Here is a 288358-nt window from a genome sequence, read left to right as displayed (position 1 = left end):
GGGGGTGGGGGCGCGGGCGGGAGCAGCGGGTCCGACTAGCCGCAACCTCCCCGGGGCCGGGGTCCTCGGCGGGGCTCTGAGCCTTCCCGGGGCAGGTGGGGTCGGGCGGGCACGGGGCAGAAACAACAACCCTTTGGCGAAAACCGTTAGCCCCGGGGGTGCCCGAAGCAACGCCGCACGGGGCCCTGGTGGAATTGCCAGAGGGGAAAACTGGGGACGGAAAGGGGGAGGGAGAGGGGGGCAGCCTCGGCCCGGGGCGGGAACGTCCCCCCTGGGGTCTCTGCCGGGGGCTGCGGGAGTGAAAAAACGGAGGCTGCGATTTGGGGTGAGGGCCGCCCGCTCCACATGGGGCATTGGTGCCGGTGGACGGTGGACTGGGAGCCTTGGGTACATACTGCTGTGGGTGCGAGGTGGCTCAGGTGGGAGCTGGTGGTGGATACGAGGGTCCGTGATGGCGTTTGAAACAAGCAACAGGCTGAGGGATTTGGAATTAAATCCTCAGGAAGAGCTGCCACGTAATAGGGGTGACGGGTACAGCAGAAAAATGTGGTTTAGCTGGGATTCAGCTTTGGCTACCCAGGGAGGAAAGAGTGACGGCCACAGAGGTGGCTCTCAGCCCTCTCAGTGGAATCAATTGGGGTTTGATGGGCTCGTGGGCAGGCAGTGGCCACTATGGACGAGGCATGACCAAAGTCATTAATAATCTCCAGAAAAGGCAAATTACGAGTCACACCCACTTGCCATACAATCCTCCAGTTCGACCAGTCCATAAGCCTGATGGACGGTGGCGTTTAACAATTGATTACAGAAAATTGAAGAGCAATACTCCAGCTTTAACGGCTGCTATCACAAGCATAAGGTCAGCGGTGATGGCGATCCAGGCAGCCGCTCACCCACAGGGGGCTGCTTTAGATTTTTATGATACCCCCGAGAGAAGAGGATTAACTCCAGTTTGCCTTCATTTGGGAAGTGAAGGGTACGCCTTTAACTGACTCCCTCAAGGATATAAACACACTCCCCTACCATTGCCCACAATGCCTTAGCTAAACTCCTGGATAGCGTAGAAGTGCCACCAGCCATCCGCATATACCACTGTATAGATGATATGCTAGTTGGTGGAGATAAGAAGGAACAGGTAGGGCAAGTAGCTGAGGCTATCTGGAATCTGCTAACGAAGAACGGGTTCGACGTTCCATCTTGCAAAGGTCAAGGTGCCAGACAAGAGATGAAATTCCTAGGAGCTTGGTGGGTAGCTGGTGCAGTCACGGTACCTGACGATACACTGTCAGCTACTGAGAAGTGGCAAACTCCGTGCAATGAGGCAGAATGGCAGCAGCTGCTGGGTACATTGGGCAATTGGGTATATTCATAGAACTGGGTATATTGGAGGAAGCATATACCTGGGTTCTCAGTGATTGCCCGTCTTCTGTATGATCTGCTCCAGAAAAACAGGGCATGGGACTGGACTCCGCAGTATGCAGAAGCCCTTAACACCTCGAAGCCTGAACTGAAAACCTATCAGAGGCTAGGTCCATTGCCCCCACAAGATGCACTAAGGGTGGAGTGGGGATTTGCAGAACATGCTTCCTATTGTGGCATATTTCAAAAGGGACCAGGAGGGCCAGCTAGACCTTCAGTGTTCTCTTCCACCTCATTCAAATAAACTGTAAAACTCTATTCTGAGTGAGAGGAGGGACTCCCTGCACTCACCAGGGCAGTTAAGGAACTGGAGAGATTATAGACGTCACAAGATACCATGGTGCAAGGCCCTTTCCCTCTTCTAAATACAATCCTTAAGGGGTTGTGCCCTCCCGAGGGTATAGCCCAAAAGGCCATAGCACGGAGGTGGTATGCCTACCTAGGAAGAGTTAGTCAGTTACTGCACTTGAGAGAGGGCTCAGTTAAGGTCTCCAAGTTCCAACAACCTGCTAATCCAAATGTAGCTTTGTTAGGCCAACCTTATGCACTTTCCCTGATCAAAGAGGCACCCAAACTATCCGCAGGCTCGGATATGCCAGGAGTGTGGTTTGTCAGTGCATTTGCCCGCCAAATAGGATCAAAGTGGCAATATAAAGCAGCAGCATTGGAAATGAGTACAGAGAAAAGGGTTACAGAGGAGGGAGAAGGTAGTGCATAGGTGGGAGAATTGCGTGTTTTCCTGCTGGCAGTGGAGAATGGCACCGCTGCTGTTTATACCGATTCCTGTGCAACCTATAAGGGTGCCACAGAGTGGATATGCCAACAGGAATATGCCTATATGCCTAGTTGGGATGGAGGCAAGGATAAGATCGGGATTGCCCCGCTACAAAACCGACAATTCATTTTGGATCTAGGTCTACCACTGTCAGCTTTAGGCAATGCCACAACTGATAGTCTGAGGCTTTTAAAAAATCAGTTACAACTTACCGGTACGATGACCATTCAAAACCAAGCTGTATTAGACTTGACACTGTTAGAGGAGAAGGACCTATGTGGAGTTCTGAACCTGTCAGTGGATGAGTGTTGTGTCCTTGGGAGGGGAGCAGGGAAAGTCTCCTGGCTCCGCCGCTCCACAGCGGTGCTGTGGGCAAATGACCTTGCTGAGGTCTTCTGTCTGCCCACTGCCCTGTGCAGTGCCCTGCAGGAGGAGCTGTCCCGAAGGCTGTGGCACGGGCAGTCTCTTGTGTGCCCCATAGCTCCCTGCGAGGGGTCAGCACCAGTGCCTTGAAGACTAAGGCAAGCCTGTGCACATGCACGCCTCAGCTGAAGCCTCGGGAGCAGCCACAGCAGTTGGTGGCGGTGCTTTAGGAGAGTCTCTTGTGCCTTTGCAGACCCCCTGCCGCCATGTCTTTGAGGATCCCTATCGCCCTCCCCACCTCCTGAGAAAGGCTTATGCCGAGACGCTGAAGGAGAGGCAAGAGCAGAAGCAGAGGTGCCAAAGCCCCACCAGGATGAGGCCCTCAGAATCTCCGTCAGAGCTGCACGTCCCGGGCAGAGCACGGGCAGAGTAAGTGTGCTCTGGCTGCTGCAGAGGCCGGGGAAAGGCCTGGGCGGCTCCAGCGCTGGCGGTGTGCGGGCTGAGGACGAAAGGCTGGCTCAGCTGCTGGGCTGTGCCTTCCCAAAGGGGCAGCCTCTGCTTGCCCGCCCCACGCAGCCACTCACAGGCACCCATCCCTGCGTTGCGATGCCCATGTGGTGCCAGGTCTGGCCCTGTCCTCCTCTCGCTGCAGATGGCTCGGGGCAGGAGGGTCCCCAAGACAACCCACCGAGCAGCGGGCTTGCCTCGCCAGCGCCTTCAAGAGCTGTGGTGGTCCATCCATCAAATCCCTGTCTCTCCACTGTAGAGACCGGGATGTTGTGTGGGACAGTGTCAAATGCTTTAGACAAGGCCAGCTAGATGACATCAGTTGCTCTTCCCTTATTTACCAACCAATGTATAAGGCAACCAGATTTGTCAGGCAGAAATTTCCCTTGGTGAAGCCATGGTGGCTGTCACCAACACCTCATTTTTTCCATGTGCCTTAGCAGAGTTTCCAGGAGGATCTGCTCCATGATGTTGTTGCGCACAGAGGTGAGACTGCCTGGCCTGTAGGTCCACGGATCTTCCTTTTTTCCCTTTTTAAAAATGGGGGTTATGTTTCCCCTCTTCCAGTCAGGGGGAACTTAGCCGAAGGCCATGACTTCTCAGTAATGATGGATAGTGGCTTAGCAACTTCATCCGCCAGTTCCCTCAGGACTCATGGATGTATGTCATCAGGTCTCATGGATTTGTGCAGCTTCAGGTTCCTCTGATGGTCTCGAGCCTCATATTGTCCTGCAGCGGGCGGATCTTTATTCTCCCAGTCCCTGCCTTGTGCCTTCTGCGACTCGGAGGGTGACACTAGAGCATTTGCCAGTGAAGACGTACACAAAAATGGCATTGAGTACCTCAGCCTTCTTTATATCCTGGCTCAGCAGCCACCCTTTTCAGTCCCCAGTGACTGAAAGAGGAAAACACCACATCCATCACAACCACCGGGGACATCTGCATTGCAGCGACAGCTCGCTCTCCCCACCGTGCCCCCAGACCACGCTCCCTGGCAAGGCCTGAAGAAGGGCAGGGCTGCTCTCGCCAGCGCTCTGCTCTGCAGGAGCTGCCCTACTGCCAGGAGGAGGGGAGGGGAGGCCACGGGAGAGCATTGGAGACGCTGCTTGGGGAAGTGGTGGGAGGAGGAGGAGGAGAAGAGCAGAGGGCTTTAGTAGGAGGACCAGCACCTCTTGCCCAGCTGGTGCAGTGCAGGGGAGCAAAGGCGGTCAAGTACCTGCTCTTTAACTCGAGGCCCAAGAAGCTCCCAGCCCTCAAGGATCTCACCAGCAGTGGGAAGGCCCTGTGGGGGCCCTTGCTGGAATGCTCTCGGACCCAAGCTGAAGTAGAGACAACCTGTGGAATCCATGGGACTTGGCCTGTTGCTGGCGCGGGGTTCTTCTGGAGGGGAGCAGTGGCTGCAAGGGAAGCCCCGCCTGATGGTGCCTTCGGGCTCGAGGGTGGCTTTGGTAGCCCAGGCATCCAGCTGCTGCCCGTGGCATTGTGTGGGATTCCCTTCCTCAAAACACACCAGCGTCCTGCCTTTGCTCCCCAGGCGAGTCCTGGGCACAGGGCAGGCTTCTTGGAGGCTGGGGGTGGTCAAGAACGCAGCTGGGCAGTGCAGGCTGTGCCAGTGTTTGCTCGGGGCAAGGCAAAGCTTGAGTGCTCTCCACTGTCACCTCTGTGGGCAGGGGGTGCTGGATGGTTGGCTGTTGGTGACTCAGAGCATGGCGTGCCTTTCCTTTGCTTTTCCGAAATCTGCAGAGTCTGGGCTGGTGCATCGAGGTACATCCTCTTCTTGCCTGCGTTTTCAGGCGGTAGATATCTGAGTCGGGACAGTTGCGCTTGCCCAGGCACTGGTCAGAGGGGTTTGTGGGCAAATGGGTCGGGGGCACTGGTCCTGCCAGGAAGTCCTGCCAGGCCTTGCGACCAGAAGGGCCATATACAGGCAAAATTCTCCAATACAGGCACAATCCCCCCCCAAACACACAAACAAACCTCCCAAGAAAATGTTTCCGTTCAGATCAATCTGAACAATGAAAATGCTTTTCCGTTTAGTGAAATTAACATTTTTTTACAGGAAATTTTTTTTTATGGCAATATATGTCCTATCAATGTTTTTTGGCTGGTACTTCCCAGATGGTCTATATTAGATGCTAATATGCTAAAAACTATTAACGGGACACTGCTAAGTGCCTAGGGTCATGCTGAAAATCTTGTTGGAAATAATGGGAAAATTATTTTGGTTTTAAATGTATATATCCTGGGAGAAATAGATATACCTCTAGGGACTGTATTCATTCCAAGTACTTTGAAACTACTCAAAATTATGTTTGAAGTTGTTCTTATCTGAAATCATTTGTCCACATGTTAGGGGTCGTCATACTTAAAACTGATGAACGCTCCAGTTCACTAATTATTTTTGAAGAGTGTGGCATCAGATGGAAGCTTTCAAGGATGGTGGTGAAAGCTGTGGTTTGGAAATGGGGTATTTCTTTAGGTCACCAGAGAGTCACAGATCTCAGTGTCCATTAATTGGTAGATGCAGACGTTTAATAGTTTTAATTAATTTCTAATTTTTATAATACTGCAAAATTTCCAAGCCCATAGGCAGTATGTACTCTATAAATGCTCTCTTGGCTTCCCTACTCTAGCAACAGCTCCTAACCCACCACATTTCTTCAGGCATCTACATCAAATCCTTCTTTAAATATCCCAATTTTCAGTTTTACTCCTCTTCCCGAGGAGTTCATCAGGACAGTAGTCCAAAGGAGGGATCGGGTTCATTCCCTTCCTTCCCGGCTTCCAAGAGTTTCTCCATGGCCACCTGAGGGGGGCTGAATTGAGATACGCAGGCGGGAGTAGCAGCGCAGCAGCTGCCTTGCCCATGCTGAGGCCCAGCGTTGGTTGGGGCTGTGAGGTGAGCGGGTCCCCGCAGCCCTATGTGACAACGCACGGTGTCATAGTTCGACGCCTGCATCACGGCAACAGCTCCCTCTCCCCACCGTGCTCCTGGACCACACTCCCCAGCGAGGCCTGAACTGGGCTGCTCTCGCCATTGCTCTGCTCTGCAGGAGCTGCCCTACTGCCAGGAGGAGGGGAGGGAAGGCTGCAGGAGAGCGTTGGAGACGCTGCTTGGGGAAGTGGAGACGAGGAGGAGCAGAAGGAAGAGGAGGAAGAAAAGGAGGAGGAAAAGCAGCAGAGGAGCAGGGCGCTTTGGTTGCAGGACCAGCACCTCTTGCTCAGCTGCTGTAGTGCACGGGGGCAAAGATGATGAAATATCTCCTCTTTAGCCCCTTGGGATCTGAGAAGTTCCCAACTCTGAAGGAGCTCACCACCAATGGTAAGGCCCTGAGGAAGCCCTTGCAGGAGTGCTCTCGGACTGAAGATGAAGTGGGCATGAGATGTGGAAACCCTGAGGCTGTGACTTGGGCTGTAGCAGGGGGTCTTCTGGAGGGGATCGATGGACACAAGGAGAGCCCTGCCTGGTGGTGGCTTCGGGCTCGGGGGTGTCTTTGGTAGTGCCACAGGTTGCTGCCTGCGTCAAAGGGTGGGATCCCCTTCCTCAAAACACTATGGATTCCTATCTTTCTTCGCCGTGCCCTTGCTGGGCACAGGGTGGGTGGGTATTCTGCAGGCTGGGGGTGGTCAGGAACACAGCTGGGCAGCCCCATCGGTGCCTGAGGGTGAGGAGGGGTTTGAGTGGCCTCCGCTGTCACCTCTGTGGGCAGGGGGTGCTGGATGGTTGGCCGTTGGTGACTCAGAGCACGGCATGCCTTTCCTTTGCTTTCCAGAAATCTGCAGAGTCTGGGCTGGTGCATCGAGGTACATCCGCCAACAGCTCTTGCAGAAGAAGGTGAGCCTTGTCTCCTGCCTGTGGCCCATCCTGGCCCTGTGGGCCTCCGGAGCGGGCAGGGCACAAAGCACCGTCCCCAGGGCCACATGAGTCACGTGTCAGCCTTCCCGCATCTGTGCAGCCCTGCCAATGCTCCCTCTTCTTGCCTGCGTTTTCAGGCGGTGGATATCGGAGTTGGGATTTTTGCGCTTGTCCCAGCGCATGCCACAGTGGGAGAGGACAAGATTCTGCCTGTTGAGAGACCTGTGTTCCAGCCGTGCAGGCTTCTGAAGAAATTTTACAATCTCAGATGTGCCAAGACCAAAATTCCTGGTAAGAAGATGGCTGCTTCCCCTGCACAGCCCTTCTATTTGGCTTGATGCCGCCCCCGCGGTGACATGGCCGAGCAAAGGATCTTCCAACCTGGAGAGCGCTGAGCATGGGCATACGTACGGCAGCCTAGCACCCTGCCCATCCCCGGGGAGCCAGCCTCAACTCCCCAGCTCTCCTGCCGCTCCAGATGGTTCCTCGCAGCAGGAGGCAAAGCTTTTCTTTGCCTTCTCGTGTCCATCAGGCCCCTTCCGGAGACGCAGCCAAAGCTGAAAGGGGAGCACTCTCTGGCAGAGCCTACCTCGAGGGCTGGGGGCTGATGGCACCTGGTCTCAGGGTTGGCTGAACTGCGCTGGGAGTGACTTGGTTGCTTTACGCTTGCTTCCTAGATGAGACCCCATGCGTTCAGCTGGACTTTGAGCAGATTGCTGCAGATATCCGCTTCCGCCGAGAAATCGTGGAGCAGTGCATACACGAGACGCTGCTTTACTTTGCTGGGGCTCTGCGAGACAACAAGGAGGTGGAATTCTGCTTCAGGGGCATTGGCATCCTTGCTGTGCGAAGAAAGGTGGTCAGCATGACCTTCTTTGATGACTGCCTGCTGGAGCTGGATGCCACTGGGAACATGCTGGCAGCTCTTCTCGGGGTGAGCTAGTCATTTCCCCGGGCTCCTCCTCGAGGCTGTGTGGCAATGCTGCCGACGCTCTCTCCGGCTGCCTTCTCTGGCTGCTGTCACCCGCTGCACCTCCTGGCCTCGATACGCTCTTGATGAGCTAGGCCAAGTCCCAGTAGCGCTTTGGCCCCTTTGAGTGAGGGGTGTTAATGACACCAAGGGTGAAGGTGGTGTGAGGCTTTCTGAGGGGCAGCCTTTGTGTCTTTGAGCAGTGAGATGGTTTGCCGCCTTTGTGAGCAAGTGGCATGTGTCCTTGGGTCCAGCTGACATTGTCTCTGTCCCCTTGCAGGACTCCAAGATGATGAGTATGGTGGCCTTCCCGGGCAAAACCGACTTTGCTCGGGTCAGTCACGATGAGGTCATCACGCTGCCAAGGTGAGCAGGATGGCTTCTGCAGCCCCTGGCTGGTCAGGGATCAGCTGCTGGCACCCTCTTGCCGAGGCTCCTGTCCTGCCAAACTTTGGCAAGACAACTCCTTCCCAGGACATCTTCCCGGTGTGCACGCCGCTGGATCCTCCCTGCACTGCAGAGTGCAGATGAAGTGGGCAGTGGGCTCCTGATGTGCCCTGAGGGAATGAGAGAGGTGGGAGGGTCTGTGGAGGGGGGAGCAAGGAGGGTGTGAGCTGGCACTGAGACCGTGGGGCCCCTCAGGTCCCACAGAGCTGCGTCCCCTGAGCAGCTTATTAGCGTCAGCCCCCCAGGCAGCATGGAGGCCTTTTGCCCAGCGGGTGCCTTCTTGTTCGCAGGCTTGCACTTGAGACCCCTCGCCGACCATCAGTCCCTGCGATTTCTGTGAAGCCCCGCAGAGAGTCGGCACCATGGGCCGGGGGTGCCCGCAGAGGTAATGTCCCAGCAGAGTGCTGGCAGGGGGCTGTGGCCACTCCTCTGTGGCACGCAGGGTCCCAAAGACATTGCTGGCTGTTGTCCTGCCTCCCGCTTGCAGTGAGCGTGCTGGATCCGGTGTTCCTGGCCCAGCGGAGGGTTTCTCTGGCCAGGCAGCTGGCACAGGAAGGGGAGTGGGCTAAAGCCCAGGAAGCTGGCCGAGCCAGGTGAGACTCCTGCAGAAGCGGTGTGGCTGAGCACTTGTGGTGGTGCGAGTGAGATGTTTCCCTTGGGCAGTGTTCCTGTGCTGGTGCAAAAAGGCCCTGGAGATGTTGTCCTGCTGGACACATGGTCCTCCTGCCAAACCAGCTGGTGATGCCGGACTGGTCTCCCCTGAGCTCAGCCTGCAATGCCTCTTTAGGTTCCTGCCAGTAATCCAGGAGAAGTCCCAGGAGGAGCTGAGGCAGCCCAGAGCTGCAGCTTTGCCGCCGTTGCAGCTGCCTGCGTGTGTTCCGCAGCCCCCAGGAACGGTACGGCCGAGGGATTTGCCAGCCCTGTATCCCGCTGTGGGCTCTGGGCCGGGGCAGAAGAGGCAGCAAGAGCTGCCCACCATCCCAGCCCATCTGCCCTGCCCAAGCCCGAGGAGACTAATGCTGCATCTGTGGTGTGTGCGTGGCCTCCAGGAAACAAGCTCCCTCCGCATGGAGAGGGCACAGAAACGGCTGCGGCTGCTGATGGCATCCAAGCGCCAAGAGGTGGAGGCGGATGTGCGGCGGCAATACTGTGCCAACAGGATGGGGCAGAGCATGGAGCGAGGCCAGGTACGGCATGCACTTCACAGCCCCCGGAAAAGGGCCTTTCCCCTCCGCGCTCCCTGTGTGCGTGCACGCTTCAGCTGAAGCCTCGGGAGCAGCCACAGCAGTTGGTGGCGGTGCTTTAGGAGAGTCTCTTGTGCCTTTGCAGACCCCCTGCCGCCATGTCTTTGAGGATCCCTATCGCCCTCCCCACCTCCTGAGAAAGGCTTATGCCGAGACGCTGAAGGAGAGGCAAGAGCAGAAGCAGAGGTGCCAAAGCCCCACCAGGATGAGGCCCTCAGAATCTCCGTCAGAGCTGCACGTCCCGGGCAGAGCACGGGCAGAGTAAGTGTGCTCTGGCTGCTGCAGAGGCCGGGGAAAGGCCTGGGCGGCTCCAGCGCTGGCGGTGTGCGGGCTGAGGACGAAAGGCTGGCTCAGCTGCTGGGCTGTGCCTTCCCAAAGGGGCAGCCTCTGCTTGCCCGCCCCACGCAGCCACTCACAGGCACCCATCCCTGCATTGTGATGCCCATGTGGTGCCAGGTCTGGCCCTGTCCTCCTCTCGCTGCAGATGGCTCGGGGCAGGAGGGCCCCCAAGACAACCCACCGAGCAGCGGGCTTGCCTCGCCAGCGCCTTCAAGAGCTGCTGGCCTGAGGCAGCCTTTGGGCGTTGCGGGCCCCTCTCCCTGGCTGCATAGCTGAGCCCTTTCTTCTGTGTCCTTTGGCAGGCGGAAGACAACACGGCTGTTGGAGCGGCGCGGGAGGGCCCAGGGACTGCCGGCCATGCCGGGAAGCTGTGAGCGTCCCCACAGGGTGCCACGGCAGGGGCCTTAGCCGTCGAGGCTGCGGCCTTGCCAGCGGGAGAGCTGTCAGCACGGGCGGGGGGGGCGCGGAGTGCCTTGGCAAAGGGGAAGGTGCCAAATAAAGTCTGCTGGTGCCTGTGCCCAGGCGCAGTGACCGTGCTGCTCCCTGCGCTGCCTTTCTCTGCGGCCACGGGGACGGGAGGGGCCCTGCAGCCCCCTGGTCGGAGGGGGTTGCGGGCAAAGGGGCTGGGGGCACTGGTGCTGCCAGCCGCTGCCCACAGGCCCTGCGAGCAGAAGACCTGTGTCTCTGCCAGGGCCAGGGCCCAGTGGCTGCTGGGTGCCACGGGTGGGCTCATGCCATGGCCTGGCTAGGGTGTGTGTTGTGCCTGTAGTACTGTTGTGCGGGGGTGTCCAGTGCAGACCCCCTGTGCCAAAAGGCTTTGTGGCCCTGTTGGCAGTGGCTTGCCCTTCAGCGGTGACTGGGAAGGCAGCGCTGTTGGGGAAGGCTCTCGTTAGCCCTTCACAAGGGACGAGGCTGCCCCGAGCTGCTCCTATTGGCAGCCCCAGAAAGTTGCTGGCGCATTTTCTACGGGTGGAGAAGTGAGAGATGGGGAGAGAGTATCATAGAGTTGTAGAATCATGGAATGGTTTGGCCTGGAAGGACCTTAAAAATGATCTAGCTCCCAGCCGGTGCCTTGGGCAGGGACGTTCCACTAGACCAGGTTACCGAAAGCCCCATCCAACCTGGCCGTGGACACTTCCAGGAATGGGGCCCCCACAAGTTCTCTGGGCAATTCCCAGTTCCAGCATCTTGCCACCCTCAACGTAAAGAATTTCGTCCTAATTTCCGCTCTAAATCTACCCACTTTCATTTCAAAGTTGTTACCCCTTGTCCTATCACAATAGGACAAGCACTATAGGTCCTATCCCTCCCCTCCAGTGTGTCGACTGCACAACTTAGATTGGTGTCATCAGCAAACTTGCGGGGGTGCACTCATTCCCACTGTCCATGTCACCAACAAAGATGTTAAACGGCACCAGTCACAGTACCAACCCCTTAGGAACACCCCTTGTCACTGGTCTCCATTTGAACATTGAGCCACTGACCACAAGTCTGTGAGTGTGACCATCCAGCCAATTCGTTATCCACCGAGTGGTCTGTCCGTCAGATCTCTGTCTCTCCAATGTAGAGACAAGGATGTGGTCTGGGACAGTGTCAAATGCTTTGCACAAGTCCAGTTTTGTCACAGCTGTTCCGGTTATAGCAGTGGACTGTATTTAATTGTGTCTTTAAGCTTGGTGACAGTCTCTTGCTGGTTGTAAAATGGGACAGAAAGTACCTCATCCTCCCAACAGCATTTGGACGCAGCCAAGGTACAGCCAGTAGCACAAAGTCTGTAGCAAAAGGTCGAGAGCTGACAGCCTGTAACTCCGTGCCAGCACTGCCAACTTTGGTGCATGCTCCTGGGTGGGTGCCGGTGTAGCTGCTGCTGGGACACAGAGGTCAAAACTGAGTCCTGGATCTCATCATGAGATGCTCTGCACACCCATATTCACTGCTAGTGCTATCTCCAGACGCAAAAGAAACCAAAACATCAACAAAAAACCAAGTGGAGTTATTTGCCTAATTGTCATTATTTTAATGTCAATATCCCAAAGGAGGTACTAGAGGACAGAACAGAAATCAGTTCTCACTATCTGGTAACTTCTCACCACAACTCCTGAAAACTTTGCCAAAGTACTGAGAAATTTTTTTTCTAGTATCTAGTGTTTTTTCAGTATCCTGATACTGCCAGTGGTTTCACAAGCTCTCTTTCTAATACACGGGTAGAGAGTTCCCTGTACATTTGCCTATGAAGGGAGAAATGTTCCTGCGTGTTTGTGTCTAAGACCTCTTCAGCGTAAACACATACTGGACCCAACTCAAATTCACTGCATTCCAGTAAGAGAACTACTGCCCTGTAAGATGCAATTGTGGAACCTGAACCAGGCTGCGTTTACACAGAACACCCAATGCATGTTCTTCTGCAGCTGGAGGAGTGTCTCACACCAGCCTGGCTCCTCTCTGGCATCCATTTGAAACTGAGCCTGTACCAAGGTGAGGATGTCATGCAATTGGTGTCAGCAAGGGGTTTTATTGGCAGGGGCAGAAGAGAACTGCTCATGGTAAACTGGATCAAGATCAAGAGGTGATTCCACCTGAATGTTCCACACAACTCTGAGGTGAAACAGTGGCTTCTACTGACAAGAAAGAGCTTTCCTGTTCGGGCCCACAGTTTGCAGAACTTTTCAGTTCATTTGTGGAACACTTTGCTGTTAGACAAGGTGGAAAATGTTCTTCTACATAACTGTTCCTCAGAGGAGGGGAAGCCTGAGAAGGCCATCACAACCAAAGGTAATTGGGGTAACATTGCTGAGAGCGCTGTTTTGGTGACCCTTCCACTCCCTTAATAGGTAGGAGAGTGGGCTGTAGAACTGACATTCTTCTTTCTGCTTGCAGCCACGCAAGCTTAACAGCTGTCAGCACTTCTCTTTGGTTTACCCAGGGATTGATTTAATCTTAATTTGGCATTGGCTTTAACAGGGTGCTCATTAGCCCTTCACTGATTTGGGGCTTCCATCCTGTTCACATGCTTTATAAGTCATGGCAATTCAGAGGCAAGAGCATAGAGAGTCGAGCACAAGCATTAGAGAATAATGCATGTTTTGGTTTTGATGGTGTTTTCACGTGAAAGAGGGTTTACACAAATTACTTTGAACACTGCAGTTGACAGTGATAAGTCTCTACTACTGCAATTTATAATTAACCAGGCTAGTATTGAATACTGCCCTAGTAAGGGCAAGGCCAACAGGAATGCAAAGTATTCGACAGAAGAGTAACTCTATTGTCACTATTATTACATAATACTAGTGTAAGGAAGGCTGAAAAGATATAAAGAAGTAGCCTGGAGTTTTGCTTGAAAAGTAGAAGTCAGTATTTCATGGGTTACTGTCATTTGCACTGGAAGATCCCCCGGAAGCACAGGAGGGGTCAGATGGTGTTTCAGCGATACACAACTGGAGGAGGCCCATGAGAAGTGAGCTACCACCTAAGGTGTTAAGGGGCATCGACAGCCCAAACCATTTTCGCTTTGCTGTAATTAGTAAAGCTGTAACAGAATTTAAGAATTAAGGGAGAAATTTCCCTCTTCAAAATTAAACAATAGCTGTAGATGGAAAGACTACACCTGGCCCTTGAGAGAAGAGGACTTTTTAATAGCAGCATTAATTCCAAAGTTATGGTGGATAAACACGCAATTTCTTCTACTAAACTCTGGATGTATTCAATACAGAAATGCAAACATACATTATGCATTCAAACTTGTTTGGTTGTTTGTTTTTTTTTCTTATTTCTGTGGTATCACTAACCACAGCAACATACTAGACTGATTTGCACGGACCAATCCCAGTAACAAAGAAATGCTGAAGTATTAAACAGTCTATTCAGACAACCACAACACACTTCTGTGTCGGTTACCAAACACAGGATTATTCTTTCCCCCAGCAAAACTGCAATTTAAGGAAAAATTCTGTGAAAAACTGTACAATACACCATGAACTTCCTACAGAATACAAATGATGAGAAAGACAAGCTCAGTTGTTGTATTTTCCCCCTCCATAAATTATGAAAATATCTTTCAAAAAGGAATCCAAAATAGTCTGTTGTACAACATATGTTCAACTTACAAACACATAAAAATCTGTGGAAGAGTACAAAATAGTAGTAATACAGTAGTTTTATTTACATCATCAGTAAGAATATCAAACTTTTTACATGTACACTTCAGTCTCTCCTTTCAGAAGGGCCACGCTTCCAAACAGCAATTTTTTTGAAGGTATAAATTTTAATAATACCTGGAAATGCTGACAACTTACCAAATGTGTACTCAGGAAACACACTATACAATTGCAAAGTAAATTAAAATGTGTAAAAAATAAAAATAACTTAAGAGTGACACTGCTTATCTACAGTCTCTTCCAAACTAATTTCAGTCGTCATTTATTACTCTTTTTATCAATATAGATTATTTCATGGCTCAGGAGAGGCAGGGAATAGCTTGTAATTTAGTATTCAGCTCAGATCTGACCCTGCAAAATTAAGACGAAGCTGAGGAGAGTTGTCTCAACGCTGACACAGTGTGTTCACACATGGCCTCCTAGCCCGCCCAAGCAGCTAAGGCAGCACATTTGTGCAGGCCATGCTGTCTTCAGCAAGGGCCTTTCTAGCATATTAATCTATTCAGGCAAGGCAGTGGTTGGTATTTTGTTGTATTCAGTCACTATCGTATTCCTCTATTTTTAATTCGTCTTCCTCCATGATTGCTTGAGCTGCAACAGGCTGAGGCTGACTGCAAGGTAGTTCACTTCCACTGCCCTGGCTCGAGGACAGCGGGAATCCATCTGATTCATTCTCATTCATTCTGGTTTTCTCCATCTGTGCGGCCGTCTCCATACCACACACATCGGCACAGTCTCCCTCAGAGCTAGCAAATAAGTCTGGCATCCCAGGATCTTTGTCAGTAAGTGTTTCAAGCTTTAACCTGTAAAATTGTCATTGCAACAGTAAGTTACCACAAAAAAAAAAAACAAACCCAACATATGCTCTCTCACACAGAAGCTGCAATAGAACAACTATCCCTGTACCACACGGGTCACCCGTCTTCACTGGTGCTTAACAGCTTTCACATTTTCTGGCAGTAATACCATCCATAAATAGCAGTTAATTCAAGCTATACACATCCTGTGCTTACATCACTACCTTCAGTATTATGTTTTTACAGCTCTAACTTCCAGGTACAGATACCTGTGCCCTGAACTCACCACCATACAGCTTACATGACAGCCTGCAGAGGACACAGGAGTTCCTCTCAGGAAAGGACTGCGCTACGTAGCCTCAAACCACATCAACAGCAAAACACCAGATGATGTTTGTGCTCCATCACTCCCCAGTACCCATTGTTGCCTAAAGTTTCTTCCATATGCTGACAATGGTTTTTCTGAGCTTTCCTCACGCACGTGAACTGCTAACAACCAACTTACTGACAACAGCCCGTGGTACATTAGACTCCTTACAAGCAAAACTGAAATCCTTTAGGACAGGAAGCAATTTGACTTGAAAGAGGCTATTTTTTTTTTTCTTCAAAAAAAGAAGTGGCAAGGGAGTGTTTTTATATTTTTTAATTTCTTTTACTATTAGGACTTCTTAATCTTTCTAGCATCACTATGTCAGTACGTTACCAGTGTTCCTTTATCGTTTTTCCCACTTTATGTGGGACTAATAAAAAGTTACACAATTACTGACAAAAACTCATCCTGACACCAATTCCAGCTGATCAAATATCATGCACTCTCCTTGATGCCAGTTTTCTCACTCCGGTACCATTCCCATTCCATTAATAAATACAACAGAAACTAAATAAAGTATGCTTATTTCCACTGGAATAGCTGCACGTAAGTTATTTTAAAAACTGCTTAATAACACAAAATAAATTATTTTCAATTAGCATTCCTGAAGGAAGCAAATGCTTACTAAAACACCTACATATCTCTATACTTCCTTTCCAAAATAGTGAACAAATGAAAAAGGATTACTGTATTTTCAGGAGAAAGTCACCCCTCAGATAAAACTCTAAGTGACACACCCCCAACTTATTAATGCAGATACAAAATGTTTATCAATATTTAAAAGTATGCTGCAGAAAAAATTAAAGGCATAAGGAAGTCTAAAATTAATTTGTAAAGTTACAAACATTTTGGCTTAGATGAGGGAGATTGCAAAGAAATACACCTGTCAGGGACACTCTCGCCGACGAGCAATCAAAATGGCTTTTAATACGACTGTTGGGGAACAGGGTGGTGCTTGGGTAATACAGCCTTTACCTTACAGGCCAGTATCTCATAACTCAGCAATACCATAGTGATAAATACGAGATGCTTTTTCTGATGCCCTAACAAACTCTCTCTCCTGGTTAAGAGATGAAAGAGTTAGTCTCATTCCAGTTAACTGTGATCTCAATCCTTAATGAGAAAGAGACCATCACAATTAAAACTCTCTCCAAATTTCAGAGATATCAAAAGTTACAGAAAAGTAACTGAGGCTCTACTAGTATAAATGATGCCCCTGATTCAGAAGGCTCACTAGAGTCACAATATAACGTCACGCCACATCACCCCATGAGCGCTACGCAATCTGTAAGTAGAGCGCTAAAGTCTTGCAGTTGAAATAAAAAGTATTTTTTTCAGTATTTAACATCTAAGACAGAGGGACTTCAGTAGGATAGTTTTATTTTAAAAAAATTCAATCTAAACAAAGATTTACTCTAAGTAGTCCAACAGGCAGAAATTCCACAAAAAAAAATCAGTGTGGCTATCTAATTTCAGAGGAAGCACTCATTAAAATATTTTGTAGTTTCATAGATATACAACTGCTTCAAAGAAATATGAATAATTCCCCATTATACTTTCTTTCTTACACCTCTAACGCGCACATGAACACAGAATGTTCTATCAGACTTCCAGATTAATGTTTTATGTCATGAAAAACAACAGGCAAAGCGCACTATACTCTTTGCATCAATTCAGTTTTATTCTCACAGAAATGTTTTCGACTGTAAAAACATATTTTTTTCAGGTCATGCACTGGAGAAACATAGGTATGTCTAGGACAGAGCTAATATTTAATATAATGGAAAAGAAAGCTAAACAAGGATAAAAAGCAAGACTATAGTAAAAATGTTGGTACTAACACTGCAATGATAAAGAGATTTGAACTGGAAAAAGTTTTAACAGGCAAAATATAAAACAGTCATTCTGCAAGTGAGGGAAAATGCCACTTCACGGATGTACACTGAAGATGCTTCTCTATGTAGAGGGTTCTAGACAGACAGACAGACAGACAGACAGACAGACAGACAGACAGACAGGAACTCTGAGTTTCTTTAAGAAAAGACAGAAGTCAAGTTTACCTCCCAAAATGTCTTTTCAGCGGTAGCCTCCCAATGTCTTGGATAAAAGCAATTTGAGCTGAGAAAAAAGAAACACCAGTATCATACTGGGTAGACCATAACACACACACACAATTAAACATACTAGAAAGTAAGTAATTGATAAGTTTAGTGAAATATTCCTGTATATATTTGCAGTATTCTAGATACGAAAACACTGCACATGCGTGTATTTATTTTTTCAAGCTGTTTACTACATTACCATATTTACAGATTGCCTACACATAAAAAAAAAATCCCTGACATTCATCAAGTGTGTATTTATGATGTAAGGTTATTATTCCATAGCCAACAAAATTAATTCATCCTGACGACAAGGCCTTAGATAAGACATGAAGCCCTTTCCTAGAAGTAATTAACATAACCTAAGAGACTCAGCTGTCCAAACACTAATTTTTGCATTATGTACTACACAAAGTACATTTTTCCACATGAACTGTCTGCTCTTGGATTACCTCAGGTTACACATTTTTTTAAATTTTGTTCACTTTATCTAGGAAAGTCTTTTTAAAGCCTTTTAAGTCTGTTGATACTACTGGAAAGGGATCAGTAAGCAACGAAGACCTAGTTAATATTGCCTACTAGGTTTCCAAAAGTCTTCTCACCAAATCCTCTAGTAGATTTAAAAGAAGCCCTAAGCCTAAGAGGACAACGTAATTAGTAAAGTTTGGTAATTAATGAATAGGAAGTGGGGAGAGAGGGTATGAGGTACCAGTTAACTCTTGCAATGGAAAAAAGTTGCTGATACAGTTCTGCAGAGATCTGCAGTAGGACCTGGGCTATCCAGTACATTCTTAAACGTAACCCTGTGAAAAAAGGGGGTGAAGGGTGAGATGAGCAAGTTTGCCAATGCCACCCAGTTAGACAGGCAAGTAAGGATGTGGGCAGACAGAAAAGCTGTGCAAGGACCTTAAGGGACTGAGTGAGAGGGCAACATGAGATTCAAAAGTACGCAGATACCAGAAATCCACGCAGTAAAAAAAGGGAAAAATACTTTCAAATATTCCAACATGAGGACCCCATCTTAAACATTTATAAAGCACCACATGCCTCACTTATGCCAAGAGAGATACTTATTTTAATTCTTTCAGTTACACAAGTTATAAAAATATTCTTGATGTTGTTTCAAACCTAACAGGACAGCTTTAATTTCGTCTATGTTACTAGAAGCATTTTTGGGTATCAGCTATATGCATTTACCATAAGTATGTTTTTTACTGAGGCAAAACCACAGACAGTATTGACATTTTGGGTTACAAAGTTTTTCAGTATGCTTTAATTACAAAAAAAAGGGTCCAAGATCAAGAGTTACACCCATCTTACCTTGGTTTCTCATTGGATTTGCTAACATGGCGAGGTAAGGCAGTAGTTCTGTCTGAAGACACTCAGGTGGTAAACAGAAGCTTGAAAAGAGAGATTTTGCAGCAAGGCAATTTTCTTGATACTGTAAGAGTTGGTGCGGGGAGGGGGGATGGGGAGAAACACAAGTAAATAAAACCCAGTAAGTAATTATTAACATAGATACTCTGTATCATGAAAGACAGACTTTTTTCTTGCCTGATAGATGACTACACACAAGCTACTGAAAAATGAGACCAGGAAAAAAAAAAAAAAAAAGAAGCAGTTAAGAGTTAGCATATACAGATAATAAAAATGTAAATTCCTTCTTTTTTGCCTTTTGCTGGGCATTAAAATTTCCAGAAAACATTTATCTCTTGATTATAGAATTCACCACCCATCCACGCCAATATTTTTTGCCAGATACAGCAGAAGCATTAGTTCAAATGTAAAAAATTGCCAGGAGCTTTGGTATCTCATCAACAAGGTATTTCCGATAAACACATAAAAAATAACAGCAGTAATTTGTTAAACTTACACAACAGTTTAATGTGATTTAAACAGCACAAAAACTTAAACTGACTTTTAGGAATACTTTATAGTATTTCAACACTAATTGTGCCTCCATTAATTTAGGATTAAGACTCTCCCAGCAGTATGCCAACTTGGACACAGGAATCAGACTTTGTCAGAGGCCTCCAATTTATTTTTTCATTAAAGGAATAATACAAATGTAACTCTTCAAGCGAGTACTTTTTAGAAGTAGCTTGTATCAAAATAGGATATTTGACAAGTTTAGCAGTGTAAGCAGATCTCATCTATACTACTCAATTTCATACCTTACAAAAAAAAAAATTAAGCATTTACCTTTTTATTGATAAAGAACCACTGTGGTTTATGTAACGGACGGAATCCCATCCCTCCTTGGTGGTGGGCAAAGGCTCTGGATGTGTTTGAATGTATAACCCCTCGGGTAGCCACAGATGCACTGTATTCTTCCATCACAAGCCGTGTCTAAGAGAGAAATTGGACATTATGTGAACTCAAGGTCTCTGCACGGTGTGTCTCATTTGAACTAAAACACACTCTGTAATGGCAGTGACATGACACACCCAGAATATGTTCAGATTACTGTGAAACTTTTACTCAAACTAGCTGAATGAACAAGCTAGCTCAATTACTTCAGGGAAAAGGCATACAGACACCAACACATTTTTAGCATAAATCTGTTCTACTTAAAAACACTTTGTAGAATATTTTACAAACACTATAACCCACCATAATAAAATACCGACAGAAGTTGGACAAAACGTTGGACCTGCATCTCTTTTATAGTTGATGTACTTTAGCATTCATTAACAATTCACTGTCACCTATACTGCAAGTTTGAAGTGATATAGCTTAATTCTTACTGAAGTGCAAGAAAATTTCTTTCTACCATTCATAAACACTTAGAGAAAAATTTAAAAGCTGTATGCCAGAGTATTAAAAAAAAAAGTATGTGTGTATAAAAAGATGACACTTACACTCCAATTACTACAAAGGACATCAGCGGTGCTCAAATATTCACTGGCTCTCACCACATCATCTATATCAGAAAAAAAGTCTACATAGTTCTGGTGAAGGTATAAATTAAATATGCTTCCAGACATATGTGATTTTTCCACAATACCCTATTAGGACAAAAAAAAGTTCAAGTTTTACATAGCGTGCAAGGAAAAACATCCTATAAAAGTTATGATACAGTTAGACAGCAGCTGGCACGCATGATCTATGAAGTGATGCTTATTACAAAAGGGAGGTTGGTTTGCTCCCAGAGAAGGCTAACAGTGGGGATGGAGGGGCAGAAGCCATTGCTGTCTTCAGCTCTATTCTTGGGTGGTAACAGAAAGGTGAACTCAGACTCCTCTTGGCAATGCACAGTGAAAGGATGAGAGGTAACAATCACTGGCTGCAGCAAGGGAAAGTCCACCTTCCAGCACAATTCCATCAGTGAGGTGAGAGAATCTCTATCTCTGGAGGTACTCAAAACTTGACAGATCAAGAGCCTGGGAACCTAGTCTACCTTTGAAGTTAGCCTCCAGAGGTCCCTTCCAGATTAATTATTCTGGAACTTAGACAGATTGAGTACACATATATTAAGATCGGTGACAAAACCACTGTGCTTGAGAATTTGCATCAATCACTTAAGAGTTTGTATTGGTTTTTTTCAAACCAAACTGGAATTGAGTAGTTATTGCAGGTGTACCTCAGGCTGAATAAGCAAGGTGTCTCGACGGTATTCTGATAAGTGAGCAGGCAGCTGAGGAATTTCTGATTCTGACACTGGTTCTCCTACAAAGGATTTTACAATCTTTAGTCTTTTAGTATCAGAAATGTTGTTACATTTCTGCACATAATCAATAAAGCCAAAAGAAAGAGACACACATTTCAGATTAGATATTAAAAATTAGAATAGAAATTTGATAGGCACAGGAATAGAGATGTATAACTGCATGAACATAGTTTTCACATATATTGAGCATAATTTTTAGCAACTGTCAACTCTACCAGCAACTAGATTACACCATTTTCAGTTCCCAGAAAGCTCTTGATGCAGGCATAAGTACTTAATTATATAGTCAATATTATATAGTCAACAACACGTAATTATTTAATTACACTTCATTTAACAAATGTAATTTAATTGTTTTCATATTCCCTCATCTCACTATTTCTCCTCAGTTGATTTTGGAACTAATATTGTTAATTATTCCTGAAATGTGGACAGCCAATTGCATTATGGATCCTGATTTAGCTGAGTGCAGATAGTACTAGTTTAGTAAGTGCCAAATGCTTATGAATTATAGTTTTAAAATGTTAAAAAGACAGTACTGCAACCACACATAGGGAGCAGATAGGGAGTAAATTTACAGAACCTGAGTGTATAAAAAGCAGAACTTTCACTAGTAAGTAGTAGCATGGAAAGTATTTTGCAGAGGTGGAAAGGAAGACAGGGTATGACAAGTGGAAGAGGTTTTCAGTTCAGAAAGGAGAGAGCACATATGTCTGTTAAAGAGAAAAAAGGGTTCAGATAAACAGTAGGGAGGAAAAGACCACAGAAGTGAAACCCATATACACAAATAAGGGAAGCAGTACCTATGAAGGTGCAGGGGTGTTCTGTAACCTTCAGGAATACAGACAAGTACAGCACATAACCATACAACAATGTATAATTCTGCACAAAAGCAAAATTTACTTTTGTACAATACAACAAATGTGGTGGCTATCTATCTAGCCTTGTGTGCATGACAGCATGTGGACCTAACGCAACTAGAGTTACATAGTTTTATTACATACAGGTAGTACATCTTACTGAAACATTTATTACCCAATAGATACAGACAGCTGCAATCTCAGTTACCACAAACTTTTATTACTGTTTTTATACTGCTATTAATGACCAAACATGTGACTTAGAGCTCATCCTAAGCCTTGCTTTAGCAAATCTAGCTATTAGCAACTGACATGCTTTGCTCATTGAAAGGAAGAATAAGTCAAAGCTTTCTTACTTTTGCAGTAAATTATTTTCCCCAGAGCATGGAAAAGAAAGATGGAAGCATCTTTGCCACCAATAGCTTGTATCTCCTGGTCTTCTGTAGTATCAGATTTACTTTTCTTTCTTACTTTAGATACTGCTGCTGCTTCACATTTTAGTGTAGAGCTCCTTTTCTTCCTTGACCAAAACTCTTTCTCCAATGAGCAGTCTACCAATAAAAGCAAAAATACAATCAGGATAAAGTACATGAATCCATAGAAGTTTCTATTATATTGCTACTGCTAATGTTCTAAACAAACAAATAATAATAAAAAAAACTGCCAAAAAGAAAAGGTTCTATAAATGAGTTTTCTCTTAGTGCTCCTATTTATTAGGAAGACAACCCATTCACCTAAACTAGCATGCTTCATTCCACTTCTGTCCCTTATGCCACAGCTAGGATGACAAGTACTTTTTTTTGAATAATGTATACATATATTTAATTCATTCTAGTTCCGATGCATCCCCAACTTGCCTTTCTTAAAAATTTCTTCTGTATAAAGTACAAGTACAAATATAGGTAAATTACATTTCAGTTACATTCTGTTCACTTATTAATTTATCTTCTATTATCTGTATAATACCCTCACTAAAATATAAGGCAGCAAAGAAAACCTTTCACTTAGGTGATTTTTCCAACAGCCTACTAAATTCCACAATGTTTTGAGCTCCAAGGAATAAGCCCGTTTTTCTATTGTAATTTAAAACTCAAAAATTTTCACCCACAATTTGATTCAGTGGCAGGTGAATGTTCCTTATCAAACTAAGAGAACTTATCATTTAAGTATTTACCTTGCTCTTCTCCCAAAACTGCCATAGATCAACTTTACCCATTAATACTACCAAAGCAAATATATCACTTGCATTTACACACATACACGAGTTAAGAAAGAAATTAATATATATATATAAACTAAAAATGCATTCTCAGGAGATCAACAAGGAGGTGAGGTCTCTCCAAAATTTACAAAATATCACTGGCTGCCAATCATTTTCCTAACTGAAATACCTGAACAGCTAAAAAAATTCTATTCAACATGAAGGCAACTCTTCTCGATCTGTTAGAGAAAATGTGAAAAAAGACTGTTCTGTATGGTATGATGAGTACATGATTTTGTGACGTCATGTGCAGAAGCTGTCAAGCCATATGCCTTTGTTTTCTCCCAAGTTCTCTGTACAACTGTCAAGTTTTCACATTTCCAAGGTAACCTATTAAAAGTTACATAAACCGGTCATTTTAAGGCTATTTAGATTTTCTACAGTATGTAGTAGCTACTTAGTAAGCTACTGCAAACTTTTCTCAGGTATCCCCAACCTACTATTTATTAACTTAATGGCATTATCATCAAAATGGTTATACTGAGAAGAATTTTATATTTTTCTGATTAGCACAGAACAATACAAACTTAGTATACTAGAAGACAACATCACAAGAATTTAGCTTCCACGTTTGCAAGTTAAACCTAGAAATCTGACTCTCTCCCTCAGGTAATTTAACAAGCACAGCTAAGTTAATTTCAATATACTCTAAAACTCAAACTACGACAGTCCTTCTCACAACAAGGACTTGAAACTACATTTAGTCCTGTATTCATGAGCACAATTTCCATTTGCAAGGTGGATGGGAGAGAAAAATGAGTAAAAGCTAGCAATCATCTTATTGCTTTATGACATACTGCAGGAAACAGCCCTTCAATTGCTTACTTCTAGGTCGAATATAAAAGATGGCACCATCTAGTGGTTCTTAGGATGAACTACACATGCCAGAGTACTGCTTTTTAAAAAACCATAGATTATGTAAATCGCATCCATTGGTTTCTTAACAATTATTGACTTCCAATGCTTATAAAAGAAGTTACAATAAGTCTCCTGTTTTCTTTCGATGTTGGGACATTCAAAATAATCCCAAACTAAGTCTGATCTGAGCACTGTCCAACCAAGTACTTTGAAGACCACTAAAACACTGAACTTCAAAGTTATTCTATAATACACCCAATAACATCACAGTAGGTCATGCAACCTCGCAGTTTTTCAATTTACTAACCATAGGAACTTCAAAGCAAAATCAATTGCTACAGAAATGCTCTATACAAAGACAACGGGCTATTTCAGAAATGCTTTAAGGGTAGAGATTAGGACATGGAGAAGTATAAAGAACCAAGCAATGAAAACATCCCTCTCAAATTAGGGTTGCATATAAAAGTTTTATCAGTACACACACACCAATAGCAAAGAAATGAAGAAGAAAAGAGGGCATATCATTAAATTACATCAACACATATGTAGCAGACGTTACTCGGTTTTAAGACTACATTTAACAGTAATGAAATAAAACATTTTCAGCTTAAAAAACAAACAAAAAAAAAAATCAAACTTTCTGCCATTTATTCCTGCTCCAGACCACCATGTTGCAGCTCATCCAGCTGTGCTGCAACTGTGAAAAGAATACCTTTACAGCAGAAATGGTCAAAGTGTCATTCACTTAAAATCCCAGGATTTACCTTTCATAGAAGAAAACTGAAGACTGTTTATTGCACTTCTTATATCACCTGAACAACCTCTGCAAAGCAACTCCAGAGAAGTTCTATCAAGAGCCAAAGTCTTTTCTCTGTTCTACAAGGAAAAGCAACATTCAAAGCAATAAGAAAAAGTAGGAAAAGGAGTACTTGAATATTATTCTGGCTGTGGGGACCACCTCTGATGCACCCCATAAGCAGACTACATGAGCACCATCATGTGCTCAAACCCTGCAATACTGCTAACTTTAAAACATTTAATCCATTTAAGTACATTGCCACATTTTATATACAAATATTAAAGAGAATAATGCACATAATTCTTTGCAAGCTGTCACTCAGTATTAGACTTGGTTGTAATCAACAGTTCAGGAACAATAAAGGATTTAGGTTCACAACTTCTTCTGGCCTTGCTAAATACAATGAAAAGTACTTCTATTCCTACTATTTGTTTCATATATATACTTTCTGTAATAGGCATAAGAATTTTTAGAAGTAACTGAAGATTTAGAACAAGGATCAAGTGGAACTAATCTTAAAAACAAGACATCCTTCCAGTTTGTTCCTTGTTTTCTGTTGGGATGGGATTGGTGGTGTTTTTTGGGGGCTGTGGGGTTCTGCTATCAAAGATCAAACAAATACAGTAACAAATATAAATAGCATATTTCAGATATAGAAGTCTGAAATCTTTTGGTCCTAGCACTGCACAGAAGTTATCAGTTTTGACAACTTACCATACTAGCTTCTGTTGCAGCTATTCGATTAAGAACTTTCATCATATTTGTTGGTGCAACAGGCTTGAAACTGTTGAATTTCATTTAAAAAAAAAAAATTCATTAGTTTCTGACTTCTCATTTATTTCAATCTAGTTTTAATGAGATAAAAGATTTTACCTAATACTGGATATACACAACTCCTCTAGGATTTCTGTTGGGAATAGTAACCTCCGATTGCTGTCTCCACTGAAGTTATCTGAGATTATAAAGATAAGGGGACATCTACTTGTACGAACAAATCTCCTAAATTGAAAAATAAGCAAGTGTAACAAGAATCAATCTCCAGTTTACTGCAAGTGGCTAAAGCTAATAATGAAAAGCTTACTTGCAACCGACCTGAGAATTTCATGTAGACTGCTAGGGTCTCGATAGAATTGGTTGGGTATGTCCTATTCAAAACAAAGAAACTGCTGTCATTACATTCAGATGTAAATACTCTCTTCCGCAGACTGACTATTATGGCTCACTAGGTTGGTACACATTTTTTCTTCCTAGTAAGCTTGCTTTCAACAAAATTTGAATGCAACTAGCAGTGAAAATAACCAGGAAAAAAAAAAAAACATGAAGGAAAAAACCCAACACAGCATAATATTTCTGTATTATGGAAAAAAAAATATTTAAAACAAAATATTTTCTTCCTGTCCTTGTCTCCTAAGAAACAGCCTTGGATGACTACATTGCCTACTAGACAGAGTTTTACTCAGAGGATAAACACTCAAGGTAGCAGCTCCACTGGGGAACAGGGCAGGATATACCACTGAGTTATGAGAGGACCTACACAAGGAAGTGACTTCATGAAGAAAAGTCACAGAAAACTATTCTTCCTAAATTCCAGAGTACATCACATTACTCAGCTAGAATTTTTATCTCACCTATTCTTTTTCTTGAAAGTTTACAGACAACTTGACTATTGTAACTTAGAAAATTCCTCTGTCAGAGAAAATGAAAGGTTCAGAAAGAAAATACTATTCAAACCCACTCCTGAGTAAGTAAAAGTAGTCTTCTCCTGTACCTCCCACTATAGCTTACAAACCCTCAGAGTTCACATCTCTGCCCTAAATAACACCACCCACCTAAGACCAGGGAATGCTAAATTTCAAATGCCTCCTGCTTGTATTAATTCTCACGTATCTTCCTGTTTATACACCTATATATTTCTAGAAAATTAATCAATACAGAAAGACGAGTATGGCTATTCAATATTGTTTTGATCTACTTTTTGATAGTCTATTACTTAGGTCTGTACACAAATAGTCTCCAATTTCTGCCTGACTATTTGCTTACATAGTTTAACTACAGGTAGAACTTTGTTCTAGCCTGCCATAGAGACTCAAAAAGTAATAAAGAACTCATCTGCAGTAAAGCAGGCTAACTTCTGGCAACACCAATCCACCAGCTGAAGCTAGTTAGCATGTCAATATTATCATAAAAGGTATTGTTTCCAAAACAAGATTTCACAAGTTTTCACTTACTTCAATAAGAATAAGCTTTTTATCATTTTCTGAGGACTCCCCAAGCATCTGAAGTTTGTTATACTTATTTGCTCTTAATAGAAAATCTTGAAAGAGAGCCGCTTGGGCCTGACTCGGAAACGTATGAAAATTTGAGTCTGAAAAAGAAAACTAATTAAAAATATGTATTCTCTGCATTATACCAAGTAGTATATAGATATCCACCCATGCTATTTTCTGACAGTAGCCACTGTACACCAGAAGCCAAGCTCTTTGGCAAACACATGACAAAAACAGAAGAATTTTTAAAGCGTAGAATTAAATTGAGGACACAGATGAAGATAGACTTATCTATTTTTAATTAATTGGCTCAAATGATATGCAGGCTATTACATAGCCCTCTATACTAATTTGAATTGCAAATTATTTTGGGGTAACATTGGAAAAAAAATTAAATCCCTTTTCAGATAAAAGCAAAAGAAAGATCTTATTAAGCACTCAGGATCTGAATTCCTATGACAGACATAAAAGAATAAAAACCACAGAATACAAAAATCACAAAAGTAACTGGAAGAAAAAAAAAAACTAAAAGAAAAAAAATACTTACCGTGGCCAAACATATTTCTTAAGTCTTCTTTCGTGAAGTCTAAAGATACTGGATTGGTCCATTCTTGCACCTGAACACCAAGATCTCTTGCTAGTATTTGCATAGTTGCAGTCTTTCCACAACCAGGAGGACCCGTTAGCAGTAAGACAGAGCCACCCTGTTACAGGTGAAAAAAAATATATATATATATCCCAAATATGATAAAGACTGGAAGTTGGCTGACGATGAATATGGGTTGAATTTCTTCTACAGTTTCTCAGGTAACGATTCTCTTTTCTCAGTAAAAACTGAGTTAATTATTTTGTGTTATTCATTTACCCGTTGAGTATTCAGATAGAAAGAGCTAGACCAGAACTCTGGATGCCTTGCTCTCAGTTTTTAATGTATCTGTTTGGTTAACTGCACGCCATATACACTACTAACATAATACATACTGAACTGGAGAATAGGGTCTGAAAAACACTAGGTAAGACTGGTAAATGATGCATGTGTGTAAGAACGCCTCTTATCAATCAAGAGGTTAAAAACATCCTATTACCTCAAGACAAAGGAACTGGAAATTTTCGATATACTTAATCTGTGGGAGATAAAAACGCAGTTACAAGCACACACTGAAGAGGTATGAACTAACTGGATGCTAGAAAATACTAATTCTGATCAAAAATAGAATCCACCTCTAGCAGCAGAACCCCTAACAAACATACAAGCTCTAATCTATGTTCTTAACAGATTTCTTACAATGCTATAGATACATAATCATTACCAACAAGTTAAGGTTTTTCTCTAAAATTAAAATAAAATTGAGCCCAGCTTGTTTGTATGCATTTATATCCCTAGCTGCTAATTTTAGCAAGATTACCTGCTTTGGCTGCCTCTGAAATATGTGCATTTTTAACCAGGTTTCAACTTCTTCAATTTTCTTCTTTTGCACAGCAAGGTCATTCTAAAACAAGATTAGAATATATGAAGTGCATATACACACCTCTTGCTTTCTAAGACTGTAATAAGATTCAAGACCAGAATATATGCTGACTAAAATACTAATAGACATGTACATGTATATTCCAGTTACATATATTTATGCTACGTAGAAGTAAGTGCAACAGCTAAGAATAATCATTTCAGTCTGCTTCCTCAAACAACCAATTTTCCATTGCTTGCAGTTTGGAAATAATGAATTATTTATTATTCCTAAAGTAACAACATTAAAATCTTGCCCGTTTGCATTAGTACGCTTTACAGCTATTGCTGGACCTCGTAGTTTTTAGACTCTACTGACTAATACTACATAGGATTTTGGAACTTCTGGAAATTTCATGCAGCTTACTCTTCTTCTAGCCTTGTAACTCAATTCCTCTCCAGAGATGAGCTATTAAATATTTAAATATAAAATACAAGTACTACACTAACTTACTTACAACAACCAGCACTCAAATCTAAGAGACAGTTAAGACATATGCTGATACCTTTGAAACACACTGTGAAAAAGCTGTTCCATGAGTAGAACCAGTGAAGACAGGTTTACTCCAGATTTGAGTCCCCTCCTTGAAGCCCTAAGGTACCAGAGTACCTCCCAGTCAAAGTCATGCCTAAGACGCATCAAGCAAGCAAGAGATAGCCCAAACTGCAATGCCAAGTACTCTGAACATGCTAACAGACCAGCTGACTGCTGTCAGTAACATGCAAGATAATTTCTGTTCTCTTTCCGATAATGAGTGCACTAACTCAGTTCTCTCCTTTCTTTAGATGGGGATTTTCCTAGTACTCAGGGCTGTGAGATCTGGCTGAAATTCAACAACAGGTTCAAAAATTCAGGAGTGGATGGACAGGAAACAACACCTCATCAGTAGATTTATCTCCTCAGGAAGCCTGGGGAAAAAAAATTCATCTCCTACAGAGAAGTAGCTCATTAAAATCTTAACTACATGCAGTAAATAAATCCAACTAGTACGTCACTGCCCTAATAAAACAGGATATACTTAGAACCGACCAATACAGATTGTAAACAGAAGCACAACATGTTGCACTATAACATTGCTCTATATTAGCACTTAGAATAACTTGCACACCTGAGTTTCAGGTTTGTATCTATCTACCCATGGCTCATCTTGAGATTGGCTCCAGTTTTGCCTGGACTTGTTAGAAGACAGATCTACAGAAGACGACTTTGCTCTTTTTCTGGGCAGAACTTTGGTTTTCGTACTTTCTGGCACAGAAGACAGGTCTTTCTTCTGCTGCTGCCTGTTTCTTCTAGAGTTGCCTTCTAGTGGCTTCACAGGAACAGCACTAGAAGAAATAGTTCTGTTTCCAAGGAAGTCATCAAATGAATGTGCCAACCAATCTGTTACCTGGTAAAATACAAATGTTTTGCTATTAATGTAGCACTCTCCTCCACTTAATTTGATATAGATGTCTCTAGAAAATTCAAGATTTTTATCAAGTGTATGTAAGAATATCTCATAGATGTAAAGAACTTCATTGACATTGAAAGGCATACTACTAGTTAGCAGCAAACACAGGCACTTATGCTTTGCGAACATGTCCATTACATGCTTCTTCAGTATGAAAAAAAAGCTACACCTTACACATTCTGATAAGAGTATTGTGCAGCAAACTGGCAAATCAAAACAAGTCAGGAATCCTACAAACACACATTCAAACTGAAGAAGTAAAATTAAAACAAAGAATGAAAGAAATAGCATACGCTTATTTATTCCATTTTTACATTAAGGTCATGTTCATATTGCTTCTGTATAGTTTCAGTATGTGGCTTTTTTTTCTTTAGCATTTACATTGCAACCATTTCTGTTTAAAACTTAGGTGACAGAGAAAAATTATTTAGGCAGCACAACAAAATCAAGTATTACTTGCTGTGTGAGGAAGCTTGGACTGATCTACAATCAGACTGTCACACGTATCAGAAGTCTGTCTGACAGTGACATGGAATGAAACTGCTAATAGTGTCAAGGCTTAATTTTTATTTTGAGAAATATCATGCTAGGACAGGGGTACAAACTTACACTCCAGGGCCACTTTTCAGCCTACTTATGATCCCAAAACAATATCCCAGTGGTCACATGCTCTCCGCTGCTAACAACTGCTCAATAACCTTTTAGCATAGGAACTGTAACAGGCTACATGCTGAAACACACTTCTGTGAAAACGGGAGTAACAGAATAGACACATCATCTCCACAAGGGTCTCTGAATGCTCTACAATTTACATGTCTTACAAATTAATGCAGGTGACCATTACCAGAAAAGAAATTATCTGAAACTAAGAGGCAGTAGCAACTGAGAAAGAGGATTCGTCTCTGCACAGTTTGCATTTAACGTTATTCTGACAAAAGCTATTTTTACTTGAATTTGCATATTTACCAGCGGGCCTGATACCACTGTGTGAGGGGGTTCCCTTTTTACGCAGTACGCCAGTACAAAAAAAAATAAACACCTTATACATAGCAAAAGAAAAAAAAAAAAAACTGCAATTGAAGAGGAACTGCCAACGCAGAGACCAAGAAGTAATTATCAGGCCCAAAAATACTGCTAATTGGAGCCGCGGTACTCTCCCCGGAACCTGCAAAAAGCTTCCTTAGGGCAGACCTTTGGCGCCGGTGCACCCCTCACCCTGAGCCCCTATGCCCCCCCCCCCCGCGGCCTACCTCCGCCGACGCCGCCTGCCTTCCCGAGGAGCTTCCAGACATTCTCAGCCTGGGCGGTGCCCATCCGCCGTTCGGCTCCCAGGACCTGAGGGGAGAACCTCGCTCCCAGGACGGCCGGCACTGAGGCAGCAACTGGGCGGGCTGAGGCGACAGCGAGACCCAGAGAGCCGAACCGAGCCTCTCGCACCTCACCGCCGAACTCCCCAGGGGTCCTTCTGCTCCGGCGGCTCTTAGCTGTCCCTGGCGCGCCTGACTGCCTGCCCGCCCGCCCGCTCCGCGGGCAGGGCAGGGCAGGGCAGGGCAGAGCAAGGCAGGGGACGCCATCGGCGTGCGCCGGGGCCGCGAAGGCCCCCGCGCACGTGTCTCCTAGGCGACCGGCGGCCGCCGCCGGGCACCATGAGGCGGCCCAACGTTCTCCTCACCGGTGCGGGGCGGTGGGGCCGGGTCCCGGGGTGGCGCCGAAGCGGGAGGACGCCGGTGGTGTTCGGCCCGCTTGGTCCCGGCAGGGCTGGGAGCGGCGGGGCTGCTAGGGGTGCGGGCGGGGCCCGGGCTGGGACTGCGGGGAGAGGCCCCGGCCGTGTTCATAGCCCGGGGGAGTTGGGGGTGTGAGGTCTCTGCGCAGCTGGTGCTGAGCGGCTCTGCATGACAGCTCGGGGCTTCTCCATGCTAGTGAGGGCTTTCAAACGAAGCAAGCTTTGCTTTTGCATGTCCCGGTTAGAATAACGCTTATGCATAAAGTGAGTTTTCTTCATAGTTTTGGGGTTTGTTTTTTTTTTTTTTTAATTGCCAGGCATTGCTTGTATTTGTTTTTTCTTGTCATGCAGCTTTTTTGCCCCATTTTTCTTATGTGAACTTGCCAACATTGACTGACAAAAGTTTCCTTTTTGATTCCTTAGAAGGTTACTTGAATAGGACTTGCATACTCTTCTCTAACCATTTTATATGGGGTTTTGCTTTTAGGTACTCCAGGCGTTGGGAAAACCACGCTCGGAAAAGAACTTGCGTCAAGAACTGGGATGACCTATATTAATGTGGGTGACATGGCAAAAGAAGGTAGGCCGTATGAACAGAGCAGTCCATCAGAGTACTTTAGATATTTTTGCTTTGTGTAACAATATACTTCCAGCGTATGTATTCTATATTAAATGAAAAGGCAATGGGTTTGCTTTAACAGAAATATTTCTGGAGGCATGCATTAAAAAAACATTTATGTAACCGTAGCATACTTGGTATTAAGTAATAACAAACTTATCCTTATATGGATTTGTAAATAAAGTGTTCCTTGCTCTGAACACTATCTTTTGTTTGCACCCTCCTGAAATAAACATAACAATACAAATAAGTTTAATAACTGCTGTTACTCCATAAACTTCTATAAATTATTTTTGCTGCAGGAGAACTGTATGAAGGTTTTGATGAGGAATACGATTGTCCAATTTTGGATGAAGACAGGGTAAGTCCAACTTCAAAACCTACCATTGTTATGTTTTGACTTCATGTAATTTCAGGTAAACTTGCCTATCTTTGTTTCTTTTACAGGTAATTGATGAACTAGAAGATAAAATGAGTGAGGGTGGAGTTATTATTGATTATCATGGCTGTGATTTTTTCCCTGAACGGTGGTTTCATATAGTATTTGTACTTCGTACGGAAAATTCATTTCTGTATGACAGACTTGAAAACAGGTATGTCAGTGGAGTGAAAAAGGACTGAAATACTGTTTTGTGAATTCATCGGGGATTTTTCTAGAGTGTAAATTACTGATTCTGCATAGAATATAGTTCTCTGCATATCTGAGACTCTCACGGTCTTGCTTGTTTTCCAGGGGCTACAAAGGGAAAAAGCTGCAAGACAACATTCAGTGTGAAATTTTTCAGACACTTTATGAGGAAGCTATGTCATCATATAAAGAGGAAATTGTACACCAGTTACCCAGCAACACTCCAGAAGACCTAGAGAGAAATTTGGATCAGATTATGCAATGGATTGAGCAATGGATGAAGGATAACAATTGATACTTGGTGAAAAAGTGACTGCTGGATTGCTTCCTGGTTTAATAAATTGCATTCATAATTCTTGTATTATAAATTAAAATTAATTTTATTGTAACTTGATACGACTGTGGTGTAGAGAGTGGTTCAGAACAGCCAGGCTGTAAGGCATTGGAACAGCCTCTGAAACACTCTGGGGGAGGTACACAGGAGAACTGAAAAAAGTGAAAATTCATCAGTGAAAGAAAAGATGAAAACATGGTTACCCTGAGTAGCAGGAGCTACGTTGAGTAATTGAGAATTTTTTGGAGTTTACAATTAAAATCAAACCTACCCCACCCCAAGAAAAGTGTACATCCTGATAACTGATGGCAGCTAGGGAGCTTTTGATTTCTAAAGGGTAGAAGCAGTTAGTCTGTTTCTGAATTTTTAGACTAAAACCTGTTTTACTCCACTGTATTCTTGAATGTATGGAGTGTAATGTAGAGTGAGGGAGTGTATGATATAGTTTAAAGAGGGTGCTTTATTTTGGAGGGAAGAGAGGTGACATGGTAAGAGAAATATTTTAAAATTATTATATAGAACTTCAGGAATTACGGTGTCAGGAAACATGAGCTGTATCTGCACTGGTGTGGAATATTAAGCAATAAAACTTTTTTCTCCGTTTTCTCTATTCTCTGTCACCCATCACAATCCTTGAATGTATTTATCACTAAGTTTATCAAGGAAATATATCATTTGGCAGGATAATGAACCTGCAGCAATCCAAACCATGGTTACACTTAGAATGCTGGCACAGCCAGCTGTTTTAGGCACCTGCAAAGCCCGGGTCCCGTGAGAGCATGGCTGTGCACAGTAGAAATAACCTTTCTTCACTGAAAAGGCGGTTTGTAAAGCCGTGTGAAACATTCTGTAGAGCGTCTTTGCCAATAAACTTTTTATATACACGAATTTGAATAGTAAAGCTCTTTTATTTCCTTGAAAACGTCTATTTCTAGCCTCCCGGGGAGCTGTGGGCTCGGCGTTCCGGGTGCCGCCAGCGGGACGTGCTGCTCCCGCCGCCCCGGCGGAGGCTCCAGCCCGCCCCGGGGCGGGACCGGCAGCGCCGAGGCCGGGCGGGCAGGTGGGTCGGGGGCTCCGGCACGAGGAGGGGGCCGGGGACAGGAGGCAGGAGCGTGGGAATGTCGCGGGGGGGGTCACCGAGGCGCTCCCACCCACACCCGGCCACCCCCCTCCCCCCACACCGGCAGATGGGTCCGCAGCCGAAGGTTTCACTTTAACGTTGTGGTTTTTTGTTGTGTTTTTTGTTGGGTTTTTTTTGTTGTTTGTTTGGTTGTTTTTTGTGTTTTTTTTTTAATGTTTAATGCTTTAATGTTCTACCGCGCAGCGCGAGCGACGTTTTCCGGCAGACTGAACTTGTATAAAAAGCAGTGACACACCAACAGCTTCAGATTTTAGTCTTTAATGTTTTGCTGCTTTTATTATGGAGTTTTTCTGGTTTTCTAGATAAAATACTTGTTTTGCAGGAGGCATGGTTCACGTTGCCAGTAGGTGAAGTGCCCTCAATAGGTAAAAAAAAAAAAAACAAACCAGGAGGAGAAGATGGAGGAAGCAGAAGAGGATGACATGACGTGTGGAGACTTGGGAAATGGACTCGGGAGAAGACCTGGAGGTGTTTATGAAGGGGAAAATTTACAAAACTCCTATTCATTTAGGTATAGGAAGGGATCTGGAAAAGTTTGTAATTCTCTCTTGTCAGCAAAGAGAGTGGAAGAAAGTGATGCCGCAGCTCTTACCAGTTCAAAACGGAACAGTTTTTATGATGGATCATCCAAAAAGCCTTCTACCAGTTCAACCCGACAGAATAGCTGTGGTAAGAGTCATTTGGAAGTTAATAATTCTTTATGAGAAAAATCTCTTGTTAGCAAAACTGCCTCACAGTTCAGCAGCTTCACAAGGTGTCATCAAATTCAAACCGTTTGCCCAAACACTTTGAAATCTCTGAAGGATTCCAAGAAGTGCGCGTGCATTGCACGCCTGCTGGGATCCAGCGCAGCCTCGCGAGTTAGCTGGTGCAGCCTCTGCATCTGCTGTTAGCGTCGCAAGAGGAGATGCTCAATGCCTAGATCTTCTTCCCAAAACATTAACTGCAGGATTGCTTTGCAGTGAATGAGGCTGTGGCCCTTCCTGGTATAAAATGACCATTTTCAAAGTGTTTAGTTTTGCATTTGAAAATGATATTTAGCAAAAAGCATCCTATGGTGGGGGACAGCATTGGTTTTTTTCTCTGAATAGATACATGAAATTGAACAGAATTGCTTGGATTCCTGGTTTGTTTAAGTGTGTATTCCTAGAGATTGTATCTAAAGCTTATAGGTAAATATTCAAAGTCTTGTTTACTATTTAGTTGAAATTTGTCAATTGCCCTACTTTTCATGTTAAGAGGTTGGTTTTAGAACCTGCACATCTCTGTCCTCCTGGTGTTGGCATTATTTTTTTTGTGAACACAACACTGCTGTGAATAACATAAAATATAGGCAGTGCTGTTCATCACACTTCAAATGCTTTGCCTTACATTTTTAGCCACTTCAAGTATTTTGTCTGAAGTATTTCTGTATAACTTGCTTATTTCTTCCCTTTAGAACAATTCCCCACTATCCTCTCCACACACTGCGGTAAGTTAAGCCCTGTAATTATTCTTTATTGGTTTCAGCATCTCCAGTGAGATGTTTCAAGAGCAGCGTAATTCCTATTGGTTTCATGGTCCTTCTGCTGGTCTCTGTATGGTGAGAAAGATCCAGGTCTTTCACGCAGCAATAGCCATGAAAGCATGACTTAAGTTCACATGAACCTAACTTTGATTTAGTAGGAGGCTGCATCTTAACATCTCTCTGCAATGCTCAGTTTAACAAAAACGCCACCAGTAGTAACCGCTTGTTTAGAGGAATATTGGATCTTGTGGGATAGTCCACCACCATACTGGATCTTTGTCTCTTGAAAATTGTCCCTGCTTCTAAATAGTGCTAGCTACTGTTGTCTTTAGTTTGGTTGCTGAAAAGTTACAATCTGAAAAGAATCTAAAAAATGAATATTTTTTAAATCAAGATGGCAATGTTCTTGTGTTTTGTTTATTTAAAGAAAATTCTAAAACAATTGTCTTTATTTTAGGTCTTTTTTCAACTGATCTTTTTTTCCCGTTTCACCTCTTTAATGGTGAAACTGTGTTTGAGCTTAGTATTTATGTATATCTTAAATCTGTGTGTGAGGTCCAGAAGAAAAAAAAAAAAAAAGATGAAATTAATGTCTTCACATTACCTGTTTTCCGGGTAAAGCAAATTCTCATGTTTTCTTTTGTAAGTATTTTAGTATCTCATTGTTTACTATCTCCTATCAATCTTACAGAGTCTAATACTGAAGTGTCAAATGAAGAACTACAGCAACAACTTCAGGAAGCTCTAGAGGTTGGTAACTGTGCCAAGTGTGTTGCTCTTGAAATCTCTATTTCCTTTTAATGTAGCGAAGTAAAGCACAGTGTTAGTTTGGCTGGAGATCTTGTCATGTCCGGAATCTTGGATGGATTCAGGTTCTTGAAATTAAAGCACTAATTGGAAGCCTCATTAAATTTTATGCCAGGAAATCACAGTGTGAGATGCAGTTGATGCAGTTTTTACTATGGATTTTTTTTGGGGGGGGTGGGGAGCAAGTATTTTTAAAGATGTAGAGAATATTAAAAGGAATGTACGCCTTTTCTAGCAGGTTTTCTTTTTTTATTAAGCTTTGGGCCTGAAAATCTGCAGTGTAAACAGAAAAGTTTTGGGGGTTTTACTGTATTTTTGTGGAAAGATAGTTAACTCCTACATTTTAATTTTGCTGTGGTTAAACGTGTTGATGTGTTGGCCTCGGTCCGGCAGAGAGAGCAGGGTGGTCTCAGCTGTGAAAATGTATACTTCATCCGCACTGTGTTCTTTAACCTCAGGATAGCCCCCGGGCAGTCATTTTCAAGCTCTCAGCGTGAAAAACCTTCAGTATGCAGCAGGTTAAAATATCAAGGAACCTTGCTCATTTTCAATTAGACAAAAACTGATAATTTGCCGCTGCTCCCAGATACAATTTCAGTATCAATTGCTGAAGTAACAGAACTGGAAGAACTATGAGAAAAGTTTTATATGACACCAAGTGAACAACTGAGTGACCTGCATAGGGGTTAAGGAACGATAAGTATACAAAACAGTAAATTTTCTTTTAACACTTGCAAATAGAAAGACTGCTTTGTTCTGACAGGTAAAATGTTGCATAAAGACGTGATGGGCATGCACAGCGGGAATCTGTTGTGGTGGTGGTGGTGTTTTGTTCTGGACAAGTAGTGGTTTTGATCTAATGGTCCTAACGTGACATCTGTGCTATGGAGTATGGATATTTTATATAATATATAGTACATTATGGTAATGTAGCATTTATATTTTAGTATATATTTGTAATATTTACTATATTTTGTATCTGCTGCATGTATTTTCATGTATGTATATCTGCTATTCTGTTTTGCGTACTTATTTTAAAGCTCCAGACCTATGTTGGCACATACAACCTCTTTAGCAAGGAAGAACTGCAGTATCTGGTGGTTTATTTTCCAAATACACTGGAAAAGAACAGCAAAAATAATAATTACAAGTATTCTTCTTTAAAGATTTTGCGCTAACATGTACTGCTAACATTTCTTCATCAGAAGCTAGCTACTAGTCAGAAAAGAATCATATTTGGTTTTTGAAGAGGGAAAATTTGCATTGCTGTTACAGTCGAATTTTAACAGGATTACCTTGGCTTTTACTCAGTGTACTTATTTTATTTTGCTTCAGGAAGTTGAAATTTTGAAAGTTGAGCTTGAAGCATCACAAAGACAGCTTGAAGGAAAAGATGAAGCCCTAAGAATTCTGCAGAGCATGGTAGGAGTTGTTCAGAAATCATTTAGTTACTCAGTGGTAAAGGAAAGGAGACAGAAGAAAACTTCCTGCCACTCCTCATCAAAACCCCCCAAACCCAGGGCTGTAATTTAAAGCATTGAGACTGTGAGTGTCTGCAGACTCAGCTTCTACAATTTACTGCTTTTTTGGCATGGCACCACTGCAGTTATTTAAGAAGACTTTACTGTTGTAGCAAATTCTCATAATTTTGTCTTTGAGGATCCTTGAAGATTTATCTATTTAACTTACAGGAATAAGGCCTTCTTTCCAATCCTTTAAATTTCAAATTTTGCCAGTGCTTGAAATTCTGCTGCAAAGCGTAGATATTTTCAGTTGACTACTCCATCTGTTGTTTTAGAGGACAGTACGCATTAAATGTTAGGTCAGTCTTTTGTTCACAGTTTGTAATATTTTTATTCATTATCACATCAAATTATGTTTAATTCAGTTCCTGTTTTTTAGCCTACTTGCATAACCAATTTATAGTTCTGCAGTTTATACCCTCAGATATTCTGAGTATGTTACACCTGGATCAAAGTATAAATATGTTGTAACCGTTTTTTTAAAAGCTGATTTTGTGGACAAGCCCTAAAGAAGATGCCATCTCATTTTAAATGATGCTATGGTTTTCAACAGAAAAGATCACGGGATTGAAACACAAGCTCGTTATGCAACATAGCTATTTAGTGACTTGAAATTAGAACCCACTGGGACTTACAAGCACGTTGCTAGCGTTTGTAATTCTGCACAGTCCTGTTTAACTAAGAATGTGAACTTCTCTTGATGTAAAACTGAAAATTGGGCTAAAGCCAAATTAAGTAAGCTTAATTACAGGATTTGACAGAGTTATGGTTTGGGTTTGGTTTTGTTTTCCTTTTGCAGGCAGTGTTTAATAAAGCCACTAGTCATACAAAAGCAATGCTTCAAAAAACTGAGGAAGAAAAGAGAACTTTAGAAAAGGTAAGGGTGCATGTTTCCTTCACACCTGTGCAAAAACACAGAAGTCCATTTCTATTAATAAGGGGTTATCAGACTGTTATTTAAATCGGTACAAATCTGCCATTAGTTCCAGGGTTTTTTTTTAAAAGTATTCTTAATTCTTTTTACTAGAAAGGGAAGATGTTCATGTATAACTCTTGATTTAAATGTTTTCATGCTCTAGTGTGTACAAGCCATACCTGAAAGTTACTACAGTTCTCTCTGTACTCTCAGTTGGTCTTTGTTGGGAGTTTCAGTCATTCATAGTGAGTTGCACTATTTCTTAGTTATTCAGCTGAAAGTTCCCAACAAGCCTAAGAAATGGGTGCCCAATTTTCATAGGGAAGATGGGAAGGAGGAGGAAGGTGACATTGACCTACCTTGTTAAAACGCGTTTTATGCTTTGTTTCTTCTCCTGTGTTACCTTTCCACAGAACAGTAAGGGGACAGGGAAATGTGACAGCGTGGGTTTGTTTATGTCATAAGCCACTACAAGCATTAGTTCCTGCAGCACGGTCTGGAATTAATAGATCAGTGATGCAAAAACTTTTTGCTGTCCGCATCAAATGTATTTTTAACAGAATCATAGATTGTCATCATCGTTGGTCACCTAGATCTCTGCCAGTGCCAAAATCAGCACCAGCAGTTCCTTATTCTTCCTTTCAATGGGAGGCTTGTGATGACCTGCTGCAAGTTTGTTTTGTTTCCACAGGAAATAAATATTTTGCAATGGGAAATTGAATTTGATCAGGATAGATTTAAAAACATAGAAGACACATGGACAGAAAAATATGACAGGTATTCCACTTACACTGTGTATCTTTGTGGGTTTTTAATTGCATTGAACGGTATATGTCATCTCGTGTTCCAAGTTTGCTTCATCAGGTTTTCTGGGGTTTTTCTGTTTTCCTAATTTCCTTCCAGATTTGGGAGGATTTAATTTCCACACTAGTCACGTTTGTATTTTCAATTAAAACTACTCTCAGTTCTTTAGTGTGTATATAGGCTAGCTTTGCTAGGCTGAGTTTTCATTTTCATCCTATTACATTATGATGTTGTCCAGCTGGAGCCAGACTTTCCTTATTTACTTTAAATGTAAATGAGGTATAGAAAATAATGGTATGTGCATGCATGTGGAAATATCATTTGCTGGTTAATCATTGCTTTATTTTCTTGCATTGTAGGTATGAGCATACGTACAGGTAAAACGGAATGCTTTTAAGAGAGGCTGATCAACTGGTTGTTTAAATAAGAGTTACTCTGGACGGAGAGCAGGTGTGGTTAAGCAAGCAGAAGATGCCAGAGGCACTAAACTAGTAATGCAGTAAGAGCCCTCGAAAAATGTGACCAGCAGGCTCACTTATTTAAACGTAGAAATGATATCTCTGAAGTCTACCCATCAGAGTTACAATTATGTCAGAGGAGATTTTTATTTAAAATTTTCAAACTTAGAATCAAAAAATAACCCAGAAGTTTACAAACTTTTGTAAGAAGAGTTTTGTTAAGACATTGTGTCTTGTTTATGTGCTGAGTTAGTTAGACTTGTCAAGGGATACCTCTTGAAAAACCCTTTGGCTTTCCTGGCTTAGGAGATTGGAATTGTAGCCAGGTAGTTTGGAGCAACAAAACTACTGTTAACTGTTGAAAGCTGGAGACGTGGCTTCAGAAAACTGCAAGCCAGGAGCTCAGTCCGCTTTGCAAAAAGGTTTACTGATATCTGAGACAGCAGGATGGGAAGAGTGTGTATTTCCCTGTTTATTCAAGTGAAATAATTCAGGTTACTATGTAAACAAAAATGTGAATTTACAGGACAATCCATTTACTGACAGCTGAGGAGGTGCACCAGATCAGTTGCATTACTTTAACATTTAGGACTTTAGATTGCCACTTTTCTATTCAAGAAGCAAATACTTAAATACTTCAAGGAAAAATGCATTATAAATGTATTGTGCGTTCTCAGGTTGCAGCGCTTCAATGTACAGCTGTTCTTGAGAACAGTATTACGACTACAGGAAGTTTACATTCTAAAATTAAGAGCCGTGTTGTCACATGTCCAATAACAATTTTGTTCTTTCAAGGAAGTAAGAGATTTCTAGCAAGTGTTCCAGAGGTTCATAATTACAAATGTCTTTTGAGTTTCTAATGGTAATGTGGTACTTAAACTCACCTCTTGTTAAAACTCTGAAGTTGCTGGCACCTTCCACTTACACAGGAATGATTTATTATTTTTTTTTATTTTATTTTTCCTAACATTCACTTGAAGATAGTTGGGCGGGTTTAAATAGGTTGTGTGAGGGTGTGGTGTCATGAACAAGGCGAGCCTGTTTGAACAGCGTGTGATATCTGGGTTGCAGAGAAACCTCTCTCAGTGCAGAGATTCTTGGTTTTGCTCGCCGCAGAGCCACCTGCAGCCTGGATGACAAGGAGTGTCTCCGAAGAAGCCAGCCTGGCGTCGCCTGCATCCTCAACCGTGGTTCTGTGCCAGGCTGACCAAGCCTGCGCACACAACTTTCTTCAGAGAGTCAGGAGTACTTTTAGGTTGCTTATTGGCCCCTGGCTAGCAGATTTGGATCTAACAGCATGCTACATATTATTGATACAGACATTGTTACAGAAAAATTTTACAGTATTTTCCATAAAAAAAAAATTTACATGTGAGGAAACTGCTTGTATAACGCTGCATGGATAATGTCTTGTCAAACCGAATACTCAGCTCTTTTCAGTTCTGATTTATTTCTTCAATCTTGTCAATAATCCTAATTTTAATTTGCAAAAATACTAGATAGAGTGTTTTAACAGGCTGTTTTTTTTTTTCATTTGAGTGCCCTTTTTAAAATATTTTTTTTAAAACACTTTTTTTTAACTTCTGCAGGATATATTGTGAAAATGCAGCTCTTAAGGAAGCATTGAAACTGAGAACAGAAGAAGTTAAAACTCTTAAAGCTGAAAATGCAAGTAAGCCACCAACAGCTATTCCTCTTCACGTATTTTTTCTCAGGAGTAATTCAGGACTTAGCTATGAAGGGAGCTTTCTGTTGGGATAGTTCCCTTGTTACTGGCAGCGGATACTAGTGGATGTGCAGAAACCCTCTTTGAACAGACAAGTTGTGTTTGTTTTTCATCTCACATTGTCACTTGAACTGAAAAAAAAAAAAAAACATTAAATGATAGGAAAAGTCAGGTATGTCTATCTTAAAGAGTAGGTCAGGTGGGAAAGAAATATACCTATGTTATCTCAGCGGCATGGTGACACACTGGTGCGGAGGGAAACAACTGGTCCATGTTCCTAGTCATGTCCTGGAAGGCGGCAACAGCAGCCAGGGGCAGCCACTGAGTGCTCCTGCTACAATGACCATCTGCGTTAGAGACATTCATTTTTAACATATCCACTTAAAGATTCCCATAGCACAAACTTTGAGGTCTTCAGTGTATCAGCTTTGTAGTGGAGGTTTTCAAACTGCAGGTTGTGCAGGTGTCTGGCTGGGTCAGATGGCTCAAGCACCTTTGCCTTATTTTTAGTTTCCAAAAAGCTTTAAAATAGCGGACATACATCATTATTTTCCCAATATTGTACTGTTCTAAAAAAATTGCTGCCTTGGTTGTAAGTATACAAAGAGATAAGCCCTGAGTACTGAGGCAGAGTAATTTATGACGTGGTATCTCTGCAGTGGGTCATTACTTCTAGGAAAACACAAAAGGAAGGACAACGGGAATCTGAGTTTTGATATCTGTGTAGTCTCATCACATTCCCAGACTGTCACTTATACTACAGAACCATTTAATGTGGGTTTTGTTAAACCCAGAAATTAAGAAATCAGAGCAGCACGCTTTTTAATCACCCTCATTGTTTTATTTCATAGTCCTGAATCAGCAGTGCTTGGAATTTCTTGCAATGCTGGATGTGAAACAACAGAAGGTTGTTCAGGAAAACATGTCCTTGAGTAAAAGTGACATTACAGATTTTACAGGTCTTGAAGTAAGTATGACTTCCACGTTTTTCAAAATGGCTGGTTCAAAGATATGTTTATATTCAAAACATATAGATGAATTTTGCTTAATGATTATTTAAGTGTTTCTTTGGACTCCTTTTTAGCTAATGACAATATGCCCTTGCACGCCTGTAAATCAGTTTTCTAATTTGTTGTGCGTCGTGATTCCTATCTTGCAAAGAAAGAATAGGTAGAAGGGGCATCAGGCTGTTTTTCACAAGCCAGCATTTTTATTTGTTATTTCTTAGTATTTTAACTCCTATGCCTACGGCTTTACTTTGAGTGAAAAAAAAAAATCTAATGAGGTCTGCAGGGAGTAGCATCCACAGGCTGACAATTGTTGCCTTTAGGGTATCTTGCAGAAAAATCCATTTTACGCATGTGGTTGTGAGTCAAAAGAAGCTGTGCTGGAATCTCTTGTAGTTTGCTTCCCCTGACCCTTACACTACCTTTGTAGTTTCAGGATGTTTTTTTTGCTAGTCATCCGGCATCTCTTGGATTCCATTGTGTTTGCAGATAGATATTTAACGGGTGGTTTGTTTTTGATTTTAAGCTGGCAGTTCTTGGAGCCTGCACCTGCAACACCTCTGGAGGACAACCGTGTCCCTGTGCTAAAATGGCAGCTGTAACTCGAAAGCAACTTCTTCATCTCAAGCAAGAGGTAACGCTGCTTGGCTTAAATACGGACGAGCAGAGAGGTGCTTCTGCTCAAAACCAAATAAAGCCAAAAACACTCCACTGCAGCTTACACAAACTAATGTGTCTTAAAACAAAACAGCTTCAGACAAATAATGGAATGTTTGCAGTGCTTGTAATGCGCTAACTTTTGCTGATATAAAACTGTGATTATGATATCAATCAGATTTACTAGTTAAAAAATTCTCTTTCTCATTCTTTTTTCTTCCACACATATTTTTTTAATCTAAAAATGCATTACAGTCTGTAAATGTGTACACAGTGTGAGTGTGGACTACCACTGGTGGGGATGACTCCCCTTTCCCTTCCTTCCTGGCAGCATGTTCCACCTCTCCCTCGCATTGACATCAGCACTCACAAGCCCGCTCGCCCAGGAAGCTGATCTGCTGAAAACTCTATATTTACTCTCTCTAGTATTTAATCTATATTTACTTTACGTTTAAATCGATGACATGCTTTTCAAGCTCTTAAAGTCTTTAAATTAGTGAAATTCTAAAGTTTTAGGTAGAATAATTTTTCTTCTGGTTTGTATTTCGCTCTACAAATGTGGTAACCATCCTTGTGGTCCCACTGCAGAAGTTCCAGCTGACTTACTGGTTTTGAAAAGAAGTACTGTCATATCCCTTTTGTACTGAAGTTACCATCCCTGACATTGATACCATTCTTTTGCTCCTTTTACTCCTGGCCCAACTGGCATGGGACATTAATGCCCTCCTCAAGCTCTTCTGCGTGTGCAGAGTTAAACAGGCACTGCTGGCAGCTTGTCTGTGCAGATGGGTGGTGGTCTGTGCATGTGTAGACAAGGAAGGGTAAGGACTTCTTCAATACATGTTTCAAAATGCATTTCTTATGCAAGAAGGCACATACTTTGGTTTCTACTATCTCCTCCATTATATTTATTTAAAAGTTGTCTGTGTTAATGGCTTCAGACTGTCTCTTAATAATACTTTTTAAACCTCCTATTGCTTCCAAGTCGCTTAATATACTTTAAATTTTCTCTGAATTAAAACCAGATTGAAAATCTGAAGAAGAGTAAAGATGAAGCTTATGTAATGGCAGATGCCTTCAGAATTGCATTTGAGCAGCAGCTAATGCAGAGGAAAGACCAAGCCCTGAGGCTTGCAGAAGTGATAAAGATAAAGAAGGAAACGAAATTTATAAACTGGAGACGCCTGAAAGACGATGGTAACTGGGGATGATGCTATGTATCTGTAATGGCTGAATAGAAAATAAGTTAGCTGACAAGCGGCACAGGCAGACCCTCTTGTGTTGAATATATGCTTGTGGTTTAATTGCTAACTGCCTTCTGAAAAGTCAAAAAAAAAAAAAAAAGGAACAAAGTCATGTCAAAATCGTAAATATGTTAAATAGCGTGTCATGTAGTTGAAGAATTTCTACGGAAGTTTTGCATTGTAGGGTAGGGTATCTGTATATATGGGGAATATATAAATACTACTGTAGGACGTTGGAGCTACCAGTCTAAGCTTTTAATGCAGCCCTTTTTTATAACACAATCATGAACTGTGTTATCAGTATAGAAACATGCTTAAATGAATAAGCTGTTATCTCTAGGATGACAATAACATTCTGGATATTAAAGATGTTTATTATGAAAACAGCACAAAAAACGCTTACATATGGCAAGTTTAGTCTGGCCAATTTAGGTGCTATCAGCAATTTAATGTGCTGGAGGGTTTTTTTAATGATCTAGAGATCACTAAAAGAGTTAGGGAAGGAGGATAAATGCAAAAAATATATGCTGAGTTTTCAGTGAAATACTAATTACAATACAGTTTTTTGTTATGTATGTGTGTCTACATCAGTATTTATTACTCTTCTTATACTTCACATGATCATCTGTGAGTTACAAAGCACTCTAAAAGAGGAAGAATTCTTATTATCCTTTCGTTCTTTAAGGAAAAGGATAAGGAGAAGTATTTAACTGCTTATGTCATGGTCAAAATCATAGCAGAATTTGGGAACGGCGCTTCAAGATACATTTGTGTTAGCCATTGACCTGGAAGTGCCAGCCTTAGAAGTTTGGTCTTCTAGATTCCTTGAGCAGCCTCAGGATGCAGTACTAAAACAGCATACACCTTGGGTTGCTGTTTCCTCTATACCGATGTCATTGTTTCCCAGCTCTACATCCTGATACATACGTTAACATTTTAATGCATGTTAATCTTTTTCAAAATCTTAGAAGCTTTTCAACACCTTCTGTCAAAAACCTTTTTATTCCAGGCTATGTACTGTTTAACAACAAATTACCACAAATTATTGTTTAACTAGAATGTTAGAGTGTATTTTCCATACAGCAAAAAGACTTTTATTTTCAGTTTGCCATATATATGATGAAAGATCTGTTTGGCCTTTAAGTGATGCTAAGGGTGGTGCTGCATGCACGTCATCTGCCGCATTATGTACAGCAGGAGAAGTTGTTGCTTGTGTGGCCCTTTTAGAGGAGACCGTTCAGAATCATAGAATCATAGAATGGTCTAGGTTGGAAAGGACCTTGAAGATCATCGAGTTCCAACCCCCCTGCCATAGGCAGGGACTCCTCCCACTAGACCAGGTTGCCCAAGGCCACGTCCAGCCTGGCCTTGGAACACCTCCAGGATGGGGCTTCAACAACTTCTCTGGGAAACCTGTGCCAGTGCCTCACCACCCTCACAGTGAAAAATTTCTTCCTAATGTTTAATCTGAACCTGCCCTCTTCCAGTTTAAAGCCATTCCCCCTCATCCTATCGCTACATGCCCTAGTAAAAAGTCCTTCCCCAGCTCTCCTGTAGGCCACCTTTAGGTACTGGAAGGCTGCAATAAGATCTTCCCAGAGCCTTCTCTTCTCCAGGCTGAACAGCCCCAACTCTTTCAGCCTCTCCTCATAGGAGAGGTGCTCCAGCCCTCGGATCATCCTTGTGGCTCTCCTCTGGAATGCTCCAGCAGGTCCATGTCCTTCTTATGCTGGGGACTCCAGAGGTGGACGCAGTACTCCAGGTGGGGTCTCACAAGAGCGGAGTAGATCCTGTTTTCCACATGCCCATTTTATCCCAAAGTAGTTTTTTCCTCTTCCCGAGTTCCACATTTCATGTACTTTTGTTTTCCTTAGGACGCGTCAAGTTACAAGGCAACAAGAACAGTCTCGGACAAAAACTGTCCGGCCTGCTCTCATCAGATGTGGACTGCAGGAAGGTCGAAGAGCTAGACAATCCTCATGAAATCCTGAAGATGTTAATAGATTTGGTTGGTATCTTGTCAAGCCATTCATTGTAGACTCCTTAGGGGAGCAAATTTACCGATTTACGTAGACTGCTTCATTCTTGCCTTATAAACTTGTTCCTTTTCTTCTTTTTATTAAATAAATATGCAGGTGAATGACAAAGAGGAGGCTCTGGCTCATCAAAGAAAGGTTAGTTATATGCTCGCGCGTGCAATGGAGATGAGAAAGGATGATGTTTTGGAAGACAGAGGCAACGGCATGCCGGGGAGGTGTCCGCATGAAGCCCGGGGGCTGTTGGGCCCCGACCACAGCTGCTGCCGCAACCCCCGTCCCCAAAACACTGCTGCTGCAGTTCCCAGCACAAAAACACCGGGAAACCTGGCAAAACCCCTCCGAAAATCGCACTCCTGGCCACCTGCAACGACGCACCACGAAGAAAATAATCCGAGTGGAAAATTGGGCGAAACCGTGGTGCACTCTGTGTAGCTGCCTGCTGGAATAAAGTTATTTTTGCCTGAAAACGTCGTGTGATTGCATCACTGGGGGCCAAACTAGGACAACGCATTAGCTGATTCAGTCTCTAATGACACCGCAGCCGCGCAGTAGCTATTCCTGCAGTGAAAGACCCGATTTCATTAATTTAGCAGTTAGTTCCAAACAAGATGAAGCCGCTCCCCGTTGCCCCCACCACCCCTGTTCCCTACTACTTCACTGAGTGCCCCTTCTCTGGTGACGACACTGGTGGAGTAAGAATCACGTCACCGCGGAGGGTGACGTCAAGATAAGGGGGCGGGTGTTGCCGAGCGCCGCCTCTGCGCAGGCGCGGGGTGGGCGGGGCGGGGCCGCGCATGCGCCGAGCGGCGTTCGGGCGCGCAAACAAGGGGCGCTGCCGCCGCTGTCCCGGAGCCGCTGGCGGGGGGAGGGGCCGCCTCTGAGGTGAACTGGCGGCGGCGCCGGGAGTGTTCCGCGCGTCCCCCTCGCCCAGCGGCCCGGGAGGGCAGCCCTGCCCCGCCATCTTGGGGGTGAGGATGTGGGTACGGGGCGGGAGGGGCGTGGGGGGATGGGAGCCGCGGTGAGGTAAGCGCGGCCCGGGCGGCCTCCTCCCACCGGCAGCCGCCGTCTCCCGGTCCGGCCTCCTTGGCCGGGAGCCCGCGGCTTGCCCGCAGAGAGGCGGGGGGAGCCGTGTGGCGGTGTCTCCCGGGGCTCCCGGCCGGGGCAGGAGCCGCTGTGGGCTCGCGGGGCGCGGCCACGGACGGGATTTCTGGGGAGGCGCCCGGCGCGGCTCTGACCTGCCCGTCCGTCCCCCGGTCCCAGGGGACACGGCCTGAGCGTTAGCACTGCCCTCGCCGCCGGCAGCACCGTGGTGGGTGCTGACTGCCTTTGTCTCACCTGGTCAGGCACAGATGCGCGTTTGTCTCGGCTGAGGAAAGTGACCTAAGCTGGCATGGAGCGCTGAAGTGTATTCCAGGCCCGGAGAAGGGCTTGTGTACTTCAGAACTGATAAGACTGTCATTAGGGAAACTTTGTGCCATAAGGATTTTACAGTCTCGGTAGCGTCAGCGAATGTGCTCCTTGGAAATTGGAGATGGTAATGAAACAATAATAAACCCTTGTGATTTCTAGCATACAGTTTGATACTTGCACTCTAGCAGCTAACTGGGTAGTACTCCTGCAGCGCTTCATGCTGCATAGTGCACGTTTGGTTGCTTAGGTGGATTAATTGCTCCTAGAGGTTTAAGGATATGAGTGATGGTTTTGGTACTTCTGTTCCATTTGTTTTGGTATGGGGTACAGAGTGTAGTGGACACGCTTACACCATACACTTACAGGCATTAAATGTTTTAAGACATGCTTCTGCATAAACTGAGAAACAGTCTGTATTTAAATACAAGCTATAACAGGAGAGAACTGGTTATTAGTACATTCTGGAGAAATGAGGAGAGCACAGAAAAGGATCCAGTTGACTGCCAGTACTAGATGCTGTTAGGATCTACTGCTGTATTGCTGAGGTTGTCTGTTATGAATATCTGGTTATTAACAATGCAAATCAGAACAGATGAGAATATTGAGGGAACAATGGTTTCTGTTAAATGATCTTTCAGGCCTGATGTAATAATCATGTTCTCGTGAGTCATTTTCTAATGCTGAGTAATAAATGCTAATACAACTAATGATGGATGGCACTGTGAGCAGCATGTGAGAGATGCATTTGTTCAGTTGAGCAAGTGGATTCTTCAGCTTTGTGCCTGGCTGTTGATGGTACCACTGATGTGTTGGAGCATTGGTGAAAACTGGTAATTGTCAACAGACAATTTTTTCTGTGTGGTATGAATGATACTATTTTCTGTTCAGAAAAGCAAAATCAAATTGCTGTAGATGAATGAAAGGAAAATCTTCTGTGGCTGAAGATGATGTTGGGATAGAGTTCTCTGATTGTTGGTGATAATATCATAATGCTGTCAATAGTTATATTATTCTGAAGAAACTGTTGAATGAACAGAATGTTGCTTTTTAAGCAAGGCAGTTTAGTTTTTTACAGTGTGCCATGTAAGCCTTTGTAAGCCTTTTCTTGTCTGTCTGAAAACTTCTGTAACCTTTATATTCAACCCCTGATTCAGCTAGTAAATTTGCAGTGGGAGCAGCGGCTGCAGGTTTTGGGTTGGATAATATGTTGTCTTGCTCAGCACAAATAATTTTAACTTTTATTTGACAACGTTTAAGTTGTTCACAAAGCATTTGCTTAGTTGTAGTGAACTTCCCTGTTAAATTGATTGCTGATGATCTCCGTGGGCAGTTGTACCCTTCAATTTTTTTGTCTGTACGGCCTCAAGCCTATGAGTAATTGTGTGGCACAGGGATGTTGGGGGGGGCGGGCAAGAAGGAGAAGGCTGGTAACTAAATAATTACATACCCTTAAGATCAGAGAAGAGGCATACTGTGCTTGATGCAGCACCTCTATGGCATTGTGAGCTTCAATAGTTCGTAATGGTTGTATTTCTGTCAGAGGCTTTGTTCTTGTGGTAGTTGCTGGGTGGTAAGCTGGAAAAAACTACCTAAATCCTGTTGTGAGGATAAAAGCTTCAACGTAGCTTTGTGTGAAGACTAAATAATAATTATTAAACACAATGGTGAAGTTGAAATAATGTAAGTTTGCAGTGAGCAAGAAGACTTTCCTGATAACTGACCACAGTAGCCATCTTAATTTTAGGTTTTCTGGAGTAAAGACTTGTGTGCATGTATGTGTTTCTTTCTCTGACCTGATCTTGTGGTGTTTTAGCATGTTCCATATAAAAGCAGGCCTGGATTCTGCAGAGGTAGTAAGGTGTGACTAGCTGAAGATCTGGTAATGCCTATATAGATTAACATTACAGAGAATGTTTTTCAGGGATTCTTAAACATCAAAAGGATACTTGTCATCAGACATTAAACTGGTTAGCTGGTAATAATTTACTTATGCATTTTATTTTACAAGTTATCACCACTGAAAACTACTACCTCCCTCCGTTTAGAGACCAAAAAAAAAGTGGACCATCTGTCCTGTAACTTGGCCATTCTCTACTGTAGCAGACTTCTGTTATCTTCTCCTATAAATAAGAGTGCATTGAGAAGTCCCTAGTGGAATGTTGGTTTTGAACCCTGGAATATGTGCCTGTTATATTAGAAGTGATTTATAAAGGGTATAAAAGTAAAGGGTTTCTAAATGCACTGACACACTTGCACTTATTGTACAGTCATCCAAATCACAGTATTTGCTTCCCTTAGGTAACAGATTTTATGTAGTAGAATTACTGCCTCTGTTTCTTAAGATAACTCTATGCAATTTAAAATGCAGTCTTAGGAGTTTCCCAGAGACCAACCCTTGTCGGACTGGGCAAATAATGTTAGAAAACCTTTGCTATTCTCTTTTGTTCCATTTAAGCTTGTCTCTTGAAGGCCTCAGGAGGTAAAGAAGGGTGTTTGACCAAGTGTCAATTTGACCTCACTATTAACTGTTCAGAATCCTTCCGGAGATTGCCGCAGACTGGCTCACTTAAGTACTGTACACATCGGCTGTTCTAGGTACTGGCTTCCTGGGTTCACCATGGTGACTGCTGCCTGACATAGCAATTGAGTGGTGTTAGTTTTCCCCTAAATAAATTTGGGTAAGGTAATGAAGAATGCTGGTCTTGAAATCAAGGCACAAGTAAAAGCTTTTAAAGATAAGAGACTTAAATTAAGGTTGTTTAGAAACATACCAAATGTTTACCTAGAGAAGTGGCAAGTACTCTTAGTGTGCTTTTCTGTAATACGTCAACAAGAAGTATTATTCTGTCTTGAAGCCAAAGGATACTCAATCGATAAAACAAAGACTTGACTGTTAACTGGAAAGAAAAATGGACCTTTGCCAACCCATGTGCTTGGAAACCCTTGTAAGCGGTGTGTTCTGTTCTTCAACTGAGATTAGCTGCTGCTTAAGGAATTGAGATGTACATAAGGATGACAGGTGTGATGACCTGTAACAGTGTAAAATGTTCAGAATGTGACATGTTTCTATCCATTAATACATCATCTTTAATGTATTTCTGGCTGAAGAAGTAGTAATTGAGCACCCCTCCTAACGTCAGGCCTTGTAGTTTACTCATACAGTAGACAGTAAAATGTCTTAAGGAAACAGCAGACCAAATTAGCTTAATTCAGCACAGTAATCTGTGAAAGTAAATCTCTAAAACTATAAACTAAGTTACCTGATTTAATCATAACTGCATTCCCTGATCTAAACTGGACTCTCTGAAATAAAGCTTTCTTGGATCTTGTTCTTTAAAATGAGTTTTACAACATCAGATACTAACTGTTATCACTGTACTGTAGTAATGCTTTTTTTTTTTTTTCTTTTTTGAGGACTGATATTTCATCTTCAAGTCTCCTCACACATAAATATTTAACTTATCTTAAAATGAAAGCATATGGTCTTTATCAAGCAGTGATTTAACCATTGTTTAAAACTTAAAGCTTTCTACATTGAAAAAATTATAAAATGGAGCTAGTAAGAGCCTCAGATATATCTCACTGCACTGTTAAGGACTTAATGCCTCAGATACAGTTATGAACATTGTATTTTAGCAGTTTATTAAAAGAAAAATTAATCTGTGAACCAACTTGTAGAGAGTCTAGTGAGTGTATTCAGAGCTCTAGAAAACATGTTCAGAGGGCAGCACTCAGTGCTGTGTAGTCGACAGAAGGCCTGTGCCTTTAAATGCGTAAGAGGTGGCAGCAGCAAGGAGAGGATTGACTCCAGTCCTGAAGGTGTCTGCTGGACAAGCAGATTAAGTTCCTTGTGCTTTTCTTACTGGTCGTGATTCCTTCCTGCTCGTGCATTGCCGCTGCTGGTGTGCAGGCACGTTTTCTTGTATGTCTACGTGAGGATCTTGCCTGACTGAAAAATACCTCTTTTTAACCCAGGTCAGTTCTTGCTCTATGTGCAACCTCACCTAACGGATGTTAAACTGGCATGGTGTAAGGAATGGTGACTGAACAGTTCCTCTGAAACCTGCAGTGGAAAGATCTGTGGGCATAAGCAGCTGTAGTTTCCTCTTCTACACTCAGCACTCCTCCTGTCCCTGCATGCACTTTCCTTGCCCATACAAAATTATTATTTCCCTCTCACATCTCAGTCGTTTCTTTTCTTAAGGGTTTTGTAGGATTGGGGGTGGAGGGATAGTGAGTGTTTCTACTACTGAAGCTTCTACCTACTTAAAAAAATAAAGTGGTTGTGCTGCTGGTTTCAGATTGTTAGAAGTATAATTCTTAAAAGAATATGTTCAGAACAAAGGCAGTTTGCTAAAACAAATGGTTCCTACAGACTTCTTTTGCTCAGGGAAACAAGCAGCCACGTAATAAAAATGTCACTAGATCTTTTTCAAAGCTTCTGCCATGGGCCGAGTGATTCACTTCTCTCATAAGACAAAAGCAGTGAAATATTTATTGATAGAAAAGAGGGATTCAACAAAGTTTGATAGTAAATGTGACTGTTTTAATGAGATTCAATGGCAAAACACACTTGATTATTTACTGCATAGGGGACAGGGTTAGACAGAGCTGTCAGGGGAACCCTCTTGTTGAGTCACAAGGTTCAGAGAGGGCGCTCTTGCTTTCTAAACTCCTCAGAGAGAAGTGTGGGTGCAGCTGGATCCAATCTTAGTCCCAGATTTGGTCAACGGTTTACATCTAAAAAGTTATATATGCACAATCAATCTTTTTTTATCACTTAGCTAAGATTTCAGTTTAGCGTGCTATTAACCGCTTACTGAGGATCTGTTGCGGCAAGGAATCTCTCAGCCTCGAGGAGCGACCTTCAGTGGTGGCCCTACTCAAGGGGAGATCCTGGTCTGCAGCCTGCTGCCCTGTAGGAGAGCTCAACGTGCCTTGGGCTGTCCACTATTTATAGAGTAAGATAATTGACCTATAGTCATATTTGCATAGCAGCAGGGCATCTAGGTCCCTATTCCAGACAGTGTTTGGCTATGTTGCCATCCATCCCCCAAAGTCCAGGTGCAACCCATCACAACCTCCACTGACAGTTATGGCTTGAGTAGGAGCCGAGGAAGAGGGCGGGGGGGAGAGCATACTGCCACAGTTTCTAATCCACTGCTTGTTTAATGTAAATATTGGGATTGGCTGTAGGCAACTCTAGTGAGCAAAAAATAAAACTTGGTCTTGTTGCTGAAAGATGATTTAGAAGGTAAGAAACCAGAAGGCTTTTACACATTTTTGGTGATGCAGATACGTGGATTCAGGACAGGGAGATGGGAGAGAGATAAGATAAGGTGTTTGTTACCCTGGTTTGGGGGTTTTGATTTTGTTGTTGGTTAGTGTTTGTTTTTTTTTTTTCTTGGAGGCCTGTTTTAGAAAAGCCGAAAACCTGTGAAGCATTTTAAGAAAGAGTAGTGAAATAGCAGGAATCATATGCTAGTTACTGAAAGTTGTTTTGTTCAAAATGCTGTACTAACTCATGGAACCATTTATTTCAAACCTATATAAATTTAACTAAATGTATCAACCTTATTGACTCAATAGACTGAGGTATCATGGTAGTTTTCTGAGCTTTCTGTAGAAGTGATTTAATCTATATTACATGTGTGTAAATATTTGCATATTATTTCAGTTCTGCAGCTCTTTGCATTGAGTTCTTTCCTTTCTCAGAGAGGCCAGGGGGCCAACAGCGTACAGTGCAAATGCATTCTTCTAATCTACCTATTTAGCATTATAATCTAACAATGCGTACGTATATGCTTAATTCAAAATTTGTCTTGTACCACTTAAGAGTGCAAAATAATGGATAATCTCTAGGTCTTTTAAGTGTAAGATAAAGATAGCTGAAATGATTACTTGCCTCAGTATATTTGTTGAAATATGGAAGATTTTTTTTTTCTAAGAGCTTCTGGTGTCATTGACATACCTGAACAAAATTCATTTCAGAGGATGTCTTTAAGTCTGATTTATTGGTGATAAATGTTTGTTAATGAAGTAAACAAACTTTTTTAAAACACATTTGAATAGTTTTTTAAATCAGCAATAAAATTCTGATTGCGGTAAATTGGGACCTTAACTTGTAGGACTGTAACCCTGCAAACAGTGTTTTGTGTAGATAACAGAGTGAAGCATCCAGGTTTAAGATCCTTGCCAGGACCTTGTGCTAGGTTAGTGTTTGTTTCACTTTGGAGACCTGTTTTGGTGGAGAAACAAGGAAAAAAACTAACTTTGTTTTCTCTCTAAAGTACGTGACTTTCTGTCTTTTCAGCTCTTTGACCTGACTTCTTGTGGGATGAGATGAGAGTGGGTGCCAGCGCAAATGAAGCCTTGGGGAATATGTGGCTGGAGAGTGGTGAGGGGCCTGTGACCGTCACCCCTTTTGGTCACAGATGTTAGTCTGCACGTTAGTTGTAACTTAAGTTATACCTGAGTGGTAAGGCTGTGAAATAAATCCTTACAGAGAATAAAAATCAGCATTATGTATTCCTTGATCTCTAGTATTCTCACAGTCCTTCAATATTTCTAGTTTATACGGTCTGCTCAAATAACTTTTAAGGGTCGGTTTGTTGCTGTCCATAAATACATGCTTTAAGAATGGGATCTGTACTTTAATGTCTCTTAATGAACCACCAAAAGCTGTTAACCTTGTAAGGCTCTAATTGAATAAACTTCTATTTCAAGTTGTAATCTCCTACTTGCTAAGAGGTCACGAGATGAGATAATTGTTACAGGCAAGAACTGAATTCAAATGAGTGTAATAGAAATGGCGTTAAGTATGGACTTTTTGCTGTTTGATGCTTATTAGATAGCTGTGTGAGACTTTTATGGTGCAGCATGCTGAAAACCATTGGGGTGACTAATTCATGGCCATGGATATCAATATAGTGGTATATTCAAATTGTTTATTTTTTGTTCATATATGGGTACAAAGTACTGCATAGTGTTATGTTGCATGCTATTTGTTTCACCTTTCTTATGCTTTGCAAGTCTCTCTTTGAACTATATATTAGCTTAAAATATTCTTGTCGCATGCATGTTAATGTGGTAATAAGATGCACCTGATCTGAACCATTCAGTGAGAGGAAACCTTACACCTCAGTGGAGTAAATAAAGCATAGAGTCTAGATCCATAGCTGTAGCGTGGCATAAGTGATATGAGAGGATTGAAGTATTTCTTTGGGCCACAAGCTTTGAGAAGAAACAGTACTAGGTGGTCAAAGTACATTGAATGGGGAGGAGGGGGTAGGGTGTGAAGTCAGCCAATGCAGAGACTAAGTGCGCTGATAAGAGTAGAAGAAAAACTAGACAGACCTCCATGGGGTCTAGTTTCCGGACATTACACTAAAGGGATCTGAGTCCCTTCAGTTTACTTAAGGGAAGTGTAAGTAATGTCTTGATTATATGTTTTAGGTAATGGCACAGTATGGGTATTCAGACACAAAAAAGATGTGGAATTAGAAAGCAATTCAGAGTGACCAAAAAGGCATAACATTGAGTGGCTGGAAATCTTCATTAAACAAATTAAATGGGGTGTTTTGCAATAGGGAATGTGATTAATAAATAGCTTTTTGATGAGTTGGTAAGTCTCTAAAAAGATTTTAAAAAAAAAAAAAAAGAAAAATTTTGTTTGGGTGTTGGAGAAAGTGGATGGTTTTTGTGTTTTGAGTAGACTAGACATTATCTGAATTACCATGGCAGATTTTTTTCTCTTTCTCCTAGCCTTGGAGGAAGGTTTAAGAGGAGGATTTAAAAGCAGTTTGTGGATCATTGAGGGGGAGGAGTACTGACCTCAACCTGCTTAAATGCATTGCAGCTCTGTGTTAAGGTGACTGTCTCATATTTCAGTGCTTCAGCTGGTTGTCTGCTTTAGAGTTCCTGATATATTTTAGGGTTTAGCCAGTGTTTAGTCTTATCTGAAACGTTTGGTTATAGCTGAAAGTAATTGAAGTTGATTGGTTGGATAGCTTGGGAACTAAGAGAAGCTGTTCCTTTAAGTCTTGTGTTCACGTGCTCAGTGTTGAATTTGTTGTCAGGCTCAGACTCCTAGAGGAGATGTTTTTCTTGCTGGCGCTTCTGCCAACACAAGGATACTTTTTATGCTTTCTACTGTAGTTTAAAGCATGAAATGTCTGGGATTATGCAGGCATCATTTATTTAAACAGTTCATTTGTGTTGCAAGTGTAATGATGACGTATTTTGGGTTTTTACCTGTGAAGTGTGTGGTGTAAAGTGTATAGGGGCTCAAACTAGAAGATCCTAGTATCCCTTCTGGTTTTAAACTTACTGATATTATAGTGCCATAGTATGTGCTTTCAGATGCATTTGGTTTTAATAAGGCAGCCTCAATTTCGTGATCTGAGGTGAATTTTTGAGTGTATTGTGCATAGCGTACTGAGTATACTGTAGAACATATTTAGAGTACATAGAGGCTGACAGTCTGCAGCCCTGTTTATACTTAGATTTTGTTTACATGGAGAGACAAGAAAATGTTATTAAAAAGAAAAAAATACTTAATAGAAGTCTTCTAATAGTAACACTGACTTCATAAACAGGAAAATGCTACAAATGAAATACTTTGTTTTTCTTTCTAGATTTAAGAAGGCTAAAGCTTCACTGAAGTGTAACTAGAATGGACAGTTACTTTAAAGCTGCAGTCTGTGATTTGGACAAACTACTTGATGAATTTGAACAGAATACAGGTTAGTTCCTGCGCTACCTTATTCTCCAGCATAATGATATTAGTCAAATGACTGGTACGATGGAATTTGAAAATAACATATGCTAAGTAAAAGTTTGTATTGATGAATAGATGGGTTTTAGAGGGAGTGCATTATGGAAAGGGAGGGGTTTTATAACGTTTGCTTTTGATCTCTTTTTGCTTAAAATAGATGACTATGACTGCTACAGAACACTTCACAGTCCACATGACTCAAAACACCATTCGCTTTCTTCAGTTCTGGATTGCTTACAACATGTATACCCAACACCAAAACTGCAAGAGGGTGCTAACAATTATACTTCATCAGAAGAAATCTCTCTAGCTAGCCACATTGGAACAAGTGAGGCCCTTCTGAGTTACTCACCACAAAATGAGAAGAATGTTGCTGGACCTGATCTTTTGTCCACTGTGGACAGTGGTTCCTTAAATGAAATTCAGGCTTCAAACCTGGGAAGGTGTAGCATACCTGTGTGTGATCTTGTTAATGACACAGGTAACTTAATCCATTCAGTGGCTACTCATGAAGATACTCAAAAGTTGCAGCCAGATGACTTCCGATACAGTGAAGGTTTGATTGGCTTTGGTGTATCTTGCGTACCTGTTCCTACCTGCGTGTCATCAGCAGGTTGCAGTGGTGTTTCAAGTACAGAGCAGAGTGATGGGGACTCAATGCTACAAGATTCAGGACATCTGAAAACAGAGGAGATCAATCATTTAGCTTTAGAATCAGCCAGTTATGCTACAGCAAAGATCTCGGATCCATGTGATGATCAACACAGGACAGAATCTGTAAAGGGCAGTGCAGTATTTGAGCAGCTTGAACAAACAGCTCGCCTTAATATTGCGTGTGTCCCTGTAACGTCACAGAATTCAAATGCATGCAGTCCCAAAGATGAGAAAGCATATGAAAAATTTCCTTGTGAACCACAAGATGAAAGTGCATGCTCTGCAGTAAGCAAAAAGACGTACGGAAGAAATGCCGTAGAAAAGGTGGACTCAAAAGATGACAGTAGTGTTGAATCCATGCCTTCGGATCTACCAAAGAGGCCTCAGTTGCATGAAAACCATGCAACATTACCTGGAAATTTTATTTTACCAGGCTCCTCATGTCAAACAGGAGCTGAAGTAGAATTGGAACAGCAAATCTCAGAAGAAAATGTAGGTAGTGAAGAACTTAATAGCAATGAAATACTAAACAGTGTTTCAACCTCATGTATTTCAGTTGAGGATATCCAGAACTCACTGTCGTGTCTTCCACTTCCTGTATCTATATGTGGTTCGTTAGCTGTAACGGAAGAAAAAGTTAATCCTCTACCTCAAAACGAAATGGCGGAGGTTATTAGTGATATTTTAACTGTTCATGCTGGAAAGTCTAAAACTGATCTCTCAGGTAGGGAATCCTGTGAAAACGCTGACTTGCATGAACAGGAAGGATATATAGCTAAAATCAACAACAGTGTTGTGGAAAAAAGTACAGAGGGAGAGAGGTATGATACTGAGAATATAATTGGTGATGGTGATTCTCAGCAAATCAAGGCTTTTGCTTCTGATTTTCTAGAATATGAAGCTGACCCATATGGTGTTGGTATAGACGCTTACTACAATGAAAGTATGAGCCCAGTTATGGCTGACTTTACTGTTGAAGAGAATGTTATTAAAAGTGATACTCTAATAAGTGATGCTGAGCTTGATGATTTTTTGTATGGACAAAGTCTTCAGTCCAATGTCTTGAAGTTTTCAGATAATGATAGTAATTTAATGGAAGCTGATGCAGATGAAGGGATTTTAACAGATGTGAACAACCAGGATTTCACAGAGGTCACTGAAGAACATATGCAAGCAAAACTAGAGGAGATAACTAGTGTTAATAGTAATCTTGAAGTATCTCTTACTGCCAATGAATCAGAGTCTGCCACAGAAGAGAATATGTCTCATATTCAGGACATGACTGAGAGTCGTAATGAAGCACTAGTTTCTAATGTTCATACTGAAGGTGCAAGACCAAAGCAGTTGCTTGGCCTTTCCCAAGGAGACATTGGTCAGAGACAACTGAACAGAACAGATGTACTTGAGAGAGAAAACCAGGAAGCTATTTCTTTTACCCCAGAAGCTCCCCTCTCAGGCACCAGTGTAAATATTGGTAAAAATTCTGAACCTGCGCACTCTGGGGAAAGCATCTCTGAAGCTGGAGGAAATCAAACATCTGAAAATTTAGAATCTCTTAAAATACCTGCAGCTGTCTCACGAAAACAACCATTGTGGGTTCCTGATTCAGAGGCACCCAACTGTATGAACTGCCAAGTCAAGTTCACGTTTACAAAAAGGCGACACCACTGTCGAGCATGTGGAAAGGTAAGTTATTTGAGAGCGGTCCTGTGTTATTAAAAGCAAATTAATTCTGATTTAGGGAAAATCAGAATACAGAAAGGAAAGAATATTGACAGAATTTTTCTAGGTCAAAGTATTTTATTTTTAAAAAAAATTATTTTTATTTTTCCTTCGCAGAAACTTAGACTGTTGGAAAAGACTGATATTAATTAAGAAACATATGACCTTCTTTGTGAAAATAGTTAAAGGGAAGTACAGAGAATGTTCTAAATTTATCTCTCATTACTGGCTAGACTAATGTGTCTTGCATAGAACAAGGAAGGTGAAACTGTGGACTTCATAGTAGTCACGGTGAATCAGCTTTTTACTCAGTTTTTAAGTTAAGCTTAAGTATTTAAGCTTAAAAAAATTGAAGTGGTAGTGATGATTGGAATTCAGGTAAGTGGTTATACCAGCTGTTTGCCATCCCTGGAGGTGTTTAAAAAAGGGTAGACATGGTACTTGGGGACATGGTTTAGAAGTGGTTTTGTCAGGTTAGGTTAATGTTTGGACTTGATCTTAAAGGTCCCTTCCAATCTCAACAATTCTATGATTCTATAAAACTCTGTCCATGAATCTGGAAGGGTTGCATTCTTTCAGGAGCTGTAACAGCAGTACCATTGCAGAGGATTTATAGCCTAAATTCTGTCTTCCTCTGTGTTTAGATGTATAATTTTTCCTGGGGAGTCATCTCAGGGGAAAAGCATGCTACTTTTGTGGGGTGAATGGTACTCACCAGCTGAGCAAGTAATCCATAGAACTTTTTTCAACCAGTGGTCTTGTGCAATGAGTAAACAATGTCAAGCCTTATTCTTAATCCAGAATTCCCTTGTGAGCTACTGTGGCTTACACTTGTACATAAATGGGAATACTAACAATACTAATTAACTTATTTTTCAGTATTCCTCTGTAAGCTTTACTGATGAGGAGATCGAGCAAAGCTTAATGTCAGTACTTACTAACATTTTGCATCTGTAGCATTGAGAGGCATCTGGAGAGGCTTGGTAACTTTTTTCCAGGATGCCTTTTCTAGTACTGTGTGTTCAAAGCATGGTACCCATTTATTTCAACTGCAGTAAGCGAGAACTAAAATGTAGCTCTGCATTTGGGTGCCAAGAAAATGAAGAACTCCTTCTGACAACCTAGAAGTCATTGAACTTAATCACTTGGCAGAATATCCTGCTGAAGTTTTGTAACCGCTTAAAACAGTTCTTCAGAGTGACTTTCGTTTTAGTCATAAGACTGACTGACTTCAAGTTCCTGTTTATGTGCACTGTGAAATTTCTTGCAGCTTGTCTATAGATGGGGATAAAAGCATCCTTCACTACACAGTCCTGTTTACAACCATCAGCTGTTAGTGTTGCTGATCTTGTGTGTTAACAGAGAGGGTTTTGGCAGAAGAACAGTTTAATAAGAGGGAGCATGTTGTGGTTTAACCCCAGTCAGCAGATAGGATCATGCAGCTGCTCACTTACTCCCCCTGGTAGGGACTGAGGAGAGAATTCGGAAAAGTAAGAGTGAGAAAACTCATGGGTCGAAATAAAGACAATTTAATAAGTAAAGCAAAAACCACACACACAAGCAAAGCCAAACAAGGACTTCATTCACTGTTTCCCATGAGCAGGCGGGTGTTCAGCCATCTCCAGGAAAGCAGGGATCCGTCACGCTTGATGGTTACTTGAGAAGACAAACACCATCACTCCCAATGTCCCCCATTCCTCCTTCTACCCCCAGCTTTATATACTGAGCATGATGTCACATGGTATGGAATATCCTTTTGGTCAGTTGGGGTCAGCTGTCCCAGCTGTGTCTTGTCCCAGCTTCTTGTTCACTCCCAGCCTGCTCGCTCATGGGGTGATATGAGGAGCAGAAAAGGCCTTGACTGCCTAGCCACAACTGAAAACACCAGTGTGCTGTTTCTCATCCCAAATCCAAAGCATAGCACTATACCGGCTGCTAGTTAAAAACTTAACTCTATCCCAAGTGAAACCACGACAGAGCATCACAATGCACATTCATTGGGAAAATGAGCGAAGGCAGTATAGATTATCTAAACTTTACAGATATTGGAGCGCTGTGCAGTTGTAACTCTGTCATAGCTTTTCTGAATGTTCAATAGCTTAACTTTCTGCCTTGTAAGACACTTTTTAATAGTAACTTTTGTCTTAAACAAAAAGCAGTCCTTGCAGACCTGTCTTGGGTTATGTTTTTAGCCACTTGGACATGAGGAGAAACTGGTAGAAATTCACAGTTGTTCTCTGTGGACTATTCTGGAAGACAGTTGTATAGTTTTCATGTGGTCGTACACCTTTTTTATCAATGAAAATGGCAACACTTGTGAATTCTGGCTTCTGTGCAGGAGAGAAGTGTGAAGTTAGTGGTCTCTGCCTTCTCTCCCATCTGCAGCACTTGTGAGGCCAAACAGCTTCTCAGTTTCTTTATTCTCTTGTTGTGGTACCCTTCTTCCTAGCTCAACCAGAATCAATTTCTTTGCTCAGCAGGCTAATCTTCATCTCCTTCCCCCTGTTACATTACCTGTCTATTAGTTTGTCTTCACCTCTTATCTCTTGTGCATTAAGATTAAGCTGCCTCCTCTTTTGTGGGTCCCAGTGGCACCCACTTAAGTGTAAAAGGAGAACACCAATGGGAAAGGGTTGTGCTGCTTAGCATTTGAAGCCCTAAAGTGGATTGTAACTGATTGTCCTGGTTTGAGAGACACAGGACTAATTTTTCTTCTAATGCCTGGGAAAACTGCACTTTTAGAAGACTCCAGTGTCTGAATTTGTGAAAATATTTACTTTACAGCCAGCTATGGTGTGTGGGTCTCAAGGTCTCAGTGTTTTCGAGCTAGCCAGGTGCAGGGATGAGGAGGAGCGAGACCCGGGCGCTTGACCCAAGCTGGCCAACAGGATTATTACATACCATCGTCACGCTTATTATAAATAGGAAAGTTTGCTGTGAAGTTTGCTCTCTCCGTTGATGGCTGCCATCCTGAGAACTTTGTGTCCTGGTGCCGGAGCCCTGAGGCCTTCCCTTTCTCCTGAAGCCGTAGCGCTCGCAGTGTCCGACTTGCTGTCCACTGCTGGGAGTGCACAGCTTCTACTGATATAATTGGCTGAGTATAATCTTTGCATATTCTGTATTGGAGTCAGGATCAATATCAGTTCTTTAGTGCTGTTAATGTTATTTATCTAATCTTATTCTATTAAATCTCTTTATACTTCAGCTCTCAGGTTTTCTTGTTTTTTCCCGATTTCCCTTTCCCAGGTGGGGAGGGGTCATCGGGTGATAGAATGATTGTCTAAATGACAACGAATTGTTATGGGTCTCTCAAACCATAACACTGATTAACAATTAATCTTCACCAGTTACATTCTTAACATCTTTACTGAGCATGTGCATTTTCAGTTGAGGTAAATTATCTGTGACACTAATGCAGAAGCAATTGAAATAGTTTCTTTTTTGAGCTCAAGTATTAACTGTTTTTACAGTGACTTTACTTAGAGGAGTTCACTTGTAATAACAACTTTTTGCTTGGTCACTACTGTTTGTTGGGTTTTGGTTTTGTTTTGCTTTTTTTTCTTAATCCACTTTGTTTTCCTGGAGATAATCAGGAGTAGCAGAAGACACTTAAGTGTTCCTTCCACTTACTTAACTGTGGTCAGCAGTAGAAGGGTTCTGTCAGACCGAGGTTTCAAAAGATACCTTTTGTCAAGGCTAATTCTGACTATATATAGCTAAAAATGGTGTGACTCTTTGGAAACCTGCAAATCACCCTTGAAAGAACATAAGGGAAAAGTGAGAAAAGCACCAGATATTTATGGGAACTCCTGTGGGAAACAGCTTTACTACTAGAGGCGTATTTCTTTGAATGGGATTGTGCAGGTATAGTCCAGGCTGCATGTAGATGCACTTTTTTCCCCCATCTCCGCTTAAAAATAGACTGGAGATACATCCTGTTGGAGTAGAAGAGCATATTCTATTCTTTCAAAGCAGCTTTCAGCAGGCTTTTAAAATGCTTTGCTGAAGGGAGCTAGTAACAGGAAGGCAATTAAGCTTATTCGTTCTGACAGAGTTGGGGAGCCTACTTAGCCAACGTAGTTCCTGAGCCAGCATTAGTCAATAGCTTGGGAAGCAGTGAGCTCTGGCTTAGATAGTTTTCCATGAGGTAAAAGAGTCATGACAAACTGGTAACACTTGTGGAGAGACTTAATGCAACCCACAGTGCTGCAAGATCAGTGGATAAAGAACAGCTCTTTGCTGGTATGAGACTAGAACGTTTTCACCATTAAGGAATCCTAATGGGACACTGCAACAGTTATCTTCAGAGATAATTGTAAACCAGTAAAGCAAATCTGACCCAATTCTGGGGTTCAGTCATTGTTTCTATCACTGTTGTCTAATGTAAAGCAGTTATGGGATTAACAGAAGTAGGAGTGAATTTGGGAATAGGTGGTGCAACCTGGAATTCTTTCATTGCTCTAGGTGAAATTTTTAATATAATAAGTTATCACTTGTGTCCTCCTTGTTGCTGCTCTTTGTTGTGTACATTTTGTGGGTTTTGGTTTTGTTTGGGTTTTTTTTTCCCTGAAGGTTTCTTCATGAGAAATTAAGATGCAGGCTTGAATATTAGGCTCCAGAGGGTTTAGAATCAAACGAGTTTATTTCTTGGAAGAGTGTTCTAATCACTCTGCAATTATATATCAACTACTTCCAGCTATGATCTTAAAAAATAAACCCCAGTTTTAGCTATTTTGTGGGCACCTGGCCTTATGAAAGTAGATTCACTCACAGCAAGAAATTTTAGGTGCTGCTGTTTTATAGCTGAATGAGAAGAGTATTGGCAAGAGCTGAGTGCTTAGCTATGTATGTGTGCATTCCTGGCCAACAAAAGGTTGTTTGTAAACGTCTAAGGATTGCTTTAGTCCAAAAGAAATAGCTGACAAATCTGAAAAGCTTCTGATATGGATAGATTGTGCTTCTGGGGAACAGGATAGGAAGAACCTGTGATCAAAAGCAGACTTGGCAGGCTTTGTAGTTTGACCCAAATTGTGGAGTTTTTGAGATTCTTAATTATAGCATCGTAGCATAGTTTGGGTTGGAAAGGAGCTTTAAAAATCATGTAGTTCAGCTTTCCTGCTGTGGGCTGGAACATCTCTCACTAGATCAGGTTGCTCAGAGCCCCATCACCCTTGAACATTGCTAGTTGGAGCATCCACAGCTTCTCTGGGCAACCTTGCCCCTTGTCCTGTCACTACAGGCTCTGGAAAAAAGTCTGTTCTCATCTTATAAGCACCCTTTGAGTGTTGAAAGGCTACAATAAGGTGTACCCAGACCCTTCTGTTCTCCAGGTTGAACAACCCCCGCTCTCTCAAGCTGTTGTCATAGGGGAGATGTTCCAGCCCTCTGTTTTTCTGGCCTCCTCTGGACCCACTCCAACAGGTCCATGTCCTTCCTGTGCTGAGGACTCCAGAGCTGGATGCAGGAAAAGCCTTTTTAGTCTGGTACTTTCCTGCCTCCCTAAATAGAAGTGTATTGTAAGATACATATGCTAAAGCTCCGTTCTTCCTTCCCTACTTCCAAAAATGTGTATGCATACTTCATGTAATGCTATTTCTTTTGCTAAGAGGAGTAAGTAATAATAGGAAATGAGTTTAGGAAGTACTGGAATTTGTCTATAATGTTTAATTCCAGTCTTTTTCTGATTCAGGTTTTTTGTGGTGCTTGTTGCAAACGAAAGTGCAAACTACAATACATGGAGAAGGAAGCAAGAGTCTGTACTGGCTGTTATGATGATATTAATAAAGGTAAAAAGTTGTGGGGTTTTTTGTAATTGCATTAATCATTAAAGAAGAATAGGTACAGATAGCATCTCTTTAATCTTTGTTCTTTTTAGGGAGCTTCACTGCTTTAATTAGTGTATGTTTTCCTATTTCAGAGATGGAAGAGAGAATTATACCTCTTAGTTGGATTTCAGCTCTTACTTTAAACTTTGAGTAGCAAGCTGTTTATTTTTATTTAAAAAAAAATAAATGTAGGTTTGAACTCTGTAGGACTGAGTATGAAGTTCTGCTATTGGGTCATCTGTGGCAGGAGTCTAGCAAAAATGATCCTCCCTCTGCAGTAGCCTTCTACATGTTTAAAGACTGTACCCCAATTTGTTCTTACATGCTATTTGGGCATTTTATGTAGCTATCTGTCCTGATGTTTTTACAAGTCACTTAACAGTATTACAGTAATTGAATCATAAGATAGCTTTCAGTTAAGAAAAGGTTAACTATGGATGCTTATGGAAACATCAGGAGAAAATTGATGCCCTAATTGTTAATATTTAAATAACAAGTTGAAAACAGATATTAAATGTGCCACCTGAATGGAATTTGACTTGATAAACGTGATATGTGTATTTGCACCAAAGTACAGGGATCAGATGATTCAAAGTAGTCACTACAGCAGTGGCAAGATGTACAAGGAGGTCTGTTTCTATGTTAGGAATTAATTAGGCAAATGTGCAGGTAGAAAATCAAGGAGTTTAAATTTTCTTCTGTGTAATAGCTTGAGTTTTCATTTTTCATAACTAGCTCAAAAATTGTGCACTGCTCTTGCAAAAAAAAAAAAAACCACCCCACCCATAGTACTGCACTGTAAACAAAATTTTTGTGAGAATGTAATTGTGAGATCTTAAAAACTACCCATGTTTTTTTAGCACAGGCATTTGAAAGGATGATGAGTCCAACTGGTTCTGTCCCCAGTTCCAGTATGCCCGCTGAGTATTCTGCTGTTCCACCTTTGGAGGAAGCCCAGATATCTGGTAGTGCTAGCTCTCCTTCACCTTCTGCATTGTTACCTATCTCAGTACTTAAACAACCTGGTATTGAAGGTATGCTAAATATAGTATAATACATCTAACACTTTCAGGATCTCTTTGGAAAGAGTTGTTTATCGCATCGTGGATACATACTTGGTATACTGATATTTTTTGTGTGAAATGGAAGCTCTGTGAATTGGGACACTGGAAAGTTACCTTTAGTTTCCAGTTTTGATGCCATGTGTGAGCTTGACCAAGTCTGTCTTAAGTCTCTGTTTATGAAATGTGGATGTGGGGTTTTTTTGCTGTCGTCTCTGTTTATATTGTTTGATATGAGATTTTTTTTGCATGTGTTTTCCTGAATGGAGACTGTCTTGTGTTAAATTGTCTACCTGTGCTTTGTTCCAGTAAACAAATTCTCTATGTATTTGGGGGGAGAAGGGTCTTAATTTTTATCCTTTTCAGCTATTAGACCAGTACAATAATATGAAGTCAGTGTTGTTTTTTTAACCTGTCCTAGGTCTGTGCCCCAAAGAACAGAGGAGAGTTTGGTTTGCAGATGGTATTTTACCAAATGGTGAAGTGGCAGATACAACAAAACTTTCATCTGGAGCAAAGAGGTCATCGCAGGACTTCAGTCCACTAAACCCTGACTTGCCAGAAATGCATATGGTATGAATTAAGAGGTGTATGTAGGTGCATGAATTACTTCTTGAAATACCTTTGGTTGCTATTGATTGTGCCCCTGACATACAACTGGTGCTTCACAGCTTTTGGAATCTAAGCCAATATTTGATTATTTTTGGGGGGGTGACTGTGAAGTCCTTGAGTTGAAATATTCTGTAGGCCTTACTTCAAAGGAAGCCACGTTTGTTTTGGAGTGTATGTGAACTTCAAAAATAGTGTGGCAGAAAATTTTCCAAAACAAGGTTGTTTTTTTTTTTTTTTCTTTGATTAGCTACTTTTGTGATGTTAACCTCATCCATAGTTCTGAATCCTGTCATTAACAACATGCTTATAGTAGAAGTTTGTGTGTTTTTTTCCAGTGGCTTGCTATAGTTTGCCTGTTGGATTAGACTAACCAGAAGTTGTTTAATGCCCTACATTATGGGGTGTAGAAAATCTGCTTATCGCTTCTAATGCAAACTAATACTGAATTGAGAGGGGGCTTGGCTTTTTTTTTGTAATAGATCATATTCATGGTGTTTGAACTAGTTGCACTTGACAATAAGAGTCCAGAGAAGTGGTATAAGTTTGCTGTGGAAAGATTTGGAGAGATTCCTCAGCTGGAGCCTTTTTAAAATAAAACATCACTCTGAAGCGGTCTCTCAAGTGATAATATGAATTCTATGATTCTAAGAGCATTCAAGATTTTTTAAAACAAATTTAGTAAAGCTAACAAGCAGGTCATTATTATTTGTATGTGGAGGATCTGAATAGTTACCAAGAGTATAGCATGTAAATCCGTGTTAATTCATGAAGAATGGATAATAGTAAATGTGACTTCATTTGAAAAGGACAGACTCCAGTAAGTTGCAGGTGAATCTGGCTTTTCTAGAAACTTTAGACCCGAGGACCCATTCAGAATAAGAGCAAGAAAGTGCTAAAATTTTTTTTACAGGGATGATTGTGCTTCTCGCTTCTATTAGTCTGTAAAGAAGTCTACACTGATAGGGGTAATGCTGATATTGTTGATGACCCTCTATTTCTAGAAAAGCTCATCAAGAGCTCATGAAAAGAAATTCGGCATCAATAAGATAACTGAAAAAAATCTTCCAATTTATAAAGATAGAACTTAATAGCCAATGATGTGGTAAAAGGATTAAGATTTGAGACCCACAGTTGTCTGTCCTGGACTCTGTGCTATCTGGTGTACTCACAGATGATAAAAAAGGTAAAATTTCTCAGACGGTGAAGGCAGATAGATTCCCGACACTAATGAACTGGCTAAAATGACAGATGCTGTTGTGTCCTTAAATGCAGAATAAGGAGTGCATGACTTCAGCTGGGCTTTTTAAGATTACATTTATTACTGTATGACTTATCAGAAAGGAAGTTATGATCAGTCATCAACCTGAAGAAAATATTTAAGCAGTTGTTAAAAAAGGAAGTAAATGGATGGCATAGAATCATAGGATGCTTTGCATTGGAAGACCTTTAAAGATCATCTAGTCCAATGCCCCTGCAGTGAGCAGGGACAACTTGAAATAGATCAGGTTTCTCAGAGCCCTGTCCAGCCTGAACTTGAATGTTTCCAGGGATGGGGCAAACAGGGAGAGCAGCAGAGAGAAAGTGGAAAATCGTTATGACACTAAATGCATCAGTGCTGCTCCCAGAGCTTGAATATACCTAGCAGCTCTTGCTCTACCTATTTTAGTAATCAAAAGATACAGCCTATTTCCATTTTGGGGAAAGAGTAGAGTATTTTCACTTGCAAAAGATGAGCTATGTCTAAAATTAAAAGCAGCATGGGCAAAGTGAGTGGGAAACAATTAGTTGATGGTTCTTGTATGCAGCTTCAGAAGCTCAAACAAAACCACCATACTGCAGCTCTAAAGCAAAGATGTACTTTACTAGGTAACACGTAATCCTGGACATGCTGCCACAGGATGCTATGAAGGTCAAAAGTATAAAGTGGTATGAAACACCAGCAAAGTCATGGGGAAGAAGTCTATTGGAGGCCAATTTAGGCATGTTTTTGTCTGTGTGTTTGGGAGGTGTTTATTTTTGGGGTTGGTGTCTTTTTCTTTTTTTTTTTCTGGCATGTGTATTCTCTAAACAGAGGATTTGCAGGAAGTTGATGGCATACCAGAACTATCACAGGACAAGCATAGAATTGTTTGTTTTTTTCTTGTTGCAATGCAAAGTCTTCCCTGTTGAGATAGGATGCAAGTCTAACAATCTTGAAAGATGATAGCACACCTCTCGATTTGTTTTTTGTTCTGGTTTTGATGTTGTGTTTGGTTTTTTTTTTTTATGGCAGCTGATATCCTAATGTGCCTATGCGCATAGTTTGTCTTATCCATTTCGCTGAGGGAGCAGCATAGGTTTGACTCCAAAGTAGAAATTAATATGACTGTAAAATTAGTATGTAATGTAGAAATAGAAATACATTTTCAGCACTGAACTGCTGATCCCAAAGATTGCAAATTACAGTGATAACAATGTTCAGTAACTGTGACTGGGGAAACAGTGATACTAAACAGATACCTGGAGGAGTACTTATTGTTGATTGTGTTACATCTGACTGTTGTATGCTAAAATGACTAATCTGCAGTGCTCTGATAAGAATTTTGTGTTACCAAACAAATAAATGAATGTGGCCACCTTCTTGTTTAGAGAATATTCTCAATATTTGTGATAGATCTCTTTCTCCTTTTGCTTCTAGAATGCTAGTAGTGAAATTTTAGCATGTTGAGAGACAAGAGTGTAGATATTTTTTTTCTCTTTTTCTTATTCCTAGGCTGCAAGCCCAGAGGAATATGATATCTTAACTGATGTAAATCCAAAACCTAAGGAAGAAATTGGTGTTATTACAAGAATGCAGGAATTGTGTCCTCCTGTTTCTTCAGATGATGCACAGCAGGCTGTTCTGGGCCAGAGTGAGGTGGTACATAGTTATAAATCTGTAACTTTAGAAAGTAAAGGGCGTTCTCCTACTGCGGAAGCTGAGAAGACTCATTCCACTTCAGTTGATCAGACTACAAGTGATATGCCTGTTAGCCCTTCAAGTTACAGAGCGCTATGCAGTGTTGAAAACTGTGTTCGTAAAGACATCAGCCTTGTTCCTGATGGTGATAAACTGCCACCACTTTTGCTTGCAGTGGGTGAAAAAGGAAAAGGTAAAATTTGAGAAATTTGTTAATATTTAGTCACCTCATGCAAGATTTATAAATATGAACTTCTGCATTTATAATTTGTATTTTAATACAATTCTAATCTCTCATTTATTTGCTGCACATTGGATTGTTGGATAAATGAACATGCATTATTAACAGTATCAATAGGTTAGGAAAAGAATACTTCATCACTTAAATTTGTTACAGTAGTGACTGTGCTCACTGATGGTAACTAACAGTACCACTATATGGATGAGGAGGCAGCATACACAATTTGTCAGTAATTACCAAATGAATGGTAGCCCTAGTTTGCACCTTTTTTAGAAGTTACTGCTTTATTTTTATGTGTTCCTTGAATCTTAGGGTAAGCGAGCTCGTCATTGGTTGATGTGTAGCAATTCTGAGTATAATTACCACCCTCTTAAGATAGGAGGATGGGATAGTCTTTCATATGCTGTGATCTGTAATTCTTGTTTTAGGTAGTTGGCTGACATGTTGAACTAAATTGAGTGTTAATTTATTTAGATCCTCTAGTGGAAGAACATCCATCTCACCAACAGGTCACTCTGCTTCTTGTGGAAGGAGGTCCTAGTCCACTAACATTTATCCTAAATGCAAACTTGCTTGTGAATGTCAAGCTAATAACTTGTAAGTAGTACACATAATCTTTTCCATTAAATCTAGTTTTCTTTTTTTGTCTGTAGAATAACATTACTGTGGTATCTACCTTTTTAATTATAGATTCTTCAGAAAAGTGCTGGTACTTCTCAACAAACGGACTACATGGTTTGGGCCAGGCAGAAATTGTCATTCTGTTGCAGTGTTTGCCAGATGAAGAGATTTTTCCTAGTGAAATATTCAAATTATTTATTGACATCTATAAGGATGCAATGAAAGGTATGTAATTTTAATGTCTAACTTTATAATATCTTCTTGCTGATCTTTAAAGCTGGAAGTTGATATGTAATTTTGCTTGAAGTATTGGTAGGTATCTAATGATTCTGTTGAAAAATCTTGCAGGGTCAGCCTTAGGCTCTAAATAAACAACAGAAAAAAAAAAAGTTTCTTTGTTTCATATACTTCTGTAAACGTCCTTTTTGCAGTTTTGTTGTTATTCAGTCATGCTATGTTGGAGATTCTGGGTATAAGTCCTTGAGTGTATGGTTTAGGGCATCTGGAACTTCATTTGTAGAAGTACAGTATTCTTATGTATATAAATGTTTGCGTTAATCAAAGTTCATCAATTGTTTTCTGCCAGAATCTTGTACGCTTCAGGGTTTTGGTACTTTTTGGAAAAAAAAAACTGGTTTCATATACAAGTTCATTTAGTTAATAAATATTGAGCACTTAGTCTATGGGTTTGGATGTCTGTCAGACTTTTAGGAAGATGTGACATACACCGTATGGCTTACAAGTCTGTAGGAGACCACTAGTTAGAGTAGTTTTCTTGAAACCAATGTATTACCTCTCCAGATGTGCAAATACTCTCTGTCCCTCTTTCTACAGGAAGGTTAATAAGAAACATGGAAAACATTACTTTTACTGAAAACTTTCTTGGTAACAAAGACCATGGAGGATTCCTGTTTGTTTCACCAATTTTTCAGAAACTTGATGATCAGATTCTACCAGATAACCCTTTTCTTTGTGGCATTCTTATCCATAAGATGGAAATACCCTGGGCGAAAGTTTTTCCAATCCGTTTAATGTTGAGATTGGGAGCAGAATATGGGGGTAAGTTTTAACACTTTAAATAACTATTGATGTAAAATTCCCTTTGGAAAATACAAGTTTTTTAGACAAGCAAAATATTTAAAATAATTTTTGCAGTATTTTACAGTACGCTTGTGTAAGTGTCACACATGGGAACCCACCTATTAAGACACTTAGGAATTTACATTGTGCTGCTAGACTCCCTTACTTTTTATTTTTTTTCTGAGAAAGCTCAGAAAGCAAAACTTACGGTAGTAAACTATCAAAATGTCTGACTTCTGTTGTCATAGGAGAAGGGTTTGGAGGGAAATTCACAAGCCCCATTTACAAGTCTGACAAGTTGGTTTTTTGCATTAAATTATTGATATTAAGTATATTGGCAAAATATTACTACTTCATAAAATGGATAGAGGTACTCATTACTTGTAAGAATAACTTACCACTTAATATTTTTGAAGTCCCTAGGGCTGTAAAAATGCAGGAGGCATTCTTTCAAAGTGAGGTAGATAGAAAGCATGTACATGTACACCAGCACAAGTTGTGCAGTGACACAATCTCCATATGGGAATTATCTTCCACAGTCTGTTGCAGGCTGATGTGAGCATTTTCTGCTCTGCCAGTGACACGTACGCTCACTCTGCTCCAGGCTCACCCAAGGGAAATGTTTACGCAGATTCCCATTGCCTTGAAGAACAGATAAAGCTAGCTTGAGCAAGACCTGAAAGTAGATATTGTCCTAAAGGCCTAATGGAGCTGCTTGTGTACTTGCTTGAGCAAGGCAGACGTTAATTTAGTGATACACTGGCTGTTTTGTTTCCTCTTGCACTACTGCTTATGATTTAGATAGCAGGGGTTCAGATTAAGGTGCAGCATGCAGCAGTTGCTTGAGTGGAATGGATTTCAAAAATGTATCATACACAACTTTCCTGACCTGAATGCATTTTTGATAAATAAGCTTACTATTCTAGAAGCTGCGAGTCCGTAAATATGTGTCACTCACTTGTTTATGGATTTCTTGAATCAATGGTGGATTTCTACTGGCCAGGCTTGACTGCATGTTGACATGGGTGGTAGCTTCTTTGTAATTCTTCTTTCTCTTGCCAAACTACTTTATTTATTTTTTTAACTGATTTTGCATCTTTGACCTGACAATCCTGACTTTGCTATACTACCTGTTTTGTTTTCAAATGGCTTCATACTGTGCTCTCCTGCATCTTGTTACCTTCCCTGGTTTCCATCTGTGTTTCCCATTGCAGCCATGGGACTTTAAAGCATGTTACTTTGTATGAATATCCTCACTCACTCTATTCTTATCAATACTAAGTGGTACTTCACTTTATATTGCAGCATTAACATAGAAGCAGATGTTAACCTGTATGGTATTCTTATTCAAGCAACTACTAAGCCTTGCAACCCTTCCCGCAGCTGGTGACCCAAAGACTGAACCCAGGATGTTTCTGCCCAGATCACCTATTGCAAGAAACATAGCTGACAAAGCATATGAAAGCAGCAACAAGTCTGTGCCACAAAATTACTGCCACAGGAGTGTGACTCCATGCAATCACATTGCAGTGGGATTTAACTGTGGGTGGAGAAACCACACAGTGGGCTGAAGGACAGTCCGTAACAGAGAATCAGACAGAGGCTCTAATTCCTTTGACTGGTCAGATACAGAGATTAAGAAACACAGGCTTTAGCTGAAAATAAAAGTAAATACTTGGATTAGCAAGTCTTACAATTGTTGATAGGTAAACATGACCTTTTTTGTTTTCTTCCCCCACCCTAGCATATCCAACTGCTGTAGTAAGTTTCAGGCACCGGAAGCCGCTCTTCGGAGAGATAGGACACACAATTATGAATCTGCTTGTTGTGAGTAAATGTTTTATTCTTTTCCTTTCCTGTTGTAATTTAGATTGTATAAAATATCCTCAAAACTCTGATTCCTGAAAGCAGAGTTATTTTTGGCAAAAGGCTGATATCTTAGTTCTTCATACTTGACTTGAAACTTTCTGACCAAAGAGTATTTAAATGTGAGTTAGGAAAGCTGTATCTTTCACATTCTATCGTTATGCATTAGTTCTGGTGGTAAGAAATGGCTTTAAATGAACAAGAAAAATCTTGACATTTTCATTTAAGCTGGTAATAATCATTGTTCAGTTGCATTTTTCTGTTCCAAGCATTGGTGTGGTGCAAGAATTCTAGTCTTAAATCTGACATTTTTTTAATCTGAATGAAAGAGTTGACAGGCAGGTGCTGTGGCCTAACTGCAACAGTAATTACTTTGTCACACAAATGTAACCTTAACACAATTAACCAGTCTGACTGTCTTATGTGAAGAACTTCATGTTTTGGCAAAATCATCAGAGTAAGTCAAGTCTGAAATTTATGCCATTTCCTGAGGAAGTTCTTTCTCTGATATTCAAATAATTCAATTTAAACTTCCGTAAGCCTGTATTCCTAACAAGTAACCTTCTTCTAATACCTAGATAAAACCTGCCCTTAATGCTGTGATGGAGTGCTGTAATATTGTGGAAAGAATTGCATGTATTACTTAGGTGATGATCACTAAATCCTCTCGTAAGAGTCTAGAGACTGTTACAGCTGAGATGAAACTGCAGTCTTTGGCCCCTCGTTCTTTTTCGCTGCTGTTGATGTCCATGTCATTACATAAGGAATCAATCAGAGAAGTTGCACCATCTGAAAAATAGTGTTTTTTCTTAATGGAGGAATCTTACATTTTAGTTCCATGAGCCAGCTCCCTGCCTGACTGGTAGTGCCAGTACCAATGGGGAATTGCATCTTCAGACTTTGAGGAAGGGGGCTTCTATGGTGTTTATATAAAGCTGGGTTAGAGTTAGTCTGATTCTCTGTGTTTGTACTGTCGGCTTGAAGCAGGCAATGGGAGTATAGGCTCCTTGGCAGGACTACCAGGTGACTGAAGTACTGGTAAATGATGAAGACAAAGGGCATCTGTGATGTATATCCTTAATATTGCTAAAACAATGCCAGCTCAAGAGAAACTTGCAATGCAGTGAGGTCTGTTCATAAATACCCTTCTTGCTACAGCTGCGCTGATTGAGGAAGATACTGATTACCTGGCTCAGCTGGTGACAAGAGCCTTCTCTAATCTTTCTTCAGCTGAGTTAATAAAGTCAAATGAGACCTTTTTACACCTAATGTTGTTCTTCTGGAATAAAACAGAATAGGAAAATTTTGCAGAAGTGGCTGAGATGATGGATGGTAACTTCTGTCAGAGAAACGTATAAGAAACAGTGCAGTATTCACGCTATAGCTGAAGAAGTTAGAGCTGTAGGGGACAGGGTGTGAGCTGGGAAACTAATCTCAATAGTGGCTTCCATGCTTTGCTTCTCTGTCAGAGGGAAGGTGCTGGTATCTAAAACACTGTAAGATCCTAACATGCATAAACTAGCCATAGTCTAAATAACCCACTGGTAAATAGTTAGAGCTACCTTGTCAGTGCTGTATATTTGTTTATGTATTCACTAAGGTACCCTTCACCTATGTCACAGTAGGAAAAAAGTTATCACTAAGTCTTCAGCCACCCTTAATGTCGTTGCTCTTTAGAAGTCTTAGATATGTATGTAAAGTACTTTGTCTATGTAATATTTGTTATAAAATGTAAGAAAATTATACTTAATTGTCTGCTGACGTAAAAACTTTGTCTGTTACAGGACCTTAGAAATTATCAATATACTTTGCATACAATAGACAACCTGTTTGTTCATGTGGAAATGGGTAGAAGCTGTATTAAAATACCTCTAAGGAAGTATAATGAGGTGAGTAAAACCATCTTGATTAGCTTTCTAATCCAAACTGCTTTCGTCTTTATTTTTCATATAATGTCACATCTTTAACGTGAGCCCTTTAATAAAAGGGGATGGTTCTTAGATGCTGTGATGTTTTTATTCTGTAATGTTTCTGGGCAGTTCTGCAAGTGAATTCTCCTCTTGATAGCAGCTTTCTAGATGACTCTATTTGCTGTGCTGTAGACTTTTTAAACTTTAAACTGATGTAAGCAGGTGATATGGGGAGGGCACGGAATTATCTGAACACACATTTCCTTCTTCCTGGATATATTGGAAGATGGGTAATGATGAGTGAAAAGCTGAGGATAACTATTAAATGCTGAAAAATCAGCAGTTTCTTCAAAATCTTTTGGCATGTATTTTCAAGGTTTATCTCCTACGCGTTTCCTGATGGTGGTTTGCTTAAAACTTTTAAAACAAAACAAAACAAAACTTTCTTGCCAGTGTAGTTTTTGTTACAAATTGTTTACTTCAACTTTAAGAAAACCCACCCTGAATAGTAAATGGCATATTTTAGCCTTAAGACCAACAAAATCCCTACAGCTGATAATCTGCATAGTCCAGCAGTAGGTATTCAGACTTACTCATCCTTCTCAAGTGAATTAGTATTTTTGATCATGCTTAGTGTTCCTCTAGCTTGTCATGGCAAACTGCATTGTTCAAACTGTCTGGAATTAACTAAGTGAATAATTCTTGGGATTTGTTTTGAGCTGGATTTTTCAAACGTCTTGTCTTTAAAATGAGTATTGCAAAGTGAGATTTGCCAGTTTAATAAGTTTTTTATTGACAGGTAATGAAGGTGATAAATTCTTCTAATGAACACGTAATTAGTATTGGAGCAAGTTTTAATACTGAAGCAGATTCTCACTTAGTGTGTGTGCAGAATAAGCATGGCCTCTATCACACACAGGCAATCAGTGCTACTGGACATCCCAGAAAAGGTAAGCTCGTCTAGTTGGGCTTATGGAGACAAATCACATTTCTGTAGCAGAAATGTAAGTTCACTTTTAGGCTGCAATCTGTGTCTGCAGTAAGTTGTTGAGACAGGAAGTTCAGCGTTCAAGCAGCAAAGTAATTTAAATGCAAAATAATATGTTGCTGGTTTATGTCAACACTTAGCTACCTTTTACAACTGTCATATGAATGGGAGATTAATACTTTTTTCCTCTTTGTTTCCAGAATGTTATTAGTGTATCTTATATTTTCAGACAGATTCTTTACATATTTCAAAATCTAAATTGAAATTAGTGTGAATTGTGCAATATAGTTACATATTTAAACAAATAGTCTCAATAAGTGAGTGTATGGAAATACAATAACAGTGAGTACCCCTGTACAATACCTAGCAAACTGATAGAACCACCTGTACAGAGAATAGTGCAGAGGTACCTTTTAGGTTCTGAAAGTAATATAGCTGTGCAATGTGGCAGTGCATCTGGGCTGGTGAATCATGCTTTTTCAGCAAGACCCCTTCGCTGGGGTGGAATTCCAGATTGATAGGGCTGTACTCTTACTACCTCCCATATCAACTTGAAATGCTGTTCTGTGCTTCATTAAGCATAGCTACTTAGCATGTTCTTGTTTGAAGCATTGTGTGTAACAAATGAATTTCCATGCTACAAAGCTTTGCATAAATTTATTAATGTCACCTTTTCTTCCAGTTACTTATAGTACCACTGAAAATGATCAAAACTTCAGGAATATCTTCTGTAAATAAATTAAATTTAAAAGTTGAGTAGCATGTCTGTTCCAAAGGACAAAAAAACAAACCCCACACCACTGTTTCTTCCACTATGTCTCCTCTTTGTATATGGAGCTTTTTTGGCTTCCTGTGTTGGCTTGCCACCAGTATCTTAAAAGGATACTGTATGCACTCAGAAAATAAGTTGACAAAGATGGTCTTTTTTGCCAAGGTCTGAATGGAAAAAAATCTACTCCTTTTAGAGAGTTATGTTTTATATAATTGAGTCAGTAAGGAATTTCTATTAGCACTTTCAGTATAGTAGTAGCTTTTTTGCCTGCCTTTTTAAAAAGGAATGTGAGTAAAATGCTAATAAAGACAAACTTGAGTGATACGAAGTGGTACTCACTTTGTTCCTACTTTTTCTAGTTACAGGTGCAAGTTTTGTGGTGTTTAATGGAGCCTTAAAAACATCTTCAGGATTTTTAGCTAAATCCAGTATAGTTGAAGGTAAGAATTTTGTCCTATGGGGTTTCTTCTTAAGAGAACTTAAAAAAAAAAAAAAAAAAAAAAAATTAGCAGCAGTCTTGTGGAAGATCTTTATTCCTCAGTAAGCTAAACTTTTCAGGAGAATTAACTTTGTAGAAAACCTATTGTAAACAAATAACGTATAAAAAATACATGCTAGTTCACATACTTGTTTTAAAACCTACTAAAGTAGGTTTTTTTAACATACTTTCCTATAGCAATCCGATTCTTTCCTTTACAGCTGGCTATGTGTGGAACCGTTTTCATTGCTGTAGGATGAAATACATACATTGACACATAAATGCAAAAAACTTCTAAGACTAATTAAAAGATTGATCTTTTAGTCTTAGTTCTGTTGACAAGAAAGGTTTTCATTACTTCCTCTTTCATGTAACATTTAATGCTGTAGTTGGGGAGTCTGTTTGATGTGCTTTTATTTAACGAGTTGTAGGAGAGGGCTGGTCCCACTAGAATTTAAGCCCAGAGTCTCCTAAAAAGTCGTGCTACTCTCTGTAAATAAGGTGAGTTTTTAACTGGTTTTCTTCTAGATGGACTAATGGTACAAATAACGCCAGAAACAATGGAGAGCCTGCGTCAGGCCTTAAGAGACAAGAAGGACTTTAAAATAACTTGTGGCAAAACGGATACAGGAGACATAAAAGAATATGTAGATATTTGCTGGGTAGGAAATGAAGAGAAAACAAACCAAAGGTAAATGTATTACCAAAGCACAACATCTTAGAGAATTTTTGTTCCCAGTTTTCAAATATCCACCTTTAATTTCTTGATTATTACCTTAATAAAAAAAATACCTTAAAATCTAAGGTATTTTTATTGAAAGAAAGTACTTGATACTAAAACCTGAAAGGGGATAGAATGGTAAACTACCTGCAATCCTCTAGATGTCACCAACAGAGCAATTTTGCTTGTAGTTCACCAAAACTTAATAAGTTTTCTCTGTTCAGGAAGCTGACAGGAAAATTACACAAACCCTCAGTTTCCTTTTTAAGTCCTCTATCAAATCAGTAATCAGTTTGTGTGAGGATGCAATTAATCCCTCTAAGCTTCCTTCTTAGGGGGGGCTTGGAAGTGCATAGAACTGCCTTTGGCCGTTCGCTGCTTGATATGCCAGCGTTCAACAAAGCAAAACAAGATGCAGAGAGTCTTTATTGGACCAATCACAACAAACAGCGGCTTCAGTTAAGATGGTTTATAGCTTCTTAGACCTTTAAGATTAGGTTTTTATTGTGGTGTTTATTCCCAGTTTAGCATATTTCTTTTTGTAGCATCTGTATTTTTGTGGTGCAAGTCCTGTACTACAGTTTGTTTTAAAGCTGTTTAAACAGCCTTTAAGGATGACTAAACGTTATTGCATACAAGTTACTCAATCTAAATTATAAAATGTGGTTTTAATTATTAACCATACTGTTGTCTTCCATAGAATTTTAAGCCCAGTCGATGGAAAATCAATGGAAGGAACTCAGAGTGAAAAAGTATCACAAGGCAGAGACTTCGAAAGAGAGGGGAAAGTTATGAAGTGTACTGAAGTTAGTAAATTACATTGTTCTTGAGCCTTTTTGCTACTTCTAGAATAATTAAGTGTAAAGTGATCATACTAAGTGATACTACTAAAGAATCTAACTTCTGTGATGTATAGCCATACTGATTGGCAGAATGTTTTCCATAGCTCTTTGATAAGTTTAAGTGCTTTTCGTTTTTCTCCTCTGAAAAAAAAGAAGTCTGTTAGCATTGATAACTCTATAAATCCAGATATTCCCACAGCCACTTCAGTATTTTGATTGAATAGATGAAATACTAGAATACTTTGCCACCAAACAAGCATTATAGCTTGCTCTGTTCTGTGTTATGTGTATAGTGAATTACTCTTTTCCTTATCTTTTAACACAACTAGGCTGCTGACTCCTTATCCTTTCTATAATTTCAGGTATACTATTTTCTAAAGGACCATGAACTATCTAGTCCTGTTCCTCACCAGTTTGCTAAAGAGATTGCTGTTGCCTGCAGTACTGCTCTTTGCCGACACCTTAGAACCTTGAAAAATAATGGGATGAATAAGATAGGCCTAAGAGTTTCTATTGACTCAGATATGGTAATCTTTCAAGTTTTGTTGCAGATACTCCAACTGAAATATCTTTCTTGTAAAGACCTTGGATCTCTTCCTGAATGTTTTTAATTTTTTGCCCTACCCCAGATGCAGATTGAGGATGAAATTTCATGAAGAAGCTGTCTTAATGATTAGTTTTTCTTGAAAGGAATAGTCCTGTTTCCTTATTCTGCCCAAATTCCCTAATAGCTGCTTGCAGTAAGCTATCAGTCCTTCCCTAGTTCTGACTCTTTGTGGCACTCATCTGCCTCCAAGGTGGGTCAGTTTAGAGAATCATAGAGCTAATTTTCTGATGCTTTTTTCTAATTACGTAGTTTTCTCCTGATTTTGATCCCTAATGTAGTTCATTAAGGGATATTTGCATCAAAGTATGTACAGCAGAAAAGGACAAGTCTGCCCAGATGAGGATGGAAGAGAGGGAATGGAAGGCAAGGCTCTCCAGCATGTGATGGCCCTCAAGCGTTCCACAGTTTTGTAATCTTTTAAGTTCTTTGCCTCTGAAGGTGTTCTCTGTTACACTTCCATATCTTTTTTGAGAGAACCTGGAAATACAGCCCTGAAAATCTAGTTTTCAGTAGTATATTTTGAAATTAATAGTAACTGTGATACTAGGATATAATCAAATAATTCTTGGACATCAGACTGAAGCAGTCTGGGACGCAGAGGTTGTGTGGCCCTGTAAACCGAGGGGGGAATGTTGCATTTCTCGATGGCAAGCCTAATCAAAACTCAAAGCCCATCTAATTCCCAGTGTTTGAATGTTATTTTGTCACTTCATGCTAGCTGAAATACTCTTTTAACCAAGATACTACACCTTTGCGCTGTCATGTTAATATAAAAAGTGTTAATATCAACATTAATACATTTTTCTTCTAGGTTGAGTACTTAGCTGGATCTGGAGGTCACCTTCTTCCACAGAACTATCTGAATGAATTGGACAGTGCTCTGATTCCTGTGATTCATGGTGGAATGTCAGATCCTACAAGTCTACCATTGAAAATGGAATTAGTATTTTTCATTATAGAACATCTGTTCTGATGAGGCTGATTACAGGCAATATACTGATTTGCTAGATCTGAACACCAAAGTTGTAATGCTAAAAACACTAAAAATGTTGAAGTTTCTAAACCTGTTATGTTTTAATAGATTTTTCAGACTGTTTTTTAAAACCCTCAAATCCTCTCTGGTTACTTTACCACAAAAGAATTGTAGTTTGCAATGTTTCCTAAAGTTCTGAAAGTTTACACTTAATACTGGCGTGGAAGAGGGCAGGTTTTGTTACCTCTTTACACAGTTGTAGCATTTTCTATATGTAGTGTAACTCTAAGCCATACTATCTTGCCTCTTAACTTCAGATAAATGTGTTACTAAAAATTGCTATGGTTAGATCTAATCTGAAGTATGTGCTTTCCATGTGCAAATGAGCTAAACGCTGAAGTAGAAGTGGGCACAAAACTGTTTTCATGCCATTTGAGATTCAAAGATGAGAACCTCTGTAGCTGACTGCAAACTTCATGTGCCAGTTATAAGTGCACACCTTCTGACACTTGTTTATGGTCAGCACAAGGAAGAATTTTGCAGGTATGTTTATGAAGATATTGTAGTTGAAGTCCTTAACATTAGAGTATTATGCTGCTGCTTCAGGAACATATACTCTGAATTAATTTTTTTATAGAATAAATGATTTCTTTCTTGTATTTATAAGGATTTATCTAACTTAAATGGATGCTATTTTTATAAATACTGCTATTTTTTCTTTAGTCTGTATTTGGAAGTCCTGATACAATTTGACCCTTCAAGGATTAATAAAAAAAAAAAAAAAAAAACCAACAGATTACCCTTGATGTAATCTACCTGTAGCAATAAGTCAGACAAGAATTCTGCATTGTCTTTTCTGCTCCTGTCTACTGCTTTTGTCACTTCTTAGTCGCCACCTTTACTTTCAGGGAGAATTGATGTATTAAGTGTGAATTTTCAGGAACAGATTGATTTTTAGTGTACCTGAGGTTCTTGTATAGTATGTATTTTTGATATTGGGTCATTAAGATCTATTTATGTACTTGTGATGCATGTGATTTGTACTGAGGTTCAGTGAACCATAGCTGGGGTTTAGTAACTGTCACACAACTGTTTATCAGAACCAAAACTAAATATATACAGGATCTATATTGTTTTGAGGAAAAAATGCTGGTACAATTTTATAATGGGACTATTAAAACTTCGATGCCTTCTTGATGCCGATAGGGGATATTTCATGTTTTTGTATCAAAAACAATTTGTAACTTAACCTAACCTGCTCTGCTGTTACCTATGCTTTAAAATACCGGTTCTAGAAGGGTTCAGGCTTCAAGGTCTTCACCCTGGAGGAAACCGAGGCTGCGTTTGAGCCAATTAACTTAACTTCTTCAGAGAAATGGCAGTTCTGGGGAAGAGCTGAAGACCACACCGGGGGGCAGCAGCATCATGAACAAAACGTGTCCCTGCTTGAAAACGAGCTGCAACCGGACAGTGGCAGAAGCAACAGCGCAGGGTTGAACAGTGGTTGTAGCCCCAACCGCCGGGGTCAGCCGGCGCGGGGTGACCAAAGGACCAGCTGGCTCTTGCCACTCACCCTCTGCTAACTCCGTTTAAGTAATGAGCGATAAGAAAGTTAACTAAAATGCTCCATATCTTATCTCTGTTACTTAAAAAAAAAAAAAAAAAATTAAAAATTACAGCTTCTTGGTGGATGGGTCTGGTGTTTGCCATGTTTTGAGGATTCTCCTGGCAGTCCCGGGCGAGGAGTGGCCGTGGGGGTGCTGTCCCGGCCCCGCTTCCCCGCCGCTTCCGCTTCCTGCGGAAACGCTTCCCGCTGCCGGCGGCCGGTAGCGAAGGGCCTCGCTGCCCGCCGCCCCGCGGGGCCCGGCCCGGCCTGGCCTGGCAGCCGGCGCAGCTCCGCCCGCCTCAGCGGGGCGGGCCGCGGCAAGGAGATGGCGGACGAGGCGCAGGGTAAGAGCTGCGCGGCGGGGACCGAGCTTCCACTTCCCTTCACCCTCTCCCACCCCGTCCCGCTTCGCTCCGGCGGGGGCGGGGGGGGGGGGGGGCGCCCGGGGCCAGTCTGAGGGAAGGTCTCCCTTCGCGCCGCCGCAGGCGCCTGGAGCGAGGAGGCGGTGGATCACTTTCTGAGGTCGCAGCGCATCAGAGTGAGAGACGGGGCGGCCATCAGGTGGTTTCATGCCGCGAACAGCAAGGCCCGAGCCGGGGAGGCCGCCAGAAGTAAGTGTGAGCCGCTGCCGGCCTGCCCTGCCGACGGAGGGGGCGGGGGGGTGCTTTGTCTTCCAGGCGAGGCCCACACCGGGGCGGCCGTCGGCCTCCGCCAGCCGCCGGTCCGGCATCGCGACGGCCGCCAGGACAGCCTTTGGAGGCGGTACCCTTTTAGTAGACAAATTCGTTTAATAGTTGTAAAAAAAGCAACCAGCTTCCAGGTGTGCGGGCCCTCTCTCAGGCCAGACATTGACATTAGCAAAGCCCTTCACAGCCTGCCAGCTGACCAGAGCTGTGGTTAAGGAGTCTTCTGGTTTCACGCACTTGGACTAAGCTTGTCTGGGTTGTTGCTTAGTTTATATGTTTGACCGGTGGAACACAAAAGCTGCTGCTGCAGGTAAAACTGGTTTTTCTGCTGTGGTCGTACTGAGGTTAGGCCGCAGCTCCCTGATACGCCAGCCTGGACAGCAGTGGTCATGTTGGCCCTGTTCTTTCCTGTTTCATCTCATGGTTGGTCACGCTTTCCAGCGTGCTGACACTTCAGTTTGTGGATTTGCTCTGGAAAACAGAAATGACCTGATTAAAAGTCCATCCCTTCCTCCCTCCCTCCGTCAAATGAGCTTCAGTAACAGTGCTCTTCACAGGGCAGCAGGCAGTGGAGCAAAACCTCATGGTAGCTACTATAACTCTCAGGCTGGCCGTGCCCCTGGTGCCTGTCCATGAGCAGCAGCTGCAGGGCTCTGAGGATGGCTTCTTCTGACGGCTTTGTCAGGGCTGTACTGCAAAATTTGTCTCCTCTGCCTGAAACAGTTAAGGATTCTCAGGTAGTTTTCACCCTATATGGATGGATCTTCTTTTTCTAGGTCTTTTTTAGGGTGGATTGAAATTGTGTAATGTTGTAACACGCCGGGTAATATATCTTGGATTCTACAGGACAGCTTTAGTACTGATTCCCCCCCCCTAATTTGTTCAAGATGATTAAAATATTTCAGGTTATTTGTGAGCAGTTTCATAGAATCATAGAATGGTTTAGGTTGGAAGCAACCTTAAAGATCATCTAGTTCCAACCCCCCTGCCCTGGGCAGGGATACCTCCCACCAGACCAGGTTGCTCAAAGCTCCATCCACCCTGGCCTTAAACACCTCCAGGGATGGAGCTTCCACAGCTTCCCTGGGCAACCTGGGCCAGTGCCTCACCACCCTCAGAGTGAAAAATTTCTTCCTGATATGTAATCTAAATCTACCTTTTTCCAGTTTGTTTTAGGGAATTTTAATTTAACTTATGTGAATATTGGGGAAACATGAAATTTATTTATGTAATTTTATATGTAATTTGCTTTCTATTGACTGTATAATTTTTTATTATTATTATTTCAATCTAAGTAACTATATATTGAATTCTCTGCAAAGCTCGTAGCACTGCCCAGACTCTTGAGTACTTCTCATTATAGAAAGCTGTTTTCAAGAGCTTGCTGCATTCCTAAGATTTCCACTAACTTGTCTTGTGTTTCAGCTACCATTTTCCTGGCAGATGTTTCTGTCTAGCTGGCTGACTTTTTGTAAAGTTTTGGCTGAGGTGGGTAGGTCAGTTTTGAGAATGAGACTCAGTCTCTGCCAGTGTTAAAATCTTCTGGTCACCTGTTATCTGTTTGTCTGGAACCCCGCTTTAAGAGGAAAAGATTTGAAATTTCACAATTGGATTCACATTTTGGATATCCATTTTGCTGTTCCTCTGAAAAAAACGTAGTGACTTGGACAAATATGTCTACAAAAATTTCATGTGCTTGTAGATCTCTAGTTAGTGACTAAAGTACCCCAAGAAATGCATCTCTTGCTTCAGAGACAGCAACAGTACTGGGTGATCTTTGTGGAGTAAGTGTGCACAGTCCAGCATAGAAAGACTTGCCCTGTAATTTTGACTCTGAACTATTGGATTGGACACTGGAACTATTGGATTTACTTCTGTTAGAGCATTCATTTTTTGAATCAACAGGTGATGTTCACATGATAGAAGCAGATGTTCTTCTTCGTGGTGGCATGGGAGGAAATGGAGACCCTATTATGGCTCATCCACCGGAAACAGACAGTGACAACACATTACAGGAATGGCTGAAAGAGATTGTGAACACAAATAAAGGCATCAAGCTGGATTTTAAGAGGTATCTCAAGACAAAAAGATTTTTATATTCCTTGTGTTCTAATTAACAATTTTACAGGTAGCGCCATCTTTTGGCGATGGTAGACCAAACTTTTTCTTACTGGGCAATTTAGTGTAATGCATTCCTTCCTGAACAGAAAATGCAGTGACACATAATCAGTATAACTGAATGCATTTCAAGAATAAAAGCTGTAAAAGTGTTTTGAACTACAAATAATTATTTCATATTCAATTAGTTTGTTACCAAGTTGCTGCTGAGCAAAGTTTTCCCATTGGGAAAACTGAAGTGATAGTGCCTATCTGGGAAGCTTCTATGAGTTTTCTGCTTGTGCAAGGAAATTGGGAAAGACAACTTTCCAAGTGGGAAGTCAAACAGTGGCTCCCAGGCTGCACATGGGGCTGAGCCCCCTGGATCTCTGCCTGGCAGCATACATGTCCTGCTGTCATCCCGTTTTCCTGGTATCATTCTTTACCATGGAAGGGGAGTAAAGTGTCAAGGTTTTTCAAGGAGCTTCTGAGAAGCTTGCTGAAAGCCAACTTCTGTTTCAGGTCTGCTGGAATTCGTAATAATTTAGAAATGTTATCCCATACCAGCATGAATATCTTTATTTTCCCAGAGCTCCCACACACACACACCTCTCCTCCCAAGGAAAGGAATTCTGTTTGCTGATCAGGTCCAATACTAACAATCTACTGGGGATGTCTCAATTCAAGAATTAGGTGTACTCCTTTGGATATCTGATCTCATTGTGCATATGATGTGGTATTAGATTTCTTCAGCATGGTTTGTAACACAAAAAAGTTGTCTTGCTTTTTGTGTAGTAATGTGTGTGTATATTGAAGTAAATTCATTTTCTTTGGTCTAACATTAAATTTTCAGAGGTTAATTCAGAATTTTAACCATTAGCTGTTTCATTGTCTGTCATGGAAAATACACCTGAAAACCCCATGAGACTACCTTGAAAAGTTTGAAATAGGGTTCCAAGTGAGCTGTGATTTTCAGACATACACCTCTGCAACTCCTAGCTTTGTCTAAATTTGCATATACAATGGCTATTTTTGTAGCAGAGGGGGAATCCTCCTCCACATTAGAAAGAGCTTCATCAATGCCTAAGTATGCTGTAGAAATGAAAAAAAAAAATGCTGTATAGTTCTAAAATGTGATTTGTACCCATTTTCTGTGTAATGCAATCACAGTTTTTGTGTGAAAGTTCATGAAAGTACAAAAAACTATGGGCAGGCTAAATCCTTTTATTGTTGATATAATCTGTAAATGTCTGCCTGTACAGGGAACAGAAAGGACAAGAAAAGTAGACATTTGTTTAGGTTGTTGTTAGGGTTTGGGTTGTTTTTTTTTCCATTTTAATTATTGTTTAAATTAATTTAAAAATATCTGCCTCTTATTTCTCCACCAAGAATTTCCAGCCAAATGCAGTGACTTAAAAAAGCTTTTAAAATTATGTTGCATTATAAAAGTCTAATTGCATAAAAGCATTTAAAAAATACGAGCACACAGTGCAGATATAGTCAAATGAGTGATACAGATTATGATTTTTTTTTTTAATATTTCTTTGGATACCCTTGCTGAAGTTTTGAAGATTATTTCAACAGCACTTAAAAAGGAATACTTCGTATATTTCTATTCTGTCAGCTCAATTGGCCATATAATCACATTTCCTGCTGGTTTTATCTACAGGAATGAATGTATTCTGCAAAAGGACCTCAGAGTCCCACTTCAAAAATGCCAGTCATTCAACATGGAGTCAGCAATACATTTGAATTTTCCAAATGCTGCACAATAAAAACAGTGCTGTCTGGGGTTTTTGCGTTTGTTACAAGAGATGCTGCTTTGGGCTTTTTTCTATTTACATTGTCTTATACTTTGTAGTAAAAAGGATGGCATTTCACTGGCTTTGACAGTCCCTTGTATATAGGAAAATGTGAACTGTTCCGTGTGAGAAAAACTTTAACCAATGATGTTAACTCAAGCCATCACTGGCTTTTCTCTGAGAAGACTTGAGCTAATAATGCTGACTGAAAGCATTGAGAAGAATTCCTGCCACCATGCAGCTTTCTCAACAATACAAAAGCTAAAATGTACAAAACAACTTTTCACAGGAAGTAACACGTGCAGCTGAGGGTGGTTTTGGGCTTTAGAGATAACCTAATGTAACAGCTAGCTGCCGTTCCCATTTTTAGCCACAAATCCCAACACAATTTATCTGACCTCATCGTGAGCCAGGTTAGGTACAGAACTATCCCTGCAAAACAATGAGAATAGTTGTTTACCATTTTAAGTCACTGAACTCACACACTGCTGCTAAGGCAAGCTTCAGTGCTGGTGTAAGAGGCTGGTGATACAATGGCCTTGGAATTGGGAATTGGGAAGAGATGGTGGCAGTTAGTCATCATGGGTGGTGTTCAAACAGGCACCCATGGAGCCTGGAGCCTGTGGCTTATATCCGTGTAAGCTCTGGCAGTTGTGATCCTTGTCTTGCACTTTGCAGTGGCTGCTGTTCCTCTTGCTTTTCCTGGTGCTCCTGTGACACCTAGAGGGACCAGTTTAGGATGTTGCAGGGAAGCTAACCCCACAGAACAACACGAAGAATTTTCTGTTGGCTCAACTCTGTATCAGGTTGCTGCAAGATTTTGAGGGAAAGCTAGAAGGTGACTTATTCAGAGCTTTTAATGAGAAAACACAAGTCCTTGTTATTATTAAGGAAATCACAACTCTGACCATAATTTTATAATTCCTGAATGTTACATAGATTGGTAATTAATTTGCTGTGAGAGGAAAAACATGCATTTTCTTGCCATTCATTCATTTCCCTATTTTTCCACATTTCCTTTCCGTCCACAATACTGCTGTTTTGAAAGTTTTGGTGGATAGAGAGATGTTATTGTTTGTCTCCTAGTTATGCTTTTTCTTTTGATTTGAGAGAACAGTAAGAGTATATGACTTACGATATTTTGTTAGAAGCTTACAAGTGGTCTACATTGGTTGCTAAAGTGACTACATCTCATACTTCATAATTAGCTGTAGGATGAATATCTGATGGGCAGACTTCTTCATGCTGTCACTACTATGCTACACTTTTGAGCTGCGGGAACAGCCACTACAAAAGTGTTAGAGCCTGCAGTGGCTTCCTTAATTAAAATCCTTCTAGGAGTTCAATAACATTGAAGTCTTAACAGGTTAGGAGTTAGAAGAGCCATAAGAGCCATGAAGCAGTTCATAATTGGGCAGCAGGGAGACAAGAGGCTTATGCTACTTTACACCAGCAGTAATAGTCACTTTATGGTAGAAAGGGTCGTCAGCATTTGCTGTCTGGCTTATGGGGCCAGTTTCATTAACATAGCCATCTACATATACTGTACATTTCCCATCTTCAAGCAGAGTAAGGTGTCTCATCTCACCCATGTGTTATTGGTACAGTCTAGAAGCTGTACGGCCTTCCTTGGAACTTCTTGAACATGTGAAGCAACATTTGAGGCGACCCGTTTGGATCAATGCGGATATCCTACCAGGACCTAATGGAAATAATGCTGTAGTGGATGCAAAAGGGTTCCTCAACACTGTCACTTCATTTTTCCCAAACGTAACCTTATCGCTGGGATGGACAACTGGCTGGCACCCTGGCAAACACAATGAAGGTAGAGATAAAACATTTAATACTTATACTGCATAGTCTGTTTTCTCCAAATTAATTTCATAATTGATTCAAAATAAATTATATGCCACCTGGTCAGTGTGAAAATAATAGCGAATGTAAGAAGAACTATTTTCTTTGTTGGCCTATATTTGATAGTGTTTTATAGCAATTAGGTCAATGCTTGAGTTGCAGCAGAACTGTATAAATAGCTGCTGCTTTTGTTGGTAAACAGTATTTTGTTCTTCAATTGATTCACACATATTGAGGAATTTTGGGGTACAAATTGCTTACACCCTGTTTCAGGTAGTCTGCTCCCTGAATCATAGAATCATAGAATGGTTTAGGTTGGAAAGGACCTTGAAGATCATCGAGTTCCAACCCCCCCGCCATAGGCAGGGACACCTCCCACCAGCCCAGGTTGCCCAAGGCCATGTCCAGCCTGGCCTTGAACACCTCCCGGGATGGGGCCTCAACAACCTCTCCGGGCAACCTGTGCCAGTGCCTCACCACCCTCAGAGTGAAAAACTTCTTACTAATCCTAGGAGGATTGTTTTGGTGATCAGAATTCTGGCATGTTTACTGAAGAAAAATAGATTAGCTGGAAATTTAAAACCCTATCAATGTGCTTTTGCAGTAGATAGCGGAAATCAAGTTGTAGGTCAGCATTTTTTTTAACATTTCATTTCTGTTGAATAATTGAATTTTTGTAATAACTTTTCCAATTTATTGATGTTCGTAACTTTTCTAAAACTCAGTTTTGAGAATCTAATTGAAATGTCTTATTGTTAATCCCTAATTGAATTTAGATCCTGGTAACCGTTATCTTAGGGTCCTTTTCACAGGCTTCCTCTCATAATTCTCATGGCTGCTTTGTTAGGGTGTTTTATTCCAGTGCACATGCATTTGTGTGCAGTAGCTTAGTCCCCACCAATATTTTCTGTGATTACAAAGGCAAAATTATGCACCTTTCCAAATTTCTAATTGTTCATTAGCAAGATTTAATATTGTGTCATGAGGATTTTATTTGATGTTATACAGTAATTTTATTAAACTATATAGTACTTTGTCCAAAGTATTTTCAGTGCAGTAGAAAGTTACTGGAAATAATGTACTGGAAATAATGTACTGAGTAATCTTTTTTAATAAAAAAGTGATTCCATGAATAAATGTAACTTCATCTCCATTCTAGATTTCAGTTTATGGTGATGCAAATTAAGGATAACACATGAGAAAATCAGCTTATTTGACTGATTTCCAGAACAAGTTGCTGTTTGCCCAACAAACTCTGTTTTTTTTCAAGATTTGATGCTTTAAGTCTTTTCAGTCACAACATTGCATATGAGTACTTGAGAAAAAAAAAATGAACTGTTGTTGTTGAAGTTAAGATTTTCATAGCCTGTAGAAATAAGAGAATATTAACTACTGTTTTCAGTAGCTCCAGTGCTCGTAAAAATCTCAACAACAAGCATTTTAGATTGCTTGGTTTTAACATTTAAGTACAAAACATTTTACATGCATCATTTCTCTATAATTTAAAGTCTTCCATTGCATTAATAATTTTTTTTTCTAAATTTTTCAAAGTGTGTCTGTTTTTTAAGGGTCACTGTCAAGTTAAAACTAGGCCATGTAAGTCAATGGAAACACTGTTTTTTAGAGAGAGAGCAAAGAACATTAGAAAATGTCACGTACTATATGTAAAATGACACTGCAATTAATAGAAACAAAGATTTTCGAAACAAGTGTATTTTTGCATATTAGTATGGCTTTTCTCCTCTGGGACAATGACACTTTTTATTTATAACGACTTAGCGATTTCATTGCAGAGTTATGTCATTTTCACAAAACCCATGTTTGCTCTTGTATTATCTTGCAACTTAACTATTCTAGAATTTATTGTGTCTTTATAGAGATTGTATTTGTGAGGAATTCTTTTTAATCAAATGGTCTTTATTGCAGGCTATGACTGGGTGATGGTGAAAGAAATGGCTCAGATATGCAATACGCTCTCCCAGCCTGTAACTTTCCCTGTGAGAGCAGCATTAGTACGACAGTCAATATCTGAGCTGTGTTGGTTAATGCAGCAGTCGGATAGGTAAGTTTGAGGGCCTTTATTTTTAGCTGTCTTTATTACAACGGCATGTAGTTGTTTATATTAAATATAGCACAGTTATGTGTACATACTTATCCCAATTACGTTGAAAATGTTTTTTCTTCCAGATTATCCCTTCAGTTCTTTAATTCCTTCAGGTCTTACATTGTGTTGTCAAACAGCAGTGGTCACTATTCATTTCTTTAAAATAAGAAAATGTCAAGAGCCTCTTTTAAAATTACTTATTATAGGCAGTGAATCTTGTGTGGGTTTGTAATCCAGTTGCACTATTAAACGTTTCATAAAACTAATGTAATTAAATAGACTGAGTAGTTGGGTGTTGCAATTTGGAATTAATTACATTTAAATACTTACATTTTATAGATACTTTTTCTTGGATTCAGTATTTATATTTTCTGTAACAATGTGACGTAAAAACACTAAAGATGATTTTTAGATTGGAAGTTAATGAAGCAGATTTTGCTTACATACTTGAAATACATTCAGTGGTTTCCAAACACTGACTTAATATTTCTTTATTAAAATAGGTCCTAGAAACCCATAGCAATTTCATAGAAAAAACGTATTTAAGTGTAATAGAATGAGAATAAAGTCTGCTTTGTACTTATTGTCATTTACTCATCTTTTTCACCTACTCTGCCTGCCTACACTTTAATAAAGTTGTTCCTTAAGCACCAACCTAGGTCAAAGCCCAGGACAGAAAAATTAAGACAGTGACTTGTATGGAAAAATTCTAAGTAATTAGAGACAATAGGGTGGAAAAAATAAAAGTGCTTTTTTCTCATTTATAGTAATGAATCAAGAGAGAAATTAGAATTAAATATTTGAAGCTGGGAAATTAATTTCAAAATACTGTTATATTAAGAGTATGTCTTGTGAATTGTGCCATTCTCAAATATGTCCTTATTGGATACAAGCGTTATTCCCACTGAAATACTAGGATTTTCTCTTTTACCTCAGCATAAAAATCCTGATTTTTCTTAGTGGCATGATTAGAAGACAGAAATTCTTCAGCCTGTTTTGCTGACATACAACTAAATTCTGATTTACCTGTATTTTAGAGTAATACAGTTTTAATAAAGGGGAAAAATGAAGTATTTGTCATGTGGAGATTGTGAAGGGTAATGCTTTTAACTTTGATACTTCAGAGTTCTTCATGTTTTTTTTTTTTGAGTTATAAAAAAGTCTGTGAAATTAATGAGAAAAGTGTATGTGATAAAGTACAGAAGATACATTCAGTTAATCAGATGGCATCACTGCACATCACGTCGGTGACAAAACAGAGTATGAAAATCACCTATAACTGAGATTGCCTTTCCTGTTATAATGTTGTGCTTGTTAACTATGTATTATTTTGTCAAACTTTAAATGCTTAGCCTGGTAAATTTCTTTGCTTGATATCTGCCTAGGATTTTTTATCTTATTCCTTGCTAGGTTTGGCAGAACAGTTCACACAAGGAGCAGGCTACAGATAAATTTTTCTGGGTGGTGTAGCATTGTCCGTCTTAAAAAATCTTGCAGTCCTCCTTGGGAAGTTGAAGCAAGTTTAGCTTTAGGAGCAAGAACTTGAAGTTTGACTGGAGCCAAATTGTGTGACCTAACCTCCGTAATGAGGAAAAAAAAATATTTTTAGGAGCTTATTAGTGCAATGTCTTTCTGTCTTACATGCTTTATCTTAAGATAATAACATATTCTTTTTTCTCTTTTTTTCTTTCTCTTTTTTTTTTCTTCTTTTTTTTTTTTTTTTTGATGTAGATACAGTCTCACTGTTTGGACAGGAAAGGAAGATGTGTACTCTGTAGAAGATTTGCTTTACATCCGAGAAAACTTTGAAAAAAGTAGAGTTTATTATGACATCTTGGAGCCACAAAACTCTGAATTCAAAAAAGCCATAGGAGTAGAATAGTAAATACAAAGCACGCAATCTTTGACGTTATAATACTTAGCATCTTTAAATGTGAAGATTTCTTGTTCAGAGAAATATGTTTTCCTTCCCAAAAGAATTGTATAGAACACAGCCATGGTTATTGGAGGAGTTTTTGTATAATACTTTATTGAAAGGCTTCTCAAATAGAAATTTAATGCCTTCTTTAATAGGTCAGAATTGTTACTTACTGATCATATGCATGTCCCCTCTCATTCACCCAGTGGTGTGTAGTAAAGGCTACTCACGTTACCTAAATATACGAGTACTTCTCCCCTGCAAACATACAAAAGGGAGAACGCCCCCAGCTGATAGTCGTGGACCAAGTTAGTTTGCTACTAACTGCTTTTCTGTAAGCCAAAGTCAGAGGACACTCAATCTCTACCAAAGCCTGTTTTTGCTTTTCATAGGCAAGAGTCAAGACTGTATTCAGAACTATGCAGTTCCCAAAGGGGTTATTTTGTAGCTTGTCTTGATACACTCCATTTTAATGCCATTGCAAGTGATAATGTTCTCACTCCTGGTCAATAGAAAATTCTGTTTGCTAGCTGTGAAGAGTGGGATCCGTGATGCTACACGTTCTAGGCAGAAAGAATGGTTATTTTCACTGAGTTAAAACTAATCAGGTTCTCTGCAATATGGTAATTGGGCACTTCACACCAGTTAAATTTATTGACTTAAGTAATTTCATCTTCCAGTTGGTTAGGCATTTTTGCATCCACACTGGCAAGCTTTTCTGTTATTTAGAAACCTTTTTCCCATTTACCAATTCCTAGCTGAAGTATCAGGATTTGTTAAAACTGGTTAAACTATTAAGTAAAAAGTATTAGCAATTGCCAGAAGTATTTTTAAGGGTGCAGACATCATGGAAGAAATATCAGTGAGTAATATATGTAGATATGAATAAACAGGGATATTCAGATAAAATTAAAAGAATACATGATCTGGATTACCAGAAAAATTAATTAAGGCAACAGGACATGTAAAACTAGATTAAACAAAATGCTAGAAATAAATTGTACGAAGCATTCTTGCAGTGACAGAAGGGTTTGACTATATGGTGAATCTGATTATTCTGTATGGATTATCCTATGTATCTGAATTTCTGTATGTTTTTTTTACCCATGGATCTCTGTTCGTTTCCTGCGAGGTTGTTTGTGTTGTTTATGTCAGTCCGGTCTTACTTCCACATAAATAAATTCATTTGAATGCGTTTTTCTGTTTTCATGCCAGTCTTTGTACAAATGCTCTCCTTCTGAAATTAGATGTGTTAACCGTGGGGCTGGCAATAACATAATAAACATGAGATGAAGTTACTTATTCTGTTGGAAACAGGGATCTGTGGCAGGTCTGCATTACTCTAGTTGTTGCTGTCTTTTTTTTTCCCAACTTTCTCTATCAGTGTTGCTTTGTGTTGATATCTTTCAACCAGGTTTTTAGACTTAATTGTTCTTATTACGTGAAAAATCTGATTGACTTTAAAGGAATTAGACATTGTTCAGGATGTCCAGGTGAGGTAGCTGATTAATAAAATATTTCTAATTTACTGCAAGTATAGTTCAAGCTCTATTTTTCTGTGAAATTGATAGAACTGACTAAATAGATAAAATAACGTGTTACAGAAGAGAATTGACATCATTAGTCCTGCACAACTACCAATAATAATCCTGCAGTAACGTAAGTAGGATGAAAGCAGAACAAAAGCTGATTTTCTGAGGTTTGTGTTGTTTAAATGTTGTGGAATTGAAGAAAGTGCCATCAAAGACATATTTTAAAAAACAGTTATCCCCATCTTCATCTTTAGCATTCATGTGAAGAGTTATTCAGTTTGGGCCTACTCTGCAAAAAAAAAAAACAGTCTTTTTCTTTGGTTAAAACCTTGAAACTAAAATCTTTTATGTTTTATTTGTCAGCCAGCTGTCTGTGATCACACCGTTTGCTAATGTTACTACAGACTTATTTGTGCACTGTCCATTAAACCCTATTTGATGTTTGAGTCCAAACACTGTGAAGCTTCCACCTGCCATTTTTACTGTGCTTTGTTTGGATACTGAAGGATGTGATTCCAGCCCCTGGCGCACGCTGTCTTTTTCCTATCAGCAGTGTCTGTGCAGCCGCCCCAGGAAGCTCTGTCTGAGCCTTCCAACTCCCCTTGTTCAGAACTGGGTTTACATAAACCTCTGCTTCCGCAGCCCCATCAGGAGCTTATGTTACTGGTGATTAGGAAGATGGAGTTAGTGGATTACACAGAAAGTCTTTATACCTCATCTAATAACTTTGTGAAGAAACGGCCCTGTCCTTCCTTGTCTTTAAGAAAAAATACAGAAATTACAGTGTTGGGGAATTAAAAATGCTTGGGCTGGTTTGGGAGAGCCTGTTATGAATTGTGTCCTACATTATATCCAAGAGTCAGGGCAGCTTTTCCATCCGTTTCAATGTTCTTCTAAAATTTCTTTTACTTTGTTTAAAATCTCTTTCAATTTTCAGAGAGTATTTCTTTTAATAAGGGTAAAACTACTAATAAAAGATATTAGGAAGCATTTGGACAATATTTTAAAGAAACTCTTTTTCCATAAACTTCCTGTTAAACAGAAAAATTTTTCTACCACAAAAGTATTTAGTTTCTTGAAATTTTAATTGAGAACCATTTTTTTTCGTTGTTTTGATGCTCACAGGCATTTTTATTCTTTAGTTTGTTCATTTTCTATTGCACGAATTATCTGCTTGCCTATGCGGTGTGATTCCCTGCCTAGGCTTATCTTCTGTGTATTAACTTATGTTATGTTTACTGTCAGTTTTACCAAGAGTTTTATGTATAAGTCTCGTACTAACCTACGTGCAAAAGTAAGGGCAGCTAGGTAACATCCCAGCCAGGGGCTGTATTAGTCTTAGTTCTTTGCCTCTCTCCAGGGCTTTGCTGGATGAGTTTTGGTGTACACCTTTGTGGTGAAATAAGATGTTACTACCTCCTTCTAGCTACTTCTGGTATGTCTTTTTACTGCAAATCACTGTAATGACTGCATTGTTGCTCTTTCAGTACCGTGGTTGAAGAAAACCTTCCACGCTGCAGTTACTTCAAATGGCACTGAGGCATTTAGGTCTGTGCTCCCTTACACTGGAGCAGTAAAATCTGGCAGATTGGTGCAATAAGCGGCTGGGAAGGTTATTCATTAAAATCCGTAATAAAGAAGCATCGGTTTTGGTCATGCTTACAGTAAAATTCAAAGTATTGTAGTTTCTATCATCTCCTGAATTTTGAACATTTGAATTTGGGAGGCAATTATATGTTGTTTTTTAATATCCTTATGCTTTGGCTCGGTTCCCTTGAATTTTTCAGTGATCCTTGTGACATTGTAGCTGTTGCTTTCACTGCCTAATTGCAATTCCTGTCATTGCTATGGCGGGAAAAAAAATTGCATATGGAAATTCATAATCTAAATGGGGATCTGTCCAAGAAGAATTAAAATGTGTTTTTAAAACGTGTTCTCATTATTGTATTTTTAAAATGTATGTACAGGTCAAGTTTATGCTTTAAAATGGACTAGCTTTTGAGAGAGAAGGCTGTAACTTGTGCATCTGTGGCAGCTCGTGAAAGTGCTCAAAATTGATAGCTAATGCGTTCAGAGAAAAAATACAGGAATTAATGAGTTCATCATCTGGATTTCAGAAATTTGGGGATAAACTGGACTGTATACAATTCTAAACATACCGTCACCATTCAAATTAAGTTCTTACCATGTCTTTTACATGTCTGAACATAAATTCCCTTTTTTTTTTCTACATGGGACAAAACCTCCGAATTAACATTAGCTCTACAGTGCGGTGCTAGCGCAGGAGATGTCATCTTTATGGTTAAACTTAAAACAGTGGTTTTGGCTTCATGTTGGTAACTCTGAGTCCTTTGGTGCTTCCTGAAGTGTTAAACTGTTGATGCCTTCCCGAATCCCCACTGGGATGCGCAGCATGGCCGAGGCCAGCCCTGCTGTGAGCTGGAGGTGAGACCAGACCTCCAGGGGTTACTTTCAGCCTAGATTTTTTTCATGATTTGGTGACACATTTCACCTGCTACATGGTATGTACTACCATAGAGGATTAATGTGGATGCAGAAGGACTTTCAAGTAATTCTTCTGTAATTTCTATAGTTCGGTTAATACAAACTTACTTTCATCTTTGTTGAGTTTTAAAACATACTTGCAAGGAATTTGTTTAAGTAAAGAATTTGTACAAGTTAACTTAACTGCTCCTATCACCAGAGTGCCTCAGTCCCTGATCGAAGTCCTTGGGTTCTGTTGCCCGTTCTGTACCAGTGAAAAGAAGCAAGCTTTTTGTTTTAATTGTATGAAATACGAAAGCCAAGGACATTCCTACAAGGTCTGTGCTTTCTTTCAACCAGCTACAGGCATCATCAGCCAAGGAGACACCTGTCTCAGGTAACAGGTGTCCTTTGGAGAACAGGAATTTTGCATATATATATATATATATATATATATATATATATAATAAAATAAGGTTAACTTGTGCAAAGGAGTATAAGACTATTGTCTTTGAAAAAGGATTAATAGCTGAGTATTTTATCAGAACAATTAGTCATAAAAATAGGAATTTTATCCGTTTCACTGAAAAAAAATCCCCAAACCTGGGTTTTCTTAAGATTTAGCCTTATCAAACCTGATCTCCTTGAAGCTATTGCGGTGCCAGTAATACTTTAAGATGAAAATGTGTGGCTGGGCAATGTTGGTAAATGTTTTATAACAGGCATTCCTCCCTCTAATTCTGGATTTTAACATTAATTTAAAAAAAAAAAGCTTGTCCCTTTTATGAATGCAGTGTTAATGTTCTTAGTAGGTTGGTTGTTCATGACTAATGTTGGCCTTTCTATAACAAGCCACACTCTTGTTACATCAACAAAATAGTCAACTAATGGAATAAAGGTTTACTAATGTAAGAATCAATTTATTTATAAATACCTGATTTTATTTGGAAAATTAATTAGTTGTACTGCATAAAAGATGCAGAAAGATGAAGGTCTTATTAAGGATTGATGAGGGGAAAAAAAAGAGGAATTTAATGACTGTGTTAGTTTTATTATTTTTCTTGTATAGCTGCATCAAATTATGGCAATATTCTTTCGGAAGTGCTGCATAATTGTAAAAGACAAAAATCAAAACAAAGCAACTCCAAATGCCTTTCTCCTTAAAGCAAAAACAAACAAAAAGTGCAGGGAAGGATATTTTGAAGACTGTCTTTTGAATATCACGCCTAAAACACAATCATGAAAACTGCTTTTTACAGCATTCTTGTGTAGTGACTTGCTGTTCTTAACCAAAATCAAAATATGAAGCTTTTTAGGTGATCACTAGCAGTGAGGCCACTGCTATTTGTCTAGAAGTTACTTTCATTGTATGGTTTCACAGCATTTTGCAGAGAAAATGAAAACCAAAAGTAAAAAAAAAAAGGTTTTCACCTTTCTAAACCTATCACCTAGATTCAAAATCAATGATCTCCTAGGTAGTGTGTTTTACTGAAAGCCGTAACTTATGTTGGCAGGAGTGCTTGCTCACAGAAATGTCACTTCCATTTTATATAGTTTAAATGTTTAAAGAATTTATGCCATCAATCTTTCTGTAAGTTAGCGTGGATGAGCTTCACTAATTTCTCGCTATACAGTGTGTGAACTAATGCAGATGATTCTCCCTGGATGAGAAGCCACAGCGCTTAAAAGAAAACTAGCAAGGAAGAAGTTTCAGCTTGTGGTGTTGTCTTTATCAAGATGCATAAAGAACACCTGAAAGGTATTTTGTTGTTTGTAAACTTTAATGTTTCGGGGTGGATTTTAACATTAGAAATTCAGGTCTTGCTTCCCATTCTTTGCTTAAAAGACATTGTGGATGACTGGAAAATGACGAGGATTAAGACTTCAAAGATGGCAGAAGTGTGTCTTCCCTGAAGTGGAACCACAGTAAGCTGACAGCAGACGGAAAGAGCCTCTCTCACACAATACTTTGTACAAATTTAGCTATGTTGGATTAAATCTAATTAACTGCTCCAATTTCCCTGTATAGAGACAGCCTGAGAAACACTTGTAGTGACTCAGCATCTCCTAAGTGGGGAATAAAAGGATGTGTATATTTCCATATTCCCTGAATGGGGGGAAAAAATCACTTTTATTTATGCATCATAACAACATCAAGAGAACAAAACGGAATTGTTTTTCCTTTGAAGGTCACTTTTAACATTGGTGCAACAATGAGCATTAATGTTAAGCTTTCATATTACTTCTGCATCAAAACTAAGCATAAAATACTGGCAACGCTACAGAAGAACTTCAGTTCTCAAGACATTTGCCTTTTTCCTCCATTGTCTGAGCATTTTGTTCAAAAAAAAAAGTACTGTTTCAGTCGTGGGGTCAATAATCCCATATCTGTAATTCATTTTAAAATCAATACAGCAGAAATCAGGCTTTATACCTTCAGCAAAGATACCAGTTAGAACATCTGATCTCTTAGTTTATTTTTTTCTACAAAAGAATTTATATTTTTTTAAAGATACTTTTTTAGCTTCAAATATTTAACCTTATTATGAGATGAACAGACTGCAAATTGCCATTTCCATTTATAATATCATAAAACATTTTAAAAATATATTGTGTCTGTATGTGGTGTTTGTAGGGATCAATATGTATCCAGTTAATAATTTAATATTGACATAGGTTGTTCCACTTAATCTCTCTGCCATAAAAAGATTTCCGTGTAATCCTTGTTTCTACCTGGTATATGCAGATGCTGATCCAGGAACATCTGAAGTAAGAGGCAGAGCCTGAATGGAACCAAATACTCCCATCACCTTCACCGTGTTTCCACCAGTATTTAATAGCTCTTAAAATGTATGTAACTTCACTTTTGGAACGTTCTCATTTTTGGATGCTTAATGTGCAAACCCACTTGTTTGCGTATGTGCAGAGGCTAGGGTTTGCCAGCCAATACATAAATGACCGAGAGTCTCTCAGTGGATAAATAGTCCACCTCTAATTAAATAAAACACAAACAAATAATGGGTTTGCCAGCAACACTTCTGACTGGTGCTGATTGTTCTTGAGGGGTGAGAAACTAAACAAGTGTGACGATCATGTCTGAGTGAGTCAAATGTGATAGCGTAGTTCAGCTCACCGTTGGCCTTCCCAGCTGTCAGCAGGTTAGCAGAGCTGTGACGGCAGGAGGGCAAAGGACACCACGGCTTTCAAGACCTGTATCTTGTGGGGAATAATTATTTTTGACAGCTGTCATACAGATTTGCATCTTTGCTTATTCTGGCTACCTTTGAGAGCTTAGACAGAGAACCCACAGTAAGATCATCTGCCTTCTAGCAGTCGTCCCTAGAGGTTGGAGAGATTTTCTGTCACAAAATTGATTTCAAGATTTAAATTTGTAGTTTCAGATCAGCACTTGACATACAACTCTGTTGTGTAGAGATATAAACCATACTCCATCACTTTCCAGATGTTGAATGTTCCCTTCTTCAAAATATGCGTATTATGAACTTTTGGACATTTTTATATTTTTACATAAAAAGGTATTTACAGAGACCGTGTGTTTATCATCCACTTGAAATTGTCTTATACTGAGGGCAAAGCTGAGTAACATTGCAGTTATTTGTTAGGCAATGTCAGACGGGGTGAATTCTGACTGAAGCTGCAAGAAGGCAGATAGTACCCACTGTGTATTTTCAGAAAAAAAGCATCTCATTTCAGTATAAAGAAATTCACATTATACAGACACAATTTCAATACAATTAATTCCTGTAAATTATGACAAAACCGAATACATTCAATATTTCTCAATCTCTAGTAGATGAGTTATAAAATGCCAGAAATCAAGCATCTGTGGAATGTGCACAAAGACAAGGTAGATCTTTGGAATCGCAGAACACTAAATGGGAAGGAAAAATAGATTTTAGATAAAGATACTTAAAGATATGTAACAGCTTTGAGGCAAAGGTGTGTTTCTCATCTGTAAGAAATTCAGTCCTCTGCTTCAAATTAGGCAAAATGAGGACTTCAGCTCTCAGGTGAGTGTTGTAGCTGTCAGATTTTTTTGTTAGGTCTGCCTGAGCAGGAGGACGGGAGGACAGAGCTCTTTCTTGCTCCCAAGTGTGCGTGTGTGAAGTGTCCTCACCGATCAAGACAACACCTGGATGTGTCCCACCATCTCTATCCTGTCTTGAAAAGAAACCCAGGCCTGTGACTGGGGAGAAAGAGCTCCTGCACGATGACTGACATGCCTCCTTCACGCTGCGAGCAGGGCTTGGTCATTTTACACGAGGACATTCAGGACTTGTTGCTCGCTGTGCTGGTTTCTCGACTCGGCTCCCAGGCATCGTGAGCTCTCCAGTGCTCTGCGTATCACACTGACTTCCAGTGGGGAGCAAGGTGCCTAAAGCAGGCTCCCGGTCTTCAGCTGGGATTTCCTGGGCATAGCTGTGCATGCACTACAGCTCTGCAACGTGAATTTTATTGACTCTGCGCGTTGTCCGTTTAGGTGCGGTAAAGCCACTGAAGGCAGAAGGCGCTGCTGTATACCTTTGTCCCTGCCCAGCCTTTGTGCACGCTGGTTGTGCCTGGGATTTCTGGATATTGCACAACTTGGACAGAGTCGGTCCGGCATCCAGCATCACAGTCAAATGTTTCAAGTTTCCAAATGCCACGTGTACCACCTTTTTGGGTGCAGAAAGAGTACACGTTTGGGGAAACCTAAGAGGGATAGTATTCCCAACCTAAAATGAGAACTGCAAGTGCCCCATTGTGGGTTCAGCCTGTCACAGGTAAGATTTCAGTGCTGAAGTTGAAAACATTATGAAAAGAGTATAATAAATATTCCCCAGTTTGCAGAAAGCAGCATGATTAGTTAAGTGTATCTTTTCATGTAGTCTCTAAGCTATTTAACTTATTCCAAGGCAGAGCGCCTTACATCACAGAACTGCTAGCTTTTGTGGTGTGTACCATTACAATCAAGTACTGCACTGCATATGTACATATCATAAAGACTTTGTAACCCTTTAATCCCCTGTTAAAAATTCACTAGTTGCTTAATCTGCTCAGTCTGTAATGACTGCCTCCTTAGTAGCATTTTCGTATTTTTGGTCTCCCTAGGGAAAGCTGGTGCTGCTGGTACTAAGTGTTTTTGTCCACAAGAAGTCATCCCAGAAACCCTGTTTATGAAAGTAATATCTGGGATTGGGGGGTGAGGACTCACATTCAGTGGTGGAAGAAAACCTGGTCTTGTCTGAGCAACATGATCCAACAATAAGGCTCCTGAACCCCGTCTTTCTAGAAAAGCTTGATTTCTCCTGCTTAGACTAACAGGAGGCACGTTCTCCAGTACTTCTCTAGAACTTGATAACAGAGAGTGAGATGGAGAAAGAATCTTTTTCTTTCCTATCACTGACTTACTGTCTTCTGCAGCAGCAGGACTTAGACTAGTAATTAACTGAGAATCAGAGCTGTAATGATTTGCTCCTAAATTTCTTTTCTGGATAATACTGCTGAGGTTTGACATGAAGCTGATTTGTCCTGAACTGGCATCCTTGCCCATAGGAATCCCACTAGGGTTGTGTTTCTCTTCAACATAAGGAATCTGGGAGTTTATCTCATCATATGATAATTTCCTTGATCCGGTTTGATCAAAGTTTTTCAGTAAATAAGCAGTGTCTTTTATGTCAATACTTTGGTGCCTGGTGATGAATCTCTTTGATAAAGCAAGGCCATTGATTTTAAAAGAGAGCTCTTCTTCTGGAGTAATGTCCTGGAGTTCTTCTTGTAAAGAGGCAATTTTATTCTGGTGAAACAGTGAGGGAGAGCTCTTTATCCAAGGCTCAGACTGTAGCCGCTGCACTTGTGCCAGCTTGGACCCTACTTTTGTTGAGCTGGATTTTCTCGTCGGTGAAACTGTTTGAGATGAGCTGTCCACACTTCGTGGTTGATCCAGATCTTTAAAGCTGAATAGTGCTTTTTTAGTTTCATTTGAACTTGAGAGTGGGGATGGAGATGTTTTCAGTTCTATTTCCGATGGCGAAGTGCAAGCAGTTGGGGAATGGCATTCCTCGAGGTCGGCGGGAGGCACGTTTAGGTACTGCTTCGCTTTCTGCCTTCCTGACGGCGACTTGTTTGTTGTGATGAAAATTACTTCTTTTCCTCGAGCCCTGCAGGCATTAAGAAGAACTTTCAGGGTCTCTTTGTCTCCAGAGTTTATTGCATACACAAGTGCAGAGCAGTTGGAGTGATCTTGCAGGCTTGGGTCAGCTCCGCTTTTCAGTAGCAGAGATACCACTTCAGGACCCGCTTTTTCCAAACAAGCGTGCATCAAGGCTGTCTTTCCAGATTTGTCTTGTATGTTTGGATCAGCCTTGTTTTCCAGTAAATATTTAACCATCTTTGCCTTGCAGACGCTCTGGGAGTCCACATGTTTTGTCCTACAAGCAATCATTAAAGGGGTTTCACCTCTGTCATTGCTCTCATTGATGTAGGCGCCACCCTCTAGCAACAGTCTAGTGAGGCGAAGGCGGCTTTGGTAGACGGCTCTTATCAGGGAATTCCCCTCCGCTGGCAACTCCACCGTTTCGGTCATCACACTTGTCTCACTTACACCTCCTTTGCGGCTGGAAAGAACACCTGGTTTTCAGAGAAAGCAAAGAGGCCTCCCAGAAAAAAAGAAAATAGAAAAAAGAAGATTTAACTGTACACATTGTTCCTGTAAACACCCCCATACTTTGTGAAAATAGTATGAAGGAAAAAAAAAAAAAGGTATTCCCATCTCCTAGACTTCAAGAAATGCATTAAAAACTTAAAATAAGATTGGATGCAATTATAACATTTATAGATGCTTAAAGCGTGGCTGTCAACTTTTTTTTTATTATTGAGTGTTCTCCTTTTTGTCACACTCTGCCAAATAAGCTGCAAAAGAAGTTTAATGCTCCACACACTAATGGCTTTATACTGACTACATCCAAGAAGCAAGAACTGAATGAATCCCGCAGCATTTTTTTCATTTATGTGATATAATGTCACATTCACTCATTCTTTCCCATAAAATGACAATGCTAAATATCTAGAAATTAATGAGTAAAAGAAAGTTAATGCATCTTAATAAATAAGAAAATCAAGCACAATAAAATATTTCTATCGAAGAATAAAGTGTTAAATGGGTGGAAAATATAAACTGATGTATTTTGTAAAAGTAATTACATTTGTGGAAGTACACTACCTTCCTTATTCTCCTTCGAAAACATACTAGTCTGAGTGAAGCAGCATAAACGAAGCGATGCACAGCCTGTCCCACTCATCATGCAGATCAGTGGGCTGAGAGGAGTCCAGTACCTGCGCAGACAGTATCAGCTCTAAAACAAAAGAAACATTTGATAGCGTTGAAGAAAATCTGGAGGTTTCACACAAAAAAAATAAGAGCTTAATGTGATACAAATAACAAAAGGTCTTGTATGAATGTATACCTGCATACATGCAACTAATACAACTAAATTACTTTTACTTATGTCTCTGATGTTCTTGCTTACCTATGTGTAGGGAAAATCTTTACAGAAAAAATAAATCAATATTTAACAGTTGGCAGAGAAATATAATTCCAAGACAAGATTAGACATGGATATGAAAATTACATTTGTTTATTGACAGTATATTTCCAGAGGAATAATAAATGTTTAATTAGTTTAACTGCAAAGGAAATTAATAGAGTCATTTTTATTTGCCATTGAAAGCAGTAGTAATGTTCTGGTGAATTAGTGAAGAGCAATAATTTCATTCTCTTATTCTTTGATATTGGAGTTTTACTTTGAATTCCAGAATCAATGGATGGTATCAATGTAGTTTGTTCCAAAAGTCCAACAAACAAAAAAAAAAACACAGTTGAAATGCATATGCCCAGTTTATTTCACACCATAGCATCGTGCTCTGCAGCTACAGGTGCTTTTGCTAAGCAGTGACATTCAGTGGCTTTATCAGTCACAATGAGAACAGTTAGCTAAGGGGCTTCATACTTGCAGTGTGTTAATTAAGTATTTAACTATTACTCAATATAATCATTGTTTGGTGACATGGTATAGTAATGGTCACGTGTAGGATGTGTTTGGGTAAAATACCTCACAATATTTGGTATGTCAGGGAAAAAAACAGGAGACAAACACATAAGATTAACCAGTTCGCCTTCGGTCGCATTTACTTCTGGGCTTATGGCCCTCACAAAGGCTGTGCATCATGTCCGTGTGACTGCAGTCCTCTTCTGAGCAATTAACGAGGATGAAAGAGGGCCAGAACATCTCTGTCCATCCTCATGAGAGTAAACATCCCACTTCTGATCCCTGCTGAGAGCGGGGGCACCGCTGTGATACTATCATTCTCTTTTGACCAGTTGGGGTTTTTTTTTCTGTCTTGATAAAACATTTTTAAAAAGTAATTGTATTGAAATTACTTTAAGCATTCATTCCATTATACTAAAAGTACATGATTCGGTAGTGTCTATCAGCTTTCATTGATATGCAAATCGTTATTATGAAATGCCTATTTTTGACAAGCAATATATTCAAGATTATTATCAAGTCTTTTATAAAAAGCATCCAATTAACTTGTGCATTTAGGCTTCCAGAAACAAACTAAAGAGAAATATCTTTTAGATAGTACACATGCAATTCTGATTGTGTTCTCCCCTGGTTTTGACCTACCTGGAAGTCATCAGTGATTTTACATTTCTTTCATATTTATCTAAAGCTCTTCTGATACTTAACTGCTTGCTTTACTTAAGTGGTGACATAGCACTGCTTACACAAGTCTTCATCTGTAGAAATACCTTTCATGGCCAAAAGAACATTAAATATTGAACAGGCACAGAAAGGGAATAATGCTACTTGAAGTCACGCAGCAGGTCAGTGCTAAAAATGAGACTGTTTTTCTGACATCTGATCTAATGCCTCCAATTGCTTAAATTCACCGTCTATGTAGACTTTACCAGGGCTGTGAATGTGAGTGAGGGCAGAGGAAGGCTAGTCCAAGCCAATACTTAAAGTTCGAAAGTCTGGAGTAGATTGTGTTGCCGGGATGTTGTATGAACTTGGCCTGGAGAAAGGCTAAGATGTTTTTATGCAGGCAGGTCAGCAGCTCCAGTGTGCCCAAGACCTCACCGGGGCTTGTAGGTAGTAAAAAATGTAATTTCAGAAACCAAGCTAATCATTATATACACAGACTGGAGCTGTCAGGTCTGCAAAGCAGGCTGGCTCATCCCTGAAAGGAGCACAAGAACCAGTGCTGCTGCGATCCAGCTACATTTTTATAGGTTGATCTACAATCTGCAATGCAAAGGAAAAGGCGGCAGTGTGGGGGCAAAGGAAAGTGAAGAAAGATAAAGCACGTAATAAAAATCCACAAATACTTCAGAATCAGATACTATATGATTAAAAGGAAGTGTTCCAGTTTGCAACTGGAACAATATAATGCAGAATACATTCCTGAATGCTGGATGAAGATAATGATTATTTCAACAGCAGAATCTGTTAATTACAAGAAAATGTGCTTTGGGCTGTGTCACCCTAAAATTGCCACCATGGGAACAAAGTGCAGCTGGACTTTGTGAGACCCACACTGACACAGGCTCAGTGGAAATACACGTGCCACACCTGGATCGGGTACAACCTGCTCCAAAAAAACCCTCCCACAGCTAACTATTTTGAAGTGACAGACCACAGTTCAAGCAGGTTCCCTGAAAGAATAATTTATTTGGTAATTCATCACAGATTGATGCTGAACAGTTTGGGATTGTAAAACATTCCTAAATCTAATTAACTGCGATGTCAGAACCACTACATCTGTTATTGAGATGTCAGGACTGACACAGCTGCTTTTCGGCTGTGAAGGTAAACTTGTGCCAAGATATCAGTTCAAAGCATGAAGAACTATGCAACCTAGTGTGTGACACTGAATCATGAACCAGTCTTTCAGATTATCCACAAGTGTCTGTTGTTCTTGTACAAACAATATTCCTGGAACACTCCTTCTGTCTAGGAAGAGCTTCATTTTATTTTCAAAAAGCCATATTGTCCTGGAAAGTGCTCTGAGATGAAGTAGCACAAAGCACCTTGTAGTATGAAAATCAATTTTTGAAGCCGATGATGATTTGTTTCCAAGAAGTAGGTAGCTGCTGCTGTGGATTTGTGCTGGGTCCTATCCTGAGGTCAGGCTGGCAAATGTAAGTGATAACCCAGAGTCCTATTCTGACACAGGTCCTGCTGCCATCATAGCGGGAAGAGCCACTAAAACCTGAAAGTTTTAGCACTTCTTCCTCCAACCCTTGCTTCTTGATTTCTAGGTAGCATTTCATTACTAAGAGAAGCTCTCACAGTGTTTTGTTACATCTAACAGTGGAAACAGTCACAAAATTGAGGAGAGGATAAGCTCATCGATGTTATAAAGTATAAACAAACATAAACAACATTTTCACTAAGTAATGGAGTGCTATGAATTGATGTTCTTGTGAGGTATTCCTCTCTTTTTCAATGCAAAAGCCAAATTTTTTGCCCTTTGTGCTTCAGCACTCCGAGTTACACAAACAAGCTTTCAAAGTAGTCTTTAGAAAGTCTAAAATCATTCCAGTAAAACCAAGTCATCAATCCTCATCTCTGAAAAAAGATGTGTTTACACACTTAAGAGCATAAGGCTTTAAATATTTTTCTGATTCTTCACATCCACATTAACCTCCCAGTAAATTCTCAGTCAGAGAGAGAACTCTGGTTTCTACATTACCATAAACACATTGAAATTTACTACATATGAAAGTAACTTTTGATTAAAAAATTACTGGTTTAACACAGCCAAAACTTCCTCACCTCCCCCTAAATCTGCCAGAATCAAGCCCAGTTTTGGAAACCTAGCCTGTAAAGTGCAACTTTCCACAGCGAAGCCTCTGTCTCTTCAGCCTTGCTGTTTTCCAAGGTAGCCGCAGGATGGTCAGGATCTGTGCATTTCTCACCCATCTTCTCACTTGGGATCCCCCGTGTTTGTACTTTTGAAGCAAGTTTGGAGAGGTCCAGGCAGCTCATTAACTACCTTTGTCCTGTCGTAGCATTTATCGTCTTTACGAGTACTCTTTCTACAGTAGTAATTACTGCCACAGAGTGGCTGGAGCATGGTGGAGAGCACTCAAAGAGGGAAGTTTTCACTGGGGCTCTACATTAAGGTGAATGTCGTTGCTTACTCCTGTCCCACACCATCCTGACTTGTGACCTATCATCGGCTCTAAGGTTTTTCCTGAGGGAGATCTGAAAAAAAACAAGGACAGGCAACTTCTCTACAGAGCAGTTACAGAGAACACACCTGAAAAACATAAACGCAGGCTAGAAGAGTCAGGATGTTACAGCCTTTTCCCTTAAAAATTCTCCGAGAAGGGAGGGACCGGTGTTTGAGCTGCGAAGAGCCTGACAGAACCGCTCTGCGAGACAAACATCCCACCGACGGAGCCTTCTTCAGTCGCCGACCTGAACCTTTCCTCAGCATTTTGCTCACCCTACCGTGCTATAAAACGTTAAGAAGACCACCCCAAACCAAACCCAACGCTGTCCCCTTCGTGCGGGGAGAGGCGCGGGTCAGGCTGCCGGGGGGAGGCCGAGGGGGAGCGGCTTTACCGGCGGCCGCCGGCAGCGTCTCCTCCTCCCGCCTCACGGCCCGTCGGGCGGGAAGGGGCGCACCCGCAGCGCCTCGGGCAGCTCTTGGCGAGGGGACCGGGGACCGCTGGCCCGCTGCTGCAAGGCGTTCGCCCGCCGGGACGAGAAACACCCCCACCACCCCCTCCTACCCCCGCCAAAACGCGCACCGGCTGAGCCTGGAAGTTCAGCTTATGCCGCCCACCCACCTGCTTTGGGCGACGACCCCGGCCCATCCGCCCAGGAGGCATCGGCGCGGCCGCGGGAGCGCGCACCCTGAGGGAGCCGGTGAGGAAGCGCGGGTTCGCCGACAGCCTCCCTCGCTCCCTCCCTTCCTTCCCGCCCCGAGCGGCGCTGAGGGCAGCCGAGAAGCGGCCGCCACTCACCTGCGGGGCGGAGCGGGGCGTCCCCGGCGGGGCTGAGCGCCAACCGGCCGGCGGGGGCGGAGCAGGCAGCGCGGCGGCGCCCCCCAGCGCCTGCGGCCGGCGGGGCGGGGGGGAGGGGGTCTGGGCCGCCGCCATAGCTGGTACCCCTCAGCACCCCTCCCGCTCGCCCCCTCGCCAAGCGCCACAGCCCCCCTCACATACCGTTAAACACACACTCACAGCCCCTCGAACCCACAATTCCCACACCCCTCCACAGCCCCACACACTCCCCGAAATCCACACTCACATACCTTCAAACCCACACCCCTCACACACCCCCTCATACTGCTTCACACCCCCTCACACCCCTACACACTCCCTCACACCCCTCACACACCCCTAAATACACACACCCCCTTCAAACCCACACCCCCTCACATCCCACTCACACCCATTCACACCTCTTCACACCCCCTCATACCCTCTGAAACCCACACTCGCGCAGCACTCACACCTCACCCTCCCTCACCCCCTCTCACAATTCCCCCTACCCCCCTCACAGCCCCTCACACACCCAAATCCACACTCACACCCCCTCACACCCCACCCCCTTACACCCCCTTACACCCTCTTACACCCACCCACCACCTGACTCCCTCCCACAGCCTCTACCCCCCAACACACCTCACTGGCATCACACCCTCACACCCACATTCACTCACAGGCCTTTCACCCCCACACATCCCCCCACAGCTTCACACCCCCACTGCCTTTCACACCCACACACCCCATCACCTCCACAGCCCCTGGACCCCCCCCAGCCCTATACCCTGTCACATCCCCACACACATGCCCTCTCCCCTCTCATGCCGCCATCCTGCAGCACCTCCAGCTGTTTCCTTCCTGGTGAAGAGTGTGGCCATCACCCCTCACGACAGAGACAACACCGAGATGCATTCGGCTGTACTTACTTGTTTCCTTTTCGTGTAGTGAATGGTAGAAACAACCCACCTACGAACCTTCTTCACCACCTTGCTGCTTCCTACCAGCCAGGGGCATGGATTTAACGGCGTTGATAGAAACCAGAGGGAGGTGAGCCCGAAGAGATGCTTCCTTCAGGTGTACTCGAGTTTTACGCTGGAATAATCCCCGGCTGCTGGACGGCAAAACTGCCAAAAGGCACAAAAAGTGATTCAGGTCCCATCTGCCTGTAGGAGGACTAAGAGTTCTCAGTTCTTCTCACAAGGCTTCTTCATTACTAAACAATCATAAATCCTTCCAGCTGGTTCAATTTTTTATTTATGAGTTTTTTCCTTCTTCGGGAGTACTCATGGAGCTGTTGGAGACAAAGGCCCCCATGTCAATATGGGATTACCTCATACCATGGGTTGTCTCTCTGCTATTTGTTCCATGCCACGAGCAATCTGGTCAAAGCTTGCCAGGAAAGGCATTTTCTTCTTTCTTGAAACTTGACATTGCCCACCACCAAATGAATCTGGCAGCAAATAAGTCCCAGTTCCTGCGATTTTCTTGCATGGTAGGCACATGAAAAGTTTGTCTGCAACACTGCTTTAGTGCAGCATCACTTTATATGGATTTGTTTCCTGAGAAGTAGGTTACGTTTTGTTTTCCAGAGTGGCTTGGAATCAGCCTCAGCACCCAACAAGCCTCAGTAAGAAAAATTTATTCCAACAAAGCCAAGGTGTAGGCTCTTGACCATAAAATAGGAAAAAAAATTGCAAACCAAAAAATTCCTGTCAAATACTAGAATCAATGTCTTCTCACTGATGCCACATAGTATTTCTCTGAGGCTATCTTAGGTGCTTGGGTCACATTTTTCTAAGCTCGTTGTCTCATAGGACTTCTGTTCCTACTGGGGCTTTTCAGGTTACTACTAAAACCCTATGAAATTTTGAAGCACAGTGAGAGAACCCACTTGATTTTCATGCAAGTTTAGGACACCTTCACAGAATCACAGAATGGTTGAGGTTGGAAGTGACCTCTGGAGATCAATTGGTCCAACCTCTTCCTGATCAACCAGGGCCACCTAGAGCTGCTTGCCCAGGACCATGTCCAGACATTTTTTTAATGTCTCCAAGGATGGAGACTCCACAGCATCTCTGGGGCAAGCTGTGCCAGTGCTCGGTGACCCTCACAGTGAAAAAGTGTTTCCTGATGTTCAGAGGGAACCTCTTGCTTCAATTTGTGTCCATTGGCTCTTGTCCTGTCACTGAGCACTACCAGAAAGCACCTGGCTCCCTTCTTTGCTTTGAGAAGATCCCCCTGAACCTTCTCCAGGCTAATCAGTAGCAGCTGTCGCAGCCTCTCCTCATAGGAGAGATGCTCCAGTCTCTTCATCATCTTCATGGCCCTTTGTTGGACTGTCTCCATATCTCTCTTGTACTGGGGAGCACACAAAACTGGAGCCGGTACTCCAGGTGTGGTCTCACCCATGCTGAGTAGAAGGGAAGGATCACCTCCCTCAACCTGCTGGCAACACTCCTCTTAATGCAGCCTAGCCTATTGTTAGCCTTCTTTGTGGCAAGGGCACATTGCTGGCTCATGTTCAACTTGGTATCCACCGCGACACCCAGGTCCTTTTCTGCCAAGCTGCTTTTCCAACTGCACCCAGCATGCCCTGGTGCCTGGGGTTGATCCCCTCAGGTGCAGGACTTGGAGCTTCCCCTTGTTGAGCTGTTGAGGTTCCTGTCAGCCCATTCTCCAGCCTGTCCAGTTCCCTCTGGATGGCCACAAGACCTTCTGGTGTATCATCCGGTCCTTCCAGTTTTGTATCAGCTGCAAAATCCCGAGGGTAGACTCCACCCCATCATCCAGATCATTAATGAAGATATTAAACAAGACTGGATGAAGTATTTGCCCCTGAGGTATACCACTCATTACTGACCTCCAACTAGACTTCGTGTCACTGATCACCACCCTCTGAGCCTCGGTGTTCATCCAGTCTTCAGCCCACTGTCTGCTTATCCAGCCCATACATCAACAGCTTCTACAGAATCACAGAATGGTCAGGGTTGGAAGGGACCTTTGGAGATCATCTAGTCCAATCCCGCTGCCAAAGCAGGTTCAAAGCAGGTTGGACAGGAACGCATCCAGGTGAGTTTTGAATACCTCCAGAGAAGGAGACTTCACAACCTCTACTCCACTCTACAACCTCAACTTTTCTAAGAAGATCTTCCAGGAGATGGGTTCAAAGGCCCTGCTGAAGTCCAGATTGACAATATCCACCACTCTTCCCTCATCTACCAAACCAGTCATTGCAGAAGGCCATCAGGTTGCTCAGGCATGACTTCCTCTTGGTGAGGCCAAGCCAACTATTTCTGATCACCTTACTGTGCCATGGTCTTGTTTAGCTGCTTAGTGCCTCTGATGATTGCTTATGGAGTATCCTTAAGCACACCTGTGAATGACAGGATTTCCTGCTGATATCCCCGATATTCCAAGGACATTTTCTTGGAATGCTGACTCCCACAAAAGCACTCTGTAACAGCTCTACACAACATTTTGCAGAAGTTTTGACTGCCTTTTGTCATGCTAACTTTTTGTGGTGGCAGCACAATAGATAGGCATGGGACCGGCAGCAGTGTCTCCTCTCCCTCGCCAACGCTGTTAATTGCGGGGGCTGTGGTGCCGTTGTTGTGCAAGGTTCTGTACTCATCTATTTAAAAAGGCAGCTGCTGCCTCAAAGACGTTGTCTCGGCGTGTAATAAAAGACAACAGGTGAATGCAGCAAACAAACAGGGGAGGTGAGGGCAAAGTACTAGCGAAACAATCCATCATGGTCGGTATAATAAGTAGCAGTCATAGGGCACCAGCATCCTTGATGTGATGAAGGGCTTTTTTAGGCATCACAAGAGAGAGAATTTTCCAGGAGGAATGTGAAGGAGATTTGTGCCGTTCTACTTTTTAAAAGTGCATGACAGGATCGGTTAGATACCGGCATGACTAAGAGCTGGGTGAATCGTATGAATAAGCCACTGAGACAAACAACATCCCAAGGGCAGGTTCTTCAGTTACTCTTTAACCTTGTCTTTCAGAAACGAAGTTGGGAGAATGTCCGCAGACGTTTTTTTTTTTTTTTTCCTGCAGCGTGATTCTAATTATTTTTGTTTTCTTTTACTCTCTGCACCTCACCCACATTGTTAATACCCGGTCTTTGCCGAATAGCCTCGGAAAGGCACGTATATTGAACACCCACTCTTCAGGAAGGTTACTGCTCCTCTCAGACCTGTTGTTGTGTGAATTATATAAGATACGGAGGCGGTGTACACTTGTGTATGGTTCATCAATTCTGCTGCTGGAGCATCCTCACTTCTGCGGTTTCCGCAGCTCTCATGTACGCTTTCTTATTCTGCCTTCCGTCCTTGCCTGCATTGTACTGCTGTGCTTATGATAGCCAACATAAATCTTTTACAAAAAAAAAAAAAAAAAGAAAAGAAGAAAAGTGTATCGCACCAGTTCTTAGAAGAGCACTGTTAGGAAGATAATTAGTTTTTTTTTTTGTAAATGTCACAATATCATCCCTTTTGGCTACTTTTAATTGCATATAAAAACAACTGTTGGTATCAAGAAGTTAATTTTTATGTTAACAGTGAAGAAGGGTGGAAAAACAGTGTAGGGAATACATCAATGCAGTGCAAAGTTTACTCTAAAAATGGAAGATGTTTGCATATGCACATAGCATATTATTTTATCATACTTCTTGGTATCCCTCTCAGGATCTCTATCAACCCAGCCCTCTCCTCTGTTTCACTGGCAGTTGGGCTAGCTAGATATCTACCAGGGGAAAGTTTTATGGTTACAGAATACTAATATTAATTTTAATTGACTAAAATATTCCACTGCACTGATTCTCGATAAACTTTTGTCCAAATATGGGCAGGCAGAGGGTAAAACTAAAGAAACACACTTAATTTTCTGGTAGTCAGCTCAACAAGCTGCTGGAAGCCTGGAGCTGGAGTGCAGACCTCAAGCCTAAGAGCCTTGTTTGGGAAGGTGGTTTCAGAGGTTAAACCCCAGTCTTGGCAGCTGGGAGTCCGGGCACACCTGAGAGCCCTGCCTCTCCTGGGGCTGCTGAGGGCTATGGACCACAGCAGGGGACTTCCCTAGGTCCTTGGGGACCCTGGGTATTGACTAAGTTAGCTGCTTCATTTGGTTTATAGAAAAAAAAAAAAAAAGAATGGAAATATTTTTATTTGATCTGAAACAAAACTTTTTTTGGCTTTTCCTTTCCATGGGAAACTGTAAGCACTCGGGTTGTCATGTCTATTTGGTACTGACCAGCCTTAGCTTACACTAGCTAAAATTGACTCAAATGAAGGAGCCATCATTGCTTGCTATACATAATTATATATTAATGCATTAGTGTGTAAATTGTTGAACGTGGTATAATGTAATACAAATCATTCTAGCAATTTATTATGTATTGTTGCATAGAATTTTCTTCAAAACTGTGAATAAATGGAAAAATACAAATGCATAATTAACTTGGTTTAGTTGTGGTGACTCAAACACCCTCCCCCAAATTAATATTATTATATACTAATTTGGCACCTTAAAAATACATTTTAAAACATTATGTACAGAGGCAGATGTTTACTGTGCTAGAACTGTTTGCTGAGAGGAATGCAATAACATGTTGTAAACAACAGCGTTTCTTAAAAATACTTTTATTAAATGTAACAGGTACAGCTGCTTGCTTGTTTAAAATAATGAAGTGAGATTATTCTGGTGATCGAGAGACATCACTGGAGTGGTCTAAAAGAGCAGAGAGGACACAGACAGTAGGCAGAGGATAGAGAAGCACTATGTTTTGTTTCAAAAATAATAAGCAAAACCAAACAGAAGGAATTAGGACTCCATTAAGAGTCTCACAAAAAGCCACAAGTCTGCATGCACTGTCAAATCTAGACTAACACTTTATTACTTCATTGGCTTGTTTACTCGGATAATTCTGATTTTGAGGCATACCTGATATTGTGGTGTCTTTGCTAACAGCACTCTGTTGGGTTGACCATTTCAGGTAAGAGTGCTGAGACAGGTTCGTTTGACATTTAGTCTGGTATTACCCCTTGGGCTTCAGTGAGGGAATGCCAAAGTCGAGTTTCCTCCTGATTTCTGTCAGGCATGTTTTAATTATGTAGTTATCACATGGAGTTTTCTTTCTGGAACAATATGCTCTCTGAAGTGTTTGGTGTACTTCAGCTAATTACTTCAATTAAAAAAATTGACTGTGCGTGGGAATTGCTCTTGTGGTACTTGCAGGAATAATTACGATTGGTGAGGGAACAGGAGTTCTTCAAACAACTTCAGAGAATATATGGCACTAAAATGTCTTGTTCCATGGACACAACTGTTTGCAATGCTGCAAAATAAGAGTGTTCGTTTCCTAAGTGTTGTAAACCAGGAGGCTTATGGGACAACTCTCTTTTGCCAGTATTTTTATTTCCTCTCGCATGAATCAGGTATTACTAACACAGTGCATGAACATCCAAAGTGTCGATTCTGTCTCATGAATGTGTTCAGAAGAATTGAAAATAGATTGTGAAAGAAGTTATTTTAAAATTGTTTGACACTATGGTGTTAGGCATATCAGTAAAGTGAGAGGGTAGCAAAGCATGCTCTCTGCCATATAACAAGGACTTATGTCAATATAGTGATTCCTGACCACAGAACTTGTTTTCTAATTAGGATGAAAAATCACATAGTAGTTCAAGACATCAACTGCTACTTTCTGTGCTTAGAGGCTTGTTTGAAATTCATATACTACTGATGGTCAATACCAGATGCATCTTTCATGCTACTGAGAAGAAAAACGTACACTCAGTTTTGTTACAAAAGGTATTTTCCCCTGACAGAGTTTTATTCATTTTTTGAGCAGGCCAAGATGTAATTTGAAGGATATGTATTTCCTTCATATGAGGATAAATAATACACTTGAAAGTGTAATGAAAGCAATCATTATTCAGATTACAGCAGAAAGTTGCCTGTACCCTTTGTGCACTAGACTAGTTTTGAAAGGAATCTGAATTACATACTAGAATATATAGTGAACTGTGCAGTAAACAATGGTGTAACTGCTGTGTGACAAAAGCAGGAGAATCTACACGGTTCCATCTGAAAGAAAAACATAATTTGACGAAGGACACCAAGACTCAATGCTCTGAAGGAATCAATTTTGACTGACTGAAATAGCAATATGCACAAAAGTACTTAGTGAGTAAAGAAGAACTCCAGAAGAACGGGTTGCCTTTTTATATGATTAATGACTGAACAAACATGAGAAAACTTTCATTTAAAATTAATTAGGCAAATTAATTCTTCCTAACCTTGGGAATGTTAAATTGATGAGGTTTTCCACCTAGGACTCTTGATGGGAACAGATCTAAATTTTAACCTTTCTGAACAAAACCCAACAAGATGAGGCATGGTGATTAAAACTCCTTTCTTGCACTTGTGAAACAAACTTTTTTCCAAGCTGATTTCACAAGGAATAGTTTTCAGGAGCTTTTTGCTGTGTTTAGTAACTTACTGATACAGTATTGAAAAGTTCAAAAGTTTCTAAAGTGCTCCTTAGTACAACTGCACAAGTTTCAGTGGAATTCAGTGGTCGAGTCGGCCCAATCTATTTTAAGTTGTTTACTCTTACATGAAAAGTACAGTTAGTATTTTTCTTTTTTTTTCTTCTTAATTACTGCAAGAATGGGAATAGTATGTAGTGACCCAGAGAGATGTTCTGCTCATGGTTTAGAGCAGGCACCCTCCAAAGCAGGTGTTCTGAGGCCTGTGAGGTGTGCTCCTCCATGGATCATGTCCACAGACAGCTTGTGTCAAATTATTCCAGGTTTGAAAGCTGCTCACCTAGATCTAGGTGGAGCGAGTGACGACATTACTGCTCCTGCTTGCTCACCGCTGCCCATCACTACGCACTACTGGCCCACAGCTGTACCAGTGGGAAGGATCACCTGGGTTTTTCCTTTTCCTTTCAGGCAAACCCACTTCGTCCAGCCAAAATCACTCTATACTGGATATTTAAATGAACTCATCTGTCTCTGGTGGAAACGCGTTAGACACAATCCCCCCAGCCAGCTGAGAGGTGGAGCAGGGATCTCCAGCCAAGGACTGGTAACTCATCAACTAGTATAGCTGTCTGAAATGAGCGTGAGTGTTCCCAGCAGGGTTTTGTGTGGAGAACTCTGAGTTCAGAGGAAGGATGAACATTAAAAGCATATTACTTCTAAGGAGCAAACGCTCTGTTTTTGTGCAAGTGTCCTTCTCAATTACATCAATGATGCAATTTATAGCCAAAGTGACTTCTATGTAATGGCTTGTTTATTGAAAAAGTTTCTGCTTGGTATTAGGAGCTCATTAAACTGAACTGCTGAAGGAAAAGACATTGATTTAGGCTTCCATGAGTAATGGTGTACCATCCATTTCCTGTACTCTCAAGTTCTGTATTTACTTTTTTTTTTCTGTCTATTTTTTCATAGCAGACATCATTTAGCAAAATATTTAATTTCATACCTAAAGCTTTCCTTAACCAGGCAAATATATGGCCCAATTTCAGGAAAAACACTCACTACCACTTAATCAGACATAAGCACATACTTAAGAGCACTCTGTTTGAAATACCTACTTTTCTTGATCAGAACAATTCTCTGAATTTCTGTAAATTCCCAGTCCAACAGGACAGCTGAAGAGATAAGGGACAGAATTGAGAGGACCATAGTTTAAGGACTGAAGGTGATCCACAAATCCTGAAGCCAAGACAATTAAAAGACACAAGCAAAACAAGATTTACACTGTGAGATAATCTACTGTATTAAACCACCCAATTTAATCGGAGATAAACAGGCAAGTTTTGGCATGTAAGCCCTTGTTCAAGTCACTTGAAAAAAGTTTTGAGAACGTAACCAGATAGGACTCTGGCTGAGAGCTTCTGTTCTTTTTTTCCAATCACATCGCTTAATCTAATAAAAGACTTCTTGGGCAAATTTAGCTTTGATGTTATGCAAAAGGAGACAGAATGATCTGCAGACAGAAAACAGAGGACAAAATAACTCAGGACCACCCCAGAGCCAGCAGAAAGCAAGTGTTTACAATTGAAGACCAAGAAAAATCAGCAGGTTTCCCATATGTGGTCCCAGGAGTGTACATTGTCCACCAAGGGAAGCCGGAGACAATGACCCTAGTCACAATGCTAACCCTTGGGCTACTGGATGCTCTGGGGTGGGACTCTTGCTTTCAGATGCAGTGCAGGTACTTCAGGAGAGGAATTGTAGCTGAGGATTTCAGCACAGCCGACAAAGGCAGTCACACAGGCATTCACATCCTGAACATCCTTCACTAATGAAATTTTGTCACAGCATCTTACAAGTGTTAAACCCCGTGGCAGTTTGAAAGTGTTTCCTTAGTAATCACAGTTACAGGGCAAACTAACAGAAGAAACCCTGTAATCCTTCTAGGAAACATCAATTTCCTCTTCTCACTTCTCTTTCCCTGTTTCCACTCTTTTGTTCCAGGACCTGCCTCTTCAGAAGATTTTTGTGATTTTTGGTCACTCTGCCCTGACTTGGTAGGCTTTATTCCTACAGCCCTCCTGGGCAAGCAGAGACAGTTAATGCACAACTGAATAATGAGGGAAGTATCTCCTAGCTTCATACTTAACCAAGCTTTGCCACCTCATTTGTCACCTCTAGTCACCTCATTTTCTGCACTGATTAACAAACAATCCTTCCCACAGCTTCTCCCCTCTCCGAATCAGCTGCTGCCTGCTCATATCTTCTGTTAGCATAGCTTTTAAGCTGCTCAGAATTACTTTGGGTTCAGGCTTAAGCCTTTGGCAAATTAGCTGTAGCCTGATGAAGACAACATGTTTGTCCGATCCCAATTAAGATCTCATGCAAGCACTCCTGATGCGCTCCTTAGATAACATGCATAAACTAATCACTGTCATTTTCCCTTTCCTGTTTTTCCCCGGTGTTTTCTATATATACTAATAATATTCTGTTTGCTAAATTAAGAAACTCGTATTATTTAGAGTGTACCTTTCTTCTCCATGGATTGCTCTCCATGACAGAGATTTGTTGTTGGAATGTTCCCAATTCTGTCCTTGAATACACTGTGGCGGGAACACTACTGGTGAGCTACCGAAAACATAAGCTTTCTACTGCCAAATGGAAATTGCTGTCCACTGTCAGATATGAGAGATAATGAGTAATAGACAAGCAACAAAAACATTAATGGTTTGTTTTTCACTTCTTATGTAGACCCTCTGGCTTTAGCTATCTTGTTAAAACTACTATTATCCTTAAAAATTAAATTTTTAATCAGTATAGAACACTTTGTTCCTGGGAAAGCATGAATAAGGGGGATTAAATTATACCTGTACTATACTCTTCTTGGTGACTGGTAATTATATTGTCACTCACGATGCTATTCATTGCACTTAGCTGCATGGAACTGGGGAAAAACATGACATTTCCCCCTGTACTAGACATAATGAGAATCTATGGCTTTTCACAGAATCATATATCAGTGAGGTACAGGAGTAAACAAAACGTGGGAAAGTTGTATTTGGAACAAAGGATTTCTTCCTTCAAGCCATAGCGTAAAATATTTGTATTTCGCTTGGGAAATATAAATGGGGAGCTAACAGGTGCAATGCCCAATTCAGGCGAACAGCAAAAACTTATTTTGTATCTGTTGCTTCTCCAACCAACCTGTCACCCAACAAAGCACCACTTTTGAAAAAGGTGCCATACAAATTCCAGTGGGTAACTCTGGCCTTTAGAAGAAGAGAGCAACCATTTTTTCTTGTCTTGGTTTTTGGATGAACAATCTGAGGTATCTTTAAAAGGGTACAGACTTAAAAGAACACGCAAAGTAACCATCCTCTTGAAATAATACATCAGTCAGCAAACATTCTTTGTATATGCTTCCTGAACACACGGACCCTTCTACCTATCCATCTCCTTGAAACAGTAAGTGTCTAACCCTGTAGTGTCTGTATACCTGTCATTAGGATGAACATACTTCTTTTGGACCCAACTTCACCACAATCAAATGTATTTTCCTAATTCTTGATTGGAATCTGTCTGGCATCTTGAAAAGCTCTGATGCAGAAGGTGCCATCCAAATGTAATGCTTTCATTAAAACAATTTTTTCGGCAGAGCAGAATACTGAAGAAACTGCATCATTAATATGTTCTGAACAGTTTTAAGCAGGAAATTGCTGTGTTACTTCAAAAGTTCTCATTTCCATGAATCATAAATTTACTTAATTTGTTGTAGAAATTGACCAATGAACATAATTAGTTAAATCTGGAGAGGACTAAGGCAGTCCACAAAGAATCAGAGTAACTATCTATGTTCCCAGTAGGCTTGTTTGCACCCAAGTTAAAGTTCTTTGCATCCAAAGTGGCACTACAAAACATTTTGGCCTCAGGGAACTGTATCTCCCACAATGTTCGCTTAGGCAGAAATTTTCTAACATGTTCACATCAGTATCACAGTGTAATCCAACACAAAGTCTTTGCTTCCGCTTTTAAATGTCACTTGCCATAAACACAGTACTTTGCAGACTAGCTGTGCAAAGCTTTCAGCAGTGACCTGTTTTTTGGTACTAACTGGTATATATTAAATGCTTTCGGGAGGTTATTTTCTCTTGTCAGGGTCACTGTGACTTGTATTTTTTAAAGAAATACCATCCCCCTGGTAACAGTCTTCTTCCTTCCCTTTCACAATGTGTTGGCAAACCAAAGCTCTGAGACTTTTTGCTGTATTACGCAAGCATGTAACTTTGTTGTTTTAATCTTTATCAACTGATGTAAAGTCAGCACGCATGAAGCGAGAAGATCAACACAGGGAAGTACTTACATTTTTAAGAATGCAAAAGGAACACAGAGAAAATAGACAACCCAGAACAGATGCTACCAAAATTATCTTTTTCATCAGTTAAATGTTGTAAAATTGCCATGGAAAATTCAAGACGTGTTCAGAGCCATTATTTTAAGGTGTTTTTCTCTTATCAAATAGGTTTGGTATTTCAAAAGCAAGGGAATCAAGATTTAAACTTAGAAAACTGGGTGCTGTTACACTCCTCTGTACAGTTTTAATGTGTAAAACCTGCTGATGGCCAGTGCCACACACCCTGACATTAGGATGGGGCCTCAGTGTGACATTTAAGGATGAGCATTATTGTTGAATCACTCACAATACTGCTTCGTAAGACAATGCTTTTACAATGGAAACAGTTGGCAGAGTTTGAGGGCTAATTTTTTGTTTGAAACTGTTTTTTTCACTCTTCTGGTCCCAGACTCATCTGCAATGAAAGGGAGGCAGGGGTCCCTCCTTGTAGGCTCTAACTCTCAGGGTGGCAGCTGCAGCCCAGGGAAGCATAGATGGGCATGGTATGTCTCAGCTCCTCTCCGTGACACTTTGTATACGGAGTCCTCTGCTGTCTGACAAACTCCCCACAGCCAGAACATAGCGACAGACTAACATTACTGACCATGTTGTGATAATACTAGCAATAACAAACTTTGGTCAACACTTGGCATTGTATGCTGTTAGAATCACAGTGTTACTACAGTACCAGTATATTGCTACTTTTAGGGAACAGTAACGCAAAACATTATTACACTAGCTATATTTAATGAAAGAGGGAACAGGATCCCACGATCTGCTTATAATCCACATTTATATGTCACATAGAATATTCAAAATCACACTGACAAATTAACACTACATCTGCATTGATAACATTTAGAAGGGACAGAAGAACACAGAAAGCAATGTTTATGTTCTTATACTGCAAAGCGGCCACGGTCAAACTGACACAGTAACTTTTTATAAGAGCAGCAAGCCTTTACACAGGTGTGAAGTTAATGGAAATGTTAAAATTTCTTTATCAGATTAATTTGTAAGTCAGTGTTTTCAGCCTTGAAGGCTTGAAGTAGGCTGTGTACTCAGGATGGTTAAGTTGACAAGAGGAATTCCACGAAGGATCAATGTAAGCCTCAACTGCTGCCTCAGACTTCCAGACTCCATTTCTCCCGTTATGCTTGCTTACCTTTTCCTCTACACCAGTATGTTCTAAGGATTGTTATAAAAGTATAACCGTCCCAGTCAAACTCAATTTTTGAGACTTTCTCAGTGTCAGACGCTCTGAATCAGGAGATGCTCAAAACCTTTGTTAAGGTAGGAAGGTTCTGACGCAGCCCAATGCCTTTCATTACTCATGGAATTGTTATGGATGCTCCCATGGACTGTAGAGATAAATGTGAGGTCTCATGCAACCTTAGTTGCAGTATTCCTTAGAGCTTTCATGCTGCTGACCACCCTTGCATCTCCACTGCAGGGTGTATATGCAGAGTGTGGGGTGTATTTTTTGGAATCATTCACTACTGAGATATTATACTATCAAGCAGGATTTTCTCTCAATAATTCAATATGTATTTGCACTCAGTAAGACTTCAGGATTTAAAATACCTGCCCTTACACAGAAGTACACAAAGCCTCATTTATTGTGCCAAGACAGCTTTTTCATACACTTCAAATTTGTACTGGATGCCATTCTCTTCTTGAATATCAGCAGGGACACCTGGGTACCTGGAGAGAGGGGAGAAGACAAAGTAAAAGCCAACAAGTAGATAAAAATATCATTATGAGTCACCTGTAATTTATCCAATCAATTAGAAAAGAGAGTTGTTTGAAAAAGGAGATGAAAATACCATCCTTACAACAGGTATATAAGTACAAACTATTTTTAGAAATCATGTTAACTACTATCAGCAACTTGTACACATCTTTTTAAATCTAGAAAGGATACTCTGATGCAAAAACCCCCACCTTTTTGGCTTAATCAAAAAACCCCAATGTTTTTATTAAAACCTCCAACACAGTATTTAAAAAGTCAGGAAAGGCAGAAGACATACAGAACACTTTTGGGTTTTTTGCTTTGCTTTTCCTCAGATGGTTTAGGGGAAATGCTAAGGTAAAGGTTTCTTACAAGTCAATGACAGCTTCTTAAAGCAGCCGACTGCTACCACACAAAGTGTTCCTCTATAGTTCAGATTTACTAAACCAGGTTTTATTAATAGACACTTTCAAAAATCTCTTCAGCTCCCTGTTACAAAGTAAGGATTTTGCATGAGTAATGTTGACTTTGAGGGAGAAAGAAATTTAAAATTTCATTTGCTAGGTTTGACTCTATCGGGTTTCCACTTCAGTCAGGAATGCTGTTTTATAAATTAATGCTTTAAGGCCAAATTCTGATTTCAGTACAGTGGCCAAAATCAACGTATAACTGAGAAACAGCCCAGAGGGAGAGAAAGGAGCTTTGGGTCAGATATCAGGATACCAAAGCAGGCTCACGGTATGGCACACCGCAGTTCAGAACACGTTATAAGTTGAAAAAGGTGACCCGTCCTGCCCACTCACCGTGCTTGTCTCTCCCGCATCCTTCTTTCCTGCCCCTACCTATTCTCTCCCACTTCAGCGCTAATCCATTCCTGTGCCCCGCGCAGAGAGCTTGACTTGCTATATTTCCTATTTCTTGCATTGCTGGTCTGTAACCCGCTGGGAACCAAATGGGAGCAGCAAGAAGAGGAAGAGGCCCTTCCCTTGCTGGTTCTTGAGGCAGATGTTTGAATTTTTGCCACCTCCCTACTGCTTGTTGGATGTAATCTCATTGGAGAGGACACAAAAGTATGCCAAGGATAACATAGAAGAAACCACAGTGAAAGGCAGAAACTTACAGTTCAATACTTTTTCCTAATAAGTTTGTTAGGAAGCAGTAATTTTCTCAAGAGAAAGGTATCACCTTAGAAATCTATAAAGGCTCAACCCTCCCTGCTCAAACCTATTTAATTTGTCTTTGGCAATTTTTCAAAGACATTCAGAGGCTAAATACCATTGACTAACAACACACTGAGAGTTATGAAGCTTAGTAAATATTTGAGTAATTCTAAAATGAGAAACAATAAGAAAGTTACTTTTCAATCAAACCGACAAAGGCAAGTCTTTACTGTAAAGATTATGGGACGGTTGAAGAACACAGCAAGTTCCAACAACCCCTCTGTGCTGAGTGTGGTGCAATTCCAGGTTCTAAGTAAAATATGACTCTGGGAAAAAATATAGTGAAAAGCACCTCTAACTCAAACCAGAACATGGCTTTAAAAGGACCCTTACACATTCAAAGTAGATTATTAAATCTTCCATCTGAACACAAGACTCATATGCATCTTGATACTTACTCTGTGAGAAGTTTGTAGTCTTTATAGTTGATTTCTGGAAAAAATGTGTCACTCTCAAATTCCTGCAAAATTCTTGTCACAAACAATCGATGATTAATTGGCTTCTCCATCGCTGCCTTTAAAAACAGTAGCAATGATTGAAATTGAGTTGTTCCCTGTAAAACAGCTCAACCATGCATGCATGAAGTAGTGGTGTTTATTAACATTTTTAATATTCTTGTTTTGTAACACTATTTGAAGTCCGTAAGATACTATCAAGTGTAAGTTCTTATTTGGAACACTAGCTTTCTTTACCAACTCTCCAATGGCAGCATTCAAAATGAACCAAGAGATAGGAGTTTTTGCTTACTTTCTACTTGTACATTGCACACCAAATATGTTATCTAAAACTGAAACTCAGTTACTATTTTATATATATTTCAGGATTTAAGCAACACAGTGAAAAGTGAACTCTAAATCTCCTCTTTCTGGACTCTGCCCAAGAGCACTGTCTAAAGGGATGATTTCATCTTGTGCCAGTTCCACCTGGTAAGTGGCAGCAATACCTATTCTCAGTGCTTGGGACATCTGACAGAGATTACGAAAAAAAATACGACTAGTCCTGTGAGGAGAAAGGAGCAGCATGGCCTAGTCTCTGAATCCTACCTCTTTCAAAGACAGTAAGCTTTAAGTGGTGGGAGAGGCCCACACCTCAAGGTAATAATGTGTTCCAATATTTAATTAATAGCACTGCTAAGGACTTACAATGTATTTTTAGTATGCAGTAGTCTGCAATTGCAGTGATCAAGTTATCTACCAGTTTAACTTCAAAGTTTGATTTCTGGATTATGGCAAAGTGAAAGTTATATGAAAACAGCAACAAAGAAAGTTTCCAAGCTCCCTGGATGAAAAAAGTTATGAAGACACCTGTTAGGTGAGTTCCTCGCTAACAAATTCACACAAATTCACACAAAACTCAGGAGTTAAAAAAAGATGTTTTGTCTCCAGATCAGACTGAAAAGTCACCTCTTCCAGACTTTCTTGGCATTAAAATAACCCATTAAAAGCTATACTGGTGCCTGATTACAACATATTTTTTGAGAAGCTTACAGCTGTTTCTCCCTTTCCTTTAAATTGGCAATGAGCAATGCTCTTTGTTAAAGGTGATTCACCATGCAGCATACTATTAGGTACTACTTTGACAAGTACAAGAACCAAGTAATAGCAAATTTAATCCAATAAAATTAATTGGTATCACTGCTGAGAAGTTAGTTTCTAGAAAAGCTGCTCTATTACTAGAGAATGGCTTAAAATGGAAAGGGTAACTCACAGCACACCAGAATCCAACAGCACTGAACTGGTGTTCATCTAGTTTGTATATAAGTATCCAAGTTTTAATTTCTTTAAATGAGGGTGGGAGGTAAGAGGAGAAACATACAGCTGCAGAATGACAGGAGAGTAATAATCTGCTACACAAATAAAACCATACCGTGTTCTGTAAACAGAGATATGTTTGGTTTGTAGTAGAGGAATAAATCAACTTCCTATCCAGCTCTATGGGAATTCAGCTTCAGCAAGAGCTCTGTACCACCAAGACAGATCAGGGAAGAGCATACAGAGTGACTGCCCACAGATATTGCAAAGAAAGGTGAACTAAGCATGAAGGGGACCAGAGGGTGACCTCCGTTCTAGCTAAATGGTTGCATTAGTTGAGTGAACCAACCAGCTGTGTAACTGTCCCCAAGTTAATAAAGTGCAAACGCTTCCTGAGTTAGCCAGACCAGCTCTGGGGGTCTGCATGTGTATGTGGCCCATGAATACTAAACAACAAACAAAAAGAAGTGGGTGAAGAGCAACAGCCTTGAGCTGGTTTCAACCCATGTGTTCCTTCTCAGCAGCTGGGAACGCCCAGCATCGTGACAGTGAGCGTACTACAGCGGCAGGCAAGGAGAAACACTTTGTAAAGTGATTCAACTTTATATTTCAGTTGCTCTACTCCACTAAGTGCAATTCTCTCTTGTGTTAGGACTTAAGTACATAGTTGAATCATGTCATGGGCTGGCATTCTGACCTGGCCTTGGCCTGTCCCCATGTCCCATCCAGTTGTCCCAGGGCTAAGTCTGACTCTGGTTACCTTCATGGGGCCTGATCCTGACCTGTGGACCTGCCTCATCACCATGAGCCCTGGCTGGTGAGGCACCTGTCATGCCAGTCAGGTTTGCCTATGGGTCCCAGCTACCGTCCCTTCGGGAGCACCTGGTCCTCCATGTTCCCTGACAGTAACTTGGGAAAACTTGAAAAAAGTAAATTTTGTTTCAAACATGAAATATTCCACGTGTGGAGTCTCTAAAGGAACCTGTTCAGGGAGGACTGGACTCTGACACCGCCTCTGCAAAATAGTGCTATGGACCTGGCAGGATGGGAACGGAGATTGATTACAACTCTGGCATGCGCCTGAGGATTAAGGTAGTTCCTCACTGACATTCAATTTACTCTTGCCTGTCCAGCCCACTCTATCAGTTTTACCACCTTTTTTAGGTACAGAAGACAAGTTAGAGGATGCATAGTGCTGATTTGATAGAATGTTGACATCCTTAACTCTAAATTTAACCAAGGAAATATACATTATGTATATTTAATGAACAGAATAGGGCAAGTATGACTTTTAATGTAACATACACATAACACGAAGGTATAGATATAAATGATCTTGAATATTTAAACAGAATGTGCAGTAACTAAATACATTTCTAGCAATCAGGCAATACTGTGGGAAGTTAGCATAATATTCAATAGACAAATAATTTCCAATAAGTAGAAGATCAGTACTGTCTTTTTTGGTTTTGTATTTGGTAAATGCGAGGATAATGTATGTGATGGAAAAGACACATATTAAGAGAGGACTTGTTGGAAATAATTGTAGCAGGGCAAGAGAAGGAGATTTTTAAACAAAATGATGTCTCTGAGCTCATGCCTCTGTAAATTTGAAAAATCTACATCCTCACTCCATGGTTTTTATGTTACCCTCATTCCACTGCCACACTGGGTCTCAAAGTAATTCTTGGTACGTTTTTAATTTACTGTGTTTTTCCCTCATTATCAATTCAGTTATCCTTGGACTGTATTTGTACCTGCACTGGTTTGCCTTGGGAATTGCGTATGTGTTTGTTCTCCACACAGGCTCACCTCCTTGTGCAGCAGCTACTGAAGCTTTTAAGATATTGCAGCCTGATGCAACAGGGAAAAGCAATGCTGACTTTTGGTCCACATCAAAGTACAGCCTATTAAAACCATGGCTTTTGATCTCTCAGCAACACCAGAACCACTCCTCAAGCAGTGATGACTTTCCACAAGAGAGGGAAGACAGGAGAGCTGAGGTGTCAGATCCCTACTGTTGTCCCAGGTACATCAACCCTATATGTGAACCAGAGCCCTTCATAAGACTAAGAGAACTCATATATACCTTCATAACCCTGTGAAAAGATCTTAGCATACCCTCATCTTTTTGGTCACTTCCAAGAAACCCTTGGCAGGCCTGCCTCTGAAGCAAAAAGAAGATGGGCTAAGGATCACCTTCCCCATAATTTCCACCTGCATTGGACTGACAGCCATACAAGATTAGATTATGTCTGCACATGCAGGACCATTGCCTTGAATTAGTTTCTGTAGAACACAGTTAAAACAGCCTTGAAGCTCTGCAACAAAGAATAGCTGTGCATTACAAGTTGTTTCAGAAGTATTATATGGAAAATTAATCTTTTATAGATCTAATCACCAAACCACTGTAAACTAGTGGGCATAGCAACCAATTGCTGTAGGAGGGATCAATTATTTCTAGTCATTTAAAGATTCACAGGTTTAGAAGCACACACACACACTGCTTCTGCTTTCTTACATTCTACTGATTATGTAAAATAAGTAAAACAGCCAAAGTAACTATGTGAGGCACTTATTTTTCAAGTCTTTTCCTAGACAACAATATTGCCAATCCAAACAAAATATGAGAGCACTATAAAAGAGAAAATTTCAAAATAAACAGTCTGTTTATTTGCATTCTGTTTTTCAACCCTTAAAATGTATTGGATCATATGGGCAAGATGCATCTTGAAGCTACAAGAGTACAAAAAAAATATTATAAATTACTTTATAAAAAAAACCCTCACAGCTGAAGATATCACAAAGGTCTAGATCTTACCTGGGTAAAAGGACTTGCCTAAGTTAAACTTTGGCTACTAGGAGAGTTGTGGTGACAACCAGGAGAATCAACACCCTCAAAATTCCTTCCTTTCCACACTGCTAGCGCTCAGTTTAGTGAAGTAGGGAACATCCCCTCCGTCCCAAGCCACTAAGGCAAAGCCTAGTGAGGGAGAAGACACTGTGGTAGCTGCCACCACCAGTTCTCTGCCAGGGACAAAGGCAAGCATAACAAAAATCTTCTATGACTGTTATCGAAAAACCTGCCCATTTTGCCCTTTCAGAAACAGATACACTTTAGTCACTAGACTTTTCTGTGTGTTTTCTTAAAGGAGGGTCTTCTAAATCTTTTCCTCTGTGATCTCTGCAGGCATGTTTGATAAAGAACTTAAAAAGCAACAACCTTTCATAGCTGCATGATTTGTGTCTGCAACTGACTCATCTATTAACCTTTTTTAGTCATTATTTTTTCCCAGAGGAATGTCAAATCAATATGTTTGTTCACAAGAATGAGCATACAGAAAGCTTACTTAGGAGTAACAGTGACATTACACCTTTCTCTCCACATTAAAAATCTCCTGAGTTTATTTTGAAGACTGTACTGGAAAGGCTGGATATGCCCCTCTAGAGTCTGTGAAAGTATAAAGATGATAAATTAAAGAAAATTCTTAAACTTTTAATGGAAGTTTTTAGTTAATCCACTAGTCCATTGCTAATATTGTAGATCTGTTTTCTCTAATTTTACTTATAACTAGGTAAGAGCAAGAAGTACTGGCCACTGGAGGCATGACTACAATAGTCATGGATATATTTTTACAAAACATACATCTCTATGGGGAGGATGATGCTGTCAGCTGTAATGCTGTGACCCTGCCACTTCTATATAAGAGAGATACTATGGAATTGCACTAAGAGTGCTCAAACCCTTTCTCAAAAAACACCTAGAAGGTCATAGGAATACAGGAAAATTGTCTTCCCATTCCCATCTTTTTGTCCAGACAACTACACAAAGCTACACAACTACACATGGGAAAATTCTCCTGTAAAGAATTCTGCGACATTACACTAATGAAGAGAGTTACATTTGCATATATACTAGGAAGACAGTAACCTTCCTTAGAAACAACTGCTCAGGACCATAAATGTGCATAATCAAATAACATTATCATGAGCTTGGTGGGACAGGGAGAGAACATCTGGTCAGTGCAGCCACCACAACCTTCAGTGTTCACTTTACATAAGGTAATGCTGCCAGCTTTCAAAAACGTTAATAGGATTAAGCCACACTAATTAGTTCACTCTAAACCAGAACTAGCAAAGGAGCCAACGCAGCACTCAGCTTTTTGCACTGGTTGCTCCCAGAGCAGTATAATGCTTTGGGCCTGCAGTGTGACGTCCTCCACATCAACAGCCTCACGCAGCTCAAGGATCCTACGCTTTGCAGTGTTCTTTGAGAGCACTGTTCGAAGCAAGCAACAGCACTGCGACCTGCAAGGGTGGAGCATGTGAGCATGGAAAAATGAGCTGTCTGCGTAGCTCCCTTGTATGTGGATCTCAGTCCTTGGTCACATCTCAGACTAAATGCAATACTTCAAAAACACGGTAATATACATGTTGGTCTCTATTCCAATAGGCATGCAGCTTAAAACCGTTCCAATAGTTATGCAGCTCAAAATCACTTTGTCTTATATGCATGGAAGGAAGAAAAATTACTATTATTTCTTTTATAGTTTACAGCAAATTCAGACATACTAAAATTTAACCTTTAAAATGTACATTTCAGTATATTAGTATTAGTTAGTAATGTTTTGGCAGGCTTGAAAAAAAATCACAACAAAACCAGTGGCTCAAATTGTTAATAATTCTCTCTTTTAAAGAAGTGATCCTTACGGTACAGCAAAGATTTGAAGCTTAGCAATTGTGGCACTCACAACCCACTCAGGGCATTCAGAACCCAGTGAAGCTTATACACTTAGTCAAGAAACTCTATTTAAGAGGGTAATTAATCATCTGCAAGAGATTTGCTGCACTAAATATGAATAGCAAATTCATAATTCAGTAATTTTAAAGAATGAAAGGGGGGGGGATTACCAAACACAATATGTCAAATACTAATACATAGAAAGACACCCAAGTATGAATATTAGATAAAATTTTCCCTTGGAGATTACTGGAAATTTAATTTTCCAGCTCAAGCCTCTTTGTTGAAGAATTTCCCCAAACGCTATTTATCACCAGCATCTATTTTCTGTTATGGCTTGCCTAGATATTAACTAAACAGCAAAACCAACAAAACTTATGAAAGAACTTTTTGTTCTGTTATGAAATCACAAGTTTCTTCTCCAAATTTAATACATGAATACAATTCTGTACTTAAGCAGCGTGACCTTGAGTGTCATTGTTTGCTTCTGTGGCATTGAGAAAGCAACAAGCTGAGTAGGAACATATAAATTAGAAGAGACAATTTTAAATGTTCGACGTGCTGTAGGAAAAACTGTTTTATCAAGGTGAAAACCTGTTTGACATATAGCCTGTTTTGGTGTTAGTAAAGAGGCCTTGGTTATGAGTACCTGAGTCATAATTTTTTCAAATTTTTTTTTAAGTTTTGTTGCTATTTTTTTTTTTTTCCCCACTGGTAGGTTCACTATTAGGGATTTGTGCTTGATTAGTTTTACAAAGCAAGTTTTATATTAAACACTACAAACAACATGTCATAAGACCATACCATCCACATAAGTAAATCTACACCTGTTTTTGTGTTGGTTTTTTTTTTTTTTTTTAAGTCCCTGTTTAATATTTGGGGATGTGCTGGACTTACAGTTCCTATTCCTAGCAAAATCTGAATGTTGTTTTTCATCAGTTTAAAACACACAGTTTAAATTTAGTTAAAAGTGACTGATGTAATTTATACTGAGCAGAGTCCCTCAGGATTTCCAGGTAGCACTATTTTTTAGAGTCAAAGCCAAGATCTGAACCTCTCAATTAAGGCACAATACCTCCACACAGAACGCATCTACATTAGTGTTTTAACTCAGAATAGAAACGTGGTTTTGAGATTAGTCTTGCAATTACGCTCACTCACCATCCTTTAGTTGTACTGGGCAGCAATCTTGGTGTGCATGAATTAAATTTCGTGGGGATGAAACCAAGGCAGAAAATTCGCTCCAGGAACATGTTTGATAAGCTCCAACAGCTAACAGGGACTCAAGAGCCAGAACCAATGAGTGAGTCACCACAAGTTTTCCAGCACACAACAAGGACTTAGGAGCCAGCAGACGGCTCTCAAAACATCAAGTGCTCACGCAAAATCATGGAGTGCTTCTCATGACACATAACGGCTTCGTAATTGCTGTGACCTACTGACCACTGCTGGGCTGCTACACTCCTCCTTCCTCATCTGTACAATGAATACCAACATCAACTCCTTCTGGAATTCAGAAGATCCAGAAAAGGTGCAGAAGATCTGGTATCCCACTGAGATCCACAGAAATGATACTTGTAAACCTGTGATGTGAGAAGTCCAAAAGCTTCCCTGGAGGCAACAGTACTACCTGTGGCTATACCAGGAGATTACAAACCTCATGAGGTGATCAGTGTCAAGTCAAATTTAAGAAGATGAAGCCTGCATGAGGTTTTCAAACCCTCAACGGACTGTGGGAGCTGTTTTCAGTCTTTTCTGCTCTCACTTCCTACTACCACTATTCTACTCGGCTCTCCCTGTCTCCACCAAAATGCCTACTACGTCTTGCTGCTCTGCCTTTTCCTGTTGCAAAGGTCAAGGGTGAGAAGTGACAGTTTCCCCGAGTATGCTGCTGAATACAGCATAAATGTAACCTACACGAGGACTTGGATGGCCACCCTGTTCGGAGCTCACTTTCTTCTGTTATCCATGCAACTGGAAGCAGAAATGAGCTTATGCCAACACTCCTACCACCCTGGAGAGAGACGTGTCCTTGAGAGAACCTAGGGGCAGCGGGCAAGATGGCCATAAGCAATAGACAGCTGCACTCTGTCCTTACAAATGTTCAGAGACTGTCAGGCTTGATCCGCTCTCCTCCGCTGTCCTACAAGCTCTGTTGTAAACAGCAGCAGTCCCTTGCCTCCATGCCACCCCTTGCCACTCTGTTGCTGAGGGCAGCATCCCGTCCTGAAACGCCACCCTCGTGCGTATGCTCTAGCACCACTGGTTCTCTCTCCTCTTCAAAGGCCGGGCAGGGCACAGCAGCCATTCATACCTGAGATTGAGACAGGCTGGACACCTGCATCCCAGTGCCCTTCTGCACTCTGGCAGATGTGCAGATGCACCGCCTCGGCGCAACTCTCTGCATAATGGTATGCCACACTGTCAGATTTCTCCCTAATGAATTACATATTCTTGTGAAACATCCTGGGAAGATGCTTGAAAGGGGGAAAACAGTTGAAATTTTAAGTCATATTCCCTTACCCTGATCAGCACAAGTAGTATGTTGCAAAAGTGCTCTTGATCAAAAGTGCCGACTTATAATCTAAGTATTGGCAAGTGAGAGCTTAAAAAATGGTATTGTTTTCTACCAAGTATCAGCCAGACACTAGCAAAATAATTAAATTAGAAGTCTACAACACAGATGCTCCTGGAAGGACAAGCAAAAATAATTACTTTTTGCAGCACTAGATGAGTATGTGGCCATTGCACAGAAAGGGTAAATACTTCTGCTTATACTATGCATCCTGTAGAATTACAGGCAGAATCCAGATCCAGTCTCCTGCTCATGTTGGGCAGTTATGCCCAATCTCAGGAAAATCCGTCTCCAGAAACAATTTTGCTACTTACTGCCTACATTAATGGCTGACAGTGAAGAACAGGTTACATCTATTCTATGCCTATTCTATGTCTAATCTATAAATATTTTATTATAGGCTGAATGCATTTGGACATCAGTTATATGATGGACTTCACATGCAAAAGTGATTATAAAACATAAATTAAAAAAAAAGGAGGAAGAGCAGTGACAACAGTGTTTTACAGGCTATTTACGTATGCATCGTATTTTTCTTACAATCTTAGCAATATCTAACCACTTCACTTTTTTTACTGTAGAAGACACAGAGAAAAGGTTCATGAAAGGCACAAACTGCGAAGGCAAGAAATATCAAAACCTGTATTTTCCCATCCTGTATATAAAGCATATTATCAGTCCTAATTTGCTACCAGGAGCATGATGGCATTTTCATCACACACCTGAAGTCCAAGTGAAGTACAAGAAGTGGAGTATATTTCCCAGCATACTTGTAATGACTAAAGGACAGCAGAACTTTTATTCCTTTACTATATAAACAAAAAAAAATGCTTTATAATTCTTAATTAAGATTGTTTATATCAGAAGAATGCTTACTACTGTCCTTATTCCATAGTCTCCTGATTGATATGAAAGAAACAAGGGTTGATGGCCATAATCTTTTGTGTGGTACTGTTTGACAACAAATGCAAATTATACGAGAACTTAACAAAAGAAGACAAAATCAATTGAGAGTTAAAGGGCAGAATACTGACTGTGTAGGGGCTGAAAGGACAACTAGGGATGTGGGTGGAGGCATGGAGAGTTGAATAAACTTTACATGTGTATACATGGAAAATGAGAGGAAGGGTTTGGGGGAAGGTCGAAAGATGGCTGACAAAACCCAGGCCAACAAGAAGATAGGTTTTACTGCAGAACTGCATGTTGCACAGTTAATATCTTAGTTAAGGACAGGAGGACTATTGGGAAAACAGGACAGTTTATACAGTGCTTTGTCTGCGCAAAAATGGTCCTGACAAGAAAGTGGCACACGCTGCCTTTTTGGGACGTGAATGGACACCTGAATACTGAGACACTCTAGACACCAAAAGAAACCTGGGGAGTGAGAACAGTAGGGACGCCTGGCTGCTGGATGGGAAAACAGTCAGTTCTACATTGTGTTGCATGATTATCTCCTCTTATTGCTGCCACCATCACCTGCCAGCTCTCTCTAAGTCCTCTTTTCTTACCTGTATACCTGTACAAAGTGTCATAGTCTGGCCAAAAATGCTGGATCACTTTTCCCTTTTTCCCCCACATCCTCTGCAGAGTCAGTCTACTACCTCAGTAAAATAAATGTAACAATATGGGTCTTGGTGTAAAAACCTAACAACTTAAGAGATTTAAGAAAAGCTCTCAGCTCTCAAAGGCACAATGACTGTATGACACTGGACCATTAGCAAGAGCAAAATTTGGTTACTTGGACAGATATTTTAAACTTGTGACTTGAAATTTTACTCTCCAAGACTTGTTCTGTTGTAATCACTGGAGTTTGCTGGGTCATGTGAAGGAAAGGTCCTTCCTAAAGTGGAAGTAACAGAAACTTGAGCCATCCTCATCTCATTGCAGAAAACGAGAAATTTAGGAGTACTCTAAACGTACCTTGTAAACTGAAGTGCCTCCGACAATCCAAACCATGTCTACTTTACTTTTTAATTCAGGTGAATCCAAAAGAGCTAAAGCATCATCCAGACTTTTGGAAAGATAATGCGCTCCTTTTGGGGTTTCCCTAGATAAAACAAAAAGTTTTATTACCAAATAATTAAAGAACTGTTCATCATGATAATCAATACAATCTAGACATAGACTGTGTGTTGCTGAATTCACAAATGACTAAATGTTTCACATTAGTTAATTATTTTGAAATGCCAATTATTGCTAAACTAGGTTAGAATTCTCATCTGACTGCAGTATTGTTTAATAAATCACACTTTAATCGTGACTTAAGAGATTCCAGAACATTAATATTTCATTCAATAAAACTAGCCAAAAGCCCGATCCCCGTCCCCCCATATTTGGTACAAAACCCACCAACATCCTCCAAAGCCATAAACCATAAGTGGACATTTCTCTTTAAGAATATTTGGATGACTGTGGGTGATGCATTCAAGAAAAGATATCTGAAAAAGGACAGTTCTTTTTCCTTAAATGCCAATAAAAATAAACTTCAAAAAGAGAGTAAGAGCCACCAATCTAACCAGGAACTAGAGAAATACAGTTAAATACATGAGTCAGAAACATGACGGACAACTGTCAGATGGTTTGTGTGTAGAGCTAGGACTAGTATTTATTATGCAAAGTAATGACAATTGTCTTGTGAATTAATTATAAAAAATAATAGCAATAAAAATAATTAAAAAAAATAAAGGTAAAGTAGTGCTATCACTCAGAACCAATAGCAGAGATGCTTCCTAACCACATATCAAAAATGTTACATTTAGAATTACTTTAGGATGTATTGCTACACATATTTTTAGGTGCAGACTTGTTATTTGTTTTACAGGCATATTAATCATCATACATACTTGAGCTCACGGCTAAGCACTATATTAATTCTGTCTTTTAAAGGACGATTCTTCTCAGGAATGGAGAACCAGGTTCTTTTACCCATTATCAGTGCATTCTGTTTACCTGAGTAAGAAAGAAAACACTTATTTAAGGGGTATTTTTGCTCGGTCCCAATTTGTTTTGGTTGTTCAGTGACACTGCTGGACTTTCCTTCCCCCTCCCAAACTGCATTTCAGCAGTTAACAAAAGTACAAGCTTAGACCATGATTGTCATGCATAAAAGAACATGTTTGTGGCCTCAAAGCCACAGGCAGGCAGTTGACACCAAAGTAGTCTCATGCGTACCTATAAACTTATAATTGAAAGAAAACCAAGAGGCATGTCACTGCCCATTACATGCATTACACAGACATTGGCTCCGCTATAGTGATGGTGGCCAAATTGATCTTCTCAAAAGAGTTCTCTTAGTATAAGAAAACATTATTGTTCTCTTCATAAATCCAAACAGCATACAGTAATCAACTTTGTGTCTGCATATTCTATAATTTCAGTTATATGATCAGGAATAATTGCCAGCTTTGAGTGTTATTAAAAAAAAAAACAAACAAAAATGAGAGACAGGTAAAAGGATAACTTTTAAGAGAAGAACCAGCCAAATTAAATCCAAAGCAGAAGTGCAACACACGTTCAATCATATTCTACAATTCACCCATAAGTATCACTTCTGATCAAACCCAAACATTCATAACCTGATTATTTTTTATATACGTCCTGCTAAGAGGTTTCTCTTTATGAGCAAATGGAATTTTCAGAGAAATAAACACAGAGGTTGAGACTCACAAAAGGTAACAGGGAGTTTTTTACAGTGTTACACAGCAGAAGAGATTTTAGAGAAAAGAAAATAGTATTTGTTCACAGCTATCCTCCCTGCTTCTTGATCCGAGAGGCTGGGTCTACCAGATCACACCAGAGAACCGATGCTCCATTTGTTTATTAGCAGTGTCTAAAGACCTTTCTCATGAGAAATACTGCAGTGTCAGTTTAGATATGTTAGCACAGACCACTGGCACCACTGCTGAAGAAAACAGACAAGTTCTGAAAAATACATGTATTTTCTTACTAAAGACTCACACTGGGATGTTTAAGGGGCCAGAACAAAGGTTTATCTAAACCAATAGCTAATTTACAGCAGTGGCCAGTGCAGGTATGCAAGCAGACTAAAAGCAAGATTAGGTGATGGTTCTTCATTGTCTTCTTCCCACTCTCAAAAATCAGTGACTCTCTGACTTTTTTGAGCCAACGGCGATATCCCTGCTGTGAAGATTTACGGCAGCATAATACATTAAGAAGTCTGGTTATGAAGCAACTTAACTGCCTAGCACCTAAGGTCATAGTTTATCAAAAGATTTGCAGGCAGGATGGAGCAAAATTTTTCCTCTTAATTATATTTAAAACATCTTTGTTTGATCACAGGTTATTGTGCCATGTAAGCTGCAAATTACAGACATATAAAAAGATTACATTTGCATTTTGTCTTTTTTGTACATAAGGTTGCAATGGGCTGAATCAGGTCTACAAAACATAATAATATCCTTCACATAAGACTGCTGGCAAAATGAGATTAAACATTCCTTGTGCAATACGGAATAGGTCACTCAATCAAAACATAGGCATACATTAGGCTGCCCAGAAGTTTTAGCAAACAAGTGAATTTTGCTAGACAGCAGTTTTAACAGGAGCATGAAAAAAAACACAGAAAAGAGAATGACCACGTGGGCAAACAGAGAAGCAGCAGAAACGTGAGGATAAACCTGTCGTCTCTCATGACTCTAATGCCAACAGGCGCAGTGAGCCTGTTGCACGGCTCAGGGAGGTCCTACTCCTCCTCTCCCAAGGCCTCCTTCCCACTCCTACCACGCCCATTGTGCTGGCAGTCCCTGCAGCCATTCAGCAGTAGGCTCGTCTACTAGGTTAAAGAAATAAAACAGCTTCAAGAAATGTCAAACCAACACTAAAATCAGCGTGAAAAAGAAATGGGGGAATTGATGAGCAGCTCAACATGAGCCAGCAATGTGTGATCGCAGCCCAGAAGGCCAACCATATCCTGGGCTGCATCAGAAGAAGTGTGGCCAACAGGTCAAAGGAGGTGATTCTGCCCCTCTACTCCACTCTTGTGAGATCCCACCTCGAGTACTGCATCCAGCTCTGGAGTACCCAACATAAGAAGGACATAGACCTGCTTGAGCGTGTCCAGAGGAGAGACACAAGGATGGTCCGAGGGCTGGAGCACCTCTCCTATGAGGAGAGGCTGAAAGATTTGGGGCTGTTCAGCCTGGAGAAGGTGCTAGGGAGACCTTATTGCGGCCTTCCAGTGCCTAAAGGGGGCCTACAGGAGAGCTGGGGAAGGACTTTTTACTAGGGCGTGTAGCAATAGGATGAGGGGGAATGGCTTTAAACTGGAAGAGGGCAGGTTCAGATTAAACATTAGGAAGAAGTTTTTCACTGTGAGGGTGGTGAGGCACTGGCACAGGTTTCCCAGAGAGGTTGTTGAGGCCCCATCCCTGGAGGTGTTCAAGGCCAGGCTGGATGTGGCCTTGGGCAACCTGGGCTGGGGGGAGGTGTCCCTGCCCATGGCAGGGGGTTGGAACTCGATGATCTTCAAGGTCCTTTCCAACCTAAACCATTCTATGATTCTATGAATGCAGCAAGACTTGTCTATTCTAGCAGAGGTAAGTACCCAGTCAGAATAAATTAGCTGGTTTTGTCTTTGCCTTTCCTATCCCAGTTTGTGCTTATTTTCACAATTTTTTTCACCCCGTAACAACTGGTTTTACCTCACCACATCAACAGAGTCTATGAGATCTGCTGCAAAGGTCTTGCTGGGCCTGAACATTATTGCTGCATATCACCTGTACAGTTGCACATTAGTGCGTGTGGATATACTGCATACGGCTGAAGTATTGTTGTTTGTTATCGGTACAGTTGGGGTTTTCTGGCGTATTGGGATGACTCTGCACTCAGAAAATCAAGCAGAATTACTGTCACAAGGGTCACAGGGGCGGAACAAATGGCCAAGGCTGAGCTACAGCAAACAAGATAGATAAGCAAATACAGCCTGAAAAAAAAAAAACCCTCAGCTAATTAATCAGCATATAAAAACCATTCAATTTTTAATTTGTTCAGGGTTGGAGTTGTAGGTAAAGACAGGTAAGTGATGTTTTCTACTCTGTTGGGGAAACAGGACTTTGAAATTCTGTTTATTCACAAACCACCTGCAGCCCAGAAACCTTTGATCCACCTCCAGTTTCTTTCTAACTGAAAAAAATCTGCAGATGATGTACTTACGAAAGGGTAAAGCACTTGTGAGGCTTGGGAGGGCAGGGGAAGGGCTGCCTGTTTGCGGAAGCGGGACTTTCAAGCCAGGGAAAAGTAAAATTACCACTCTCTTCCATGACCGATACCACACAAAACGGTACCGGTGAGGCAGACCTCAGCAACGAGTATGTTACCTTCCACATGGGACGTGCTTGTCATTCTCTGGAAGTACTTGTACTCATTCCTGGCAAGAAGACAGTAAGAGCATTACAACGTGGTTTAGGAATAAGTTACATTTATCGAACTGGAAAAAAAAAAGATCAACCCCAAAAACATAATGCAAGTGCCGCCGCCGCCAGGGGAGGAGAGGCGGGACGGGGCCCACCCGTACCATGCCTGAAGCGAGATCTTTGGCCCCGGGTCTGCCGGCAGTAGACATAACCCACGGCCGAGAGCCTGCCGGCGCGCCTCCCCGAGCCCCTCGGGGCCCCCAGACACGGCGGCGGGGCCCGGCAGCCATTGTCCCGGCCGCGGCCCCGCCGACCGCCACCGCGGCCACTTTCCCGCCCTGTTGCGCATCGCCCTCCCCGACTACAACTCCCAGCGTGCAACACGCGGCCCCACACAGCCCGCCAGCGGGGAGCCCGCCGCGCTGCATGCCGGGAGTTGCAGTCCGCCCGCTCTTCCACCGCCCTGGCGGCAAGAACACCTCCAGACCCTCGGTACCTTAGCGGCGGCCAGGGCAGGCTGCCGTCCTTCCCGATGCCCATGTTCTGACACACGGCCACGATGGAGTTGAGCGAGCGCACCATAATGCCCACCGCCGCCTCCCGCCGCACCGGACTTCGGAGGGAGGGAGGGAGCGAGCGTGCAGCGACGGGGCGGGGTGGGGCGGGGCGGGGCGGGGCGGGGCGGGAGCAGGGCTGAGGCGGGAGGTTGGAGGGAACGCACCCGCCGGCGGAGGCGCTTTCTCCGCCGCTCCGCTCCGCCCCGCGCCCGCCGTCGCATCCGGCGAGGAAGGTGGTGCCGGTGCCCGCGCCGCCCCGGGGTCCGCCATCGCCATGCCGCGGGGACGGCGGCGGGAATGCGGCGGCGGCGGGCAGCAGCTGGTGCTGAGCAGGTTCTTCGGAGCGGCGGCGAGCGGCGGGGAGCAGGGCCCTGCCCGGCAGACGGTGCGCCCGGGGGCGGTGGCGGTTGGGGCTCAGGGCGCCTGAAGGGCGCGGGCCGGGCCGCGCCGCAGAGGCCCTTCGGGAACCGTCGCGGTGGTGGCGGAGGGCCCTGGGGCCTGCCTGGTTAACCCCTGTCAGCGAGTCATGTCGGAAAGGAAAGCCAGGGCTGGCCACGGCCCTGCTGCACGAAGGGGTGCCCTGGGTAGGACAGGGTAGGGCCCTTCCGTTCCCAACGCCTGCCGCAGCATCTTTGCCTTGTGTACCCCCGGGTTGCCATACCTGGTCTTGCAGGAAATAGTCAGGATGTGCCCATTTTGTAGGAATTGAGGCTTAACGTGGGCACGGTGAGTTGGCAAAGCCAGTGTGCCGGTCTGTGTCGCAGGGGCTTCACTCCCCTGTGGTAGTGGTGGACCTGCTGGCACAGGTTATGCCTCTTGGCAGGCAGTGGGTTGAGCTCATGGCCCGGATCGCGGAGCCTGGATGACTCTTACTCTGCTGTTAAGTGCAAGGCCAGGAGAGCCAGCAGCCTCTCCCATGACACTGCAGGGAAAAAAATTGCAGTCTGTCATTTTATTCAGAGTTTACATTTTCCAGTCTCCCTGGCGCTAATGTTTCTAACCCTTTCTGGCCCTGGAAAAGTGTATGCTTTTTTCACCTGTGTCTTAAATCAACCTTTTTTGTAATCTTTGGTCCAAATATATTTTGAAAGGTGTGATTACTGCTTTCTGTCCCTGCAGAAATACTGCCTCCTGATTAGCGTTAATGTGGTGGTATAAAATAGTGGGCTTGGAAGGAAACTTTGCCATTCATGGGCTGCGCATATGGATACGTTATATAGAGGTTCTGGGCTTAGTTGCTGGGGGTGGAGTTCCTGCTTAGTTACAAGAAGACTGAATTTCCCCAGTTAAAACCCTTAAACCATCTGAGATTACCATATGAAATGTGGATGCAAGCTGCTAAAAGCACCTGTTGTGTGTTAATCTACAAAGTGAAACAGTAATGTGTTTATACGTTGTTGCAGTTGCAATTTACTTTTTTATATTGGGTCATGCATTTTGTATTCTGTCAAACAGAATACCTCAATGACAAAACAAACAGAAGATTCATCAGTTTATGTTATGAAGTGTTAGAAGTGTGTGTGCCAAAAACCATCTAAGGAGCAGTAGTTGAAAGTACTGTATTCTATACAAACCCAGGATGATGATAGCTAGGTGTTTATGATAGTTTAGGAAAATCTTTTAAGTCTGGATTAACACGTCCAGGATGGTATGGAGAAGATACTCTTCCGTCACTGGGATGTAGGCCATAGGAAGTTGTGCCTCTCTGAGGCAAATAGCCAGTATCTGGCAAGAAGAGGGCTCTGAACTGTGGGAATGAGGATTTGTGGAAGAGGTCTGGTTCAGACACAGGGTGGTAGCATGTGGTATGATGGGAAAGTCTATTAAGTGCTGGTTCAGTTGTTTGCCACAGAGGTAGCTCCAAGCTGCCTTTTGAAGCCATGGTAGCTGCAGGTGTTTCTTTTCTAGCACACCAGCCAACTTGTTTACAGAACACACTATTCCTTTTCATCTTGTAGCCTTGATTGTTCCAAGAACTATTTTATAAACAAAAAAAATGTAGATAGGTAATATATGTACAATACATGAGATTCCTGACTTAATTTTGCATTATCTTTATGAAATTCTTGAGTGCATTATTTTCTTTCATAGAGGATGGCAAAGAGAAAATGTAACTGAACTTCTTTGTTTAATTTATATTTTAGGCTTCTGAATTTGGCACAAAAAGGAGAACATCAACCGAAAGCAATGATGAACCCTGTGAAAAGAAGACCAAGGCACGACAAATTACTCTAGAAGACATCTGTAACCCACTGAAGACTCAGGATAAAAGTGAGTTGACTGTAAAACTTCCAAGCATTTATACCAAATAAATAGTTTTTCATTGTCCAATGTAAAAGTATTAGCAGATACTTTAGGAAGTATCTCTTGAGTGTGAGGTATATCTTTGAAGAGCCAGTATGAGCATACTAGCTATACTATTAAAGCACCTTTCTGTGGCTCAGATGCTATGTATTTGAGCCCTGCTCCAGAATTACTCTGCAAATCCCCTTCTGCTGACTCAGCTTTAACAGGTGGTTCAGTCAATGAAGTTCAGGTGCCCAGGAAGAAATGCTGTAACTTCCCTTTCTGTATTGGTTTAACAGTCTGTCTTTTAGACTAAGGCTGAAGCATGACCGACACCTGACAGCTCTGTGGAGTCTGGCCTGTGACTGGCATACCTAAAGGCTGCATAGTTCTAGTGCAGTGCTCTTAACTGTGAAAAGCCACTTAATTACATTGAAAATGCCTGCGCTCCTTCTGGCTTTGAACCAAGAATTTAGCAAATTAGTGATGCTAGTAGAAAAACAAATCAGTGAATACAAAGTTTGTTACACTTACACTTCATTTAAAAGAATTAGCCTCTATAATTTTTTAAAGAGGGAATTATATTCAGTTTTGTGGGTGTGATGGTTTGAAGTATTAAGACACTATCAACTAGCACTACTGTCTGCTTTTAAAAACTACTGAAAAAATACTACCTGTCTTCCCATATGCTTGGCTAATTTTGTGGCTTTGCAGTTATCAGTCCAGAAAATAATTGTGCTTCTTTTCCCATGTATGAAGAAGCATACAAGTGAGGGGTATTGATTTTCCAGGGAAGTTAACCAAGCTGACTACATGCACGGTTCTGTCAGGCTGGCAGAAATACTGCAGTGGGAGAGAAGGAATGTAGGGAAGAGAGAGACAGAGCAAAATGATTGCATTCTCGCTGATGTCATTCTAATAGACGTTCTGTTTTAGAAAATAAGTTGCTAATATGTTTTTGTTGTGTATTTTTACTGAAGAAGAACCTCAGAAGTGTGAGAAGCCCCGTATATGTTTGCAAACTCTAGACAGACTGAGAGAATTCTGCAGTGATTCAGACCAGCAGTGTAACAGAGTCCGGGAGGATAGTTTTCGTGAGAAAGAATCTCTGATTTTGGAAAAATGTCCCAGTGTTATTGGGAGAAGTTCAGAATTGAAAAACCCTCTTCAGTCTTGGGATGCTAGCCCAAAGGTTGCTCAGAAGGTACGTAGAGCTGTGGTCCAGTGCTGTCTAGATGACTGTTTATGGTTTAAAAAAGCAAGCTTTGGCACAAGATCCCTTTTGTGGTTTTTTGTGTGTTCTGTCATGAAATAGTGCAGTAGTATCCAGTAGACCGGTGTTTATGTATGGATGTTCTCCTGGAACTCTTAGCGTAGTGAGCAGAATGCCTCTTACAGTTTTTCAGTGATATAATTGAAAAAAAAAAAACAGTAATGAGAGAGCGGAAACACTGGCAGTGTATCTTGTGATTGTGAATGAACCTATAATATCATAGTAGCAAATGTTCAGTATGGCCCTTTGCTCAGCTTTATTTCAGTTCTGTCTGTTTTGATATGGGCTGTAAAATTCCTAACAGGCTTTCTTTGCAAAAATACAACTTAGAATTATTGCTGAGATGTAGCTTAATCCACTTGCTAATAAATCTAACCATAAAGATATCACTTTTTTTTCATCTGCAGAAGGTATGGGTAGCTCCCATGGAAAATTGTCATGATACCTGTGATGCAAGTTCATAAGAGTGTTCTCCTTTTATTATGGCACTAATTAACATCAGTTAATTGATTGGTTTTGGGGCTCACCTTGCTCAGTTTGAAGTATTGGGGTCCTAAAAGGGATCTCGTGGCTTACTGTGGTGTTGCACTGGGACTTGACTGCTCTTTGAAGAAGCTTTACATCTGGCTTTTGGAAGGAAGGAGGCTGAAAGGTTGTATAGGTGATTTGACCTTCCCTGTCTGAAGATCATGGCCTTAAACTGGGGTGTCTGGGTTGTGTGAACATGAGATCAAAATAAGAATAGTGAAGCAAGCAGCTTGTGGCAAGTGATTTCTGTTGTGATAAGGGATTGAGATTATGTAGGTATGGTCAGCTGGAGAACACAGAAAACTGATTCCTTTGCTGTCCCTCTTTTTCAAACCCTTGTCTGTCTGGAACTTCTTAATTTCTGACCCTTTGTCCATCCAGTTACATTAGCATTACTTTAGCATGTCTCAGATGTTTGAGAAGCAGTTCTAGGTGCTGTAACTATAAAATGTATGCGTTTTACACATGCATGTATGTGAAACATGCATGAGGAGTATTTTTTCTTTTATGTTAGTGACTTTCTCTTCTGTAACACTGGAGACAGCGTGTGCGTGGCATAGGTTGTCGATCAAAAATGTGTGTGTTACTGTAACTGCAGTAAAGTGTGTGTTTGTTGAGCAAAGGCATGTGCAGCTCTCCCTCCAGCAAGCTGTGGGCCTAGGATGGTTGTTTCTGCAGAATTCAGGTTTCTCTTTATCGTGGAACAGATGTGTTTGTTAATATTCCATGTATCAGCTGGTGCAGTATTTCTGCCTTCCTATTCCAAAACTGGTTTCCAAAGCACTAACGCTAGTGTGCTTTTTATAGCAGTATTGCCACTGCATATTCATATACTTAAATGCTTGTCACCAAACAGCACTTGGGTCTGGTTGATCACGGATGGTCTGTGGGATTGACAGCTGTTAACTCTCCCTTGCTAGATCAGGGGAAGGTCAGCTTTAACCATGTGCAGAGAAACTGCAAGCAAGATGTATGCAAAGTAAAAGCAAAGAGCAATTATTTCTTACTTAAGGTACTCAGTAGATAGTGAGGACTCATGCATGACCTGCTTGACAAAGCATTACTATAATCTTTCTCTAAGACACCTACCAAGTCTGTGCTGGCCAGTCAGTCAGGTGGGGAAGGGCTGGCCTGCCTTCCTTGGAATGGCTCATCTTAGACATTGTGTCTTGCTTTATAGAGTTATAACCTTTTTATGTGAGTAATTTTCTTCTAAATTTCTTGATCTGCTAACTTACTACCATCTCAACAGTTCAGCTCCCATGTGTGCTTTTACTTCTTTTACGACTTTATTCCACATGCTTTGTCACAACAATTTTCACTGTAAAATGAGTTGAGGTCATACTGCTGGGCTGGTACAGACCTTGAATCAAAGACTGCTGAATAGCTGGGCTGAGGATTTTGCAGCAGAAACATCTAAGCTCCTGGGACCATCTGAGTTCTAGGCATGGTACAGCTTTGTTTGTGCTGGGCCATGTTGTCTGCTTGTCAAATGGGTCATTCCCTGATTGTGTGCAATTCTGTGAATTTTGCAATTCACCGTTAACAGTACAGCTAAGTGTTCTTTTTTCCCCATTGTTTTCTGACTGCATTCTTTGTACCCAAAAGTGCATGACCCAAAGCATATGATTTGTACTGTATCTGTGTTTCTCCTGAGTTACTGTTACTTCTAAACAGTCTGTTGACTTTGTTCCTTGTAATCTAGATGGGACAATTGTTAGAAATTGAATTTTACCAGGTTTATTTGCAGATACAATTGATCAGGTTGTGCTGTGGGTTTCTGTGTTTTGTATAGTCATAGGCTTTAAAAACTTGTGGAGGGTTTTGTCTTTGGATTTTTTTTTCAAACCAATTTTATCAGTACTTGATGTTGTGACATAAATGAGGGGAAACTTTGCTGTAAGTGAAGTGCACCTTATCAGTGTTGGTCACTGCACTTCTAAAAGACTGAATCCATCACCCTTCTTACAATACAGAACAAAACAAAGTTGTAGAGCTGAAGTTGCTTGGCTAGCATAGGCTGCTTAATGTCATTGTAAATGATAAACTGCAGAGAGAGCGGGCTCAAAGCCTTAACTGTTAAGGGTTTTAGAAACTGTAATATAGATTTTCTGTGTTTAAGAGTAAATTATTTTAGGCGGTTTGCTGAGCTTATGTAGGAAGGGCAGGCTGGATTTGGTGCTTGGGGCAGTGAACTGAGACTTATATTGAATTGGTTTGTTTCTTGATTTACTGTGGATTTTTGGAACATCATTAATCTCTCTGCGCTGCAGTTTCTCGTCTGTAAATTGGAGTGGTAATTCATCCTTATTTTTATATCTGGCCACTTCAGACTGCCCAGTTTTGGCAGCCTGTGTATCTCTTGATCTGTGCTTTGAGAGCTCATGATACAGTAGGGATTTGATTTCAGCTGAGGTGTGTAAGGACTGCTGTAAAGCAAGTCAAGTAATTGATGCAAAATCTTTGACTTTCATGACTTTTAAATTCCTTTTAATTCCAAATAAGCTGTATTCTGTATATCCTTCTTTAATAGTTTTGCTACAGTTCTTGGGGCTATTAACTGCAAGAATAGCCTTAGCTCTGTGGTCAGTGTGAGTCAAGGTCTGCAGGGGTGATAAATTTATTTGATGACTCCTAACTATACTTTTTCATCTTTTATTTACAGGAGGAGTTACGCTGTGATCTAAGTCAGTTTTCTGCATCTGTTAAGTCTTATGAAAATACTCAAAATACTTCAGATACAAATCTTAATAAGAGAACCAAAAGCATTTACACTCCGCTAGAACTTCAGTTCATAGAACTGAAGAAACAGTATAAAGATGCTGTTTTGTGTGTGGAATGTGGATACAAATATCGCTTCTTTGGAGAAGATGCAGAGGTAATTTTTGCCAGGGTTATGGAAATATACTTGCATTATGTTAGTGTCATACTAGGTTTATGGCCACTTTCAGAAAGAAGGTTTTTCAGGGGCATGAATTTTGTGGTTTTTTAAATACTTGAAATCAAGATGAAAAATCTCTGCAAGCTTAAATTGAAGACCATCAATTATGGATACACATTTTAACAAAGTAGTATTAATATTCTGTAATCTTATGGTAGTTCCTGATATCCTGCATATTGACAACTTAAAACGAGGTGCTAGTTAAAGTTGAAACACCGTCAGAATTGAATTCTCTATCATGGCCCAAAACTCTACTAGGAGTACTTCAGTTTGGAAGATGGGGGCAAGTGGAGAGGAGAAGGACTTGAGTTTCTCATCAACCAACATCCTTAACATGAGCTGGCAAATCATGCTTGCAGCCCAGATAGCCAACCATATCCTGGGCTGCAATCAAAAGAAGTGTGGCCAGCAGGTCGAGGGAGGTGATTCTGCTTCTCCGCTCTAGTCTTGTGAGACCACACCTGGAGTACTGTGTCCAGCTCTAGAGTCCTCAGCACGAGAAGGATGTAGACCTGTTGGAGTGGATCCAGAGGAGGGCCACGAAGATGATCAGAAGGCTGGAGCACCTCTGCTGTGAGGACAGGCTGAGAGAGTTGTGGCTCTTCAGCTTGGAGCAGAGGGAGCTTCAGGGAGACCTTATAGCAGCCTTCCACTATCTGAAGGGGGCCTACAAGAAAGCTGGAGAGGGACTTTTTACAAGGGCACATAGTGATATGATGAGGGGGAATGACTTCAAACTGGAAGAGTGTAGATTTAAAATAGATATTAGGAAGAAGTTTTTCACTCTGAGGGTGGTAAGGCACTGGAACAAGTTGCACAGAGAAGCTGTGGATGCCCCATCCCTGGAAGTGTTCAAGGCCAGATTGGATGGGGCTTTGGGCAATGTGGTCTAGTGGAAGGTGTTCCTGCCCTTAGCAGGGGGGTTGGAACTCGATGATCTTTAAGGTCCCTTCCAACCTAAACAATTCTAGGATTCTGTGAAGTGGTGTAAAAGCAGATGAATATAGCCAGTATAACCTGGGTGCAGAGAGTATCTTGGACACGTGTTCAGATGCGGCACCTACGCATGCCAGATCTGTAGGAACTGGAAAGAGCTGTGCAACAAACATAATTTTAAAGTGTCAGTTCATAAATAGTTCATAATAAGTTTTTCTGTCCCAAAATCATTGCTACCAATTTAATCTTTGATCTGTGCTATTTCCACACTTGAGACCATTGAGAAACTTTGCTAGTTACTGGGAATTAATTTTCCTGATCGAATTTGTACTGTATAATTTGTCTGCTTGTTTGCTGATGCACTTACAGTCCAGAAATAGAAATATACTATCCAGGTACATAATTAAGTGTTTGACTGCAATTCCTGCTTGAGATCACTCTCCCTAGTTAGTGAACACCTACCTTTTTGCCAAGGGGCAGAAAAGCAAATACAAATCATACATTATAATGTCAGATTTTAAAAAGTGTTGTTGCTCTTTTTCTATGAAGTATTTAGTTTCCACTGCTGTTTGATATTGATTTTTTAGTATTTTAATTGATTAGTTAGCTTAATTCCATCTTTATAACCACAGTTAAAGTAACCCCATTATTTCTGCATTTTTAGCATTGTGCAAATTATTTGACCCTTTGTTGAGCTGCGTTGCTGTGTATGTGGTTTACCTCATAGTGGTAAAGATCAAGGTGCAGCGTAATAATCTGATGTGAAGTCTGTGATACTGAAGTGCTTGTTTGTGACAACATGCTGGGACAGGAAGGTGGAGGGTCCCAGTTCTCTGGGTCTTTTCCTGTAATGTTTTCCTTCTGACAGTGGACTTTTAATTGTAGTTGTGCATGATTGTTGTCATAGAGATGAGCTCCTGCATTGTATTTTGAACTATCGGCTGACTCTTCTTCTTGAACTTTGTAGATTGCAGCTAAAGAACTGAACATTTATTGTCATCCAGATCATAACTTTATGACTGCCAGTATCCCGACTCACAGACTGTTTGTCCATGTGCGGCGACTTGTAGCAAAAGGATATAAGGTTATGCCTGTTTTTTCTGTACTTAACATCATTTAATAAAAGCACTGAGATAATTTGCACTTGCTGTACTGGAGTTACTTGAACTGAGAAGTGGGAAACTCATTATCACCTGTTTTTGCAATTAACATGGCTAACTTTCCTTTGTTTCAATTTCTCTGTTCTGGTGAGTGTTATGAAATTTAAGTAGATGCAAGCTTCCTCTGTTTTACTGAAAGATATCTTCATGTTTTCTAGAACAGTTCTAGAACAATTCTTTCTCTGTTTTTTTATCAAGCCTTTGCATTTGATAAAGAGGAATTTATATATGTATATCTCCACTCTCTCTGATTCTTCCTCACATCCTTGTTTCTCTTATCCCTGTGCATATTTTTTCCTCTTTTCCTTCCTATTGTTGATGCCTGTAATTCTATAGCTTTCTGTTGATACCTTTCTTTTTCTGCTTATGAGAGAAGGACTTGTTGAATTTAAATTGATTGCAGCACCCATTCTCTGGCAAATGATGAACTCTAGCTAAATTGTTTCAAAATAGGACAAGAAGAGCAGGGGCAGAAGTTTAGGGCAGTTAGAAGTGGATAGAGCATAAGGAAAAGCAGTGCCTTATAGTCTCATTAGTAGGATTGATGCCAGCCTCTGCCTTCCTGCTCAGCTTTAATGATGCACTTGCTGTTTGCACGTCTTAAAAGATCACCACATTTATAAAATAAAAAAAAAAAAATTATTATCAAAGAGCTAACTTTTTGTTGTCTGTGTGCCTGTAGGTTGGAGTAATAAAACAAATGGAAACTGCGGCACTGAAGGCTGCTGGAGAAAATAAAAGCTCTCTCTTCAGCCGGAAACTGACTGCTCTCTACACAAAGTCTACACTTATTGGAGAAGATATCCTTTTCAAATAAATTTGGTTTCACACTCTAACATTGGTGTATGAGAGGCCATGATTATAGTATTATCACCTAGGTGGAACATGAGTAGTTAGTGGCTGACGTAAGAGTGGCAGCAGGAAATAAAGCTCCTTTAATTTTATGTTGTGGTAAAACATCATGCTGGGTTTATAAAGAATTTGATCTCTTCAGTGCTTTAGGTTTGTTGTGAAAGAGCAGAGCTTGTGTTTACTGTAGTTGCTTTTTGAAGTCAGAGTGGGCTTCCCAAGTTTATATTGTTCTGAAGATCTTGTGTTCAACTAGGTGTTTCACCAGGTTGAGAATGCATAGCATTAGTAATTCAGGAGGGTGTGAAGGACAAATTGACTGTTTGGTGTCAACAATTTTCTTGAAGTGATGAGAATGTGATAAAATCAACGGACTGTTGAAATCTAGCTAGGTAATTAACTCCTGACTGTTGTAAGGAAGAAAATGCAAAAATGAGATAAAAACGGCTTTTAGTAAGTGAAGTTACTTTCTTAGTTTCTTCCAGTTATTGTTTTCCTATCTCCTGCCTCATGTTTTTTTTTCTTTTAATTTCTCAAACTAGTACTTACTACATACCAAGAGCTAAAAAGATTGTTAGGTTAATGCCTGTGAGTCTGCACTTAAAGAGTAGATCAGGAAAGCAGATAACACAGTCCTGAGATTTTGTTGGAAAACTTCTAGTGTACTTACAGATGCTCTTCTAATGTTTGGCAAACTCCATGAAGGCAGACTTGGCAGTACGACCCAATCTGGTGGATAGATGTGCATCAAACTTTCAATGCACCTAACCTAATGCTCCTGCTAAGATGTTGACTTTTGTTTAACTGCTTTTCAGTTGCTACGTACCTAATGCATTTAGCTTTTTCTGTTAGGTGCATGTGGTTTGTGGATATGAACTCAAAATGACAAGGTGGAGCAGCCCATGTGCAGAATCAGATTTAACTTTTGGTATAGCTGCTCTTGCTTGAATGGGGAGACTCACAGACATAGTGAGAAATGGCCTTTGCATGAGCAGATGAAATTTGTGCATTGTGTAAGTGTCTGTGGTGTGAAGACAACCGCTGACTTCAGTCCTCATGCTGACAGGCATCTGAAGTTCACTAAAATCATAGTAGGAGTCAAACTAGTAAATAGACCTTGAGTTGAGAAGGCCAACGCAAAATATAGTTGAGAAGGACTTAGATCTAGAAGGACCTATGAATAATCCACCAAAATATGGGTACTATATTTTTTAACATTTGTTACATGTGAACCCTTTGCTGAAGCTAGACGATTCTGTAGATGTTGAAGAGGTAACGACAGATGTCCCTGATAACTACCTCCTCTGTATCTGTGAAAATGGAGAAAACTTAAAAGACAAGAAGAAAGGTGACATTGTTATAGGCATTATGGTAAGTTAGTTTTATAGAGGAGTCAGTATTTTAGGGTTCGTGTGGGGTTTTTTTGGGGGTTGTTTTGTTGGGGTTTTTTGAGAGGTGGGTGGTTATCTTCTTAAATTCATGATTTTCATGATTGTTCTGCCTTTTAGATTTTTGGGGATTTTTTTTTTTTTTTTTGTAACAAGGTGGAGTTTAGGTAAGATATCATCTGTGTGTGAATTGTGATGGCTTTGTATTTGAAAACCACAGAAAAGGTCTGGAGTTGATAGCTGAATATTCCTGATACTGTTTTTGCTCTTGTATCACTTGAAAAACATAGCTGTGTTTTAACCAAATTCAGGAAAATAAATTCAGATGCTTTACTAACTTTGAAGTTTATAAACATTTTTAGGGTGAGTTTATAAACATTTTTAGGGTGAGTATTTTAAAGCTTGTGAGTACCTTTTTCCACTACAAATCACAGTTCTTTAGAGGAAAAGACTTAGGCTTTTTTACTGTTTACACTTCAGATTTGTATTCTGTTTTATGGTGAAGATTAAATCCAGGATTGTTTAACTGGCAAGACAGAGTGGTAACTGAAGTCCAGTCTGCTGGTAATTCATTAATTTAAAAACATCTTGATTGTGCTTGTATTTGAATGTCACAGTGCAGCTAAGAGAGAACAACAAAAGCATGTGCTAGGATGACATTTTCCAGGCTGAATTGTGTGTACATTCCATAGACTTCCAATTGTATAGATTTCTCTAGTAATCTTGAGCAGTGATGGACTGATGATAGCAAGAGCACATTTACATTTTTAAGGTGCTATCATTTACCAAGACAAAATTGTGGTAGTCTTTTGAAATTATTACTATATCATAGATTTGAAAAACACAATTATATTTTGATTTGCCACTTTGACTAAGTGTGTGGGTGCTATATAATTTTGTGCTGTGCACCATAAATTTTCTTTCTGGGTCAACAATTTGAGTCACTGAAACACTCCTAAAAAATTAAATATTCAGTGCTTATATTGCTTATATTTTTATATTTTTTTTTATTTGACAGGCAATCCAACCAACTACCGGAGAAGTAATTTTTGACAGTTTTCGGGACTGTGCATCTCGCTTAGAATTAGAGAGTCGGGTTTTGCGCCTGCAGCCAGTTGAAATAATACTTCCATCTAGCCTGTCAGATCAATCTGAAAAGCTCATCAACAGTATAACCTCCATGAGGTATGTTCTATGGGGATTTTGTTGTTTGGTGTTTTTGCCCTTTTGCCCCCCTCCTCCCCCCCCCTTTTTTTTTTTTTTTTTAAATTACAGCATAGCTATTGATAGAGTTTAGATTCAGAAACAAGTGTAGATTTGTAGTCCTGTAAAGGCCCATTTCAGAATGGCTGTGGTTTGCTGCTGGGTTGAAAATTCCCTAAATCCCATTGAGTTCTCGGCACTCGTTCTTAAATTGTATTTAGACTGAAATTCATGGCTTCTGTCTCGGGCCTATGAAAGATTTGTGTGCCTAAACACTTGTTGTTTTCATTTAGATCATCTTGCTCCTATGCTCCCAATCATGTGATCTGTTGCATTTATTTCAGAGCTCATGCACGTATCTTTGGGATCTGAAAGTAGTGTTATGTGGCTGTTGTTCTTGTTCGTCATAGTCTTAAGGTCTCTAAAAGGCATGAAACTGTTTGTCTATTAATGTAGATATGTATAGAAAACCTTTGCAACTGCTATTTCATGGTGTTGTCCTATTACACTATCTTCAACTTGGATACAGACTTGGAAGTATTGTGACTGATCACCTGTTTACATTTTGAGTTCTCTTTGTGTATTTCAAGAGTAAATTTGTTAACATGTTTTCTGTATCAGTTTTACTGTGGAATAAAGACAGAATAGGATGTAATTTGTATGATGACAGATGAAGGATAAAGCAATCCTCTGAACACATGTGGTGAACTTGCGAAATCTTGCCGTTGCAATTTTTGTAAGAAAATATCTGTTTCTCAATTTTTTTTTTAAACCATGCGGCTCTGGTCTGTAGAGAACTAGCTTAGAGCTTAGCATTTCTGTTTTGAATGAACTAGTCAGAATAATGTTTTTCTTTTATGTGTTAACAAAACTGTAGCTAAAGAAAGCCAAAGAAAAATGAATGTATTACATAGGTGAAGTTTTGTATTGGGGGAAGATATTTGTATCTTCCCCTTGCCCCCCCATATTGTATCCCCGCACACCCTACCATATGGATGGTAGCCACCTGACAGACAGTCGACTCTACCTTGACTTCCTAACTTAACCTCACTTAAACTCTGCCCAAGTCATCATCTTGTAGCTTCCTCTAATGCTCCAGACGGCTGAGCTGCTTAATCAGGCATTCCTTTCCCCACCTGCCAGTGTCATCCTTCTTTGTCCCCTTTTATTAAAAAAAAATAAATAAAAAAAATTTATGTGAAGTGGTGGGTAGCAGTCATCAGGAAAAGCTGATTTTGTGGCACATTATAGGAACTTGCGCAGATGTTGCTATACTCAGTTATCAAGCTTTCAAGGGCATGTGTATATGAGAGGCAAGACTGAGAGGAGTGACTAAAAACGTCTGATTTGGTGTTAGGGGTCTTAAGAAAATCTGGCTTGTGAAAGTGGTGTATTCATTGTCATTCAGTGGTGGTGTGATGCTTACGCTTGTACGGAAGTGTGCTCTTGTCACGCTAGGTTCTTCTGTTCCCTCAGCTCATGTATGGACTGCAAAGCTGTAAGGATTTGAAAAGGTCTACTCTAATTAGATGTACTAAAGAAGCAATATCAATGTATTTCCATGCAGTAAAGTGGCTTGTTGAGATTTGGACAGATAAAATACCAGACTAGGAAGTGACAGACTTTTTCCGATTGCCAACAGATGTATATTTTTGCCTTTCTAATCCTTTTACTTTGACAACTTTCTCTTTTGCAAATCAATTCTAAAGGAGTATGCCTAAAATATTTCTAAATATACAGTGATGAAGGTGAATGATTCTTATTTTGGTGTGTTTTGTTTTTTTTTTCTTTGTTGCTGGTGTTGGGCACTGACATTTTTGTGTAAGCCAGAGGAAGGTAAAATGATGGTGTAAACTGACACAGCAAGTGCATTTTTCAGAAACTAATATTTTGAGTATTTGAGTTGTGCATTAAGGTAATTCTGATGCAGGTTTGAGAGAGCAATTTTATTTTTTTTCTTTTTTTCCCTGGTTGTGCACACCTGAGAATGTTAGTAAGTAACTTCTCATTTCTATTAAGAATAAAAAAACCCAGGTATTATTTTGTAGGTTTTTTCCATTTTCTCGTAATTTACTAGGCAGCTCTTCAGCCTAAATGGCCTTAATTACATAGGAACATTACATCAGTATGCTTTGGTAGCCTTATTTCAAACCCAATTCTTCATGGATTCTCTCATACCAAAGATTTAACCACTAGAGGGCCCCGAAGTATTTAATATTAATTTAAATGGTTGCAAGGTGCTGCTTTCTTGTACTTTTAACTAGGCTCCAGTTTTATATAATTGCTTTCTGTACAGGCAGTAATTTTATTTTAATGCATATTGAGTGGTCCAAAGTATCCAATTTACATTATTGTCCGTTACCTGGTAATTTCATTCTTTATCCGCTCTTTTCTAATAACTCCTTGTCAGAATCATCCATTAGCTGGGAAAGGCTGCTTTTCTATAATTTTTTTAAGACCTTTTTCACTCAAACAATAGGAACTAGGATCTTGTGTTTCAAGAAAGCTTCTCATCTCTTTGTGTATTTATAATGCAGTGGAAAACCACTGAATTTATAAAAACAGGGTACACATGGGAGAGAAAAATAGTCCCAGGAAGAGGTACAGCTTGGACTCGTTAGGAACAGAGAAGAAAAGGGTCTTTTCTGCTCACTGCATGCCCACGTCATATAAGAATTGCACCAGGGGTTGGCCAATTAACTCAGGGGGTGATTTAGTTTTGGATGTTGCATATTAGAACTCTACACTGGGTGACCAAGGTGATGTGTCCTAGGTCTCCTCCAGCACAAAGACTGTGCTGATGGTTATTAAAAAAAATCAAACTATTTAGTCCCGATAAACCACTGCAGCTTTATGAGAGCAGACTGGTTATATTTACAGAGTTGAAAGTATCTGTGTGCTTTCCTTCAATGTCTTTTTTTTTTTTTTTTTTAATATACAAAGACCAAATGTGAATATTATATAGTGCTGTAGGTATCTCTCTGCCTTTGTTCTACAAAAATAAAACATATAATGTATGTATTTCCTTTTTATGGAATGTTGTGCTTCCCTCTTCCTGTTCTCTTCTTGTTGCCACCACAGTTACGTCCAGGCTCAGCTATGTCATTTACACTATTTACTGGTGCTTCTATTTTAGTATTGTGTACATTTTCGCAGCCAAATCTACCTGAAAGTAACACTCGTAACAGAAGGAAAAAAACAGCTGAGTGGCAGGGTGCTGCTGTTCTAAATTTGTTTTTATCAGAAACAGGAGCCAAATAAGTCACCGGAAGCATTGTAGTGCTTTAATATGGTTGACAGTCACCAAAAACTACTACTTAAGCCTAAGGACTACTTCATTATGGCGGAAATTGTTTCTGTGGATTAATGTAAAATAGTTGTAAAGAGTTTTAAGTCAGAAATGAAAGTGCAAATAAAATAAACAATGGAAAGTGGTCTCTTTGCTTTTTAAGTTTCCTGCGGTACAGTGACAGTGAAAAGTTTGCTTATCCTGAAGATCAGTAGAGAAATTAGTTTCAAACATTTATATATGGCTCTAAACGGGGTCTTGCAATAGGAAGAATGAAGAAAATTTTACAGTAAGTTAGTAAATGATGGAAGCAGCAGCAGAGCTGTTCAAGAACTGTCTAAGAGCAGCAGTTTGAGCTGTGCCTAAGAAAGCAGTTTGCGGTGTAAGTGGAAGTAGTGGTCCTGGTTTTGAAGTTCTCCGTGTGTGTTAGGCATGGGTGTTAATGTAATGAGCAGTAAGCAAAGTTAAATGATACTGTAGTAAGATTACTTAGCTGTTTGATTTATTCATACAGTGGAGTTTTAATTCAGTTAGTACGAAGCCAGTTTAGTTAAATTGCATACTTGGGGGGAGGGGGGAAAATCCAGCCCTTAATCAATAGGTATTTTACCACTGATTTAAATGAAGTTAGACTCATCCATCTTTTTGTAAAGATTTTGCTTAACCATTTGGAATAAAATGTGGTGTTTACCAACCTGAGTAAGCTTTAAAAAATAGTTTAAGTTGTTGTGTAGATTTGTGTTACAATTTGCTAACTTTCCCCTTTGGTGATTTAAAACTCATGGAAGTAAATGTATGGAAACGTGTTGCATGGTTTCATGTTCATTAGCTTCTAGCATTTGCTGTTTCAGGTGGTGAATGAAATGCTCCTGTTGCCAGTGTTATGACAGACATTGTCCATAAAAATTAATAACTAGAAAGTACTATTCAAGGACAGATTTAATGACAAGAAAGTACTATTCAAGGACAGTGAACTTGAGGTCAGCTTTTGTGGAGAGCCTTCCTTCAAAAGCAAAGTGCAAGTTAAAAGTAGGTTACGAAAACCGGTTCAGAACAAACTGTTCTGCTGGGTTCTGTTAGCAACATCTGTTTGCAAGTGCTGGCCTGGCTGGAGGAAAATCTTTTGACACTTTTAGTTTCCTTCTTTCTAGAAAACCAAGAAAACATTCTTGCCTTCAAAAAAAAAAATATATTTTTACAGAAGAACACTGTGTTTTGCACTCCATGCTCTTCCTGGTCAAGGGTCAATACCCATCCTCCTTAACATTTTGGCTGCCTTGAAAGTTTACCTGTACTGGTCTTCCTGAAATTGGTTTTGAGGCTCCTTTCGTTCTTCTTGCTCTTCTCATGTGCCCCTTTTTTGTTTCATTGAAACATTCCATCCAGCACATCTTCAGAGTGCCCCAGTATTCCTTGTCATATTTTTTTTCTATTTGCCTTTTTTATTTGAACACTGATAATGTTTTATTCTGTAGCATTCTTTGACACCATGTAAAAACACACTCATCATAAATACATCACTTTCAACTCCAAAGCATCATTTCACCTAAGTCTGCACTGTCTTGTTTTTTCCTTATGTTTCTTTCTTTTTCTGTCTGGCCAACAACAGGATAATACAGTAACTAACCTCTTGTCTGTGCCCACAGCTGTTTCACTTTATTCTGTTTGCAGAGCATGTCTTCCTCCTATTAGCTTAGGGCTCTAAATATGGGAGGCAGTTTTGACACAGCCTCTGTTGTGCTCCTTTTGTAGCTAGGCTGTAGCTAGGTCTGCTACTTGTGCCCCTGTAATATGTTTAAGATTTTTTTCCTTCTGATTGGGGCATTCCGGTTTCTGGTTTAGCTTGAGTACCGAAATGTTGTCTTTGGCTTGGGGTTTGCTCCCTGGAATTCCCTTCTCTTTCAAATCCATTGAGAACTCAAATCACCCTCCCTGCTCACTGGTATGATTGAATTACTCCCAGGCCAAATGCCTCAAGTAGCTGATCCTCCATCATTACATGCAATGCAGGCTTTCTTTCTTTGTGTTTAAAGACCTCTATAAATAACATTTCAAGGTCTGTCTGCTCACACGAAGTCGGTGCATTGCTGATACCCCCTCTGTTTTAGCAGTGACTTCTGCCTTTAACTTCGTATCAGGTGTGGCCTCTCAGGTCGGTGCATTGCTCCACAGGTGTGTCACGCTTTAGTTTCAGCCCTGTCATGATCCCTTACCAGCCTAAAGTATTAGCTGTGGTGGAGCTGGTGGTCATACCTCATACAGAATCATAGAATACCAGTTGGAAGGGACCTCAAGGATCATCTGGTCCAGACTTTCTTGGCAAAAGCATGGTTTAGCCAAGATGGCCCAGCACCCTGCCCAGCTGAATCTTAAGTGTCCGATGTTGGGAAATCCACCACTTAGCCATTGGAATAATCTCCCCAGGTGATGTTCTCATTGTGAAAAAATCTTGACAGCTGGTTGGTTGTTTCTTGTCATCCTGCTCCCCAATTCATCAGAAAACAAGAATAAGAGATGTCTTTTGGCTCTTTTGTTTCAGTATGTGTGGTGCTGTAGTAGAATACAGCAGTGCTTTGGGTTCCTTGAAATGGGAAGTACAATGGTCTTTTTAAGTGAACTTGCAAAGGGTATAGGAGTAAGTTATAGCCATTTTATTACGTGGATTGGTCAATAGTGCTATTCATTGCTAATTGGTCTCATGGATAGAGTTACAGCTTTATGTCATCAGTCAAGGAGTAGAAACATCTGTAATGAACTCAGTGAATTCTTGTAAATTAATATAAAGGGCTTTTAATTTTGTGTATCTTTATATGTGGTTGACAGTTGCTGAGTTCAGAGGATGCTTTCATATAGTTAATGTTGAGTTTTTAAAATGGGGAGCAGTTACGTCCATATATATGTAGCTCAGCTCATAAGGTTTCTAGGTGAGCAAGGACAGGAGGGCTTGCAGTGGCAAAAACAAGATACCAAATGGTTGTAGTGAGAATAAACAGCATTGCAAATGAAATTGCTGAACAGAGGACTGAAAAGTATCTAAAGGGTTGCTAAACATAAAAACTAGTGGTTTCGTGGTTTGTATAGCTTGTAATATTCCCATGGATTTTTAAGTGAAAGACAAGCTGTGACAAACATCTTGAGAATGTTTTGTATAAATGGAAGCTACAAGCAGATGAATTTGCAGCAGGAAAAAGCAAGTAAAGTACAAAAACAACATGTGAGCTATTTTCTGTAAATACAAAACCCAAATGCATCACTGAACAGATGTTTACTGACTAAAGTGGCTTTTTGCACTGCTAATAATCCAATTCATGGCCTGGGCAACTCAGCTGTATGGAGAACTGCTTGAAGAATATTGGTCATGTCATAGCTCACTTGTTTTGAATAGACAGGGGAAAAAAACCCGGAACAGTATTATCAAATCATGTAATAACCTCAAAGAATTGTTGGGCAGTTTGTTTGTTTGTTTGTTTTCAATTTAGTCTTGTTGCAGCCATGAAACATGCTGTTTGCAATATTGCAGTTCATGATTGTCTTCTATGGCATTGCAGGTGAGGGAAGTGTGGGGCTTAAATCTCTTTTGACAAATTCCTTATGTGTAAAGTCTACTTCTTCACCATTGCCTACCTTACTGCCCTTCACAGTTTGGGACACAACATAGGCATATGGCATCCTTTGTATGAAATTACTTTTCTGTTATGCATGCAGAGTTGTCACTAGAAAAATGTGGGAAGGCAGTTGCAAAGCACTGTGTCTAAATGCAGTATAGAGCACTGTTCTTAACCTGGTGATATATTAGATAAGAAATATTAGTATTACTTGTTAGAGTAACAGTTGGCCTTTGCAGGCATTGACCAGCCCATGTGTTTTTGTAAATTCCTCCAAGCAAAAGTGAAGATGTGTGCCCTGATCAGCTTCCCCAGCAGTTCATACCTGGTTCAAAGGTACATTATTTTTCATGTGATTGCAAGCAGCATGGAAAACATGTTGTGTTCAGGAGCTGTATTTGTGGCATTTTTTCACTGAGTAGTGATATTCATAACTGGCCTCCCCCCCCACCCCCCTTATTTGAGCCAGAAATTATGAAATGAAGAATAATTAAATTGATTTTATGTTTGTGCAATTTCTTACTGTCAAACCCCAAACTTTTTAATTAGAGAAAAACCCACTTCATTGAAAGAAGCAGGAAAAATAAAACTGTAAAGCATTTGTTTTCATGTTTTGGTACATATTTGATTTATTATTATAGGATAGAACAGAAACTGCAGGAGGTGATGTGTAAGTAATTCTACTTTTTGTTGCCCTCCCTGGTCGTTGTGATGTTACTTGCTTATTTCTCTCAGTATATATTTATATACTGTTGACTTTTCCCAGAAGCTGTCAGAGTTTCTCAGCCAGGGAAGGGTGCTGTAGCTCATGATTACAAACTCAGATGGGAGCCTGGAGCTCTACACCTCTGTCCTCCAGGAGGTGGCACCACCATGCTGGAGCGCTGCTGGTCCTGGTCCTAGGCACGGAAGGGGTGAAAGCAACCAATTAGTAATAACTAATTTTCCCTAGATATATGTGAGGAAAATAATTGTGGTGCGTTAGGTGGCTTGGTGGTGGATGGTAATAAATTCCCAAGTTCCATAATCATAATTTGAAGGAACAATTTTCATTTAAATTTGATTTTTTTTTTAACTTGAGATAGAGGTCATTGCTCTTATTAAAAAAAAAATAAATATCAAATAACCCAAATACTCAACTGGCATTGTTATTCATTGTGATTCATATTAGTAATTTAAGTTCCAGTTTTCAGATAATGCCATTGTCATTCAAAGAAGTGGACATTTACTTACGGATGTTTGCTTTGCTGATAAGCTGGTATAGATGTTATGTCTATTGGAGATTTTCATGATAGAGCAGGTGATTATATCTGACAGGCTTGTGTAAATTGGAGGGTTGTACAATTGTTGTCAGTATAGTAACTGCATACTGTACTGAGGTGATAGGAGAGAAGGCATGCACATATGCGCATGCTTAAAACTGGAAGTTTTCTCACCTGTGTTAAAGTACAGGTATAAGTGTCTTGCAGAAGTGTTGAATGTCCCAGTAACTAACTGTACAGATACTAGGGAGCGCTCAGGTCTTTGTGGTAAACCGCCCACTTGTTTATGTGCTTTGAGGTGACCATAACAAAAGGTAAGCGGCTCTTCTTAAAAATAGCTAAACCACAAACACAACTGGCAACTGTTTCGACTGAAAGTCAGTTTTGAATTAAAGTAAAATCCTTTTTGAAGGATCCAGTTACATCAGTACTTTGCTGTTGTAAATCCATACTCTAGGCTGTCCTGCCTGTTGGCTGGTCCAAGGTAACTTCCAGTGTGCATGTTCTGTGTTTTAAATGTGCAGGTAACTTGTCTATTTTCATCAAACTGGACTTTTGTAAGAGTAAATGCATGTGTAAAGTTTGATCTGTTGTGGGGGAGCCAACATAATATGAAGCAGCGTATGTATTTGATGCCAGCTTGCTCTTAGAACCAGAACATCAGTTGCATGTTTTGCTTTGTTCCAGTTATCAGTGAAAATGTTGCAGCAACATGCAGCCAGAGTGCACATATTCAAATGGAGAAGGACTCTTAAACTCTTAAAGCTACCGTGCAAATTTTAAAGTTTTTTTAATAGCCTATGAATGTTTGCAGGTGTATTTGTTAAAGTTCTAAAATATTTTTTTAATCGCAACTTTTCTGTAATTTATTCTTCTTTGAAGTTGTCTTGGGACATAAAAACCAGCGGCATCATGGACACATTGGGTGTGTTAATTTCTCAGACATTATCTTCCCACATTTCCTGCCCTCATTGTTAGAGCTACTAGTTAGAAGTTCAGCTATTTTAATGAAAAAAATGTAGTGATGTAAGTGAGACAAGTATGGGAGGGAGAAAGACTGAAACTGTCTGCATGTTTTACGTGCAGATAGCAGTGACACTAGAGTGAGGAGAGAATAATTCTCTTGTAATGGTGGTTCCCAACTGCTCCTGAGTTAGGGAAGAGAGAAAGGCCATGAATATATTTATTTTTCACAAAACCAGTATGTATTAATTTTCTTAATTTCGTAGAAAATGAAACTGAAATGGGTTTTTATGTGCCATCAATCTACTGAACTGAGAAAGGGAACAAGCTTTATCTTTCAGGCTGTCTTTAATAGTTTAATTTTGTGCTTGACTGGCTTACAACACTTCTGTCTCTTTTAACAGATGTTCTTTTTGATGTATGGTATAGGTAAGAGGCTTTCAGTAGATTAGAATTGTGAAGAGTGTACTTTAAGCATGGACTCTTCCTCTGGGAATTTGGAATAGTAAAAATGATTGTTGGAAATTTGTACCGAAGTTTGCTTCTAAATTTACATGGATGTTTTCTGAGTTCTTAATAAAGAATTTGAAATTATTGCTACAGTAATTAGCTTCCAGTACAAAGCTTAGTAGTGCAGTATTTTTTAATGTAAAATGGCTTCATGCATGTATATTTGCTTTCCATTTATTTGAAAGAATCTTTCTGCACAGGCAGATGGATGTGCTTAAAAATAATTTCTAGCAAATTTACTTGAATCTATTGCTTTTCCTATTTTATGTTGTGCCTGTCTCTTTTGCTGCTTGTCAGTTGGAGGATAACTGTCTGCCCCTCCTTCCGTTTTGCCTGTTCTTTTGCAACTATGCTACCTACTTTCTTGAGTCTTTGCCACCTCTTCATGTCTCTCCCCTTTTGATTCCTGTATCTAGGGTGCCCTTGTCCCCATCTCCAGCAAGACTTCAGGTACTCCTTGCAACAGACTGCTTGGCACTGTCCTTTCCCTCTACATACCGCTATTCAAAGTCATGGCTGACAGGGACATTAAGATGGAGACAGAAGCAGCAGCTCCCCAGGTAGCATCCTAATGAGAATATAAGTCAGATCTTTCTACCTTTTGTCATCTATCGCATATGCTGGTGAAGTGCAGGGTTCTGAGAAGGAAGGATAACTTTCCTGAACAGCTCCACTGGGTTTTTTGTACTTCACACCATCTCGCTGTATGTCTTATACTGCTTCTGGGCTATGCATTTCCCTTTTTTCTAAACACCTCTTGTTAGGGCTTGAGGAAGAACCAAGAGAACACTGTGAAGAGCAAGGTGGTGTTCATAGAATCATGGAATAGTTTGGGTTAGAAGGGACCTTTAAAAGTCATCTAGACCAATGCCCCAGCAATGATCTTCAAGTAGATCAGGTTGCTGAGAGCCCTGTCCAGCCTGGCCTTGAAGACTTCCAGGCATGGGGCATCTACCACCTCTCTGGGCAACCTGTTGCGGTGTCTCACTACCCTCATTGTAAAAGTAAATAAATAATTCTTCCTTATATCTAGTCTGAATCTCCCCTCTTTTAGTTTAAAACCGTTACTCCTTGTGCTGTCACAACAGGCACTACTAAAAAGTCTGTCCCTGTCTTTCTTATAAGCCCCCTTTAAGTATTGAAAGGCTGCAATAAGGTCTCCCTGGAGCCTTCTCTTCTCCAGGCTGAACAACTCCAACTGTCTAAGCCTGTCTTCATAGGAGAGGTGTTCCAGCCCTGTGATCATTTTTTCTGTGGCCTCCTCTGGACATGCTCCAACAGGTCCATGTCTTTCCTGTGCGGAGGGCTCCAGAGCTGGATGCAGTACTCCAGGTAGGGTCTCACCAGAGTGGAGTAGAGCTGCTGGCCACTCTTCTGATGCAGTCCGGGATATTGTTGACTTTCTGGGCTGCAAGCACACATTGTTGGCTCATGTTGAGCTTCTCATCCACCAACACCCTCAAGTCCTTCTCCTCAGGGCTGCTCTCAAACCCTTCTCCACCCAGCCTGTATTGGTGCTTGGGATTGCCCCGACCCAGGTGCAGGACCTTGCACTTGGCCTTGTTGAACATCATGGGATTCATATGGGCCCACTTCTTGAGCTTGTCCAGGTTCCTCTGGATGGCATCCCATCTCTCAGGTGTCAACTGCACCACTCAGCTTGGTGTTGTCTGCATATCTGCTGAGGGTGCACTTGATTCCAGTGTCTATGTCACTGATTAAGACGTTAAACAATACTGGTCCCAGTACGGACTCCTGAGGGACACCACTTGTCACCGATCTCCATCTGGACATTGAGCTGTTGAACACTAGTCTCTGGATGGGAGAAAGAAAATAGGCCTAAGAAAATCATCAGTCAACCTAGAAGATGCTATAGACCACTTATTCTTTTGAGTGGGTATTTTACAGCCAGGTTCACCTAATGACTATCGGTTTGGCCAGCCTTGGAGTTTGAAGGTAGCATAGGGAGCTGTGTAGCCAACACCAGCTAAGAATGCTGCTCCTTTCCGCAGGTTTGCAGAGTGAAGGCTGCGATAAGGTGTCCTTCTCAGTTGCTAGGGAATGTATAATGCTCTCTGACTTAAAGTGTACAGAGACATCAAGATGTAGAAAACATTCTTGAAGCTAAGCTGAAAAGGACTGAAAATAGAAAACATAGTAGTAAACATTTAGTTATCTTATTTGGATGTGAGAGTTTACACATGGCCCAGGTTTAAGACACAGCCAGGTTCAGACCACAGACTTAATCTGGCATAAGAACTTGAATGCTAATGCCTTTGCGTTGCCTAAGTAAAGAAATGCTTTTGTAACTATCATAATCAAATGCAGTTATGATTACCTTGCATTATATTATTTTTTGGAATGCATATTTTGGAATCTGCTGTTTATTACTGAAAATCATAATGTAATTTTCTAAGCCCTGGCAGAGTGGAAACTGCCAACTCTATCAAATAAAAAAAATTGTAATCCTGAGGAGTGGACACAGCTGTTGGTTAAGATCCCTGTTTTTATGCTGGTTTAGCACAGGTTTCTTGATTAGTTGGAATAAATACATGTCTCTTACAGTCATGCTGTGCCTGAATATGCATATAACATAGGGATCTGGATCTACACTGAGCCCTCATTTCATACAGTCCATTAGACAGGTGCTGGGTTTGGAGTGGTGGCTTTGGTGGTAATATGGCAGATGGTCAGAAAAGAGCTCTGTAACTTAGTTTGAGTGTAGGGCCTTTGAAGTATGATAGCTCATCTTCAACACAAAAGTGCTATAAAATGCATAGATAAGGACTGTGACGAGACAAACCACCTCAGCTCTGATGTGAAAGTGACATATCTAATATCACTGCATATTCTACTTCTAGAATTGTTCTAACCTGCTCATATTGTAGATTCAAAGATAATGTGTGTGTGTGAGAGTTATTTCCAGTGGTGTCATGCCCCAAAATGATGGGGAAGAACTGAGGGGAAAGGAAGAATTGTAAGGAAAGGATCCCATGACTACCCAGTCAAGGTGCATACATTTCTTTTAGGAGTCTGCTAGGCAAATAAAATGGTAGTGATCACAGAGAGATCATTTGATTCTTGGTGTTATGTTAGCTGTCTCTAAAAGGGTTTAAAGGAAAAGCTGAGGCTTCAGTCAAACTAACAAATAATTGTTGCGTAGCTTTTCAGTGTTACAAACATGAATTGAAATTCACATGGCAGTTTAATAAGCCTGTGATATATAATTACCATATTATCAAATGTTATTAATTAAAAAGTATTATGTTTGATTTTTAACAAACAGTGGGAAGGAACCTCAGAGTAGCATTTCATCACTAACTTTTCAGTGGTATTGGTGGGTTAAGCAATCGTTTGTGCTATCCTATGGCCCTTTTCATACATTCAGTACAAAAGTTTTTGTGACCGTGATCAACTGGAACAGGTATCTAGGACAGGTTGTGCTGGTTTGAGGTGAAGAACCACTCTGGTCATTTGTTATTTCTGGATAAACTTTTGACTGGCTAGGATTCTTGTCTTAATTCACTATGTGGTTGTCCAAGCTTTTGTGCCAGTGCAAAAGGAAAGGGATAAGAATGAAGATGTTGGGAATGGCAGGACTGTTGTGTTTGGTGGCTGTATTAATCCATGTCAGTTTCAATTGATGGTCAGGCTGTACTCTTGGTTGTGTGAGTGCTGTTCTCTAAACAGGATCCATGATGTGATAAACTAAAAGAAAAAAAAAAAAAAAAAAGAAAAACTTTCTTTTAACGTAATTCCTTTCTTAAATAAGGAAAATTTGTCTTGAAGCATGGTCATGTTGACAGTTGTACAGTTTCAGGTTGGTTGTTGAGAGAGAACTTAGCAGGGAACTGAAGTCCTTTTGGTGCAATCCATACACTATATAGTATTTCAGATGCAAATCATGTTAAGAAATGGATGTGTATTAATAGGTACGTCTCTTCAGATGCTTCTGTTTCGTAGTTTACTATGAGTAGAACTTAGACTAGTACCTTGTACCTTTTATATGAAGCTGGGTGAAAGGAATTCTTGTGGTTTTGTTAGGAACATTCTTTATAGATAGATTTCAATATGTTATGCCAGCTCCTTTGTGTATTTTAAAATGCAGGAACTGGACAAAATAAGGCAGTGTGTCTTGTGTGAAAATCCTTTATCTGACAGAAATAAACAGTTTCACGTAGTAGCTTTGCCCTTCTATTCCCTCTAACATAGTAAGCATTTTATTTATTTGTAATCATAGAAGTTTTATTCTTTAGTTTCCTTAAGTCTTGACTTATAAAATCTAATGAGTTAGAGTAAATATCAGTTGACAGTAGACGATACTATTTTTTTCTTCAATTTTTGTCTTATTTAAAAAAAAAAAAACAACCAACCAAAACAAAACTCTGCCATTTCTGTTTTCAGTTCAGTTCTACAGAGATGGTGTGCAGTCTTCTGGTATTGAAAATTATATTTTGGGCTGAACCATTGCCAGAGAGAGCATTCACTCAAATCAAGACCTCTGAAGTGTAAACATGAGATAAATTGAGTTTCAGTTTTGATCCCTGATCTGCTTTTTCATTTTTTTCTTAAAAATCATACCATTAAGCCTACACTGCCTTCATCTATTTCCTTTATATCTATTTTCCATTAAAATGTAAATAAATTTTAAATTTTAAGTAAATTAACTAGCTTTTTGCTGTTGGCTCATTGATCATAAATTCTAGCAAAGCAGTAGTATGAAAAATATATAGTGTACATCATCTGTAAATTAAGCCATGTGAAAGATAACTTCCCTGCTTTTTCACTTGTATTAACTTTTCACAGAATGTGACATCAAGGTAAGTAGCCATTTATGGTTAAAATGTGCCACTCTTAATTACAGGAATGTGGCAGTGAAAAGAAAATGTCATGTATATAGAGGGCATAATTATTAACGCTCTTCGAATTTATTATATTAGAAATGTCACTGTGTTTAAGCATCTTTGTACATCTGACAGGAAAGCCTGAAATAATTTGTTGTAAAATTAACAAGTTCATTTCATCACATCTAATGGATTCTTCAATCTGTATCAGCTTATCAAAGGAAACATTAATTAAAAGTGTAATTGACTAGCCAGCTGTTTCCTGTTTTCTGTCCAGCAGCCTCTATTAAAAACATTACAAAACATGTAAAGCTCTTTATCTGAGGCAGATGAGAAGTTCCTCGTGCCAGACTCTGCTCAAGCAGTGAGATTTAAATGATAGTTTCTTAGTTCAGTGCACGTTGGGTGACCAGTATCTATAGGCATGTACTACTTTGTGTGGAGGCAGGCTACGTTACCAATTGGCAGAGAACCCCATTTAAAACATGACATACACGGTTAGCGCACCAGAATGCTTTGTTCCCAGAGGGGAGCACTGCATGACTAAAGCTGAACGTGTGGTTGCTTTTTCCTCACTACACACGAGAAATCCTCTCGTAGCAGTGCAGTTCTCAGGCTAGGCTTGTATATTGAGAGCAGTAAATAGGCAACGAACTGAAGAAGAGCTCTACCTTGCTGAATTGGCATACAATAATGTATATAACAATGTAAAATATACACACCTTCTCTGCATGGGTAGAATATGTTTTGTCTTGTAAGTTAACAGTGTTCATTTCCAAGCTTGGAGATTATTCTCCCCAGGTACAAGAAGGGCATCATGGAACCATTCTGTATTTCAGTTTTCCTTTTGTGAGATGGTTGGGAACTGCAAAGGTCCCCTTGACCTTGGAGAACTTCTGTTGCCCTTTTGGACGTGCCCTGTTAACAGTGGGGCTGTAGCTAGCCTCCTTTTGAGTTGATACTATGCTTTCTGTTGGGCCACTGCAAGACAAATCATAACCAAACGCAGCAGCTGTCTTTTTCTTCTCAGAAACCAGAGTTTAGCCTTCCTGGGGATTAACACAGAACTCTCAGGGTCTGAAGACTTCTTTGTTCGTTCATCTACCATGTTTTTTAATGTTATGAGAGCCAAATTTCTGTTTGAGTTAGAATTATTAAAAATAAAAATCCCATTTGCCATTAGCGTACATGACCAAAACCACGAAGCCTCTTTTGGTTTTTGTGTGGAGAATGAATGCAATATCCATTCTCAAATTAAGACCTGTAACAGTAAAGGTTCCTGCTCCTTTCTTTGCTTTCATTCAGATTACTTCCACGGGGACTTCTTGCTTGCTCACTGCATACTTGGATTTGTTTGTTACGTTAACTCCCTCCCCCCCATCTTAAAATGTTTTCACTGGGTGACTGAAAGATCAAATTAAAAAGTTTTGTTCTGGAGTGCAGGATAATTGTCAGTTGGACTGGAGAGAGGTAGAATGCAGCAGAAACCAGTGTTCTGTCGTGGCTTAGCAGCAATGAAAGAGGGGAAATCCAGTAACAGCAAAGAAAAAAAGAGTGGGGATAGAGCAGAATTTTGCCTGTTGTGTTTAGTTTTGAAGGTAGTGTCTCACTGCCTATCTTTGTGAGTTTGGAATTGGAGTCTCTTTATTTTAGTCATAGCTGGAGGACTCAGATGGAGTCATTTTTGGAAGAAAATCAAGAATGATAACAGTTTTCACTCTTCCATACTAGGCTGTAGGATCATTATGAAAAATGCACTGTAGCAACACACAGCTTGATCTTCCTTGAAAAAGGATAAAAAGGCTTGCAAGGTATAGGTGATGTGCAAAGGCAGACTCAGTTTGATTGCTGAAGCTTCTTCAAAACAGGTTTGATTTTTGGGATGAAGATGCTTAATAGTTTGGGGTTTTTTTAATAGTCTCTAATTACATCAGTGGTTACAAAAGCTGACAGCTGCAAGATCTTGTTGTACCTTAATATTTTTATTTCTGTAGTGTAGAGGGGACTTGAATGTGTTTGGTGTCCCAAACATTGATCTTCCAAATGGAGGGAAAAAAGGTAAAAACCTAGTAGACTGAGTAGTCACATAATCTATCATGTCCTTTCAGTTGGCATTGGTTCAAGTGGTGCTGTCAGTGGCGTGAGAGAATGAAATGTGAACAGCAAGTTATGTGTGCCAGAAGTCAAAAAATAAGAGGAGATGTGCTACAGTCTCAGCCAAAAAATATGGCTAGATAATCAGCTTAAATAGTATGTCCTGTCCCTGCTGTTACATATGAAGTTTGCCCATAGGAAAAGGAAGAGTGGATCTCTTCATCACCTAGCTACTGGATGGTTGGAAAATTCCTTAGTTTTCCAAAGAGCATCCACTGCTTAGAGCACAGATTTTCAGTTTCTGAGATGTATGAGAAAGACTTTATGGAAGCAGATCACCTGAGACCATGATGTGGTCACAAATCAACTCTGGAACCATAATTATTTAAGTTTCAGATCTACTTCTGATCTCATTAGTAGATCATTATAAACAGCTAATTAAATGTTCTATGCTCATCTCTCTTCTACAGCACAGGAGAAACTGCTTGGTAGAACAGTGCTGTAAGGCAAGAAAGGCTGTGCAGCCAGTCTGTATGTTCTTGTTCTTATCGGTGCAATTATAATACAGCTGCTTTAAATTACACTTATTAACTTTCACAGTTTCTTAGAATCATTTGTTTCTTAAAATCTTGGAAAAATTTGGCTTGGATGGGATTTCTGGAGGTCATTTTGTTTAACCTCTTGCTTAAAGCAGGGGGCCGTCTTCCGTGTTAGATCAGGTTTCATGCAGTTTTGCCCAGTTTGGAAAATCCTCAAGGAAGGGAAGTCCCCAGCCTCTCTATACTACCTGCTTATATGCTTAATTGCTTTTGTGGGGAAGATTTTTTTTTTTTCTCCTAAAATCTCTGTGGAGTTTTGAACAAGTTGCAACTTGCGACTGCTGGGTTTTGTCCTTTCATTGTGCACCTCTGACAAGAATCTGCTCCAGGCTTTTCCAAATGCCCTTTAGATAGTAGAAGATGCCCCCTTAGCTTTCTCTATACCAAATAATTTCAGTTTAGTTAGTATGTTGTTATTTGCCATATGCATTAGCCCCCTAATTGTCCTGGAGGACCTCTTGGCTTCCCTCTAGGTTGTTGATAGGTGTCTTGTACCGGTGGCCCGAACTGGAGTCAGTACTCTGGGTAGGGTCTTATGAATACCAAGCAGAGTGTAATAATCACTCCTCTTGATCTCACCATCCTTGTGCTACTGTGGTGCAGTATGTGTTAGCCTTCGCTGCCACAAGAATGATTTGCCTTCATGGTACTCAAATTACTTTATCCTGTTATGTTTCCCTGCTTTTTCTTTGCAAAAAATTGATGCCAATATCCCTTAGTGTCCTGCCTGCATGGAAAAATCAAGTCTAAGTGACAAGAATAATTGAGGTGTGATTGTAAAGGAAATGGGGAAATGAGCACCATTTTGTCAGCACAGATACCAGTAGCTGTGAATATTTGTGCTTCACGTTACTCTTACCTCTGCTAGCTGAATTACAATTAGTACAGCATCGCCTAGGTCTATTGTTCCCCGAGGTGGGTCATGTAGACCTATTTAATGTCGCTCTGAGTATGAAGCCTTGTGTGGTATTTAAACACCATGCTGTTGTTTTTCTTTTCCTGGTGCAGCTTGGATGAATAGATTTCCCACCTTTTTTTAATGATGGGTAGTACCCAGAGGAATGGCTATCCAAAAATTTCAGGTCTGGATGTAGATCAGATAGTTGTTTTGCAGATAGTTAATAATCAACAATATTAATTAAGAAGATCAAGTCTTGTGCAAAAATATCTGGATAAACTTATCCAACTCCTGAAGATGTATTTTGGACTCTTTCTTCTTCCTCTTTGTTGTAACTTGTTGGAATAATATGGTGCTTTAAGCAAAGAATTCAAGAACGATTGCAGGTTTTCTGCCTGAGTGCCAGGTGTAATGACCTGTCAGCATAGGTTGAAAATACAGTAATGTGTATATTTTCCTTTAAAACTTTGCAAGATGTTATGTGCTGAATTTTGATTTTCTTTTTTTTTTTTCTGCTTATTTTTTTTAAGTTGGTCTGTAATCCTACAGGGTCATGCAAGAGGATTCATCATTTCTTTTTTTGTATGTGAGATTTTTTTTAAGATACGTCTTGCTAATTGACATCTGCCACTTTGAGAACCAGTGAGTTTCTTCTGACATCACTTGGCTGAGGAATGCTTGGGAGAAATGGTAGGCTAATGTTTCTGCTCTGAACTGCGATCTGCACTCCTGGTAAACATAAAGAAGAAAATTTCCAGTTTCCACTAGTTTATTTGGAGTGTCAGGCATTCTCCAGCTGTGAACACAAATCTGTGGATCAGAGGGCAGAATTAGTTACATGTAGCTAATTCTGACTGCTGATCAGTTTCCAGACAGGGATCAGAATATTACTTTCTGTAACACAGACAAGGCATAGATAGATTCTTCCTGGAGGCCTTTCAGCTCTTCCATTCCCACATGACATCTGTGTGGAAAGTACAGCCATCTGCTCCCTGGCCTTCTCCCTCCCTCAGGCTGTCCCTGGGGGACCTCCACATTTTCTCTCTTCCTCTAGTACAGTAGTCCAACATGACAAAATGGCTAGACTGTCTTCTCATACGAGTTCCCTTTTGCTCTACTGTTAGTGTATATGTAAGTATTTATTTATTATAAAAGGTTCTGAGCTTCCCTTACACAAAGTTGAAAACCAAGCAGTGGGCAGGCCGTGTCTTTACAGACCACTGGAAAGTGTGTAAGAGCCTGAACAGGAGCTAGATCCCTTCTTCAGCGCTGTTAACTTAAATGGTTTCAATGCAGTGATGGGTGGAAAATCCAGTTCCTGCTTGCAGAAGCAATATATTTTCTTAGTGTGGTCTGTATTGGATGTTCAGTGCTCCTATTAAATTTCCACAATTCTCATGCTGATTAAAGACGAAGATTTATATTTTTGACAGTTCTTGGCAGGTGGAGTTGTGGTAGTAGTGTGGGAGGTTAGTTTAAATTGATTTATAACAGATACATGGATGGACTCTGTCTGTCACCATCTCTGTTATTTCTTATATAATCATTGGAAATGATGTTTCATGAGCCGATGATAACTTCCATTCAGCTTCTTATTTATGGTGTCTATTTGTGCTAGTACAATATCCTTTCATCCATCACCTGGGCAAATGCATGGTTCATGCTTCAGCACTGCTCCTCAGAACCACTGTGGGTTTTCTGTGGCTGATACATTCTGCAGCATTCAGCTTTGATTTGGGGTTCTCTTCAATCCTGTGAAGAAGTCACTAACTTGAATTCAAGATTCTTTCCAGAAGTATGTTGCATTGTAGCCATCTGCTTTTAATTTTTCTTATTTTAACAGCCTCACCTAGGAAACACTTTCCTTTCTTGGACAAAGCACTAAATGTTTTGCATATGTGTGTAAAGGATCCAGATAACTTTGAATGTTTTGAGGGCCAGTGGTATTTCAGATATATTGAACTAAAAATGCCTGAGAGATTTATACTCAGGCACAGCATAAGGGAAAGGGAGATAATTAAAATGGGTGGGAAACATTTTTAAGCATTGAGCTTGACTTTGTTCAGACTGAATTTGGGCTGTTACTTCTGCTGCTAGGAAAGATGTATCTTTGAATAAGATGCACTCTACTGAATTTTTCTCCATCAGCTTGATCCTAGAATGAGATTGTAATGGTGAGTTCTAATGACAGTAGGCAGTGATTTGACAGAAGCACAATGGTTATGACTTCACTGCAAGATCTGGTAGGTGGGAAGCCTTTCCAAAAAGATTAGAAGAGAAACAAAGGAAAGTGCTTTGTGCTCAAAAGTTTTTGCTGTTCAAAATGGGAAAGTTTCATGTTCCTGTCAATCAACACAAGTATGATCAGACAACACGTGACCTTGTGAAGCAAAGAGCAGTATGTTCACTTTTGAAAGAAGTACAATACAGTGAAGGAGGTGTGGGGTTGTGAAGAGGGTAGTAGAAAAGCCACCATTTAGGACAAGATGATGGTCTGAAATTCACTATACACACTTGTATAAGAGTTTCAAAACTAATTTTATTTCAAGGTTGTTCTGTCATCTTTTGCTTCACTCTGCCTGTCCAGAATTTTTTGGTGTCCTTTAGCTGTAGTCACTCTCTTCCTAATATTTAATTTATTGCTAACTTTTATGAAGCACTTGAAGGGTTTTTTTAATGATGCAGGGTAAGCTTGTAATATTTCTCGTTATGTAATACAAAGCTCAATTTTTCTGTCTGTCACCCTATTGTCTAGTGGTCTAGACATTATTTTACAAGTCCATTTTGGTAAAAAAGCATGGTAATTTAGGGGGAGTTTTGAGAATCAGTTATGACTATGTTAGAGGATAATTTAAAATAGTATTAAGTGGTTGCTGTGGGTCTTATGGTCAAGTATGAAATTAACTAAAATATTTCTTTATATGAACACATTCAACAGTGTTTTGCAGTAGGACATTGTCTTTGTAAAAATAATTATTTCAGGATGGACTGAAGGCTGCCTTCTGGGGGAAATATATCAAATGCAGATTAAAATGATGATATAATTTCTGGATTACGTTTCTGCTCTCTTTTCCAAATAGTTGTATAGATGGGACTCTTCATTTTGACCCTGACATTGCTTCTTTAAGTTAATCTCTTTCCCCTAAACATCAGTTTTGTTGTACTTTCCAGAGAACAGCAGTTTTCTACGTGTTTCTAGTGTGTGTCACGTACTGGAAAATTTTGGCACTCAGCTTCTTGTCATGGTTTCAGTTAGGAGCAGTTACAACTGTTTTGCTTTTTGTGCTGCAGTATTTCCTTTTAGCATGTGGCTGTAATAGCAAATAGATGTGCTGTTGTCCTGTGCTGTCCTCTGTGGGAGTTCAGGCTGTAGCTCCCATAGCATCTGTGGATGCTCCATCCCCCAGTCTTCTCTTTTGTGCTACATTTAAAATTCACTTTGGTCTGACCTTGGAACTTGCTCTTACAACCTGCTTCTCATTTCTGTCAGCTCCTTTCTTATACCAGTGACAGATGCTTACACAGTTTAGTGAAGTGATCTATCTGATGTTGGTGATGGTCCTGCTTCAAGTGCAGGGCTGGACAATGTGACCTCCAGAGGACCCTCAGTGATTTCTGCAGTTTTAGAGGTGGGATACATGGTTCTACGCTGCTCACTGTGATCATTGTTGGCATTCAAAATCAAGTTGTTAAGCAATGAAGATAGGAAAACTTAGAGGTGGAGGAGGCAGAAGGGTCAGGCAGTGAAAGGCTCTAAGGGGTGAGTCTTCTTGCTGCCCAGCTGCATACAGTGAAATAAAGATTCTGGCCCTAGGGAGGAATGGAAGAAGACTGTGATACAAGCCTGAGACAATAGCCAGTGTTCCTAAAGCTTTCTGGTGGCAAGCTTTTCCCAAAATTTCCCTAAGAAATAATCATCAGAGCTGGCTGCTCTGGTCCTGTCACCATCTTTTCATTGTTGATGAGCCATTTAACTGTGCTAAGGCAGAAAAAATATTTTTTTTTTTTTTTCCTCCCCCCCTCCCCCCCCACCCCCCATGATTTTTTTTTTCTGTCATAGCTTGCTCCAAGTGTTTGGTGCAGGGTCAGAAAAGCTCTACAGCTATTTGCAGAGGAAGCAGTAGGAACAAACATAAAGGGATGGTGTGGTACTGCAACAGCCAGCAGCTACATTGATGTAGACATGCACAGAGCTGCAGCTACAAAGTAACTGAGACCACGCTCGATAATAAGAGTTAGTGTTGAGGTAAATGAGTATTTATCCCCTTCATGTAAAGTATACTTGTCCAGCTGTACATTGTTGTATGAAGTTTAAGGCCCCAAGTGAGAAGAAAATATAGAAAATGACCCTCTCTGATGGGAAAAAACACAGATAATTAAAATTTTATTTAGTACTTGGCAAAAACCTGGGCAATACAGAGAGAGGAATTGATCCATTCTTGAGGTTAAAAGGGGGAGAGAAGAGTTCAGAATTTGAAAATGATCCCGAAAGCACAATGCGTCACTTAGGTGTTTCATGATCTGTCAGCTAGGTGCAGAGAAAGAGACACGGAGTGGAGTCTTCCGTGTCCTATATTAGGATATATAGCATAAATGTGGAGTTTCATTCATTTTTGTTGCCTGTGCATTTTACATCTTTGTAACTGTATTATCTGTTTGGGGTTTTAGAAATACTTGCATTTGCTTTTACATGATCTCTCCTTCCTCCCCCTCTAGTCAAAGTTAATGCTGGCTTGAAGCTAAGTAGCAAATGTCAAAGCACTCTGTTCCTTCAAGAATCTTTAATGCTGGCACACTGGGTTGTTCTGGCAGGATGCAGCAGTTTAGCACTTTCTTCTGTATCATAAGAAGTTAGAAACTCTGTGGGTCATGTTAGCACCATGTTATGGTTACGTTAGTGGTGTGCTTTTGGAGAAATTTCTGGTGAGTATTATCTGGTAAACTCTTTGGCATACTGCTGTGTGCTTGAGCCCTGAGTGTTTCAGGGAGTGCATAATAGTATGCATCTGGAATTTGTTGAGCTGTTCTCTGACAGAAAGGCACCACAGTGACATCATCTTTCAAAAAAAAAAAAGCGTGTGCTAATTCTGCTAGAAACTTCCAACCTTAAATTTGTATAAATAATGTCAGAAAATTAAGGGCAGAAATAGCCACAGACTAGTTAAACAATGCCACAAAATACACCCTGCTGTGGGGGACTAGATGGTGTGCAGAAAAGAGAGGCAAGCCACAGGGGTGATCCCAGGCTATCATGACTGAATGACTGGATCTATGTCTTCGCTCGCTCCTCACTCACACTTTGATTCAAAAAGAGGTGCTTTCCATGGTGGGGTGTATCTGGGGGAGCATTATTTCACTGGTGTTAATGTAGTATGGCGGATATCAGATTGGGTGTTCCTAGATTTTGTTTTGTGGTGGTGGTGTTGCTTTGTTGTTTTTTTTTTTTTTTTCTTTAATTTATTTGAAACCCTGCAAGAAGAGATATTTTTGCTGGTTGGCATAATCCTGAATGGAGGAATTGTGGTGCCAATGGTGATTCTGGGAACAAATTTGTGCAGCTGGTTTACAAAGCTGTCTCTAGCACATCACCATCAGGGGTGTGCAGGTGGAGGGTGACAGTATAACAAGCACACGGCAGATTAATCGAGTGTGATCTCAGTCTTCTGATGAGACCAACTCAAAGTGAGCTTAGTCCTCCCAGTGTCGTGTTCTATGTAGCACCTGCAAAACACAGAGGGAAATATTGCTGGAAGAATGGAGAAGATACTGCGCTGATTTCTGAAGAGCGATTGTATGGGCTGCACGAGGTACTGAAGGTCACTTTAAGTAGTGCTCTTCATTGGATATGAATTGCTCTGTGTTGTCATTTTGCAAGTAAACTATATGTGCTTTGGATGGTTAATGGAAAGAACTACTATGTATGAAGTTAGAGCTTCTACTAGTTTATCCCCCATTCTACTTACACGTGTTGTGTATTCACAGCTATACATGATGGAGAGAACTTGTATTTTTTAGGCAATTTCTCCGCCATGTTTTGAGTTCAAGTCTGGTTTTCTAACATTCTTTGCAGTCACTTCAACTTCATACCCTTTGCAAGCCGACTGGAGTTGTCCTCTGTTTCACTGTCTAAATGATAACTGAAGTATTGAGTGCTACCAGATGCAGTAGTGAGCTTTATGGAACTTTGCAAAATGAGTTCTTTCATTTTGGCAGTGATCTGCTGATACAGTTCTGAGTATTGTTCCCCATCCAGTTTTGTACCCATTCTGTAATAAGTACTTTCATGTAAATCATGCTTTCATAGATGAGTTATGAGAACATTGTGTGAAACAATATAAAATAACCTGAAATCGAGCATGTAGGAAATCATCTGCTGCTTCTCTGTCCACAAAATCTGTTCTTCTGCCATTGAAGAAAATCAAACTGATTTGATGGGATTTTCTTTTTCTTGACAAATCCATGCTGGCTATTACTCACCTTACTTTCTTCTAGGTGCTCAGAAATAGTTTCCTAGAGGTTCTTGGTCCTTTATACTAGGCTTCCGTGGAACGAGCATAGTCTGTCTCATCCCATTCTTTAGACAAGCAGATGGAAGGAGCCTGAAAAAGATTTGTGTTTATTTGTGCATGCAGTAGCTGCTAGAGTGCAACTATGTTTGTATTTTGTCCTGTAGAACCTAATTCTGTTCTCACAGAAGGCATAGAGTTTCATGGAGTGCCTGCACAACCCTCTGCCCTTTGCTTTTCCGGTAACCTCTTTGCTCTACTTCCTTGACAGCTCCTATCTCTTGAGTTCCTAAAGCTAAAAGAATGTTTTCTTCAAGTTTCTTGGATCCAGACTCTGAGCTTATGGATATGGTTCTTTTCAGCTGTAGTTCTGCTGAGGTGACTAGAAGGAAATCAGGATGTACACGTTGAGAAATGTTGATAGTTTGGATAGTAAAAGGCAAGCAAGGAGTTTTCCCCAGGTTTTTCTGTGTGTGTGTTTATATGCATATGTATCTATGTGTATATATGTGTGTTTGTATATATATGTTAAAGTGTGTTAGAGTTGCTTCTAGGCTTTTCAGCAGCTTGTAGCATAAATGAGGATAATGTGTTGTATGTAGTATATTGATAGTATACGTGTGGTAACTATTGTTTGGTTATTACAGGCAGCAGTGACATATCATTCTGAGAGTGGCACATACTCAGAGATGGTGACCATGCTGCCATTTTCCTCGCAACAGCATTGTCTCCATCTCTGGTATCTGAAGGTTGTTGAGAGCAAATGTGGAGAAGTACTTTACTCTGGCAGAAGAAAAAAGCTGTGCTTATAAAAATGTATGCACTCAGTGCCAAAAGAACAGCTGGTTGGAAATGTCATTGAGGTTTTGCCAGAGAAGCTACTGGAGCTGCATGCCAAGATTTACTGAAAAAGGAAGGATGACTGTTCTTCAGTTCTCATAGACAAGTTCAAACCTACAGCCCCTGAGCTAAAAGCAATTGTATAGCAAAGGTAGCACAATGATGACAAATAAAGGAAACACAGTATCTGCTAAGCATGTTAATAAGGGAAGATGACACCGTATACTTGGATTTCTGAAAGGATAAATCATTCAGGTTACCTTACTGTACTGGGCAGTGTAGACGTTTTTGCTCAGGGACAGGCTGGTTGTCCTAGCAGAATGCACTATGAGAAGTGCAAAGAAAGTAGCACTTTGAATAAGGTATATAGGAAAAATGAAATAACAGTTATTTGTGCTTTATAAAACTGTGCTTAGCATCAGAAATAAAAACTTCTCACTAAATTTTAGGAGCAGAGATGTCCCTTCTCAAATTCTGTATCATTTATGGAGTTGTGTTGTGATATATGGATGTACAGTAAAGTATTGGTCCCTTCATTTGAATAGTTCTAAAGCAGAATGTGCAGGGCAGGATAGTATTTGGAAGGTAAAATTCTGGAGTTACTTGCTTTCCTTAGGAAGTCTTCCTGAACTTTCAGAGAACTTAGTTTGGATGTGTTTGTTTTTCAGGAAGTCTGTATGCACTTTATGCCTCTTTAGTTGTGAATTGTACAGCAGTAAAACTCCTGTTTTATTCAGCACACTGCAGTGAGCTCTTGTGCTTATATGCAAGTTCATTCTTACAATAGAAGATTTTATTATTTTTTTTAAAACATTTTGAGTCAGTTTTTGTAAAATAGTTTTATTTCTATTGTTTGACATTCTAGCTTTTCGCATTTTTTTTTAGTCATTTTTCTTAAGAATTTTTTTCCCAAAAAATTTAGTGATCTGTTTTAAATATTTTTCCTGCAGCACTTTGTAAGAAATGGATCTTTAAGTGGATGCACCAAACTGTCAGATAAATAGAGGGATAAAACCCAGCAATGTTGATCCTTTTTCATTTTCCCAGCAGGTGACAGATAAATTAGTCCCTACAGTAACAGAATCCTAGAACAGTATAGGTTGGAATGGACGTAGTAAGTTATGTACACAACAGTGTGTGTGTGTCTGTGTAGATGTATTTTAGGATCCCATCCTTTATGCGTCTATTTATGGATGCATTGATTTCTTATTCTTAACTGTGGCTGATGGTCATCTCTTCAAGCAACTTGCATAACTCATCTTGCAAGGAAAGAGTTCTGCATGAAATCCCAGTGTGAGAGAGCAAGGAATTTTAATAAGGGGCACTATAGGTTCATTCATACCATCAGTTGGTAGTTTGAAACGTCTCTGCTCAATATCCGTTTAAGGGTGGTAGCAGAAGGACTTGTGCAAGGAAAGTGAAAAAGCTTGAAAAGTTCAGTTTCATCATTGACTAGCCCTATCAGTGCCGTGGGACTATGAGGATTGCTTGTTTTCAGAAGTACTGGAGAGGATATCAATAAAATACTGGATGAGTTGCACAGCAGTTCATTGTGGATATTCTGACAAGAATGATGTTTACAAAAGTTGATGGCAAATTGACTTCTGATTTAAATAGGCATTGGTAGCTGGAGAGATAAAGCATCAACATAAGCATCAACATATCATTCTGTCTATAATCAGAAAAATGGCCTATGGGTGATCATCTGACTAAACAAAGGACAGACATGAAAACCTTCTGCAACAAATTTTGTATTCATACATCTTGATAAAAATTCAGATTTTTCCGTATGTTGAATAGATATCTATAACCTTCCTGTTTTTTACTTAATTTAGGATCTCAGATGCATACTTTCAGATAGACAAAGCATTAGATATTTGTTTGATGATGCCATATCTAGAATATAAATATTAATAATGTGAAGATCTTTACAAATCACTGAGTTATCTAATTCTAATTTGAACTCTCTCCTATCAATACAGTTAATGAAAAAAAAAAAAAAGTACTACTATAAGAAGTCAGTCAAGTTATATTTATTGTAACTATCATTTGCTGAAGTTTATGCTAAGGACTTGGATAAATTTGGTTATGAAATGAAAGAAAATCAAAAATGCATTAAAAAAATTACTACAATTAATTTTTAATCATTACTTTAAAAACAAACGAGTGTGGCATGAGTCATCCAACGAATTACCCCCCAAAGTCTCCTGGTTTTATTTTGGTTCTAAAAATCAGCTCTGCAGACCTTGCTAAACCTTGCTTTTCTGAAGGCAGTGTTATGAAAACACAAGAAGTAGAAATGAAAAATAAAATCCTGTTTTAAAAAAACTTCTTTAAGTCCATACTCACATGTAGTCAACAAAAGAGCCCTGCTGTCTTGTAGGACTGATTCAAAGGGTTGTACTCTGCTAGCCTCCAGATAACACAACAGATTCTGAAAAGTTTAGTGCTGAAGTGTTATTCTTGCAAAAGGCTGTAGTTAGTATACACTCTAATTTAGCAAAATGGATGGATGTGTTAGAGCAGATTATTAGTGAAGGTTGGAACAAGTGAAAAACACAAGGAAGAAAATAGCTGATTGCTATCGGAGGTTGAGAAACACAGACTAATTGTCCTTTACAGAAATCCGTTTGCTTTAAAAATGTTTGCTCATTCTGTGTAGGGTTGTGGCAGAAGGGAATCCCAGAGGGTCTAAAGACTCAAAACTTAATTGTATCAGTCACTTAAAACTAAGGCACTTGAAGTAAGCAAGGGATCATCTAGGATGTGCTGAGAAAAGTCAGACCTCTAAGACAGTTTGATGAATATTATAGGAAAATAACTCTCATCTTTAAGAGTTGAGCCTCAGAGGGATACTGATCCTTTAAGATGGAAATATGTACAATGTAATGCAGAAAACTTGTCAGTTTTGTTTTTCCTGTGAAGTCAAAAGCCCTGCGAAAAGGGTATTGATTAATTTCCTTCCTATAATACCTACACAATCCCTCTCATTGGCGTAATTACAATGTGCTAGAAGTATTTGGTTAGCTCATGTCCCATGGTGGTATGAGACTGGATAATCTGAGGCCAAGTAGGTTTTATATATGTCTTTTACTGGCAGCTTTCTACTGGCTGCTTCTTCGGTGCTCATTCTGTTGCTGCGTAATTATGCGCAAAGGTTGCAGGGTGAGTGTGTGTGATTTTTGTTTTGTTTTTTAACCAGCATGTCTGTTTAATGCTGTATTAACAGCTTTTCAAATTGAATTGATAATGTGGCATGCAGTTTTAATTTCAGTGAGCAGTTAGGAAATGCAACCAGTGTTGAAAGGTTGTATCTTGTAAACACCACACACAGAGTCTTCTCTGAGTCAGATTTTGGCATCTCAGGTATACTGCTTGACACTCAAGCCCAGGTAGTGATCAACTTTGATCTCTTGCATATTGTGATGAATAAAGGTTTTTGTTGCTGTCTTACATAAGCAGGCTGTGGAAGCAGGGGTCACAGGAAACAGGCAAGATGAATTTCTCATGGATTGCAAAACTAGCTGAAACCCTGTACTGCTGTAATTCTCAATTACTTGCTGACAGTAGGGACAGATTCATGGAAGAGATTGCATTTGGCTTAATGGTAAAACAGAGTAAGTTTCCTACATTTGCTGGTACTGTTAAACTGGGAGGAACTCCTGACGTTGGGAGGACTGCATTGTCATTAATAACATACGACACGCTGGAGGGGTGGGATGCCATCCAAAGGGACCTGGACCTGTACAGGCACGAGAGGTGGGCCTGTGCAAACCTCATGAAGTTCAGCAAGGCCAAGTGCAAGGTCCTGCATCTGGGTCAAGGCAACCCCAAGCACAAATAACATCTGAGCAGAGAAGGGATTGAGAGCAGCTCTGAAGAGAAGGACCTGGGGGTGTTGGTGGATGAGAAACACAACGTGAGCTGGCAGTGCATGATCGCAGCCCAGAAAGCCAACTGTATCCTGGGCTGCATCAAAAAAAGTGTGGCCAGAAGGCTGAGAGGTGATTCTGCCTCTCTACTCCGCTCTCATGAGACCACACCTGGAATATTGTGTCCAGCCCTGGAGCTCTCAACATAAGATGGAGGATGGAGCCAGGCTCTTCTCAGTGGCGACCAGTGATAGGACAAGGGGTAATGGATTCAAGCTGGAACACAAGAGGTTCCACTTAAATTTGAGAAGAAACTTTTTCTCAGTGAGGGTGACAGAGCACTTGAACAGGCTGCCCAGGGAGGTTGTGGAGTCTCCTTCTCTGGAGACATTCAAAACTCGCCTGGACACCTTCCTGTGCAACCTCGTCTAGGTGTTCCTGCTCCGACAGGGGGATTGGACTAGATGATCTTTTGAGGTCCCTTCCAATCCCTAGCATACTGTGATACTGTGATAAGAAGGACATGGACCTGTTGGAACAGGTCCAGAGGAGGTCCACAAAGATGATCAGAGGGCTGAAGGACCTCTCCGATGAGGACAGGCTGAGAGAGTTGGGATTGTTCAGCCTTGACAAGAGAAGGCTCTGGGGAGACCTTATAACAGCCTTCCTGTATCTGAAGAGTGCCCAAAAGAAGTCTGAAGGGGGACTTTTTACAAGGGCATGTAGTGATAGAACAAGGGGGAATGGCTTCAAACTGGAAGAGAGGAGATTTAGGTTAGATGTTAGGAAGAAATTTTTCACTCTGAGGGTGATGAAGCACTGGCCCAGGTTGCCCAGGGAAGCTGTGGATGCCCCATCCCTGGAGATGTTCAAGGCCAGGTTGGATGGGGCTTTGAGCAACCTGGTCTAGTGGGAGGTGTCCCTGCCCATGGCAGGGGGTTTGGAACTAGATGATCTTTAAGGTCCCTTCCAACCTAAACCATTCTATGACTCTATGAACATCCTTGACCACCTGGACTGCAAAATGACTGAAAGAAATCAAGTCCTATAGCACAAGGAAGAGTAAAGTCTTCAAATAGTTATGAAACAAAGGGCAGGAATACTTTATTTCGTCTGTGTCTAGGAAAAGATGCAGTAGGTCAATGTTGCAACAAGCTGTACAGCATAGAACAAAGCCTTTAAAGAGAAAGAATAATTAAATATGGTACTAGATAGCATAGGAGAATTGCTTCTTTTAGTCCTCATAAGTCTTTAAGAACAGATAAGGCAAATACTTGCTATGATTGATGAAAACATGTTTACATCTACTTTGCAAGTATATGAGAAAACCTCTTGAAGTCTCTTTTGGTTTTGCTTGCTGTTGCTGTTTTAAGTTTTATTTGTTTGTGCTTTTACAATGGAAAGAATAAAAGTTTAAAAAAACCACCACGTATTTATAAATGTTCTCAACCCACCGGAGTAGTTCATCTCTCTGTTCTTTACCCACTCAACTCTTAACAAAGGGAAGATGAAAGAAAGTACAGCTTTGTAACCTACTTAAGTGTTCTTCATGAAGGGAGCATAAATACTAAAAGTCAATTACTTTTGCTTTGCAGGCTACGGGATGACAGAATTAGGATAGAAAGGATGGAAAACCACCATTTTGAATACAGCCATGCTTTCCAGCTAGTTACTGATTTTTATGCAAAAGAAGTGCCTGATACTACAGGTATGTCATTCAGAATGTCCTTGAAGCATGCATCCTAAGGCACATCGTACCAGTAAAGACCAAGGCAAAGAAGGCATTTAGTTCCTCAGCCTCTTCCGTGTCGTTCGTCACCAGATCCACTGCTTCATTCAGCAGTGTGCCCGTATTTTCCCTTGTTGTACTTTTGCTAGTAATGTGGTTATAGAAGCTTTTGTTGTCCTTTGTGTACCTTGCCAGTCTCAGCTCCAGGTGGGCTCTGGTTTTCCTAACCCCATCCATCCCTGCAAGCTTGAACAATGTCTCTGTATTCTTCCTGGGTCACCTGTCCCTGCTTCCACTCATACTCCTCCTTTTTAATGTTTGAGTTAATCGGGAGCATCTTGTTCATCCATGCAGGCCTTCTGCCACCTTTGCTTAATTTTCTGCACATTGGGATCTTTTTTGAGCTTGGAGGAGGTGAACCTTGAAAGTGAACATTATTGAAGAAGAAATGAGTACAGGGCTAGCATCCCCCCCTTTTTTTTTTTCCCCATAGCTTGAAGATATATGTTTGAACAGGTTTAAATTCACATGTATATAGAAACTGAGGGAAATTATTCAACATCTGAAATGTTTCTTCAAGTTCTTGTGCTTGTTAATACTCTAAGAACAGAAGAACAGCTCTAAAAAACATCTCTGAAAAAACTAAATATGGTTTTGAAAAATACCATTTTATGTTGAGATATCATGGAGTGAATTTTCCTGTTGTTGCAGCCGGAACAGGGACTGTAGTAGAGCACTGTTTAGAAACACTATCAAACATGAATAGTGCTCTCACAAAGATGAAACCATATTCTGCATACTGGCTGAGGCAGATAAATCATCAGCACCTGGCCGAGGCTTGTTCATTCCTTTTAACTTGCACAGGTGTTGCCTACTGTGATGGAGATTTCAGAATTCAGTTCTTAGTTTGTGTGTTTAGAAATTTCTTAAGACAAGTTAGTCATTTTTATGAAGAAAAACCTGTAGCATCAAATGTTTTATGTTTCATAATGTGTTTCTATTATTGTAATGTTCTGTATTTTTGGAACCATAAATGTTATTTTGGAACCTCAATTTGCGTTGATTTATAGATATCATAGACACTGTATACATATATACAGATTTTTATTTGATTAAATTGAAAAATAGATTATGATTTTTCTAAAATCAATAAGTAAATAGTGAGTTAACAAGAAAATAACTTTTTTTTTTTCAGGTCCTCAAAAACTATCTGTAATACTAAGCTTGGATAAGCCTGTTATTTTCTCCCTTGCAGCAGTAATTGCATACCTCAAAGAATTTAATTTGGAAAAGATGCTTTACAATCCAAGGTAAGTTGCCTTATATAAACTTCCAATTCAAAGCAGCAATCTATGTACCAGTGTTATCTTGTTAGTTTTAGCAGACACTTTTTCACAGTGTAATGAACGGACCCGCTAGGCTGATAAACATAGTCTTTGTAAAAATTATACTTTACATTTAAGCTCCTAATCAGAACTGAAAGAATAAAGAGATTTTTTTTTTAAGTGGTGTTTCATGAAAATCTTTATGAAGTATGTTTGTCTAGACATCACTATAATTAATGTAAATGAACATGTACTGCTGCCAAGTGTTATTGAAAGCAAACAAGGTGCAAAACCTGGTAGATACTAGGAGGGAAATTTTAAAGTTTGTTAATCAATATCAGCCATCATATCTCAACCTCAGTTTTTCTTTGTGAACAAAATTTGGGGCTTTTTGGGGAGCTTTTTAAAAAAACTAATGTATTTTGCCAGAGGTGTGTAAATAATTTTCTCTTTCTATACTCTGGAAGCAGGTATAAATGCTAATGTGTTGTAATATTTAGACAGTACGCAGCATGTCTGTTTGAGCTGGTGAATCTAGTTATCAATTACAAAGAAAACAGCCGTTCAACACATCCTGGCTTTCTGAAAAATCCCTTGAGTTAGGTCAGTGGTAACTAGGAGTGGGGCAACAATGATGCAAAAAGTTCTTGGTATACTGTCACCATTTGCACAAAGTTACTACAAAACCACACAAGCATAGAAATAATCTTGTCTTCCCTTAAGTAGTCCTAACAGGTTTATTAGATATGCTCAAATGAGTACTCAAAATTCGTAACAGGTTTATGCAGGTGGAATCAAATGAAAATGGAAAGATACTTCCACTCAAGCATCTTTTTATCCTGTCTTGCACAAGTATAAAAGATTGCTATCCTACCTGGCTTGGGTTTGAAACTATCATTAAGGCTTATTGAATGCTTTAATTAAACAGCTTTATCTGTCATCGATCCTGTGCAAAATAATTCTTTTGGTTGTCTCAGTATTCCTCTGTCCTGTAAGTATGCAGGATTTAACAAAGTAAGTCTGTCTGTAAATTGGAAACAGAAATGTGTCATGTCAGTTGTAGATCATCCACGTCTTGTGTGAAACTCTTAACCTTTCGATGCTTGTTTTGAAGGGCTCCCTACATTACCATTTTTTTAAAATGCAGCTGTATTTAAAAAAAATGCAGATCTCAGCTTTAAACATTTTTTCAGGTATCTACTAAAATATTTGGAAATTATATATACCTGGGTTTTCTGGATTTTGGAATAGATTTTCTTCCTTAAGTGGCCCTTCCCCTCTCCATCTCTAAGTAATCTCTGCTGCCTCATCTATCAAGAAGCGCTGTGATTTGTGGTGCTCTAGCACCATGGTGGTCCCGCTCATCCTCTTTGGTTGGCTTTTTTGGAAAATGCTTGGGTAGCGAGGCAGGAGATGGAGAAATTTTGTGAGAGTTTCTGAAGAAGAAAGTGAACTCCAAGGAAATGCCATTCCACGATCAAGCTTGTAGATCACTATTGTCTCAGTGCCCTATGTGCAATCACATATAGTGATGGGGGAAATACAAAACGCATCTTTCATGTAGAATTAATTCCATGAAGGTTTATCTAGCAACAGTCACTCACAGTTGTAATAGCTGCATCTTAAAATCAAATTTAATTACAGACTGGGAAGGAAATTACAGTCTTAGAGTTGACGTTTGCCTGCTGGAGGTTGCTTTAATGGATTTTATGTGAATGTATGAACATCTGAGTGGAAAGGCAGTGAACTATTTGGTATCTTGGTGATATACTATGAGGAAATAAAATACAATCTTTGGGACAACTTTGTTCCTGTGCTCAGGAGATTGGATTCTACTGTATTTATTTCTAAAGCCTTTACTGCTTTGACTACCTGATACTGAATTCTACTTCCTGTTTTTAGTGTGTCACACATATTGAAAAAGTGAGCCAAATACTGAGGCAAACTCAACTTTGATATTTTCCTAACACCAGCAAAATACTGTCTAAATACTGAAAAGGGAAAGCCTTTTAAGCAAAGGGTGTCAGGCTCATGGATCTTCTGTGATTCTGCAGGAAATAGAAGCGAAATACTTCCATTGCACTGTCAAGCAATTTAAAATTCCTAGGAGAATTCAGGTCAGCAAGCATATACTGATGAGTCAGTGAGCATGAAGTCGTAGTTGCGAGATAGCTTTCAGTTTACTAATGTAAGTGACACAGATCTGGATGAAAAAGACCTATTTGATAGGAAGAATGACAAAAAAATTCCTTACACCTCTGTACCTTCTTCAGATAAACACTCTTCTCCCAGCTGAAAAAAATTCCAGTAAGAGTCGTGAAACATCATGTAAGTGATGAGGGATCCTTATTAGCAGGGGGGAAACAAGTTTTGGTTTAATATTTAGATGAAGCTAGATAAAGCAAAATATTAAAAAGAAAAAAAAAATATCTGCTGTTAGTAGGACCTTGGGATATGCTAGACTGCATTAGAGCTCTAGCAGCAAATAAAAATCGATTTAACAATGAATGATACAACTTCTTTTTGATCAATGTGTTCTAATACCTTTACAGACTGAGAGACCTTTATTGGCTTTTGAGAAGAGGTTGGTACACATCTAGGAGAGGTTTTCAAATAAGTTGAGTACCCAATTTTGCTTGAAAAATAATCATTTGCATAGCAGCTGCTGGGGCAATGTGTCTCAGTGTATTTTAATTTTACCTACATGTTTTCCAATATATTGGAGATGTGAGAGACTGTAGTTCTTAGATTTTGAACAGTGATAGGTGAACTTCAGGAGATGCAGGGAATGGAAGAGCTGGGTATCTTTCTGAAGGAAGGGAATAGCTTTGGGATTGGAAAACTACCAGCAGTGAAGATAAAAGACAGAGGCACAAGTGCAAGAGGAGAAGGGAGGGTTAAAATGGCTTTGGGGGAGGAGGGGAAAGAGAGAAAGAATTCAAGAAGAGGGGAAGTGTTTGATTGTGCCTTATAGTAGGGGTGGAAGGGAGCTGGCAAGATGAGATCAAGAGAGAAGTCAAAATGTAAGTTCTTCAGCTTAAAATGGTGGACATCCTTGAATTTTCAGGGGAAATGTTGTAGAAATTGAGGGAATGGTGTTCATAAGGCTTTTGTATCTCTTAGGTACTGATGATGTCAGAAACATCATGCATAACAGACAATGTATATGCTCACTGTGAGAAAGGGAGTACTGAAAGGGAGGTTTCAAAGTCAGCTCAGGAGCTGTAGGCACCGAAAAAGGAAAGGTGTGGTTTTCAGACACTAAGAAGAGGTGCTTAGCAAAGGATTAACTATCTCTTGAGACTGCAGACAAAGAGCAGCAGGTGGGACCTCTTGCAGTCTGGACATTTGGAGCTTGTAGGCTGAGGCTGTGTGCAAGAAAAGTGGGCTGAGGGAGTGCAGCCATCTGGGTAGAATAAGGTTGCAGGCCCACTTCTTGGGGTCAGTTCAGTGGAGAAAAGAAGACTAATTCAGTATAAAAATGATGGAAATTAGTTTTGTTTCTCTTAATCTTTCCCAGGTCCTCTCATTTCTGTTCTTGTTCTTTATTTTGTATTTCTCAGTTTTGTTTTGTGTGTGTTTGTTTTATTTTGTTGCTGGTTTTAGCCAGAAGTTTCTGGACTTGTGTCACATCAGAGATCCAGATCAGAAATTCTAGACCTGTGGCCGTATTCACTACAAAACGTAGTCTGGGCTTGATGTCCTTCGCTACGTAGACTGTGGTAAATGTCTTTCATACCTAAAGAAAGCTAATGCTTCTGAGAAACGGAGACACTTGGTTTTACTCCTTAAAGCTGAATAGGGATTCCTATATCAGTTTGTTCTGTGGTTTATTCACCCTTAGAAATCTCAAAGACATGGACTCCAGAGGTCTGTAAAAGGTAATGGAGCAAAGAAAATCTGCTGCTTAGTAGGCTTTCAATACAGTGCCTTGCAGCTTCGCTGGAAAGTTTTTACAGATTTGCAGAATTAAAGTAGTTGAAAACTACTGATCTGAATAACATGCATTCACTTAAGCTGAGTTACTGAGTACAAAACCCTGTATAATATCTCCTGTGGAGAGAATAATGAATAAAGCATAAAAAATGTCCTTCACTGCAAGCTTCTCAGGAGGCAGAATGACCAAGAATATCTAATTTCACAGGTAACACATAAGAATCAAAGTCTGAAGATGTAGTATAGTGTCCTAAACCAATCATAGTGAGCCTTTAATATTCATCATCAAGTGTGGTTCTACTCTGAAAAGTCATGAGTAGGAACCTCTTTCTCATAAGTATTCCCCAAAAGTTTCCTAAATCTTACTAGAAGCTTGTGTTTCTTTTTGTTTCCTCTTTTTATTTTTCTCAGCCCAGATGGCATGATCCTATTTTACCTTGCTCCGCGGTAGTGGAATTACCAGCCATTTCCGTCGTTTGTGTTTTGTGCTGTCTAAGTACTTGAGACAGTTGCAAATCTGTTCTTTGAAACTCAGGTCACACTGTCACCTACAGAAAGAATTATGACATCGTGATCCAGTTGAAGTGATTTTGAAGGGTCCTTTTAACTGATGCAGGAGATGACTGGTAGCAGCATATTAGAATTTCTCACAGGGAATGTGTTGACACCCTTGCTGCAAAACCAGCACTTACTTAATATTTGTTTACAACCTTCTTCTTATGCCATTCGTTCCCTAAATTCCCTACAAAGAGTCTATCTTTGTTCACATTTTTATCAAGTTCTGATCCCAAGCTGAAGGAAGATGAGGGGGTGGAAGCAAAACATGTTCTGTGCTGTGACATCTGGAATTGTTGGTTGGGCATATACTGCAGTTGATCTTGGCTATTATTCTTATACTCTAAGCTCTCAATTACCAGGGTTAATAGCAGGGTGGAGTAGCTCAGATAAAGCAAACACCTGGATAATATAAACCACACATAATTTATGCTGTGAGAACAACTTTAGCATATCTGATTCTGAAAACATAGTAAATATACTCTTCAGTGGAGGAGAGTTAGTTGTCTTTAAATGCTACCAGAGAGCAAGCTTGCTGTGAACAGAATGTGCTCTGTGTTAAGTGCTCTGAGGCCAGGTGAAGTGGGGAAACACTAGAACCAATAAATCCACAATCTTGAAATTCGCATATGGGTGGCTGAGGGTTGATAGAAACAGCCAAAAGTGTGCTTTTTGCTTTTGGGAAGGGGCGGAAAGGCCTGGTGGTCCTTACCCAGCTGGATTTAAGAGATCACAGACTTAAGTAGTGTTAAATTGAAATGCAGCAAATGGAGAAACTGCAATTTACCTATGTCCTAGATGCAGAAGAGGTGCTTTTGGAAGAGTGAGTAGGATGTGTTGTTGATCAGAGGGATTGGGAGCCAAGCAGAAATCAGTCCTATTTAATTTTTGCCAGCATCAGCAGTTGTGACTGAAGATAATAAAAAGAAATATTGTTTTGTTGCTTATAATGTTGTGTACTTTGGAAAGTGCTGCTGCTTTTGCCTCCAAGCTTTTGTTTTGCTGGTCAACTTCATTGGTTGCTGTGATAGCACGCTGAAGCAGAATAATTATGACTATGGGTATAGTTCTGAGTTGGCTGTACTTCCAGAGTATCATTGAATTTCTTGAGGGCACTCAGCTGAATGTACTTTAAAAAAACAAAAAAAAAAAACTCAAACCACGCAAACAAAAAACCCTTTTAATTTGACCCATTATTTAGGAACAAATTTGCTAGCGGGCCCAAACACCTGCATACATCATAAATATATAACAACAGTGTGAATACTTCATGTTTCTGAAAGTTACAGTGCCATTTTTGTTTTTAATATAGCAATAATGTAGCTGTGTGTGCATAACGGAAAAGTTTGAACATTTAAGTACTCTAGAGTGTTTAAAATTGAATGCACTGAATAAAATTTTGTGAAAAGTCAAGAAAGCAGTTTTAAATCCTACCCAGCAAGTCATTCTGTTTAGTCTAAGGCAATAAAGAGTGTCCTAGATTTTGTGCAAAGGGCAGTCAGCAGTATGATTAACCTAGACAATCATGACTTGATTTGTCAGAAGCATTTAGTGAAGATCTTGCACTTCACTTCATGGTCCCGACTACCACATGTGTATGTCTGAGACTGAAATAATTTTCATATCTAATATGATTACACATCTAATAAAATTATTTGATTAATGTTGGTTCTAAACCAACACCACCTTTGGGTTGGTCTCATCCAGTTCTTTTAGGGAGTGTCAAAAAGTCAAGTAATTTTGGTCATGGTTATTTCACATTAAAAATAAAATCAAATAGGTTAAATATACCCTATACAGCCTGGTTAAATTTTTAGTAGTAATGAAAAATAAGATATATATTTTCATGTGCCGTTTTGTTGATGAGTTTTGTTAAAAGTCTGTTCCTCCCTCAAAGTATTAATTCTTAGTCCTATCCCTTCCCCTAATCCTACAGTGATCATAACAGAACACTAACAAAAGCACATGCTTTTTCAATTTCCTCATAGACTGAAGAAGGGCTACTTCTTTAACCATGTAGTGGATCAGGATTAGATAACAGGAGAGCTGGATTTTAGTCTGAGCTTTATCAGTCATTGTAGGAAACTGAGAAGTGAATCATAAATCTTGTTTTCCCAAGCAGTAAATTAAAAGAAGTTATTAGTGTTCAGTTCTTTAATTTATTTGAATAGATTTTAATTTCTTAATTGATTTTTAAAATTTTGCATAAATAATGAATTCTCTAATGTAAGAACCTTGACAGTGTTTCACAGTTACATCTGTGCCCTAGTTTAAAATATAACATAAGAAATTCCTCTCTCCAGCAATTTCAAACGGTTGTCAAGTGAAACTGAATACATGACAATTAATGGGACAACAATGAAAAATCTCGAAATTTTACAGAATCAGGTAAGGACAAATGTAATGTTTTTTTTAGTAAATGCTGAGATTTTCACAGCTGTTTGACATATTGTTCCCAATGGAGTTAAGTTAGTTTGCACATCTCGCCCAGAAAGTTTAAATTATTTTAACTGGGAATAAACTGAAGGAGGATTACATTTTCAGAGGCATAAATGAAAGCTAATCTGTGCTGGCTTTTAGTATAAGTTAGAAATTTTATTGCACTTTGACTAGCAAAGAACTTTCAAAAAAGTTTTGGTTCTTCAGCAACAGCAGTCAAGTGATATGACTGCCGTAGGGTTTGGTTTTTCTTCTGTGCTGTTGTACAGGCTTTTATGCACAGTCTTGTTTAATTTATTCCAGTCATTTTCTAAAAAGATTTTCTGGCTAAAGGAAAAACATACTTAAGTGTCTTATGACTGTTGGAGGTACTTTATGTAAGGCATTGTTGGTGAACAAGATTGGTAAATGAACAGGCAGTTGCCCTATCTTAAAGCCTAAACAGAATGTTTAAAGAGTGTGGTGAAGATCCTTTCACTATGTCATTGATTGTTCAGTTAAAAATAATTGTGCTTTTTTATTATTTTAGACTGATATGAAAACAAAAGGAAGCCTGCTCTGGGTCTTGGATCATACTAAAACTTCCTTTGGGCGTCGAAGATTGAAGAAATGGGTAACACAGCCCCTCATGAAATCCAGGTGAGATAGTTCTTTATCTTGAGTTAAATCTGTATTTTATAATTACGATGTTGAGTATACCCAATGTACTTATTTTTCTTGAAGACCTGAGATCCATAGTAGAGTTTACACAGGACAGTATATGATAGAAGCTGTGGACGTTATATACAGGTTCAAAAGAGTTAAACTGCTCTGTTGGGGCATAGAACATCTAAGTAGTTCACAGTAGTAGGTTTGGAGCAAGTTAGAAATTGCTATGCAGGAATCAGATTTGGTACCATTCTAATTCAGTATCCTTTTTCAGACAACAAATGAAGATTACCTGCAATTGGAGCATGTTTTATTCCTAAACTTGCCAATTAATGTTTGATGTCTTTCTTGCTTTGTAAGTCTTTACATTCTTAATGTATTTAAGCTGTGGATGTTTCTGTTATCCCTGTATACAATGTATTGCATAGCAAACTATTTTTACTTCTGAAATGTGATGATTGTTTGGTCAGTCTTGTATTTTGAGCTATGCTTCATTTATTAATGCTTTAGAAACGCTTATTTTGTAATGCTAACATGCTTGGTTTTATTTGTCTCTGTCTTGAAATGGACTCCACCTTTTCTGATTTCTCTTTACAGGCTTTATTGGAGTGTTGTACTTGAATATGTAGTAAATAACAGTATTGAGTCAATGGCATCTGGTGAGGGGTCTGGAGCACAAGTCTTATGAGGAGTGTCTGAGGGAACTGGGGGTGTTCAGCCTGGAGAAGAGGAGGCTGAGGGGAGATTTTATCACTTTCTACAGCTCCCTGAAAGGAGGGTGTAGCGAGGTGGGGGTCAGTCTCTTCTCGAAGTAACCAGCGATAGGACAAGAGGAAACGGCCTCAAGGTTGCTCCAGGGGAGGTTTAGATTGGATATTTGGAAAAAATTCTGCACAGAAAGGGTTGCTAAGTGTTGGAAGAGGCTACCCAAGGAAGTGGTAGAGTCGCCATCCCTGGAGGTATTTAAAAGGTGTGTAGCTGTAGTGCTGAAGGACATGGTTTAATGGTGGTTTTGGCACTGTTAGGTTGATGGTTGGACTTGATGATCTTAAAGGTCCCTTCCAGCCTAGAAGAGTCTATGGTTCTGTGAATGATTTTTGACTATATTTTAACTTTTTAATCTATTCCTTTGAATGTGCACTCCCTGAGCGTTGTCAATGTAGTTTACTCAATTGTCACTTTGTTCCCTTCAGCTATAGCATACAGAAAATCCTTTGGGTTTGGTTATCTAAAATAATTTTCCCTCTGTTTTACTTTTGTAAATGTATTAAACAGTTTTAATTTTTATTAATTTTGAATAATTTTAAATAGTGTGGTATACCACTGTTTTAGCATCTTGCTGTTGTTGGCAATTTACAAATTTTTCTATGGAAGCATTTTTTTCCTTGCCTAAATTTAGTATGTTAAAGCACTATATTTCTGAAGCATCACTGCTTTATTTTCTTATTAGCCATTTTGTAAGGATCTTTTCTGAGTAGTGTAAGAAAAACGCATAATTGTTTTTTCCCTCCTATTTTGTTAATTTAGAATATTACAGACCTTTTTCATTTGTAGGCACAATACCGGTTAGACTTTTTCATGCTGCAGTTTCTGAAGGGATTTAATAAGTTGATTTCACGGAATCACGGAGTTTTCAGAGTTGGAAGGGACCTCTAGAGATCATCTAGTCCAACTCCCCTGCTAAAGCAGGATTGCAAATTTCAGTATGCCTTTTTTTTTTCCTTTTTAATTCTTCTGATAATAGCTTTTATATATCCTACTCACTTCAAAAAGGCTTTTGATGTAACCATCCTCAGTAGTATTAGGCTTTATGGAAGTTGATTATGTGCTTGGTGTTCACCTTAAGAGCATATAGATAGAATTTCTGGGCCACTTTACAGGAATAAATTGAAATAAATTAGTTTATTTCTTTTCCTGCTCTTGAGGCACCTTATGACCTTTTGGGAATTGTTTGTAAAGTTGTCAGTGGGGGGAGCCAGAGCCCAGGCTCTGGTCTGGTGTGGTGGCAGCACTGAGGATGGGGACCGGAAAAGGAGTACTTCTAACCATTTTGCTCCCAAATGATGATATATGTGATGCTGCAGGTGACATACAATTCAACAGTACAATAGACAGAATTCTTGTCTAGATACAGAGGATAGAAAACTGCTTGCCTGGGGACTTCAGGCCTTCTTTCTTAACCAGTAAATTTAGTTTAAGTTCTGCCTTGTCTCAGGGTGGAACGAGATTTACAAGTTTGCAGTTTTGGTTTCTTCTCTTTCTCCTCTGCTTGTTGCTACTTCTAGAGAGTGATACTTCTCTTTTTCAGCCTTCTTTCTCAGTAAGGAAGTTCCATGGTTGGAGATGACATACTCCTCAGTTGAAGCTAAAAAAGCTGTGTTGTTTCTCTGTATTTCTCCCTTTTTGACTCCAAATTTGTAATTTTACATACTTAGTACATCAGACATTTTGGCAGTATTTTTTCCAGTAATGCACACAAATGCACTTAGAGAATATTCTGTAATTGTAATTCACCTGTGCTTCCTGGAGTGATGTTTTCGGAGGAACTAAAATTTCTGTACTGCATCTTTTCCAGTCAGTGGGTAGGTGCATTTCCCTTGGTGTATTAAAAAATGAGAGGGTGTAATTACTGCTTTATGCCTTATAGCTGAAAATCACTTGGGGTGATGACTAAATTTCCAGGGGAGAAACCATACACTAGGTTGAATAAAGGTAGAATGTGTACAGACAGCTCATTTGGTCAAACTTGAAGATATCCATTGGATCATCAGTGATGTAATACATTTAGAGAATAACAAGAAAAGGTTTTTAGCATTAGGCATGTGTGATTTTGAAGGGAAAAAAAAAAAAAGGCTTAACCAAGGAAGATACAATGTCCTCACTTATTCACCTAGGTGTACAAAAATGATGAGATAAGACTGTGTGAGTCATTGAGGGCTTCGAGCTTTTTAGGAAGAATCAGGATGATCATTGATTTTTGTAGGAGGTACATCTTTGTGGATTACAGAAGCGTTATCTCACCTTTCCTCTCTTGCCTTTGAAATGTACGTTCCATGGAGTGCCTTTCTCACCTAACTTCTGTAAGAGGAGCAGAAAGAAAATGAAATAGAAAGCTGAGGTGATTCTAATATTTTTGACTGAAAGAAATGTGCTGTTTCCCGGTCAGGCAGTGGAGTTTCAGCAGGAGGAGTAGAGCTGTGTATTATACTCAACAGCATAAGGGCTATGGACTGGTCTTAGGATACAGTGTTGTAACACAATCTGATCTTTGTGTCTTTGTACGGGTGCAACATTTAAAAATAATTTTTTTCCTAATGCAAAATTAATCTCAAAACCTGTGACGTTGATGTGAAACAGTCATTGCTTTTTGAATAGCTACAGGAAGAGGAGAAAGATAAACTTAACATAGGCCTGGTCAAGCAAACCTGGATCTGGTTTGTATCTTTCTTGTTTTGTTGTATATTATGGATATGTTGTCCTATGGTGATGGTATAAAAGAAAGTGCAAGGAAGTTGTTGCCCCGAACGGGGACAGTCTGAAGCCTCATCTCTTTAAAATGTGTCTTTCCTTGTCTCTGTTATATCCATGCTTACTTCCTCCCACCCTCATCTTTGCATCTCCCTTTCCTGTTCTCTAAGCATTATGACTGGCTCCAAGCTATAGCAATGCTGCTTGCCCAGTCTGGAGTCCAAACAGAATAGACAACTGTGGAACAAATACTGCAATCTTTTCCTCATTGACTATTAATTGGTATCTGTGCCTTACTCAGCTGTTGATTCTTGCACAATTTGTATGAAACTTATTTCCTCAAGATGAAATGAACACCTTCCTTGACCTTGTCAAGGTTGGCTGGAAACTGAAAAAAGCAAATGAGTAGCACAATTATATGGAGCTTTATTATTTCCATGTTAGATCAGGCTGTAAAGCTAATAAGTCTGTGACTAGGTGCTTAAAGTAGAACTTGAGATAAATGATGGATGTATCATACTGAGCAATTTATAGCTGCTGTAGGGGAATATGTGTAGGATTCCATTCCTGTGCAGAGAACTCTGTGGCCTGTATGTATAGAAAGCATTGCATAAGAGAGGGTTGGGTTTTTTTCCCCTCTTAGTCTGTTCCTGGAGAGGTAGAATATCTTTTAAATATCAGTGGGTGGACAACATGAAGTGTCATTTCTAGTACTGCAGCCAGGGAGAAAGTAGAGACTTCTCTAACTAAGTGGAAGATAACCTGGAAAATGCTGGTGTTGCAAGTGCTTAGTTTATGAGTTAGAAGAGTAGTGCAAAATTTTAAAAGCTTAGGTGCGGGGGACAGGTAACTGGAACTGATAAAATATTTGGTGTGTGTGATGTGAACATACTAGTTTGCACAATGCTGTCTCAGTCTTTGGGTTGATATCTACTGGTTTTTGAGGGTGTTTGTGACTTAAGTAGCTTAAAGAGACTGAGTGGTCCACAAGTACCTAAATTGCATCACTTTAACATTCTGTTGACTCTCTTAGTTTTTTAATATGTTATGTATGAAGTGCAGAAGCTAATGTAATGAGGCTAATGATAAGATTATGGAGAGCAGAATGCCCTAAATACAGAGTTCAGAAGTCACACAACTTCCAGCATGGAAAGCTTGCTCGAGCCTTGGGGTGAATGGGGTTAGTCTTTGTCAGCCTGTGTTGAAACAGGGACAAAACCAATCCCCTCACCCATGCACACAACTTCACACTTATGTTTTCGGGATACACATCAGTTCTGGTGTACTACAAGCCACAGAACATGCTTAGCGTACTGGAGTAAAAGTGGAGCAAAAACTAAAAGCCCCTAACCTAACATAGTAAGCCATGGGAAAAAAATGGTGATCAAAGGTTTCATCAATGTCTTGGGCCTCTGCTGTAACAGATAACTTGTGAGATAAAAGTGGTCAGTGCTCACCCCACCTGGAGGCCCAAGGTCCCTCTCCCTGCTTTCTGTGCAGACCCTGAGCCGCTGGCAAGGCGTAGCCAGCACAAAGCTCAGTGTTTTCTCAACACTCCCAGGGCAGTGCCGTGACCAGCACCCTGCTGGTATCTCTGCTGCCAGGGTGTTGGAAAAAGGCTGAGGACAGAGGATTCTCTCTTAATTCTTCCAGACCATTAGTAGAAGTTCAGAAGCATGGAATTAACCAGTTAAAAAGTATTCCAGACCACATCAAATACATGGTCACAGAGCCTCTTTTTGGGTGCTACAAGGGGTATCGGCAAATCAAACACTTAAAGCCTCATTAGGATGAGCTCACCTTTTTGGCCCTGGATCCACCCCAACCTGTCAACGTATTTCAGCTTTCCTATGACGTGGTTCCTGTTCTTGTCTCCAAGGCACACTGTTTGCCAGAAGTGAATATGGGACTTCAGTGGCTAGAATTCTGTGTAGTTTCTTGCCTGCATTTATTTGTAGTCAATTTATACTCATTTGATGGTTTTCTAGTTAAAGCTGATGTTGAAATGTCAAGGAGGGAGAAAAATTGTTTGTATTTAGGGAGTTGCCAGAAATATTTTAACCTTAGCAGGCTAGAGAAACCAAATTTTTAATTACCCCTCAAAAATATGATTTGCATTTTTTTTTCCTGTGATTCTAGTAGCCTTTGTGCCCCATTTCTTCCAGTTCTGGATGAGATGATGATTTTATTGAGGCTGAATTGAAGCCTTGTAGGAAAGTAATAATAATTACTATTAGTCTGAATATACTTTGCCTGCAAGAGCACAGAATGACCGTAGCTTTAGCAAATTCAGAACTGCAGACAGTTCCTTATCTACCACTAAAGAAAAGGAAAAGTGTTAATTGGTATTACTAATACAATGTGACTTTTATTTGGAGTATATGTACTGCAGAACTAGGAAGATGAGGGTCCCTTTATAGTGATGTTGACAACAACATGTCTTTCCTAATATAAACATAGCTAGTCTAAATCCTCTCACTTTGAATGTATTGAGTGCTGTTTTATTTATACTTATATACACAAAATACAGTCCTAAAGGAGAATCTTTGAAGTTTGACTTTGTTTTTCCCATAATTAAGATATCTGGACTGCAAAACAAACCACCTAAAGGTCTTTAAAGAAACCCATCTTAATTCCAAGTTAAACTGGTTGCTATTTAATGCCGTTGTCATCCAAACCTGAATTAGAATCTTCTTTTGCAGCAGTAATTTAGGTATAAAATTTATCCGTTCTACAGCAGAATTTCATGGGCTAAATTTTCCTCCTAAGAATAAAGATTTCATAGCATCAGTGCCAATATAAAATGCACAAATGCAGGTTACAGCATACGCGTGATATCTCAAAATTGTAGTAAAGAAAAAGATTGCAGCATCATCACATGTATTCATTCATTTTTGCTAGCTGTGTTTTGGTACCATTGAATGCTGTGTCTAACTCCTTATAAATGTAGTAATCAGGCATTCATTCATGTTGGCTATAGAAGCTAATGGTTCCCTTTTTTTTGGCACAAATAGCTGAAATATATTGTGTGTGAACATAAACAAAAGTGTTTGATTATCATTTGCATATTTTATACATTCTTTTAACAGATGTGAGGACAAAGTTTATAGTACTTGTAAATTGCTGTTAAGTATTTGAGATCCATTTGGGAATATTGTCTTCTCATGGTTGCATGTTGATTTAGGGGAATGTTTGGACCTCTCTGGAGGGGTAGGAGAAATTAGGAGTTTTGAGAGTAAATTACTGTTTCTCCTGCATGTAAAAAAAACAACTGAACAAGTCCAGAAGGATGTTAATTTTTTCTTAGGTTTCACTTAAATTTCACTGTAGTAATTATGATATAATTACCCTTGTTTGTACTTTTTCATTGTTGCTAATGCATAAAATTCCACCGATCACAGCTCAATTTAACAATTCAGGATTTAGCCCATAAAGTTAGCCATATTCTAACTTAGCCACTTAAGTAAAAAAGCCAGAGATAGGCTGTTTGTTTGTTGTTTTTTTTTTTTTCTTTAATAAGACATATACAGTTATATTCATTACATAGTGGTAATTCTACCATGGTTTTGGGTTTTGATGACACTAATTGCTAGTTATGAAAGAGAGCAGTCTAGAGCAAAACCCACTCTGTACTATTTAACTTCATCAGCTCATATAAAGTCTTCATTTGTAAACTGTCTTCTGAAGGAAGGTCAAGAAAAGAGCAAAATGTCTAAGTGAGACAAAATATAAAGCAACAGAAGTCAGAATAGCCTTCACTTTGTCCAGTGTTTGAAAGTAGCCAGTATCAGAGGACAGTATGAGAACAGGGCACTGGGTACCATTACCTCCCCAGAGCGCTTCCAGCAATTTGCAGTTCAGGGAATTCTTCAGGCACAATTGATACCCTTGCGTATCTTGTGTTTTCCCAATGTTTTACTAATACATTTTCTTTCTTTGAAATGCTGTAGCTAGGCAGGAATCTGCTAGGCTTTGACATTGCTTTCCATGAACTATATTATCTATGTTTGTTGTTACATACCCTTCATTATGTTTTTTTCAGGTGTTGAATTCTTGTGACTGGCAGCTTTACATATCGCTGTGGTCTCTAAACAGATGTAATAAAATGAATTTCAGTTTTATGCATTCATTTTACTTGAGCTATGTCCTTACCATGATGAATGAACTAATTTACCATAAATTAAGGGATTAAGAGTTTTATGATAAATTTATATTTATTTACCTTGTATAAAAATAAAACCTTATATGACTGAAAATTTTCTGAAGTTCTTATATAGCAGTTGTATTATCAGTTTCACTCTGCTTTAAATATAATGATATATTATCACATCTAAAAATGTTAGTTTTGCTTCACTGTACGAGAGATCAATATATCTGTTACCACACTAGCAACCATCAATCCTATTTAGATTGTTAAGATGTTCAGATGTTAGTTCAGTGCAGCGCATTCATATCTGCAGCCTTCTGCTGTGTCAAAATTTTTAGTTCAGGATTAAAATATTTTCATATTTGCTAACTTTCTGTATTGTTCACAGATCTGGCAGCACAATAATACAGGGGAGTATCTTGTGATTTAATTTCAAATAGTTCTTTTAAATGACTAGAATAAATTCTGCAGTTAGATTTTTGTTATGTTTAAATACATTGCAGAGTGATTTCAGTATTGTATTAATGATGTTATTCTTAGATGGAGAGTACAGCAGAAGTAAGTGGATTGCTTTTTGTGAACTGTCTTATGTTACATTATTTTACAGAAGATTGTTTGGAAAATTAGGTAGAGCTCAGATTGCTGGCATGGTTTACAGAGATGGGAAAGAATAGGCTAATATTGCACCTAAATAAAGAATGAAGTAGTAGCCAGATTATAAAATGTGAGATGGTTTCTTAACATAAGCTGTCGAGCTTCTTTGTATAATGTTAGATTCAAATTTTCTTGTGGTGGAATTTTTTACCAGATCATGCAGACATTAGAAGCCCCAAACTGTACATCAAATATGCTGAATAACTGTGCAGTGCAGAACAATTTTCTTTTAGGATGATTTAACAACTGATCAGGATAATAATATATTAGTACTCAACAACATGTTTATTATTGCAAGTATAAATATTTAAGGTTTAAAAGCATACCTTAAAATTCATCATCTGGCTGTTTATATCATATCTCTTCCCTGTCTTTCCTTCCTCATACACGTGGAATTTTACATAATTCTTTCCTGTACTTTCTGGCTTTTGAAATAGGAATCCTACAATGTTTTGTTTTCAGGTGGAAAAAATGGGTCATTTGATACTGGATGCTGTTTCCCTAACCCTTTCTTATGTGTAGGATTAAAGCAGAAAAACTGTATGGATGCTTAGTTTTAGATTACTGGAGCTACAGTAACATAGCCATATGTGAGCATGATTAAAGTGGAGATTAAGCTTTGAAGGGAGGAGTTTTTTGAATATCTGCATCTATTTTACATATTACTGTATGTTTTCAATTGGCCACGTAGATATGATCATGCTGTTTAAATTAAGTGACAGTGTTCTGGAACAGAATTATGCTGCTTACATGAGCTTTTTATAATAAAAATACAGATTATTTTCTTCGTTAAGGTACATGTGTTTATAATTTAACAGTTCAGTACTCTTTCACGCAGAGGAGCGTTCCAGGGTCTCAAGTACAGCGCATTTTAATAATTGTCCATGAGAATGTAATTGTGGCTGATGATACTGACCTTTCAGAATTTCAGTGTAACTTTGCTAGCTTGAAAGCTGCATGCTCAGGGTATTTTATCAGTTTGTCATTGATATTGACACTTCTCAATTTCCTTTCCATTATCCAGCTGTAGTTTAGAGCTCCTCACTAATTGATGTACAAAGCTTAAATCTCTGCTGTCTTGAATACACTGTGTGGATGTCAACAGCTTGCTCTTTGGTTATTTCGTTGCATAACTCTTAGTAACCCTGCCAGTGTACACCAGATACGTGATTGTGTCTCTTAAGGATCAGATTTAAAGGTTGGATGTGGTCCGTGGTGAAAACAGCCCCTATAGGTCTGAGCAGCTGCACTGACGGTAGGTGCTGTCTGTGGCTGTTGCTTGCAGGTTGCCTGGCTGCCCAGAGGAACAGGAGAAATGTTTAATTTTGTGCATTTGGCATTGCCAGAGGAGTGGAAGACTGGTGGGGAAGAAGAAGGTATTCTTGTGACCTGCACCAGGGCTGCTATGCAGACCCTACAAAGTCTGACATTTCTGTTTTCCTCAGGGCTGGGAAAAAGCAGTCTTTTAGGATAGTGGAATGTTTTGGGTGCTGTGGTGTGATCGGAGAGTCTGCTATCCAGTTGAGAGATCACCAAGTGAGTTCCCAAGGTGCCTGGGGTCAAGACAGCAGAGAGCTTGCCCCTAGTTTGTACAATGGCTGTGGAGGAGTGCATCTGCCTGCGCTCCAGGTGGATAGTGGCAGTTGGGGCACTGCAAATCCTGGTGTTGTACAGAAAGGCTGCTCTGGGAATGAATATGTGTCATTTGTGACAGATGAGGGGATGGTTTTACTATAAAGCAGTATGTCACTGAAAAAATCCTGGCATTTAAATGCTGTTAGTTTTATGTGCATCTAATGCACATCCAGTCACAGTGTTCTCTCACATGCGGTGTAATAAAATTTCAAGGACTCTTAGATTTAGCTGTCTTCAGGGCCAGAGGCCTCTGGCTGCCAGTCTGTTGTAATGTCTGCAACCTGTGGAGCTGCCTAATTTTGTTGATTTCATCATGGATAGTAATTGCTAGCGGCTACAGTGGCAAGTGGCACAGCAATTCTTCAAAAAAAACCATGGGCAAGACAGGCAGTCTTTCCTGAAATCTTACATTTTGGTTGCATCCTTAGTTCTTATTCCTCAGTGCTGGCAGAGTTCTAAGCATCTTGCTGGTCCGTGAGAACAGATGTGGACTGGGCTGTGTTTGCCTTGCACATGCTTGTCTGGTAAGAGACTGGTGTTTTTCTTAACCTGCAAGGGTGGATGGACACATGCACAGCAGTGTGGGAATTTCTGAACTTTCTTGTCTTAGAGGGAGAATGTTGTAATAAGGCTTAGTTGTGATTTTGGAAGAAAACACAAGGATTTTAAAATAAGCTCTGGGATATTTTGAGGATTTTTAAAGTTTCTTGGAACGTTATGTTTCAGATTCAGCCTCACTTGCTGGAAACTTTCCAAATGCCAGCTATAGCCTTCCAGCGTGCTGGTACCTGCAGAGTGTGCCTAGCGGCACATTGGAGGGGGACTCTTGGGAAACATGATCTGGAACAGATGTTTTCTGTTGTGAAACTTCGTCAGATCTTAGCACATCTTTCACCTACTTGACTCTGTCTTGTAGTGTACGCAGTTATCTCAGCAATAAAGCCTGAACACGGAAAAGCTACATTCAAAGGAATTGTGCTAATCAGCTTTGACACATCTCTTTCACTGCTGTCTTACAGTGAGCTCACTACCTTTTGCTCTGTTTCCTTTGGGCTGTATGCATCCATGTACCCCTAATCTTGGTCTTTTCCTAGAAAGCAGCATTGAGGCAATTTGGTTGCACAAAAAGCAGAAATTGAGTTTACCGTAGCTCTGCATTCTACAGCCGGTTCATGGATTATTGGAAATTGTAGCTGTGCCATTAGCAGCAGTGTAAATCGAGGTGAACCTTGACAGTAGGTTCCATTTTAAAGTTCTTTTCTGACAATGCCCGTAAAAATATGATTGTAAGGAAGGTGCAAATAGCTATAGAATTGTTTCTTCATGTAAAAAATGTTTCCTCATTGATTGACTTCAGTTCTGATATATGGAGGTCAATGTTACAGGTTATGGAAAGAAAGAAAAAAAAAAAAAAAAGCAGCCAAAACCCCAACATGGTTCTGATTCATGTAATTACCAGTTGCTGCTCTAGATCAAAAGTAGAGGGGCAAAATGGTAACCAATATTTATACCCTGTTGGAATAAAGTACGCTACATACGAGGGGTAACGGGCACAAGTTAGAACACAGGAAGTTCCGTTCAAATACACGGAAACACTTCTTTATGGTGAGGGTGACAGAGCACTGGCACAGGCTGCCCAGGGAGGTTGTGGAGTCCCCTTCTCTGGAGATGTTCAAGACCCGCCTGGATGCAGTCCTGAGTAATGTGCTCTGGGCACTCCTGCTTTAGCAGGGGAGTTGGACTAGATGATCTCTAGAGGTCCCTTCCAACTCTGAAAATTCTGTGATTCTGTGAGTTCAAATGTGAATGCCCTCTGCCCCTCCCCCAGGTACTTGCCTGCAAATTTAGGGTTGGATTTTCCGGATTGATTGTTGCTCGTGTTATGTACCACTAGGAGAACAAGTAGACATGGACACTGCAGTGTATATTTGGCTGTTTTGAGCATAGAGAGGGGATGATGAGCTTATATCCAGGATCTTGCTTGCATCTTGAATGAAAGCCCAAGATTCTCTGCATTTCTTAATTCTTTTACTTATGTATTCATGAGAATGTGATTGTAGTCAAAGTTTAAAATAAAACCTTACAAAGCCAAAACAAACAAAAGGAAGAAGTTCACTAGCTGTATATCTTCCCCTTAGAGAAACACAAGTTTTATTTATTGATCTTATGATTATTCTTTTACAGTGAAATAAACGCTCGGCTTGATGCTGTGTCTGAAATTCTGCTGTCAGAATCCAGTGTGTTTGGTCAGATTCGAAATCTTCTTTGCAAGCTGCCAGACATAGAGAGAGGCCTCTGCAGTGTTTTTCACAAAAAGGTATACCCATAATTACCCTAATTTATTGTTTTCTAAATGGTGTGATTCTGTCTTAATGTACTTTCATAGCTCTTGCATGTTTATTTAAAAATATTTTCTTCTTAGCAAGACTGAGGCTGAAATAATAGAAAGATGCAACTTTATAAAAGTTATTTCTACCTTATGGTAGAATCTTATTTTATTTGTTATCAGTGATATGCTGGTAGAGGAAACGTCTGAATAGGGTTCTAGAATACATACATTGTACTGCTAATGCTAACAGGAAAAACATATACGGTACTCATGATTTAGTGGCTGCATTCAGTGAGATGGGATGGTGCAATAGATCCTTGTGCCATAAGTTATTTCCCTTTAAAACAATGCATTGCATTCTGTATGCTTTTCTAAAATCACACTTGCAAGTGAAACCACTTAGCTGTAGTTAGCTGTTTTCAAATGAATGTTAATTTGTTTATAAATTCTGTAATTTGGATCTCACTTGCACATTTTAATAAGAATTACTTGTAATGAGACACTGACAATTCTTACTTGAAGCAGATTAATGTGCTAATAGCACCTGTGCAGTACTTAATGTTCTTTTCTTTCACTGTTATATTTAGAGGTTTTGACAGTTTGTTTTAGATAAAAGAATAGGTGGGTAGGAGAGCAAAGTTGTAATTTCTTTGGATGGTACAGCACAAAGGTTTCCTCTCTCTGAAAATTTGAAACTCAGTTCTTGTATAATTTTTAAAGCCTTAACGTTGCAGTGTTAGGCACATGGAGAGACTTGAATACTTAAATGAATGGATACAGCTGTAATGAAGTTTATGAAAAGAGGGAGTTTGCACTAACTTCCCCATCCTTTAAAATGTGCGGTATTCACATGATACAATTGTTCTTTCAAAAGAACAGTCCAGTAATTAGATAATTCACTTTTTAATGGTTTAACTCATATCATGAGTGATATGTAATAAGTTTTGTAGGGATATGTCTGTATTTCACAACATCCTGGCAATCCTCCACTGCTGTCCTGTGCTGTCTTTGTACTAGCCTGTTATCTGTTTCTTCAGGTATCCCTTCCTGTTGTAGGGCTGCTTACCCTTCTCTGCTTTAAAGCTGGTATTTAGGTGGATCGATTCAGAGGCCCTGGATTTTCATGTGATTTTTGGAACGAGATGACAATGTAGTTTGTCTTAACAACAGCCGCTGTAACATGAAGATACGTGTTTAGTGAATCAGATGTTGGAAAAAAGTTGCAGGGGAGGTGAAGTGCTCCAGCAGAACCCTTAAGAAGGCTAAATGTGGGGGGAAAGCTCCAAGCACACGCTCTTCCTTTAAAGAATTAGCTTCCCTTGGTAAAAATCTAGTTTGTCATCCATTGGAGAACACTGTGAAGAGTGCCCAAACCACTGAAGATCTTTAGGACTTTGAAGAGATGACAGTGTTCCTGAAAAACAGGGTCTGTTTTGAATAAAGAATGAAAAGCAGACTCTGGGAAACATATTCTGCAGTCTAGACAGACAGCGAATATGAAGCCTGAAGAAAGGTCCCTGCAAAGCAGATATGTATTCAAGAACACGGAGTAGCTGGTTTTCGTGATTTTTTTTAATTTATTTTCAGAATATCCAGTACATGCTGCCATTTCAGTTCCCACTAGGAGTCTTTCCAGTTCTGTTAATTCCAGATGTCCATCTCCCACATGCTCAAAATGAGGTTCCCTGCAATTTCATTCCCACTAAGGGTTCCAAAATTGAATGCATTGCACTGATGGCTTAACAAAAGGAATATGCAGTAATGCAGGCTTGTTAATTCAGTGTCAGCTGCAGGAAAAATAGGTGAATGTGACAACTATTTCATCATTCAGGCCCCTTTAAACTTCAGCGATGTTAGTATTTGAGGTGTCTTTCACAAAGGGAGACCTCTGGAGTGTAAAGAGGTGGCTGGATTGTTTAATTTGTTCCAAACATCTTTTGTTCAGATCAGCCACTGCAGAACTTCTGTTGTGCAATTCACTTTGCACCAATAATTCTAGAGGAGACAGAAAAACATTCAGGCAAAACAGTGCTCTGTTTTGGAACTGATTTTGCAAGGCAAAACATCCTTATGGTAACTCTTCTCGTAAATATTTGTTGTATGTTTTCCTGGTGTGACTGTTTTTTTGTTTTTTTTTTCTTTTTTGTAAATAAGTCTGCTAATGATTCTTACCTGGTAGCATCATTCAAATTGGCAATTGTTAATCTTACCCTCCACAAGTTCCCATTCTCCCAAACCCAAACCACCAAAACCCACTGCTGTTTCCCCTGCCCAGGTATGTGCAATCTGGAATTAGAACAGCATCCTGGTAGCGGGAATTAGGTATTACCTTGAAAGTCATACTACCAGCTCCAAGTTTGCCCCAGCCTGGAAAAGGACTATGGGGATGGTGAAGGAGACAAGAACAATGTTACTGTTGCTATGGAGAGTGGAATTAATACAAGGACTGTTCTCAGTTCCTGCAGCTCCAGCACCTGACATCTTGCCTGGCAGGAACACTGTCAACGGCAGAATGGCCTCACCCTTCTCTATGTCAGGAAAAGGATGGCTGGAGATTAACTGTTTGAAGACTTCTTGGTAGTATTCAGAAGCTGACTTCAAAAGGAGACTGAGAAACAGGGAATTGCCAAGAGTTTTAAATGGTGCCTGGAGCTAATGCAGAATTAGATCTTGCTGGAAGACACACTGGCCCAATGTTTTCAATACCCAGTTCAGCCATGCCCTCTAGCCTCTGGATAGAGCCACCAAATAATAGAATAAAATTTAGGCCACATGCATTGCTTTTTGTGACCTGCATCTCAGGACAGTGGGAAAGATGAATGGCAGGACCGTACTTTTTTTGTCTCGGTTAAAGTGGTGGCTGCTTAGCCTTGCCTTGGAGTGCACAGAATGGCAAGACAGCAGTCAAAAACTTAGGCCTGAGTAGGTCTAAAAGCCAGCACAGAGTAAACATGCCATCACTACTTTTAGAAATGTGTCCTACAGGGCTATCCTGACATTGCTTGCTGGTTTCATGCCCGGTTTCATGCAGTGTGTTTCAGAAGATAAATATACAGGCTTGATCCATGAATGTTTATCTTATTTGTACCCTTTGCTCAATAAACATTATTTTTTGACTAAAGCTTAATCATCAAAGTGGACAGGAATCATCATAACAAGTGGTCATTGAATTTACAGATCACATTAAAGTGAAGCTGTTTCACTGAACTCCTACACAAGGAGCAAAGTCAATAATCAAGCCTTACCAGGACGTGTACTAAAATGTCATTTTAGTTTGTTCTTCTCCTAACTTCAACCGTAGGCTCTCCCTCATTCGGCGTTCCTCACGAGTTGCTGCAGTTAGGAAATCCTGTTCGGTTCTGAATCGGTCTCTAAAACTTTGCTGCCCACTTACCAGGCCGCTCACCTGTGCAAAAATAAAGCAAGCAGTTGCTACAAGAGGGTTTTTGCTGCTTGGCTGCCTACAGCCTCCTTGTGGGATTTGCCTTTCAGTTTTCCAGTGAATACTTCACGGTCATGCTCAGAATCCTCAGAGGAGAAGGGTGCTGCTCAGCTGGGTGCTGAGTGTTTGAAATCTTTCACGTAAGCGTGTCAACCAGGATGATGATGAAAATGTGCCTTTCCCTGGAAGGTACATTTGATGCTTCGTTGAAGGTAGTGTGATTTTTCAGAAGATTCAGAGAAAATGGTTGTTTCTGATGTTTTTCTCTTATGAAATCAATACCTTTTATATATGCTTAGGAAATTAGTTCCTGTTTGTATAGAATGTTTACAATAAATTCTCCCCATAGCGTAATATATTACTGACTTCAGCTAACACACATCTTAATTTTTTTACATTTTTTCTTCTGCGATAGCAGTATGCACACCTTGCGTATACTATACTTTTAATCTCTTAAAGAATTTCAATTGCAGATATTTTTAGATTTACAGTATTAAATGCTGATTTGAACAAATTGTTTCCTGTTAAGTTGATTAACATAAATAGTGTAATAACAAGGGGACACAGTAACCTTAAAATGAAATACCTAGTTTTTCCTAGTGTGCTCACTATACTAAAACCATAAAGGTAGTTACTACAGTTAGAATATGGATAAATGTATGCCGGATTTCAACTCCTATTTTTTTAATTTGAAATGTTTTTATCTTGGAGCGGTCAATGGCTGGTGGCTGTGGGTCTCTGTGGCTCCCTTTTACATCTGTTGGAAACAATTTCACTAATGCAAACAAGGCTAAATTGTTCTCAGTGTTGTTATTGAAAGTGTGTTAGACCTGGCATATTGCTGTGCGTCTTTCATGCATTCTTCTCAGTGGCAGCCATACCATTTTCAGTATAGTCTAATAAACTGCTGGTTGAAACTACTGTTTGGCATCACTGTCAACTCTGAGGTTATTATTCTAGCGTCAGAGAAGCTGTAGCTATCACTGACAGCATTTTAAAATTGGACTTCAAAAATAGCACTGAACGAGCCTGTGAGAATCTTCCATGAATGCAAGGCTATTAATTCTGCTTTATGTAAACCATTTTTACTTTATTTTAAAAGCTTTGAATTTATAACATAGTTATATATCTTTTGTAAGGTTACTTAGGATTTAAATGGAATCAGTCCCACTTTAATGTAGCACAGCTTTTCGGAGTTATTTTCACACATCTGTTCCAAGTTATCTGTTTGCATCTAAAATTCAATGGCTCCACTGCAGAAATGATTTACTGAGTAAAGTCCTGCAGTATTACTAAAAACAAGCCAGGGGAATCAGTAATACTGTGAATAAGCACAAAAAGGGTGTGTTCACCCTCTTTCTTGGGAATGTTGTGTTTAACAATGTTGTTTGCAGTAAAGCATGGTGAATTTCACGTTCTCCAAAGGTACTGTAGACTGTAGCTCACAGTAGAATCAAATAGGTTTTAACTCATTAGATGACTGTTATGATGTGTAGGCTATCAGCTGTGAGAAGCATCAGCATATTCATTAAGCATCCTTTGAGAAATGTCATGGTAACTTTCAGGGTTGTTTACTGTGTCTTCTGTACATGACCAAGTTTTTTTCCCCATTGGTTCTTTTATAGGTAACACTGCATTGAAATCTAGCTTCCTCCCCTTATTGAAGCCTCATCTTCACCAGCCTTACCGCCCTTATTGAAGAACACCTCATAGACAGGTGTTCTTATGTGTTCTTAAAATCTTTTCTTTTCCTACCCTCATATAAATAGTGTATTAATTAAGTGCCTATTTGTTTTTTTTAAAGAATAATTGAACAAAAAACCCCAAACACCACCTGTTCAACTGGTGTATTTCTTACTGTCCATATTTGCTCATTCTTCTTTTCTGGACATTGTTCTCCTATGAATCACTTAATGCTTTCTGTCAGGTACCTACTTTGCAATTTCGCATGGCAGGCCTTCAGCCTTTGCGTCCTTCAGTACATTTTGTAGTCAAGGGAAGTCTTGCAGAATTTTATCCTTTATCTGCATCAAGGTTGATGATGGTGATGCAGTCAGTCATACCGTGTTTGACTTTTGAGTTCAAGCCTGGATTTATCATTTGTTTAGTCTTTCAGACCTTTCTTTTGGGCTTTGATTTCAAATGCCATTGACAGGTTTACTGCTTTATTATTTTGTTTTATTTTGTTGTCAGAGGTTTTACAAGATAAAATAAGTAAGTTCCAGATTATCAGAAAGAAGTTGATAAATTGCAGCAGGGAGAACCAAAGTTTTCATGAAGCTGAATAATGGATTGTCTATGAAGAAAGATTAAAAGATTATAGTTTGGTTAAACTGATGAATAAGGGAGAACAGAAGGTTTAGAGATATTTGAGGGGTGTTAGCAGCAAAGAGGGAGTTGAGTTAGTGGAATAAAAACCAGTAAAGCTAGAGATACTGGGATTAATGCAATGGAAGGGAAATATCGAATAAAACTTTTACATGATGATACTACTGCTTTATGATAGAGCAAATCAGGGAACACAGCAATTAACCATGGAAATTATTTACTTTCTAGCCTTATTGTTGTCATCACTTACAACTTCCAGGGTCCGTAGTTGATTGCCACGCTGCAGGCTTATATGTATGTTTATTTTGGGTTTATACAGCATGGAAGCTACTTTTCCATCACTGGTGACAGTAATGACATGTATTTAATGAGAAGACAGCTAAGTCTGTAACTAGAGTGTACCTTAATTTATTTTTTTATGGTTTTCAGAAGGTTGTGTTTAGATGGCCTTCGTGTTCTGAAGGGCTAGTAGGCATTAGAGAGGAAACTTATTTTAGGGATTACTTATGTGGGGAGGAAGAGAAAATGTTCCTTTCAAGCCCAGCATTTTTGTTATTACTTGCTTCCAAGTTTGGGTACAGAAGTTATTTGGGAGAAATAACTACAGTGTAAAAGATGAGAGTATTGTCTTAGTTCTTGCATAAGAGTGTGGGAAAGAATGAGAAAGAAAAATTTACCTTCAGGGAGAACTTGAAAGAGAAGGATGACAAAATTAAAATGTAGATGTCTTTTATGAAATAGCAATTCACTGAAGCCTACGTGTTCTGTAATCAGTGTTGTACTGATCACCACACAATACTGACCAGAAATTAAATTCTAGACTGTATGTTGGCAGGGTAGGAAAGAGAAAATATGTAGGAAGAGGAGGATGTGGCATACAAAGAATATTATAGTAGAAGCATTCGGTACCTCCTACTCCCTTCCTTGCATCCTCAGGTGAGGAAAATAAACTGTTTTTTTTCAGTTGACTGACGGGAGAAGTTCAGAAGACCAGAGAAGGAATGTTTCTACAGATCAGTAAAATATGAAAAAATATCAGCATAACTATTTATGGACATCTTTTTACAAACCTTCTGAAATGGAAATGTCCTGGAGTGAATTCAGCAGGGTTTGAAGGCATTAAGTGTCTCATAGGACCAGATTTCCATTTGATATGCAAGTATGGTGCAGCAAAAATGGAAACTTACTTCTGTAAAGATAATTTCAGAATCAGTATTACCTAACTTATAGGTGGGGCATGAGTATCTTGTGTAACTGAGAGTGAAATGGGACAGCTGAGTGGAGGGAATTAGGAGTGTGGCAGGAGGTGGTTTGTTTTGTTAACTGCTTGCGAAATCCTGACCCTGACCGCTAATTGTTGAAAATGAGCTAAAGGTAACAAATTATGCTGACACTGAAGAGCATCTAGAATCCAACAGCAAAATATTTGAGCTGCCTCAGAAGCAATATTAGTGGTGAAAAAAGAGAGAGGAGTTTCTCTTTTATAAATCACTGCTTTTGGTGAGAAGCTGCTTTAAGGGAACCAATATGCTCCTCCTCTGTGGATACCACAAAGCAAGCTCTGAAAGCGCTCTGTGCTATCAGCTTCAATCTGGGAGATTCCCTTTTGATGATACCCTGGCTAGCTGCCTGAAAGAGATAGAAAAATCTCTTTCATAACTCTGTAGTGAGGAGACAATGAAAGACAAAGGGTGGGTTTGCCTTAGTCTTCTCAACACATAGACCTGGGAGTAAACAGCTAGAGGCTGAAGCTGGCAATAGCTACAAGCACTTTAAACAGTGACTGCTGGTTTTCTCTTTCTGTGGGTTTTTTTCCTCTCTCCCTCTCCTGCTCTCACTCCTGATCCTGCTCCCTCTCCCTCTCCTCTCCCTCTCCTCTCCTCTTATTTCATGATTCTCCCTCTCTGTGCCTGACCTTGTCTTTCCAAACCCTGTCTTGCCAAAACTGCATCCTGGGAATTCAGATAACAGCACATAGATGTACAAGCCCATATGGACAAGTTGTGGTACCCATAAAATTACTCAACCTGCTTTTTTGCTGTATGCACATTATTTTTCTGCTGTTTGCCTACTGCATAGGTGTTACACGTCTCCATCCAGCAACAGGAATAATGGGGATCAGCTCTGATTCCTAACAACAGAGGTTAAAACAATTAGTATGCTTTATTAACCTTGTGAATGTGATAAGATTCTGCAGTTATGTTACAGTCCATACATTTTAACTGTGTCTTGTCTCATTTTCAAAAAGCAAAAAAAAAACCCTGTAGGATTTAATGAAAATATAATACGTTGTAATGATTTGGACATTGCTTCCCTTCTCAGTGCTCAACTCAAGAGTTTTTCTTGATAGTCAGCACCCTGTCTCGTCTGGACTTGGAAATTCAAGCTCTTGTTCCAGTTATACATTCTCATGTGAAAAGTCCTCTACTACAAAATGCACTGTTGGAAATCCCAGAACTTCTCTCCCCAGTAAAACATTATTTAAAGATCCTTAATGAAGAAGCAGCCAAGTAAGTAGAGAAAATAAATGAATCTTCTGTGCCTCATAGGCTTTCTGACTAAATGTATTCAGTTATGCGAATTATGCATCTTGTTTTAATACACCTTAGTTTTATATCTTTGGTTTTATATTTATGTATGTACACGTGTCTCATAGTTAAAGCAGAGGTTGTTGTTTTCCACAGCTTTTTTTTTTTTTTTTTAAGTTAAACTAGGCAAGCAAGTATTTTGCCTAGTGGGTTTCTGCCTCAGGCTGAATAATTTTTTGAAAGTTTTTCAGTTGTTTTGGGGAATGAATTTAAGAGCAAAATATGTTTTGCTCAATTTAATTTGTTTAAAATCTTAAATTATTTTTTTAAATAAAGAAACTTCCCTTTGAAGAGAGACTTGACCTTTAGCAGAGTGGCTGCTCTGCTGTCAGGAATATGCCTTTTACTATTTTTATGAAAATTCATCAAAGCTTTGAGTAACCCCCATCCTTTTTTAGAAATCTATTTACATGCTCACTCATGACAGAGAATATGAAGTTTAATAGCTCTGCAGATTCCATGTAGCCTGTGTGATTTGTACCCCTTCAGAGCGTTTCTGGGGTTAGTGCCCTGTTCATGGATTCCCTCTAGAGAATGACCTGCCTCAGGCTCTGGGTGTGATCAGGCTCTTCCCTGCAGTTGCCTTCCTGTAGTCTTGGAGAGGTGAGCTGAAAGTATGGAAGCTGTGTGCCCTTTTTTGTCTTAATTCTATCCTTCGTTGGTCCAACAAAAAAAAAAAAAAAGGTAGACAAAGGAAGAAGATGCTAAATTAGAATGAATATGCATTATAAGGGAGAGTGTCTTTTAAATATTTTGTTGTGTATCGCTTCTTCTGAAGAACTGCTACCTCCATTGTTACCCCTAGATCCTAGTTTTAACCACAAGAGGAGGAAGGCAGGACGTTTGAGATGCAGAACAGTAAAGCAAGAACATGAGCTCAGTAAGGGAGGGATGTGTAAAAACCTCTCGGGGACAGGATTTAGGAGGAATACCTTGTGGCCATTAAAAGTCACTGTCTTTCAGAAAAAATGCAGTACAAAATCTTCTAAAAAATGTTCCCTGATGGTGCTAGGCATAGAGGCATTCTGTCTGGTTCGCACAGCCAACCTTTCTGAGCACTTGACTTTGCAGGTTTTTGGTGTAGTTCAGTGTAGTTTTTGTTGACATAACATGTTGCGAGGACCTTCTGAACACAAAATGAGTATCATCCAACTTTATATCCAGATCATCCTAAAATTCCCTGCTATGAGAAAGTCTCATTTAACTTTGAACATTTCCTCATGTATAATATTATGAGATATAATTGACTGTGATAGACCTAGAGATTCTTTGATGAAAGATGTGGTATATAGTTTAACGTGTAGTTCTATTGGGGCAGCATAGTTTTGATCCTTTATTTTCAAAACAGAGTAAAAATAAACATCTGATTTGTTTACAATTTTTTTTATTTATCCAGCTGAGATTTAAATGAAAGAAATTTAAGAATGAAAACTTAGAACTTACTTTATTTGCTTCTGAATTAGAGACAAACACAAGGTGTATAAATTTATAAGTTGAGAAGGGCAGAAACATTTCAAATTCCCATTGGACAGGTGGGATTATGAGATTTCTACTGATGCATGGTATCCAATTACAGTTGTGGCAGGTTATGACAGAACATCTTAATTATACTAGATTTACTGTAGGTAGGTTTAAAATACGTTTGTTTTTTTTTTTCTGTCACTGTGTTGGTGATGGGTAGAATAGTATACAAAAATAAGATACAATAGTATAAGTAGAAGATATAATTGATCTCCAGAATGCGCATATTTCATTTGCATTTATTCAAGATGACTAAAATAACACCTTTTGGCCTTTATATATCTCAAGCTTGTGTGGCAATACTATTTGTACTCAAAAATCTTTCTTTCATCGAAATCTTGATGACTACTCGTACACATACGTGCACACATACACACACACACACACACACACACACACACTTGTGCACAAATATGTATACTGTGTCCTGTGTTCATGTTATTAAATGGTGTGCATAAAATCATGTAGTGGTTTTCAAAAGTATCTGTCTGCTCTAGGGGAGTTTGAGATTTTGGGGTTTCTGTTTTGTTTTTTTTTTTTTTTAAGCTGTCAACTTTTAAGTTTTTGGTAGGTATCACATAGCAGTGACAGTCTTCACAGTCAGCTGCTGGCTACTAGTGATCTTTTTTCCCTTGCATTCCCATGGAAACAGGTCTAATTAGCACAAAATTGTTTCTAAAAGTTAGTATTGTATTTTAAAATGGCATCTTTACTGTCACTTATATAATAACTATGTCCATGTAATGCAAAAATAAAGCACAGCTTTGTGTTAACCTGTCTGATCACTGGCTCTAGTTTTAGTTTCATTCTCAGGCAAAGGGGTATCGGAGTGGGTAGAGTATTAGATTTTTTATTACTTCCATGTTTTATTACTTTCAGTTTTCTAATTACTTGCTCTCCAAATATTAGACTTCAGGGTAATTATGTAATTAGCTGGTACAATTTTGTATTTGCTCTAAAATACAAATGTATATGCCAATTAACTTAGAGCTGGTTGCACTACTTTCTAATGTTAGCCTGATACTTAGTAGGATAAGTTAAATTTTTGTTATTTTTGATGGCAACCATATTTTTAATAGCTTGTTCATCTTCCCAATTTTAAACATTTAAATGGCATTGTCTGTTTCAGGTTTCAATCCAGAGCTGAGATAGTGCAGCCAAAACAATTCTGTCATTTTCTGACATTGAGACTAGAAAAGAGCATCGTTTTGCATGTACTAAAAAATACTCTGGTTAATCTTTTCCTGAGAACAGAAAGAAGCTAGCTACTCTGAGAAACTCTTGATGACATTCTACTTTGATGAAGGCCTTGTGGGAGGGATTTTTCTTTGCAGTCCTCATAAAAATCTGCCCAAATTTGGCCAAATTCTAAGTATGTCAAAAATCTATGTTCGTGGTATGCAGAAATTATCTAGAGCTTCACATTTAATCACGATAAAGATGTTGTCAGCACTTGGGGTGCTCCAGGTTGGGGCAGCAATTGCGTTCCAGAATTGCGGATTGAGACAGAAGGGAATGATCTTGTGCTTCCCCTTCTTGCTCTGCTCATTCAGGGGAGACCAAACAGAAAGCTGCAGGACGCATGTTCAGAGACGACAAAAAAACCCTGAGTCAGCAGTGTTTGGCATAGAAGAATGAGCATAATGTGATAGAGTAGAAAGGAACAGGAATAGATTGGTTTTGAATGCTTTGGGGGAGGGAGGGGGAGGAGGTGGCACATATCTTGGTGTAACCTCTTAGAGTGTGTATACAAAGCGTCTTTCTATTTGTATAGTGTGTATACACTTTCAGTAAATGTGCTGTACTATGACCAAGTAACAGAAAAGCTGTATAGAGGGGAATAAATCTAGTGTTAAAACAAATTGGAATAACAAATAAAAATATGGATGCAGCCAGTAGAATCAGGGAACGTATCTTTGGTTTTACTGTTATTTTATCTTATGCTTCTTATGGATAGGACTGGAGATAAAACCCAGTTGTTCAAGGACCTTACAGACTTCCCTGTCATCAGAAAGAAAAAGGAGGAGATCCTGGATGTGCTTTCTAAAATCCGATTGCATCTGCCGGACATTCGTAAACAAATTAAGAATCCTTCTGCAGAGTATGTTACAGTTTCTGGTCAAGAGGTAATACGATATCTATTATGTATGACTGTACCCTTGCTTGTCTAGAAAATAGCTTAAAAGTTAGGCTTAACTAGAACTCTTTTAATGTACTGTGATACTTGATAAGGTCTATACTACTATAATCTTTTATACAACTTTAAAGAACAGTTTTGTGACAGTGTCACTTTTTTATTTGTTAAGTCAATTACTTTTGTGATTTAAAATAATACAAACACATTAGTGCAGTTGAATTTGGTTCAGTAATGCTTTACTTTTCTTTACATGTAAAAACACTTGCATACTTCCAAGGTTAATTATGTGGCTATTAAGTGCTGAAATGTTCTCAGAGAACCAAGAAGCACAGCATTAGGTTAATTTGAAGAATGGTAAAATGATTTGTAAGTAATGATTAAGACTTTAATTTGAAAGATGGGCGAGAAGAGGAACAGTATTAGAGAATGATAAATGTTATTTTACTTTTAATTCTTAGAAACAGTAGTTACGGACTGAAGCTTTTGTTTGCTAGATGCTGTGCAAGTGTGGGCAGGTCATGCTCCAGCAAACTGAGAAGTTTGGTGCAAAATAAAAAAAAAAAAAAGAGACAGCAGATCCTGCAGATTTTGGGGAGAATTGAAAGCAGCAGTGAGGTTGGGAACTGAGAGCAGTGAGGCTGGGGAAAACTCCACAGAAAATTGGGAAAAGAAGGGAGTTAGGAAATTGAATGACAGCTGGGAGTAAAAGAGATGAATCAGTGAGGACAGGGAGGGAAGGAGCTGGAAGCAGCCCCCTGTCGCATTGAGGACCTAGGAAGCTGAGAAAGACCCAAGAGACAGAGCAGGGAGCTGACAGGCAATGCTGAAAGTGAGAGAGAATCTGAGAAGGGATGAATTAGAGAGCAGCATTTGATAAAGAGCTTGGGTGGATATTTATTTTGATGTTGAGGTTGGGAAGAGGAAACATGTGGCTAAAGAGTTGGGTAGGCTGTCAGCATGGATGTCGTAGTCCAAGAGGAAACACGGAAGAGTGCGTTTCAGTATTGTGTGAGGAAAGGAAGAGCCGGGATTTGAAAGGTTTCTCTTGGAGAGGCTGGTTTAAGAGGTGGATGATGACACGTGTGTGAACAAAAGTAGAAGAGAAGAATTGATCAAGGAGAGGAGAGCATCTGAGGAAGTAGTCAGATGTGAACTGGACAGGAGAGTTTCAGAAACCACCAGGTACTACGCGCACATTTAAGAGAGGAGGCTTTTGTAGCAGGGGATGGCTCAGACACCATTGGAGACAGAAATCTGTCTTGGTGAATTCATGAAAGGAGCTGCAGAGGTTACGGATATCTATTATTTAATTACATCTGGTAGGAGTGTTTCAGAGACATCATAAAAGGCAGTAGAGGAAGGATTAGAGAAGATGGTCAGTGAGGAGAGGAAAGACACTAAAGGAATGGACATAACAGAAAGGGAATTGTATGGGCGGAGCAGAGCATAGGCATAATTGGAGTTTCTCTGAGTTGAGCTCTTTCTTCCTCAGAGCAGTATGGTATATTCTTCATATGTCATTGTAGCACTCTGATAGATGTAGTATTCAAACAGAAGCAGGTTTGCTAGTTCTGGAAGAGAGAGAAGCTGCCAGAAAACTTTGTTTCTCCCCACTCTGAACATCTGTTCAAGGAACAGGCCTTGGAGAGAAAAAAAAAAAAAATCAAGCTACTTGCTCTTTCATGTGTACCCCCAAACACATGATTATGAATACGTGCTTATATTTTCAGTCAGCCCACAGTTTATTAACTTACATTTCCTAAGTTCTTGTTAGACTTCTGATGAAGATCCAGTTGGCACGTACCTTTTAAAAAATATGAGGTTACATCCGTACCTATCTTATCTTTTGTTTCCAGACCTCTAATGTAATTCGTAGTGTACACTAAACAGGACAGAAAGCTGTCCAGATAGTGATAGCATTGCTATTCATTTCAGGCAGGATTTAGAGAGAAATTGCTACATTTGGCAAATGTTTCCTTCCTGCATGGCATAAGCAGTGTTTTGGGCCTACTTTATTTAATATTGCAATTATTTATCTAATCGGGCTGAGAATTAAAGAATGAAAAAGCAAATGCTTCTGTTGTTTTGAAGAAAATTGCAACCTCTGGACTTGTTTCTCACTAGCCACACAAACCAACTGGCTGTGCTAATTTAGACTGGTTTGAGTTCAGTTAGTCATCTAGTATAGACACAAATGTGGTAGTATTTTCTGTCTTCCTTTTGCAAGCATAGCTTGTTTAATTGTGTTGAGATTAAATTCAGATAAAAACTGTAATACCAGTATATCAGCAACACCCCTAGTGGCAGCGGCAGTTGTCTCATTTTCAAAGCTTTGCAGATCTCTGCTTCTACCCATTTTCAGTCTTTTTGTCTCATATGTGTTACGCAGTTTTAGGGTTCGGGTACCAAATATTTTCAAGGTGTCTTAGGTAAACTAAGAACTAGTGCACTATATGTCCTTGCTGGAGTCTTGTGCTCATGTTAGGATTATTATTCTTGTTTGTACTTGAAGGTGATTGCTGGCTATTCTGGTGAGGTGTGGAAGGTTTTAATCAATCATACTAACTGTAATGGAAAAGCTTTGTCAGATGGGAGTCTCGTGATTCTCTGTAAAGGTGGTCAGATTCCAGGTTAATCTATTCTCTGCTAGAAATTCATTTTCCAGCTGAATTTTTTTATTTGAGAATGCCACAATTATTTGACATCTAGGACCTCAGGCTGGTGTTATAAAGATAACCAGCGTGAATCATATAAAATACTGCAATAAACACGTTGCGTAAATTTCACTGCACGGAGTGACCCTATTGCCATTACTGCCGTTTTCCCCTGTTCCTTCCCTTTCTCACCCCAAGTCGATCAAAACTTGAAGCAAGGTACTGTAGATGGAGTGCTAGCATTTGAGATTTTGAGCTCGTCTGTGAAATGTTGTAGGTAACTATGGCTCAGTATGAATTATTGATCCCTAGGTGGGAAGGCACATCTCAGTGATAAGGAATAGCTTCAGTACAGGTGGTGTATAGCATAGAGTCCATGTAAATGCTGAATTCTCTACAAGGCTTTGTCAGGATCAAGTAAGCGAGACTTACTTGCTAGCTTCGGTTTGTTTTGATAAGAGGGAGGTGAGGAGAGCGTGTTAGTGGATGGAGGAATAGATGGGCAGAGACTGGAGATGGGGCAGCAACACGGTAGGGCACAAGGACAGCTCAGGGTAGGTGTTGCTCTTTCAGTAGAAAATCTGTATGTCTTAACACTTGCTTCTGGGGGAAAAAGAACATTATCTTCTGGTCTGCTCAGTCTCTTCAGGCTGAATATGACTTTCCTCTGATGCATACAGATTCCTTGATATATAATGACTGTGGTTTTGTAATCTCTAACTTCTCATATTACATTTCTGTTTTATTTTAGTTTATGGTAGAAGTCAAGAATTCCCAGAAATCATCTGTGCCATCTGACTGGGTTATGGTTAGTAGGTATGTAAAATGTCTTTGAAGTTTGTTCTGTTGAAGTATATGAGAAAAAAAATGTGGTATTTTGGTGTTAGAATGAATTACATACACATTCTCGTTGCTCCATGTGTGTGTTGTGTGTTTGTTTTTTTTTTTTTTTAAAAACCAACCAACCAAAATTGTTATGTTAATTTATTGCCATAGCAAGTTTTACTTAAAAGCAAACAAAACCAAAGTGAAAAACTGGAGTTGTTAAAACACTTATTTCTACATGGTAGATTCTCAGTGTGCTATATTACTTGCTTAATCTTTCAAAGTACATGTGCTGGTGTCAAAGCTATGGTCTTGATTCAGTTGTATCTGTAGTGTGTAGATACAGATCTTTCATAAAATTTTCACTCCTTACTTTATTCAGAAAGGTAAAGTAACTGTGCAAATATCTGTGCATCTCAATAAACAGTGTATTTAAAATGTCCTTTTCCTTATTCATACAGACAAGCTTTGCTTGCTTTGATACTTAGTGTTATGTAAGCATGATTTTAGGTAGTTCTGGATACTTTTTCCAGTAGGTGAAACAGAGATGGACTGAATAATGTAGTTGTCTTTTTTCTTTTCAGTCATTTGTTTTATTATTTAAACAGGTTGAGTACCTTAATGTTATAATGTGTGAGCGCAGACATCTCACATGAGACAGGCATAATCAAGGTGAACTTTGATGTGCTATTCACTTATGTAAGAATTCACTATTAAAAGTGCACAGACTAGACGGAATTAAGACGATGAAAACAAATTACGGCTAATCTGGATTTTGTAAAAGAATGTCTGGGAATGCCAAAGTGAGTCCTTAATGAAAATACATAAATAAATAGCAAGTGGCCCAAATGGAAACTAGTAGCCATGGAAGACAGTCTGTATTTATGAAGTTTATTTCAGGCTTATCATGAAGTTTTCCTCTTTAAAGTGATTTTTTTTTTTTTTTTGGAGTTCATTGTATATGCAATCAGTCACAGAAAAGTCATCCATTTTTGCAGTGTATTGCTGAACAGAATTTTGTGAAATATATGAGCTTCAGTGATATATGCTACATTGTGAAAAACATTTTAAAAGCCTTCTGAATGGGCAGTGGTACAGTAACCGGTCACTTTATTCACCATGAAGATCATTGGAATCAATAGAGTTTGGTGCCAGAGTAAAAGAACTTTTTTTTAACATCAATTTTCAAGGCTCACAGAGAGTGAGAAAACTAGTACAATTTCGCATGTAGATGGTGTAACTGATTGCTTAGTAACCTTGATTTCCTATTTGGCTTTTCTCTGTCTTCCAGCACAAAAGCTGTCAGCCGTTTCCACTCTCCTTTTATTATAGAAAATTACAGACATCTGAATCAGCTCCGGGAGCAGCTAGTCCTTGACTGCAATGCTGAATGGCTAAATTTTTTAGAGTGAGTTTACAAAATAGAGTCTGTTTTTATCATTGTATTTTATTTTATTTTTGCTATAAGAACAGAGAAAGAAAGATGCTTACCTTTAGGGAAAAAAAAAGTTCATAATTCAGTTATATTGTCCGCAACTTCAGGTAGACAATTAAAATACTGTTCTTCAAAGTATTTGAAGGCAAGACCTTTGGAGACTGAATCCTGAGACCAGCGGTGATGTCTCTAGATTTTAAAATTCTGATAAAAATACACTATTAAACATACAAAGTGGCTCTCAAAATGTGAAAACTAATATCACAGCATTAAGAATCTGAAAGTACGACTGACTGTAAATGAGTGAAACTGAATCTAGTAGTTTTATTACTGAAGTACAATGTGAGATGAAAAAAGAATTTATTATACTAGCTAACCAAATTCACTGTTAATATTAATTGGAGTATGGCTTCGCTGTTAAATACACCATTACTAAAAAAAATAATAAATTTAGTACAATTGCAGTGTTATTTACAGTTTTTGAGTTAGGAATGTTCAGGGTATTTGGGCAGTAGCTTGGGTGAACATGATTCTTCATAACCCTATTTTTTGCATGCAAACCCTGCGACTGACTGTGAGTCTGTTTGATAAAAAGTAATAGTTTTATTGTCACTCATAACTGGCACTGAATACCCGTTTGTCTCAAATCAGAGTTTTGAATGAATTTATTTGACTTTTTAACCAAAGGATCTTTAAAATGGGAGTTTAAAAAATATCTCTGAAATTTTGGAATACCTTTGACTTTTTAGGTGACTGGTTATCGATTACTTTTTTTACTTCCATGAATTACAGACTCACTGAAATTGTTTCTCGTGTCATGCAATGATAATTGGTTCACTTTCACTTGTGCTTTTTTCGGTGCTGCAAAAACTTAACAAGTTAGTTCTGAAGTTATCTCACAGGACATAACTGATGGCAAGATTTGCCTCCTAGTAGGAACCCAGCAATTCTGTGAATTTGGTAGAAACTAGAAAAATATTCCAATTCACTCTTCTCCAGATGTGTTGCCTGTGCAAAACTATAAAAATAGTTCTGTTAAATAATTTTTTTGTCACTATATTAGTCATGTAAATTTGAGTAGACCTATTTTAACCTTTCTTCGCTTAAATCTGCTGCTTTTCATGTTCACTTTGCTGTTTTCAATAGTGTTGTATGATAGCAGCATGTAACAAGGAAAGACCTATGTGTAGGAAAGTGCATGTCTTCCTCACCCCTCCTTTTATTTATTAAATTTCACTCCCCTATTTTTTTTATATTCCATGTTGTAATCTTTGAGACTAGGAGAGGAAAAAACTATTCCTGAGGAATAAGAGAAAAAACTCTACTGAAAACTCTGTTTTCCTGGTAACGTCATTGTTGTACCGGGGGAAGCAATGCCATAAATGGAAAATGAATTCTTAAATTTTCTGCTGTAGGTACCATATTTTATTGAAATTGTAGACAGCTCCTGTGTTCAGGCACTTTTAGTTTTTGGAGTTTTTTTGACTGTAGCATATTGTTGAAATGAATTGGCAGTTGGGATTCAGCTGCCACTGTGATAAACAGCGACATTTTTATAGACCTCATTTAGGCAGCGGGGATCAACTGCAAACCCTTTGTATGCTATCTAATGAATTTCATTTTGCCTACTTTTTGGTGCTTAAAAATAATTCACTGTTACAATTGGGAGCATGAAGTACAACTTGATTAAGATTTTGTCCTCATATTATAAGTTAATACACTGCTGGGAGATTGGAATTCAGAGTAATTTAAAGACCATAGGAGCCCTGTGAGAAGCATGCATGGGGTATATTATGACAGTACATTTGTATCTGTATGAAACTATTTTTTTCTCTTTTCTTCCTCCTGTTATTTTTCCCTGTTTTGGTATAGCCATTTTAGTGAACATTATCACCCTGTGTCTAAAGCGATTGGTCACCTAGCAACTATCGACTGTCTCTTCTCATTGGCCCAGGTGGCTAAACAAGGAGACTACTGCAGGTAATCAATTTTTAATTTTTATTTAGGTTTGTATAGGGAATTATAAGAGAGTATTTAAAATAAATTTGATTTTAATGTGTGTGCTGTGAAAAAATGCATTATTAAAATTGTTTACAGTAGTTTCAACTTAATCTGATTTTGCGAAGCAACACTTCTGGGCTTAATGCAAATCTGTAAACGCTGCAATTCAAATTTGACATCTTAAGTTTGTCTGTCTATTGTTTGACCTGAGTCTAGTAGATGGTATCTCACATACAGATAAATATATGTTGGACTTCACTTGGACTTAACTTTTTTCTCCTGGTTGTGGTTTCCCCTCCCCCCTAAGGTCTGAATTTATAACGTCTTTCTAATACCTAAGATTCTCAGGTGTATGAGGTATGTTTCAAAGATGTATTTCAGGTAAATAATAGGTAAATATTAGTGCCAGCTTCCAGAGCAGTGATGATGCCTCATGTAGGCTCACGTGTTAGATCTGATGAGCTGTATCACAGTATCACAGTATCACAGTATGCTAGGGATTGGAAGGGACCTCAAAAGATCATCTAGTCCAATCCCCCTGTCGGAGCAGGAACACCTAGACGAGGTTGCACAGGAAGGCGCCCAGGCGAGTTTTGAATGTCTCCAGAGAAGGAGACTCCACAACCTCCCTGGGCAGCCTGTTCCAGTGCTCTGTCACCCTCACTGAGAAGAAGTTTCTTCTCAAATTTAAGTGGAACCTCTTGTGTTCCAGCTTGAATCCATTACCCCTGTAATGGAGCTGTACACCTCCCTCTGCCCAAGACCCACATGTGTGCTGGGCCCTGCAGCCTGGGGTTGTCAAGGCTGTCCCCTCTGCTCCCTGCAGAGGGGAGACGTGAACCCTCAAGTCCTGCTTCCCCAGAGGTTGGTCCAGAGCTGCCTCCTGAGCGTATACACCCTGCAACTCAGGTCTTCCTCCGCCTCACGAACCCACATCTCTTGCCACCCACACAGAGACTGTCAGTCTCATTGGGGTGCCTTCTCCTATACTGTGAGGTCTCTGTCCCCAGAGGCAGTGGGCGCTCACTCAGCCTCTGCTTCAGCTCGCTGAGTACTGTGCTAGAGGCCACCACGTACTGTTTCTGCGGCTTACTGTAGACACCGCTGCAAGGGCTGTTGTTGGGTTTCCAGTCCTCAGCCGTTCCCTGGGTCAGACAGTCCACATACTCTCTTTTGAAAAGTGCTGTGTGTAACTTTTAAAATGTTGTCATTGTGGGGCTGCACTACGAGTGCTCGGACAGTTGCTTAGGAATAACCATATGAATTAGTAACGCTTGAGACCTATGGAAATACAGCAAATCAGTTATTAAATGTATGTGGACGAAGGGAAATCAACTTACATATGCTTCTGCTTTTATACAGCATTAAAGAGAATATTGATCACTTCTGGACTCTTGGGATCTTGTGTGCCTCTATCAAAATCTTTTTGAAAGTAATTGCTCACTTATTTCTGTATACTCAGATGAGAAAACAAACTGAAATCGGATTAATTCACTGTGCAGAGCTTAAATAATTCACTGAATTTTAAATAGTGGTTTAGCACATATAAGCTGGCAGGAAGACTTCTCAGTGAAACTTGCAGGGAAGGTGTCAATAATTAATTTTGGAGGGCTGTTGAAGGAAAGAGGGGACTTTCACATTAACTAATTTAAGTATTTTGGAGGAATGTTTTTTGATTAAGTGAGGATTGTTTCATATCACCTTACCTGAGGCATGTAAGTGAATCGTGAAGTCAGGAGGACAGGTGCTCCACACAGTTGTTGGAGAGAGGTAGGCACCTCTTCCAGTTTCAAGGCATCTTGGTACAAATTCAGGCTCTGAATTTGTTTAAAGAATGCTGTTGCAAAGGTAGTATATGACTAAAGGACATTTTATGCATTCCAGAGCAGTTTACTTTTTTTTTTATTACTTTCCCCTCTTTTACTGTGTGACATGATTGTCTGATTGTGGGAACGAAGGGCAGGGAGGGCATTTTGAATGACTGTGGCTGAGGCCCAGCTTCTGCAGCCCTCATTGTCTGAAACCAGAACAGGCAATCAGCAAGGCTCATGGCATCCTGAAACCACATGCTGTCTCACAGCTACACGGAAGGAGGCTGAAGCAGTTAAAAAAAAAAAACGGAATTATTTCCAAAAATGAAGGAAGAAGTATAAGATGGCAAATGGATCGTTTAGCTGTCATCTCCCCCTCTTGAATGCAAAGTGGAGAGGTACAGGAGGAAGTGCTTCTCGGTATGTGCTCCTCCCTTTTCAGACCATCACATTACAGCTCCAAACAACTTACCCATCCTGCAAATTGGGGGTGAAATTTTGTTTCTTTGTCCTCAAGGCCCAAGATTCTGTCTGTATTTGTTTCATCTCAGCTATATGCTGAAAATATCTTTATGCTAAAAAAAACACACCATTATCACCTTACATCTCTTTCCCCAGTGCTTTGTGTTCCTAATACGCCATTTATTTTATCTCAATTTTCCTTTCACATTGCATCATCATTCTTCAACTCAAGAAAAATCACACTCCCCACATCTTGTCTTCCCTCTACAATCCACCCAAATTGTTGGTTAATTTCCAGTCAGAAAATTCTTTGGCTTCATTCCAGTATTCTCTTTTCCTTAGCTGCTGCCACTTTCCTAAGTTACTGCTCTTATTTCAGAGTGATTGTACTTCTAGTGTAGGAAAATGTTGCCGAGACATGAAACCATATTTACCTCTCCATTGAATGCTGCACTTCAGTTTACAATGAAAAAGTAAGCCTAGGTTGCAGAGTACAAAAAGAAATCATAGTCATAATTCAGTGAAATATGCTTTTTTTTTTTTTTTGCATTTTTTTGTTCTGTGAAGAGCACACAGCTCTTGGAGATGGAGCTTTTCAGGCATGCAGATATGTAACGTAGAATTATACATGTCATATTAGTAAGCATGTAGGCAAATTTGTAGCTAAGGTGGAAGCATTTGAGACAAAACTTGTTTTTAAATGGAGATGAGAGGAAAAAAGTGAGTAGTATTTATCTGGTTTGCATATTAATTTCTAAAAAGGTAGAGTCATTTCAGTGCTTCAACTTGGATAATAAGCTCTTTCTATAGACAGTTATTGTTTGACTCTTGCATGTGTTTGGGAATTGCTGTCAGATTATGAGAGCTGCTTATTTTTATAGGGGAGTTAGAGTTCTGTTATACTGTAGTCTTTGATTTGTATCATTTAATGTGTTATCAGTCATAATATACATAGTTGGACAATTTTCTTTACTCCCCATGCTTCAGTTAGGAATTAATGCAGTAACGGGCTGGACCAATTCATCGGCAAGATCGTTCTGAGAATATGAAATGTATCTGGAAAAGGTGGTACTTTGCAGAAGTTGGTGCAGTGCTGGGAAGAAAGCAGGCTGTCCTCCAGTTTGGGGGTTTTGCTATTGCTTGTTCATTTTGTAGTTCTTAATAGTTCTTTAGAATATGTATAAATGACTGACAACATTCCCTAGGTAATGAAAAAATGAAGAAAATACTTTAAAATTTCTTTATCCAATCTGCTAATATTTTTTTGTAACTGAATGAAACCAAGGAAGTCTTTAGAACTATTTGATAGCAGTAATTAATTTTTGTCTTTTTAAATTTTTTCCACAAAAATCTGCATCATAGATGACCCTCCTGCAGGCTTTAGTTAAAGTAGTTCTAAATAATCAGTTACAATAAACATTGAAATTAATGTCTCCTCCTTTTTGCAGACCAACTGTGCAAGATAATCGGCGAGAAATAATTATAAAGAATGGGAGGCACCCTGTGATTGATGTACTACTAGGAGAACAGGATCAGTATGTTCCAAATACCACTAACCTTTCAGTAAGTAATGAAATACTTTTTGAGCTTCGAAATCTTTCAAGGGAACGAATCTGGGATGCTTCTCCCTGCTTCTTGGGCAGGAAGTTAAAATAAATAATTTAATCATACAACTGTCTTCTTGGTTGCATTTCAAAGAGATATTGCTAGATGTGACCACGTCTGTTTTGTCCTTTTTCTGATATCTAGCAGCCAGACACTCTCTTTACAACCTTTTTCAGTCTGAATGGCATAAAGACAAGAAAGGTGATCTCAAAATTGGGAAGATGAAAGTTTGAGATGGTTATTTTTGAAAAATCAATTGATAATTATAGTTTTTTTTTAAGAGCATCATTAGAAGAAGTCTGCATTTTGTAATAACTTTATCTCAAATTTGTGGAGTTTTTTAATATACGAAATATTTTAATATAGAAAATAACAACAACTTAAGTTTCTGTGTAACATGTTACAGGCTCAGTTTTCCAAATAAGATAGCTCAGATATTTTTTTAGGTATTTCTCTGCTCTGTTTTCCTTCCGTTCTGGAAGTACTAATTTCATACAGCATTTCTTAATTTGAGAAAGCAAATGTGGAGCTCTGAGTCTTCATTACATAGTATCAAGTATACACTCTGTAGACTACACATTAGTTGTAAGAGGCCTTTCATATTAACATATGATAAAGGTTACCCCAAAGATTACCCCCACCCCCTGCAAGATGTAGCTTGCAGACTGTGTGTTACCCACAAGTCTGCCTTTGGCTGTTGTTTTCTGCAATAACGATGCTGAGAAGTAGTAAGCCTGTTACTTGCTTGGTATTGTTGTCAATAGGTCAAAGAAAGTGTGTGTGGGGGCTACTTCTTCATGTTTTATATGCAATGTTATCTAAATCGTATGACTTAAATTACCTAAAATTGCAATAAATATGCAATTACCATAGTTAGGAAACATTGCTCTATTTTATTTCACGTATCTATTTCTGATAAGCATATTTTACTTTTCTTTCTTTTTTCCTGTAAAACTAAAATCTGTCTTTTAAATTACATGTCCTCCAGACATTTTTTGTTAAATATTTACCTGTCTGTCTTTTTTGAAATACTATGTTTATTCTTAATGAATATAAAAAATAGTCTTGCAACTTAACTCTGAATACGTAGCTACCTTTTTATAGAGTAAATAAAAGAAAAGGTATGAAACGGATGTCAGTGTGGAGCATTGCTGTGATAAACACCATTCAAATTTGTATGTATTTCTCAGGAAATATTTTTAAATGCTGTTCTATACTGAACAATGATACAGATATTGTGCAATACTTCAAGGAATGTTTTCAAAATTATTTGTCAACTCCAAACAAGCAACAGATGGCATTTACAAAAAATTCAGCATTTCATTCAGTAATCATCATGCACTTTCCCCTGTTAGTCCCATTTTTATGTTGGCTTTCTAAGTACTGATTATTACAAAATCAAGTGATTGTGGTAGAATCACTTTTGCCTCTACTGTTGGTTTTAGCGCTCTCTTTTTTGAGAGGTGGGTGGGAACCCAGTTTATTAAAATGTTTCTAGTTTTAAACTGATGCATTTGAATCAGCACGAAAATGCGTCTCCTGTCATGTTTTCAGCTGAAATGTTGTCAAATACCTAACTTCAGGGAAACCTTTCTTGCAATGCCCTGAAACAAACATCTTATTCTTCCATTCCCCCTCTCCTCCCCAAGTATTCATGGGTTCTTTTAGCACTTTTAACTTCAGCCATGAATTCTGTTAAGATGTTAGCTTATGGCTGCATGCAATTATAAGGGCAGATGGAGTCTGTGGTCTGATGTTACAGCATATGTTCTTTCTGAAAGCTGGCTTTGCAAACCAGCCACGAGTCTCACAGCATGGTTGGAGGGACCCTGGAGGCACACCAAACACATGCAAGAAATTTGTGGATTTTAACAGATGAGCTCATTCTGGTTTTAAGTATCTATAAATTCTGTTGTGCTGAGCCAAATAGTGGCCCTGACAAAGTTTTAGTAGCAGCATTGAAACTATACCTTGGAGATGAGAATGTTGCAGATTTTGTTCCTGTGTAGTCATATGTATTTTATTACATCCATCCTTTATTCCCAATAATGGCATTTTCTGGGTTTTGACTTCATTGCAACTTCCTTATGGATGGGGTTTTCTTAGCAAAAGCTTAGTGGCTTTTTACATGTAATAAATACTGCTTCCGTGTATCTTCTGTATGATCTGCAGTATGACATAAGTGACAGTCCTAGACAAATTTTATTTGCCTCCCTATTAGCAGAATGAAAACTGATCAAAAAATGAATCTGTAAAGTTCATGCTGTTATACTGTGGAGATTTTTTTGTTGTTGTCGTAGTGCCTGATCAGTTTCAAGTTTCCTAAGGTGCGTGGCTAATGTTCATTATGCACAGCTTGTCCTTTCTTACGTGCCCCTCCCATGCGGCAACGGCATATGCTGACTTTTGGTTAGTTCATCAATTGTTGGATTTCATTGTGTGTACCCAGTAGAAAGGAGAAGTCTATTTATTAGAAGTTCTTGCATAACTTAATTTCCTAGTCTTGTTTCAGGCTATGAGAAAGCTTTGTAGGTTCGTTGATGAGTTTTGATTTTCTATTAGCAATTTTCTTGCACCAGAGGAAGACAGTTCTATTCTGGAGCCATAGACACGTAGCAGTACCGTAGCGACTCTTACAGCTGAGACGACCTCTTCCATCTGACTTCATTTTCCATAAGATTTCAGGGGTTAGAAACACTGATCAATCAGAGATTGGATGCAGTCTGCTCACAGTATCTGTGTAGCTGTCAAGTATTGCTAAACTCGACAATGTTGTGATTTCTTGTTGTGGCCAGTCTGTTTGAATATGTTGTACTAAGGCAAGCAATTATGAATGGGTGTAAAATCCCGGTCAGGTCTTTCTCTGCCGGATCTCCCCATTCAATAATGAGAACTCTAACTGGAGAGGAATCCAAATCACAACCAAATTAGGACAGCACTGGCTATGCTGAAAGCTGACGAGTTTCTCCCTTTCTCAAAAGAAAATTGCACAGAAAGTTCTTGGAGTACTTTCTCGGCTCCTTCATGCAGAAAGAGAAGGTTCCTCCTCACTCTGTCCATTTTGCTCAAGAGTAATGAAAGTTGATTGCAGTGCTTCTCTTTCACCAGCCTGGAGAGGTCTTAAGAATCTTTAACCATCTGAGACATTGTAGTATCTTGAAAAGTGAATGCAATGAACTTCAAGAATGAAGGAAACTGTTCACCTAGAAACAGGATATTTAATCCTGAGGAATTGTCCTATATTCCTCTATCCATATACATACACTAGACTTTCTTATAAAAGCACCATGTGCAGGACATTATATTTGACCACTGGTTTATATTTCCAGGGAGATGGTGAAAGGGTCATGATAATAACTGGACCCAACATGGGAGGAAAGAGCTCCTATATAAAGCAAGTTGCATTGATCACAGTCATGGCCCAGATTGGTTCTTATGTTCCCGCAGAGGAGTCGACAATTGGTATTGTGGATGGTATTTTTACCAGGTAATCTTTCAAAATTTGCTGTATGTTTATGAAAATGTTACTGTGGCAGGATGTGTGTCTGTATATCAAAGTATAATTTAATTTTTTGCTTTGAACTGTAGAATTTATACTTGAAGTTTCCTTTTTCATTTTAAATACATGCATTGGTTGTTAGGTTTTGATTCTGATTTTCTAATAAGCTATAGTACTTGTTTTGGAATCTTTGAATCTTTAAAGAATAAGAATTTTAATGTGTCTGTTTTGCTTAAGATTCAGATACCTAACTTCATCTGCCTGAATGGACACCTTGGCCAAATTTATTCTGCTGGGTGATAGCCAAATGATATTTCCCCTAAAATGAATGCTGTCACCTCTAAAAATCGTGTCACATTTTCTACTGTGCAGCACAGTTGTACATACTCAAAATATTTGAGACTAAGAATTTGGGGCTGAGTATATTCTATGCTTATTTTCCTTCCTTCTTGATGTCTTTTAAAGAATGAATAATGGCAGTTCCTTTCACTCAGCATGTCTTAGTCTCATTTTTAAAACAGTGTTGAGTAATTTTTAAAGATTATCACGACAGTCAAAATTACTGTATTCTATTATCTGATATTACCGAGGAATATCCAGCTGTTTTTTCCCCTTTTTCTTTAATCTGTTTTTTAATGAGCAAAAGTTCTGTGTTACTGATGGTATTTGAGATGGATAATTATTTATGGTTATAAGTTTCACAAGAATTATGTATCTGTGGTAGAATTATTTTTCCTGAAATTCTAGTTCTGTGATAGCAGAGTGCATTTCAGAGTTAACTTTTAACAGAGAATCTAAATACTGCTCATCAGGGGTTGCTTCATCATGTAAAGATGTAATGTTCTTATGCCTCGCTGTGTCATGACAAAAATGAATGAAGTAGCGTTTTGATGCACTTCAGTGTTAAGCAGTTGAACTAATTAGAAATCAATTTGTATCATCTTTCCAAAATGTATAGTAGGTGAAAAGTCAAAATGGTTACCTTTTTTCCTCTACCCTCTGTTGAAAGTAATTGACTGGTTGATTGGATGAGCATTTCTCCAGGGCACATGGAGATACACAAGATCTGATTTACTTTACAGAAAAAAAACATTACAATGTTACTAACACTATGAAGATTATTTTTGTCTTCCTTGGTGTTTTGTAGGTGAACTTAGACTACTTTACTTGTGCTCACACTGACTTAATATCTAACCATACACGCATTAAGTCTGTTGTTCCTAAGCTTAGTAACCCCTTTCCTCTGGTTTTCTTTGACTGTCATTGCAACAGGATTATTTCTGCAGAAAAATTAAGAAATCTGACACAGTCACTGGGATTGTCATTTTGTTTTGTGCCCACTAGAAAATGAACAAATTGGGTTTTGTCCTCCACAGTGTGAAAACCTTGAAATGAGTTCCACCTGCTCCCCAGTGCATTTCTCTGATTCCACTTAGCTTCTCTCTACATTATAGGTGCTTTTCACATCTTTTCTGATAAGGTGGTGTGGTTGATGGTAAAACTTATGCTTTTAGATTTCAAGCCATGCAGACCTGGAGTGTGTTATTTACTGGCTGTGAGGTTTCAGACCATTTAATTTGGAACCCCACCAGATTCTAACACAGGGAATTGATTATTTCCTCCTTCCCCCCCCCATCTAAAGTAACTTTGGAAGCTTTGCTGGATATGCCATTCTTCATTTAATGTGAAATGTGTCAAACACCAGATGAGTAGACTAAAAAATTACTTAAATTCTTGACATTGCACTGGCAATTAAGAGGAAACTAATTGGCTCAGTGTTAATCAGGAAGAAATTGAAAATCTATTATTGAGATGGAAATAGTTATGCATCAGTTAAAAGGTTAACAGGAAGCAAAAAAGATGAGTTTATGTATTGCATTCCTTCAGAAATCCAGGACGATCACTTCAATTTGTAAAGGATTATCAGTGGAACTGCTTGTATGTGCATCTGTTTGAACTTCTCTCTTCTGTGTAGTGTAATTTGAGGGAATCAATTGTACTGTTGGGACAGGCATTAGCCATTTGCGATGAACATACAGGATATTAGATTTTTACCCAGTTGTAGCTTTCCTTCCAGTACAAATGTTTAGGAGAATACTTGCATCATGATTTTGCTTCAACTCGTGGAGTATGGGGGCTTTTCTTGCTCTACATATCCAAGCAATGACATAATGACACCGGTGCTCCCCAAGTAGATGAGCTGTCAGTACTCTTTTCTGTCCTGTAGCCAAAGTGGTCTTTAGTGCCCAGTCTGGTTTTTGCCTAACTCTTGCTTCATTTTCACCTTCGCCAAATCTTGAACTTCACCCTCTCCAACAAGAGGAGTAACTTAGCAGATTCTGCAATTTGGAAGTTCAAGGTATACAGAGACTGTCCAAGAAGTAGGCACCTCTGTTTTGGTTTGTTTGGGTTTTTGGGGTTGGGGCGGTTTTGTGGTGTGTGTGTGTGGGTTTTGTTTGTTTTTTTTTGTTTTTTTGTTTTTTTTTTCTTCATGTTCTGGGAATGATTTTAAAGTATGTAAGTCTGTCAGGCCAGGTTAATGTGGTGTTGTATTCAGAGTATTTCTTAGCCCTAGGAAGTTATCCTTCTATTAGCTTTTAACGCCTGGTTGGAGGAGAGAAACAATAAATTCAGCTGCCACATGATATGTACTACATTGTTTCTTTAATACTCTGTCTGGCTGAACATACATTTCTAAAGCCTCAGCTTTTGTCAAGAAATCTCCTCTGTTAAGGAATGAGCTTGAAGAGATCAGAGATTTTCTCTTGTCTTGCCCCCAGTTTGGCTTTTTCTGTTTTGTTTTTCTTCTGCGTTTTGTTTTGGGGTTGGTTTTGTTTGGTTTTCTTTAATAGGATAACAGCTATGCAGACCTCCTTTCTGCACTGCCACCCCAGGCCACAAGTGTCTTGCTGGAAAGTGAGATTTTTTTTTTTGTTGATAAATTTGGTATATTGTTAATATTTTAAAAACACGGCATGGGAAGATGTCAGTTTCCAAGTTATTTTCATCACTGCCTTGGTGTGTTGTTTTCTACATGCTGCTATTAGCATAGCACCCCTGCTGTGAGGGATGCTTTACAGGCTGACTCTGTAAAGAGTTCTGTGCAACAGGAGCACCAACAGTTCTGCTGCTTGCTAAATTTTTTGGAATATTGGTCCTTTATACTGCAGTCTCTTTTTTGTTTGTAGACTGCATCCTTGAAGTGTGAATTTATATAGGTTTAAGAGATTAACGTTCGTCTAGGATTTGTATCTTGTGTTCTAAGTAGGGTTTCCATGGAAATTGAAAGGTTGCTACTATGGTTATTCCTTTGGATATATTTAGTATTTATGTATTATAGCTTCTCTAAATTGACTTTAAATACTGCGTTATATTAAACATTTTTAAAGATGCAAAAGGAATTGTATTGCTTACAGGTACAGTGGAAATAGGGATGATTCATCTTCATTACTGGGTGTATAGACACAATACAGTGCTAAGGCTAGTCCAGACATTTCAGAGTAGTTTTAATAATTTCATGCTAAAGAGGGGGAAAGGGAGAAAATCTTCCACTGCATAATGCCCCTAAGTCCAGATGATATGCTGTTATGAGTCTGTAAATTGAAAACTTGGGGCGGGGGGGGGAAGAGTACCCTGCTTGTGTTAGTCACTCATAAGGAAGTCTCTGAGCGCTCCTATGGACTCTCCCAAATCTCACCATTTCTTGTGTGTAAAAACAACCTTGCTATTTCCATTGCTATGCTCTATTTCTAATCTTGGGAAGGTTTAGGTGCTGGGGGTTGTGAAATAAGTAAAAAGTTTGCTTTGTTGTTAGGTGGCTCCAGCTTCATAACATCAGACTAAAAAAAACATTAAATCATTTTTCATGTTTCTGTATTTTTATTTAAAGCTATTTTTAAAATAGAAAGATTATGAAAGTGTTTGCATAAATTTCTCACTTGAAATTCCATACTTGTATTATTTTTTTCATGAGTCAATGTATGTGTAAACCATTTTTGTATAAAAAAGTACTTTTCAGACTGTATGCTATGCCCATTATTTAAGGGATATCTATGTAATATGGATGGAGTACACAATATTTTGATGTTGTTTTGCTGGTTGATGTTTTCTTCTTCCTTTTTTTTTTTTCCTTTCTCCAATAAGGGATAATGTTTTCATGCAACCTTTGTTTAAAGAATTTAACTTAATCAGTGCCATTTTATTTAAGAATTTCAGAAGAGTTTTGGAAAGGTCAGTGCCAATCTATATTGACGTTTAATAGGATTTGAGTATTTAATTCTCTGATGTTTGAGAATTCCCATCCAAGTTTCTCCTTGCAGTGAATGGGTTCAATTTTTGCTTTAAATTAACCTTCAATTTGGGTTAGTTCTTCTAATATAGTTACTCAGACATTGAAATTAATATAAAATTTCTCTGTGTGTTTGTGTAGAAAGACAAAGCAAGTGTGGACACGCACATATGGAGGAACTAATGAAAGAAATTTGGTTGACCTAATAATGCGTTCAGAAGAGATGATGTTTAGCTGCTGAAGAAAGCTGACCTTTAAAGTGGTCCCACTTACAATCAATTATTGATATAATTTCATACAGCTAGAAAACTTCAACCTACTTCCTGTAGGTCACCACTAGCTCTTCATGAGGGTCAATTTTCAAAACAGAGAGAGAGAATGTTATAGCAATTTGAAGGTAAAATATGTTCAAATAAACAAGCTAATTAATAGTTCAAATTACCAAATGCCTTGTATTCAAGATTTTAAGAATCAATTTATTGAAATCACAAGCTACCATTAGAAAGAATACTGTGAAGGAGACCAACTCCTACCAACACTAGGTGATGGTAAAGGGACAAAGAAGAATTTCCTTCCTAGACCACTTATCTGTCTGGCTTTTTTTTCTTGTGTTGAAATACAAGCTATTTCACTTATTTCAGTGATCAGACATAAGTATACACAGTCACACTATGGTGACATACACCTTCCAGTGAGGTTTTATACCATCAGCCAAATTGAGCATGCTATTAAAGGTGCAGCTTCAGTTGTCTGAAGTAATACGATGCACTGTGCTTCAATTGCATTTGAAAACTGCTGGTTATGTGCCGCGTGCTTAAAGGTTAAAGGAATAAATAGAAGCATCAGTAAGATGCATGTAGATTATCCTCTCATGCACTTCATCTCTCTCAAGAGAGTTATCTTGCTGTTTGCAGATTCTCAGCATGTCTTTAATCCTTATGATGGCAAAGAAATAGAGTTTGAATTGTCTTAAGAAGTTATTTTAAGAAAACAGGGGTGGAGGAGGTTGGCAATACAGGTAAACAGGTGGTAGTGGTAGCTTGCCTAGGTAAGCAGCAGTTTAATTATTTCACTTTATGTAGGATATGCAGTTGCCTGCACTTTAAGACAATTGTCTTGGTATAGTCTCTGCACATCACATGATCTGTATGTAGGTGTACAGAACTTTGTCCTACATTTTATCCTTGTAACAGATGACTTAAAAGTATTTTTAACATGGAGGGCACTCCTCATTGCTGAATCTATAATTAGGATATACTCAGTTCAAATTCCAGTGTATATCTGAAAATGTGAAAACAGATGGTGGTGGTTCACCTTGGCTAAGGAGGGATGTTTTTGTTCTTCTCGCTTATCTATATGTGGGGTCTTTCAAGTAGGCATGGCCACAAGTGGAATCCTGAATTGATCTGTTCCAAGGTTCAAGTTACATAGTTGTTTTGGTATTTTCTTCTCTGTCTGTCTTTCCTGTAGAATGACTTTGAACATGTGTAATAGTTGCTCATTCAACTAAAATTAGAGTGCATCTTCAGGTAGCTGATCCTTAGATGTCTGTTTGACATTACAAAGTTGGAGAGGCGTATAAATTAGGCCCTCTGACTTTAAGCTGTTGCCATCATGTGCCGTATGGCATCATCTGATGCTTCCGATTGGTTCAGCAGAAGCTGTGTCCTGCTGAGGTGCTTGCATGTGGTCTACTTGCATTCCCAGATGTGGAAACCAAGAGAGAGCATCAGGTTCAGGCTGTGCTTCTTGAAGGTATCTTTGAAGGCAATCTCCAGACCCCAGTGCAGAGACCTACCTCATTGCCCTTCATACACGGGAAACTGCTCTCAGCTTTTGTGATCTTTGGGTCTATAAGGAGAGGGAGGAGGCAGAGGAAAGGAAAGGATGTTTTCTACATTGGTTGAGAACTGCCAGCCTCATCCAACACTGAAATAATGAGGCAGTTTCAACCCCCTCACCACTGGCCTTAGTTGGGTCATTTTATTTCAAGTCCAGCAGCCAAGATTCAGTTCCAGCTGTGTGCCTTGCCAAGGAGTGGCAATTCTGAGTTGATCAATAGATTCAGAAAAGGGAAGGAATTTTGGTCACTACAAGGCACAACAGTACTACTGAGAGACTTGCCTGCTGAAGATCACCTCCTGCTATTGACAGTTGTGTTTCAGGACTTACCCATGTGAGCATCAGCTATGTCCTCGCAGCTGTTGCATGTGGTGACACAGTTCAGGGAGCTCTACTCACACCCTCACTTGCTCAGTCTTCCTAGAGTCTAGCAAAACATCTCTGAACAGGCTGTATCTACCCTTGAAAAGACATCCCAAGTGCATGCATTACTCAGTTTGCCATAGGAGTGTCAGTGAGCAAGGTACCACCAATCAGTCCCAGACCAGCACATCACTCCAGCCTGGCTTTTTTATCCCAGTTGAGCCTGCGTTCTTGTGACAAAGTGGCACTCTGTCTTAGAGGCACCCTAGTAGTGCCCACCAGATAATCCTTCATTCTCTTCTAAGTAGCAGAATAGGTGCAAGGAAATCAAGCACCTTCTCTTTTCTCAGTTCTTTGGACAAAATGACCATGCGTGTTTTCAATCCTTTGCACAAGTCATCCAGTCAACTTACATTATGCATTCCAGTTTAAAGAAGAAATAGCATTATTTATGCATATGCCTGGCTTAACATATGATGTTAGATCTAAAAAAGCAGTATTTGAATGCCTGCTTGACTAATGTGACTGGCACTCTTCATTTCCATCACTCTGTCAGCAGAAAGACCTGTGTCAGTCATGTGCAATTGGATCCACGAAGGTGGAAGAGGAAAGGCCGTTTACACATCCCAAAGTGACATTTCTTGTATGAGGTACTACAGCCATCATGGATTTTTTCATGCATATAATTAACATGGCCTTGGTAGTTGGCACCTAAAAGAGAATTTACTGGCCAGAAAATAAGGGAAAGTCTGTGGCTGCATCTCTGTAGGCTCACGGGAAAATGCAGAATCCATGGAGCGCTTGGCTGGTTCACATAACCCCTGCAAGGACTGCAAGTATCTGCTTCTGCAGAGTGTGTGCAAGAGGTCTTTTCCCATTGGTGTGCGCTACTATTCTTGGGTTTTTTGTTTTCCTTGTGCCAGAAAGATCTCATGTATTGTCAGTGGCATGATCATCAGCTGAAGAGCACAAACATGAGATGCAGAGAACTCGGGAGAGTGTAGATAATGTTTTTTCTGTCAGGTCCTCTTACTGTGCACGACAGAGCGTGGCTGTTCCTCTGCCAAGGTGAAAAAACAAACTGGGGTCAGCTTCTGACTGGCATATTGCTCTCCCATGTAGGAGAAGTACAAGTTTATTCCACCAACAAAGGTATTGCAAGGTAGAACTGTAACTCAGTGTACCAAATTCTTATATTTGATAAAATGGACCTTTAGGAACAACTAAAGTTGTTTTAGGGTCCCTAAAGCTTCCCTTGTTTTGGCATGGTCTAGAAGATATGAGATGATAATCTGGAAAGAAATGCTGTTAAAGCCTAGAGGATGGTTTAGGGCTGAAGGATTTCTTCAAAGCAAACTGAAAAAAAAAAAACAAGAAAACTCAGCTCTTACTAATCCATGTTTCTTTAAAGGCTCTGCATCAAACTTGCCATAATGCTTTCTTCTGTATGTTTTATTCAATATGTGTAATCTCTAAATGGTGGAATTGACTGTCAAAAGGGTCGTGTCTTACAATAGATATATTTTGGATGTTTCGTCCCTAAATACTTTAACAGCTATTTAATTCTGACAACCTCATATTACTGTTTTGTCAAGAGTATGTTGAGCTGAAAGAAACTAGTAGACAAACCTCACTATTTTCTCTCTAGACAAACATTACTTTTTTTAACTGGATAAAATGTACATATTTATGGCATCATTACAAATTTTAGTATGATTAAAAATCATGATGGAAAGCAAATATTGTGTTAACACCTGCAAACATTTGGGCAATAGATTTTGGATGTTTGTATTTATTTTTTTCTTTGCTTCATTGGAATATCACCATCATAAAAATTTCAAAGGTATTTAAGATTACACAATTTACTTTAACAGATTAAAATGTTCCAAGGCTTGTTAAGAGTACATTTTATAAAAAATCTTGAGAAAATCAGATAGCACAGGACGGAGTGGTATGTGAAGCAGGAAAAAGAGAATGTTTCTATTGGAATGGAAAATGATTGGAAGATGTTTTCCAGGTGCTTTTCACAATAAATTGAAATCTGAGCTAAATCACATAAGCATAAAAACAAAATAGTGCTCATAAATATTAATGGAAATGAATGCTCCATTGATCTAATTGCAGATGACCAAAAAAACCCCAAAACTTCCCAGCTTTTTGTAACTAGGCAACTTGTTGCACTAACTTCATTCCAGTTTTACCAGTTGAGTAGTAGAAGGGAGCTGCACAGGAGCAGGACAGAGGGGGGAAAAGTTTTATTTTTAAAATAGTGAGTAAGTAACAAGGTCCATTATTTCAGAGCTTCGCTGCAGAAATGGTGCTATTTGCACAGCAATAGGCAAACCAAGGTTGAAAGAGAGAGCGGTTTATGACCATAATGCAGCTTGTTATATTCTTTGCTACTTATGCATTGCTTGGTTCGCGGATGAACTGTATTTACAAAGAGACTGCCCAAGAACTCACTTGCTTGAAAATGGTTTAGAAGCGTTCTTCATTAGAAGACTCTTCCTATGCAGTGATTCTACTAAACAAAATAGGCAATGGACATCCTCTGTCCAAAGTTACTCTGTGTACTGAACCTTGATTGCTGAGGGGGCAGTGTGCTTATGACATTTTAAAGTGATTACTAGTGTGCAGGAAAGATTTGGGGAGCTTATATGTATTAAACGGGCCTGTCTTTCATAAAGGAAAGGACCCTTTCTTTTATGAGTGCAGTATGACGGTATTGCTTTTCACCCCTTAAGGTGGATTACATAGATATTTTTTTTTTGTAATACATCTTAAACAAAATATACTGTATTTGGAATTATACACAAGAGATTGCATAATAATTTCTTTTTTCTCTTTTCTGGACTGGCACAAGTTTTGTGCATACACATACTTAGCAATAACAAGTTGTCCTTTATGACAAACTTTGGTATTTTACCAGAATTGCATATGGCCTCTCATTTTTATATCGCATGTGAACTTTATTGTTCTTAACTCAAAACACCAGTTACCAAACTAAAAAATTCCTCGCTTCCATTTATTGCTTGATTAAGCTTTATTGATTTCTTTGAGGCTTACAGGGTAGGATTATGAAGATTAGTCTTCCTGTCTGTCCTAGAAATATCAGTTAAATCACAAAACCTGGCATGAAGATTCAACTAGTCAGCTTCTTCAAACCTTTATAATAAAAATCTAGTATATGAAATTGTAGACTTGAGGTGACAGCAGGGTTTGGCAGAGCAGCCTGCAGGTGTCCGCTGTAATACAGAAATCACCAGGAGACGGAGTGCTGGATAGAAACTGTGCAGGAGTTTATCTCAGCAGAGCAACTTGCCTGTATGTTACCCATTTTTGGCCAAAACTGTGGTTGATGCCTTGCTGGATTTTGTTTTGTTTTCGTTTTTACACCTGAAAATAAATGGTTAGTTTAAGTCATTCATATTTTCCGTTGGATAAAAACTAGATTCTCTCAATTTGCCTCTGCAGTTAGACTCTGAACAATTAACATCAGAAAATTTAAAGGCAAAGGTACCTTTTCACATCTTTATTTTATATATATATATGTAGTAATGCTTACTGGTTTTGCCGTACACACTAGTTTACATATCATGCAGGAAGTAAGGAAACATTCACACAAAGCAATCAAAAATGACTGGCAAGTCCACACAAGAATTTTATATACTAATATGCTAAACAAGTATTGTTTGTATTGCTCTTGAAAGCAACCACAGTCAGACAAACAGAACTTGTTAGTTGTCAAGAACCCAAAAGTACTTTTCAGAAATGTTGCTTCTTTGTGGCAGAGGAATTTATTTTGTTTTGTTCTTGCTTAATTATATTTGTGTTTATTGCCAGAATAATGAAAATTACTTAAGCCTTTTTTTTTTTTTTTATGCTTACAGTCATGTAATTACACCTCTGGGGTACATTATTCCCAGCTTTCAGGGGAAAAAAAGGTGATGTATTAAATTCATTGCACCTATTTTCTATCATGTGAAGGTGTTCTTTTTGAAAAAGAAGAGAATAACTAAAAGTTGTAGTTAGTGTTGTTAAACTGAAAACTATTTTGTTCTGTTTTTCTAGAAAAGTTATGGCTTGGGCATATCATAGTACGTTTGAACTGTAACTATTTCTGACAGCATTCTGTAGCTTTGTAGAAATAAATTAAGCTGTGCTATGCATATATTTGTAGCTAATTTAGCTTCATGTCTGTTCATTTCATAGTGACATGCATCTGCAGTGTTAGGTTTATATCTCATATACGTGTAATAATATATTTAACGAAACAGTCTTTGGTTTACGTACATGGCATTTGATAAAATCTGTCAATCCAAACAACTGTTTTGTTTGCAGGGGTTTAAATCGGGCTTGAAAATTCATTTAAGTCAATAAAAGACTGTTAATTATATATACAGTGAGATTTATAAAGCAATTTTGACTGTATATTGCAGTATTCCTGAAAGGGATTGAAAGGCTTTCCACATAACGGTATGTGTTAGGGGGTAGGGAGAAAGAAAATTTGCCTGTGAAGCTGACCAGCTCTTTTACATTAAAGTTGCACTCTTACACTGAATGGTGGTATTTACCTTTCTAATAGTCTTCCATGCTATCATCCAACCTAGTCACAATTTGAATTGGACTTTCTGTAGCGTCCACAGGTTTAAAGGGGAAAAGTTCACTTGCGCTGAATGCTTCAGCTATTGTCCCTAGTCTGTTGCTATAGTTCCTGCTTTTTAATCCCCCCTTGGCCTCAATCCTTCAGCTACATATGCACATTAACTTAATTACCTTGAGTTCCCTTGCTGGAATCCGAGAGTAGTAAGAGTAAACCTGTGTGTATTTTAGGGTAGGTTATTTCTTTATCTTAATTTTTTCAGCTTCTTCAGGCTAATATTGATGGCTTGCAAATAAACACCCTAATTTGAATATCTATGCTGATAATTTATCCTTCAGCAAAACGATTGTACTCTTAATCTGTTCTTTCTCTTGACTGTCAATAACATTTACACAGTGTTAATGGTTAATTGCAGAGAAATTAGGGTAAAAGCGTGTGTTTGGAGCTCCAGTTGCTTAATGGAGCCTTCATAAACTTCTTCATCTAGTATTGGCCTTCTGGTGTGCACTGCCTGCGCTGGCAAATCTCTCCATCAGAAGTAGAAGCTGCAATAGAAAACTCAGTTTGGTACCCCTGTACAGGAACAAATCTTGCATTTTCACTGAAGGCAAGAAGAAGAAATGCTTAGTTCTGTGTTTGAATAAATGTAAACACTGATGGACCTGTGGAAAACAATCCATTGAAACATTAGCTATGAAATGTTAGCACCTCCCTTATGAGGAAAGGCTGAGAGAGCTGGGACTCTTTAGCCTGGAGAAGAGAAGGCTGAGGGGAGACCTTATTATGGCGTACAAGTATCTAAAGGGTGGGTTGAAGGAGGATGGAGCCAGGCTCTTTTCAGTGGTTCCCAGTGACAGGACGAGGGGCAATGGGCACAAGTTAGAACACAGGAAGTTCCGTTCAAATACACGGAAACACTTCTTTACGGTTCAGGTGACAGAGCACTGGCACAGGCTGCCCAGGGAGGTTGTGGAGTCCCCTTCTCTGGAGATTTTCAAGACCCGCCTGGATGCAGTCCTGAGTAATGTGCTCCGGGCAATCCTGCTTTAGCAGGGGAGTTGGACTAGATGATCTCTAGAGGTCCCTTCCAACTCTGATAATTCTGTGATTCTGTGAAATCCTATGCATGTTTGAATGTGGAATTTAAGCTGTTGCTGTTGTGTCCTTGTTCTTGTACCAAACACGCTGCTCCCCCGAGGGCTCAGCCCTCGCGCCCTGACAGCCAGCTGTCGTAGGGTTGTGAGTAACATGGGATGGAGAAACTGGAACTTAGAGTTGAGCAAGTCCAGTTTTAAAATACAATGGAAAATTTTAGAATGAACCAGAAATCTACTGGATTATTTTAACAAAAAGTGTTGTATTTGCTCTAGGTGACAAGTATTTTTAAGGAGTTCTTGTATTATTGAGGGTATAATGACTGCATTTCAGGAAAGGAGTTTCTCAGGTGTTTTTCACTAATGTAACATAAGCTTTTGGAAGAACAACTGAATTTCTGTTTTCTTATAAAGCAGTATGAATGAGAGGATATTGCTAACTTCTTGTCACTCTGTGACTGCATTGACTAGACCCATATTTCCTCTTCTGACCTCAGTCCTACCTGTTCTGTCATTTGAGGTGAAGCTTTTAAAATACTGAATGTTCACTGCAACCCATGGACGATTTTCTTTCGCTGGCTTTCAGCAAAAGAAATAATGTAGTTCACATCTTGGGATCTAATCCTGTGAGATACATTTTTTTTTTTTTTTTTCTTTAATATACTAGGGTGCTTGTATGTGCAGCATGCCTCTGTTGGCCAGGTCTATAAGGTCATGAGGATTTAAGCGATTGCTACTTCTGGCTAGTTCAATTACCTAGTGATATGGAAAAGAAAAAAAAACAGGTAAAAAATGCTATGAAACCAAGTATTAAAATTGCTTTGGACTTGCTTTTCCTTCCAGGATAATGTAAGCTCTGTATCCCTAGTGGTCTTAGGTTTTACTAGTTTCATTAATTTCTCAGTGACTGAGATTATATTGTATGTCTACAATCATTTATAAATTATAAATGTATTTTACATCAAATGTGTAATGCATTCCGTCAGGCTTTTCAACAACTGTTCTTCTCAATTGGGTAACACACCATCAGTATTTCTTCCTTTAAAATTTGCAAATAAGCAGTTGTAGAAATGGTTGAGCATGTGTGTGCGTGTTGACTGTAAATAGGTTAGCATCACGAGCATCTTCTGATTTCCTATCCTTGACATCCATGTAATTTTGTACACATTTGCTTCTTGGAAGTTGCCCGTGAATAGTGCAAAAATAATAGCTATCCTGATGACAGTGCTTTCTGTCATACTTAGGATAAGAGTTACTTTTTAAAATTCTATAATTGCAGTTTCTGTAAATTATTTTTCTTATTGTCAGTTTTTGGTTTGAATTAGTAAGAGCTTGATGGAAATGAAGTAAATGATTTACCAGTACTCTGTGGGGGAGTGTGAAGCATTAGTTTCTTGCCAGTGAACTGTTATAAATTTGCAGATGCTATCTTCTAAAGAATCGCTTGATAAATTTTCGTTGTACATGGAAAGTAGCCAGAAGTTACAATATCTAAGTTGGGCTATGCTTATACTAACCACTGTGAAATTCTTATTAGCAGTCTGAGTGTTTCTAAAATACACAGAGATTCAAGTCACTTTTGTGGGCAAAATTGAACAATTGTTCTGGATAAAGGCATTGGGATTCTTGGGACCACAGTAGGAGAGGACATGCAATAGTCAGTCTGCCAGTCCTCCATTTAGGATGCCTTTTTTCATTTTCTTGGCAGACTGATTTGCAAACTACTTTTAATTTTTAACCTGTGAAGTCTCAATAAGTGTTGTTTGCTGGGTGTCTAATAGAAAGTCAATAGCCCAGGTCAATGGGGGAAGATTTACGTAGGTGTTGAAATGAAACTGTATGTGTGTTCTTCCATTCATGTCAGGATCAGTATCAAGTTTTTCTGTTCTCACAAACATCCTCTTCAGTTAACACTCGCACTTTTGTGACCGTTTGTTTTCTGCAGAGATCACGTGAAAATTAAGCTGGGAAGAGTGTTTTCTGCAAAAAATAAAAGGGTACAAAGCAGTTGTTATGAGATGTTTAAAAAAAATATTAATTATACAGTGTTGATCAAAAACATGTTGTAGAGAACGGTCCCATGCAAGAAAAGGGATAAACTGTAAGGCAAGACCCCCATCTAATCCTTTCTTTCTGTAAACTAGTTATTTTAATTTAAATAACTCCTGTTCAAATACAGAGATCTTTGGAATGACATTTTGAAGGGGTTTTTGTGAAGGAGAGTGAGTGGAATTGTAAAGTCACATGAATCTATTTTATTTGTGTATTTCCCAATATTCTCTTTGAATCACGGAAGGAAGGTCTTTGTTGTTGGTGTTGAGAGCACAGTATGCTACACCTTGCATTTAAGATATTCTCAGAGAAAAGAGTAATTTTCTTTTAATGTTAATTGTTCTTGATGAATAAATAATTTGACTGTAAGTACATCCTGAGATGAAGTCTGGCTTCAATTCTGATCCCTGGGAAGACAAACCATAGCTGGAAACCTGAATGCCTTCTCTTGAGAACTGCAAAGGCAGTGTGTAGAGATTCTATACTAATTAGGCTTATTCTTCTGTAACAAGCACTAGGTTTCATTTCTCCAGTAGGTATTTTGGATTAACTTTTAAAGTCAAGGGCACGTTTCTAAACTCAAGGTGAATAATCTTAAATTTCATTTAAGTTTTTTTTTCAGCATTAAGTAGGAATTAATAAATAGCATCAGGGTGTTGACAAATGTATGAAAATAAGACTGGTTTTCCAGTCTTCTTTTCTAGAATTTGTTCGGTGCTATGTAGTTGCTTTTTGTTACCGCTGGGAGCTCTTGGCCTCCAAGAATAATAAAATACCTGAGGTCTACACAGTGCTCTGAATTTTGTAACCAAACCAACTAGTAATATGTTGGATAACTTCTTTTGAAAGACATCATGGCAGAAGCCTTAACTAGAAGCTTCTGGATTTCAGATTCATTTTTCTGCTTGGGAAATTAATTTTTTTCACTGCCTTCTGTCTTAGGAAGGCAATTTTTTAACCTGCATGTTGTCAGTTTCACCCCTGAACTGCTTGCATAGGGCAGCTGCAGTTCTCTGGGGGCCTCTCTCCTCTGCTTCAAAATAACGCCTTGGGTTATTCTATTGTTTTATGCCACTGTTAGTCATCAAGTCTGCAAGCCTGTCCCCTTTTCCAGGACGCTTTGGTTTTTGGAGAGCAATAATAACAGGATGCTGACAGAAGGAGCTCCAAGGAGACCTCAGTGGCCCTAATTTAAATTTCCTCCTTCCATACAAATTTTTCATGGATGGCTGTGAAAGCTCTCGGACACGTTTAGCTGTTCAAAATCTTGAAAGCACTGGACTTCAAGGTAACTTTCAGGGCCACAAGTTTAGCAGTATTAGTTCATGCCTGTTGAAACCAAGTTTAAATGGATACGGACTACATTAAAAATTCTTGAGATGCAAGGAAAAAAGTTATGCTATTTAATTCTAGTGGTTTCTGAGTGGCATCATAGCTTGTAGCAATAAAAAAATTCCCGATATTTGTAGAACCTCAGAGGACAAAATATCATAGGATACCATCCCAGAATGATGAGCACCTTAATTGGAAAAGTTCAGTACCACGTGCCTGTATTGAATGAGGAAACCAGGTTAAAAAAACAGCCGTTTGAATGCTGCTACTGCAGAATAAGGAAATCTCTATCTTTTTCGCTAAGGAGTCTCATACAGGTTAAGCATGTAGTGCTAGCTGGTTTACATAAAGCTAGCTACTGCTGCATATCATCTAACTTATTCTCCAAAATATAATTTATGAAAACATTGCCTCCCTGTTGTTTCTTCTGAGGTTATAGACGGGAATCTTTACCACTTGAAACCCAGCACTGAAAAGAGATAATGCCTCCTCTTTTTTTTTTTTTTTTTTCTTTACATAATAAATGTGTTGAACATTATAAGATGAAGAGCTTTTAATTTTATGAAATTTGGTTGGCTGTCAAAGAGACATTATAACAACTGGTTTCCAGCCAAATTGCATTTGCTGAGGAGTGATGGATCTCTTGCCAGCACTAAAGAGGCACTCTTCACATTGGATGTCTGCACGCTCCTCGTGGGCAGAATGCAGTAATCTTTCCGAATGTAGACATTAGAAATTCCATAGCAGAAATGGAAATTTTCGTATTAACTGTGTCACTACTTCCAGTGGCAGGTATTTTAACAAATAGAGGAATAGAGCTGGTCAAGTTGGGTGACATTGTTCTTGCTCTAATGCTTTGCTTTTGTGACTGCCTTATTCTGTTGTAACCTTTTTACTGGGCACTCCTGTTCTTGTTTTTGTTTTTTAATTAACAGAGGGATGAAAAGAAAATGTGGGTACTGCATAACATGTCTGTATCACTCAGGGACAACTCATACCTCTTTACATATTTCACTATATTGTCATCCACTGCAGTGACGAATGCAACATTAAAATGTAATCAAATAGTTATTTTTCTGTACATATAAAAGGTAGAAAAATATCTGATCCCATTGTAGGCAGCTTTCAGAGAAAGTGAGTCTTGGAGACTTTATTGTGACCATGAGTAAAAACAAACAAAGAAACAAACAAAAAAGGTGGTTTAAGTGCTGGGAGCATTAAGACTAAGATAAGTATCTGTAACATTTCTTTTATGATTTTTACCCTAGCGATTCCTAGGGATAGCATCCCAGGTATTACTTATAGAGTAGTTGCTAACTATATCATCTGGATTCTACTGAATATTATGGGAAAAAGTTTAATGTTTTGATCTATAAAAACATGTAGGAGGCTAGCTACATTAAAATGTAAATTCAAAGTAACTGAATCCCATAGTTTATTGGGATTTATTACGGCTGTTTTAAACTTGAAGAAAAATAATTGTTTAATCAATAGATGTTTTGACTCAAACTTTATTGTATCAGGAATAATACAGCATACAGTTAGGGAGCAATGCCTTGCTGCATATTAACTGTTAGTTTTATAAATGGAATCATCCACATTAAAATAGTTATTCTTACTTGTTTCTGGGATAATATTGCTTATCACATAAGTTTAAAAAACAAGTATGATTATTCTAGTGTTAAGGGCAGAGGAAGAAAGAACAATTTTATCCACTTGCAAAGGATGATATTTAAGAGTTTTTATGTAATTTAAAAATACATGTGGGTTTTTTTTTTTAATCTGTAGATAAGCCCAAGTTGGATTTGAATGTTTTAACATGCTGAAAGGAAAGGCTTCTTTTGCAGCTGTTGTTAACAACAAGAGAAAGATAATACTCATTTCTGTTTGTATCTTGAGCATTTAGTGAGGAAGTTCTGAAAATTATTTTTGTGAATGCAAATAAGATACAAAGTGACTAAATGATTTTGAGAGCTCTACGGAAATGATGCAATCCAAGAGAAAAATAGAACTGAGAACTCTCAGTATAATCATCATAGGTGCAGAACAGACAGCCTGTTAGATGCTCTCTCTGTAACGAAAAGCCAAATAAAAATGGTAAAATAATACTACTAATAATTCTGGGGTCGGAAACTGGGGTTAAAGTTGCCCATTATGGAGCCAGAGATTGTCTGGACATAAAAAGTATTTGTTGTTCTGGTGAACTTTTTTGTAGTTAATGGTGTTAAAAATAGATCTAATTTATATTGTTCTCTGTAGATCTGTGCAATATTGCAATAAAGGGAGATTGTTTGATTTTACAGTGGTACCTGATGGCTGAACCAAACTGGGAAAGGGTCTAGGGGATTTTAGAGGCACTGTGAGAAATTCAGTAATACATTCATAGTTCTGAACCCAGCATTTAAAAGTATTACAACAGTAAATGGCGTAATAAATGTTAATTTCACAATGCCTCAATATCTTGAATTATATATTTAATTCAGTGAAATTAATGTAAAGTTTAATTAGCTTATGTGCAAAATCACCTTTCTTCCAGCGTATGTGGGAGTATACCTACTGTGTGTGTATGTAAGCACATACTCACTGAAATAAAAAGTGTTTGCTCATTGTATCATAATGCCCATCTCCAACCAAAATTAGTTCATTTATAATTGAAGATTTGCATATTGTGAAGTTAAGCCTGCTACCATACAAAATTGCTGGGGCAGGAACCAGAGAATATATAGGAATCATAATTGTACTGTGTCCAGCGTGCTAGGTTTTGGTATTGGCATTGACAATTGACAAAAAAATATTGACTCTTGACAATCATAAGATCCTTATAAAATGATGACTATCTTGTTAGTGCTTCTGTAGGCAACAGAAGCAACTATATTAGAGCAAGGTGCAGCAAAAGACAGAGCAAAAGAAGCTATATTGGCATTCTCTTTAAAGGTTTTGATTGACTTTAAATACTGTTGTGGCCAGCTGTTATATTTGAAAATGTAATATGCTAAGCCTATCAGTCAGTTTTCCTTAAATCGGTGTGGCTTCTATGTAACTATATTATTGGCTGATGAGAGTGAACAAATCTTTTTTACAGCCCTACTCCGTGGCTTGCTAATGATAACCTATCTCAGAAGTGATGTTGCAATGTGATTAATGTAATTGAAAAGCATATATGGAAAAAGAAAATGTTCATTCTTCCAGGTAAAAAGAATATTAATTGAATAGGTAAGGAAACCCGCAGAAGAAGAGAAAACCAGGGTGGATTACCAACAGATTTCTGAGAAAGATTGTGTAGCTGTGTAATTAGGCGAAATCATGTTATTTTGTTACTGCCTGAAGGAACTAACTGCTATATCTGTTTGGATGCACAAAAACCTGGTCATGTGAGTGTCCGCTCTACATCTACATGGAAGTTCTAATATCTGATACTTTCAGGTGGTGTTACATTTAAAAAACATACAAATTAGATGGCTGAACTAAACCAGAAAAGTAAAATTCATTTTCACAGCTGTCTTTGCTGGAATCCTTCCAGTGAGCTGACTGGTCTGAATTCCCAGGGTCTTTTTTTGCTGGAAGAGCAGGCTGCCTTGTACTGTCAACGTGGAAGAATTGCATGCTAAGAAATACGCCCTTGTCTTCCTCCTCTTTTTTGCCCTCAATTCCTGTAGTTGACCTTGGATGCTGAGATTTCAGTCTGTGGATTTACCTTGGGACTAGATTTCTGATGGCCCAGAAAAATTCTCTGCTGTCCCTACAGCCTAACCTCCTGCAGATGCCCGTAGGTCCAGTATACTCTGTTCTCTTGGAGAACGCACGCAGGCCCTTATTTAATGGTACATGAGGAGTTCTCTCTGGACCTTGCAGTCTTTTAGAGTACCGTCACATCTGCACCATGTGCTGCTGTTGCTTTTTTTCCTAAGCAGAAGCTTGTTCTGTGTTTTTCTGCTGTGCTTGGAGCAGCAACAAGAGATTTATAACAAAATGGTTTTGTTATCATGATTATTTTTTTTTCAGCGTTATCTGGCATTTACTTGAACTTAATAAATTGATCTGTTTCGTATCCCAATGCAGAATGGGTGCAGCAGACAATATTTACAAAGGCCGAAGTACCTTTATGGAAGAACTGACAGATACTGCTGAGATAATAAGAAAAGCAACTTCAAGATCACTAGTAATTTTGGATGAATTGGGAAGAGGAACTAGCACACATGATGGAATCGCTATTGCTTATGCTACACTTGAACATTTTATTAGAGATGTAAGTGTTGAATCTGACACATGCTTGTGAATGCTTCTTCAGCTTGGACTATGTTAGGCTGACTTTGACGTGATGTGTATTTCCTTGTCGAAATGTGCCACATTAAACTCAGAGCAAAAGGGTATAGATAAAGGATACCAGTGCTATGCTGCTGTGTTTAAAAAAAAAAAAAAAAATTAAAGCCAAACCTCTTGTATGTCTCTTTCATTGTTGTAGGTGGAGTCGCTGACACTGTTTGTCACTCACTATCCCTCAGTTTGTGAGCTCGAGAAGGTGTATCCAGAAAAAGTTGGTAATTACCACATGGCTTTCTTGGTGAATGAGGAGGAAAGTGCTGAACAAAAAGGTACAGTATAAATCTGTCAGAGATTCTGGCACTGTAGGTATAGGCAGAAATTGTAAAATTGACCCTGACCATTCTGTGATTGTTATGGTAATTTAGACATCAACATGAAAGTGATATGTCTAAACTCACTAGAATATCAGCCTACACACACATTTAGGAGGGCTTGAAAATTGAACAACCGTTTCTCTTTGACAGTTAATATAAGGATGACTGAGCTAGGTCAGTTAAAAGAACCACCCAGCCTGGTACCCAGCTTCTCACACTAGCTGAATACAAAGGATTAGGGAGGAGGGATTAGGGATCAAACATATGGCAACTCCTTGTCTAAAAGATCTCACCGTCTGCAAACATTTGCTATTTAGGGGACTTCAAGAGCTAGATGTATTTTCTGGTTTTTTAGTATCTTCAATAGATTTCTTCTCAACAAAGCTGTCTAGCTTCCTGGTGTATCCATGTGTACTTTTAGCATCTTTATGCTACTGTGTCAAGCAGCTCCAAAATATAACACTGCATTGTGTGAAGAACCACCTCCTCTTATTTGTTTTGGAACTCTTTTGAAACAACATGTAGCTTCACTTGATGGTCGCAGTTCTTAAATTAGAAGAGGCAGTGGAATAATCTCTGTTCATCCTCTCTGTGCCATGCCTAATTTTGTAGATTGCTTATCATAATCCCATTCAGTTCTGTCCTTACCAGGCAGAAGAGTTCCAGCATTTCTTCTTGTCACCATTGCTCTGAATTAGTATTTTCAGTAAAGTTCGTCAGCTTACTGCTTAGCTGTTTTTCTTGTTTGATACTGAGCAGCTCTGTCTAACTGCTGTGATGATCACCCTTTATGGTGAGAACTGACTGTTACTGTTTGTTTCCTATCTTTTAAGCAATTATTTGATTTGAAAGATTTAAATCTTCCTTTTAGATTATGTCTGCTTAGTTTTCAGAATAGCATTTGATACAGGACTCTTCTCAAAAGCCTTTTGAAAATCCACGTAGAGTTTATCCACTGAATCTCTCTTATTCACACGGCTTCCAAACTTACAACAGATTTGTGAAGTAGGAATTCCCTCCATACAAACCGATTGGATAGGTTTTTTTCGTGATGTATCAGGTGCTTGACAATTTTGCTGTTATTCTGGTTTTCCTACTTTGCCTAGTAATAGCCTGTTCCCCAAGTCATTCCTAGAATTTTTTTAAGAATTGATGTAGTATTTGCCATTAACCTTCTCCTTATGTGTTCTTAATTTTGTATTATCTGCTTACCTTGGAAACTAATTGGGACAGCACACTTTAGTATTTGCCACCAAATAATGGGTCTATATATATAAAACTTCTAAAATTATTTTTGGAGAGTTAGTTTAAAAATTTAGGGTTTGGCTGGAGGAAGACTTCAGCTTTTGTGTTCTGTTTAATATCAGAAGCAGGGATCTCTGAAATACATGTATAACTTTGATCATGGGTAGTTCAAAGTAATGTTTAGGTGAATGCTACCTAGCCACGCTGTTGTTCCCAGTTAGGAGTATCATCAGATTTATAATGATGGCTCTTCCATCTTTTGTCACGGAATAGAAAGAATTCCTGGTAGGCAGCAAACTTTCGTTGTGCTGTGGTTACGAACTTCTTGACTGCAGGATTACTGGCACTTCCATTATTCTGTCATTGCTTACCAGACGCGAGATAGAATATCGCAGTTACACCATAACTAATCAATTTGATGTACAAAGATTCTAAGTTTTACACACACACGCAAACAAGTCTGTTTAATAACACACCAGGTGAAAGTATAATAAAGAGTTTTTTCAGTCCCACAGTGGGTAGGTAAAATGTGTGGTCTCAAGGAAATGTTTTTCTTTCGTATATCTTCAATGGAATAAATAATACAGAAAGCATGAATGATAATGAGACCACAGTCTTTGCCATTTCCGTCTTTGGTCTACTACATTTTATTAACATAATAGAAGAAGTTTTGATTTTGTTTTTCATTTTTTTAGGGTCTGAAGATGAAGAGAATCCTGAATTTATCACTTTTCTTTATCAAATAACTAAAGGAGTCTCTGCAAGGAGTTATGGGCTAAATGTTGCCAAACTGGCAGATATTCCTGAAGAAGTCTTAAAGAAGGCAGCTTACAAATCAAAGGAATTGGAGACAATAGTGAATATGAAAAGGTCAGAAAAATTGTGATTTTATTTTTATTTTCCCCTAATGAAACTTCAGCTATGAATTGAAGAGTATTTCACACAATGTGCAATAAAAACAACAGTAAGAGCTACTTCAAATATCCTTCTAGCCTTCAGGGAAGAGACAGTGAAACAAAACTTAGAAAAAAAAATTTAGGAAATTGTGCTATCCATTTCAATCAAAGCTTTAGATTTTATAGTTAGCTATTATGTCAAAGGTTAATTGCTGCCCTCTGAAACAAGTTTGGAAAGAACTAAATGCATGTTGAGCTAATGTTAGGAATATTTTTTTTATTTTCTAATGGCAAATACTAGCAAATTTATTCTTTCACATGTATTTTCACTGTTTTCAGGAAGAAGAATTTGAAAGATAAGAATCCTCTAATACCTACTTCTGTTCTCACCAGTGATAGTGAAAATATTAATAGATTTAATTTAGAAAATATGTTATTCACTTTGGAACTTGACATTTTATTTGCATAGTATAACGTAGAAGGGAATGCAGATATTCTTCTTCTGGTTTAACTTAAAAATAAGTATTTGTAATGTATTTTGATTGCCCCCCAAACACAAAAAATTTTACTGAAAGTCTGGGGGTTTTGATATTTTTCTGATAACCAGTTTTCATTTGGGGGCATGTGTGCCTTATATATCAGACTAGTTATGAAAATTCCCATGTGTATCAAATAGCACCATCTTTATAAAACCTGTAACATTATGCACACAGTTTAGATAGAAATATGTGCTAGTATTCATATTCACTCTACTGAATTTTTTGTTGTTCTTATTTTCAGTGGCAGTCCTATGAGCAAAATTCGTATAGCCCTTTAGGAATATAGTAAATCAAGATCTTTGTTCCCTAATGGCCGTAACTAATTCTAACAGAATAATTTCATATGAGACAATTTTAAGTACTCATTATTTGTAGGTGCAAGCAGTTCTTTGGAAACTTAACAGTGCTTAGCACTTAATGCCAGTTTTTATCCTCTTTTAAGAAAGCAAAATAAAAACATTCTATTGAAGATACATCACACTTTATGGGAAAAATAGTGTGGTAGCTTATGTTAATTGGAAATAATAGTCCATAATTGTCAAAGGTAAACCAACAAATTACTAGCAATGTCTTAACTCTGTTGTATGTATTGTTCTAAAATCAAGAAAAAATTGTTGATCTGAAAAGAGACAGCGTGAGCTGGAAGGCCAGAGTTACTGTGTAATAAAATTAAGATGTGAAATTATATAGTATGTCCCTTTGGTGTGTTTTCCTTTGCTCTATGAAAGTCATGCTAGCATATTCCTTGGACAGGGCACAAATAGAGTTCTAGCATGTCTCTATTGCCAAAAAGAGAGTTAATTGCATACAAAACCGATGAGCAGTAAAAATAGTATGTGATGATCTTATTAGAAGACTGATTTACAGTGCCCATAGAGGGGTAGAGTGAGGGTTGACTGGGCAATCTTAATTATGGGGCTTAATTGTGTCCCATTTATTAGCTTTTGAATATGTAAACTACCATCTGTATTTTAGCTTACGGTATGTAATTTTCTTGTATTCTTCAACTGAAAAAGAAAAATACTTAATCTAAAGCTGTGATGAGTCCTTTATCCCGATTTATCACTAAGGCTGGAAGCCCCACAATGGCACACTTCACTGCAGACTGCTGCCACCTGAGCTACACTAGCGCACGTACCTGGGAGGAACAGGCTGGAGCAGACTCCCCAGGCCCATCTCCTGCAGGCTGCTGCTGGAGGGGGTGCTCCCCGACCTTTCCTCCATGGTGACAGGGCTGGTTTTTGCATGACCACAAAACAGGCCAGGTCAGGAGTCTGATCCAGCTGAAAAGCCATTCTTTCTCCAGTTGATACCATGCACGTTCAATTTCCTGATGTTACATGTGAACAGGCATTACTACCTGAAGAAAGAAAGGGTGGGAGTGAGAAGAGGTGGCCCTTGATTCTGGCAGCAGTTGGTAGAGTAAAGGTGTCCTGAGGCTGCAGCCCTGCCTGCCAGACCAGCCTGCCCCATCAGAAGTGTCACACTTTTGCCTCCCCGTTTCATAAGAGACAGTGCTATGTAGGGGGTCGGGGACAAGGGACGTCCATCACACAGCCTCTGCTAATTCATCAGGTTTGACCTGTGCTAGGTTATTCCTTCATTGCAAACCTGTTGCATGCACTTTGGAGGGACCTTCATGCACCTATATAAACCTGGAACTCAAGTCAGTGAAAAATAAAAAAAAAATGAAATGCATCTGATGATTTCACAGTGCGTAAATTATTGTATTACATAATTCTTAATTTTTCCAGTTCTCCTATGTAGGTCATTATAGAAATACTTTCTTTTGTATATTCGTGTTTCTTTGCACTTATTGCCATGATGTCTAAATGTCAAAGTATTCTTCTATACCTTCTCCCCAAAAGACACTTTTACAGTTTTAAAAATGTGTGTGGTATATCTGTGGTAGGAAATAAAAGATTATCATCATCTTGGGAATCAAATTTGGGCCTATTCATAGCAGTATACTTGTGCTGTCACAATACCCACAGGCCAGCTGCCTTGTCTTATTTTTTTTAAATCACTTTCATATTATTTAAGAAAATCCACTGGGTAATTCCATCCAGTCTTGACATCTTTGTCGTCAGGAATGTGTGTTAACCCATTTTAAATGTCTTGTTGTTATTTGTCACAGCTCTTATGAGTCCTTCTTAAATCAAAAAATGTTAAAAAGAAAATAGGAAGGATGTTTGTACTCATTTATTTTGAAAATGCGTTATCTCTTTGTGATTCTACCAGTGCAAATTTGGATGAACTGACTGCTGAAAATTAAGAGAGTGCAAACTACAACACTGTTTATTTCCTTTAACAGTTTACTTTTGCACAGTGTTTTATTTCATCTTGTCAATGCTTCTGGTACTGTAAGTTAGTTATAAAATTAAATTGTTGACTGTCCTAGAGCTGAAATACATATATTGGAAAATGTTAACTGATTGTTTATAAGTCACATAACATTTTGGCCTATGCAAACTGCTATTTCTGACTATTTATAAAATTTTGCAGATGTCTGTAGGGCTTTTAAGGTTTGATGTGCTTAATTTTAAAATCTCTCTGTATTTTGATTGATTTTTCTTTTTTTTTTTTTTTTTTTTTTTCCCCTCTCCAGAAAAAAGCTGAAGTCCTTTGCTGAAGTATGGAAGATAAATGATTCTCAGGAACTACAAAAATGGAAAAGTATGTGTGAACCTGAAGATGAAACAAAAGACAGTTTTTAATCTTCAAATCATGCTTAAAGAATAAAAGCATTGGAGACGCAAAATATAGGTCTGGAGGCTAATAAACTATATCAGGGTGTAGTTCTAGGTGCATTAAGTGGAGTTTTCTGCCTTTTGAGAGATAGAGATGCTGCATTGTGATATGATGCCCCATATCCACTTCCTGATTGTGTATCATTTTCTCACTCTGCATTCCTTCCCTGGAGTTGTTTCCATCCCTTTCCTTAATTGCAAAAAGTCTACTGCCATTGGATTTAGTTTATAATATGTTTTGAAAACATGAACAATTATGTCGGTAAATTATTAGGTAAATCTTTTATAAATAAAATAATGTCTTTTAACTTTATTGTACCTCAATTTCTAAAGAAATACTCCGCTGCATTGGGAAAATGTAACTGAGTCTTGACTACGCTATACTGCTGTGTGATCGGTAAGAATGAATATCATAAAGAGACCTTTTTTTTTTTCTAGTATTAACGCATTTAAAATTCACTGGGTTTGTAGAGCACCCCCTAAATTTTTTAGGTGCACAATGAATTTAAGCAAGTGTGTATGTGGCTGGATAGGGGAGTTTTGTTTCTACTGATGAGATTGATGATGGTGCAACTAGTGGTTTTTGGAGCAGAAGCACAAAACATGCATTGGCTGTGTTTTGTTTTCCCACTTCTTCATTCTCATGGATGCCTCCTTCTTTTTCAGCTTCAGCTTTTCTCCTGATCTTGGCCCTCTCTTGCACGGTCTGAAGATATACTTACTCTAAATAATGTTGGAGTGTCATAAGATGAGGTGAAGGAGGCAATTCAAACTATGCAACCGGCATCCCCAGTGCTCTGTTAAGTGCAGACTAAAACTGGGAAAACCATAAATGTTTTTAAATTTTTTTTAGTTGCAGTTATCAAGTCCAAATTTCAAATGGGAGTGTGATATCCAAATTGGTTTTCCTTTGTAAACATAAGCAGGTGAAATACCTTTCTATCAAAATGCACAGTGATGTTTGCATACTTAAAACCTTGGCAAATAGTTTGTTGTATTTAAAAAAATATTAAGTGGCGAGAAGTGAAATAAAATATCATCTTGATTTTGCTAGAAGGAAAAGAATAAAATGAGATTTTGTTATCTTTGAGACAGCTGAACCTTTCTGATTTTTTCAGTAAACGAAGGATTTTTTTGCCAAATAATGCATGTCAGATGAATATGAAATAATGTTAAGGTGATTGAATTAGCCTTTCCAATATAAAGAACTTTGTGCAGAAAAGGGTGTAATTTTTTTGGCTGCTAACTTTCACCAAAGACTTTTTTCCAGGTGCTTCAGATGACAAAGCATTATTTGAACAAATAGTTTGTCTGCTGTTTAAATAGCAGCGATCAATATGCCTTCTTCCAGAGTGCATAGTATATTTATCTAAACTGGAAGAGCTGAACAAGAAAACTAGTCTTTCAAGGTGTGATTACGCATGTGTGTTTATCTATGCCACACATTGTGAAGCACAGTGAATGTTAATTTTCCATTGTTAATGCACATAGATGCAGTGCATTAGTTGGATCTAAGGACCGCTGACCATAGACTTCAAAGAGAATAAATGAGCCATTACTAAATTCCTGTATGTGCTAAATGTGCTTTTAGTGAGACTGTCTTTGCCCTCAGGGGAGCATTCAGACTATGCTCTGACAAGGAAAAAACACCTGGATGCAGTCTGAAAAAAAATGAAGAAATACAATTAAGAATGGGGAAATGGACAGAGTATTACTGGCCTGCTCATACTATCAAATGCAAAGCAATTACAGCAGACGTTTCTCTTAATGTCTGTGATCATGTTGGAAAAAACTTTTGATTTTAGCCCTCCTCAGTTCAACAACAGAGGTTATCTTTCTCTCCTGATAAGGTTTCTTCTAGATATGCAAAGTAATTATTAAAGCTTCTGTTTTATTCACTGCTGATTATTATCATTCTGAGCAGATATGCAAAAAGTTAAGACCATTTGAGAATGTACTGCAAGGAGATGCATGGTGTTGTGAGATGCGTTTACTGCTGGTTTAGGATACATTTGTAATGAACCACATAGTACAATGAAGTTTTATCGAGACCTAATTCTGCTGACGTGGAGCAGCCACGCTCATTAGTAGAGTGAGCACCATGCGAGGGCGATCGCTCTGGGGTGTGACGAGTTCAGAGCTCACTTGGATACGTTTGCAGAGCATGAGATTAGGCACAGTCTAGACAGGCAACCAGACAGACGTTCCTTGGTCTTCGGTACCATAGAGTGCAAGAGGGATATAAAGAAACTAAAACTTGCTGGAAAATATTAATTTTGTAGGAGTTTTCTTTTTCATTTCTTTTGCTGGGGTCAGTTGGGACTTCTGTCATAGCAGGAGTCCTTCTAAGAGACAAAGAAGATGCACTCGTGTTTTCCTTTTTTTTTTTTCCCTTTTTTTCCTTCCTTCTTTTCTTTTAAATTCCAGCACACTAAGCTTCATCTTAAAGACAACTTGAAGTACAGTTTTGGTAGTGGTATGATCTTAGAGATGTTGCCCTATTTTTAAACCAGAATAATAAAATTTTGTCTGTGTGCTGAGTCAGCACATTAGCGTACTGATGGATGTAAGGTTAAAGAAGTGTGACCCATACTTAGATGGTCCTTGGTTATAGTGTGAATTCACGCTAGTCTTGAGTTTGCCTTCAGTAAAGGACTGTCTAAATATTAATATTTTTGGAAATCTGCATAGCTTATTGGCTCCTACTGCCTGTGCCAGCATGCTATTGACATCGTTAAAATTTAATATTGATGTGAAAAATACAGCCTTGTGCTATACGTACAGGTGCAGTCTTCTTGAAAGACTTTTGCAGTTTATGGCTTTTATAATTTTTTTTAAAGATGGTATTTATCACATCCTTGAGCTTCTTCATTGTTCTCTCTTCCTTGCTCTTAACATAAAAATTGTAATGCCTTTGTGTGTCTTGTCTTGAATGTATTGCCTTTAGAAATCACAGTGTCACAGGTTAGCAACAAAAACTGGTAGACCATTTTGATGGAAGAGAAGGAGAAGAGGGTTGGATACACTGTCACTGCCTTTTTGTATTTGGTTATATAAGAATGTTATTATAGAATACGCAAAGTAAAATACATTACCAGTAGCAATTACCTTTCTTACTGGCATACAACATCTTTCACTGAAGTAATTCTCAAGAGGATTTTTCTTTGTATTGCACAGTTTTCTAGAAGTATTTATAGACATGACATGAATTTACGTACCACATAAGTTTATAAAGTGTATAAATGAATTTAAAGATCACTGAAATGTCAGCTGAGTCAGGTATTGCAATAAGTCTGTTCACTGCAATGAAAGTAACATTTATTTATTGAAATCTGTTGGAAAGTAAATTATCCAAATATTTCTACTATATGTAAACTTTAGTGAGAATTCAATTACTTTAACTTCTCAGTAGTTCTGATATATATGCATGTTTCATAGGGAAATAAAGGTTCGGTAGATTGCATTGCACTGAGAGAAGTAAGACCCTGTTCCAGACTCTGGATCACACTTCAGAATGGTTATTGGAGGGTCTCCTCCCCCAGTCTCACCTCAGGTGGCCATTGCAATCTCCTCCAAAATCCTGGCACCAGTGTCACTAGTCTTGGACAGCAATCTGAAAAGTAAGTGTGAGCTGCCTGTCTCTTTTCCCCCTTTCAGAATTTAGAGCATATGAATGCGGTGGATGATTCTCCTCACCTTTTAATTGTTCCTAAACACAAAGGCCACAACAAGCTGAAATTTACCATCTCAGTGTAATTTTCCTATCTGTTTTCAATGCTTTCCTCCATCTCCCTGCAAAATCTCTGCAATCAAATCTAGATCAAACATTTGTTAAATCTGAATTCAGTTCAGGGGGACAAATGTGCAGTCTAGTGATCTAAATCAGGAATTTTAAAAAAGCATACAGCCAGAGCCCAAGACGGGATTTACAGTTGAACAAGGATGAATTCAGGATTGAAAATCCAGTTGGTAAGTAAACATGGCATTCAGTTCTGACACCACTTGGGTCTTTCATCTGCATCAGTCCAGTGCTGTTACAGAGCCACAGAATGATTAGAATTGAAAGGGACCTTAAAGATCATCGAGTTCCAACCCCCCTGCCATGGGCAGGGACACCTCCCACTAGACCAGGTTGCACAAGGCCACGTCCAGCCTGGCCTTGGACACCTCCAGGCATGGGGCAGCCACAACTGCTCTGCGACCTGTGCCAGTGTCTTACCACCCTCACAGTAAAGAATTTCTTCCGAATATCTTAATCTAAACCTACCCACTTTCAGTTTAAAACTGTTACCCCTCATCCTATCACTACATGCCCTTGTAAAAAATCCTTGTCCAGGCTGAACAGCCCCAACTCTCAGCCTGTCCTCACAGCAGAGGTGCTCCAGCCCTCAGATCATCTTCGTGGCCTCCTCTGGACTCACTGCAACAGGTCCATGTTCTTATGTTGGGTGCCCAGAGCTGGAGGCAGTACTCCAGATGGGGTCTCATGAGAGCAGAGCAGAGGGGCAGAATCACCTCCCTCAACCTGCTGGCCACACTTCTTTGGGTGCAGCCCAGGATGTGGTTGGCTTTCTGGGCTGTGCTGTTAGCTCTTCTTGTTTTGTAGCTCTCTATAGGGGAAGCCATGGATTTGCCCAGGTTGGTAGAGTCCTGTGCTAAAAATACTCTTTCCAAAATTATAGAACTCAGCTTACCTTAACAATGCTACATTGTCATTGTGCGTGGCTAAGCACATTTGTTGTGGAAATCCTCCCCTTGCTTGAAATGGAAGATCAGTTCCTTCTTCCTCAGCTACAGATGCACAAGTTCAATGACTTCCTTAATTACTTATAGATTTTTCTCCTTGCCTAGCCATAGCGACAAGTAGAAAGCAAAGGGTGCTTTTGTAATTTCTTAAAAATCTTAAAAAATAATTTCTGAAACAGTCATCTTGTTTTGTATGATGTGAGTCCTTGCAGGCCATGCTAATAACTGTGAAATAATGTATTTGTCTGAGACTAAAGTGGCTTAAGTCATAAGTGAGCTGTAGAGAAAAGCAGCACAGTACCTAATACGGTTTAGGGGAAATATAAGGGTGAACAAGATAAAGCCAGGTATAGAAATCTAAGAATAATTAGCTGTTCTAAGAATTGTGGCATTAGGAATCGGGATTATTTCCTCCTAGGTGGTATCAGGATTTGTTAAAGAGCGAGCAGGCACTAGGTTGATTGATACCTTGGCTACAGCCTTGCTAGCCAGCAGGTATAACATGTAAGGTTAAGAGAGTTTGCCTGAGGCTAAATTCTGCAGTGAGCCCTTGTGCTGTTGCCCTGGATGTCCACCACTCAGTCTGCGTACAGCATCTTTCCTTCAGAGGTGTGACCAAGAGCATCTTGCCCAAAGTAGTCACAGGGGGATGAAGGTGGTGCCTGGTCATGGGGTTCGTGTCGTGGCGACCACAGCGTGTGGAGGATGAACTAAGTCTAGGGCAGGAAGCAGTGCTGCTTTTTTTCTACGGTAGCCTTTTGTCAGTTGGTACTTACTAGCCAGCATGTGAGTGCAGTTTGTCACCTCGCTCGCTGTGCTGTGAGGGAGGGCCGGGAGGTGATTTTTGATGGCCCCTCTCCACTTTGTGGGTCACACGCACGGCTGGTGTTTTCGTCACTCAGGAGGAAGATAGAATTCTTGCCCCATCCTCAGCCCCACACAGGGTCAGCGGAGAACAAAGTTTAGCCCTGAAATACAGAACTTAGCCCGTCTTTTAAATACATAAATGTAAAATAATTTTCACTAAGAGGCATAGCTTTCAAATGTATATGTTCTTTTAAACTTGCAAGGAATCTGTAATAACATTTTGACTGCCCTCCAAATGTTTACTTGTAAGTATAGTACCTGAAAAAATACTTTCCATATAAGGTGATTTTTATTTAAAATACTGGTAGCTGCACCTAGTAAGAACAATGAAAAATACTTATTATTTTTAACCTTCCCCCCCCCTTTTTTTTAAGCAGTTAGTTCTTATAACTTCACAATATGCTATAAAAAAAAGGGGAACTCCTGGAAAAGAAGGGATGAGAAAACACAATACACAGCTCATTTTAATCACACAATCTGCAATAAGGAAGTAGAAATCAATGTTGCTTTTTACTTATAATAATCCAAATATCTAGGGTGACTTAAAACTCGGAGTGTCCTGAATAGTGGAAAGATTACTAGGTATAATTATCTCACTCTTATGTAACACAAAATAAAAGTTTCAGTCAAGTACTGTGCTTTTCCTTCTGCCTACATACTGAAATATTTCTCTTTGCATATTGCTCTCTGCATAGAGCATTACAAATTGACTATCATCTTAGAGCATTTCAGAATATCTCATGTATTGTATGAGCACATATTTATAGTTCTCGTTCAGAAGAGGGGAAAAAAAAAAAATCAGAGCGCCATGATGCTAATCACTAGAGGCAACCATCACCGCACTTATCACGCGGGACCTCCTTTTGCTGGAAGGTTTGTCAGGGTCGTGGACTGGTGGTTGCCTTTACATGGCTGCACAGGACCGTCTCCCTCAACCTCCCCAAGGGCCTTGGTCCTCTGGCTGGACCATGTCGCTCACGGGAGGAGAGGGAGAGCCAGGGGGGATCACTGTCCCTCCCTGGACATCAGCGGGGCAGAGGGACTGGGCTTGCACCCTCGGAGCGTTGGGTTGTTTAGTCAGCTGAGATTCCCACTGCCGGGGAGGAAGGAGAGGGGAAAGGTCTGTTCTTTGATTAGACCGAGTTGATGCACCACAGGGGACAAACCCGCAGATGGGATACACAGGGCAAATATTTGTTTTGCAATGAAAAGGCTGAAGATTGTTCCTTAGATCTCTACTTGAATGTGCTAACTTAGGCAGCTTGTCAGCCCCCCTGCGTGCCTGAAACATCTTGTTCATAGTCACTGGAAAAACAAGTGCTTCACTGAGAGCAATCAAAGAGGGGAGTCGGGGGGGATACTTAAGGAGAAGGTCTCGAAATAGCGTCTTTGCCTTGGTTTAAATCAGCCTGCCTAAAAAGTGCATCACCAGGGAATGACAAGACTTGAAATTTGGAATTTTTTCAAAACGGATCTCAAACTGAGTAAGTTTTAATAATGCTAAGCACACAACACCAAGGTACACGGAGCTGGCTTTCCCGCGCAACCCGAGACTGTCATGTTGCAAGCAGCGTGGTGCCCCGTGAGACCACCCTCTTCCCAGCTGGTAAACACCACAGATACCGACATTCTCCTTGGTTATGTTTTATGCACACTTCAAGTTAATCTCGCTTCATTGGGGCTCACTGTGAATGCATTTCTGTATAAAGTGAAACACTGTGCTCTATTTGCAGTAACTTTACTTAAGCAAGGGCTGTATTAATGCAATAAGTAGTTATATTAAATGACCTGATCTTCTCTGCAAGTTTTCTATTCTTAATAAGCTTCCACATAGGGAAAGAAAACTTTGCTAATCCTTTAATTAAATTTGCAAACTAAAGCTGTGTAAGCCTTTGACACATTTTTTTGAGAAGCAATTAAGTCTTAAAAGTAAGCTCAAGCCTGTGGCCAATGATATCCGACACCGTGTGGCATCCGACGAGCCAGCGGGCTGAGAAGCTGTAGCTTTCCTTCCCGCTCTGTCCCCAGCAGCAGGAGAAAATCTCCCCCTGTTTCCCACGTGATGTGTAGCGTGGAGACAGCGTGTGTGCAGCTGCGTGTGCGGCACTCAGATGTTATCCATTCCCCCAGAGTTTCACACAGGAGTGTCTTAATTCCCCTGTGGATCTCTCCAAGGCACCTTTGCATCATAACATCCTCCCTGCCGTGGCGGCCTGATTTCCTCAGGACATAGCTTTACTCCCTTTATAACAGTTCTAACAGCCTTCGTAGTCCCTTCCTCATATCCACCGCTTGTTTCTCAGCAGGTATGCGCTACAACCATCTCGTCTATCGCCGCCTGTAATTTTGCCTCCTCCCGATATGGGTAGAGGGTGTTCAACAAAAAATTAAAAACGCCCTTAATCCTAAATTTAAACTTTCCTCTGTGCACCTTGCAACTAACTCATTCTCCCTCCAGTAACCAACTGCAGGCGTTTCAGGGGAGGCTACAACAGTGCTCTGGAGTTTGTATTCCCGACGCTTTAACGTAAAAATGTTTCGATACACTCCTTGTGCTGTTCTTTCGGCCAGCGTGTTCTGCAGTCTCTTTCTTCTCTCCCCCAGTTTCTGTAAGGACCTGTCCACACGCCTCATAATCAGACGCAGGATTGATGGGACCAGTCACACAGCAAACAAGCTGCTCGGCTGCAAGGATCTTTTCCCTGCAGATCGGAAGATGCCGGACCACGCGTGTGTTTCCCTCTCGCCAGGGTGAGTGAGTTTACTGCTATCTGCAGTTTCTTAGCAGATCCTCAATTCTAAGAGTTTAATCTTCAGGTCACCTTAAAAAGCTTCCCAGGGACTTTAGCGAGAGTCAATTTAGATTCTAGGTTGGAAATTGCTTTGTTATTTCCCTTGTGTTTCACAAAAACTCAGCTGGCATTGTCTGTATAGCTTTGGTTTTAACTTACACATTTAATCATTTCTTCCTTCTGCATTTTTGAAATGTAGGTGAGAGAATGATAAGGAGAGGCCTTCTGACTCTTACTCCACCTTTATACAGTAATCCTTTAATACTTTGCTTATCGCCATGGTATTGGAATAAAGGAATATCTGAAATTATATTTTCAAGTCTCGACCTCGCTTGATTTCTCAGTTTTAGATCCGTTAAGTTTTGAGGGAAGATGATAGCAGGTGTCCCAGTGCTCTACATCAGTTTCCCTCAGCTTGCTTCACAGATCTGTGATCACTACTAAGCATTTAAAAATTTTTCCTTTTGTTTCCTGTCCCATTACCTTTTTGCATCATGGATGGCTGCCTTTTCAAGCACTTACTGAAAGCAGATTTTTTTTTTTTTTTATAATTGTTACTGTGTTTAAAACCTCGCCAGCTTCCTATAACAGACCTCACAGCGAAGCTGTCTGTTAACATGCAAACATAGTTTCCCACCGTTACAGAGGGAACCTGCTAGACAACGGGAAGCACAGTGTTGCAGTGAAAAAGGAGCAAAGAAACTCTGAAGTTGACTGAGCTCGCCGATATTGCGCATCAGCGGACAGGGAACACCAGTCCGCCAGAACTTTCTGTTTAGCAGTGGGCAGGTGGGCACTTCACTAAGCTTGGACATGCCATGGCCTTGGAGGAGAAGAGAAGGTGGCTGTGGTAGCGATGTGTAATGCAAATTTGCGAGTTTGCTAAAACCCCATCGTTCTCATGGGAGATTTACATGGGCTTTATGTGTAATTCATTCCGTGTAGGAGATAACGTTTTCCCCAGTTAAGAGCACACATCCTGATAAAAGATTTATGTATTGTATTTGGAGTGGGTTTGCAACTGAGGAAATGATTGCTTATTAAAGGACCCAAGGTGATATAACCTTTTATTTGCTGGCAACGTGAGGCAGGGTTGTCAGAATATTTTATAAAATTCCAAACAGGGAAAGGAGACGAATTATTTGCAAGAACAAATACCAGTCCCGCACCAGTGCCAAAGTGATCTTGTCACAGGTTATGAGCCAAACAGCATATGTGATGGTCAGTGCTTTCACTAGAGGTTTACAGGCTATTGCAAAGAAAGTTATTAACATACTTAAGCTGTATGGAAAAGTACACTTTTTGTTGCCTGACTCCATTTTTTTAGCAACTGAGGGCTATACATTTTGTACATGCCTTTTGACTCTCCCAAGACAAGTACTATAACTGACTTTGACTTCGGTCCATGTTACACCTATGAAGAAACTGATACTTATGTAATATTTCATACTGCTTTGAAGTTTGCAGTTTTGTGACTGGAAGTGATTCTCCTGAAATAAATGGGATTACAAATGAACTGAGGATAGAATTGCTTTTAAGGAAGATACAACATTTTCAACAAGTGCCACCAGAACCATGAAAACGGAATATTTGTGTTGCATCTCTGCCTTGCAGATGAAGCTGGGCAGTGTCAGCACAAGTCAATGTTCTGATGCTCATTTATGCATCATAGATAAGCTACTGTAAGTTACAGTCTCTGTGGTGGTCTCGCACCACTACAGAAGTATGTCTGAGCCTACTTTTACTCTGGATGTACTATGGACAAGAGATGGATGCAATCATAGCATCTCTCATGTCTTCCTTACAGCTTCCTCTTTCAAGCCTTGAGTATTGTTTAAACTTATCGGCCAGTTTCAATCCATATCTCAAAGACGTGCACCTCAACTGTGCACAAGAGAGCTTGGTAGCTGGGCAGAGAAGACACAAATGAGTCCAAAAGACCTGCTGGGGTCTTTTGAACTGGCAGGCATTGAGCCCTTCTCCTCCTGCAAGGCTGCAGTCAGTGAGCCCACCCACACGAGCAGGAGTTGCTCTTGTGCAGCCAGGCTATTTGTGCATGCAAATGCCTCCACCAGGCAAGAGGGAGACAGCTCCATGGGCAAAGTATTTGGGAACAGGGTCAGGAGGCTAGAGGAAGAAAGGCTCTGCGCTTTCCATTGTTGATTGGATAATGTTAGAAATCTTTCCTTCAGGCATAACTATGTTGTCAGATAATGAAAGTTTGTATAAGCCAATTCAGTGTATTATTCATATATATATATATATACACATGTATATATTCCAAAAGTCATGTTCTCACCTCTTAGAAGCGCTTATTTTGAAAATATGTTGGTCTAATTAAATTTATATTCTTTCTATATGCAACCATTTAAAAATTCCCATTGGTTTCCTAACACTGCAAATACTGTAGCACATGTGAATTAAGTCCAATTTTTTTTTTTTTAATGACAAATGTCATGCCACAGTATTGGCAGACGTTAAAGGCCATGAGTCAGCTACCTGAACACAGATAATTAATGCTATTTGAAATGCCCTGGGATGGCTGAGACATCCTCATGGAGCTGGAAGATGTGACAAACCATATAGAGAGGACCCAAGCTCCCCTGGTGTGGGTCTTGCCCTGGGGCATTTCAGAGAGGTTGGCAATCCTATGGTTGTGCATGTTTGGGCAAGTCAAGCCCAAAGAGACAGCAGCAAAATGCTAGTTTGCCTAAGTGTTTCCCTGGCTGTGTTTGCAGCTTGTTTCACCGAGCAGGTCATCGCTGTTCATGTAGGCACCTTGCTGCAGTGTTGGTGTGCCAAGTCTGCTTTTATTCATCTCTGACCATCTACCTCTAACCCACCTCAGATGACTGTACCAGAGTATTGGTACGTTAGATCACAACCATTCACATGCAAAGGACCACTCACAAAAAGTTTTAAGATTAACTTCCAATACCTCCACTACCATGGTTTCAAAAAAGTAGATACTTGTGTGAAAAAGCATTGAACTAGATTATATGGCACTGATGGATTTATTTATGCAGTAAAATTCATACTCAGTCCGCAAGACCTACAAGTTTTGTTTCAGTGTTGTGACATGTCACAGCAGCCAGAAGCAGCAAGGGTTTAGTCATCCGTGCTTCTCAAGTCCATTCCAGGAAGAGCACGAGGCTGAAGAGTCCTTTTACTCTCAAGAGATCTCCGTGTGTGCAAACATTCTGTTGCAGTGGCTTTGTCCCTGCCTCTCTCAGCTGCTAAGTAGCTTCAGTGCATGGCACGTCGGTGTATAACATTTTTGAGCACTGCTGCTGGGTTTAAGCTGTGTCATGGCCAACATCCACTCCCTGGCTTTAGAGGCCCAAGATCTCTACTGCTTCTTGAACACAACTAACAATAATTCCCACTGACAGATGGCTTGTCTATTTTCATTGTTACCAAGGCTGCTTCTTTTTTTTTTCTTTTCACCTCCCATTCACCAGGAATTCATATTGCACTATAAACAAAATACAGCTCAAGGATTTATTTTTTTTTTAATTCTGAATGGTGAGCAGTCTGTTTCTATGTACAAAATGAAAGCTTTTAAGAGGACATTTTATTATGACCTTCACAGAAAACACAAAACTACTGTATCTAACTCTCAGCTGAGGGTTGTTTATGTGCTGCAGCAGTTAGCTGTTTGCAGAAGCCTTCACCTCGCGCATAAATAGTAGGTAACGGTCTGTCATTCATCTACTTTAAGAGTAGATATTGTTTGGATAGCATTGGCAGCGATTTTATATTTGTGCAAACTTGTCAGGGTAAATCTCTCCTAGGTGCACAGAATGAGTATTTTAAACATTCATGTAAGCAACAGCATTATCAACTGTTTAGAGCCCAGAACTGGAGTTTTCCATCAGAAATCTAGATTCTCTTCCCAGGATTGCTCTTCACTGCGCATTCATCTTGGCTTCATCTCCTCCTTCTACAGAAAGGGGGACAGTGCAGGTCTAATTCAGGGTGGCAATGCAATGAATGTTTAGTATATTCTTCCTTGTGACATGACTTGAGATGTGGAAAGAAGCAGCTTCTAAAGACAATAGTGTGCATGGATAGAGATTAATCAGATAATTATTTTCAGCTGAGAGCTAGCTTACATAAAAGCATGCTATACCAAAGAAAACTTTGCACTTTTATCTCTTGTCTGATTTTTCCACATCTCTTTTCATGTACTGAATTTGACAAGATTCCCATGCCAAAGCATGGGTTTAGGCCAAAGAGGCCCCCTTTGCACGAAGGCCAGGACGTGGGAGGAGAAAGTGTCCAAACATGCTCCTTTGGTGTCTGCTCTTTCCTGAATATAAGTTATCTTCTCCAGCGTAATGTTCTTCCAGCAAGTGCAACAGCACAGTGTGCTTTGCCCAGTCTAACAATCAAGGGGACCAACAATCTTCTACAAAAGATTCTTCTTGTCCAAAAGCGGTTGCAGGTTGGGAGCAAGATATGTGGCATGTTAGAAGAAACTTCAGGTCATATTGCTTGCCTTTGAGTTCTGTCTCTTTTTGAACTTATTTTAAGTGAATACCAAGGACTATAAAAGACTGAGGCACTTGGGGGTGTGCAGATAGCCACGACTGGCACAGGCAAGTCCTAAACTCTTCCTTCAGGCTTGTTCTGCCAATGGGTCGGGAATCCCCATGATGCAGAGCTTTTGAGTCGATATTATGCAGCAAGTAATTTTGGTGCCAGTAGAAATGCATGAACATAGAGAAAGGAATGTAGGAGGAAATCCTGGACTGTGTGAGACTTGGAACCAATTGTCCTGTTGTAACACAGTCATGGCCTTGGTTTAGTCCCACTGAGAAGGGGAGGTGGGCATCGTTGATCTCCCTAGTCCTGCTGAAGCATCTTCCCTGGTATCACCTGGTATGTTGCCCACCTGAGCACAGCTTGTTTCCTTTCCTGCAAGCCATGTTCTAGCTTGTTTACTTGCAATGAAAGTTGAGATTTAATCATCATTCATATCCAAGAGCTCCTAAGTGGCATAGTGGGTGCTTTACTCCTGTCACATCTGGAGAGCTGGTGCTTAAGAAGCACCCAAGGCAAAGTCCTGGTTGCTCTGGGAGGTGGATCGGGGCAGCCCCATACCATGCAGTGATGGGGAAACAAGGAATTCAGAGTACTGCTTAAAGGGTCCTGCAGACATCCACATTTGCTCTACAGCAGCTCTGTACTGCTGGAGAGAAGTTAATGTTAAACTCATTATCTCATTGCTTTACATGAGGAAAAAAGTCCTGTTGTTTACAGATAAGAATAAGGATACTTTATTAGGTTTCTAATTTGCATAATTAGAGGTGTGGTCCGTTTTGTTCTTAGTAAACTTGGGAGCCTTGGTCTTATTTATGCTGTTACATGTATGAACGAAAGAAAGCCTGTCTCTGCTCTTGCGCCTTAAAAAACAATACATCATTTTTGCATCTTGGCAATGAAGTCACTTTTCTGGATTTGTGAAGTGGTCAGGACGTAAAGCAGAAGCTTTTCAAGGTAACAGCTAATAATAACACCTCGCCTCTCCGCACCCCTCAATCATGAATTGTGGTAAGTGCCGTGTAAATCAGGAAATAGACAGCTGCTATCACGGGGAGGAAATAACTGCAGGCTGAGCCAGCCTTAGCCTGCCGTGAAAAACACCGTTTCTAAACAAGCTGTTTCAGGCAGTCCCATGTAACAAAACTTCCAAGGAAAGAAAATGGCATTCATGAGAGGACAGTCACCTTTCTTTAGGGCTCAGGACAACCGCTAAGGAATACGATGGGAAGGATTTGTCTGGGATGAGCTAGGTAGAACAGTCTCCTTCCCGGCACTAACGCTAAACCATGTTATCAAAGCAGGACTTGAAAAGGAAACTTAGAATCATAGAATTGTCTAGGTTGGAAGAGACCCTTGGGATCATCGAGTCCAACCATCTACCCTACTCTACAAAGGTCTCCCCTACACCAGATCCCCCAACACCACATCTAAACGTCTCTTAAACACATCCAGGGATGGTGACTCAACCACCTCCCTGGGCAGTCTATTCCAATGCCCGACTGCTCTTGCTGTGAAAAAGTCTTTCCTAATGTTCAGTCTAACTTGTAACGTTTCTTTTCTTCGTGCCCCTGTCTTCTCTTCTTGTCATGCATTTAGAGGAGCGGGCATTGTCCTTGCTGATAGCTTCAGGAGGTTTGACTTTGTTGTGCACTGCTATCTGCTTCAAGGCTTGTACCACTTATACCATGCTTACAAACGCCAGCTGCAGACCAAAAATCACCCATACATGCCTAGGCTTGGATAAGAGACAAGGTAAAACCAGTCACTGGAAGCTAAACAATATGGGCTGATGCCAGCTGCATCTTCCCGATGAGTGTGAGAAGCAACAGGAGTTATTAGCGGTCTTAGGGGGTTCCCTGTTGCTGGGTATTTTTTACGTGTGAGTGGATGCTTTTGTAGAAGAGAGAGAAATTGATTCAAGGTAGTGTTCTGGAATGTGGTACTTAAAAAAAAAAAAAGCATGCTGCTTTCTTCTGCAGAACTGTAATCGTGATTCAAAAATTCAGATAAAATCAGTAACAAGGGAAACATACAATGAATAAATAAGGGGCAGACTGGAAAGTCAAAAGTAGAGGAAAAGTAGGTGAGATTAAGTTTAGTTTAAATAGCCCACAGCACTCATAAGTTTAGTTTAAATAGCCCACAGCACTCATGGAGGAAAATTTCTGTAGCAACTGGAAGACAAAAATAAACATTCACAATACAGTGTAAGCTCTGCTGCAGGCATATATGCTGACATTTTTGTGTTTTTTTTTTTTTCACTTTTCTGGATTTTTCCTTCTGCACAGCATTAGTTCTCAGATTGTCAGACACCAAAACCACATTCCCCCAATTAACAAATCAGCTTGTTTAACTTTCTCAGAAGATCTACAGATGGATTATTTCAACGAAAGACACAATAAAGAGATTCATTATAAAGGTCACAAATGAAAAAAAATTACTGTTTCTCCTAGTTTCAAAGCAGAATCTTACCACCTCAGTTTGCAAAGTCTAAGCAGGGCATGTCAAGATTTCTTGATATTAGTGAAGCATGGGGAGGGTGTCTTCACAGCGAATTAAGGGACATTAACTTTTTTTTTTTCAGCATATGGAAGCCACAGCATCTTATAACTCAGCTAAAGTTGTTAAGAACTGAAATCAACTGATGCAATACCATCTCAAGGGTTTCAAGATGAGTTTTTAATGCATTCTGCAAATAGATTCATGTTGATTTTTTTTCAAAAACAATGAAAAACCCCATCTACTCTTGCTAATAAAACCACAGCATATCTCACTACGGTTATGGGATGTAAATTAAATTTATTTTTCACAAAATAAATTATATTATGTCAAGTTGCTAGAGTGAACAATAGTTATTGTCGGGAAACAGGTTCAGATAAGTTGTACAAACACTTCCTCCCTTAGATTTTCCCAAATCGAAACTGCAGATTGTGGCCTGGGGACAAAGTGTACCCTGAGCTCTGGAAGCAATAGGAGATTCAGTTCTGGCTGGTTCCCTTGGGGTCTCAAAGGGTGTGAAACTGCCCTCAGCAGACCAAGCCCACAACTGCTCCCTGCGTGCTTTTGTCCTGAGCCAGTCCTGCAGGAAATCAGTCATTGTTGTTAGTGATGCTACCCGCAGAACTTTGCTGTTCTTCAGGCAAGGTGTCTGCAGAGAAGCAGTTGTAGCGTGGGTTACACGAAATCATCTCATCTCCACTGCCTCGTAGCTGCAGAGCTCCTAAGAGGGGGACTATACCCACCGAAGCCCTAATAGACCGCCTATTGCGCTCACTTCAACAGCGTGAAGGACTTGGGTCTTTCCTTGCGTGTCCTCAGCAGAGAAACAGCAATGGAAATAGTGTCAGCTGCACGATGCAAATCATCTTCTCATCGGGCTGTTTTGACTGAGAGCATAAAGCATAAACCAGCAACGCTGTGCTCTCCAGTTGCATTGCCTTCTGGTTCCCTGTGGGCAGGGACCCTCTGGCTGACAGTAACTCTAGACTCTGCAAACCGCTTCTCAGCATTTACTGCTATTAAAACAAATAATTAGCACTACTGTGCTACTGTACAAGTCTTTTCTTATTTCATGAATAACGCATACCAGTAATTACATTTTCCCTTCTCCCCACACGGCTAAGCCAGTACAGCAAGAGTAACAGAAAGCACAGAGTTTTGCACAGACTGGATGAAACACGATGTCTAATGCACATCCAATACGCAAGAGTCAGATGGTCAGCTGCAGGGATATCCCTGTAGAAAAGGTCCAGCCACAAGGACTGTTTAGTTTTCTAGATCAGTTATTCAAAACCTGCTGGTGCCTTCAGGGAATTTCCCACAGGGAATGAGGGAGAGGAAGAGAAGCTGTAGAAGCGCGTGGCTGCTTCTGCCCGTCCCCTCTCGCCATCAGGTTTCCAGATGACGTGAGTGCCCGGAATGCCTTGGCACTGCTGCCAGGGCGCAAGGAGGAGACAGACACCATTACCCAGGTTCCTTGTATTGGTTATTGGGGGTTATTTCACCCCCCTTTGTGTGTCCACCTCCCACCTACTGCCAGAAACATTTTGGAGAAAATATGGCACAAGCCATTCTGCTGTCATCCTCCAGTTCTCCAGATACCTGAGGTCTCTTTCCTTATTCCTTTTCTCTTCTCAGGCAGGTAACTAGCTGAACAAAAATTAATAAGTGGAATGTTTTCTTCTGCAGATATTTACCGAAACCTCTGCAGAACTGTATGTAGCGTGTGTTGGTCATTAGCCATTGCCCTGTAGTTCCAGGAAGGCATTTTAATCAGTTAATAAATAAATATAGTTCCTTAAGTAATAGTTATTATCTAAAACACCTATGCACAGATTATTTTTGCTGTTCAAAGTCACCTTCAAAGTTATTGGCAAAAGAAGGTCATATATAAACAGTCTCTCACTCCAGCTGCAGTTCGAATGTTCCATGCTCTCAGGCTGACATGAGAAATAAGCCCTAAAATGATGTTATAGAAACTTATGCCAACTTTCTTCTGGAAAAGAGTTATTTTTAAGTCTAAGATATGTCTTCTGAGCTGAATTTGCTGAGTTTTCTGAACAAAAGCTTACATTTGAAGATTAAGGCAGTGCAGCTAATCATGTTTAGACACCATTAAGACAAGAAGGAAGAGAGACAATAAGGTCAGCTCAGGAACTGCAGGAGAAGTCACTCAGTCCTGTACAAGCTCTGCAGCCGGAGAGTCCTCAAACCAGTACATCAAATCTTCCAATGTTTTTAAAATTTAAATTTGGCAGTGAGGTTTTGTTGGTAATTTATCCAGAAAAGGGTTTCATTTCATTAAAGCAATTGTGTCGCCTCCAGAAACCTACTACGCCCACTTTAGAAAAGGTGCAGTTTCACGGCTGGCTTAAAATGCTCTAAGACACATTGCTCCTGATGGAAGGTGGTGTCATCCTCCCACCCCAAGCCCTGGTCTACCTCATTTTTATGTTGGCACCAGCAACTGAGTGACTGCAAGGCAAGAACTACTAATAGTTTTATTGCTTGCTTAATTTTCAGGCAGATGAGCAAACTGGACCAATTTACCATGCAACCATGGGAGACTGCTATTGCCTAAATAAAGCAATTAGTAAAAACGTGTAGCTGGGGTAGGAGAAAGGACGTGGGCTAAAACGAATGCAAACCCACTCTTAAAAAACAATGCAATATTATATCAAGTTATGCTGAATGAAATATTGCATCTTAGAATCATGGAATGGTTTAGGTTGGAAGGGACCTTGAAGATCATCGAGTTCCAACCCCCCTGCCCTGGGCAGGGACACCTCCCACCAGCCCAGGTTGCTCCAAGCCCCGTCCAGCCTGGCCTTGAACACTTTCAGGCATGGGGCAGCCACAGCTTCTCGGGGCAACCTGGGCCAGTGCCTCACCACCCTCATGGTGAAAAATTTCTTCCTGATACCTTATTCTAAATCTACCCTCTTCCAGTTTAAAGCAATCCCCCCTCGTCCTATCACTATAAAGTGATCTTAAGTGATCTGGAAATGCAGGTGGCCTCAGGCTTCAGTTCCAGAAGCACATTTTGCCAGAAAAAAACTGTGCTGTGAAGAAAACTGGTCCACATGAATGGCGTGTCCCCAAAACCGAACAGTTTGGAAGTTGATTTTTTTTTTTTTTTATTCCAACGTTGCAGCAACAGTTTATCCTATAATCTGGTTTAGGTGGCAGTTTGCAGAAAAAAGATCCAGAGCTAGTCATCAGTCATAAACTGAATATGAGTCAACAGCACCATGCTGTTGTGAAAAAGGCAGACGTTAGATGAAGCTCTGTAAGCAGGAGTGTATCCTGCAAGACAGGTGACGTCACCCTCCTGCTCTCCTCAGAGCCGGCGAGGACTCGCAGATGAACGCCTTGTCCAGCTCTGGGCACCGTATTGAGAGAGACATGGACCTCCCAGAGTGAAACCTGGAAAGGGATGTGGTGACGATGAGTGAACTGGAAACAGGGCCAAGGGAAGGCTGCGCAGTGGCTTAACCTGGAGAACGGAAGACATGGCGACGCTCTTCTGAAAGGTAAAAAGCAGCTGCAAACAAGGACCAGCCTGTTCTCCATGTCCCATAAGGGTATGGAGGGACAGAGGCTTAGTAGTCCAGGAAGGAAGATTCAGTTTATGCATTAAGGGAAAGGTCCTAAAGGTAAGGTTAGCTGATCACTCGAATAGATGGTGTGGAGCATCTGGGGAAAAAAATCGTCTTGGACCTCTGAAGCCGGGGAGGTAATCATCAGTCAGGGACAATGCTGGCTGTGCTGAGTCTGCCTGGGGAAGGGAGGGGATTAGCTTTTTAAGTCCTTCCAAGCTCTGTGAGTTAGAGGTATCCTACTTAGTGTGTGTATGTGGGTTTTTATACACACATGAATGAATAATATATTCCCACGTCATGTACTACTATCTCTGTGTTTTCGAAATTATTGTAACCAGCCCTATGAGCTCAGTAGTCAGGGAACACTGGTTTCCTGCAAAAAACTTTCTCAAAGGCTAGAGAGTATAAGTGATTTTCTTTTTGTTGTGACAATAAGAAAAAACTTTTGGAACTGCTTAAGGACAAAAAGATCAGAGGGTGTTCATGCTTGTAGGACATTAATTTGATGGTGTTTGTCTTTTCTGCCTCTTGCAACATTACCTAAATGACAAAACCGTCTTCTGAACTAACAGTTACCTGGGTCTTTTCAGCACAAGCTTCACTCCTCTTCAAGAATTAGAAGCAGACAGGTTGTGGGGAGAGCCATATACTCTATTTTTGCTAATTAATTTTATGCTTTTTTGAAAGATTCCAGAGAGAGGAGGACAAAGAGGACCAAAACCACAATGCTTTAAGTCAGGACTAGCAGTTAGTGACAGACAGCATCGCATCATTAATATGCATTCAGCCTGCTAGCACTACCGCACATCAAAGGGGCTCAGCAAATACAGCTCAGAACAGACACAGCATCAGCCAGCGATTTTTGTAAGGTCAGTGAAGAGGTCTGTTTGGGGCTGCACATACAGAGTATTTATGGCCAAGCAGCGTAAGCCGTGGCAGGGTTAGGCATGCACAGACTTGTGCAAGTTTGTAACGTACAGAACCGAAGGAGATGCTGCTGGAGATGCTGTTTTTGTAAAGGAGAGGTGGCAGAGCTGCCACGTGCAGCGAGAGCCTTTGCCAGCTGGGTTACCTCCTCAGACACGGATGATGAAACGTCACTGCCTTCCACCCTAAGGATGACTGCAGTCTGGCTTTTCTATGCAGCCCCATACATGGGTTTGCATGGGCTGTATCAAAAAGTGGATTTGGTTTTCCAGACCCTTTGAGTCTTTATGGTCTCTTTTTTTTTTTTTTTTTTTTAAAAAAAAAAAAGTATTCAAGATAGAAGAAAATAAGTTATCAAGTTTGTACACATTTTGTGGATGCATGCCTACGTGCTATTATATACCGATTGATTCATTTGGGGGAGGCAGGAAGCAGTTGTAACTCTTCTATCCATATGTGACATGCTTTCCTGCATTATGACGCTACGTATCCACTGGCTTCACTTTTTTTAAATTCATTTTCATTTTGAGTATACGATTGTCTTTACCACAAACTGTGTTTAGCCAAAACTTTCAATATAATTGATTATAATGAAAAACGTGTTTGGGGAATAGACTCTTGTTTCTAATGCAAATAGATTCATATTTCTGCTCAATTTTTCTGGGTAGATGAGCACTGCAGGAAATCTGTACCTAGCTGTATTCTCGTTCGATTAATTAAGAACATTAGCTTAGAAAAGGGTGTTTTAGAGGCAGCAGAATAAATGGGCACTTTGAGACTTTATTACCTTTCCTGAATATTATCTTTATGAAGTATTTTGCTGTATCTGGAAAGAAAATAGCAGAGAGAACGACAGCAGTGAATATTACTAAGGAGTCTGAATGAAACCAGCGTGCTGCTACTTCCTAATTTTGTTTTGTCCTTGCCTACCAAACTCCTTTACCTAACTCCTTTTCTTGTCTGTTCCTCAGTTATGCTAGTACTTCTAAATTTAACAGCTATTCTGATGCATATATGTTAATAGACTTACATAATTTGTACAGTACATCCCAGTAAAGCTGACAATGTACAGCTCACAGCTCAATTCAAGTTAGAGCAATAATTCAAGAAAGCACAGCATAATAATGGTGCAAAGAGAAATGAAATCAGAACAATACTTTTTTGTATAAATTATATACATTTCATCTATACTTCATATCCATATTTATGTAATAACTCGATTTTAGTCATATCTGATGGCTCTGATTTTAGGCAATTAATATCTTTTAACTGTTATGGAAGAACGGAATTTTGGTAAAAAAAAAGACAGAGTGGCATAGAACAATAAAATCATCATCTTATATATAACTATCTGGATATATATGTGACATATCCAAATGTGAGTCAATCATTTATCACAGTTATAAAGCATTCTTGCAGCCATAGATGAACAGGCAATTGCAACATGATAAAATTAGTCCCACTGTGAAGGTTGCCTAAAGCTCCTGCAAGCATGTAGGTAGGATTAATCATGTAGGATTCGTTTCATTCCTACCTACAGAGTATGGAGCAAAGACCAGCAGGAAAATGCTTAGCACATTTTGCTTTTAAAAATGCTGTTTTCTGGTCGTTTAAGTATTGTCACTAGTACCATCGATGGGCTGGAACAGGGGCAATGAGATGCTAAATGCACTAGCCTAAGCCTATTTGCACTTGCAGGATTCTCCAGGGGGGACTTTCTGCCTTTTTTTTTTTTTTTTGAGCTTTTACAATAGAGGAAGATGGCTGTAAATGGGAGGGAATGTGACTCAACAGATGTGTGGGACATGCTGGCCCCCTTCATGTTATTTCTCTTCCCCCTTCCCATAGCGCTATGTGTTACCAAACTTTTTAAAAACAGACAGGCTGCATTCACTCATTGACATTGTCTGCTGACCAGATAGCAAATAACAATTCAGAAATAAGTGAGCAATCATTCACTCTAGTGGAAATTTTATAACTTGGAGGAGGATTTGTCCTAATTACTGTGTTTTACTGAATGTGAACCAGTGACTTGAGGGCATGAAGCTCTGCATCCCCTTACTAACTCCATAAGCCATTCACTTACCTCACTTAGAGCATTTGAAAAGCTTTTCTGAAAAAGAGATTGGAAAACTTTCAGTACCTGGATACCCGAGGGACTGAGAGGAGTAACTTGAAGTTATTCTCCCCTCTTGTGTAGACCCCAAACTCGTGGGGGAGCTGGCTGCCTTCTTTTGATGCTACCCGAGAAACATGTAATAAAATATTTATCAAAACAATTTCAATTCATCCTGTGCCTGCCAAGAAAGCGTCCTGTACTCTAGACCTCTCATTTTCCTTTCTTTCGATTACACTGCTTGTCAACTTGCATTACGGATGAGTAACACAGAAACATAAAGACATACCCTCCGGAAGAAAAAAAATCAGTGTTATAGGATGAAGAAGCTTAATCATACATAGTAATTACATTAGTAAGTGGTAACAACTATAGTATCCTAGAATGCTCTTTGAATCGAATGGTAGTTACATTTAAAAGAGAAATACATACATGAACAAGTATTAAAGATAATTACAATCCATATTAAGAAAGTGTATATAATACACATACATATATTTAACATGGCCTTATGGTGCAATGGCAGCACATCTGACTCCAGATCATGAAGGCTGTGTGTTCAAGTCACACTGGGATCAGGGGGGGCCACCCTCAGGCTGCTCTCACTTTTATACTGCCTCCAACTCTGGGCCCCCCAACATAAGAAGGACATGGACTTGTTGGACTGGGTCCAGAGGAGGCCATGAAGATGATCCGAGGGCTGGAGCACCTCTGCTGTGAGGAGGGGCTGAGAGAGTTGGGGCTGTTCAGCCTGGAGAAGAGAAGGCTCTGGGCAGACCTTATAGCGGCCTTCCACTATCTGAAGGGCGCCCAAAAGAAGGCTGGAGAGGGACTTTTTACAAGGGCATGTAGTGATAGGATGAGGGGTAACGGCTTCAAAGTGGAAGAGGGTTTAGATTAGATATTAGCAAGAAGTTTTTCACTCTGAGGGTGGTGGGACGCTGGCCCAGGTTGCCCCTAGAAGCTGTGGCTGCCCCATCCCTGGAGGTGTTCAAGGCCAGGCTGGATGGGGCTTGGAGCAACCTGGTCCAGTTTGAAGTGTCCCTGCCTATGGCAGGGGGTTTGAACTCGATGATCTTTAAGGTCCCTTCCAACCCAAATCATTCTATGATTCTATACTAGAAAGCTTTCTGTCAAAAATCTCAGAATCTGTTTCTTTGGGATACAAGCTAAAACTTTCTCAGAAATCAGAGCACTGTAGATGCCATGGACAAGCACACGGGATGTATTTTCCTTCCACAGTCTGGCAGAATGGGACAACCTGTCATATGAAGCTCTTCCAGTGATTTCTCACTGACATACCTCAAATTTCTTTACAAATAAGTTCATGTATTTATTCCCACTGGATTCAAACTAAGGCACATGAGAATACTGTAACATCTTTAAGGCCAGTGACTTTCATCTCAGAGGAGAAGAAAGGTGCCTTGAGTTCTTCATGCTGGAACTGGTGGTGATTTTTCTAAAGGTGTGGTTCATTAAAAAAGCTGTTCAACTAGCAGTAAACATTTTGAGCAAAGGATAGTATTTGACCTCAGACTTTCTGGGAGAACTTTGAAATATGGAAGACCCTTTGACTTTTGCAAAACCAAACCAAAAATACCTGAATTTTCCAGGCTGTTAAAATGGTTGAACAATATGATTCACCTAATCCATTTCTTCCCCAGAGTTTTGGAGAATAATCTTCTCAGAGGTTTCTGCACTGAGCACAATTGATGAAAATTGGGAAAATTGTTGTCACCCAGTCTTACCCTGTAGGTTTCATATCCTTACTTTAGCTATACTGCAGGCTCACGTACCTATAGGATGTGTTAATTCCAGTTCTTTTTGCTCTTCTTGAAGAAAACTCTAAGGCATTCTCTAATAAGCCTTTATTAATGTCAGACAAAACTATTACATGATAGCTATATCTGATCTATATATCCACACATACATCAGAAATTTAGAATTCCCCAAAGCCATTATATACCACAGCAAAACCCAGAAATAGTATAAATCAACACAAGAAATATTTTCATGTTGCCTCTTTCTTTGGTAAAAAAGAATGCCACTCAAAAAAGAAATAATCTTACTCAGAATTCCCAAATATGATAAATCTAACTTTATTATTGACAAAATAGGACATCAAATCGGAATAAATATACGTTTCAGCTCCCCTCACTACCATGAGCATTAACAAAAAGGCTGTGTTAAAACAATACAACTGACCCAAGAAGACAAACAAACATAACAATAACAGTAACACAAATGGGTGAACAGAAATTTTATTTTTTTAAATTGTAAAATTATTTTTCACTTACTTTCTTATTATATATTCAAGAAGAATATACTCATGAAGTAAGTCATGACTTATTTCTGCATTAAAAAAGACCAAGTGGATTTTTTTATGGATTCAGGCCTTTATTCACTTTAGCATGTAACAGTAGTAGCTTTGTGACAAGTATAATAAGTGTTATTTTTGTATTCTGTTAAAAAATATATACTTTGATATGAAGTACAATTAATATACTTCTACATCAGAAAGCATTCTACTATAAAAGATGAAGTTACAGTATTTTTGTATCATGTTGAATATAATGGTAGCTGGATATTGGTTTGATTTTTTGAATTTTTATTATGTTTCTCTGAGCTATTTTTTGTCCTTTGTTCTTTTCCTTTTCTTTTTTTTTTTTTTTTTCCAGAAAAGTATACTCCATAGCTCCCACGCAGCTACAAAGGTTATCGAATCTGACCAACATAAATCCGGACCAGAAGGAATGTGCATTAGCAATAGCAGGTCAGAAATTACAGATACCTGCTATCCACTTTCCACCTGAGCAGGAATCCCCCAAACAGTGACTAATGTTAAGGTTAATTTCTTTACTCTTGTTAAGCAAGACTGTTGTTTGGTATCTTTTTGCTTGTATATGTGTGGGGTGGTAACATCGGCTCAGATCACTGTTGTCAGGGCTGCTCTGCCTACAGCCTTTTAAGATTTTTTTTCTGCTGCTACACACATTTTCTCCAGGCATTTGTACAGTCCCAGCTGCATCTGAATGGATTCATTAAAATGGTTTTCAAGATATTGCATCTGTATCAAATATAAAGGCAATGTTCTCATAAAAAGGCATTGTCTCAGAAATTTCACATGATCTTGAGATGATGTGGGTACCCTGCAATGTTTGATTTCTATTAAAAGAACAGTGGATTCCATTTCCCATAAAACTGATTTTTATGCTATATGGGTCTGCCTACCTACAAAGTAAGGTGCTGTACTTCTGAAAGCTGCTCAGCTGCATAATACATTAAATGTCTCTCTCAAGGTGACTATGGGGAATGTTACTTCTAGTTTATCAAACCTGTTTCTATTGAATTATGCACCCTTGTGGCAGATTATTTGCAGGCTTTATGCCAGATGGATAGAATTCTCTGTATCAGAATCGAGCCTTGTAAACATCACAAATTCTTCCCAGGGTTACTTACTTATTCCAGATGGCACCCGCTGCGCTCTCTGTATCTTTCTTCCAATCTGTGGGGCTTACTTTTTCCCAAGAAAAGAGAATACTTTAATATTTTACACATTTTTCCTATTTTTATGCCAATATATGAGAGTATCTTGACAGAATAAGCAAAAAGTGATTTGCATTTATACTCAGCGCACATTGAATAAGATTTATACTCAGTTCACATTGAATAAGAAAAGAAGGAAAATTTATCCTACTGTGTCTTTTTAATTCTAAAGTCATTTTCCTACTTACCAAGGGTTTTCTGAAACTTAGTGTAATCACAGCCTAGTGTCTGGTGAACCCTTTACTTGCAAGAGCTCAGCCATCAGGCTGTGTCTCTTGACTCACATTTGGAGAACATTATGAAATCTGTGTTATGACACGCCAATGTCTTTGGAACATATAAAGTACTAATTTCAGCTGTCTCCCAAGAATGTCGAGACAGTTTCATGCTTTGGCTATTTGTGAGCTGTAGGACAATACTCTTCTTAAGGATACCACACTAATCACAGGGTCTGTGAAATTCTCATTACACAGCTCTCAGAATAGGGAAAAAGGGAGTAATCTCTAATAACTTTAAAAATCAGGGCTCAGCTCTGACAGTCATATTCCCACTAAGTGAGTATGTGCCTCAATATGAAAATTTTAGCCATGTGATGAAAGTTTAAAAATATTATTTTCACTATGCTTTGCATCATAAATCGGGAGCTTAGTTTATGCTTGTTGCATCTGTATTACATAAAGCACTTCTGGAACTTTTAATTAACTGAGTATGTCTGCATATCTTTAAACCTTCGGCCAACAAGCTGAACACTGGCTTTTCCAGTTTAATCCCAGTTAACGAACCTTTGCTGTCCCCGGAGCAAAGGAACCAGCTGTAAACAGGCTTAAGGAGAAAAGCTGCCCGTCTTTTCTTCCCTGTGCGATTTTAGTGCTGATTTGGGCTATCGGCATCTCCGCATGAGAAATGCTGCTTTCTTTTTCCTGTGTTACCCTTGATTTAATCCCTTCACTTCATGTGCTGTATTGAACTGACCCTACCCGACTCTCCTCTTCCACTCCCTACCAGCCGCCCCAATCTGCCCCCCGCGTATTGGTCTCTTTTCTTCCTATTTCAGAGCCCCACTCTTGCCCCCAGCATCTCTGCGGGTGGTCTCCACCTCTTCACCAACCACCTGGTTTTCCAGCCCTACCCAGCAGCCGCGACTCTCCTGCTCTGTTGCTCCCAACTCTGCCTTCTCAACGAGTCTCTCTCCATCACTGCCTCCCAGTAACTCCTTCCCCTTCTCCTCGCTGTTAGGATCCTCATGCCATCTTCTCCAACTCCCCAGCCACTCTTACCCCTTGCTTACTCACGCTGGCTTCCTCTGCTCTTTACCTACCATGTTCTCATTATCATCAGTCTGCCAACCAGGCTCAATTCTTCCACAACCCACTTGCTTTTGCCTCCTGCCTAAATAGTGCTATTTCTTCAATTTAATTGAGTCCCTTGATTCCAGCTTTTCTTTTCTTTTTTTTTTTTTTTCCTGCTTTTGCTGTTCTCCAGCCTGTGAGACAGCTTCTGCCATGCCTTTTTTATTATTATTATTTTATTTTTTCAGTCGTCCTTTGTATTTTTCCATGCTGTCCCTGACCACAGGCAAGAACTCCCCAACGGCCTCTACAGACACACCAAACTGCTTCTGTCAAAAGTTCCTCTAAAACCTTCTCCCAGAATCTCAGCAACAAACGCTAGCTGTGCACGGAGGACGCTGCCTATCACAACAAGCAGTGCATTTACTAGTCCTTGTACTTCTCCTTTAGACCGACCTTAGTGATCTGACTCAATTGCTTAGACTCAGTTGTTCCTGGCGTGGATCCTTTTCTTGTGTTTATGCAGCATTTAGCACAACGAGGCTAAGGCATTAAACCACGATGATAATATCCTCACCTACATAATAGGTAAATGATCTGCAATTATCTGCCTTCTGCTGAAATCTCCTACCGAAAGAAGCGGTCCCTTTGTTACCCTTCAGTATGGCAGTAAAAATCCTTTCCTCGGAGCTTTCGAATCATGGGAATCAGTGTGTGTGGAGCTGCAAAACCGCTAGACAGCAGTTGCGTATGTTGCAACGAGACGTCTCTGCTACGCACAGAACTTCCATGCTCTTTTTTTTTTTTAAAATGAGCACAAACGCCATTCCTTGGAAAGACATGCAAGTGGCATCAGAGGCACTATTCACGCTTGGCGTAGATTTGCTGTGAAATTATCCAAACTGCTGCTCCTTGGAAGACCTGGGAGGGACTGGCCTGAGATTCCTGAAGGAGGGAATCTCGGGAACACTTGTTCCACCACCTTTCTCACAGGACTGGGGGTTATGTGTGGTCATACCTCTTCCACAGAAAGGCTGACCCCAACATTTGCTTCCAGTTGCAAAAAAAAATAAAGAACCACGAGGAACAAATTACCATGACCTGGTATACACAATGATTGAAAATTGCTTAGCCAAGACGATTCTCTCTGAAAATGTCTAGATAAAATAGGAAAAGTAAATCTTCTCAAATGACATCAAAAGCTAGTTTAAGCAAGCACAAAATTGTTTGTAGTCATTTAAAAGGAGAATGATAAAAGGTAAATGACATTTCCATACCCATGAGAATATCCTGGTATTTTCAAGATATTCAGGACTTACTATACCAGTGATGTATAATATAACGTGCTTGAAAATTTTCCTGCTTTTTCAGATAACTAAAATCTTGGCTGAATATTATAAATACTCTTCAAATAGCGAAACCATGCTTTGTGCCTTGAAGAGTAAATTATTATTTCACCAAAACTGTGTAAGTAAAATTACAAAGGAAATATTTGTTCAGTTCTACCTTTCAGACAACATATAAGAAGAAATACATAGGTATGTTCTTAGTGAAATCTAGTTTCTGCCCTGTCAGATATTGCAGCATCTGTTCAACCGCTTTACAAAATTGTTTTGTATTTGACACATTACCTTGACATGAAAAGGTAAATAATGATTTACTCTCCTAATCTAGTGACAAATAAGCATTCCAAATGCATAACAACATAGAGCAAATACACACAAACCCAGACATAAAAATGATAGTATAACAAAAATTTTCCACTGCTTTAATCAAATTTTATTACCATTGCATTAACAGTATTTCTTCCAAGGTGCTTTTCAGAATAGAGGCCTAAATTTTACATACTTTCTAAAATAGATTTTCCTGTCACCTGTCACTCAGAAGAGTGACAACTCACTGACTTGCCCCCCAAGCTCTCATGGTCACTTTTGGGCACCAGAATCAGCAATTGCACTGTCATACAACGCTATGTATTTCACTATTTATGACAGCTTTGAACAACATGCAATGAGTTAGTTCCCAATGAAAATTTCAAGGTAAATGTAAGCTAAATGTGTTAAATTATCTCAGCTGATATGTGACCACAACTTTCCATCATAGTTTTACAGAAAGCTCCTTGGGGCCTATAATGACACAATACTCGGGAATGTGGTTTTATAAATGAATCCTCTGGAATGAAAATACACAAAAAGCAAGGGTTAGTTAAGGAAGATATAAAATAAAGTAAAACAGTGTGCTTATCTGTATGTTCTTTTCTTCAGAGCTTTATGGAATAAATTACATCAACAGATTCTTTTACATCTGCTTGCACATGTATATCAATCATGTTCATACATATGAATTTGGCCTAGAATTTCTTTTTCAAAAACCACAAACAACCCCTACTTTATTCTTGGTAATGAAGAATTTTTTTTTAAAAAATATTTACTTACATGTGTTTAGATAGTATATAAATACATAGATATGTAGTAGATATTTAAAGCAATAAAAGCTAGGTTAGGCTTTTATAAGACCGATCAAGCAATAAAATATCATTGAGAGAACTACATCATATTTTGAACAACAAAGCACAGGAATTCATGGCAAGCTGTTGGTTACACAATCAGCATTCACTGTAGTGAACAGGAACATTAGATGCCTCATAATTCCTATGGATTGCTGTGCAATGACATATTCAGCATTTTCAGCTTAGGAAAAATGCCTGTGTGTCTAGGAGAAAGCGATGTAGTAAAAGGAAACCCTCTCTTTCTTTGTTTTGTAGTTAAAATTTAACTCCTGTCATTTATTTTTACTGCATGTCTCAGGTCTTGTGATGGAATAGATGGTGTGTAATCATTTCTGATTTATGCAAAAGCTTTATTAATGTACAAATTACATAAATTGGGGCAAAAACTTGCAACCTTATCTTGGCAAAGATGGGTTCTTACTGTAGCATTTGGTCATGATATACGATGTATTTATTTTGGAAAGCACTAACTATTCACTTAGTGTCAAGTATCCGAAAACTCTTTTGAGTTGCAGTCTGCTTCTTTCCCTTAGTTTTACTGCCTTGCCATTAACTTACATCAAGAGATACGGTATGCCATGAATTTTCACACACCGAATTAATACTGACTTGGAAAGCACTAGCTGAGCGAAACTGAATTAAAGATGCATTGCAAGAGGCAAGTAAGAACCCAGTCATTGATATGCATGAATAAGAGTTATTTCATACATGCAGATGATCTTCAATCCCTGTCCAAAATCTGGACATCCCCGGACCTAATGCGTTAAGCTCAAATTGCATGATGTGAAGCCACAAGGGAAACTAGTCAGTTCCAGCAGGGTTTGTGCATCTGTTTGTTGCTTCTAATACCAAGTTCTCTGTTCACAGAATGAGAGCCTTAAAACTCCAGGTGGGTCCGCAGTTCCTGTAAATAACACTCAAAATAACAATCGCTGACAGAGATCACACAGGGAGTATTTTCTAACTCGTTCTGTGCATTATACTGCATACCGAGTATTGTAATTGTCACATTTTTGTTCGGCCAGTCAGTAAAAGAATCAAATTTCTTTTCTTTACTCATAAGACTTGTAGAGAAAGCTACATATGCAAATTATGTTTTTAAATGAAAGTGTTTCAAACGCCTTTACGTGAAAAAAACTTAAAAGAAAGTTTCAATAATTTGGTAAACTACAGGTGCAGGGTCCTCTAGTTGGTACAAATTTCCATATTGCTTATGTTTTATGTAAAACAAATTCTTGATAGCAGCTCCTTTGCCAGAGCTTATTTTTTTTTATATAATTAATGTCTGCTGGTACCTCGCCCCGCTGTCCTGACTGCAGAAACATAACCGTGCCTGCTGCTAGCCTGGCAAAACTCAGTGTAAAAATAAACCCCAGTAGCTCCTCTCCAAGCAGAGCGCGTACAGAGTTGCTTTTCGGGAGGTGACGAGCCACCCTCTTCTCTCAGCTGTCCCCGCACTCATCCCGCGGGAGCCGGAGGCTGCGCTCGCCGCGACGCTGCCTGGTTGCAGCCACCGCAGATTTCAGCGGGTTGGGAATCCATAAATTGTCCCTGCGTGCCGCCAGCCAGCCCTGGCACACGCGGCAAAGCTTTCTGCAGCCCCGGCCGGCTTGTGTGCTCACCGCAGGGATGCCCAGGAGGGCGCGGGGATGTCGGACCCCCGGGGTGAAACCTCCTGCGACGCTCACCTCCCCCGTCCTGACCTTTTCACCGATGTGAATACCGGGTTAAAAGTAACGGGTTTTCTGGCGTTTCGCTTGGGTTTCACTTCTTGCTTTTGCTTTCGTGTGCCACGCAGCCCGAAAACGAAGTTACCGACTCTCGCAGCCGCGCTCACCCAGCCCTGCCGCTTTCCAAGATTTTCACTCAAAGGCACGAAAAGGCGGAAACTACCGGGAAACCGACCGCAAGCCCCAAACCACCCAGCGGCTCCCGCCCCGTCCCGTCCAGCCCAAGCGCCTGGCTGCCTGCAGGTGCCCCATCCGACCCCCACATCCCCATCCCCATCCTCATCCCCGGGGCCGCGCCGTGTCC

General features: G+C 39.9%; 8 protein-coding genes across 10 annotated transcripts; 5 read left to right on the top strand and 3 right to left on the bottom strand.

Moving 5' to 3' along the window:
* Positions 1-14604: 14604 nt before the first annotated feature.
* Positions 14605-31433, bottom strand: RAD17 (RAD17 checkpoint clamp loader component). Its single transcript, XM_082497419.1, has 16 exons — positions 31267-31433; positions 29675-29953; positions 28465-28548; positions 27606-27762; positions 27020-27156; positions 25884-25936; positions 25665-25790; positions 25506-25575; positions 24757-24868; positions 22230-22424; positions 20927-21012; positions 20205-20351; positions 19546-19692; positions 18664-18784; positions 17302-17359; positions 14605-14877 (listed from the first exon to the last, which is right to left on the bottom strand). Exons 1-16 carry the CDS (start codon positions 31306-31308, stop codon positions 14610-14612), a joined length of 2082 nt encoding a protein of 693 aa, XP_082353545.1. The 5' UTR covers positions 31309-31433; the 3' UTR covers positions 14605-14609.
* A 191-nt stretch (positions 31434-31624) lies between these two features.
* Positions 31625-33930, top strand: AK6 (adenylate kinase 6). Its single transcript, XM_082497642.1, has 5 exons — positions 31625-31690; positions 32227-32319; positions 32661-32719; positions 32806-32951; positions 33092-33930. The coding sequence occupies exons 1-5, from the start codon at positions 31663-31665 to the stop codon at positions 33279-33281; spliced, it is 516 nt and encodes a 171-aa protein (XP_082353768.1). The 5' UTR covers positions 31625-31662; the 3' UTR covers positions 33282-33930.
* A 923-nt stretch (positions 33931-34853) lies between these two features.
* Positions 34854-47610, top strand: CCDC125 (coiled-coil domain containing 125). Its single transcript, XM_082498106.1, has 11 exons — positions 34854-35130; positions 36660-36718; positions 38111-38197; positions 39098-39175; positions 39906-39991; positions 42066-42148; positions 43054-43169; positions 43736-43843; positions 44892-45063; positions 46985-47118; positions 47246-47610. The coding sequence occupies exons 1-11, from the start codon at positions 34860-34862 to the stop codon at positions 47579-47581; spliced, it is 1530 nt and encodes a 509-aa protein (XP_082354232.1). The 5' UTR covers positions 34854-34859; the 3' UTR covers positions 47582-47610.
* Positions 47611-47993: 383 nt separating this feature from the next.
* On the top strand, positions 47994-82937 carry ZFYVE16 (zinc finger FYVE-type containing 16). Of its 2 annotated transcripts, XM_082497812.1 has the most exons (18): positions 47994-48117; positions 57196-57303; positions 57493-59675; positions 65401-65497; positions 66397-66570; positions 67019-67170; positions 69962-70340; positions 70863-70985; positions 71079-71234; positions 71844-72068; positions 73834-73916; positions 75740-75844; positions 76665-76815; positions 77985-78065; positions 78632-78794; positions 79525-79630; positions 80029-80193; positions 81085-82937. In XM_082497812.1, exons 2-18 carry the CDS (start codon positions 57234-57236, stop codon positions 81244-81246), a joined length of 4575 nt encoding a protein of 1524 aa, XP_082353938.1. In that variant the 5' UTR covers positions 47994-48117; positions 57196-57233; the 3' UTR covers positions 81247-82937. The 2 variants fall into 2 exon arrangements, 1 of the variants encoding a protein (XP_082353938.1); XR_014270216.1 differs by lacking the exons at positions 78632-78794; positions 81085-82937 and having other exon boundaries at positions 80029-80066.
* Positions 82938-83052: 115 nt separating this feature from the next.
* On the top strand, positions 83053-94837 carry FAM151B (family with sequence similarity 151 member B). Of its 2 annotated transcripts, XM_082497813.1 has the most exons (6): positions 83053-83196; positions 83338-83463; positions 85444-85609; positions 89045-89262; positions 91218-91353; positions 93127-94837. In XM_082497813.1, exons 1-6 carry the CDS (start codon positions 83178-83180, stop codon positions 93275-93277), a joined length of 816 nt encoding a protein of 271 aa, XP_082353939.1. In that variant the 5' UTR covers positions 83053-83177; the 3' UTR covers positions 93278-94837. The 2 variants fall into 2 exon arrangements, with proteins under 2 accessions (XP_082353939.1, XP_082353940.1); XM_082497814.1 differs by lacking the exon at positions 83338-83463.
* A 7521-nt stretch (positions 94838-102358) lies between these two features.
* ANKRD34B (ankyrin repeat domain 34B) lies at positions 102359-103915 on the bottom strand (the record flags this gene model as incomplete). Its single annotated transcript, XM_082497533.1, has 1 exon — positions 102359-103915. One exon carries the CDS (start codon positions 103913-103915, stop codon positions 102359-102361), a length of 1557 nt encoding a protein of 518 aa, XP_082353659.1.
* Positions 103916-122106: 18191 nt separating this feature from the next.
* Positions 122107-140499, bottom strand: DHFR (dihydrofolate reductase; the record flags this gene model as incomplete). Its single annotated transcript, XM_082497155.1, is given in 7 exon segments — positions 122107-122980; positions 124627-124742; positions 135216-135342; positions 136139-136244; positions 139631-139680; positions 140163-140382; positions 140385-140499. Coding segments are annotated over 7 exon segments (822 nt in total). The 3' UTR covers positions 122107-122892.
* MSH3 (mutS homolog 3) lies at positions 140498-257948 on the top strand (the record flags this gene model as incomplete). The annotated part of the gene is made up of 24 exons (XM_082497156.1): positions 140498-140608; positions 142368-142494; positions 143490-143713; positions 146976-147188; positions 149155-149271; positions 150030-150149; positions 151424-151567; positions 152603-152769; positions 183665-183777; positions 184994-185108; positions 191918-192002; positions 192583-192692; positions 204790-204922; positions 213027-213214; positions 216771-216939; positions 220356-220420; positions 221721-221837; positions 223737-223844; positions 227587-227701; positions 231073-231230; positions 250876-251062; positions 251279-251408; positions 253394-253568; positions 256742-257948. The coding sequence occupies 24 exons, from the start codon at positions 140498-140500 to the stop codon at positions 256848-256850; spliced, it is 3300 nt and encodes a 1099-aa protein (XP_082353282.1). The 3' UTR covers positions 256851-257948.
* Positions 257949-288358: the final 30410 nt, after the last annotated feature.

Source organism: Vanellus vanellus, assembly GCF_965231255.1.
Source record: "Vanellus vanellus genome assembly, chromosome: Z".
NCBI lineage: Eukaryota > Metazoa > Chordata > Aves > Charadriiformes > Charadriidae > Vanellus > Vanellus vanellus.
The sequence above is the reverse complement of the archived record's forward strand: the minus strand, read 5'-3'. Positions and strand labels throughout refer to the sequence as shown.

Excerpts from the sequence above, each read along its gene's own strand:
- ZFYVE16 (XM_082497812.1), top strand. The coding sequence starts at position 57,234 with ATGGACAGTTACTTTAAAGCTGCAGTCTGTGATTTGGACAAACTACTT. Across the intron at positions 78,795-79,524 it reads GAAGAGAAAACAAACCAAAG|AATTTTAAGCCCAGTCGATG; the intron begins GTAAATGTATTA and ends TGTCTTCCATAG. Across the intron at positions 79,631-80,028 it reads AAGTTATGAAGTGTACTGAA|GTATACTATTTTCTAAAGGA; the intron begins GTTAGTAAATTA and ends CTATAATTTCAG.
- FAM151B (XM_082497813.1), top strand. Across the intron at positions 83,464-85,443 it reads AGCCGGGGAGGCCGCCAGAA|GTGATGTTCACATGATAGAA; the intron begins GTAAGTGTGAGC and ends TTGAATCAACAG. Across the intron at positions 91,354-93,126 it reads TTAATGCAGCAGTCGGATAG|ATACAGTCTCACTGTTTGGA; the intron begins GTAAGTTTGAGG and ends TTTTTGATGTAG.
- RAD17 (XM_082497419.1), bottom strand. The coding sequence starts at position 31,308 with ATGTCTGGAAGCTCCTCGGGAAGGCAGGCGGCGTCGGCGGAG. Across the intron at positions 29,954-31,266 it reads GGCAGGCGGCGTCGGCGGAG|GTAACAGATTGGTTGGCACA; the intron begins GTAGGCCGCGGG and ends GTATTTTACCAG. Across the intron at positions 17,360-18,663 it reads AAATCCAATGAGAAACCAAG|CTCAAATTGCTTTTATCCAA; the intron begins GTAAGATGGGTG and ends CTTTTTTCTCAG.
- AK6 (XM_082497642.1), top strand. The coding sequence starts at position 31,663 with ATGAGGCGGCCCAACGTTCTCCTCACCG. Across the intron at positions 32,320-32,660 it reads GGGTGACATGGCAAAAGAAG|GAGAACTGTATGAAGGTTTT; the intron begins GTAGGCCGTATG and ends TTTTTGCTGCAG. Across the intron at positions 32,720-32,805 it reads CAATTTTGGATGAAGACAGG|GTAATTGATGAACTAGAAGA; the intron begins GTAAGTCCAACT and ends TTTCTTTTACAG.
- CCDC125 (XM_082498106.1), top strand. The coding sequence starts at position 34,860 with ATGGAGGAAGCAGAAGAGGATGACATGACGTGTGGAGACTTGGGAAAT. Across the intron at positions 39,176-39,905 it reads AAAAGAGAACTTTAGAAAAG|GAAATAAATATTTTGCAATG; the intron begins GTAAGGGTGCAT and ends TTGTTTCCACAG. Across the intron at positions 47,119-47,245 it reads TGAAGATGTTAATAGATTTG|GTGAATGACAAAGAGGAGGC; the intron begins GTTGGTATCTTG and ends ATAAATATGCAG.